Below are 288,358 nucleotides of genomic sequence, written 5' to 3'. Positions count from 1 at the left end.
GGGGAAGAGCGAGGCAGAAGGTTGAGGGAGATGAAGGTGAAAGTTGTAAGGGGGTAGAAGCGGGGAGGACGCTTTGAGGAGGAGGGTTGAGAGGGGAGTCTAGGAGGGGAGGAGCGAGGGAGAGTCTCGGAGGGGAGGGGTGTGGGGGGAGATTTGAAAGGAATGGGTGATTGGGAAGATTTGGAGGGAAGGGGGAAGATTTGAAAGAGATGGGTGATGGGGATGATTTGTAGGGGAGGGGCAAGGGGGTAGATTTAGAGGGGAGGGGTGATGGGAAATGGGATTTTGGGGTGATGGGATTTTGAAAAGTGTACGATTAATGGGAAACGAACATTTATTGCAAAATGAGTTTCTTGAGACATTCGAGTCAAAAATACGTTTGAGGACGCTGGAGGGAGGATGGAGTGCTGGAGAGTTTAGGGAATGAATGAAAGATGCACTATAAGAGATGGAATTTTTTTTTGGAATGAATAGATTTGGTGAGCAAGTCGAAAGCATCCTTTTATAAAAGAAGAAGAAAAAGGTGTTATAGAATATGACAGAATACAGGTCTTCAGGGGTCAGATGAGACATTTTTTAACAACGTTATCACGTGATCACAAACAACGTGGTCGAAGAACGAACGAACAAATAAGAACAGAAGGAAATGTTTTTTGGTTTTCTTTTTTTTTTTGAGATTTTAAAACAAGGAAGTATGGGATGAAAAGACCGTGAAAAACAGAGACCGGAAAGTAATTGCAGTGCGATCGGAGAACCGCTGAGAAAAAAACAAAGCCTCAAGCCAAGGTCGGACACGGTAGCCTAGTACTACACTTAGGCCTCAGAATACGCAATACGAAAGACCGACGATTCTGTACACAGGTATGAAAAACCAACGCCAAGAATACTATTAAAGACACCCCAATAGGTACATACACCGAGAGAACGATACAGTTTCGACAAAAACACAATTGTGAAAAGTGACAACTTCGAAAGCGAGCGCGCATGGACAGCTTTGAAGAGACGAGACCTCCAATCTTGCGCATGAAAAAATTCAGTAATTGAAGGCTCAAATCACTGCAAAGTTTGAGGAAATTGATATCGAACTCTGCAAGCGTGTGTGCCACTCTGTGCCTGCTCGGCTGCAATTGTGCATCGATCACGAGGGAGGGCACTTTGAAAATTGCAAGTAAAACAGCTTGGTACACTTCCGTAATAATTTTCCCCCGAATAAATGGTTAGATAAGCATGTCATTCATTTATTTATACCTTCTTGTACACTGTAATACAAATGGCAAACAAACAATCAACTGACAGAAATATATATATATACATATATATATATATAAACAGACATCGGGTGCTACTTTTGACTCGCCCTGTATATATATATATATATATATATATATATATATATATATATATATATATATATATATATATGTTGCAGTTTTGGGAAACCGCCGAGAAGTAATGGCAACCACCATACACGTCCCTTAGAATAGTTATTTCATAGCAGACAATTATCTTAGCCCTTCCCCTGATTTCGGATTCGTATGTCGTTATGCGTTGGGGAAAGGGAAGATAGGCCCTCCACTCATAAGGGATAATTTACCAGGCAGATGCACCAAGATTGCATCCACAGTTGTTGATTCAGGGTTGTGAAGGACAGAAGACAGGCCAAGGGCCGCCAGAGTGGATGCCAACAACATTTTGTGGACAGGGAACTTTTCAAACCCACCAATCAGGGCCTGGGGAACATCAGGGGTGTTTGAGGGAGTGGAGTGACGGGCTCCTCCAATTTATATATATATACACACACTGTATGTAAAATATCCTTTTGTTATGTAAATTTCCAAATGGTAGAGTCAATTATTTTCAAACATAGTTTGAGGTTCATGGATGAACCTGAATTGTGTAGTCATATGTAGGCGATGAGTGAGGAGATTGAGTGGGACGGGGGATTTTGAGTTTAAGTGTTGTTTGAACAACGGGCAAAGTAACCTACTAGTTAAGAGATGTCATCAAATGGCTGTGCATGGATTGCTGGAATGAGATTATGGTAGGGAGCCACTTTGTGAGATTACATAGTGGAAGAGGAATGAATTAATGTATGTAGAAAGGTATTTCTACAGATATAAGGGATGAAATAATTGGAGGGGGGAGGCAGTCCACCTGTAATGAGGAATGCTTTCCAATGACTTATTTGATGTAAACACGTGATGGTGCAAGGGAGTGTTCGGGTGGATGGATAAAGCACATGGATATGGAATATATGGTTATGATGTAGTGAGAGACAGAGGTCATCATCCCATCTATGGTGGGCAAGTACAAGTCCTCAGCTGTGGTGTCATCCCAGTTCATTTTGATGAGACTTGAGGGATTTTGATTCCAGGAGTTTGAGTTGAGATGTTGGTGTGCCGAACACAAGTTGTTCAAACAAGTCACCTTCCTTCAACAACACCCACCAGCACAGCGACCTGTACCATACAATATGGGACTTTCAAAATGATGTATGAACTCAAACGAGGCCTTTCACGCATGTGCTTTGTCTGTGTTTATAGTGACTCACTTCTGTTAGCTGGAGCACTTTTAAACTGCCAATGCTAGAATGAAATGTGTAAGTGAAAGAGTCTTTTTAACATTGTTTTCACCATTCAAACGAAAGTGGCAATTTCAAAATGGGTGACCATAATGATTGTGTGTCCTGGATGCAAATCCAACTGACGAAAATATGAGACATATCAGTGTATGTGATGTGTCGGTTTCCTAGCATTTCCTGTAAATACAAATGAGCAGCGGCAGACATACACACACGCATGCTTCTCCTTTTCTTGATTAAAAGTAACTATCATTATTATTAAAGTTGATTTAAAATACCCTCGTACATTCACAAATCAGATACAGTGTCTCCCTCACAGAAGTTTGCCCGGAGTATACTTGGCTCCCACTAAAAATAGCTGACACAAGCTTTGTGTATTTTCCCGTCGTGAATATGTCCTTTGTCAAAGAGTTGGTAGCCATTACTTTGTTGATAATGACGCGCGCAGTGGCGTCCTTCCAAGTATAGCCGTTAATTAAATCCAAGAGAAGCCTGCAATGTTCGCAGGAGGTGCTCGCGCAAGGTTCAAAGTCCGCTCACTGGCAGAGACCATCTCAGGTTTGGGTATCACGTGCCCATTCTCAGTTCTTGTGGTTTGCACCGGTTCACGTCGTCAGGAGTCCGCATCAAGGACAGCTGCAAAATCTCAGCTCTGTCGGTGAGCTGAGAAAGTTATCCCTCTCTTTTGTTGTGCAGAGGCATAGCCCCTTTCTCTCAAGTACTTTTCCAAGTATTTTGGCTTCTTCTCGAAGCTTTGCGACCCATTTTAGGCAACAATCCTTATTTTGCATGCAATATATATGTTGGCGTGCTTTGATGACCGCTGTTGCTCGGGGTCTCTTGGCATGCGTGCAGAACATTCTAAGGTGGATTGCATCATTTCGAAACACCCATATTGAAAAGAGCAGTATCTCCCTGGGAAGCAGACAACCTCTTAGTCCTGTCTTGGATGTATATCGCTACTCCGCCATGGATCCAAATCTGGGAACACCCTACGATGTATTATCAAGAGGTAACAGACACTGCATCGTTTTAAAAGCCTACCACAATCTTAGGACAACTTGGGAATGTTGTGTAAAATGTTGCTTGTAAGTAGTGCCGTTGATCATCAAAGCAAGCACCAAGCACTACATGCTGCCGATAGGGAATGGCACTCATATGTCGGTGAATAAATATGCTGTTTTCACAATATTCATCAAAGGAGCTTGCATTTTGAGTCACCTACTGGTTTCACCAGAGGGGACTCTAGGTTTGCTCTCAGTGCGTCTGTCCATCCCACCTGTGGTTTTTCAGACTTTTTTTCCCACCATACCCTTAAACATATTCAACTGAAACTTGGTACATGGCTTTATTATGATAAGTTACAGAACAAGTTCGAGTTTCAGGGAGTTTTGTCATTTTTTTCAGTTATACCCTTTTTAGACGCAGAAAATATCCCATCAGTAGGGGACACGTATTGCAAAGCAATTCTCGCTCTTGTTAATATTGGTTATGTATTTTAAGATATGGCCCATGTGGCATTTTTAGCATCTATTTGTAAGAATTGTAATAAAGAGTTTGAGTGCAGAGTGAAAATTATATATGAGGTACGCAATTTGTATGCAAAAACAAGGTTCCTTGCTGAAATATGCACAATACTACAGAAGGTGATTCTGGACATTACACGCATTTTTACTACATTGATATTAATCCAGTTAGGTTCTTCATTGCATCAGCCTTGGTTTCTCCCTACAAAGTTTTTGGGAAAGCTATCTAACTTTCTTCTTCCTCTTTTATGAATAATGTTTCTGGAGCTTCTTGGCCTTTCGATAAACCATGCCATGTCAAAGGCAGATTGTATCCGCGTGTGTACTCCTTGCTCTCTCGGTTCATCATAACTCTCTCTTGTGTTGTGGTTTTAACTCTCCTCATGCTTTTGTTAAAGTTCTGTGTTCCAGAGGCATTTCCTAAATGAATTGAATTGCACAGGACCTTATGTCAGGAAAACAGGTTTGCTGGGACATGCTCTAGCAGCGACGTTAAATATCCCACAGTGTCTTTCGCGCAGAGCAGGTGAGTTCGCTCTGGCCAAATTTCAAATTCCTGCCCTGACTACCACTGGGTAAGCAAATGCAAACCACCCAGTCAGTCTACCAGGCCGACAGAGATAGAGCTGCAGTGGAAGGAGTTGTGGTGGTGTCTTAGTTTCCCCAGGTGTATTATGTGCAAAGTTCCCTCTATTAGCAATGTAATCTTACTATAAATCACCAACTGTCCGTCTGTTCCCAGGTACTGCAAAAACGGCTGAACCAATCACAACGAAATTTTGGGTGGGTAATCCTGGGACCCCCTGGAGTAAAATAGTAAACAAATAGAAAATTGTTTTCCCTCTTTTTTTTTCCAATTTGTCCAAACACAATGGAATAATATTTACCGATATGAACAGTGATGTGGCTTTTATTGAAATTCTACAAATACTGTTTAGATTTTGATGATTTGCGTGTGATGTGATTTAACGGATGTTTATATGAATCGTTTAAAATAAAATAGGCTTCAATTTCTGATATTTTGCCTTTTCATTTGGGCCTCCCAATTGAAGCCCCGCCCATAGGGTGGGTACCGTTGCTAGTACAAAAAATGTAGGTTTTCACTTTGCCCCTTATGGATTATTCTCTTTATTAATCCAAGGAGAGATCTGGCTTCAGTGTATCTTACACCACTTCCTCATTTAGTGTTACATGCCTTTCCAGAGTGAGATAACTAATTCGTTACTCTTTTTGCTCGTTTGCAAAACAGCTTTATTATCTTTGCCAAATCCAGCTCTTCCTTCTGTCCAACCTATTAAGGTAGCTACGTGCAAATACTCAATGAGGTGCCTGCCCATTTGGGATTTCTTCTACTTTATCCATATGTCATGATGTGTAAAATCCTGGCATTTCATCTGGAACACCCTGTATATTTTCATTCATTGACCCTCTGCCTGCCTACTCGTTTGTTTGGCTCGATGCCTTGGCTGGTCTATTCAAACGACACGGACCCGTTTTTATTTTCATCAGTGAAGTATGCCTCAAGCTCTTCAATATCTACAGTCTTAAAGTGCATTTTATTAGTAAGAAAGGGTTTTGAAAAATTATCCTCACTGCTCTTTGCTTATCGTCCAATGCAGTGAATTGTATTGAGACCGATCGTTGCAAGGCCGCGGTTTGGGAAACTTTTTGCTTGGGAGTCCTTGTTCTTTCTGTCCTTGCTCAGTAACAATTTCAATGTCAGACTTTTACTGTTGATTAACTTTATCCTCTGCGTTACATGTGACATTATTCTCCGCTGTTGTTTGTTCAGCACACAGATCTTTCACTGTGGAAGCAATTTGATTCCCTGGTGGAGGTTCACAATTGGCAGCTAGAGTCTCTGGGGACAATGCCCCAGAAGTAGTAAGAAGGAAAGGGGATCACAATGAACCAGATGCTTGTCCTGAAAAGCTAATTTTTCCACTTGTGTTCTGTAGGTAGGGGATTGTTGATGTTGAAGGTTCATAAGCGAGTGCAACAAGGCCGGACAGCCTGCTGAATGTCCCCTGATAGTGTGTTGCACAAAATAGTGGAAACTGCACGTGCTGCAGTTTTCATCAGGAACTCGAGGCCGTGATCAAACGACGCGAGAGCGAGCACATTACCAATGGAGCTGTCCTGCTGGCCTCCATTGAACGTGTTGTGTAATGTCATGTCTTTCTGTGGCAGTTTAATAATCAAATGGACGAATATATCTGATACTTTTGAAAAACTTGAACTTGGACAATTCAAAGTCATAATACAAAGAAAAATTATATTTTGATATTACATGAAAAAACAGTATCTATGTCATGTTATGTTACACTACCTCTCTCCCTCCTGCCCCCTCTCCCACCACCTTTCCTCCCCAAAGAAACCACACACATGTTGCCTATTCATCAAGAAAGAGAACTAATCCTGCGCACCCAAGTGGGTTTAAGCAGACTGACAGCGAGCTTGATGCATTCTCCATTATTACCGAGGTGGCAATGAGTCGTATTTAATCCACTTGTATTTTAGCCACCATTTGCCTTTGTATCAGTAGAGACAGTGTGAGTAAGCTCTTTTTATACGTAGAAAAACTATAGAAATTCTGTGATGCCAATTTTATTTATTTATTATTAAACAGCATTTCACCATGTTTGAATATATTGTTACATTTGTCATAATAGATTATATGCCAGTTTCAAAGAACATTTTCACCAGCAACACATCCCTTGACAAAGCAAGACCTACAATATGGGTCCGTCTATTTATTACATGCAGGATAATGGTGTAATTTGAACGCCCTTCCCAATCATATTCCCCCCATGAATCCCCTCCCCTTCCTCTGCAATCATATGCCTCTCCCTCCCCATCTCCCCCACATCCAACCCTGTACTCGCCTTTCAACGTTTCTCTTCACTCCTACACTTCCCTAATCCTCCAGCTCATCCCTGCTTTTCTTCCTTTTTTTCAAATTGAAATTCTTTCATTTATAAATGATGTACTTAACAATTTGACAGCGCAAAAATACAAGTCATACACAATGTTTACAAGCAGGTCCCTAAAAAATATAACTTTGTACATGTTTATATGTTCAGTAACCAGACTCAGTGGTGTAATGGCTGGAGCGTCTGCTCTGAGTCTGAGAGATCGGTGGTTTGTTCCCTACCCGGGTCATACCAAAGACCTTAAAAAAAAAAAAAAAAGGTACGTGCTGCTTGACTCTCAGCATTTAAGAAGATGGAGCACAATCAAACAATGCTGGGAAGGCAATGGCAAACCACCCAGTATAATCTTGTATAATCCTTGCCAATAAACTGCTTTGGCAGCACCAACGCTTTGTCGAGTGTGGTGCATCAAAAATCTGTTCAATCTTTAATCACAATGTTCTGCTCTTCTAATTTAAGTGGGGTGTTAAATTCTAGAAATAATGCCGCAAACAGGATGAAATTTTAAACATCGAGCCATACGAATCCTTGGAAACTCTAGTTTGGCTCTGAGTAAGTCAAGAACACTTGTCTTCCGTATTTATAACTCTGAAACCTTAGGCAGTTCTCAAAATTCCTTTGATGCAGAAACAGACAACTTTATAAAATTTGTTATTGCATATTGTCAGTGAACATACATAGTTGGGTACAAAAGTCTAAGTCCACTTAAATCAATGCTAAGTTTTCACATACCGTGACCATTACAAGGAATGTGTATATGACTTTGAAATAGAACTGTAACAGCAGGGCTCAGATGAATTAAGAACAACATATCTCGATTTTAAAATTACTGTTAAAAGGAGACTTGCTGGTGTAGGCCTTTTTGGGTGGGTTGCTGTATTAAAATCACGAGTGGAGTACCCGCCCCATGGGCGATCTTGTTCTAAGCATGCATCACTTTCTTCTGACGCATACTTATATTTGGGTGGTGTATAGGCAACTGACTATTCCCTCAATCACTCCCGAAAAGAAAATAACCCAGGTTACGTGCATGAAGCAAAAACATGCATACTGCTTATAATTCAAAACACCTCACTGCACTGGAAAACGTGGGGACAGGAATACTGTACTCCAAAGTGGTCACTTGTAATACAATTTCTCACCTTGAGGAGGCGCTACACATTTACATAGATAATTTGCGTCCCTCCCCTTCCCCCAAGATGACCAGCAAAGATAAAAGCACCCCTATACACTAACCGGGTTCGTGATGATCCTACATAGCAATCTGATTGTAATCAGCCCAGAACTCGGAGGAGTAGCGCGACAAACACACGCCAGTGATCCGTGAATTGTCCTAGGGATTACTGAGGAAGCCATAAAGCTAGACGTCTAGCCTGGGCAAAAGAGTACAAACATTTCACTTTGGAAGATCGTGAAAAACACTTAACAGATGAGTCAAAATTTGACATTTTTAGAAATTGCCGAAACATTGCTACGAGTAGAATAGTGGAGCATGGGGCTTCAGCTATTCTGGAGTATGAGATTTTAACTTAAACACATGCACTGACAAAATGGAGAACCACACAACTCATCAAGGGTATGCCATCCCTTCTGGATTGAAACCGTCCAGTAAAGGTTTTGTTTTTTTAAATCAAGATAATGATCCGAAGCACACTTCGAATCAATGCCATAACTACCTCAAGGCAAAGGAGGCAAATGGTGGACATAAGGATTTGATCCTCACCCACTCCCCAGTCTCTTGACCTGAATCTCATCGAACATTTATTGGATCACTTAAAGCAAGAGATAGTTAAAATTGATGTGAGCAGTCTGATTATGCTCTGGAGTGCATTATAAAACTGTTGGGAAATGATTTCCTGAACATAATCCATAAATTAATTAAATAGATCCTAAATGGAGTTGAGGCAGTTGTCCAGCCAAAAGGGGTCACGATTGTTGGTCATACATAAATACAGATTTGTAAGTGTTTTTGGTTTCATCTTGTTTTTTGTTTCATATTATAATGACATTTTGTTACCACATCTGATTTAATCAATTTGTTACTAGACCCAGACTTTTGCACCCCATTGTATGTATGTACAGATACAGTTATGTCTAACAGGATGGTGCAGAGGTAGCACACTTGCCTTTGTCCTGTCTAGTCTGAGTTATATTCTCGACATGACCATTATAACCTGTCTGATTGGTGCTTCGCAGGCAGGGTGTTGCATCACAAAGTGTGCCCTCCCTCAGATAGACCTTGAGCTGGATATCCCATCTATTAGATGACGAGGTTAGATATAACGATGGGTTTTTCGTGAAGAATTCGTGTTATTGTCGATGCGACCCTGCAAAGTTCCAAAATTCCTGCTTGAATTATGTACAGTTCAATATCAGGTCTGGCCTGCAGCTGCTTCTGGAAAGACAGGTCAAAACCCAACCAACCCCACATGCTGGAAATAATTTGGGCTGTTGAAGAAGAAGAAGTAGTTGTAGTCGTATTTATATGCAAAACTTGCATCTAACTTGGTAAAGTTTTTTTGGAAGCAATTGACTGTTGCCATCAGGGTCAAAGTTGGTTCCAGATGGGCTCCTTTCTGACATTGAAAGGATGACTCTGCTCTCAAAATATATAGTGCTCCTGAAACGACTGGGTGCTCACACCCACCATAAGCAAGCATGAGAAACTAAAAATGTGACATGCTGGTTGACAAGTCTGAATCGGAATTGACAGAAGGGCCTCTGGGTCTCTCATAGCGCACATAGACCGTGTTGTAACCTGCTTGCAACCTTGCCTGGCCTTGAACCTTGGCCTTGACCATCAAGCCACGGCAGCTGGCCAGATGAGACTTAAATTGCTCCCCGACAAAAGCGTACAGGAATGGGATGATGCAGCAGTGCATGAAACCCAAACCTTCGGTGATTGCCACGGCGATGGTGAGTCTGTCTTCGACCTGGCAACTGAACTTCACTACATTGAGGCGCAGCAGCGTGTCGAGCAACGTGGCCACGTTGTAAGGAAACCAGCAGACAAAGAAGGCCACCACTATGGCCACCACCACCTTGAGAGCTTTACGCTGCCTTTGCCCGTGCGAGTGCGCAAGCGTGCGGATTATGAGTCCGTAACAGAACACGATAACCAAGCTGGGCAGCACAAAAGCGAGCAAGTGTTGCTGAGTGCGTAGAGCGGTCCGCCACACGTCGGCCCATCCGTCAGGGTAGACGTGCTCACAGGCTACGGCATCCGAGAGCGGCAGGTCGAAGGCACGGCTGAACGCCAGGTCGGGCACTGCCAGCAGAAGTGAGGTAAACCACACGGCACAACAGGAGGCACGAGTTGCCATCGAGCGACGCTGCTTGTCCGTTTTGGTGGCGCGCACAATAGCCAGGTATCGATCCACGCTGATGCAAGCCAAGAGCAATATACTGCTGCTCATATTCACCGTAAATACAATGTGCACGATGCGACACATCACGTCCCCAAACACCCATTGGCTGTAAGCGGACACGGCCCAAAAGGGCAATGTGAGCACGAACAGGAAGTCAGCAGCTGCCAGGTTCAGCAGGTATACGTCAGCTGTGCTTCGGCGTCTATGACTGCATCCGAGAACTGCGAAGATGAAGCCGTTGCCGATGATGCCAAGGACGCACACAATCCAGTAGACGGTGGGGAGGAACACATGGGTGAATTTCTGTGCAGAAGCACTGTTTTCGCAGAACGTCAGGGCTTGATCACCGTGAATTTCCAGATCCAGAAAGGAGTTGTTGAAGTCTTCATCTGAAGAAATGCTGATCCAGGAATCTCCCTGAAGAAATGGATACAGAAAAATTAACAACTTAGGGGACTGCACGGCAAAGTTATCTTAGTTTATCACATTACATTATAGGAACTTGTCACTTTTTCCTTCAAGGTCGGGTTTTTGACAAAACTGCCATACAGACCTCTCCAGGGACCGTTCTTCTACCCCTCATAAATGTGTATACTGTATGTATGTATGTATGTATGTATATATATATATATATTGTCGTATAGACTGCTCTCAGTTAACACCGGGAGAGTCACGGAAGGCCAAACGCAAGCTTTTACACTGGAGGCGATACCCAAATGCGGATTTTATATATGCGGGGGAAGGAAGCTGAAGCTTACCTGTCGCGATCGCCGGCAATCCCAAAGCCTGCAAAGAACATAAACTCGAACAAACACGGATTTAAAATGTACAAAAATAACAAAAGGGTTTATTGAAAGAAATGCCGATAACAAGAAATGCGACGGTAAACTAAATTCCGAAACGGGATCCTCCACACCAGACTTAAACACAGACAAAGAGATAAAAGAACGTTGGATAAAATAAAGATGTGTGGTTATTTTGTGTACTTATCTCTTATCAGCTTGTGGGGCCTCGTCAGGAATTGTCAAGGCCCTGTGTGTGCAGTCTGGACCCGGTGGTGTTCATGGCGGGAAGAAGGCCACAGTCCGCTCGCTCGTGTGCTGCCAGGCCTCACAGGGCGTCTCGCTCACCCCGGCCTCGTCACGCTGTAGCGCTTGTCCACGCGTCGTCTCTGCCTGTCAACTGCAGCTCTCAATGCCCAGACGAACAGGAGAATGGTGTGACGATGCCGGCACACAACTGCTTTTGCTGGCAAAGCTGCCTGTGACGGGGAAGGCAGACAAAAAGGATCCAAAGAGAGGGGAGAATGCTGGCCAGAGAGCTTTTTTATTCGCCATCTCGTGACGCCATCGGCCCTCTCCACCAATGTCCGCAGGTCATCACTACCTTGTCCAGCTCTCCAATCAGCGCGCAGTCCGCCTCTGACATCGGTGGTCCATTGCCAATCGGCGCTCTGCTTCCTCCTCAGCCTTCCCTCCACCAATCGGTGGTTAGCTTCTTACTCCTGTCTTCGTGTTGGTCAACTCCCGCCCAATAGCGAGTTGCTTCTTGCTCTGCTCTGGCTAATCACGGCTCCTCGGGGCATGTCTTCGGCCTGCCTGTTTTCCGTGGCGATGTAGCTGGTATGTCCAAATGGCCGTGCTCAGAACTGGCTTCCGGTTGTTTTTGTCCCCCGTCGCTCAGCGGAGCGAAAGGGGGACTATGGCTTTCCCCTCCGTCCGTCCGTTCATGCGTGCGTGTGTGCGTGCGGCGTACGTGCGTGCATGCGTAAGCGAAGGACCGCATTCGAATTTGGTGTGTGGGTGCAACCCACGTCAAAATCCAAGATAGCCACCGCCATGTATGTCTGATGCCATGTATGTCTGAACCTTGTAACCTGCATATCTTGAAAAATAAGCGAAGTACCAACTTCTAATCTGGTATGTGGGTGTATCTAAGCATAAGGAAGAACGCTATTGAAAATTGGGGTGCCACGTCAAAATCCAAGATGGCCGCCGCCATGTATGTCTGAACCTTGTGAGATGAATATCTTGAAAAAATAAGCGAAGTACCAACTTCTAATTTGGTGTGTGGGTGTACCTCGGCATAAGGACGAAAGCTATTGAAAATTGGGTCGCCACGTCAAAATCCAAGATGGCCAACACCATATATATGTCTGAAACTTGTGAGCGAAATATCTCGAAAAATAAGCGAAGTACCAACGTCCAATCTGGTGTGTGGGTGTATCTAGGCACAAGGAAGAACGCTGTTTAAAATCGGGTCGCCACGTCAAAAGCCAAGATGGCCGCCGCCATGTATGTCTGAAACTTGTGAGATGAATATCTTGAAAAATAAGCAAAGTACCAACTTCTAATTTGGTGTGTGGGTGTATCTAGCCACAAGCAAGAATGCTGTTTAAAATTGGGTCGCCACGTCAAAATCCAAGATGGCCGCCGCCATGTATGTCTGATGCCATGTATGTCTGAACCTTGTAACCTGCATATCTTGAAAAATAAGCGAAGTACCAACTTCTAATCTGGTGTGTGGGTGTACCGAGGCATAAGGAAGAAGGCTATTGAAAATTGGGTCGCCACGTCAAAATCCAAGATGGCCACCGCCATGTATGTCTGAACCTTGTGAGATGAATATCTTGAAAAATAAGCGAAGTACCAACTTCTAATCTGGTGTTTGGGTGTATCTCGGCATAAGGACGAAAGCTATTGAAAATTGGGTCGCCACGTCAAAATCCAATATGGCCGCCACGATGTATGTCCGACACTTGTGAGATGAATATCTTGAAAAATAAGCGAAGTACCAACTTCTAATTTGGTGTGTGGGTGTATCTCGCCATAAGGAAGAAGGCTATTGAAAATTGGGTCGCCACGTCAAAATCCAAGATGGCCGCCACCATATATATGTCTGACCCTTGTGAGCGAAATATCTTGAAAAACAAGCGACGTACCAACTTCTAATCTGGTGTGTGGGTGTATCTAGGCATAAGGAAGAACGCTATTGAAAATTGGGTCGCCATGTCAAAATCCAAGATGGCCGTGCCATGTATTATTATTATTATTATTATTTTTTTTTTTTGTATACTGAATCGAGGCTCGTGAAAGATGTATGTCCGAATCTTGTGAGATGAATATCTTGAAAAATAAGCGAAGTACCAACTTCTAATTTGGTGTGTGGGTGTATCTCGCCATATGGAAGAACGCTATTGAAAATTGGGTTGCCACGTCAAAATCCAAGATGGCCGCCACCATATTTATGTCTGAACCTTGTGAGCGAAATATCTCGAAAGATAAGCGAAGTACCAACTTCTAATCTGGTGTGTGGGTGTATCTCGGCACACGGAAGAACGCTGTTTAAAATTGGGTCACCACGTCAAAATCCAAGATGGCCGCCGCCATGTATGTCTGAATCTTGTGAGAAGAATATCTTGAAAGATAAGTGAAGTACGAACTTCTAATTTGGTGTGTGGGTGTATCTCGGCATAAGGAAGACCGCTATTGTAAAGTGGGTCGCCACGTCAAAATCCAGGACAGCCGCCACCATATATATGTCTGAACCTTGTGAGCGAAATATCTTGAAAAATAAGCGAAGTACCTACTGGTGTGTGGGTGTATCTAGGCATAAGGAAGAACGCTATTGAAAATTGAGTTGCCACGTCAAAATCCAAGATGGCCGCCTCCATGTTTGTCTGACCCTTGTGAGCGAAATATCATATTGTTGCGGATATGGGATTTGCATCCATCCATATCCGCTTGTAAATATTCCCCTATTTCCTCAATACTTCCCAACTATCCCCAATCCCCCATTCCCTAGTCCCATTTTCTGTAAACAACACTCTATAGACCCGACCTCCCCCTATTTCCCCCATTAAATGTCGCACCCAGGTTCACCGCATCTCATGTAAGACAACTATAGGACATCTTGCTAGTTATTCTTAGTCTATGTCAGTTAAGGACTCGTTTCCATTAATTCTGACTCTTCGTTGCACCAGAATGTGATTGTATGGCACCGTTAGGAAGTTTAGGACCTCCCAATACCTCCCCGCAGCTCTTCCTCACGGTTCAGCAACAACAACACCAACAACAACAGCAGCGGCGAGCGCGGGGAGTGCGCGTCCTCACTCCGGCTTGGTTGGTAGGGGGTGTTGGGAGGGCACCAGGCCTTTCCAACGAGCCGCCATCGAACATGTGCTCGACGGGGTTACCAAATAGGGGCTCCCTGTCAGCTCTTCATCAAGGGCGGAGCCCGGTAACCCCCGCACCCATTGGGAGCGGCGGACCGGTCCCATCTGGGGCGGAGCCAACCAGCCGAGGGCGTGTGACTCCCCGCTGAGCATGCGCAGGAAGAGGGAGGTGACGTCAGATGCGCGCTGAGCTTGGAAAAAGAAAGACGCCACCTCCGAGCGCTGTGAGGCCTCCCTGCATCTTTTGGACCGTGCTATCGACTATCTGTCCTTCCCTGCCATCAATCCCTGTGTAAGTCAGCCTTGTCCCGTTTGTCTGTGGTCTGTCTGGGATAAAATAAGAGTGTATTTAAGTGCCCATCTCTTCTGTGTCTTTTACCTCACTCTACCTTGTAATCTACCCCTTTTCTCCACCACTAATTATATCCTCCTCCGGAGGTCTTGAGAACTGTACCCCTTGCGTCGTTTCATCTATCCCAGTCGTTGTGTCCTTTCCATCATTGATTTAGCATAGCGCGATTTGGCCAACGTTCGAGTGGAATCGGGTGAGTTGGGGAAGAATCGGGGGAACTGTTAGGTCGCGGTGGACCATCCGCTCGGCCCATCATAACATCTAATCCGCGATCCGTAACAATATCATAGCATGTTTTCTGCGTGTTCCACTTTGTCAACTCACATCACTTCCCCGACGGGGGACCTAGGCGTAACGCTTGTTTATTGTTATTATTTAGGGCAATTCCAATGGGCACTTCCTGCGCTAGTGTCTATTGTGGTGCCATAAGGGACAAAGGATAAATCAGATTGGGTAAGACATACAAGGGATAGTTTGTCCTTATGCCCTAAGCTAGTTAACATGCCCCGCCCCCTCGTGACAGGGACAGATATACACTTATCCGACATTCGGCTAAACAAAACTTATTACATGGTGATGGTTCTTATCACGATCATCGGAGCACCTACCTATACAAATCTACCTGACTCTACATATCACTACCCCACAAACATAACAATATATATATATATATAATATATATGTCTTATTCAATCTCCCGATTATTTATTCAATGCAAATGAGACGCCCTGCTCGTACTGTGGAGTTTCTACTATTTCTCACAGTTGTATATATATATATATATATCGATATATATATATATATATATATATATATATATATCGATATATATATATATATATATATATATATATATATATATATATATATATATATATATATATATATATATATATATATATATATCTATCGATATATATATATATATCGATATATATATATATATCGATATATATATATATATCGATATATATATATATATAGATATATATATATATATATATATATATATATATATATATATATACAGTGGTACCTCGGCTTACGAGTTTAATCCGTTCCGTGACGGAGCTCGTAAGCCAAATCGCTCGTAAGTCAAAGCAAATTTTCCCATTCAAATGCATTGAAATGCTATTAATCCGTTCCAGCCTCAAAAAAAAAACACCAATTTTTTTTGTTAGGTGCTTTTAAATAACAAAAATGTACTTTATAAATAACAAATAATGTATAAACAAGCACGACCTCGTATATACTGTACATAATACAAGAGAATGTAAAGAAATAAACTGGTTTTATTAAGCAGAGGAGAAGAGCATGCCAGGTGAGGTGTGCGTGTTGTCGACTTGGCGAGGCAGTACGATCGTACTCCTTCTACGATATGTACGATTTTGAAGCAGAAGGAGTCCATAAAGGCTATAACGCCAGCCAAGGGCGTTACGATTATTTCAAAGCTCCGGACCTCTATCCATGAAGATATGGAGAAGTTGTTGTTTGTGTGGTTGAAGGAGAAGCAGCTCGCAGGAGATACCGTGACCGAGAGCATCATGTGTTTGAAAAGATTGAAACTCGGATATCGAGCACGGACCACGAGGTGTTTTTTCTTTTTTCTTAATCTCGGTTTCAGTGAACTTTTGCTCTGTGCTCACGTGTACTGTACCTGTACCTGTAATGGTACGTCAGAGGATGGCACCTGTTGTCATCATATTAAGTGCAAGATGTTCTGCATCGTAAGTTGGTACACCGTGGTCTTTCGGCGGTGTTTAAGCCGGCCGTCTTGGCTTCTGTCACCATTGGCATTGAGTCTTTCGATGTAGGTAGGTCGTTGTGTGCCGGTGCCTTGGCCGAATTCCTTCATTGCTGCATTGTTAGCTCACCTGGTTTTTTATACCACATCTTTGGTTATCGGACCAGCGAATGACGTCATCTCCAAAGTATGTTGTTCCCCACTGATGATATGAAGGTCGCATAGTGACTGATATAAAAACCGAAAGGTTTTCAGAGTTACAAGTGTATGGAAGGCTCACTGCGTTGCCCTGATGAAGCCCCAACAAGGGCGAAACCAGGTCGGTAACTGTGAGTTTTGCATGCACTTGTGACAGTATCTGAATTTATAATCCATAATGACGCACTGCTAGATGGTTCCCATGGAGCTTTGCAGGCAATGTGGACATGCATGGCGATGACGTCATGACGTTCGCTCATTAGGTTGGAGAACCAGATTACAGATACCAATTATTAGTAACTCCCAACCGCATCCAGGTCGACTCCATATGATGAGTGGATACCAGAGATAATGTTACTGTATGGCAGGCGGTGCTTATCGCTCCCAGCAAGGTGCAGCAGCAGCTGTATGGGACACCTTGCTGGCGGTTCCCCACTGATGATATGAAGGTCGCATAGTGACTGATATAAAAACCGAAAGGTTTTCAGAGTTACAAGTGTATGGAAGGCTCACTGCGTTGCCCTGATGAAGCCCCAACAAGGGCGAAACCAGGTCGGTAACTGTGAGTTTTGCATGCACTTGTGACAGTATCTGAATTTATAATCCATAATGACGCACTGCTAGATGGTTCCCCTGGAGCTTTGCAGGCAATGTGGACATGCATGGCGATGACGTCATGACGTTCGCTCATTAGGTTGGAGAACCAGATTACAGATACCAATTATTATATATATATATATATATATATATATATATATATATATATAGATATATATAGATATATATATATATATATAGATATATATATATATAGATATATATATATACTAGCCGAAAGCACCCGGCGTTGCCCGGGTTCTTTTTGAATGAATTTACTACGATAAATTCAGCTTTTACTCGCGACCGTAGAAGATTGACTACTATAATTCAGCTCAGCTTTTAATTGTGAATTGGGCCCAGCCCGGCCGATGCGGCCTCAACCGGCCTCGCCACCTAGCCTATAACCTTCCCGGGGCCCGTCCCAACATTTTTGGTTCTTTTTGAATGCATTTACTACTATAATTCCTCTTTTACTCAAGGCCAGCCGAAGAGGATTGACTACTAAAATTTAGCTCAGCTTTTAATTGCGAAATGGGCCCAGCCCGGCCGAAACGGCCTCGCCACCTTGCATATAACCTTCCCGGGGCCCGTCCCGACATTTTTGGTTCTTTTTGAATTAATTTACTACCATAATTCAGCTTTTACTCGCGGCCATAGAAGATTGACTACTATAATTTAGCTCAGCCTTTAATTGCGAAATGGGCGCAGCCCAGCCGAAGCGGCCTCGACCGGCCTCGCCACCTAGCCTATAACCTTCCCAGGGCCCGTCCTGACATTTTTAGTTCTTTTTGAATGAATTTACTTCTATAATTCAGCTTTTACTCGCGGCCGTAGAAGATTAACTACTATAATTCAGCTCGGCTTTTAATTGCGAAATGGGCCCGGCCCGGCCAAGGTGGGCCTCGACCGGTCTCGCCACCTAGCCTAAAACCTTCCCGTGGCCGTCCCGACATTTTTTGTATTAGAGGTTTCCTCCTATCCTTCACTGTTCAGGAGATTAGCTTGCGCAGACAAACAAACAAACAAAAACTTTCTTTGATATATATAATATATATATATTTGTGTGTGTGTGTGTGTGTGTGTGTGTGTGTGTGTGTGTGTGTGTGTGTGTGTGTGTGTGTGTGTGTGTGTGTGTGTGTGTGTGTGTGTGTGTGTGTGTGTGTATACAATAATTTGCATATCTTCCTCTCTTTTGCAGGTGCATGAATCAAATTGGCACCCCTTTATTAAACATTTTACAAACAATTGAAGTTGAAGATTTAAGTTGAATTTTTTTTTAATACCCTCAGGACATGCACACAGGAGAGACAGGTGCATACCAGAAGTTTGGTACGATTTCACAAAAGTTTTTTGAGGGAGTAGTTCAGTGACAAGACAAGACAACACAACACAGACATTGCACAGATTTATATATATATCGACATACACACTGATAATTATCATTGCATGGTAAAAATGGGCGAAGGAGTTCTCGATGTTGTCGATGAAAATGGGCCAAAACTCCTATAATCAATTTCGCACGATGTTAAACTGAACTGCAGCAGATGATTATCGATTCTTCTTCTTCTGCATCCTGTAATGACACGGGCTGTCATCAATTGACAAACGATCGTGATGTTCGTTAGTAAATTGTTAATTTAACGGAAAGTACGTGATTATTGGTTCTTAAAATGATCTTGGTTGAAGGTTTTGTGAAGATTAAATAATGCCCATGCATTGCTTTATTTTTTATCTTCCTCTCTTTTGCGTATTCTCTAACCTGGGAGCAATTACTCGACCGTCATGGTGGACAGTTTGCGAGTTCTCGCTTTATTACTTAGCGCCACGTGCTCTCATTACGTGGAACAATCTGCCATTAATGAGATTTACCTTTGAACGGTTTACCGATGTTTGTTCATCAACTGTGCTTTTTATTTTCCCACAACGAGGCAAGCTGTAGTGCGATCCAGTGGGTCCTGAGTGCCAGCGGATCTCTTGTTGCATTTGTAAGTAAAACGATTACGGTTTAAAGATGGAATTTAAGTATCAACCAGATGGTATTCATAGAATACTTACCCTGCACAGTCAACTTGTTGTGAGCCAACTCTTCTGTTTTTTTACTTTTTTTTTTCTTTGATCCAATATGGCTGACAGACCACGTGAGCGATGACATCATAAATTTATATTCTCTAATATAATTGTTGCATTGATCACGTTCAATACATTTCAAACTGATCAGACTAAGCGTTGTCCCTGTCGAATTATGACGTCATAATGATGGCACCAATGACGTCATCGTTAACAACACCTATTCCCCATATGGAGTTCTTTACAATGAGCCATGTTTCAATTTTTTCCATGCAGCGGTTTTGGAGATATAGAGGTGCAACATTGTTCGGTTCTTCCAAGTTAGCGCCTGCACCACATGACCTATGATGTCATGATTATCATTAAAATATTCTACATGAGGAGGCGTTCCTATGGTGAAAATTTCGTGCCCATCAGACGAACAGTTGCTGAGAAAAAAAATTCACAATGATCGGATAAGTGTTGTACTTGTCGAATTATGACGTCATAACGAAGGCACAGATGACATCATCATTAACATATCTTATTCACCAAGGGGAGGGAGTACTTGACAATGAGCCATGTTTCAATTTTTTCCATGGAGCGGTTTCGGAGATATAGACGTGCAACTTTTATTCGATTTTTTCCAAGATGGCGTCTGTACCACGTGACCTATGACGTTATAATTATCATTAAAAAATTCTACTGGAGGAGCCGCACATATTCTGAAAATTTCGTGTCCATCGGTCTAACTAACAGTTGCAGAGGAATTTTTGTTTTATTCATACTGATCAGATCAAGCATTGTACTTGTCGAATTATGACGTCATAATTAAGGCACCGATGACATCACCATCAACATATCTTATTCCCCATGGTGAGTACTTGACAATGAGCCATGTTTCAATTTTTCCCATTGAGCGGTTTGGGAGATATAGGGGTGTAATGTTTTTCTAAGATGGCGTCCGCACCATGTGACCTATGACGTCATAATTATGAATAAAAAAATTATACAGGCGGAGGCGCTTCTATGGTAAAATTTCGTGTCAATCGGACCAACGGTTGCCTAGAAAATGAATTATTAAAATGCAGACACGTACGGCACACGGTACACGTACGCAACTGAATGCTTAAGCCCACTTTTCGCTTCGCGAGCGCAGGGTGATAAGGGAAGTTGATTACTGGATGTAGAGCTCCACATCAGGGTTCTCCAGCCTTGTTGTGGGGGTAATGAACACGTGTGCCGAGTCGCGATGGGCCAAATGATGATCAGCTTCATTTGTCCCAATTTGTTTGCACTTTGTCCTGGATTTGGCTCACTGCTGCCCTTATTGTATTTCACCCTGTGAGGCACGTATGGCTACCGAAGCAGTTTCTTGCCTATTGGGAAACAATCATGGACGGTTCGCCACTCCGACGCAGGATACTCAGATGGCTCATTCATCTCAATGAGCTGGTACTCATTGTGCCAACCTCAGAAGGATGACAGGCTGAGTCAACCCACCTGATGTTCAACAGGGCTCAAACTCAAACAGGGACAGGGGCTCAAACTCAAGACCTTAATATCTTAAGCCAGGCACCATAACCATTAAGCCAACACCAGACATCTTATTATTAGTAAGGGCATTTTATGAGATATTTCACAAATCTGTTAACTAAATTGTTACCAAAAAATTTCTTCACCAATATGTTTGTAAAGGTGTGTAATAACATGTGTTAAAATGTTGAAGTTCAACTCCCGTGGGAAACCCAGAAAAAAAGCTGTTGAATTCGGGTACCGAAAAATTATTTTAGAGAATTTTTATTTTTTTAAATCGGCCCTTAAGTAACTTATGAGGGGTCAAATAAGGGTTTTTCATGATTCTGAGTTCATGGTAACAATGCAGGACAGATGCCCATTGTGGTCTGCAAGTCGCTCGGTTCTGATAAAGACCTTGATCACATCTACCATGTGGTGGTACTCCACCCAGAGTGCAGGTGTTCTTCCTCCTTTTGCGAGTCGTTTGAAGGTTTCTTCAAACCTTTGCTCAAACACTGGCACTACTGGGCCTGAGTGTCTGGCTCCCATCTTCCCATCAGCCACCTTCTCCATGAAGGTCTTCATGTCACCACGCTCCTCCTCAGTGAAGGCAAGTTTCATGATGTGTTGATAGATGGCTGCATCGATGAGGAGGTGAACACGGATTGCCTTGTCAAAACATCCTCCATCCATGATGTGGTTGGCTGTCGTACTTCCAGGATAGATCAACTGGATCACATCTAGTAGTCCAGAATCTTCCATGATGTTACCCATTGATCCAAGATAAGACTTCAGCAGGTGAAAACCACCCAACCTTGGAATGATGGGTAGATTTGCCTGCTTTATTATATTCACAGCCTTCAGCCAAATCGGAAGATCAAAGGTCACTATAGCGACCCCAGCGTGCCGTATGCACTCTTTCAGAGTGGTGAAGATGGTGTTGAGGTCATTAGGGTCTCCTTCAATAACTGGGAGGAACTCGATCTGTGTGCTCTGCTTTGCATCATTAGCATGGATTCTCTTCATCCAGCCATTCCAGTTGGAGTGTGGGAACTCAGGATCGTTGGCTTTGATCACCCACCCCGCTGCCCAGAGTGTGTCACCTGGAGTGAGGAGTGGCTGATCATGAGCCAAGGAGGAGGAAAGCTCAGCGAGGGGGAGAAACATGATCGCGTTCGTTCCTATCTGTTTCCTGTTCGTAAATGGAATAATCTTTACTTCAGTTCCTCTCAGGATCTTAGCTTTGTCGAGTGCCTTCAACTTCACCCGGGGGAAAGCTGCTGTTGTCTGTGGATCTGGCAAAGGTGGTGCCGGAGAGGTGACTTCGATCCAACCCATTGAGTGAAAGGGAGTGTTTCCGTGAATAGAGACAATGTTTAAATCTATATTGTCTCCAACAAACTGAGTGACTGCATTGTTTGTTTCCCCAACCTCCATAAAGACCACCTGATCATTACTTGACAATTCACTTTCACTGGCTGGCACTTTGGCTGTCATCACTGATTGATCCTCAAGCGCAGCATCAACCGCAACCTCATCATTGATCTGTTCATCGGTTTCCTCCACAATGGTGTCAAGAGTGCCAGAAGTATCTGGAACATCATCTCCACTCCTACTATTAAGGAAGCAGTATTTGTAGTTTGTGTCTCCGTGTAAGACTCGGTGTATCCCAGCCGGTGGAACTTGTTGAGCATCCATTTTGACCCAAATCTATGATCAAGTTGTATGGCAAGCCCCATTTGGTGTGGCAATACTCCAGACCGAGGTCGACAGGCCTTAATAAAATTCTGCCCCCAAACGGCAACTCTTTCGTCTGTCTTGACAATCGGTCTCAAGAACATCTGAAGGCTTGCAGGAACAAGTGTCAGCTGACTATCGATGTCAGTCATACTGTGTGTGGTGGGGTATGACTTTGGACCTAAATCAATCAAGGCAATATCATTGGATATGAACTTGAGTGCCGTCTTTATGATCTGAGTCTTCTCATCTCCATGGTCAAGATTAGCATGATCCTCTCGCAGAATATTGTCGGTGCCATCTTTGAGACAGAGTACATCTGCCCTTCTTTCCTGTGTTGTGAAATACAAGGTGTCTTCGTATTTCTCTAGAAGTTTTATCTTTAGCCAATGCTTTGAATAAGAAAGGCTCTTCTCTGGTGACTGATCAAACTCCTGCAGCTTTTCATGGACTTGGTCCATGTTCATTACCCCATGCTCTAATTCTGAGTCTAACCATTCGCAGAATTCAATAAAAACTGCCTCTCGCTCCTCATCAATACTCCTCTGTCCTCTCTTCCTTTTTCCTTCCTCATCAGTCTTGGACAAACTGTCACCTCTCGCAAACATAAGTTTGCATCGCAAATGGTACAGTGTTTCTTCTGCTACCAAGTCGTTGATCCCTTCCAGGCGTCCAGTGACTTCAGTGCCCCAGTCATCCCCGCGACTCCGTGCTGTCTTCAGCAAGCTTGCCTTCAGTGTATCTGCAGTCAAATTATCTGGCACTGTGTATTTCTTTCTAGCTTGTGCTGGATTATTTTTGTAGAGCTGGGCTGGTTGGTTGCAAAGAATGCATACATCCTTATACAGGAGGTCAACTGACTGTGATCTTCTAGAACTGCAGCCAGTTGATGAACTGAACTCACAAGTAGTGCGTCTTCTCTTCAACTTTGATGACTCTTTCTCTGCCTTTGATGCTTGAGCTGACTTCTTGGTGGTTGCAACAAAGTTGTTGTACAGATCATTTTTACACTTCTGGTGGTACCTCAGTTTTCCTTCCTTTTGAGCCTCCTTCATACGTTCCACAACAGTAACATTTTCGACAGTTTCTGCTTGTTTCAATAAAGTTGAGTATCCCTTTGGAGTTGCCTGTATGAGCCTTTCAGCTGGTGTATCCGAGCGTGCACAGATGAAGCAATTGAGCACAGGTGGAGTAACGTCTTCATCCATATTGCTAGACTCCATGTCCTGCAAAGTAGAAAATGAGATATATTTAGAAATTATTTTTCCACAAAGGAGTGTCTGTGGTGAAATATAAATGTTAACAATCAACTCAGAATCATGAAAAACCCTTATTTGACCCCTCATAAATTACTTAAGGGCCGATTTAAAAAAATAAAAATTCTCGAAAATAATTTTTCGGTACCCGAATTCAACAGCTTTTTTTCTGGGTTTCCCACGGGAGTTGACCTTCAACATTTTAACACATGTTATTACACACCTTTACAAACATTGGTGAAGAAATTTTTTGGTAACAATTTAGTTAACAGATTTTCATATGTTTCCCTTACTATATATGATTAGCGACAGATAACCCTGAGATGTTCAAGTACCTGAAGACAAAATATGGTTTGAGCTAACTTTGACAACAAGTGAGCATCCCTCCCCCAGGTTTATACAAGGTGCATGTGGTCGACCAACAACCCCCTTCTGATGAAACTCCCCAAATCCAGAATCGCTGCTCACCTCCAAGCATTCGTCCCTCTCTTTTTCCCACCTGTGAAAAAAAAAACATCCCCTCCAGTCTCTTCAATCTTAATGTTTCAACTCCTGATCTTCAAAACAGCTGTTCACCGCCAGCTTAGGTCATCCCCCAGCCACAACCATGATCTCTTCTACCCCCATTTCACCATCCCCATTCAAACTCTCTCCGATTTTCGGTTTTCCTTCCACTGTTGTGTTTGAGAGTTTGTGGCTGTATCCATGTTGTGCCACGCAGTGTCGCATCCCTTAGTTGTCCAAGTCTCCCTCCTCAACCCTGCTGGCGGTGTGTCCCCCCTCTCTTTCTACTATTCTTTTCATTCTGTTACGTCGTCATCCGTTCTGTGTTGTCACTTCCTCACGAGCCTCAAATCCATGTACAAAAAAAAATCATTTGGAAGGGAATCTTCAGGTTTCCATCAATTTTTCTTCCATTGTCTTTGCATTACCATGAACGTAAACCCTTCCTGGATTGTCCCACAATCAGATTGTGCACATGATCTTTTCTACCCTCGTTAACCCCCACCCTGCCCCATTCCCTCCATCCAAATTTCCAGTCTCCTGAATTTCCAGTCTCCTTCTGCATCCATCTTGTCCAGCCCACGCATCCTCTCCTACCTCTCATTCCTCCCTACACTCATCGTTTGTCTGTCTCCCTTTATCTTGGACTTAAACTCTGCTGTTGGTGTTTCCCCCCTCTGTCTACTGTTCCTTTTGTCGTGTTGTGTCCTGTCCTGATCCATTCAATGTACTAGTACTAGCTCTTCCATGAGCCTCGACTATGTATACAGAAAAACGTGATCTTGGACACACTGGCATTTGAATCATGTGGGTTCTAGTTAAGAGATGACATATGCACCACACGTTGATATGGTTTAGCTTTAGCAGTTTTCTGGGTACTTCAAAGTAATTAAAATGGCGAGAAAACTTTAGAAGGCTTTAAATATTATATATATATATATATATATATATATATATATATATATATATATATAGTCGCAAGTCCCTGACTACAGTACATCATATCTATTTATTGCTGTCGACATAGGGAGCTTTAAAAGTCCAACAAACGAAGTATTCACAATGGTTGTCTTAATTGTCTATGTGTGCATTGTTCTGCCTGAAAGCAGGTTCATTGCTGCCAAAGCAGGTACAAAGGATCGTGAACCACGACGCTATAAGGTTTGTTTTTGCCTTCAAGCATAGTCAAGGCTCTGTCTAACCATGTCAGGGCCACGACAGAGTTAGACAGAGAGAGAGACAAGAGGGAAAGGGCTGGACCATGGGGACCGATCGGCACTCTGACTTTGACCACGCTGCCCTGACGAATCCGGGCAGCAGGGAAGAATGGGGAAGATTTGGCTCCCAACTTGCGTTTGGAGGGGTACAATCACCGCAAAGAGGCGTCCCCGAAAGTTGTGCAATTTGTACGTTGATCAGAGTGCAGGTGATAATTCTCCTCACTGAGATCTTTAACATTCACTAACTATTGTTAGCACACAATATTGTGTATTCGAGGTACAGCACACCTGTAATATAACATGCTTCCTGATAAAGACCGACTACTGAATCCAGGAATCAAACACAGACTAGACAGGTTAAAAGTAAGTGCGCTGCCTATAGCATGCACCTGTGGAACTCACAGTAGTTCTGGACACTATCATGAGACCACACACGAGCAAACCAACATGAGAATGATCTCTCCTTGTATATTGATAAATATTAACGCTTTTGGCGTGTTCAGGACTTTTGTGGATATCTCGTTCTAAATCTTTTAAAGAACGCCACCACTTTTTTTCATAACTTTTTTTTAACCTCTGCAGAAAAATGTGCGCAATACTGAAGGCAGACTCCCGGATAACCTGATTGGCGGCCTTGGAATATCAGAAATCTCTGAGCATGTCAATATCAGGGCAGTGCCTCTGATTTAGTGAACATGTCAATTTCTCCTGCACCCCAAAGCACTGTGCTATAACACCATGAGAAAAACGACTCACATGCGCAATTATCAAAATATAATACGTCGTATACTAATCATCATAACACCCAATTATGACAATCACTCACCATTTTGCTGTGTCCTGACAAGCAGAGCGTGCATCACTGCCTGGTAGAGACCAAGATTTTATGCGGTCCGGGTTTATATGCTAGGCGTTTAGAGGAACTTCCTCTGGAGCCGCAGGCATGACCTTGGTTGCCTCTAGATTGTTGGAAACGACAAAGCGGTTTAAAAAAAACTTCTGTAATGATCTCGATGCAGGAGAGCTGAGTCGACAACACCCCAAAATGCACGCGGATTTATATCCAACTAATATATACACAAAGAATTAAGTTAAGCACCCCCCCCGTTTTTTTACAACCTCGCACATTACAAGTTTGTTGTCGTCAAAACAGTGTAATATACCCATGATATTGCTATATTTTCTGGAGAAGTGATATTATGGTCACATAAAAACATAACAATCATGCCGTTTTCAATATTTTATTCTGAATAATTTAAGGTGAAAATTTTTGGGAATTTTAGGCATATTTTCACCTCAATTTAAGTATGGAGCTATAGGTCCATCACGGACAGTGTGGATGACGTTTATGTTTTCTAACGTACAGTCATTGTTCTGAGAAGACCTCTAGCGATCTTTGCGTCAATAACGTGTGTAGGACCCACGTGATCGGATCACTGACTCAACCAATCACTTTTTTTCACTTTGATCACTCAATTTCATCAATGGATAATTGCTAATGTCATACCAATCATTATTTGATCTCACATACCTTAGAATATATGCCAATGTATACATATACACAAAGAATATATATTAGGGGGTGCTTACCTTAATTCGTTGTGTAGGGGTGCTTAACTTAATTCTTTGTGTATATACCTGCGACCAAGTGTATCAAACTACTTGTTTTATTAGAAATTTTATGTCCATTATATATCGGCCAAAAAGCTTGGCCAATGTTGGTCTTCAAAATTGAAAGATTATTAAAAGCTGTGATTGAAGATGGGAGAGCAGTCTTGACGTAACAACTTGACGTATGAAATTAATGGCAAATGTACAGTTTATAAAGATTTGTTCAGATTCCGCATTGTTTTTGACTTCCTTGAAAGGTTTATCAATTATTTTCGTTCCATGTGTTTGCAAATACACATACGGAGAGATTAAGGGTTGTTCAGAGAGTAAGGCAACAATTTGAAACATGACTTCCAATATGACACGAGTAGGTTGTTTCTTTGAATTGCATCAAGGGAATAAAATATCTTTCTTTCTGTTTCTAAATACTCCGTGTGCTGAAAAGTGATCACATCATGACCTAGCCAAGGCCAACCATAGAGCAAGGCTGGTCTCCAAAGCCGACCGCAAACTCAGCATTCTCCATCGATCCAAGTCTTTCCTTGGAAAATCACAGCTACTCAGTCTTCAAGGCTGTTGTCTTTTTGTTGAATCCATGGCTCAGTGGAATACTGATAGCCCCTTATGAACTGTCACCCTGCATCACATATCTCTGGAATTCTGTGGAATCTAAAGCTCAACGTTATTCCAATTTCCTATGAGGAGGCCGATGCTTAAGGTCTGTTGCTTTCACATCTCAGGCAGGTTGGTGGTATCTCTGTTTTTTTTACCGCCTGTTCTCCAATATTGCTTCCCTCTGCTCTCTCACTTCTGCGACACTCCCCAACAACCTCAGGATGTGTGCATTCTTCCTACAACCCCCAGCTGGTTAAACTCCCAAAATCCAGGCTGACTGCACACCTCAACTCCTTTGTTCCTCGCATCTCTCATCTATGAAACCTACTTGCAGAGGCCATTATTTCCTCATCTTCCCTCCCGGCTTCAAACTGACACTCCGCCGCCATCTCTTGTCATCCCTCATCCTGACCCAATATCTATTATTAGCCCGTCCTAACCAAACCCCATCTTACTTCGTAGTTTCAGTGTTTCCTTCTCTCTCTCTCTTGGTCTCGCTCTCTCTCTCTCTTTCTCTCTCTCTCGCTCTCGCTCTCGCTCTCTCTTTCGTTCATCCATCCACTTGCTGGTTGTGCCTAATTGTTGCCCTGCTACCTCCACTATCAATTTAACCTTGCTCTTCCATGAGCCTCGCTGTTGTAGAGAAAAAAAATGTGTCCACCTGTTGTGTCGCTACCTTCTACCCCCACCACTTCCACCTTTCCACTATATTCTTCTTCTGTTATATTCTGAAGCAAATGTGATCCTGGTGGGAAGGATACATCACAGCCCATTTCGATTTTGGATACTCCATGAGAGACATAATTAAGCAGTGCAAGAAGCATAAATATGACATTTCATTATAGGGCATGCATAACATTATTAAAGGAACTAGAATGGCACTCGGTAGAGCACATACCTCCGCCAGACTGAACAGTTTGTTTTGTATCCCACTGATAGGCCGGATCTGGATTCGGACCTGAACCAAAATCTAATCGGCTTGTTCTTGTCACCTACCCAACTTATCCACCAAGTTTTGTCATAACTCGTCCACAACTTTTTCAGATATCATGCTTTATATTGTTTTTGGCCCTATCACTCAATGGTGAAGAATCGCTTGAAAATCTATCGTATCCGGATTTGGATGTTCACTAAAATCTATTTCAATTCGTCCTTGTCACACACCCAACATGTCCACCAAGTTTTGTCCCAATCCATCTATAACCTTTTGAGCTATCCTACTCACAGACAGAGAAACAAACAAACGGGTGAAAACAACCCCTGTCCACCTTTGGTGACAGAGGTAAATACCAGTAGAAGAGATCTTTGGTTGAGGGGACCCCCCCCAAAAAAAATCCTGCAGCTATACGAGAACTACAACTAACCTAAAGAAAATAAATAAAATAAATGACTGAGTGCTCTGACAAAATGCTCCCATTCAAAGATCCATTGCATCACAACTGGAAATGTCAGTACATATTATACACAAGTAATTAAACAGGATACATGGAAAACATCAACTGGAAAGCAAAGTCCACAAGCTGCAATGGAAACAGAATAAGGAATGCAAGACAAATATCAGAATACTGCATGATTGCCATTTTACAGGAGATAGGTGTGAGGATGTATATTTTGACGCTGGATGAAACACAGATCTGTCTGAATGACGAGCAAGTCTATTCCATTAATAACCATCCAGTGTAAAAAAGATGGATATTAAAGATGGTACTACAAATACAAAAAGTTTATCCAAAGGAATTTTTTGTCATAACTGTTTTAGCTATAAGGGAAAATTCAATCAAACCAACAACGGTACCCACCCTATGGGCGGAACTTCAATTGGGAAGCCCAAATGAAAAGGCAAAATATCAGAAATTGAAGGCTTTTTTTTATTTTAAACGATTCATATAAACATCCGTTGAATCATATCACACGCAAATCATCAAAATCTAAACAGTACATGGCGCCCATTTTGAAAAAAGATTGAATTCTGCAAAACGGAATTGGCCGCTACACGTCTTTCTCAGTCGCACGTTTATGTGTGAAGAGTGCACGCCGAATCTGTAACACGGAAACGGCCGCTACACCTGTTTCTCAGTCGCTTTGCACACGCTGCCATGTTACTTCGGGGCCGCACGTTTATATAGGAAGAGTTCGTCAGGAGTCGATCTACTCTTTCCTGGTACGTAGAATAAACAGTATTTGAAGAATTTCAACAAAAGCCACATCACTGTTCATATTGGTAAATATTATTCCATCGTGTTTGAAAAACTGGAAAATTGGGAAACTTGGAAAATTGGGGAAAAAATTGGAAAAACAATATAGCCTATTTTACTCCAAGGGGTCCCAGGAATACCCACGCAAAATATCGTTGTGATCGGTTGAGCCATTTTTGCGGTACCATCGAACGGACAGACTGACATTTGGTGAATTATAGTAAGTTGAAAGACCAAATAGGGCATTGGAGTCTTCAAAAGGAACCTGAAAAGGTAATTTAAATTACAAGTTAAAAAAATTAAAACAAAAAATTTAAAATATATATTTAATTCGTAGATAATTTTAAATTATAAATGATTATGAGACAAAAAGAAGAGAAAAGTGAAAAAGTAGAGAGAAGTGTGAAAGACTGAAGAGAGATATGAAAGAGACAGGAACAAATATCCAAGATGTCGGGAAGAACTCGGATAGATGGATTTCAACAGTTACTCCGTAAGGCTAAAACAGCCACATTTGAAAACTCCGGAGAGTGAGTGTTAATGGTAACTGTAGTTCCACGTACGATTCACTTGAAAAGCCAAGATTTCAGGAAGAAATACATAAAGTCTATGGAAATTCAGTAAACGTAGTAAAAGTCCACTGAGATGCAGCATCCAGCCACACGTGTCGTTCAACAGCTACCTTTTACAAATATGCACCAGAGCCAGAATTCGACTTATCCACAATGAAGATGTCTCTGCCATATCACCAGATGGATTGTTCTGATTTCAGCCTCGTAAAGTGAGACTTTGGTAATCAATGACTCTCCAGAGCGGGTCTTAGGAAAGCTTGGCAGCACCCTAGGAGAGAATTGACCTTTCTGTGCTTAAGAAAAGCCTTTTAGAATGGAAATGGTGACGTATTCTTACAACACCTAATGGCCATCAAATTGAACATTAGAGATGGTGGAAAAGTAATGCTGAACATAAGAAATAAAATCCAATTGTTTCCATAATGTCCTATTATCCTGGATACGGGTACATATTAAAGATTAGTTGGCAAAGTAGAGTTAGCATTCACGAGGTACGAAGAAAGGGTGAGGGAGAAACGAACATTTTACTATAACAAAGTAAAGAGAAAGTCAGCTTGATTTGGACATGGAACAAAACGTTCCTGTGGCAAAATGTTTGTTAGCAAAATGGAACGCAACTTTGAAGGACAGCGAGCACCTGGAAGACAAAGAAGAATGTGGATGGATGATATAAAGGAATGGTTTGACATCAACGAATATGGGAAACTGAAGAGGAAACCGGAAAACAAAACAAAGACGATCCATGATATTCTGATCCATGACACTGCCTGAAAAGAAAGAAAGAAAGGAGTGATGTCAAGAACATTGTATGATAGACTTTACATTTTGTTGAATATATATACACTCAACATCAAAATATACTTACCAAATCTTTAGAAGGCCACTCATTGAAATCCTCCACGCAAAAATGAAAAATATTTGAACACAGAGGTAAAGTTCAGCTATCTTTACTAAACACATATCAATAAACAAGAAGTTGCCTCAATCAAGAGGATGCCATGTAATGTGTATATATATATATATATATATATATATATATATATATATATATATATATATATATATATATTGTTGCGGTTCTGAGAAGTGTACATATACCATCATTAAAGGTTAAAGGTTTGCCCCCATAGTTAGTCCACAAGCAACACGTAGGCCACCTTAGAACATTAGTTATGTCATAGTATGTGTGATAATAAGGTCATTTCCATTAGTGATACCTGCGTTGTGTAAAAAAAATAAGAGTAGGCCCCGTTCATTTTGCCTCCACCCTCCAAATCGACCTCGTTGGGCAGCATCCATCCCACGCCCTGATTCGGCTAATCCCCACCTCCTTTGCCTGCAGCATTCGCTGCTGGCAAGGGTTTTCGCTCGAAACCAGCCAAATGACACTAGGTAGGCCAGAGAGAGGGTGGAGCCAGTGTTGAGGTCGGTGAGCGGCAGCGACACGGTAAGAGCCAACAACCAACCAGGGCTCGGGTGAAAGGGCATGACGGGCATGGTAAGGGCGCGGCTGGCAAGTTCCAGAGGGTTCGCTGGGCGGCGCTATATAAACGCGAGCACAAAGCCCTTGTACAGGACTGATGAGCGAGGGGTTGTAACAGGACTGACGCAACTGCACTCGTTGTATGAGGACGGCCCTTATGAGAGAACTGTATAACAGGACTGGCCAGAAGGAATCGTTGTATGAGAGCTTGCAGAGGACTCGTGAGGAAAGCGCATTGGAAGAGGACTGCAGCGGATACGCGCTTTGAAAGTGCACGTATGCTATTGGACTTGCATTAGGGAGCGCCTATTGAGCGGTATTTGGAGCGCAAGCGCATTTAATATGTACGCGACCGTGGTCGCCAGTAACCGCCAGCCAGCCGTGCCTTTCGCCCTGTAACTGTCCGCTCCGCGTACACGACCCACGGGGAGGTTCTGCCGCTTTGACCATCTGCTTCACGGTACGAGTCGGGGACCGGAGGAAACTGCCTGGACGCCATCATCCCTGGACCATCACCCTGACCTTCTACATCCCCGTGTGAGTGTGTCTGTGTGTGACGGGCCCGTTTGTCCAGGGATAAGTTAAGACTGTATAAGCTTCACTGTGTGTTCTTCTTCTCCTTCCTGTACACATTGTAAATAAACCAATTGTTATTCCTTGTTCCTTCCTGATTCGACCGTATCAGTCCTTTCCTCCATTGGGTAAGCATGGCATGATTCGGAACCGCTCTAATCGGATTTAGTTCTGTTAACAGCTCGAATCACGGCTCGCTATTGCTCGGCGTTTCCACTACAACCGTGATTCGGGCGGGGTTATTTCCTTGCTTCCTGGGAGGCGTTGGTAATTAGGTATTAGGAATTCGGCCTACGACCCTACCCAGCGCTGACCGGAAGGAACGTAATAGCCCCGGATCGTGTCGGCTAGCAAAAAGACAAGGGGATTAATCCCCCCTTGGTAAGGGGAAAGGCCGACGTTGAGATCCGCAACATTTGGTGTCAGGGAAGTGGGATTGGACCCGAAGTGCGCCTAACGCACTTCAAATTACGAGCGGCCGAAATTTTATTCCAATCCAATTTGAAATCGTGCCATGGCTAGTCAAGACGGTCGGATGCCGGTGGGGGTAGAAGACGAGGAGATAGGGGAAAAAATAACCCAGGACCCCCGGGAAGAGTGGGAAGGACAGTTGGCAATGCAGGAGAGAATTAATGAGGGTGCAGCAGTAGGGGTGGCAGGCGAAGAAAATGGCGGCGCCTCGCACATGGCCGCGGTAGCCGAGCCCGCGGTGCCAATGGATATGAACCTCTTTATGACACAAATGATGGCCTTTATGTTCAAGACGGATGAGGAAATGGAAAAGATGAATGGGACCATGGGTGCCCAAAAGGATGAACTGCGGGGGATAAATAACAACATGAAGAAAGAAATAAAAGAGATGGGGGACAAATCAAAAAGAGAAATAATTGAAGCCCAAAAGAATGACCTAAATAAATTGGAAAACCAAATGGGGGTCAAATGAAGGAAATGGGGGGCCAATTGAAGGACCTGGGTGGCCAAATGGGAGAAATGAAAGAGGGGTTAGTGGGGTTGGAAAACAGGATGGCCACCCAAGAGAATCAAATGGAAGGAATGAAGGACGGGTTAAAAGGGTGTGGTAACAGAATAGGAGGCCAAATAAAAGAGATGGGGAAAGAAATAAAGCGCAGGTCAAGCGGGAAGGTCGCATTGGTACGCGACGAGGTAACGCGATTTGAGAAGCGCGGCGAAAGCGAGTTAGAGCAAAGCACAGCCAGGTGGACCAGGGTAGAAATCGCGACACGTGGTATAGAAAAGCCGACGGCCGCCAAATTGGAAAATTTTATTTTATGTGCGCCAGCGGTCGTCGAGCTTAATAAAGAAAAAGAAATTATAGTTGAAATTGGGGTTGAGGAGACGGCAGAGATAGGAATTAAATGGGAGAAAAAGATGGAATGCACGCAAAGTCTGTGTTCGCATCGTGATGTTGTGCTGCCTAACCCCATTGAGAATTTGCAGGCGCTGCTGCGGAAAAGGGTCCCGAAAGTAAGTAGGGCTGTGTAATGTGTATGGCGCGAAAAGGTTTGGCGGGAAAAGATTTGGAAGGTCCGTGGTGCGCTGTGTGAAAGTGAATGGCGTGCGTGTGCGAACGGTGCCGGAGCGCGAGTGTGTTACAGAGTGCGAAGAAGAGTGTATGATGGAATGTATGTGGGAAGAGTGTATTGAAGAAGAGTGTGGAACGGAGTGTGACAGAGTGTGCAATGATTGTGGAGAGTGTGTGGGTATGCACACCAGAGCGCGTGATTGGGTGTGCAGCAGGAGATTGCACACCCGTGGGTAGGTGTGCGCTGAGTGGGTGTGTGCAGGAGTGCACACCCGTGGGTGTTACAGAGGATGTAACCAGAGAGTGCACGAGAGGAGTGCATGGAAGAGAAGTGTGTAACAGAGTGTGCGAGTAGAATGAGTGCACCAGGGTGTGCGCCAGGATGTGTAGTAAGGGAGTGTGTGAGCGGCGTGAGTGTGCTTGGGTGGTATGCACAAGCGAGTGCAGTGATGAAATGTGTGGAATGTATGAGAGGCGCTGGGACGCCTTGGTGTGGAATGAGTATGGGAAGGGTTGCATGGTGTGAGAATGCGACTCGAGCATCGACGCAGACCGGGGCAGCGTTTAGGGCGACGTAAACCCGACGCGAGCTCTCGGGGCGTGGTGTTCTTTGTGTGCTGCGGGGGCCGGCGGGGATCGTTGCCGTGGTGGCGTGCACGATTCCGGCCGGGTCCCGCCCTGTATGGTCGGTGCCGTGCCGTGGCGCAAGGGGAAAACGGCACGATTCCGGGGGAGGAAGGCCAGGTCGGACCTTCGCCCCCTGGCGGGCGCGGTGCTCCGGCCGGGGGAGGTTGGGTCGTCGTGCCGGAGACCGGAAGGCTCCGCGCCGGGATGGCTCCTGGAACCTCGGCCCAAGTATGCCTCCTCCCCAGAATAGAAAATGCCGGACGGACCCAACCAACAGGAGACAAACCACCTGCATGCATTGCTCGGCTTTGTGAAGCCGAGCTGTGAGAATGTATTGCCACCCGGAGAGGCTCGAGTGTAGTGGACGGATAGTGATAGTGTTGGGGAATGGTACCCGGTGTGGAGGGATGGTCGTTTTACCATCCCTCAGTTGGGGCACATGAGCTTTAAGTTATGGGGATGGCAGTGAAAACTAGCCGAGGGCGGGCTAGGATATTGTTAGGGATTTAGAGATGACCATAGGAGACTGAGATTTAAGTAGAGACATTGATACAAGTAGAGGGGACGTAGAGAGATTAGATGGATATTAATGACGAGGGAATGCTTCGTATAAGGGAAGACAGGGAAAGCACGAGTATTAGGGGAAATAGCTAGTGAGATGATGCTGTGTGTGTGAGTATGAGGATGCGCTTTAGGCGCAAATGAGGAATTGAGTGAAATTGGTTGTGGATGAACTTGGTGAAATGAGGCAATGGTCGGGGATGCCCAGATAAAATGTATGAATGGAGTATTGAGGATAAGTGTAAGTGTGTTGAGTGATTGACTTGCATGGGCTGCAAGTGAAGAACAGTTGTGTGGGATAAATGGTGAGAATACTTGGTGTGTGGGAATAAATGGTGTGTGGAATGAGTGGTGTGGAGTGCATTGTGCGAAGGAGTGGATGGGGGAAGATGGACCCCTTCATGAATACCCGGGGAGGGTAGTTTAAAGTTAGGTAGAGGGAGTAGGTAAATTGTTTGGATTTTGACATCTGTGGTGCAGATAGTAGCAAGTTGTTGCTTTGAGGGGTGCATGAGTGAGTGGAATGGCTGGGCGTGTGAGCCTGTTGGTGAGTACGGTTAAATGGGCACTCCGCCACTGGTAGTCTGTCGGCCAGGTGAGGCCGCAGGTAGGCTCTGGGAGCCAGGTAGAGTTCAGAGTGGAGTTCAGCGGAGCCCGAGGATCCGAGAGAAGGACCCGGGTAGCCCAATGCCAGGGAGGGCATCAGCGGGGTGAGAGAGCCAGGAGGGCCTTCCCCGAGTTTAGGGTAGTTGTGAGGAGCTAGGCAAGCTCGGGTGGTGACTTCAGTGGCGGAGGTGCGCAGGTAAGTAGGACCTGCTGGTAGAGCGACACGACCCAGCCCCAAAATTGTGCGAAGGCACAGATAGAAAAAATGGGGGAGTGAGACCCCAAATTTGGGAGGCACCACAGGATGGTCAATGGGAATTGGTTTCTAGAACCACATCGTTTAAAGATGCCAATTGGTAGGGCAAGACCCCATGTAGTGTAAGTGAGTTAATGTTATTAGAAGGATAGTTAGGATGGAATCTCTTCGCACCATCCGCATCCACTCACCAAGGTGACAGGACTCCACACCAGGTTTTGTGAACTATTTGGAATGAAAGACGCATCATGACGTGGGTGAGACATTGTGTGTAATTCCATCACTTCCTTCTTGGGAGGGATTGGAAACGAATTTGGTTTAGAGGGAGATATGGGAGACAAGACGGTAGAGACGGAATTTGTAAAGTGTAAATACGGGGAAGGGAAAGGGTAGTGTAGGTTGACATGGGGGGTGATGAATGGCTAGGGACGAGCTTTCTCTGCTCGCTCTCCCGCGCCCCTCATGTTGCATTACCTCGTATTGATGTGTACCCTTGCGCCTTTTCCCCCGCTGATTCTCTCTGCTTTGTCTTTCCTCCCCACCCATGGACCCATATCTTTTGTCGAGGGGAGTGTGCAGGTACCCTGAGCTGTGCGGCTGCACCTTTGCGCTGCACCCTGCTGCCTGTTTCCTGCACCGGTACACCTGATGGACCACACGTTCTGTGGCCTGGCACCTTTGCTTGAGCAGACAATTGCTGCAAGCATTATCTTGTGCCCTGCGGACCACTGTTTTAAGTGGCATCAAGCCAAGCAGATGGACCATAAGATGGCCCTGCAAATAATAAATAAAAAACGGACACGGTTTGTGCACTTTTTATTATTCCGGTGTGCCAGGGAAGAAGATCTCCAAGTTTATTATGGCACACCGAAGACGAAGACGCAAGACTCAGCCAAGATGCAACAGTCTAGCAGCCAAGCACAAGACATCATTGATAATTATTATTGAAATGTGATGATTGTGCATTTATTGATGATTGTGATGACTGTGCATTTTTGGTGCATATTGGTGTATGGTGTATTGGTGCAGTGCATTCTGTGTTTCTCCTTTTCAAAATTTCTCTTTTTCCCACAAAAGAACAGGTCCTGGGTTGTAGTATTGTAAATAATTAGTAGTCTTGTAAATAACATGCTCCCCACCGGCTTGATGTTTAGTTTGAGGATTCTTTCTGTAATTCGATTAATTGTGGGCAGGAGTCTGATAGTTAGTACACAACGCAGTAGGTGGGACATATCTAGTGTTTAAAACTGTCACACACAGGGTGTTTTTTTGTTTGTTTTTGTTTTTTTGTATACTGAATCGAGGCTCGTGAAAGAGCTAAATAGAGTAAATGTAGAGGGAAACCACACCTATGTGTCACACTAAGTTAAAAAGTAGTCCTGACCCTTGCATCAGAACCGGTCATACGCACGTGTGTGGGTTCGGCTCGGGAACGAGCCTGGCGAAGGAGGGGTGCAGTGTTGTGGTTCTGAGAAGTGTACATATACCATCATTAAAGGTTAAAGGTTTGCCCCCATAGTTAGTCCACAAGCAACACGTAGGCCACCTTAGAACATCAGTTATGTCATAGGGTCATTGTGAGAATAAGGTCATTTCCATTAGTGATACCTGCGTTGTGTAAAATAAATAAGAGTAGGCCCCGTTCATTTTGCCTCCACCCTCCAAATCGACCTCGTTGGGCAGCATCCACCCCGCGCCCTGATTCGGCGAATCCACCTCCTTTGCCAGAGCGAACGCTGCTGGCAAGGGTTTTCGCTCCAAACCAGCCAAATGACACGAGGTAGGCCTGAGAGAGGGTGGAGCCAGTGTTGAAGTCGGGGAGCGGCAGCGAGAGGGTAAGAGCCAACAACCAACCAGGGCTCAGGTAAAAGGGCGTGAGGGGCGTGGTAAGGGCGCGGCTGGCAAGTTCCAGAGGGTTCGCTGGGCGGCGCTATATAAACGTGCGCACAAAGCCCTCTTACAGGAATGATGAGCGAGGGGCTTTGTAACAGGACTGATGCAACTGCACTCGTTGTATGAGGACGGCCCTTATGAGAGAACTGTATAACAGGACTGGCCAGAAGGAATCGTTGTATGAGAGCTTGCAGAGGACTCGTGAGGAAAGCGCATTGGAAGAGGACTGCAGCAGATATGCGCTTTGAAAGAGAACGTATGCTATTGGACTTGCATTAGGGAGCGCCTCTTGAGCGGTATTGGGAGCGCATATAGCGCGAGTGCATTTAATACGTATGCGACGGTGGTCGCCAGTAACCACCAGCCAGCCATGCCTTTCAACCTGTAACTGTCGGCTCCGCGTACACGACCCGCGGGGAGCTCTGCCGCTCTGACCATCTGCTTCACGGTACGAGACGGGGACCGGAGGAAACGGCCTGGACGCCATCATCCCTGGACCATCACCCTGACCTTCTACATCCCCGTGTGAGTGTGTCTGTGTGTGACGGGCCCGTTTGTCCAGGGATAAGTTAAGACTGTATAAGCTTCACTTTGTGTTCTTCTTCTCCTTCCTGTACACATTGTAAATAAACCAATTGTTATTCCTTGTTCTTTCCTGATTCGACCGTATCAGTCCTTTCCTCCATTGGTTAAGAGTGGCACGATTCGGAACCGCTCAAATCGGGTTTAGTTCTGTTAACAGCTCGGATCATGGCTCGCAATTGATCGGCGTTTCCACTACAACCGTGATTTGGGCGGGGTTATTTCCTTGCTTCCGGGGAGGCGTTGGTAATTAGGTATTAGGAATTCGGCCTACGACCCTACCCAGCGCTGACCGGAAGGAACGTAATAGCCCTGGATCGCGTCGGCTAGCAAAAAGACAAGGGGATTAATCTCCCCTTGGTAAGGGGAAAGGCTGACGTTGAGAGCCGCAACAATATATACAGACTTGGCATTTAATATGGAATTTTTTTTTTTCTTGACTTGGGTTTACTTTCTGAACTCGGTATATCAATCGGGTGAGTTTCTTTTATGCTTCGGTGATTTCTTTGTTAAAAGAACCATGTCTCTGATTGTCTGTCGCAGCAAGATGTCAACAACAGGATTATATCACAGGTGGCGTGACAAAACGTACGGACAGGTACATTTGACGATTGGCTTCACAATCGGGTATATAAGGGTTGTTGCGTTCTGTATTAGTGGAAAACAATTGCTGCACATCTACAAAAGTTATTGCCGCTTCCTCTGGAGATGGTCCGTCAACTCGACAATGCTGTTTGTCATGGAGTGGTGGCTTTACGAAATTACGGCATGAAACAGCGTGCTATTGCTTGACAGTATGGCATCACTCAAGGTCAGGTGTCAAAGATCCTGAAACGAAATGCTCAGAGGGGTGTCCCAACTCCAATACCGAGGCCAGGACGTCCCCGCAGAACCACAAGGAGGGATGATTGCCAGCTGCACCGGTTAGTTCACAATGGCCGTACCAAGTCAGCTAATCGGCTTAGGGCTGAGTGGCAGCAACTGACAAATGTGCCGGTATCCAGAAGGCTGGTCGACCAATGACTCGTTCAAGCAGGCGATCGTGCCAGGCATCCCCTGAGAAAGCCACGTCTGACCAGACAACACCGCCAGCGCCGATTGCAATGGGCCAGAGAGCACCGTCAATGGCAGCCAGGACACTGGAATCACGTGATCTTCAGTGACGAGTATAGATTTCTGGTCTATCGTCAAGATGGCTGCGTCCGAGTGCGCAGACAAGTGCATGAAGCCTACAACGAAGATTGTATAGTGCCAAGAGTCCATGCTGGAGGTGGAGGGGTGACCGTTTGGGCTGCTTTTCATGCAGGGGGGCAAAACTGACCTGGTTGTTCTGAATGGAAACCTGAACCAGTTCAAGCACAGGGCCATTCTGGAAGAAACATTGCTTCCATTTGCTCGTACAGCCTTTCGAGGAAACTTTGTCTTCCAAGATGACAATGCACGGCCTCATCGTGCTCGCATGAATACCAACACTTTCTTGCTGACCGTGGTGTAGAGCATATGGAGTGGCCTGCCATGTCCCCGGATATGAATCCGATAGAGAACTTGTGGGCAGAATTAACGCGTCAAATCGACAACTTGGACCAGCAGCCGACCTCTGTGCATGAATTGCAGCAGGCTATTGTCACTGCATGGCAAGCGATTCCTGTCCAAACCTTGGGAAATCTCGTGAACAGCATGCCTTAACGTGTAGTGCTGTCCTGAATGCTCGTTGGGGTTACACTAAGTTCTGAACTGTAATTTTACTGTCCGTAATCCCATTCGAATTTAACTTTTGTTAAAAAAAAAATTGGCTAATTAGCAAAATAAAGAGATACTTCTGGAAAACGTACAGAAGTTTAACACAATACTGTCCATGAATTGAGTTCGATATCAGTTTACGTCACTTTCAAGGATCAATTTATTTGTTTCGAAATGTCAAATGTGGTTTTTGTTTCTTTTAAAGGTCACATTAACAAAATCTAGAATAATTTCAACATAATTCCAATGAACTTTTGGTTATAAGACATCTTGAAAAGTAAGTTCACCCCCACAAAAAAAAGATTCCATATTAAATGCCAAGTCTGTATATATACAGTGTATATATATATATATATATATATATATATATATATATATATATATATATATATATATATATAATTATTACGGAACCCAACGTCGGCCTCTGTTCCCCTTACCGAGGGGGGATTAATCCCCTCGTCTCTGACTGACCGACAGGGTCCCTGACGCTGCCCAGCTACCTCCGGAAAGGCAGGTGCACAGCCCCGTTCGTACCGCGGACAGATGTTAATTGCCGAGCGGTTTTAGCAATCGCGGCACGAACTATTAACAGAAACTAACCCGATTCCGAAACGTTGGCCAAATCATGCCACAGGTGTTCAATGGGGAAAAGACAAAGACGAACGGATGTCAAGAAGAAGAAGAAGAAGAAGAACCAAGGTAGGAAATACAAATATGATTTATTTATACCTATTATGTACACAACGAAAAGTAACCAAGGAGAAGGAAAGATAAGAAAATAAAGACAGAAAGGATGGAAGGACCAGAAGGACACAGTGCAATATTAACTTATACAAGCTTACTTATACCCAGGGACAAGACAAAAGACAGACTACAAGCACACTTACATGGGGGATGATGGCAGGAGGTGGAAGGCTGGAGGGAGAGGAAGGTTCAGCTGGACGCTGGCTGGGGCTTGATCCCGCACGGGACGTCGGCCTGGACCTCGACGGCCACCGATGCCACCAATGCCACCGCAAACTGGTTCCCGCGTAGCAGCGAGTCAAAGCTGCGTGGTGGAGTCAAAGCTGCGTGGTGGAGTCAAAGCTGCGTGGTGGAGTCAAACTCATCTCTCTTGTGGGGGCGTTGCGTGATGGGCTCGCTCTCTGACGCATCTGCCGACTCTCTCAAAGATCTTCCTGCGCGTCTCTCTCAAAAGGCTTGCGCGCACGCTTTTATTGCGCCTGGGGCGATCAAGCCGCCAGCCTCCAGGACACGCCCATCAGCGAGCTCGCCTCGGCCCTGATTGGCCGCGAGGGGCCCACCGATCCCGCCCCCAGAGGAGGCGTTGGCAAGGCCACGCCTTGTTCCTGGCGCTGGGCTGACTCCTCCCACCTTCTGCTCCGAGATGACCTCGTGCTCAATGGAGTCTTGCAGTGAAAAACACGGTCCCAAAGCAGCAGCGGCGAATGCAGGAAACCGCACGCAGAAAACCGCCCAATGCAGTTGGCAATGGCTGACAAAAGGGGAATTGAAAGGGAATGTACCTTATTTGAATTCGGTGCAATGGAGTGTCAATTAATGGAAGACAAAGCCTTAAACTAACACACAGAATAAGGAGATAACTACTAAAAAAGAAGGAAATCTATGATTTGCTACGTGATTGTATATGGAATAACTAAGGGGACGACCTTTGACCTTTATACACAAACTGGAGGGTGATATTTACACACAAAAAACACAATTCTCATATCCACAACACTGCACCCTCCTCCTCTTAGGCACGTCCCGGGCCTATTAAACTTTTACCTTTAGTGTGGCACGTAGGTGCAGTTCCCTCTACATTTAACCTGACCCTGAGTGTGACAGTTTTAAAACACAAATAAATATGTCCCGCTGCTGCATTGCACCCTATCTAACAGATTTACGCCCGTAGCTAACCGAATTGCGGAATTGTCTTCAAACTACAACATGAACGATGGGGGAGCATTATTTACAGTTGACGCTACTTGTATTTACAAAACTAACCCAGGACCTGTAATTGTTCTTTTTGGGGGGGGAGACAGCTTGCCCTGCATCGACGCACCATAAAGCACCAAAAACGCACCAAAACACCATAAAGCACCAATCAGTGCACAGTCACCACAGTTCATAATAAAAATAACCAAACAGACCCCTGGTGGTCTTGCTCTTCGGCTCCCTCTGCTGGCTAATGTTCTTTCAGATGTTGTCAACTTGCTCTTCTTACTGGCGGCCTATTTGGACTTATAAAAGTGCACAACCGTGTCCATTTTTTATTTATGGCCCACAGGGCCGACTAGGGGTGCTTCACCTGTGTGGCATAGGTGCCCTGTGACCATGGTCCGCCAGCAAGATCTCGGGCCATCATGGCCGGTTCCAGCAGAGGGGCCATGCCCCAACCCGTGGGGTCCATGAGTGGTGCTCAGCCACAGACATGTGGTCCATTAGTGGTGCATCGATGCAGGCAGCTGTGGTTGCAAGAGTTCGGGCACACAATGGCGGACTCCCGCACGCTCCCCTCGGTGCCCAGAGAGCACAGTCCTCGGGTGGGAGACAGGGGGATAGAAGACAGGTGAGTGAGGGATAAGGTCACAAGGGTACACATCAAAACAAGGCAATGCAAGACGCGGTGCGTATGGAGAGCGAAGTGAGAAAGCTCGTCCCTACCGTACGTCACCCCCCCTGTTACCTACTCTACCCTTGCCCTTACCCCATATGTACAAAAATCTACACATTTACAAATTCGTCACTACTGTCACGTCTTCCCCATATCTCCCCATACCAAGTTCGTCCCCACAATCCCTCTAACCAAATTTGCCATCACCCAATTCATCATCAATCCTCATAAGGAGGGAGAGATGGAACAACAAAGCACAATGTCACACCCACTTCATGATGCGTCCCACATTCCAAACATTTGCACAGAAAGATAACAAAACATGGCATGGCGTGGAGTTACGTCATCGCCTCAGGTGAGTGGATGTAGATGGTGCGAGGAGATTCTTAATCCTAACTATCCTCTAAATGACTTTAATACACTTTACACTACCCGGGGTCTTTCCCTGCCAAACCATTGGCTGTCTTACTCTATGCGGTTTTAAGAACCAAATTCCCATTGACCAAACTGTGGTGCTTCCTCAATTTGGGGTCTCACTCCCCCGATTCAACTCCCTGTGCCCTTGCACAATTTCAGGACTGGGTCATGTGGCTCTCCCAGCAGGTCTACCCACCTGCACACCTCCACCACTGTAGTTGCCTCCGAGCTTACCTGCTCCTCACCCTACCTATCTACTGGGGAAGGCCCTCTGGTGCTCTCCCCACTCGGTGCCCTCTGGCACTGGGCTACCCGGGTCCGTCCTCCGGATCCTCGGGCCCCATCCACAACTCTAACGGCTCCCAGAGCCTACCTGCGGCCTCACCTGGCCGACATCCTCACAGTGGTGGAGTGCCCATTCAACTACACATACTAACAGGCCACACGCCCAGCCATTTCCACGTCACTAATGCAACCATCCAAACACCATTCTTCCACACGCACCACAGATGCCAATATCCAACCACAATTTACCTGTACCCTCTATCTCACACTTACACTACCCTCCCCGGGTATTCGTGATGGGGTCCATCCTCCTTTCCCCCATCCACACCTTCGCACCATCCACTCCACTCCACAGTTTCCACCATGCTCCATCCACACCATCCATTCCATACTCCATATATTCCACTCAACCATTCTCCATACACCTGTAGTTGCACACCTGTGCAATCACTCCTACTGGTGCTTCCTGCACCCTCCTTCCTCCCTGGACCATTTGCTCAACACAACACTCAATCACCATTACTCACTCATACACTGCTCCATACACTTTCCATTCTCAAAACCATTGCCTCAGGCACCCAGATTTTCCCACGCTCACACACACATCCTTCCCAAGCATTGCCTAGCAATTCCTCATTTCACCAAGCCCGAGAGGCACCCATCGGCTGCACCACGGACGCACCCATTGGCTGCACCATGGACGCACCCACGGGCTGCACCACGGACACACCAACCGGCTGCACCACAGACACACGCACCCGCGGCACCATGGACACACCCATCGGCTGCACCACGGCCACGCGCACCGGCCGCACCACGGACACACCCACCGGCTGCACCACGGACACATGCACCGGCGGCATCATGGACACACCCATCGGCTGCACCACGGGCACGCGCACCGGCGGCACCACGGACACACCCACCGGCTGCACCACAGACACACGCACCCGCGGCACCATGGACACACCCATCGGCTGCACCACGGACACGCGCACCGGCGGCACCACGGATACACCCACCGGCTGCACCACGGACACACGCACCGGCGGCATCATGGACACACCCATCGGCTGCACCACGGGCACGCGCACCGGCGGCACCACGGACACACCCACCGGCTGCACCACGGACACACGCACCGGTGGCACCATGGACACACCCATCGGCTGCACCACGGACACGCGCACCGGCGGCACCACGGACACACCCACCGGCTGCACCACGGACACACGCACCGGCGGCACCATGGACACACCCATCGGCTGCACCACGGACATGCACACTGGCGGCACCACGGACACACCCACCGGCTGCATCACGGACACACGCACCGGTGGCACCATGGACACACCCATCGGCTGCACCACGGACACGCGCACCGGCGGCACCACGGACACACCCATCGGCTGCACCACGGACACGCCCACCGGCGGCACCACGGACACACCCACCGGCTGCACCACGGACACACGCACCGGTGCCACCATGGACACACCCATCGGCTGCACCACGGACACGCGCACCGGCGGCACCACGGACACACCCACCGGCTGCACCACGGACACATGCACCGGCGGCACCATGGACACACCCATCGGCTGCACCACGGACATGCGCACCGGCGGCACCACGGACACACCCACCGGCTGCATCACGGACACACGCACCGGTGGCACCATGGACACACCCATCGGCTGCACCACGGACACGCGCACCGGTGGCACCACGGACACACCCATCGGCTGCACCACGGACACGCCCACCGGCGGCACCACGGACACACCCACCGGCTGCATCACGGACACACGCACCGGCGGCACCACGGACACACCCCCCGGCTGCACCTCGGACATACCCAACAGCTGCATCACGGACACACCCCCCGGCTGCACCTCGGACATACCCACCAAGCGTTCCACACAACTGTTCGTCACTTGCACCCCATGCAAGCTCATCCACTCAACACAATGTCACTCATCTCTCACTTCTCACAATACGCTGCCGCGTACACTTTCAACACACACACACGGCACCATTCACGAGCATTGCCTCATTTGCTCAATACTAAGACTCACACACATGGCATCATCTAATCTACCTGATGCCCTGCTAAAACTCGCGCTTCCCCATCGCCCCTTACATTATTGCGCTCCCTCGTCATTATAATCCAATTACCCTCTCTGTGTCCCCAATACCTGTCCAATGTTGCTAATTAACCTTACCGTTACCTACGGTCATCTTCTCTAGATCCCTATCATTTTATCCTAACCCTCCCGGTCTAGTTTTCACTGCCATAAACCCCATAAAACTATTGCTCCTTTGCCCCCGTCGTGAGAGATGACAGAGTTGCCATCCCATCACATCGGGTATCTCCCACTACCAATTTTGCCCATGTAATTCCAGCCAATCAAAAATTTTCCAATCACAAATTCCCTATCCCAAAATTTCGAATCCAAAAACACTATCATCATCACAGTCCACTATATCTGAGCCTCGGTGCGTTGTCACATCATTAAAACTCGGCTTCGCAAAGCCGAGCAATGAATTCGGGTGGTTTGGTCGCCTGCAGGTTGAGTCCGTCCGGCATTCGGTTCAAGGGGGGGGGGGGGGGGGGGTTTGGTCGGGCCGAGGTTCCACGCACCATCTCGGCGCGGAACCTTGCGGTCGCCGGCCCGATGGCTCAATCTCGCCCGGTCGGAACCCCGCCCCCGGTGGCACCGTCCGCTTCCTCCAACCTGTCCCTGAACCGGACCGGTCGCCTCGCCCGACAAGGCCCGGACTCAACCGTGCAGGGCGGGGCCAAGCCCGAATTGGCAACGACGCTTCGAAGAGAAGCGACGCAACACCAACCCGTGCCGGGCCTCGCATCCAGCAAAGCGCACCGCGCCCCGAGTGCTCGCATCGGCTATCCCTCGCCCTAAACGCTGCCCCGGTCAACGTCAACGCCTTACTCGCATGCTCACATGCACACGCGACCCTTTTCACACTCACAAAACCCGGCGTCTCGGCGCTTCCAGTGCATCCCACACACTCCGTCCATTCCAACAACGCACTCCCTGTTACACACCACACCTCCCGCGCACCCTCTTGCACACACTCGCTGTTCGCACACTTCGTTCCACACCTCTCCTCCGTTACGTACTCCGTAACACTCACCATGGGCGTGCACTCTTGCATCCACCCACTAACGCGCTCCGATGTGCCCTCCCGCACACGCGCCACAACCAACTCAGGCGTGCTTCCTCGCACACGTTCCACCACCACCTTACTCTCCGTGTCACACTCACCCTCGCACGTACACTCCATATCGCTCTCACTCCCTGTGTCACACTCCGTACACCCCGACGTGCATTCTCGCTCGCACTCGGTTTCACACTCGCGCTTTGTAACACGCTCACTCCTTGACGCACACTTTTTCCTCACACGCGCGCCATTTCCACTCACACGGGACCCTTCACCAACGCCCGGGTGCCAGATCGATCCCAATCACGCGACAATTCTCTTCGCGCCAAACCCCCTCTTACAAAATCTCCCGGCACCACATACAGCCCGTCTCACCTCCGGGGTTCTTCTTCCTCCCTGCACCAACACCTGCAAATCTTTATAAGGATTATTAAGCACAGCATCGTGATGTGAGCACGGACTTTGGACGTATTCCATTTCTCCCTCCAATTCCCGGGCTACCTCCGTCGTCTTTTCAATTTCCACTATAACTATTGCTTTTTCTTTATTCACCATGACGACCGCTGGCTTTATTAAAATTCCCTCTTCTACCTCAGCGGTCGCCGGCTGCCCCATACCCCGGGTCGCGCTTTCTACCCCGGTCCAGTTACCTGTGCTTTTCTCCACTTCGCCCAACCAGTGCTCCTCGACCCGCTTTGTCTTGTCATGCACCCTCGGGACCCTCTCGCCCACCATGCGATCCATGGTCTCCCCACATTTTTGTGCGCTCTTCCCACATTTCCGTATGCTCTCCCCACATTTTTGTATCTGGTTTCCCAATTTCTCCCCCTCTATTCTCAGCATCGCGGTGAATTGCGCCACGAAGTCCCCCACATCAAAGCCCGCTGCTGCGGTCACGTGCTCCGCGCCATTTGGTGCTGCTGCCACCTCGTGCGCGAGGACGCCATTTTGTGCGCCTGATACCCCCGCAACCACCTCTTCATTGCTCTCCTCCATTTCCCCCCTGTGGTCCTGGGTTACCCCTAACCCCTCTTCTAATTCCCCCACCAGCATCCCGTCGCCTTCACCATCCATGGCACGATTTTAAATTTAGGATGTTAAAAATAAAATCTCGGGCCACTCAAAATTTTGAGCACGCTATTTGCGCTTCAGGTCCGAATCCGACACTCCTGACACCAATTGTTACGGCCAATAGTACAATTGGTGTCCAAAATTTGGGCTAAATAAATTTAGTCCCAGGTTCGAATCCCAACTCCTGACTACCAATTGTTACGGAACCAAACGTCTGCCTCTGTTCCCCTTACCGAGGGGGGATTAATCCCCTCGTCTCTGACAGACCGACGGGGTCCCTGACGCTGCCCAGCTACCTCCGGAAAGGCAGGTGCACAGCCCCGTTCGTACCGTGGACAGATGTTAATTGCTGAGCGGTTTTAGCAACCGCGGCACGAGCTATTAACAGAAACTAACCCAATTCCGAAACGTTGGCCAAATCGTGCCACAGGTGTTCAATGGGGAAAAGACAAAGACGAACGGATGTCAAGAAGAAGAAGAAGAAGAAGAAGAACCAAGGTAGGAAATACAAATATGATTTATTTCTACCTATTATGTACACAACGAAAAGTAACCAAGGAGAAGGAAAGATAAGAAAATAAAGACAGAAAGGATGGAAGGACCAGAAGGACACAGTGCAATATTAACTTATACAAGCTTACTTATACTCAGGGACAAGACAAAAGACAGACTAAAAGCACACTTACACGGGGGGTGATGACAGGAATGGCAGGAGGTGGATGGCAGGAGGTGGATGGCTGGAGGGAGAGGAAGGTTCAGCTGGACGCTGGCTGGGGCTTGATCCCGCACGGGACGTCGGCCTGGACCTCAACGGCCACCGATGCCACCGATGCCACCGCAAACTGGTTCCCGTGTAGCAGCGAGTCGAAGCTGCGTGGTGGAGTCAAAGCTGCGTGGTGGAGTCAAAGCTGCGTGGTGGAGTCAAAGCTGCGTGGTGGAGTCAAACTCATCTCTCTTGTGGGGGCGTTGCGTGATGGGCTCGCTCTCTGACGCATCTGCCGACTCTCAAAGATCTTCCTGCGCGTCTCTCTCAAAAGGCTTGCGCGCGCGCTTTTATTGCGCCTGGGGCGAAAAAGCCGCCGGCCTCCAGGACACGCCCATCGGCGAGCTCGCCTCGGCCCTGATTGGCCGCGAGGGCCCACCGATCCTGCCCCCAGAAGAGGCGTTGGCAAGGCCACGCCTTGTTCCTGGCGCTGGGCTGACTCCTCCCACCTTCTGCTCCTAGATGACCTCGTGCTCAATGGAGTCTTGCAGCGAAAAACACGGTCCCAAAGCAGCAGCGGCGTATGCAGAAAACCGCACGCAGAAAACCGCCCAATGCAGTTGGCAATGGCTGACAAAAGGGGAATTGGAAGGGAATGTACCTTATTTGAATTCTGTGCAATGGAGTGTCAATTAATGGAAGACAAATCCTTAAACTAATACACAGAATAAGGAGATAACTACTAAAAAAGAAGGAAATCTATGATTTGCTACGTGATTGTATATGGAATAACTAAGGGGACGACCTTTGACCTTTATACACAAACTGGAGGGTGATATTTACACAAAAAAAACACAATTCTCATATTCACAATATATATATATATATATATATATATATGTATGTATACATATACTAGCAGAAGTACCGGCATTGCCGGGCGGGGGAGGGGAGGGGAACGGGGGGGGGGGGGGGGGGGAGCGAGCCCCTTGGCAAAGCGAGCGATTTTTTTTTTTCATAGCGTTCATAGCGTTTCATAGCGTCATAGCGATTTTTTTTTTTTCATAGCGTCATAGCGTTCATAGTGTCATAACGTCATATCGTTCATAGCTTCATAGCGTTTCATAGCGTCATAGCGATTTTTTTTGTCATAGCGTCATAGCGTTCATAGCGTCGTAGCGTCATCACGTGATCGCTCTGAGCGAGCTCTGAGCGTCATAGCGATTTTTTTTTTCATAGCGTCATATCGTTCATAGCGTCATCACGTGATCGCTCTGAGCGAATCAGCGCCCACCTGCTCTGATTCCGTTGATTCCGTGCGCTGAAATGCGCTGAGGTAAATATGAATAAAAAATATGGATCGTCAAATATTTTGAGTTCAGCCATGTTCGTCCCAGGCTCAATGGCCATGTCTATGCCAAATATCAAGCACGTAAGCCTCTCCGTTTAGGAGTCTATCGGTAACATTACACACACACACACACACACACACACACACAAACTGTTTTATATATATATATATATATATATATATATATATATATATATATATATATATATATATGTATATGTATATATATATATATATATATATATATATATATATATATATATATATATATATATATATATATCAGTTTGACGCCTCACCACGCGTCGTTACTGAGGAACGGGCTTATTTTAGCTGAGGGTAATTACTGTACCTGAGTTGCTGTGTTGTCATAATTTACACCAATCATAATACAAGCAATTCTTTTACTTTATTTGTAGTGTTTGTGATATTACATTTTTATAAGCAATTTAGGTTTAAAAAAAAAAAAAAACCCCCACAGCACATACATACGGGAGGTGTAAGTGCAGACTGGAAGTTTGGGACAAGATTACACCTCACCACCACGTAATTCAAAACTCCCCACCACCACATAATTCAAAACACCTCACCACGACGTAATTCAGAACTCCTCACCACCACGTAAATAAAAATACCTCACCACCACGTAATTAAAAATACCTCACCACCACGTCATGAAAACACCTCACCACCACAAAATTCAAAACACCTCACCACCACGTCATTACAACACCTCACCACCACAAAATTGAAAACACCTCACCACCATGTCATTAAAACACCTCACCACCATGTAATTAAAAACACCTCACCACCACGTAATTAAAAACACCTCACCACCATGTCATTAAAACACCTCACCACCACAAAATTAAAAACACCTCACCACCACGTAATTCAAAACACCTCACCACCACGTAATTAAAAACAACTCATCACCACATAATTAAAAACAACTCACCACCATGAAATTCAAAACACCTCACCATCACGTAATTCAAAACACCTCACCACCATGTAATTAAAAACACCTCACCACCACGTAATTTAAAACACCTCACGCCCACATAATTTAAATCACCTCACCACCACGTGATTTAAAAACAAATCACCACCACGTGATTTTAAAACACCTTACCACCACGAAATGCAAAACACCTCACCACCACGAAATTCAAAACACCTCACCACCATGTAATTAAAAGCACCTCACCACCACGTAATTAAAAACCCCTCACCACCATGTAATTAAATACACCCCACCACCACGAAATTCAATACACCTCACCACCACCTAATTAAAAACACCTCAGCACCACATAATTAAAAACACCTCAGCACCACGTTGTGATTCAAAACACCTCACCACCATCAAAACACCTCACCACCACGTAATTCAAAACACCTCACCAGCACGTGATTCAAAACACCTCAGCATCATGTAATTCAAAACACCTCACCACCACGTTGTGATTCAAAACATCTCAGCACCATGTAATTCAAAACACCTCAGCACCATGTAATTCAAAACACCTCACCACCACGTGATTCAAAACACTTCACCACCACGTGATTCAAAACACCTCACCACCACGTGATTCAAAACACTTCACCACCACGTGATTCAAAACACTTCACCACCACGTGATTCAAAACACCTCACCACCACGTGATTCAAAACACCTCACCACCACGTGATTCAAAACACCTCACCACCACGTGATTCAAAACACCTCACTACCACGTGATTCAAAACCCCTCACCACCACGTGATTCAAAACACCTCACCACCACGTGATTCAAAACACTTCACCACCACGTGATTCAAAACACCTCACCACCACGTGATTCAAAACACTTCACCACCACGTGATTCAAAACACCTCACCACCACGTGATTCAAAACACTTCACCACCACGTGATTCAAAACACCTCACTACCACGTGATTCAAAACACTTCACCACCACGTGATTCAAAACACCTCACCACCACGTGATTCAAAACACTTCACTACCACGTGATTCAAAACACCTCACCACCACGTGATTCAAAACACCTCACCACCACGTGATTCAAAACACTTCACCACCACGTGATTCAAAACACCTCACCACCACGTGATTCAAAACACCTCACTACCACGTGATTCAAAACCCCTCACCACCACGTGATTCAAAACACCTCATAGCCGCGTTATTAAAAACACATCACAACCACGGAAACAAAAGTTTGAGGATGTAGTTCAGTGACAACACAGACACTGCCCAGATATGTAGATATTTTGATCGATGACGGTACCTGAGTTTCCGTTTTGTCATGGTTTACACCAATCATAATACAAACAATTATTTTGCAGAAATGGATTTGTTATATACGTGATATCACATTTTATAAACAATTGAAGTTGAAGACTTAAGTTGAAAAAAAAAAGTTTTCCAAATATTTTCCAAAAGAAATACCCTGAGGGACATACCCACGGCAGAGATAGGTGCATACCAGAAGTTTGGTACGATTTCACAAAAGCTTGAGGTAGTAGCTCAATGACTCGACAAGACAGGCACTGCACAGAGATATATATATATATATATATATATACATATACATATATATCAACGTTAAATGGCCAAACTGGCTCAGTTACAGTTTTTCGTGAAACAGAACTGCCCACTACCAGATGCAGCCAGAAGGCCAAATCTCATGGTCATACATAAACAAATAGGCCTACTTAATAGCCCACAGGGAAGTATGTCAGAAGTATGGTCATTTCATAAACACTAGGGAACCTTCTCTGGTGAGAGTATATTAAATGTATATTAAATGGCACTAGTATATTAAGAGGTTAAGAAAATATTGAAATATAAAGTCAACTATAAGAAAGTTGTAGACGTGTACTTTGGCCCCTAGACCAAAACTCAGGGTCAAACAAAAACTATCAAGCTAATACACATGCACTTTGGCCCGAAGGCCAAAACTCAGGGTCATGCTAAGAAAAACGCACGAAAACAAGATTATCCTCATGCTCAGTGCAGAACGAGTAGCCGTTTCAGATTCTCAAAGGTCTGACTAAGAAAGATTGCATCCACTTTGGAATTGGAAACCAGTGGTTAACCTTTACCTATAAACTGGTAACAAAGAAGCAAAGGTAAACCAGATTGAAGCTCGAGACTGTTGATGGTAATATGATGCATGTTTATTTGCCAAACTTCACATGGTGTCTGCATGTCATATACAATTTGCACTTGTCAAGTTACTCTTCATTAAGAGAGGAGCTAAACTTTACCAACCCACACCTTTGTCCAAGTCTCCCTCTATTTATTTTTTTGTATACATAGTCCAGGCTCGTATAAGAGCTGGAACACAGAACAGATTAGGATGCAACGTAACAAAAGGAACAGAAGAAGGAGAAGGGGGGAAATGCCAAACGAAAGGGCTGAGGGAGAAAGTAGATGGAGACACACAAACAAGGGATGCTGGTAACAATGATTGGTGGGGAAGAACGCAAGGGGTGGACAAGATGGATACCTAAGCAAAATGTTGGGAGGGGTGAGGGATGGCTTAGCGGATGTAGAAAAGATCATGATTTTGGATGGGGGATGGTGGCAAACAGTTGCCTTGAAGATCTGATCCTCAATCCTGCTGTTATTGTGTGTCCCCCTCTTTTGTATTACGTCCTGATCCATTCTATGTTCAAGCTTCTCCACGAGCCTCGACTTTGCATATATGTACATATATATAGTGTAATAAAGTGCAATATGGCCATCTCGTGTACATGTTGAACAGTTCTGATTGTGATAAACAGGCATGACAGGAAGTGTCTTCAAAACCACCGAAGAGTTTATTCAACGTGCCTGGAGTGTCTTGAAGATACTGATCTGGAAATTGCTTCTAGGGAATAAAGATACTGAATGTAACGTAGTTATTTGCTTGAAGTGAAGGTTATCATAATTGTAAAGTGATTAAATGTGGTATTGGATATGCGTCACTTAAATGTATATTTAGACACCGTCACCCCCTCATCCTGTGTGTGTGTCTAAAAGTATTCACCATTTTAACCTCATTCTTACTGTTCTGCCCTCTGTTATCTGTCATTAATGTCTCTTTTTGCGTTTTGCTAGGCTTTGTGGCATAAGTCCAAGCGGCAAAGTTAAATGAGCAGCATGACCTCCGCAGCTTGCCTCCAAGCTTTTGTGGTGAAGGGTCGCAGTGGGGTCACTCTGTTCCACAGGACAATCGATGTCCAATGGTGGGTGAGCGGGCAAGGGAGCAGGACAGCAGGGTGAGAGGTGGGGGCCAGAGGAAATGAAAGCCCGCACAGCAGGGGAGGATATGAGGAGTTGCAGACCGAAATTCGGAGAAGGCTATGTCTGGAGTCTGCAAAGCTACCGACCAAGCCACACACCCACCCAGCCAGGCCTCTCCTCCACCTCACGAACCTCGTGATGCATGCCATCCACTGACCTGCGACAAGGACGTTCCTTTAAGTCTCTGCATCAGTTCCTGCTGTCCTACCGAGCACAGCCGTGGTATGTCAACCTTATCCGACTTTATCTGTTTTCTATCTCACGTGGTGTCTGATGGTCGTAGACAAGGACATAGATAATTGAGGATCTGCCATTTGGCCGTGGGCGGAAAATGAATAGAGGGTAAGGGGTTTCTTTATTATATCCTTGTTACTGTGATTGCTTCTTGTCTTTTCCCCTCCCAATGCCATTTCTTTAAAATACACCCCTGGTCTCAGGGTTTGAATTCTGTCTCTGGTGGCTGCTTCATTTGGTGGTTTTATAAAGACCTGTTAATGGAAAATTGGCTGTGCCCCACACCACATATCATAAGATTGTGTCACATGACTTAGGCTGCTCGGCCTAAGATTAGACCCAGTTATGCGAAGCGTTATCGGCGTGATGGTGGGCTGCTTCGGAACTTTCAACCTGCTTTCAACCTGTCTTCAGACACAGATCTGGCAGGGAGACCTTCAAAGCAATCGACCGTTGACGCAACCCTCCGTGACCCACGACTGCTTTGACAAATCGTGCAACTGGAATGAACCAGATGGCTGTTACAATACTGTACCACAATTCTTGAGCAAGAAAAGTGAGGAGAAAGTTACATCTTATCACCATGTCTTCCTAATGATAACCAATTCAACCCATATAATATTTCCCTAAATATTCTTAAAATTTTGTAAGTTTTTTTCTAAAAAAAGAAAACTACCCAAATTTTTACAAAACACCAATCTTCCTGTACAACTTCGACGTCAAATTTCTTTGGTCTTAAGTTTCCGATGTTCTCAACCGTCAGTACATCACTGCAGGTAACCACCATCACTTCTTGCCCTGGCTCTTGCTCTTGGATCTGTTGTCTCTTTCAGCTCCTTTGTGGGGCTTGGATCAAATGAAGCTGCCCACTTTCGCCTCCTTTCCTTCAGGGTTTTGCAAACAGACACCCACACCTGCCCCTGCCTTTTCTCCAAGGCTCTATGGGCATGACTGTCACCTAAACCAGCCCCATCTTTTCTCCTCGGCCTCTGCCGAACCTGGGCCGGCAGTTTGTCTCTGCAGGTCCAATCCCCACTGAACAACTTACTCGTCAGTCCTTACACTGACGGATGATATTTGTCTTTCCACCTTCTGCTCAACCATAAACACAGTGGTCACAGCACTCCACTCACACACTGACCATTCACTCGTGTGCACATATACACACAATCCATTGGGAGGAACCTCTACTTTGCTAGTCTCTTCAACATATACGTGTACGGCCACATAACTCGTGACCTCAGCCTGTTCCTCTAGTGTCCTGGGCGGTCGCACTTCTCTGACAGATCTCCGCACCAAGTCATTCTCCACCTTCTGTTCCTAACCCCGGGCCTGCAAAGACTCGCCTACGTGAGCCCTTATTACTCTCAGACAGTGTCCAAGGCGGTCGCTCTTCTCTGACAGATCTCTGCACCAAGTCATTCTCCACCTTCTGTTCCTTACTCAGGGCCTGCAAAGACTCGCCTACATCAGCCCTTATTGCTCTCAGACACCTAGTCATTCCCTCTTTTAGTACTGGGGCAGGGGTAAAGAACTCCACACACCCCTCCATGGGTATATCCACACTCACCTCCTCTCCTATATATGCATCTCTCTAGATGTGCATCTCTGCACTGCCCTCCATGGCTTCCTTTACTGCACTGCTATCCATGGCTTCCTCTACTACACAGTCCTTCAGTTTCCTCTAATGTACCTCCCTCCACAGCTTCCTCTACTGCACCATCCTCCATGGCTTCCTTTACTGTACCTCCCTCCATGGCTTCCTTTACTGTACCGCCTTCCATGGCTTATTTTACTGCATCGCCCTCCACAGCTTATTTTACTGCACTGCTTTCCACGGGCTCCTCGCCTACACCATCCTCCATGGTTTGTTCTTCTGCACTACCCTTAATGGGCTCCACTACTGCACTACCCTCCATGGGCTCTGCACTCTTCTATTTAACGAGCCCACACTACTCTTCACCATGCGTGGGGCCTACACCATACTTTATGACGTGGGCTATATACTGTTCTTCACCAGTGATACTTGTCTTACCTCTCTCACCCACTCCCCCTGCCCCCATCCGGTGCAACACTGACCTCCCCTCCGGCATTTGCACCTTCTGAGGGTCCACCAACGTTTGTGGAAATCCTGAGCATGGGCATTAATACTATAATTTAGTTTGTGTGCCAAGATGTTGGCGCACTTATTCTGCCCAAAAATAATTTGTGACGCTGGAAGCACATCCACAACCCAATAGCCACAGCAAATAAATGGAAAACAAGGAGTTTTAATAAGTATAAAACACACACACTTCTCTTTTATCATGTCGTGGGTGAGCCCGTTGGTCATACATACATATATAGCTTACATGTATATTTTTTTCTCCCAAAATTGTTTTTAAAATCAGGAAACCGTGATGGTGTTGCATTTAATCATTACATGTCCATATTTAGATTTGATACCAAAATGCACAGCAAATATAGTGGTACCGGTATATCGTTTTCCCCCAGTGTGTGAAGGCCCATGCATGGAGGAGCTTGTTCATGTTATTATCATACATGACAAGCTGTCTATGCAGTCTTGGTTCGAATCTCGGTTCGAATTTTTGGTTCGAATTTTTTGGTTCGAATCTTGGGTCGAATTTTTCTTGGTTCGAGAAAAAAAAAAAATTCTCGACCTGAGAAACTGTCGGATTGGTGCTTTGCAGGCATTGACTAGTGGGCCCGTTGGTTATTGGCCCAAATTTTCATTGGTCTTCATAGTCCGGGAGCCAAAGGCCTGAATTTTGGTGAACCTGGTTTTGTCGGATAAAGTTTTTTTTTTTGCTGTTTCTTGTAGCCTGGGGGTAGCCCATTAAGATTTAGGAGGGTGCCCGGTGAGATCCCTTGGGCAACTCAAGATATTAACCTCTTCATGCCCTATGCGCCCAAATCATGAAAAAATGGGAACTTCCCATAATTTCATGGTGAATACTCACATCAAATGCATCAAATTTGAGTCAGATATGAGGAAAATGGAAGAGGAGGGGACGAATACCACCACAATTCAACTGTATCACAAGGAGGAGGCCAAAGCAAGTATAGAAGAAGATGCCAAGGACAGGGCTGGACTTCGAAAGAAACTCGACACATGCCTTCATCCATTGGATCCCAAGGCACATCCAGGGGGGAGTACTGTCAACATTATCAGCGGGAAGCTAGCCCCACCATCTGTCAATGTAGACAATACCGTGAACATTGGAGAGGCAATGTTAGAAGATTTTGAGAAGACCTGGCCTGAGGGATTTTACAATACCATCCCCAAGGAAGTGGTGACTATGGCAGCAACAAGCAAATCTGTCCAAGCTGGTGACTCCAAAGTCTATGATCTGAATGCCATCTACTCAAGGGTCATCGCATTGTTATCTAGTGACCGCGATATTGACATGAAGGATGTCCTTTCCTATGAGTTGCACCTGTCCCAACCGCAATGTTCACGAAGGATGGAATGCGGATTTGTAAAGCCAAGTCCACACTCAAGAGGTTGCTCCAGGTTGAAGTCTCCAGGAGGAATGCCGGTGATGCAAACATCACTGTCATAGATGGATCAGCCCTTCTTTGGACCATCCATTGGCCAGCAGATGGCACAGTAGCCGATTTCATTGCGAATGTCAAGAAGCGGATAACTTCATACCTGACAGACAGTGACGTTTACCTCATCTTTGACAGGTACCATGAGTACAGTATAAAGTCCATCACGAGGGATGCCAGGGAGACGGGGTTAGCAGGAAACATCATCTGCTACGGACAATGAAACTTCCAGCCCAGAAGGTTGTCTTGTCATCTGTTGAAAACAAGAAACAGCTTATCCGAATATTATGTGATGAACTGACTCAGGACAGGCTTTTCCATCTATGGAGCACGGAGAAACACAAGTTGGTTGTGACAGGGGAGGACCCTTGTCCCATCGAAATGAAGAAGGAAGAAAGAAGGAGCGGGTACGATCCAGAGACTCATCATGAAGAAGCCGATATCATCATTGTCCAACAAGTCTTGGAGTGTGCTGTAGAAGCCCATCAAGTCTCTGTGGTTTGTGATGACATGGATGTGTTCGTATTGCTACTTCATCATTACCAATTGGCAAGACTGGAAGTGCCACTGGCCATGGAATCCCCAAGCAAGGAAAGGGCAATAGTGGACATCAAGTCAACACTGGCTCACTGGCTCAGCATCAAGAAATTGTAAAAGAACCTTTTACCTGCCCATGCCATATCAGGATGTGACACTGTAGATGTTACTTTGGCATTGGAAAAGGCTCTGTAATCAAAGCCCTGAAAGCTAGATATGAATTATCGGCCATAGGCAATGTGGACGCACCGCTCCAACAAGTCATTAATCAAGCCACTGGCTTCATCTCAGCCTGTTACGGCATAGAGGACAGCAAGGACATGTCACACACAAGGCTGCTTGTATGGGAGAAAAAGAATGGAAAAGGTCATACGTCTGCGCCAAACCTGGCTGCTCTTCCGCCAACGAGAGAAACATTTATTGAAAATGTGAAGAGGGCCCACTTTCAGGCAATTTTGTGGCGAACCCTCAATGTAAATCCTCCGCCAGCTCTGAACCCAGAAGAATTTGGATGGAAGTAAGACACAATCAACAGGTCACTGAGCGCAACCAATCTACCAGAAAATGCCAAACTTGCCCCAGACTACATTTTGGAAATGCTCAGATGCGGCTGCAAAAGTGAACCCCTTTGTAACTCCAAGAGATGCAGTTGTCAGGTTAAAGGCTCAGCTTGCACAATGTTTTGTGCATGTTTCAGGATAGGATGCTCAAGACCCAAGTAGCCTGAACTAGGCCATTATCAGAATGCCAGTGTTTCTAATTCTACCATGTATTGTAGGACATGAAACAGCACAATACAATCTGTCAGTAGGTTTCAGAACTTGTCCTTGCTCGTTTCAAATTTTGGACAGGGACACGTTTTGGGCCACCCTGTAGTACATAAACGTGATTTGATACATGTTTATTGTGGGTTGGTAGATAAGGGTTAAGAAGGGTTCAAAATTCCTCATAGTCACTGACATTATTCTGTAGATTTCTCTCTTCATTTACTCTGGTCTCCAAAATGTCAATTTCTAAAGCGTGTAATCAGAATTGTGGAAATTCACTGATTTGGAACAGGTAGAAAAGGGTTAATTGTTTCAAATTTGAATCATATTTTATTGTACATTAAGTACTGTGTGAATAAATATCAGAGACAGCAAATTTGATGCATTTGATGTGAGTATTCACCATGAAATTATGGAAGTTCCCATTTTTTCATGATTTGGGTGCATCGGGCATGAAGGGCTTAATATCTTGAGTTGCCCAAGGGATCTCACCGGGCACCCTCCTGAATCTTATTGAGCTACCCCCAGGCTACAAGAAACAGCAGAGGAAAAAACTTTATCCAACAAATAGTCAGGTTCACTATGTTTTTTCGTTCAAAATCATGGTAGATTAGCAAACCTATACATTTTTGGAAACGTTATTACATGGAAAATCTGAAAATCAATGTTTACATTTGCCAATTCCGACAAATTCGATTCGACCAATTCGACCAATCGACCAATTCCATTCGACCAATTCGACCATTCGACCAATCGCTTCGATCGACCAATTCGATCGATTCGATTCATCGAATTCGATTCGATCGACCATTCGACCAATTCGATTTGCCAATCAATTTGACCGACCTTTGCTTGTGTGGAACTGACTGTGAAAACGATGCGGACTATATTGTCGGATACGACACACAGGACAGTGATGACGAACTCGAAATGGCATATTCTGTAATCGTGTATGTTTGATGCCATTGACTGCCTGTGTATATTTTGTCATTGACTGCCTGTGTAGATGTGAAGTTATACCGACTGCATGTGTATATATGATTTTGCTGACTGCCTGTGTATGTTTGGTGATATGAATTATTGTGACACATTTTGATGTTATTAACTGCCTGTACAAAATGATAACATGTATTTGATTATGCAACTTATCGCGAATATAAAGACAGTATTTTGCAATTCAAAACCTTTGATTTGTGTCTTACCATTCCCCATAGCACTAATTTGATACTTTCATTGGATTCCTTGTCCCTGAAAATATAGGTTTAGTATATATTTTAAAAGTTTTTAGGGTAATTAGAGGCAGAAATAGAACAAAATATGTATTTTACAGTGGCCATTTTGAAAATCCAAAATGGCCGCCATACAGGTATCTCTCCAAATGTAAACATTGATTTTTAGTTTCCTTATGCTATAACCTTTCCAAAAATGTATAGGTTTGCTAATCTACCATGATTTTGAACGAAATATAATTTATTGACATAGTGAACCTGACTAAAAACCAGGTTCGACCCCACGGCTCCCAGACTATCACGGCCTTGTAGCATACAGAGCCATATAGAACACTAGAGTTTGGCGAACTCGATTTGAGCGAAAACTATCGTGATTGGAGGATATTGTTGCGAATATGGAATTTGGCCTCCATATCCGCTTGTAAATATTCCCCTATTTTCTCCAATACTCCCCAACTTTCCCCAATCCCCCATTCCCTAGTCCCATTGCATGTAAATAACAATCAGTAGAGCTGACCTTCCCCTTATTCCCCCATTAAATGTCGTGCCCAGGTCCACCGCACCACACGTAGACAACTTTCGGACATCTTCCTAGTTATTCTTAATCTATGTCAGTTAAGGCCTCGTCTCCATTAATTATGACTCTTCGTTGCACCAGAATGTGATTATATGGCATCAGTAGTGAGTTTAGGACCTTTCCCATACCTCCTTCCATCTTCTTCCCCAACAATTACAACAACAACAGAGGAGATGGCGGCGGAGCGGGGGAGGATGCGTCCTCACACCGGCTCGATTAGCGCCATAGACCATGCGCTCCACGGGGTTACCACGAAGGGGCTCCTTGTCAGCTCCTCGTCAAGGGCGGAGCCTGGTAAACCCCCCGCACGCACCCAATGAGAAGCAACGTGCCGATTCCACGAGGCGGAGCTAACGAGCCGAGGGCGTGTCACTCCCCGCCGGATATACGCGGCCCCGCGCCGGATGTGACGTCAGATGCGCCTGAACTACGGAGAGGAGAGGAAGCCACCGCCACCCCCAGCGCGACGATACCTCCCCGCATCTTTGGACCGAACCGGACCGTACTGGACCCTGCTTTGAGCCAAGAGTGCACCTTGAGCCATCGATACCCGCTGTCCTTTTCATCAACCCCCGTGTGAGTCAGCCTTGTCCCGTTTACCTGTCGTCTGTCCGGGGTTAATATAAGAGTGTGTCTAAGTGCTTGTCTTTCTATGCTGTCCCTCTTGTAGTTGTAATCTAACCTTCCGCCTTAATATAACCTCCTCCGGAGGTCTTGAGAACTGAACCCCTGGTGTCGTATTGTGTTATTGTAATCCAGCCGGGTGTCTTCTTTTTCTTATTGAGCCAGCATAGCGCGACTAGTCAACGTTCGGGCACAATCGGGTAACTTGTGCAGACGTGGTCATACCAATAAACCGCTCGGTAAATAACATCCAAGCCACGTCTGTAACAATATGTTATCACATGACTGCTAGGCGCCATCTTCTTATTCATCTTTGCTAATTTTGTGCTGAAATGATCGATTACACGTCAAGTAAAATTAGCAGTTGTACCATGTGACTTCCAATGTTATGATAATACGATCTTATAATGGACAATCTGTTCTGTTATGAATGAAAAGTAGGCTCTGGAATCCTATGATAGGCACATCTGATATTCCAGCGCTCTCTAGATAGCCTAGAGCAAGCTGCATTAACTCCCATCTCAGTTGGAGGTCAAGGTCAAATGGTAGTCAGAAAAATATACGGTTTCTTGTCGTCGCTCAATTTTGCCAATGTGGAATCCCAAAGACTGCTTGGTCTTCTAGACTTGACGGATTTATGGAAAAAGGCCATGTATAAGCTTCTAGGTGTATTTTTGGGTAAAAGTTGGGAACCACTTTTTAACATAAATATGGTATGCTGAATTCAATTAACCCGGTTCCCAAGCCGAATTTTCAGAATTTTGAGGGTTCCTCTGTTGATTCAGCACGACATATGTTGTTCTCCAAGCCTGGTAAACCAGAAGCAATGTCACCGACAAGTGATGCTCTTCATTTCCATTTGATGCGAGTACACTATCAAGCCATGGCATGGAGAAATGCTCATTGTGCCATACCTGACCTTCCTACACATGTGGAAATGGGATGGAAACGTGGTGATTCAGGACTAGAGCCTATTCTGATGTCACTGAGTCCAATCCCAGAAAGGTGCCTCGAGATAATTTGTTATGCATGCCAGAAGCAATGCAAGACTCGACGCTGCAAATGTCACTATTCAGAGTTGAGGTGCACATCAATGTGTGCCTGTCAGCAACAGAGTTATGATCAGACCCCTTGTATGAATTTGATGTAGTTTGGCAAAACTACATGTGTGACATTCCTGAATGTTTGTGCTTCATGGCCATGTATACTTAATTTTAGAATAAATGGTTGTATGAAACATTGTCTTATTGAAACCATTTCCCATTTTTTCGTGTCCAATTTCAATATCAGTTTGAATGTCTCTTTCAATATGTCGCCAACCATAATATAGACTAGACGGATTTATGAAAAAAGGCCATGTATAAGCTTCTAGGTGCATTTTGGGGTAAAAGTTGTAAAGTTAAAGGAAAAGAGCTGCATGTATATACATGATATATAAATGCTTGTTCAAAGAAATTGTCCAAAAATGGCAATTTGGCGGCCATTTTCTTTATGCTAATTAGAATGTCAAAAACTCAAAATTCGGCTTGGGAACCGGGTTAATCGAATTCAGCATACTCGGATTATGTTAAAAAGTGAGGTTCCCAACTTTTAACCAAAAATGCACCTAACATTCACATTTCTCAGAAATCCATCTAGTCTATTCCAAGATGTTACTGCATCAGAATAATGGAACTGTCCTGAAGCTGTGCACCTGATATTTCATTTGTGTCATTGACCTATCTTTTTTGGATTGTGACCTAATTAACAAAAACACCTTTGATCATAACTTGAATAATTCTCCTCCAGTTTTCATGATTATGAGTTTTATGGATAGACTGAAGATTGGGAAACATTTCCTTATTTTACACTCTATCCCTAAATGTTTAAGGTCAAGGTCATATGGCGGTCAGAAAATAATATGGCCATTAATGGATCATGGGTGCTGGGGGAGGTTTAACCTTGGCAATCGCTTTGCAGTCGCAAATATCTAGTTATTTTTGTTTATGTTCTGGGAGTGTTCCAGTTAGTACATGTATTGTGAAGTTGTTTAAAGATAATTTATCATTTACCATGTGAAATTGTTCTCAATTTAGCTCGTTTGCTACCATGTACGATTTTGGCAGCCATTTGTTTATTTATTTTAGTTATTTAGGTGTTTATTTTTTTGATCTTCCTGCACAATCTATTAATTATTTGTCTGATACACCTTCGTTAATTATTGTCTGTTTCACTTTAATTGGTGATAAATAATCCCGTCATCTCTCGCCTCTTTTGTAATTAGCTAATTTGTGGCCTCACACGCATCAAGCCAGAGACTTTCTGATCACGACGAATATACATTTCCCTTGGCCGTTTCATCAAAACAGTGTGCTAGCGTTGAGAAATTATTAATCCTCCTTATCTACATATTTTTTTTACTACTACTACTACTACTACTACTACTACTACTACTACTACTACTACTACTACTACAGTAAGCGATCTCCTAAACCTAAAGGATGAGAAGAATGGCATTCTCTCACCAGAGGAACTTGCAGCAAAGGTAGACCTTAAAAAAAAAAAATTGTATACAAGATCGAGGCTCGTGAAAGAGCTAACGTTAATCACACAAAAAGTCAAACCGACACATAAAACACAAAATAAGGGGAGCGGTAGACAAGATGGGGAGAGATAGGGGGAAGGACACAAACACAACATTTGAGAACAGGGACATCGAGAGATCTGTGGGAGGGAGAGGGGTTGGGGGGAGGTGGGAGAGGTATAAAACATATGGACACTGCAAGGAATTCCAGGAAAGAAGTTGGAATTTCACAAAAGTGTCTATCTCTACCCAACACCAAGGGTGGTTGGGGATCTAAGTTGGAGGCTGCTTCATGGGGCACTAAGTTCTGGAGTTCTACTGCAACACTTCACAAACGCTCCTCGTGGATGTTGCTTCTGTGGACAAGCAGAAACCATTTATCACATATACCTGCAATGTTCGCGTCTTCAACCGGGGTTTTTGCTGGTGAAAAACCTGCTCTGGCGCTTTTGGCTTCATTTCTCCCCAACACTTTTTATTTTTGGTCACCCGGTGAAGAAAGAGCGTCGATGACGGGATTTCTTGGTTAACTTTGTTTTGTCATCTGCAAAACTTGCAATACATAAAACTAGAAAGTGCAAGATTGAAAGCAATGTCGTGCAGTGTAGTTTTGTATACCTGGGAATTTTGTTGCGTTCACGGATCACTTCGGAGTTTAAGGTGGCACAATATTCCCGATCTATCGGGAGTTTTATAGAAGTCTGGACAGTAAATAATGCACTTTGTAGTGTTTCCCCGCAAGGTACTTTGCTGTTATTTGTATAAATGTGTCATTTTGTGGTTTTGGTGTTCTTTTAACTCTCCATCTGTCTTGGCAGTTCTTCTCTTTAAAATGCGCTACCTTGTCTACTGCAGTTCAAACCATGGACTTGCAGGGATGAGGAAGTTGAGCGACATTAACCAGGAAACTTATGTTTGCCTGAACTTTCCTGAGTCCTCAACGCAAACCTCTATTGTCTTTCCAACAAAAGCACTACTACTACTTTTACTACTAATACTACAACACCAATGCTCCCAATTATTCCCACCTTCTGTGAGGCTGGTCAGGGCATGTTTTTTGCCCAAGTTTTTCACGAAACAGCCGCCCAGGCCTGAGGTTCGACTGAAAGTGCTAGGAATTTGGAATTTGTCCAGAGTGCCGGCGATAACTCACCGACCGTTTGCTACTCTGTGGGATATCTTACATCCATCAACTATTACTAGCAGAAAGAACACTCGGCTTAACGTCCATGCATCACCTCGTCTGCGGAGCACCAATCCGACAGTTTATAATTATGTCTGGACTCAAACTCGGCTTTGACAATTCAAAGGTAAATGCATTGCCTCGATTGCACCAACCTGTCTCACCTGAAGTCACATAATCCACTCGTGTGGACTGCATAGCTTTGGGTCAAAAGTCACAAGACAAAGAAGATTGTTTGCAATTTTACAGAGTTTTGCGTATTTTGCCCGTAACCACGAAGACCATTTCCACACCAACTCCCACACGTGTGTTTCGTGCGTTGCCACCCTGAAGCAATACCAGTAGCCTACAAAACAGCAAACAATTTCTAATACACAGAGCAACTTGAAATCAATCAAAACCAATCAACCTCGTTGTAGCTTACCGTTTTTACCCCCTGGTATTTGAACACCTTGTAGTACAGAATAATAAACAATATTTAAAAAATCATGCAAGTTTCCAAACAAGATAATTCATTTACTGCTTTGTCCATATTTTGCCCCATAATTTCAACTCTTTTTCCCAATTGTCTCGGTTTTATCATTATTGCATTTTAAGCCCCCACATGCCACCATTTTAAGCCCCCACATGTCACCATTTTAAGCTCCCACATGTCACCATTTTAAACCCCCACATGCCACCATTTTAAGCCCCCACATGCCACCATTTTAAGCCCCCACATGCCACCATTTTAAGCCCCCACATGCCACCATTTTAAGCCCCCACATGCCACCATTTTAAGCCCCCACATGCCACCATTTTAAGCCCCCACATGCCACCATTTTAAGTCCCCACATGCCACAATTTTAAGCCCCCACATGCCACCATTTTAAGCCCCCACATGCCACAATTTTAAGCCCCCATATGCCACCATTTTTAGCCCCCACATGCTACCATTTTTAGCCCCCATATGCGACCATTTTTAGCCCCCATATGCCACCATTTTAAGCCCCCATATGCCACCATTTTAAACCCTCACATGCCACCATTTTTAGCCCCCATATGCCACATTTTTAACCCCCATATGCCACCATTTTAAACTCCCACATGCCACCATTTTTAGCCCCCATATCCCACCATTTTTTGCCCCCACATGCCACCATTTTTAACCCCCACATGCCACCATTTTAAACTCCCACATGCCACCATTTTTAGCCCCCATATGCCACCATTTTTAGCCCCCATATGCCACCATTTTTAGCCCCCATATGCCACCATTTTAAACCCTCACATGCCACCATTTTTAGCCCCCATATGCCACCATTTTTAGCCCCCATATGCCACCATTTTAAACTCCCACATGCCACCATTTTTAGCCCCCATATGCCACCATTTTTAACCTCCATATGCCACCATTTTTAGCCTCCATATGCCACCATTTTTAGCCCCCATATGCCACCATTTTTAGCCTCCATATGCCACCATTTTTAGCCTCCATATGCCACCATTTTTAGCCCCCATATGCCACCATTTTTAGCCCCCATATGCCACCATTTTGAGGCCCCAGATGCCACCGAATGAGTGAAACTCCTTCATACACCATCGACGGCACTTGCTGTATCTCACATAAAGAAATACGAGGAACGAAACAATTTTATTATTAAAGATGATTTGGTTTGCTGTATGAAATATAACGCAGACCGATTACGTGTCCCTAACATGTAGCGGGTTATTGTCATGGATGTGCGGCACACGAAGTGAAGTAAATCGTTGTAGAGTTAGCGTCACATTTTAAAAGACAGAGGTAGCTGCGCGTAAGTCCTGGATCCCTGGAGAACGTTTTCAACAGACATGGTGTTTGTTCGCTCACAAACCGCGGAGCTTTCACCACCAAACTGGTCACGATCAGCAGAAAGCGATAAGGGAGTGCGTTGGGAAAGCCGTGAAGCAACAGCACCGGCCGTGGTTGTTTTCCCTCCCAAAAGGCGAACCCATCAACGTGTCCGCAAACAGATCCCGCCACAGATACGCCTGTCCCTCGTCCCACATGATACCGTGTACTTTCGGTGTACGGAGGGCGATTCCTTTTTATTTCTACCCTCGAATACTCAAGTTGTGTTTGGCCTCTGTAGGAATCCTCACGGGCAGGTGGTATATCCCGTAAGAGCTATACAAGATGGGCTTCACCTGATGTTATAATATCAATAACATAATATATATACCGTGGTATTGTCAATAAGACACACAATGTCCCATTGGATGAACCACCCTCCCTCCCCAACCCTAAACCTCCTCCAATGTTATGGATTGATAAATAAATTGCCATTATCAAATATCATACCACCAGCTATAAATCATCCACGACCATCATTGACCATCCATGATTGTGGCACGTCAGCCGACTCCCTCACATTTTTTTTTCTGTATACAAGATCGAGGCTCGTGTAAGAGCTAAAGGAGTGGAGAGGGAGGTGGAGGAGGGGGAGGGGAGGTGGAAGGGGAGGGGGAAAAGAGCTAAAAGAGTGGTGGGGGGGGGGGTGGAGGTGGAGGAGAAAGGGGAGGTGGAGGTGGAGGAAAAAGGGGAGGTGGAGGTGGAGGAGAAAGGGGAGGTGGAGGGGGAGGGGGGTTTTCACCTTTATTTGCTTTTACATTCGTTTTTCCGCAACCGCTCGAGCGATTGACACAAAACTTTCCGCTTGGATCGTCGACCTACGGATAATTTTGTTTTTTTAACAAAGTTGATGATTGGATGGAAAATGAGGCAAAATGGATGGAAATGAGGCGTTCCAAAGATTGTGTTTTCTGTAGGCATGGATTGCAGGGTGTTTTATGTGTCAGGTATAAACAGCCTCGACCTCACATTGCTCGGCCACGGTCAAATTATGACCTTCGTCACCAAAGGTGGATCGAGGTTTTGTTTTCACCCCTGTCTGTCTGTTTGTCTGTCCGTTTGTGAACAATATATCTCAAAACGTTGTGGACGGATTCGGAAGAAATTTGGCAGAGATGTAGCGTATGTGAAAAGGACGAAATGATTAAATTTTGGGGAAGATCCAGATTCGGATCCGGCTACTAGAATTTTTAAGTGATTCTTCACCATTGGGAGATATGGCCAAAAACGATACATAGCAGGATATCTCAAAAAGTTGTGGACGGATTCGGAAGATATTTGGCAGAGATGTAGCGTATGTGACAAGGACGAAATGATTAGATTTTGGTGCAGATCCGGATTCGGATCCGGCTACTAGAATTTTTAAGTGATTCTTCACCATTGGGAGATGTGGCCAAAAACGATACATAGCAGGATATCTCAAAAAGTTGTGGACGGATTCGGAAGAAATTTGGCAGAGATGTAGCGTATGTGACGAGGACGAAATTATTAGATTTTGGTGAAGATCCTGATTCGGATCCGGCTACTAGAATTTTTAAGTGATTCTTCACCATTGGGAGATGGGGCCAAAAACGATACATAGCAGGATATCTCAAAAAGTTGTGGACGGATTCGGAAGAAATTTGGCAGAGATGTAGCGTATGTGACAAGGACGAAATGATTAAATTTTGGGGAAGATCCAGATTCGGATCCGGCTACTAGAATTTTTAAGTGATTCTTCACCATTGGGAGATGGGGCCAAAAACGATACATAGCAGGATATCTCAAAAAGTTGTAGACGGATTCGGAAGAAATTTGGCAGAGATGTAGCGTATGTGACAAGGACGAAATGATTAAATTTTGGGGAAGATCCAGATTCGGATCCGGCTACTAGAATTTTAAAATGATTCTTCACCATTGGGAGATGGGGCCAAAAACGATACAAAGCAGGATATCTCAAAAAGTTGTGGACGGATTTGGAAGAAATTTGGCAGAGATGTAGCATATGTGACAAGGACGAAATGATTAAATTTGGGGGAAGATCCAGATTCGGATCCGGCTACTAGAATTTTAAAATGATTCTTCACCATTGGGAGATGGGGCCAAAAACGATACATAGCAGGATATCTCAAAAAGTTGTGGACGGATTCGGAAGAAATTTGGCAGGGGTGTAGCGTATGTGACAAGGACGAAATGATTAGATTTTGGTGCAGATCCGGATTCGGATCCGGCTACTAGAATTTTAAAGTGATTCTTCACCATTGGGAGATGGGGCCAAAAACGATACATAGCAGGATATCTCAAAAAGTTGTGTACGGATTCGGAAGAAATTTGGCAGAGATGTAGCGTATGTGACAAGGACGAAATGATTAGATTTTGGTGCAGATCTGGATTCGGATCCGGATACTAGAATTTTAAAGTGATTCTTTACCATTGGGAGATGGGGCCAAAAACTATACATAGCAGAATATCTCAAATAGTTGTGGACAGATTCGGAAGAAATTTGGCAGAGATGTAGCGTATGTGACAAGGACGAAATTATTAGATTTTGGTGAAGATCCTGATTCGGATCCGGCTACTAGAATTTTAAAAGTGATTCTTCACCATTGAGAGAAAGGGCCAAACACGATACATAGCAGGATATCTCAAAAAGTTGTGGACGGATTTGGACGAAACTTGGTGGACCGATTGGGTGTGTGACAAGGAAGAATCCATTCGATTTTGGTGAAGAATGTTTCTACATTATATAAATTCTGTATTGTGATTTTCAGGTATACTCTGAGATACAAAACGTAAACTGTTCACCAGCCGGAGGTATGCTCTCTACTGAGTGCCGTTCTACTTCAAGAAGTGTGCTTGTTTGACTTCGATGAACTAATGAACGGCTGGACAGAATGGGTTCAACATCAGGGTTATAGTCTACGTGTGCATGGGGACATGGGCAGGTTTAGGCAGAAAAAAAGAAATCAAAATCCATAGCATGACGCACAATGTTTTTGGTTTTGTACAGTTTAGCACACGAAGTCGCACTCAAGCCTTTTTTGCACATTTGTAATCCCAATATATGATGATTGATGGTTCAGTAACAGCCGTACAACACGTATTACAGTAATAATTACCAGTGAGAGTTAACTCATCATCATCATCAGGTCATTAGTCTTGTCCCAAGGGGCTGCGAGACTATTGCAACGTGTGTGTGTATGTGTGCGTGGAACTATTTACAGGTGCAATAAAAGTAATTTCTGAATGCTTAAAAATGTATCATGAAAAAAGCAAGGGTTTTTTTTTTTTTTTTACATATATGGTATTAAGCATAATTAAGCTTATATTAAGCTTGATATACACCAATATATGCTTACTTATATATGCTTAATACCATATATGCTTAATATCCAATTATATATCATATATATTATTATATATCATATCATATCATATATATATATATATATATATCATATTATTATTATATATCATATATATATATTATATATTATATATCATATATGCTTCATATCCAATTTTAATATATGCAATTATATATGCTTTATATATGCTTTCATTAATATTAATATTAATGATATTAATAATAGTTAATATACTTAATAATATTAATAATACTTAATATACGTAAGCTTAATATACTTACCCATATATTAAGCATATATGGTAAGTAGCATATATTTACATATATGGTTTTACATATATGGTATATTATGGTACATTTATGGTATATTATGGTACATATATGGTATATTATGGTACATTTATGGTATATTATGGTACATTTATGGTATATTATGATAAACTTATGGTATATTATGGTACATTTATGGTATATTATGGTACATTTATGGTATATTATGGTACATATATGGTATATTATGGTACATTTATGGTATATTATGGTACATATATGGTATGTTATGGTACATTTATGGTATATTATGGTACATTTATGGTATATTATGATAAACTTATGGTATATTATGTTACATTTATGGTATATTATGGTACATTTATGGTATATTATGGTACATATATGGTATATTATGGTACATTTATGGTATATTATGGTACATTTATGGTATATTATGGTACATATATGGTATATTATGGTACATTTATGGTATATTATGGTGCATTTATGGTATATTATGGTACATATATGGTATATTATGGTACATTTATGGTATATTATGGTACATATATGGTATATTATGGTACATATATGGTATATTATGGTACATATATGGTATATTATGGTACATTTATGGTATATTATGGTGCATTTATGGTATATTATGGTACATATATGGTATATTATGTTACATTTATGGTATATTATGGTGCATTTATGGTATATTATGGTACATATATGGTATATTATGGTACATTTATGGTATATTATGGTGCATTTATGGTATATTATGGTACATATATGGTATATTATGTTACATTTATGGTATATTATGGTACATATATGGTATATTACGGTACATATATGGTATATTATCGTACATATATGGTATGTGGTATTAAGAATTTCTGGATCATTGATAATTCCAAACCTATAATCGACAGTTTTCACAGCATTAACAATAAACATTAACAAACGTTTATCAACTTTTGATTTTTCCACATGACAAGTTCGTAACTACATTGCACAGAGCGGCAGCTAAAGCTTTTGCAGGAGGTAATAAAGTATTCATGACAGTCTATAAAAAGAGCAAACTGAACTTTAAAGGAAAATCAATATTTCTGTAGTTTTTCAAAAGTAAACATAAAGAAAGTGTTAGATTTCTCCTAAACATCAATTTATTTACATTTGACAACAGGATACTCCAACAAACATTGGGGATAACCATGGGTTGAGACCGGCCATTTTGTTTACAAATTTGTTCCTGCACATGTAGAGTCTGATTGGGTCCAGAACATGTGCAGAAATAAACTTACAAATGCAAGAAGATGTGAAAACATCTTCTGATTCATTGATGATTTATTGGCAATTAATGATGGGTCTGTATTTCACCAGCTTCAGAATGATATATATCCAAAATAACTTGAATTAAAAAGGAAAACCAAACTTCCACTTAAGTTTCCATTTTAGAATTACAAATCGATATCAATAATAACCAGACCTGCCACTTTATAACTGCTGGCAGTGATGACCGGTTACAACCGCCTTCCCGCTTTGATACAACCACACTTTGATACAACCACACTTTGATACAACCACACTTTGATACAACCCCGCTTTCATTGGACACACTTTGATACAACCCCGCTTTGATACAACCTCGCTTTGATACAACCCTGCTTTGATAAAACCTCGCTTTCATTGGACCCGCTGTGGTACAACCTCGCTTTCATTGGGCCCGCTTTCATTGGATCCACTTTCATACAACCCTGCTTTGATACAACCTCACTTTCATTGGACCTTCGGAGTCTTCAGGGTCTTTTGGGTTCTCGGGGTCTTTTGGGTCCTCAAGGTCCTCTGGTTCTTCATGATATTTGAGGGTCTTTGGGTTATTTTGGGGTCTTGGTAGTCTTAAGGGTCTTGGATGTCTTGAAGGTTCTTCAAAGGTCTAATGGGTCTCAGCAGTCCAAAGTGTCGAAAGGTACATTCCGATAGCACATAATTAATAGCCATATGTAATTAATAGATACGATACCACTGAGTGCAAACAGTACATAATTAATAGATGTACTGAAAAGTCACAAAGCTGGAGAAGAAAATAATGTGGAGTTTCTTCTTCTTCTGCAAGCAATAACAACTTCTGGTTGCCAAACAGTAAGGCCAATCATGTTAAAATTTTAAACAAGTGTTCCGCTTGACCACTTCGACATCACTTTAAAGTTTCACATCAATCAATGAAGCGGTTTAAGAGATATGTATTTTTAAAGATTTTTGTTCAATGCAATATGGCTACCAAATCATGCGACCAAGGAATTATTCAAGGACACCATGATATCCCCAAGGCATGGGGAACATATTTTTGAAGTTTTCTCCTCAATCTGTTCAACCATTTCGGAGAAAAGGGTTTTTTAAAGGCTTTTCGGTTAAAAATATATGGCGGCGGAACCAGGTGACTGAATCACAATATATATTATACATATATATATATATATATATATATATATATATATATATATATATATATTGTTGTGGATCTCACCGTCGGCCCTTTTTCCCCTTACCAAGGGGGGATTAATCCCCTTGTCTGTGACTGACCGACGTGAGTCCTGAAGCTGCCCAGCTCCCTCCAGGGAGGCAGGTGAGCAACCTCGTTCGAGACCGCGGACAAGATGTTAATTTGCCGAGCAGATTAGCAGCCGCGGCTCGAACCATTAACAGAAACTAGACCCGATTCTGAGTCGTTGGCCAAATCGTGCCACAGGTATTCAATGATGGAAAAGACAAGGACGAACGGATGTGAAGGAAAGAAAGTAAGGTAGGAAGAACAGGGTTTATTATTATTTACACACAACCAAAGCAGGGGAGAAAAGAAATGTAATTTACAGGGAAATGGAAGGAGCAGAAGGACACAGAGCAATTTCTAGCTTATCTATGCAGTCTTACTTAAACCCCAGGACAACATAAAGGACAGACGACAATCAGACTTACACGAATGGGGAATGAAGGCAGGAACGAATGGCTGGAAGGGGAGGAAGGTTCAGCTGGAGCTTACTCCCGCACGGGACGTCGGGCTCGACCTCGACGGCCACCGATGCCACCGATGCCACCGCAATCTGATTCCCGCGTAGCAGCGGGTCGAAGCTGTGTGTCACAGGGGGGCTGGACTACGGTGGTCTCAAAGCTGCGGTTGGTTCAAACGCGCATCCCAGCTCCTCCTCAACTGGACTCCAGTGGACGGCTCACTCATCTCTCTCTCTCGGTGGGGGCGCCGCGTGACGGGTTATATAGCGCCACACCCTGGAACGTTTGCGAAACTGCCCGATCGTTCTCTCTCCGCCCTCTCAAGCCAAACCCCTCATCCTTGGTTGGTTGATCGGGGCTGGTTCACTCCTCCCTCTCAAGCCAAACCCCTCATCCTTGGTTGGTTGATCGGGGCTGGTTCACTCCTCCCTCTGATGACGAGGTGGAGACACGCCTTTCTTCTCCGAGCTGACCGCATGCGTAATGGAGGACTGGTGTAGTTGGAAATGCGGTTGGCAATGCGGTCGGCAATGGAGGTTTTGGGCAATTGAAAGTGGATCTATCTTATTTGATTTGGTGCAATGCAGAGTCAACTAGTGGGAGACAGAGCCTTATACTGACATAGAATAAAGAAATAACTATAGAAAGGTTATATGGTGGCCTACGTGCTTGTATATGGACTAGCTACGGTGCACTCATTTCAATTAACAGCCAATTAAAGGGGAAATGTACATAGGAAATTTTAATACTAAATTTACAAAGTGAAGGTTCTAAAAACCATAACAATATATATATAATGTATATATATAATGTATATATATAATGTGTGTGTGTGTGTGTGTATATATGTATATATATATATATATATATATATATATATATATATATATATATATATATATACATACATACATATATATATATTGTTATGTCGGTAGGGTAAAGCAATATCTCGAGTCAGGTAGATCTGAATAGGTAACATGCTTCGACTGTCGCGATAGGGAATCTACCTGTAATAAGTTCTGTGTAGTCCGGTTTGTCGGGTTAAGATGTATACCTGTGAACATACCAGGATGTTCGGGTGTTAGATAGTGAAGGGATTAAAGCTAAACCCCTGTGTGTCACACCTGGTAATCAAACCTTTGTCCCTTATGGCAATGCACACCAACATAGACACTTAGACAGGCCCTTAGCGCAACATTAAATAATTCCCTTCCCTGACAAGGCCTTCGGAAAAGAACAGACAAGAGGCCAGTTCAGGGCACCGCCGCATGGGCCGCAGCCAGCTACACCTCCGGCAGGCCTCGAGTAGCACGAGCTATGACCACGCTACAGGCCTGTGATTCGGTGGAGGGCACTGATTGGGTGGCGCGCCAAGGCTGACGTCACCGCTGCAAGGTTATATAGGGGCGCGCCGAATGACATTTTCTCTCTTGCAGTCTTGCAGATCCAGCAGTTAGTCTTGCACATCTGGCGCTTCTTGCTTGCGCAGCTTCCTCTGGCCGCTCGAACTCTCTTGCGCAGCACGTCCCTCTGGCAGCTCGAACTCTCTTGCGCACGTCCCTCCCTGGCTGTCTTGTGCCCTCTGCGGTTTTCCTCTTGCTCTTGAGAGGTCCTGGTGGTCTTGGCTCGCCTTCTGCGTGGTGCTTCGAGTGGGGCTTTTGGTGCTTTGGGGCCTCGTGTGCGATCGGTGCTTTTGGAGTTTGGAGCGAGGGACCTCATGGTGTGCGATCGATTTGAGCATGGAGCGAGGCCTGGTGGCGCGCGAGCGGGGCCGAACGGAGCCGTGTTTGGACGGCAGACAATACAAGACGACAGACGAGATAAGGCTGCACCCACACCCCACATTTACAATTACACAACGTGTCCTTATTATTCATTCATCTTCCCTTGTTCGTTTCTGAAGTCGGTGTGTGGGATCCCAATTTAGGAATTAGATTTATCGTCGCGTTTCCCTGTCCCGATTCTTATTGCAATAAACCCTTGTATTATTTTCCATTCCCCACAAATCTGGTTCTGTTTGAGTTCATTCGCCTTCCACATGTACGCGCTTTTACCACAGCTTCCACTTTCCTTCTTCTTCCCGGGTTACATAAGTAGTTTCCGTGTTTGGTTATCACCTCAAGTAAATCGGTTCTGGTCATCTGCGAGCCCTGGTATTAACCGAAGGGTCCACGCGACAATATATATGTGCACTACATGACCAAAAGTATGTGGACACCCCTTCTAATTAGTGGATTTGGCTGTTTCAACCACATCCATTGCTATATAATCAAGCACACAGCCATGCAATCTCCATAGACAAACATTGGCAGTAGAATGGGCCGTACTGAAGAGCTCAGTGACTTTCAACGTGGGTCCGTCATATGATGCCACCTTTCCAACAAGTCAGTTCGTCCAATTTCTGCCCCGCTAGAGCTGCCCCGGTCAACTGTAAGTACTATTATTGTGAAGTGGAAATGCCTCGGAGCAACAACAGCTCAGCCGTGAAATGGTAGGCCACACAAGCTCACAGAACGGGACCGCTGAGTGCTGAAGTACACAGCATGTAAAAACGTCTGTCCTCGGTTGCAACACTCACGACCGAGTTTCAAACTGCTTCTGGAAGCAACGTCAGCACAACAACTGTTCGTCGGGAACTTCATGAAATGAGTTTCAATGGCCGAGCAGCTGCACACAAACCTAAGTTCACCATGCGCAATGCCAAGCGTCAGCTGGAGTGGTGTAAAGCTTGCTGCCATTGGACTCAGGGGCAGTGGAAACGTGTTCTCTGGAGTAATGAATCACGCTTCACCATCTGGCAGTTTGACGGACAAATCTGGGTTTGGCGGATGCCAGGAGAATGCTACCTGCCCGAATGCAGAGTGCCAGCTGTAAAGTTTGGAGGAGGAAGAATAATGGTCTGGGGCTGTTTTTAATGGTTCAGGCTCAGCCCCTTAGTTCCAGTGAAGGGAAATCTTAACGCAACAGCATACAATGACATTCTGGACGATTGTGTGCTTCCAACTTTGTGGCAACAGTTTGGGAAAGGCCCTTTCCTGTTTCAGCATGACAATGCCCCCATGGACAAAGCGAGGTCCATAGAGAAATGGTTTGTCAAGATCGGTGTGGAAAAACTTGACTGGCCTGCACAGAGCCCTGACCTCAACCCCATCGAACACCTCTCGGGATGAATTGGAGCGCCGACTGCGAGCCAGGCCTAATCGCCCAACATCATTGCCTGACCTCACTAATGCACTTGTGGCTGAATGGAAGGAAATCCCCGGAGCAATGTTCCAACATGTCGTGGAAAGCCTTTCCAGAAGAGTGGAGGCTGTTATAGCAGCAAAGGGGGGGACCAACTCCATATTAATGCCCATGATTTTGGAATGAGATGTTCAATGTTGGGGTGTCCACATACTTTTGGTCATCTAGTGTATATATATATGTGGGGATCCCGATGGGATGTACCATCTCCCCTATTTTGTTTTTGCTGGTTATGGAGTTGTTGATACGTGCAGTACAGAAGAGGACATGGGAAAGAAGTGGAGCTAGCCCCTAGTCAGAGTTTGCCAGTGATGTTTGCATTCATGGATGACCTGCCAGTTGTCCAACTGTTGGCTTTTTTTTTATTTTCTTTTTTGTATACAAGATCGAGGCTCGTGAAAGAGCTAACATTAATCACACAAAAAGACAAACCGACACACAAAACAAAAAACAAGGGGAGCGGCAGACAAGATGGGGAGAGAGGGGGAAGGACACAAACACAACATTTGAGAGCAGGGACATCGGGAGGACTTGGGGGGAGGTGGGAGAGGAATAAAACATATTGTTGTGGATATGAGAATGTTGTTTTTTTATATTGTTGTGTAATGAATTGTAGTAAAAATATCGCCCTCCTTGCTCCAGTTATGTATAAAGGTCAAAGGTCGTTCCGTAGTTATTTCATAAACAATCACGTTAGCCAATCATAGATTTCCCCCTTGTTGACAGTTATTTCCTTAATCTGTGGAGTAGGGTAAGGCCTTGTCTTCCATTAATTGACACTCATTTGCACCGAATTCAAATAGATAGATCCCCTTTCATTCCCATTCCCAAAGCCGCAATTGCCAACTGTGCCCTCCGCGACTCCATTTGCCACGAGGTAGGCTCGGAGAAGAAGGGGGAGGAGCTGCCGAATCCTGGGCGTGCCCGCCCATCGTCATCAATGGTGGAGCCAGAGGGCCGTGCCGACCAATCAGGGCCGAGGCGAGCTCACCGATGGGCGTGTTCTAGAGGCCGGCGGCTTGATTTGCCCACGGCGTTATAAAGAGCGCGCGCGGAAGCCGTTTTAACAGAAGTGCGCGAGGAGGGAAGAGAAGCGAGAAGGAAGCCTTGAGACAAGTGCGACAGAAGCGAGAAGGAAGCCTTGAGACAAGTGCGACAGAAGCGCGGGGGAAGCCTTTAACACAAGTGCGCGAGAGAAGCGCGGGGGAAGCCTTGAGAGAAGTGCACGACGTCAACCTGCTCGCTCCCAGCCTGACGAGGCCCGGCTTGCTGTGCGCCCTGCCAAGCCTTCCAGCTTGTGGTCCGAGCTGAACCTTCCTCCCGGTCCAGCCAATCGTTCTGCCTCCATTCCCCATTCGTGTGAGTCCGTCTTTGTTTGTTCTGTCCCTGGGTTAATTAAGACTGTAATAGATAAGCTAGCAATTTTCACTGTGTCACCTTTCCTCTTCTGTATTTTATTTTCTTATCCTTCCTTCTTCCTTGGTTTCTTTCAATTGTGTAAATAGTAAATAAATTATATTTGTATTTCTTACCCTTTGTCTTTCTTTCTTCTTTACATCCTTCGTTTTAGTCTTTTCCCCATTGAATATCTGTGGCGCGATTCGGCCAACGTTCAGGAATCGGGTTAGTCGGGGTAACTGTTCGGGCGCGGCGGCCATCCGCTCGGCAAACAACATCCTCGCCGCGGTCCCGTAACAATATGAACACTGCAAGGACTCTGGGGTGAATTACCGGGGGTAGAAAAGATCAAGGTTTTCGATGGGGGAAGATAAGAGATGGTGGTGAACAGCTGTTTTAAAGACCTGGAGGGAGGAGTGGGATTGAAGGGAGTGGGGGAGTTTGTTCCAGAGGCGGGAGAAAAGGGGAATGAAAGAGTGAAGGTGAGCAGAGAGCCTAGACTTTGGCAGTTTAACCATAAGAGGGTTGCAGGCAGATCTTGTGCGACCTGAAGGAATATTGGAGGGACAGAGCACAGAGAGAGCTGGGGGAGTAAGGCCGGAGAGGAGTCGGTAGAAGACAGAAAGACCACCAACCTGCCTGCGGTGAGTGAGTGAAAGGCCCTCGGAGTTGACTACATCGCAGGAGATTCCAATGATTCTGAAAGCTTTGGCCTCAACAGCGTGAAGCCGAGCAAGGTGTGAGGCAGGAGCACCAGCCCAGGACATGAGAGCAGGGACATGGGGAGATCTGTGGGAGGAAGAGGGCTTGGGGGAAGGAGGTGTGGGAGGGGGGAGGGGGTGGGAGACGGAAGCCAAACAGTTCAATCTTGATTTCATCAGACCACAGAATCTTATGCACCAGTAGAGGTACAGGGACGACTGGAAAGGTTGATGCGGTGGGCAAGGATGGGTTTTAAAGCAAGAAAGTCGAGAAGTGTGGTAGTGAGACGAGGAATGGTGGATAACATGCACACGTTTGACCTGGGAGGGAGGTGGTTCCATCATTGACGAGTCCAGAAAAAGTTCTGCAAGAATTCACTTCTCCTTCGACAGATAGATGAAGAAAGAGCGAATGAAAGAAGCAAGAATTAGAATGAATAAGGAGAAATGTGAAAAAGTATAACGAAATGTGAAAGGAACAAAGATCCCTAAATCCTAGCCCTATCTCCTTCCCTTAACTCTCCTTTATTATTATTTTATTTTTTTTATTTTTTGTATACAAAATCGAGGCTCGTGTAAGAGCTAACATTAATGACAAACAAAAAACAAATGGACACATAAGACGAAATAAAGGGAGCGGGAGACAAGATGTGGAGAGAGGGGGAAGCACACAAGCACAACATTTGAGAGCAGGGACATGGGGAGATCTGTGAGAGGAAGAGGGCTTGGGGGAAGGAGGTGTGGGAGGGGGGAGGGGGTGGGAGACGGAAGCCAAACAGCTTAATCTTGGTTTCATCAGAACACAGAATCTTGTTTCTCACACTGAGAGTTCAGGTGCTTTTTTGCAAATGCCAAGCGGGCTTTCACGTGTCTTTCACTGAGGAGAGGCTTCCGTATGGCCACTCTGCCATAAAGCCCAGATCGGTGGAGTGTTGCAGTGATTGTTGTCCTTCTGGAAGTTTCTCCCATCTCCAAACAGCTCAGCCAGTGACCATCAGGTTCATGGTCACCTCTCTTACCAAGGCCCTTCTCCCCCGATTGCTCAGATTGGCCGGGCGGCCACCCCGAGGAAGAGTCCTGGTTGTTCCAAACTTCTTCCATTTAATAATTATGGAGGCCACTGTGCTCTTGGGAACCTTCAATGCAGCAGAGATTTTTTCTTGTATGCCTCCCCAGATCTGTGCCTCGACACAATCCTGTCTCTGAGCTCTGCAGGCAGTTCCTTCAACCTCAAGACTTGGTTTTTGCTCTGATATGCATTGTCAGCTGTGAGACCTTGTATAGACAGGTGTGTGCCTTTCCAAATCATGTCCAATCAAATTAATTTACCACAGGTGGACTCCAATCAAGGTGTAGAAACATCTCAAAGATGACCAAGAGAAATGGGAGGTACCTGAGCTAAATTTCAAGTGTCATAGCAAAGGGTATGAATACTTACGTCAATGTGATATTTCAGTTTTTTCTTTTTAATAAATTTGCAAAACTTTCTAAAATCCTGTTTTCTCTTTATCATTATGTGGTATTGAGTGTAGATTGATGAGGGAAAAAATGAATATAAACGATTTCATCATAAGGCTGCAACATAACAAAATGTGAAAAAAGTGAAGGGGTCTGAATACTTTCTGAATGCACTGTATCAAGTGAGACAGCTCTAATTTCCTGTTTGACATTGAGGACCTCCATCCATTGTTGAGACAGCAGAAGTAACATGTCCATAGTAGAGTGACCTGTTGTGAATCCAAATTAATGATCCGAGATCAAGCCATTGGAGAAGAGGAAGGATTTGATATCCAAAGCAATGATGGATTCCATGACTTTGCTGATGATTCAGCGTGCAGGCTGATTGGTCTGTAGTTGCAAGGATCTGTTTTTGCACCTTTTTGTGTAAAGCGGTAATGTTGGCTGATTTCCAAGCTGAAGGCAGTTGACCTTGAGCAAAAGAGAGGGTGAAGAGAACAGAGAGAGGGTGAGATAGAGCAGCAGAGCAGGATTTTAGGACCCGTGATCTGATGCCGTCAGGTCCAGTTGCAGAATCAGAGTCGAGGATTGACAGAAACTTATCCACCTTATCAGGAGAGAAGGACACGGAGTCCAGGAGCAGCTTTTAATTTATATATGTAATTATTTTTTTAAACAAATTTCAGTGGTTACTCGGAGACAAGGCAGCATGTTAAAAAAAACAGTTGGAATATTTGCATAACAGTTTGATCCAGAGGGAGGAGGGTGGTTGTGCTGGTTGGTCGACATGTTATACTTAGGTATGATGTGCATGATTTGATGTATTATCACATAATGGAATGTGTGATGGGAGTTGTATCTTTGTGAAAATGCATTAAATCCTCTAACGAGTAAAGTTTCGTTTGTGATATTGCATTGAGGGGTTGATTGACTGCCTGGAGGCAACTGAGGTTATGGATCTACTAATGTAGGTATCTGTGGAAGGGAATGGGCTGGGCAGGGTATACGGGATAAACAAGATGGACACTACAGGGATTTTCAGGAAAGAAAACAGGGAATTTGAAGGAGGTGGGTTAACGGGGAAGAAAAGATCAACGTTTTGGATGGGGTTTTCAATATGAGATCGTGGTGAACAGCTGTTTTAAAGACCTGGGGGGAGGAGTGGGATTGGGTTTTTTTATTGAGGGCTTTTTTTCGGCACCTCTACTATATGGCCACGGTTATAATCAGGTCGATTTATTTAGGATCCACTCCTTTTGGAAAAAAACAAAAACATTTTGGGGTGTAAATTGAGTGTTATATTGATCATTCTAAAATGAATTGATCCTGTGTGTGCAGTCATTTGTTGATCAACCTTCAAATGTCCTGAGTGTATTTTTCTGCGTGTATATTTTCTATGTGGCTTCACGAGTTTGAAATTGCCCTTGAAATCTTGAAGCAATTTTGACACTTCCTAGAACAAGTAAACTAAATTAGCAAGCAGATATCTCAGCCAACAGGCACATCCAGAGCAGATCTTATCCTTCCTTAATAACTTCCTTGCTGACTCCAAACCATTCTGCATGGCTCAGAATGGGAAAGGAAAAGGGAAGACGTGGTGGTGGTTGTGCTTTGGTGCTGGTTGAGTGGGGGTGAGGGGTCATGGATGCGCAAATATGCAATGGTCCCCATTTGCTCTCATCATTTTGTGAACCCAAATGTATGCTCGGGCGTCCTGGGGTTTACTTTATGAAGAGGGTTGATTGCTAATGCATGCTCCACGTAAGCCCTGTTTATGTGCAAGACTAAAACCCTATTATTTAAATATATACACCTGCTTGGGTAGAAATGCCTCAATCGTTTAATTTTTACGGCGTAGCGCATAGGGCAATGCTGTCTGGAGCAGGGTTTATCTGTTAGTCCGGTATGTATGAATGTATGTATGTATGTATGTATGTATGTATGTATGTATGTACACTACCGGTCAGAAGTTTTTAGAATACCTCAATTTTTCAAGTTTTTATTGGAATTTAAGCAATTCAAGTCCAGTGAATAACCTGAAATGGTACAAAGGTAAGCAGGAAACTGCTCGAGGTTAAAAAAAAAAAGTTTAGGTTGGCAAAAACGGGAAAATAAAGCCAAGGTGTCAGTGAGTAGAGTTTCCTACACCATCAAAAGGCACTTGTAAACTGGAGGAAACTCTGAAAGGAAGAGGTCTGGCAGACCCAAAGCCACAACAGAATCAGAAGACAAGTTTCTGAGAGTCAACAGCTTGCGTGATAGGCGGCTCACAGGACAACAGCTTCAAGCACAGCTTAACACTGGTCGGAGTGAGGAAGTCTCAGTTTCAACTGTGAAGTTAAGACTTCGAGCTGCAGGTTTGACAGGTCGAGTGGCAGTAAGAAAGCAATTGCTAAGATGGCAAAATAAGAAAAAGAGGCTTGACTGGGCCATGAAGCACCGCCAGTGGACTACTGAAGCCCGGAAGAAGGTCTGCTGGACCGATGATTCAAAATTTGAAATCTTTGGTTCATCACGCAGGGTTTTTGTACGCCATCGAGTCGGCGAAAGGATGGTTCCTCAGTATGTGACACCAACTGTCAAACATGGAGGAGGAAGCGTGATGGTCTGGGGATCTTTTGCTGGATCCAGAGTCGGCGACTTGCACAGAGTGACTGGCACCCTGAACCTAAAGGGCTACCACAGCATTTTGCAGCGCCATGCAATACCCTCTGGTATACGCCTAGTTGGTCAGGGGTTCATCCTACAGCAAGATAATGACCCTAAACACACCTCCAGGCTATGTCAAAACTACCTTCGAGGAAAAGAAGAAGACGGGAGGCTTCAAATCATGGAATGGCCAGCACAGTCTCCAGACTTAAACTCCATCGAGCTGGTTTGGGATGAACTGGACAGAAGGTTGAAAGCAAAGCAACCTACAAGTGCAACACATTTGTGGGAACTTCTGCAACAGTGTTGGGAAGAACTTCCCGAACAATATTTGATTTCCATTGGAGAAAGAATGCCACGAGTGTGTTCGGCTGTTATATCTGTCTGCAAAAGGTGGCTACTTTGCAGAGTCAAAAATTTAAATTTAAATTTTGTTAAACAAAATGATCAATGATTTATTTTTATCTCCAATTGTTTATTTGTTCTATGCTTACTTTCAGAGGACATTGAGACATTAAACTGCGTAAATTTCAATAAAAACTGGAAAAATTGAGGTGTTCTAAAACTTTTGACCAGTAGTGTATGTCCCTTCCGCTGGCACTTTGCGGCACTTCTGGCTGGCTTTGCGGCTGGCACTTCCACTGGCACTATTCCCTTTAAAATTTATTTTCTCTGCAACTGTTGGTCCGATTGACACAAAATTTTCACCATAGAAGCGCCTCCTCCTGTAGAATTTTTCATAATTATAACATCATACGTCAGGTCACGTGGCACGGCGCCATCTTGGAAAATCCCAAAAAATTTGCACCTCAATATCTCCAAAACCGCTCAATGGAAAAAAAATTGAAAGGTGGCTCATTGGAAAGTACTCCCCATGGGGAATAACATATGTTAATGATGATGTCATAGGTGCCTTCATTATGACGTCATAAATGGACAAGTATAACACTTTATCCAATCAGTATGAAATTTGTTGAGCATGTTCTAGAGATAAGTTGGTCGAGAAAAAAATTTTTGATGACGTCATCGGTCACGTACTTTGGCAGCCATATTTTTACAACGTAGCCCATAGGGCAATGCTGTCATGAACAGCATTTGTCTGTCCGTCCGGTGTATGTATGTATGTATGTATGTCCCTCACAAACATCCACCAATCAGAGCCGAGGATCTGGTCACATGACAGGGGGACAGCAGATCAGCAGATTCAAGCCCGGCTATGCCGGTTTGTTTCCCGGCTATCGGTCTTGTTTAATTATATTCGATAAATAAATTTTGTATGTTCATTGTTTCTCAACTCTGTTCTTCAATTTATCGAGGGACCCATGGTATCAGCAAACTATATCATCATCGTTAATATTATTCTTCTCTCACACAACCCTGAAGGAGTCGTCTGTTGCAGCATACTGCTCGTTTTCTCTTCTAAGAGTGAGTAATATGTAGGAGATTATTATTACTATTAACATCATTCGTGTTAATATTATGATTATTAATATTGCAAACACTATCTTATCTTATAAACAGTTCAGTAAACAATGAATGCCGTACGGCATCTACTTTAAGTCGACATGTCCTCTGAACCTGTTTGGATGAACAAGACTTTGAGTTGTGCGGTTGTTGAGTAAACTGCGGCTCCTACTGCGGTGTTTTACTGTCTCTGGATACGACAGATAACACTTACCTCAAAAACAGCTTTGTCCAGCCACGGCTGGAATATTCCTCTTGCAGGAATAATTTGTCAATGCGTAAGGATTGGCTTTGAAATTGAGCAAAACTCCCCTTTATTACATCAATCTAGAAAAATAGCATAATGCTACCTTTTCATTTATCAAGTTAAAATGTTGCAAAAATATATTAAATTCAAAATTTAGTTTCAATAAATGTAAAAAATGCAAAAAAAAAATCATTAATTTCAATGGTTGTCCATTAACATCAGACCACCGACTTACTGATCTCCGTTTTTAAGTTAAAGAGCTCTTGATGTAAGGTTTATATTTGATAATTTGCAAACCCCAGATTTATGACCTACACAAACTGAAACTCATGTAAACTCGGCTTAGTATTAGGTCAAGAATGCCTATTTGTGTGGTCAAACAACAGGAAAACCTCAAGTTTGGAAAGCTTCCATGCTCAATGTTTTGAGATGTTTGGAAAATAGGAGAAGCATGTGAAATATTTCCTACCTGAAAGTCAATTACCTGGATATTGGATCGTTTTTATACTCTTTTTGTAAAACAAGTGTGATTAGTAGTTTCATACTAATGAAAGTTTTAGTTATAGACATTTAACATCCAAGATCGTCCGTTTTACTGTTCTCAGAGAGGTGTTTGTAAGGTTCTGCGGCCAAGGTATTCACAATAGTCCAAAGCGTTTTTAAGTTCATGATAAAAGTATACATACAAATATTATACAAACAAATATTATACATACAAATATTATACATACAAATATTATACATACAAATATTATACAAACAAATATTATACATACAAATATTATACATACAAATATTATACATACAAATATTATACAAACAAATATTATACATACAAATATTATACATACAAATATTATACATACAAATATTATACATACAAATATTATACATACAAATATTATACAAACAAATATTATACATACAAATATTATACATACAAATATTATACATACAAATATTATACATACAAATATTATACATACAAATATTATACATATAAATATTATACATACAAATATTATACATACAAATATTATACATACAAATATTATACAAACAAATATTATCCATATAAATATTATACAAACAAATATTATACATATAAATATTATACATACAAATATTATACATACAAATATTATACATACAAATATTATACATACAAATATTATACATACAAATATTATACAAACAAATATTATACATATAAATATTATACATACAAATATTATTCATACAAATATTATACATACAAATATTATACATACAAATATTATACATACAAATATTATACATACAAATATTATACATACAAATATCATACATACAAATATTTTACATACAAATATTATACATACAAATATTATACATACAAATATTATACATACAAATATTATACAAACAAATATTATACATACAATTATTCATACAAATATTATACATACAAACATTATACATACAAATATTATACATACAAATATTATACATACAAATATTATACATATAAATATATGTTTGCACAATCATTCATTTGAAATATTTGAATTTGGAAAATTTACCCTTTCCATTTTCTTGACTGATCATAAAGCAGTAAGAGACGATAAGTATTTTGTCTCTCTATATTTACTGTCATGTTAAACATGGATTTGTTTTTGTGATATTTATGAGGGCTTGTTTTGGAACAAATGATGTAATAAATCTAGATGATCCAGGTATCAATGCCCATGGAAGAGCTGAACAACAGACACAAAATGGCAAAGAGGGATAACTGGGCAAAGAGAAAACAAGAGGATAAGAATATGCAATAAGGAATGTGGAGATGTTGCAGGTAAAACGGGGCCCAAGGTCACAGTGGGAATAGTAAAGATCTGAGATAGAAATCGGAAAGACATCAGGTGTCTTTTTCAAATGAAGTGCACAGCAAACAAAATCACAAGGAAGAGTGTGAAACACCAGTATCGGAAATATGTCTGCACTCATGTGAAATGATAAAGGTGAAAAAATGGAGGTTGATACAAGTTCAGACATTTGGAGGATAATAAAATAAGGGTTTCTGATTGATCACGGAAAGGCAGAGGTTTGCCCAATGGGACAGTAAATGTCCGATGCAATTTTAGCTGCAGACCCCGTTTCAAGCAATAATTACTGGTGGATTTTGTGTCTTCTAAGGTGTAGTTTACATGTAGTTCATTTTCTGAAGTAACAAGCAGTAAGCTCCAAGACAAGAGACTAGTTTAGCCTCAATTACGACACTTTTGAAGTTGACATTTCCTTTCGCTCTTGATATATTGTTCGCTTTAAAGGCAATACAATCCATGGAGTGTTCACAAGTTTTATATGATATCTACACTTCCCAATTAACCCTTTGAGTATGGTGAAATCAATAACTAAGAAATGGAAGATGTATTATATAACCCAGACTCTAGCCAGATCAGGTCCCCCATCCAAACTCAGCAGCCAGACAAGCAGGAAACTGGTTTGGGATGTCACTGTAAATCCAACAATGACTTATGAAAGATCTGCAATGCTCTATGTCCAAGATCAATCAACAATACCCCACTCCCTTCACAAAGCCGGCCTCGGGACACAACCAGGATCCAGGGCCACAACTAGGATCGTGGGACACACCGAAGATCCAGGGACACACCGAGGATCCAGGGACACACCGAGGATCCAGAGACACAACGAGGATCCAGGGACACACCGAGGATCCAGGAAGACACCGATGATCCAGGGACACACCGGGGATCCAGGGACATACCGAGGATCCAGGGACACACCGAGGATCGTCGGACACACCGAGGATCCAGGGACACGCCAAGGATCCAGGGACACGCCGAGGATCCAGGGACACGCCAGGTGGCAAGAAAGAAGCCATTACTGAAAAAAAACATCTAAAAGCTCATGTTCAATATGCGAAAAGGCATTTTCATGATACTGCAGGCATGTGGAGAAACGTTTTGTGGTTAGACAAGACAAAAATTGAAATTTTTGGTCTAAATTCAAAGTGTTACGTCTGCTGCAAGCCTAATAATGCACATCACTCTGTCAACTCCATCTCTATTGTCAAGCATGGGGAAGGCAGCATCATGTTATGGGTCTGCTTTTCATCAGCCGGGACTGGCGAGTTTGTCAGGATAGAAGGGACAATGGATGGTGCAAAGTACAGGAGAATCCTTGATGAAAACCTGTTTGAGTGAGCCATAAATCTGAAACTGGGTAGGAGATTCACATTTCAGCAGGACAATGATCCGTAGCACAAAGCTAAAGCCACACTGGAGTGAATGAATAAGAAGAACATAAATGTTCTTGAGTGGCCCAGTCAAAGTTCTGACTTGAACCCAATTGAACACTTATTGCGAGACCTGAAGATTGCAGTTCATTAACGATCCCCATCAAACTTGGCAGAATTACTTCACATGATGAATGGGCAAATATTTTACCATGTCATTGTGCAAAGCTGGTAGAGGCCTATCCAAAAAGACTCATAGCAGTCATTGCTGAAAAAAGAAGCTTCCACCAAGTACCGACCTAAGGGGCCGAATACTTTTGCAACCAGTGAATTTTGATTTGCACATGTTTTTTGCAGGTATTGCTGACATGTAACCTCATTCAACTACAAAATTGTTTTGTTTGAACCCTTCAGTTATGAATAAAAATGGTCATTTTGAAAAATTGTTTCTACATAATTCGTAATTCATCTAAATGTGGCATTATTGGAAGGGGGTGAATACTTTTGCAAGACACTGTGAAGCTTAATTCGAGTTTACATATTTGTTTGTTTTGATATGCTTCAAAAGCTAAGAAACTACTGCACCAAATCCAACCAAATTTGCATGCTGCCTAATGGGTACCCCCAAATATGGTTTCTGCCAGGGTAGTATATCTGGGGGAGGGGGTTTAGGGTGGAGGGAAACCCCAATTCTCTCTTTGTAATTTTACATCATATAGCGCCACCCGGTGGCATCCTGTTTTGTTTTTTTTGCATACAAGATCGAGGCTCGTGTAAGAGCTAACATACATGACAAAAAAAAACAACGGACACATAAGACGAAATAAAGGGAGCGGGAGACAAGATGGGGAGAGAGGGGGAAGCACACAAGTACAACATTTGAGAGCAGGGACAATTGCAAATCATTTCATCTAAAGAAAGTTCAAACCACTTGATAATATACAATGTGTTATTACGCTGAGTGAAAATGATTCGAAATTTACAAAATGTTTATTTTCACTCATTTTAAGCAGGGATTCAAACCAAAGCAAGCAACACTGAGCTTTGCAGTAAAGTGGAAGCGATGATTTTTTGCTCACTTCATATATATGCAGCAATGATGGTTGCCGAAGGTGATGTCATCTGACTTCCAAGCAAATGGAAGATGACCTCGGGCAAATTATAGAGTAAATAGCGCAGAATGGTCGTGAAGTACAACATGATGACTTTTGATTAAATCTATCAGCAAAGTGACGTGTACCTTTGTTCGTGACATATTAAGCAACACAATATGTACTTCCAGGGTTAACTAGAACAGCACTCGGTAGAGAGCATACTTCTGCCAGGCTGAACAGTTTACGTTTTGTCTCCCACTGATATGCCAGATCTGGATCAGACATGAACCAAAATCAAATCGGTTTTTTCTTGTCCCATAACCAACTCGTCCACCTAGTTTTGTCATAACTCGTCCACAACGTTTTGAAATATCATGCTATGTATCGTTTTTGGTCCCATCTCTCAATGGTGAAGAATCACTTTATAATCTTACTATAATTCACCAAATGTCCGTCCGTCCACCTGTCTGTCTGTCTGTACGTTCGAAGGTACCGCAAAAACGGCTGAACCGATCTCAACGATACTTTGGGTGGGTACTCCTGAGATCTCCTGGAGTAAAATAGGGTATATTGTTTTTCCAATTTCAGCTTTGGCCTCCAGCATTTTCAGGTTTGGACTCCCGTATAACGTTATTTTCCCGGGTGCCGCAAAACGGCTGCACCGATTGGACTCGATGACCTCGGACAAAAACCTTTTATAAGGACATGGGTTGAATCTTTGCTTGAGAGAATGCCAACCCCCTCCCCACCATCACGGTCGTCTCTCCAACTCACAATCCCACGAGATATGCAGAAAGGATGACCCAAAACCAATTATCTTCTTTTTGATTCGTATATAAACATCATTAAAAGTAAATAATGACCTCGGCCAAAGTTCAAACGACGTGAGTTTAATCTATACATGAGAGAATTCCACATAGCTATTTGGGCGGTGTATATGCTAACAGATCGCTGTCTCCATCGATCTTGCCAAGGCCGTAACACCTATCGGCTCAAAATCCTTTTAACTGTTGACTTGGTAGTTTTTACAATGAAGGAAACATTAACAATGTTGTTAAAAGTTTATTTTGTGATTAATTTGTGATTGGAGTTATGTTGTTTGGAATGAAAAAGAGATATCGAGTTCAAGTGAATGACGACATGCCGTGATGGTTTCTACTTTCCAAACGTGAACTTGGCGGATCGCCATATGCAGATTCGCCACGGACCCACGATCGATGTTTCTATACGTGAACGTACCCGTTTGTTTGCGAACGGGTACGTTTTTCATGGAAGTCCTTCACAAACTTGCTGTCCATGTCTGATGTGCGACTGAAGGTGCTACAGGAATGTGGAATTTATTGGTTTCATGCTTTAGCATTCGCCGTATCTGCATTGCCTGTTTGCTTTTGGCCTCCCACCCGTGCATAGCACGGGTATCTCACTGCTTTTAAAAATTCTCGTATCTGAATCTGGATTTGGATCTTCAGCAAAATCGAATTGATTTGTCCTTGTTACACACACAACCTGTCCACCAAGTTTCATCTGAATCCCGTCCATGAGTTTTTGAGACATCATACTCAAAAAGTATCACTTTTTCCCCCTATCACTATATATCGTTTTTCCCCCATCACTCTGATGAAGAATCAATGAAAAAATTCTCAGATCCAGATCCAGATTCGGATATTCACCAAAACTGAATGAATTCGTTCTCGTCATACACACAAAATCTCCCATCAAATTTTCTCTGAATCCATCCACGACTCTGAGATATCCTGTTCACAGACAGACAAAGTGATAGGGGTGAAAACGTCGGTGGCTTCGAGGGATAATAATAATTCAAAAGGGATAATAAGGTTTAATTTCTTAGTTTCCAATTATCAGCCAAACACTCAATGTTTTTGGACCTTCCAGATTTACAATAGTTTGCAAAAACTCATGTTTATGAACAAAAGCAATCTTTGTGGAGCACTTTTTTTTATTTTCTCAATTTTTTTTGTAAGGCATCTCCATTACCTTCGCATTTTTAAGGTGGTGAAGCCACTTCAATATTTGGGTTGTTAGTTAGAAGAAGAACCTTTCTTACGCACCATGTTTAATTCCAAAGGGTAATTATAAAGGTTAATTTTAAAAGGTTATTCTGAAGAATAATTCTAAAGGGTAATTCTGAAGGGTAATTCGAAAGGGTAATTCTAAAGAGTAATTCTAAAGGGTGATTCTAAAAGGTAATTCTGAAGGGTTATAAAGGGTAATTCTAAACGGTGATTCTAAAGGGTAATTCAAAAGGGTAATTCTGAAGGGTAATTCTGAAGGGTGATTCGAAAGGGTAATTCTAAAGAGCAATTCTAAATGGTAATTCTAAAGGGTAATTCTGAAGGGTAATTCTGAAGGGTGATTCGAAAGGGTAATTCTAAAGAGCAATTCTAAATGGTAATTCTAAAGGGTAATTCTAAAGGGTGATTCTAAAGGGTGATTCGAAAGGGTAATTCTAAAGAGCAATTCTAAATGGTAATTCTAAAGGGTAACTCTAAAGGGTGATTCTAAAGGGTGATTCTAAAGGGTAATTCTGAAGGGTTATAAAGGGTAATTCTAAAGGGTGATTCGAAAGGGTAATTCGAAAGGGTAATTCTGAAGGGTAATTCTAAAGGGTAATTCGAAAGGGTAATTCTGAAGGGTGATTCCAAAGGGTAATTCTAAAGGGTAATTCCAAAGGGTAATTCTAAAGGGTTATGAAGGGTAATTCTAAAGGGTGATTCTAAAGGGTGATTCTAAAGGGTTATAAAGGGTGATTCTAAAGGGTGATTCTAAAGGGTGATTCTAAAGGGTGATTCTAAAGGGTTATAAAGGGTAATTCTGAAGAGCAATTCTAAAGGGTAATTCGAAAGGGTAATTCTAAAGGGTAATTCGAAAGGGTAATTCTGAAGGGTAATTCTGAAGGGTAATTCGATAGGGTAATTCTGAAGGGTAATTCTGAAGGGTAATTCTAAAGGGTAATTCGAAAGGGTAATTCTGAAGGTTAATTCTGAAGGGTAATTCTGACGGGTAATTCTGAAGGGTAATTCTGAATGGTAATTCTGAAGGGTAATTCTGACGGGTAATTCTGAAGGGTAATTCTGAAGGGTACTTCTGAAGGGTAATTCTAAAGGGTAATTCTGAAGGGTAATTCTGAAGGGTGATTCCAAAGGGTAATTCTAAAGGGTAATTCCAAAGGGTAATTCTAAATGGTTATAAAGGATAATTCTGAAGGGTGATTCTAAAGGGTGATTCTAAAGGGTTATAAAGGGTAATTCCAAAGAGCAATTCTAAAGGGTAATTCTAAAGAGTAATTCGAAAGGGTAATTTGAAACAGTAATTCTAAAGAGCAATTCTAAAGGGTAATTCTAAAGGGTAATTCTAAAGGGTAATTTTAAAGGGTAATTTGAAACAGTAATTCTGAAGGGTAATTCTGAAGGGTGATTCCAAAGGGTAATTCTAAAGAGCAATTCTAAAGGGTTATAAAGGCTAATTCTAAAGGTTCATTCTAAAGGGTTATAAAGGGACACACATTCTGCAGACACGGCCACGGATCACAGGATGGAACCCGATGAATGAAGAAATGTTGTGTTTGTGTCCTTCCCCCTCTCTCCCCATCTTGTCTACCGCTCCCGATGTTATTTGTTTTATGTGTCGGTTATGTGTCGGTTTGTCGGTTTGTCTTTCTGTGTGATAAATGTTCGCTCTTTCACGAGCCTCGATCTTGTATACAAAAAAAAAAAAAAAAAAAAATTCTAAAGGGTGATTCTAAAGGGTTATAAAGGGTAATTCTAAAGGGTTATAAAGGGTAATTCTAAAGGGTAATTCTGAAGGGTAATTCTAAAGGGTGATTCTAAAGGGTGATTCTAAAGGGTTATAAAGGGTAATTCTAAAGGGTGATTCTAAAGGGTGATTCCAAAGGGTAATTCTAAAGGGTAATTCTAAAGGGTAATTCTAAAGGGTAATTCTAAAGGGTGATTCTAAAGGGTGATTATAAAGGGTTATAAAGGGTAATTCTAAAGAGCAATTCTAAAGGGTAATTCTAAAGGGTAATTCTAAAGGGTAATTCCAAAGGGTAATTTGAAACAGTAATTCTGAAGGATAATTCTGAAGGGTGATTCCAAAGGGTTATTCTAAAGAGCAATTCTAAAGGGTAATTCTCAAGGGTTATAAAGGGTAATTCTAAAGGTTAATTCTAAAGGGTTATAAAGGGTAATTCTAAAGGGTGATTCTAAAGGGTTATAAAGGGTAATTCTAAAGGGTGATTCTAAAGGGTGATTCTAAAGGGTAATTCTAAAGGGTGATTCTAATGGGTTATAAAGGGTAATTCTAAAGGGTGATTCTAAAGGGTTATTAAGGGTAATTCTAAAGGGTGATTCTAAAGGGTAATTCTAAAGAGTTATAAAGGGTAATTCTAAAGGATAATTCTAAAGTGTGATTCCAAAGGGTAATTCTAAAGGGTAATTCCAAACAGTAATTCTGAAGGGTAATTCTAAACAGTAATTCTGAAGGGTAATTCTGAAGGGTAATTCTGACCGGTAATTCTAAACAATAATTCTGAAGGGTAATTCTGAAGGGTAATTCTGACGGGTAATTCTGACGGGTAATTCTGAAGGGTAATTCTGAAGGGTAATTCTGAAGGGTAATTCTGACCGGTAATTCTGAAGGGTAATTCTGAAGGGTAATTCTGAAGGGTAATTCTGAAGGGTAATTCTGACGGGTAATTCTGAAGGGTAATTCTGAAGGGTAATTCTAAAGGGTAATTCCGAAGGGTAATTCTGACGGGTAATTCTGAAGGGTAATTCTGACGGGTAATTCTGAAGGGTAATTCTGACGGGTAATTCTAAAGAGCAATTCTAAAGGGTAATTCTAAAGGGTAATTATAAATGATAATTATAAAGGGTTATTATAAAGGGTTCTAAATGGTCATTCTAAAGGGTTCTAAATGGTAATTTTAAAGGGTTCTATAGGGTATTTTTAAAGGGTTCAATAGGGCCATTACAAAGAGTTCTAAATGGTTATTCTAAAGGGTTCTAAAAGGTATTTTAAAGTGTTCTAAAGGGTAATTCTAAAGGGTTTCATTCGATTCTAGGCGTTTCTGCCTATTGCATATTAAATATGCCAAACTGAGCCGCTTCCTTCAGACATGGGTGCGATTATTTTGGGTAATGAACAATTGTTTGCAATGCTGCTTGTTCAAACGTTAGGTATCGAATCTGTGGAGATAGAGACAGTTTGATGAAAATTAAACAGAATTTTGTCTTAAGTTCTGAAATTGATTTCATGTTAGTCAGTTTGTATTGTTGAGCAGACATGCGGAAGTAGCGATTCCAGTAACGATGACAGTAACGATTCCTCTCTTCATTGTAGCTGGTACTGATAGGAACATGTTGTAGCCCTCAAGTTTAAATTCCATCTCTGGGTTTACCTCTTCTTCGTAGTGTTTGAGCATTATATTTATTGTCGACAAATAATACTCAGCTGGTCCATTTTTACTCTGGCCTGAAGTTCCTCCAGGTTTTTTGTCAATGTATCCACATTTGGCCATACCACTTTTATTTTTACTTTCTCAATCTTTATGGAGAACATCTCTTACCTTGGCATTTTTGGATAATGAACAATTGTTTGCATTGGTGCTTGTGCTTGTAAACATCTTGGTGCAGGTGCAAGGTAATATGAGTGCTCATCTGTTTGCTTTAAAGTCTGGGGCTGCTCTATGTCTGGACGGATTAGTTGATGTCATCCAGTTTCCATTTGGTATGTAGACCCCCATTCTCTTGCAGACCTGGATCAAAAGATGTTTGCCTTGTTTCTGAGATGAGCATTCATTGCCAGATCCACATCCAATTCTTGATCTCAATGGTTGTTCCAGTTATATCCGTTATTACCCTCGCCAGAGGAGAGGTTATTGCATTTGGGTCCATTTGTCTGTTTGTTTGTTTGGCTGCACAGAACGTGAGCATGTGTATTAATTACATTAGACCCTTTATAACCATAAGACCCTTAAAGACCCATTAAGAAACCAAAGATCCTTTATAACCCCGAGACCCCTAAAATCCTTTAACCCCTTTACAACCCTAAGACCCATTAAGACCACAAAAACCCTAAAGACCACTAAGAACCCAAAGAGCCAAAATATGCAGAGGACTCATAAAAGCCTGAGGACCCTGAAGACCCAAAAGACCCCAAGGACCCTGAAGACCAAAAATACTGTGAAGACCCAAAAGACCCATAAGACCCATAGACCCCAAAAAACCATGAAGAACCAAAATAACAAAAGGACCCAGATGATCCAAAAGGCCCTGAGACCCAAAAGACCCAAAAGACCCAGAAGACCCAAAATACCCTGAGGACCCAAAAGATCCAGAGGACTAAAAAGACCCTGAGGACCCCAAAGACCCAAAATATGCCAAGGACCCAAAAATAACCGAGGAACCCAGAAAACCCAGAGGATGCAAAAGACCCCAATGATCCAAAAGAACCCGAGGACCCAAATGACCCAAAGGCCAAACAACACAAACACATCCTGGTGAGGGTCTGCAATCTGGGATTGCTCTTTCTTGTTGTCGTGGTGATGGTTGCTATATCTTTCTCCCTTCTCTCCGAGGGATCAGCATCCCTGCTCTCAGTCATATTGAATACAATGAAGTTTAATTTCCCCTACTACATCTCTTGTTTCCATCTTTGCAATGTAAGTATTTGACCATTTCATGAGTCTTTTCCTCTGTTCTAGATTTCAATTTGCCAATCTCTCTTGATAGTCTTTCTCGCTTGTCATCTGGGTTGTTTCATATATTCTCCAATTCCTGATTTAATTTGTCAGTCATGTTGTCAACCTTCAATGATATGTTAAATTCCAATGACTTGATTTTATGTTAAACCTTTGCAAGGAATGCTTCACATCTTTCTTCGAATTTGAAGTCATCTCTGACAGCAAGTAGAGCTGGAGCTTTACAACAGGGACAACACCAGTGGAAGCAGAGATCTGATCGAATAACCTATTGATTTTAACTTGTATATCGTGTATATTTTAACTTGTAAAGAAGCGAATGAAAAAAGGGATTCTCGCATCTACTACATACAATCAGCTTGTCATCTGAGCTATTGAATTTCTCATTGTACATCTTGCTCATCCTCATCATTGACATGTCACTTGATCTGACTGTTTCTTTGTCTCTGTCTGTGGCATACTGGTCATGCCTTAGATGTGGATGAATTTTAGCTCAGGTTTTCTGGTTTTGAGACACAGCCTGAATGTTTGGTATAGCTCCAGGTCCAGAGGTAGAGTTTCTAGCAATGGCTCCTGCAGAGGTAGTATTTCTCATGGTAATATGGAAGTGTCTGTTGTTTCTAGTTGTAGCAATCATAGTAGCAGAGGGGTTTCCCTTTCTCTGCTTGCCCATGACTATTCTCAGATGAATGCTTTCTGCATTGGGGGCATGGTGTAACTTTGGAAATTGAAGCACTTAGAGGTGATGCAACAAATACCTTAAAATGTACAAACTAGAAATTTAATGCAGGCTGTAAGTTCATCGACATTGTTCCTCTTCACTCTTTCAGAATCCATATTTGTCAAAGCCAGTGCCAGTTCTCATCAAAGTTTCTTCATAAGAGGCAAGGGGCAAACGAAGGGCCGTAACATAGGACAGCACCTAGGAGCTGGCCATTTGTCTGTCCCCTGTGCAGTTTGGAGAGATAAAGACATCTTTACCTCGTGATGCACTTCAACATCTGAGTGAAGCACTTGTGGAGTTTGATGAGCAGGTAACGAAAGAACAGTTGCAATGAGAGCTTGAGAGTTTGGCAAATAATTGGGATATGCTGAAAAGCTTCCTTCCTGAGAAATACATCTGGAACAACCAAGAGGAGAGTGTGGTTAATACGGATATTATAATTATGAAAAATTGTGAGCTTCAGTACCATGATAATAAGTGTGTATGAAAACGATGCCATACCTGTGCAGTGTGTGTTTACCTTACTCTTGAGTGCTACAACTTGTTCAGTGAGACATACACAAACATAGGTCTAGCATAGAAATACCACTTAACACTTTCAACAACTCTGGTGGCATTTGAAAGAAGTTTTTCAACACTCAAATTTATTAAGAACAGAATGAGGAGTACCTAGGAGATGACCATTTGGAAAGATTTATTTTGACTAAGGGGCCCATTGGTCCATTGGACCACATTTTCATTGGTCTTCACTACCTTGTAGCATACCAGCCTGCCAGACTCGGATGGGGGAGGGGTATTTTGAGTCCTTGGAGTTGTTTGGGTGCTTGGGGGCGTTTGGGTCTTTTGAGTCCTCGGGGACCTTTGGGTTTTTTGGTTCCTCGGGGTATTTAGGGGTATTTGGGGTCTTAAGGATCTTAAGAGTCTTAAAGGGTCTTCAAAGGCCAAAGTGGTCTCAGCAGTCTAAAGAGTTAAAAGGTACATTTCAATAGTACATAATACGTAATTAATTAGTAGACGTATGTCATTAATAGACACAAAAAGTATGCCTCACACACACACACACACACACACACGCCTCATCCATTTATCGTAGATGGCCATGGAAAAAGACGTTCTACATCGAATAGACCCTGATGCAATCATTACCTCCGCCACCAAAGGTGGATGGAGGTTATATGTTTTCATCCCTGTCTGTCTGTCTGTCTGTTTGTTTGTAAACAGAATAGCTCAAAAAGCTATGGACTGATTCAAATAAAACTTGATGGAGATGTTGGGTGTGTGACAAGGAAGAATCAATTCAATTTTGGTGAATATCCGAATGCGGATCCGGATACGATAATTCCTTTTGCCTACTACCTGACCTCAGGTATACTACCCAAATTTGGTGGAGTCCGGGGCGAAAATCGTAAATCATCTCCATCCCCACCCACCTCATGGGGTAGATATTGTGTTCTATGAGCTCTTTAGTTGTTTCTGTGTTTGTATTGTTGCATCTCTTCATCGGGGAGGATGGCATTAGGATAGCTTTGGTCTTAGAGGATGCACACTCCACGATTGATCTATTAAGTCTGGATTTGACTCCCAACGCAACTATAAACTGTCACCCTGATGTTTAATGGGCAGGGCGTTGAATCGATGTGTGCACCGTCCATTGGATGGAATGGTAAGCTGGGGACTCATCTGCCATAGCATCGGTTGCTATTGCTAGAAATTAAGATCCCATGGTGTCTCAGAAAGAGAAGGCGATTTTTGTCGTCACTCTGACCAAATTCCAATTTCCTGCACGACCTAGATTACTGGGAAGGCAATGGCATACCAGCAAGTGCATTTCTTTCCCCCAGAATATTTGGACAACTTTCTCATCAACTCATCCAAAATGTTGATATATCACAGCTGGTATTGCAAAAACTCCCGACCAGAATATGTAGGTTTGCAGACGAGCGCATTCTACCCAAACCTTTGTGTCTTTTAACACTGATGGGAGCTTTGGCTCTCATAACACTGGAAATGACGTCGGAGTGGGATTATTCCAATTCAAATTAATTCACGAGGGCCTGACTACATTAGGAATACATTTAAATGTTAACAGCTGCAAATCCCTCTTTATATTTTCTTGCACATCCTTATGGAAAATAAATATGGTGATGACTTTCGATGAATAGATGAATAATGCGGCAGATCAGAAAAATTGGAATTTAGCCGTGGCACCAACAGAAAATGGCCTCCTCTTTTTGCAGGAAAGTATGGGATATTTGAGTTCGACACAGGAATACTAACTGATGTGAGTTGCATTTCGTATTTTATTGGTTTATTTATTGAATAAAATCATGCAATGACTTGTCAACATAAACCACTTTGTTCATCAACATTCTCTAGTCTGTTTGCAAGCACGTTCGTCAAGCTTTAGACTTTCCCCATCTTCTCCAGACCCCCGCCCTCCTCTTCCTCAAACTCTTCCATCCATATCTTTGACTCCAGATGTTTTCCCAGCTCTCCCACTCCTTGCCTCTGACCTTCAAAACACTCCCTTAATAGACCGCGGCCTTTATATTTATGTTTCCTCCCCCAGCATCATCTCTCGTATTGTCTTTCATCGTCTGCCTGCCTCCACCCGTTCTCACTTTCAAAGATTGCCTTGACAGGATATACATTTGCCAAGTCCAGATGAATGCGGGCGATGCCAACAATTCCTTTGCATACCTAAAAACTATCAAAACAATATTTGTGCTCATTGCACTGCAGTACTGTGCAAATTGCAAATCATTGCAATCACATTGCAAATCAAAGTAGTACTATGCATTGATGCTTTTCTTACACTCAATAAATTGCACATTATTACTCCCGCCAGGGAGTAATGCATTCGATCGTGTCCGTCCGTGTGTGTGTGTTTGTGTGTGTGTGTGTGTGTGTGTGTGTGTGTGTGTGTGTGTGTGTGTGTGTGTGTGTGTGTGTGTGTGTGTGCGTGTGCGTATGTGTGTTCGTATGTTCGTGTGTTTGTGAACAAGATATCTGGAAAAGTTCTGAACGGATTTGGATGAAAGTTGGTGGGATGATTGCCCTTGGGATAAGGAAGAATTGATCAGTTTTTGGTGAAGCTCAGGATATTATTCCGGATCCAGGAATTTTTTGAAAGATTTTTTACCATTGGAAGATAGGGCTCGGCAGCGGCCATCCATGGCGGGAGTATGCGCTCTACAGAGTGGCGTTCTAGTTTAAACTCTTTTTAAATGTTCCAAAATAATATTGCCAAAAGCTTTTACAGCTCATGACTGAACTTGAATTATTTTGGTTTTGGGGACCAAGAATGTCTCAACTCAAAAGCCTTGTACGCATGTTGTTGCTTGAAGTTACAAGATGAATGCATATCGTTTCCATAATCGTCTCCACATTGAAATACAATTCCTCCGCAATTTCACATCAATAAATTTGGCGATTCTCTGAAATTAACTGTTCAATACATTTAAATAGAGAGTTCATAGAACAGATTACCCCGTGCTGTCTTGAGAAACAAGAACATGGGCAAGTTTTGTAAGCAGCAATTTTGATTGGTCGTGAGGATGTAAAATGCCGTAATATTTTCTCCAAGTACTGCTAAACGGGAAAGTCTTTGGAAATGGGGAAATGTTATTTGTATGCTACAGTGTTCAAGCATATAATTCACGTGCAATAAAATAAAGATTTTAAATGGTGTAGAAAAACAATTTGGAAGTTTACCGCCATTGATGCAGCGTCTTTTACACCACTTTATTTAACACGTTACATTAGTCATTCATGCCTATTGTTTGTGACCATTATGCCATCCTTATAAACAGTAAGTTTCCTGTTTGGAATTATTTTCAATTTTGTTCGACTGCTAGACAGGCAGATAGAGTAAAAAAAAAAACGATCTCGCTCCTCTCTGCGTATACACTATCTGGACAAATTATGAGCCAAAGTAGTGCTAAACCACAGGTTTGCTTTCCTATTCATGTTCTGATTCGTGTTCAAAATATAACATTCAATTTAAATTAAGTTGTTTCCTCGATCATAAACTGACATTTGTAGACAGACAGACAAAGTGAACCAATTGCTTAACACTGCTCTTCACTTCACGTGTGTGGGGTAATACACGACTTTTGAAATGATGTAATCCACCCCAGACTGCTCAGCGTGTATTTGCAGAAACCCCTAGTAATGAAGTCCATCGGGATGATCTGGACGTGTATCATATGTGCCAGATAAGGATTGCAGCATGAAACGGCTAACCAAGCTTTTAATAAAGCCAAAATATTTGAAAAGAACCTGAAAGAAATGGGTGTGCCTCTGCACAATTAAATATTTGGACAACTTTCTCATCAACTCATCCAAAATGTTGATATATCACAGCTGGTATTGCAAAAACTCCCGACCAGAATATGGAGGTTTGCAGATGAGCGTGTTCTACCCAAACCTTTGTGTCTTTTAACACCGATGGGAAGGCCATCCATCATCGAATTTTGTACAGAGCAAGTCTCTTGTGAATTTCAGACTGTTTGATGTTCCCTTTCATAAAGCACTGAATTTCAGCATTTAATTACTCGTATATTATTGTTACATGTTCTATATATGATAAAACGTCGACGTCATCCAATAATTACCCTCTTATTTATGGAAGGAAATACAAGGGGAAATAGATAAAGGAGAAGTTCATTTGTTCCATTATCACCATCTCAGTCTGGTCGTTGGTAGTTGGGTCACTAATACAGCCGAACACACACATGTATATAATTGGGAAATGCTGAAAATATATTAATAATACACATAGACAAACTTACACTTTCATTCTACAAAACAGTTACTTATCATTTGTTGAATCAGTGTGGTGGCAGGCACAGCCAAACCAGAAAGCAGAATTTATCTCGGGGTGTCAAGCAGCAAAAATAAAAAAGAGTTTGGGGTAAATGGTCTTTTTGTAAACATTATACTTTGTACTTTGTCGAAGTAGGGTTTAGGGTAGGCTTCAAAACTGTACCTTCCTGGGTTCTGGCCTTTGCATGATATACTGTAATTCATAATTAAACTAAAATTGTCTGCTTATATGGTAGCCACAAATGGCGATGCATCACGGAGCATCCCACCCTTTCTAAGACATGCTAAGCCGGCTGTCCATCTGCTGGTATTGCTCTATGAGAGTTAACATTTCAAGGTGAATAGGTTTGGGCCTACGGGCAGCACTCAGGCTGAATTGCAAATTCCCAATATTTATTTGACTTCTCGTGGGTGCACTGCACTGCACCCAGATATGTATTTTGTAGAGATATAAATATTAAATAACAACTGAATAACTCACAACATTTTCTGCTGCTGTTCAAAGAAACATTATTCACAAAATCAGTAGTAACAGATTTGTAGAAAATGTATCCTTGAAGATATATGTGTAAAAATGATTGATGGCCGAATGGGAGAAAATTATACTTTGAGCAAACCAATTTAACAACAAATGGAAAGTTTCAACAAGGCAAGTGACTAAGATGAAAAATTCAATATCCCCTTGGCTTTGTTTTGCGGATAATTATATCCAATCCTCGAATTAACTCCAAGAGCAAGGCCAGATACTCATTACCCTGCACACACAAAGCGAAACAAGTGGGGTAATTCTGAAGGGTAATTGCAAAGGGTAATTATACAGGGTAATTCTAAAGGGTTTTAAAGGGTAATTCTAAAGGGTAATCCTAAAGGGTAATTCTAAAGGGTAAATCTATAGGGTTTTAAAAGGTAATTCTAAAGTGTAAATCTAATGGGTTGTAAAGGGTAATTCTCAAGGATTCTAAAGTGTAAAATAATTTTAAAGGGTAATTATAAAGTGTAATTCTAACGGGTTCTAAAGTGTAAATCTAAAGGGTTGTAAAGTGTAAATCTAATGGGTTGTAAAGGGTAATTCTAATGGGTTGTAAAGAGCAGTTCTAATGGGCTGTAAAGGCTAATTATAATGGGTTGTAAAGGGTAATGATAATGGGTTGTAAAGGGTAATTATAATGGGTTGTAAAGGGTAATTATAATGGGTTCTAAAGGGTAATTCTAATGGGTTGTAGAGTGGAAATCTCATGGATTTTAAAGGGTAATGCTAAAGAGTAATTCAGCTTATTATAAAGGGTAATTTTAATGGGTTGTAATGGGTAACTCTAAAGGGTTTTTTTTTTGTTTTTTTTGTATACAAAGTCTAGGCTCATGTAAGAGCTAACATCAAGCACAAAAAATTGAAAGAGGTGGATTTGGGGTGTATTAACAGGGGTAGAAAAGATCAAGGTTTTCGATGGGGAATTATTTAATTGCATTTAATTTATGATTTATGATAGAAATAATTTATGATGGAATGACATTTGACATGGAATGATTTAATGAGCAAATTGAAGACAGCATTTTGAAGAGGAATGAGAATAGAAAGTTATGACATACAAATGAAAACAGCATGGCAGGGGGAAGTTTAAACATTTTAAAACAAAACCGTGAACAGTCTGGGAAATTCCCTGAAATGTAGAAGAATAAGAGATCGGTGTGGATCCCTAACCCTAACAACTCAAGTAACTCTAAAGGGTTTTTTTTTTTTTTTTTTTTAAATATACAAAGTCTAGGCTCATGTAAGAGCTAACATTAAGCACAAAAAAATTGAAGGAGGTGGATTTGGGGTGTATTAACAGGGGTAGAAAAGATCAAGGTTTTGGATGGGCAATGATTTAATCTTACTAGAATTCACCAAATGTCCGTCTGTCCGTTGGAAGGTACCGCGAAAACGGCTCAACCGATCGCAATGATATTTTGGGTGGGTATTCCTGGGACCTACGTTGTTTTGGTGTTGGTGTACGTATTCAACCCTGGTGTTGGGCTAGCGGCTAGGGTGCCGGCTTAGGATCCTAGGATCCTGGGTTCGAATCCCAGTCGATCGCTGAATTAACGCCAGGGGGGTTGACTCAGCCTGTCATCCTTCCGAGGTCGGCTAATTGAGGACCAGTTCACTGGTAATTCCCTGTTTGTCGTTAAAGGCGGCAAAAAGGGTTGGCGTCAGGAAGGGCATCCGGCCGTTAAACATTGCTTCAAAAAGGGGACCGAAAAACAACAACAACCACGGTTCCCGAAAAAGGCCAACCCCCGCTTGCAGGGAAAAATGGCCTCTAAAGGTGGTTTTTATTCCTGGGACCCTGGGAGTAAAATAGGCTATATTGTTTTTCCAATTTTTCCAAGTTTTCCAATTTTCCAGTTTTTCCAAGCACGATGGCATAATATTTACCGAAATGAACAGTGATGTGGCTTTTATTGAAATTCTACAAATACTGTTTAGATTTTGATGACAATTATGAACCTGCTGCGAATGCGGAAGTGGAAAGATGACAGCAATGCACGGGTTTGATAATATCCAAATACAACCGTCATTCAATCGTAATGTTAAATCGTTAAATGTTAATCGTTTTAATCGTTTTGTTAAAGTATCAATTGATGATTGGAATTGAGTGAATACAATTACGATTTTGAATTCGTAATTGTGTTCACCCAACCGTACGGAACTTCACATCAGGATTTAAATATTTGTTTATGTCGCGAATGTTGTTAAAAGTTTATTTTTTATATTAATGTTATTTCATTTGTGATTAGAGTTACGTTGTTTGGAATGAAAAAAGATATATCGATTTCAAGTGAATGATGAAATGCCGTGATGGTTTCTACCCTCTAAACGTGAATTCGCAGATCGCCATATGCAGATTCGCAATTCACTGGGTATGGAACAAACGTTCTGAACTGTTTGTTTGCCAACGGGTACGTTTTTCATGGAAGTCCTTCACGAACTTGCTGTCCATGTCTGACGTCCGACGGAAGGTGCTACAGGAATGTGGAATTTATTGGTTTCATACTTTAGCATTCACCGTTTCTGCATTGTCTGTTTGCTTCCGGCCTCCCACCCGTGTGTGGCTTGTGGACTTCCTCTCTGGTCGTAGGCAATGTGTGGCTCTGAATGGGTTTCTCTCATCTCCCCTTCCTGTTCAGGCTGGAGATCCCCAAGGCAGTGTTCTGGGCCCTGTGATTTTTCTCATCTTCATAAATGATCTCTCCGACTCTCTGGAAAATCCTCTCTATCTCTTTGCTGATGACTCCACTCTCTGCCGCTCCATACCTCATCCCTCAGATCGGCAGTCTGCACCCTCCTCACTCTCTGCACAAAATCACAGACTGGTCAAACAAGTGGAACATGTATTTCAATCCTGACAAATCTCACACTCTCACAATGTCCCTCCGAAAAGACCGACTGGACAACCCTCCCATCTACTTTCTGAACAATCCTCTCCATGAAGTTCTGTCACTCAAGCTTTTGGGTCTCACTATCTGCCATGATCTTTCCTGGGAAAACCACATTTCCAAGCTGGCCTCCAAAGCCAGTCGCCGACTGGGCATCCTCCGTCGTGCGAAGTCCTTCCTTGGCACACCTGACCTCCTCACCCTATACAAGGCTTTCATCCACAGCTCAATTGAATACTGTTCTCCCCTCTGGGCTGGTGCTCCTGTCTCACACCTAGCTCGGCTTCACGCTGTTGAAACCAAAGCTTTCAGAATCATTGGAAACTCTCACGATGAAGCGAACTCTTCATCGCGAGACTCACTCTTTCACTCACGCGAGGCCTTTCACTCACTCACCGCCGGCAGGTTGGTGGTCTTTCTGTCTTCTCCCGACTCCACTCCGGCTTAGCTCCCCCAGCTCTCTCTGTGCTCTGATCCCCAAATATTCCTACAGGTCGCACAAGATTTGCCTGCAACCCTCTTATGGTTAAACTGCCAAAATCAAGACTCTCTGCTCACCTTCACTCCTTCATTCCTCTTTTCTCCCACCTCAGGAACAAACTCCCTCACACTCTTCAATCCCACTCCTCCCTCCAGGTCTTTAAAACAGCTGTTCACCACCATCTCTTATCTTCCCCCATCCAAAACCTTGATCTTTTCTACCCCCGTTAATTCACCCCAGATCCACTTTTTTTGAAATACCGACTTCTTTCCTGGAAGTCTGCCACTATCTGCCATGATCTGCCATGATCTGCCATGATCTGCCATGACCCACTATCTGCCATGATCTTTCTTGGGAAAACCACATTTCCAAGCTGGCCTCCAAAGCCAGTCGCCGACTGGGCATCCTCCGTCGTGCGAAGTCCTTCCTCGGCACACCTGAGCTCCTCACCACATACAAGGCTTTCATCCGCAGCTCAATGGAATACTGTTCTCCCCTATGGGCCGGTGCTCCTGCCTCACACCTAGCTCGGCTTCACGCTGTTGAAACCAAAGCTTTCAGAATTATTGGAATCTCCCGCGATGAAGCTATCTCTGAGGGCCTTTCACTCACTCACCGCAGGCAGGTAGGTGGTCTTTCTGTCTTCTACCGACTCCTCTCCGGCCTTGCACCCCCAGCTCTCTCTGTGCTCTGTCCCCCAAATATTCCTACAGGTCGCACAAGATCTGCCAGCAACCCTCTGATGGTTAAACTGCCGAAATCTCGGCTCTCTGCTCACCTTCACTCTTTCATTCCTCTTTTCTCCCGCCTCTGGAACAAACTCCCTCACTCCCTTCAATCCCACTCCTCCCTCCAGGTCTTTAAAACAGCTGTTCACCACCATCTCTTATCTTCCCCCATCCAAAACCTTGATCTTTTCTACCCCCGCTAATTCACCCCAGATCCACCTTGTTTGAAATTCCAACTTCTTTCCTGGAAGTCCTGGCAGTGTCCATATGTTTTATACCTCTCCCACCGCCCCCTTCCCATGCCCCCCCCCCCCAAAGCCCTCGCCCTCTCTCAGATCTCTCGATGTCTCCATGTCTCTCGGTCCCTGCTCTCAAATGTTGTGTTTGTGTCCTTCCCCCTCTCTCCCCATCTTGTCTACCGCTCCCGATGTTATATGTTTTATGTGTCGGTTTGTCTTTCTGTGTGATTAATGTTCGCTCTTTCACGAGCCTCGATCTTGTATACAAAAAAAAAAGAAAAAAAAAAAAAAAAAAGTCCTAGCAGTGTCCATGTGCTTTTACCTCTCCCCTTCCCCCCCCCCCCCACCTTCCCATGCCTCCACCTCCAATCCTTTTCCCTCCCACAGATCTCCCGATGTCCCTGCTCTCACATGTTGCACTTGTGTGCTTCCCTCTCTCTCCCCATCTTGTCTCCCGCTCCCTTTATCATAATTATGTTTTATGTGTCAGTTTGTCTTTTGTGAGTAATGTTAGCTCTTACATGAGCCTCGATCTTGTATACAAAAAAAAGAAGGTTGGGTGAGTGACAAGGACGAATCTATTCGATGTTGGTGAAGATCCGAATATGGATCCAGATATGAGAATTAATAAAAATTATAAGTGATTTATTCTTTTCCAAAAGTTGTGGACGACTTATGACAAAACTTGGTGGATGAGTTGGTTTGTGATAAGCCGATTAGTTGTTGGTGCAGGTCCGAATCCAGATCCGGCCTATCAGTGGGATACAAAATGTAAACGGTTCAGTCTGGTGGAGGAGGCATGTTCTCTACCTAGTGCAGTTGTAGTTATGTCTGCATTGATTATTAAAGTGGACCCCTGAGCAGTATGTGCTATTAAATTGTGGAATCAAAGTTCCATTGCGTCTGCTGAGGAATTTGTCGAGTGGGTGCACAGGATTTCTTTCCTCGTAATCACTCCAAGGAACAGAAGGTTGATTTCATTAGGAGACTCTTGGAGTCTTGGAGGGAGCAGCAAGGTCCTACGTGAAAGTGAAGTTTCATTCGATTCCATAGAATCTGGACCAGATTATGAAGATTTTACAGGAAGCCTTTGGGGATATATAGTCTGTCTCGCAACTGCAAGTGCAATTTCATAGCCGATGTCAAGATAACAATGAGTCCATTAGGGCCTATTTCCAGACTTATTTGCCAGACATTTGGACAGGGATTTACGCTGAGATGAACATTAGCGCTGCTGGTCAGCCCGGGCAGCTCTGCTGATTGATGACTTGAACGTCCCAAATTAATGAAGATGGTACTAGCTTTGTCAAGCTGGCAACAGTTCAGAAGCAAGATTCGGCTATGTAGTTTGAATATGGGATAAATGGGGTGGAGAGGAGTCGAGGTGCTGGCAATGATGCAGGTAAGTATAGGTTGGAAATGCTGTGTGTGCAGGAGACCAGATGGAAGGGAGACAGGATGAGGAGGTTGATAGGAGGATACAAGCTGTTGCATGCGAGTGGGGATGGAAGGAGTAATGGCGAAGGAATAATAGTATCAGAAGACATCGGTATAAGCAGGTGGTCAGAGTGGAAAGATGGAAGGGACAGGCAGTTGTGGCAAGGGTGGTGATACAGAGGGCAAATGGTGTGTTATGTCAGTATATGGGCCACAAACGGGAAGTACTGGGATGGAGAAGCAGGGATCAGGGACACATTGGAAAGCATGATGGGAATTGTTGAGATGGAGGTGATGCTGTGAATTGCGGGGACTTTGCCACGCATGTCAGAGTAGTGGAGCCAGGTGAAGAGGGATGCATTAGTAAGTTTGATTGGGGAATGAGGAATATAGAGTGTCAAGAGCTGGTGGAGTTGGAGACAAGGAATGGGATGGCCATACCTGGTTCATTCATTCAAAAGCAGGAAAGCTACAAGATTACCTATAGGAGTGCAAAGTATAGAACAGAATTGGATTTGGTGGTGGTGAGGAAGTGACAGCTGTGGAGGGTGAAGGATTGTAAGGCAGTGGCGGGGGAGCATGTTACCACCCAGCGCAAGCCTGTGGTGTTTGTGGTACCGATGAAGAAAAAGAGGGAGGTAAAGAGCAATGGTTGGAAGGTTATTATGTGGGGGAGTGTAGGGGAAACATCACCATAGAGAACAACGAGAGGGTGAGAGTCAGGTATGAGCAATTTAGCGAAGAATTGGAAAGTTTGGAGGAGTGGAAGAAGTACAGAGAGGCATTTAGGGGAATTGCAGAAGTTTTGTGTGGAAGGAGGATGCATCGTTGAGGGTTATATAAACCAGGTATGGTGGACGGAGGAAGTAGTGGAGGGAGTTGGTGAAAAGAAGGAGGTTTGGAAGAGGACAGAGAAGATCAAGCATAAAGGAAGGCAACCATCTGCGGGTTTACTGAACCTTTATGGACAGAAGAAGAAAGCAGCAAGGAGAGCTGTTGATAAGGTGGGGAATGATATGTAAGAGGTGGTGTAAAACAAGTTGGAAGAGGATGGTGGGAGGAAGATGATCTATAAAATGGCTCGTGCCAAGGATAAGGGATTGGGATGGGGTGGAGGGTTAACGAGTGTAGAAAAGATCATGGTTTGGGATTGGGGATGATCTGAGATGGTGGTGAACAGCTGTCTTAAAAACCTGGAGGGGAGGATGAGATTGAAGAGGTTTGAGTATCAGGTTTCCAGACAGTCCATTCGGAGAAGGATAGTGAGAGGGTGAGATTTGTCAGGATCGAAAAACATATTCCAGATGTTTGACCAGCTTGTGGTTTTGTCAAGGTCTGAAGAGAGGGAACATTAATGTTCTCCCATCGTTTCTTCTCAACAACAACAACAACAACAACAACATGCATTTAAGGCCATTTTCCCTGTTAGAGCGGGGGTTAGCCTTGCGGTCCCCATGACAATCTTCTCCATTTTGCCCTATTTTCTGCATCTCTCCTTGTTAACCCCCTTGCCCGCATTTCTTCTTCCGCCATCTTTAGCCAAATCTTTCTCGGTCTTCCCCGTCCTCTACTTCCTTCTACATTCATTTCCATCACTCTTCTCAACCAGTCACTTTCATCCTTCCTCAACACATGACCAAACCATCTCAACCTGTTCCTCTTCACAGCATCAATCACAGGCTCTATTCCCATCATCTTTCACAATTCATCATTTGTCTTCCTCTCTCTCAACGATACTCCGCACATCCATCGAACCATTTGCATTTCCACGCTTTCCAGCCTTCGTTGCTGCTCTACGTTCATGACCCATGTCTCGCTCCCATAAATCACAACACTTCTCACACATGCAGCATACTCCTTTCCCTTCAGCTTCAACGACACACCCCTCCTCATCAGCACGCCACTCAGTTCCCGAAAATTCTTCCGTGGACATCTCACTCTAGCAACCGTTGCCGAGTCTGATACACCTTCTCCAATCAGCATGTCTCCGAGGTAGCAAAATGTTTTCACACCTTCCAGCTTCACGCCTCTCCATGATCCAACTCAATATTTCCTCCATCTGCAGCTCCCTCTGTGCACACCTTACACTTGAATGTAGCTGCCACACTGGTTAATGACCCTCTCAAACCAGTACATTTTTGATGAACCCACTCAGCGCACATTGTACATTGAATGGAGTTCACTCCGACACCCTTCCTGCACACAGCACATGGCCACTTCCCAGTTCTTTCCACCTCACCACATGCTTTACCACTTGCCATCACCTTCGTCTTTCCGATATTCACCTTCAGACCTTTTGTCTCCATACATTCCTTCCACTTGTTCATCTTTTCCTTTAGTCCATCCATACTTTCCGCAATCAGCACCAGATCATCTGCATACAACAACTCCCAAGGTAAACCCTCCTTTACATTCTGAGCCAGCACCTCCATCACAGCTACAAATAGTAGTGGACTTAGTACCGACCCCTGATGTACTCCCACCTTCACCTCAAACTCACCACTGTTCCCATCCTTCGTCCTTACAGCTGCGCGTGCTCTTTTGTACATTGCCATCACTCCTCTGATCAACCATTCCTCCACTCCTAACTTCCTCAATGCCCATGTCAATACTTTGCATGGAACCCTATCGAATGCTTTCTCCAGATCAACAAACCCAAGAAACAACTTCTTCCTCTTCTCCATGTACTTCTCCTGCAACTGCCTCACAATGAAAAGCGCGTCTGTCGTTCCTCTTCCTGGCATAAATCCAAACTGCATTCCGTCGATCTTCACTTTCTTCCTTATCCTCCTCTCCAACACCCTTTGCAATACCTTCATTCAATGCTCCAATAACGTTATCGCTCGGTACGAGCCACACTCCAGAGGGTCACCTTTCCCCTTGTATAGAGGGACGAGGGTACTCAGTTCCCAATCCACTGGAATGCGGCCTTCTTTCACCACCAGATTACAGATCTCTGTCATTCTCTTCACACCCCAACTTCCTGCTGCCTTCAACATATCTCCCACAACTCCCGTCGGCCCTCCCGCTTTTCTACTCTTCATTACTTTTATCGCTTCCTCAACTTCCTTCTCAGTTATCTTCTCTGCCGGTCCTAAAACTGGGTTACTCTCTATGTTGCCATCCCATTCATTCTCTGTATTCAACAGCATTTCCATATATCTTTTCCATCTTCCTTTAATTCCATCTGGGTCCACAATGATTTGTCCCACTTCATCCTTCAAGCAACTCACCCCCATCACATCACACCTCTCTTTCGCTATCTGCTTTGCAATCCTGAATACTGCTCTCTGACCCTCTTCCGAATCCAAGCGTTCTCCGAACATTTTCCTACATGCCTCCTGCGCCTTTGCTACCTCTTTCTTTGCAGCCTTCTTGGCTGCCTTATAACTTTCATGCTCTGCTGTTTCTGCTCCCGTACCCTTCGCCTTCTGCCACTCCTTGAACTTCTTCCTCTTCTCATCAATCCTCTTTCCAACTTCATCATCCCACCACCATGTTTCCGAGTGCCTCGGTGGTCCTTTTGTCTATCCACATACCTCACCAACGGCTCCCAACAGACTAGCTTTCATTGACATCCAAACACTTTCAAGCTCAACCACATCAGCCTCTACCCTACTCAGCCTCTCTTTTAATGCCTCCCTTACTGTCACCTCTTTCAACCTCCACACCTAAATTCTCGGTTGGTACTTCACCCGCCGAGCTCTCCTCGCACCTTTCACCCTTATGTCGCAGACAACCAAGTGGTGCTGTGAAACAGCCTCCTCCCCCGGGATCACCTTTGTGTCCCGGAGGTGCCCCCTATCTCGCCTACACACCGTCAGGTAGTCAACGGTTGTCGTCGACCCACCTGACGTGTATGTAACAAGCTTATTATCCTCTTTCTGGAACTGAGTATTACAAATCAACAAATCAGCTCCATCAGCAAACTCCAAAATCCTTTCACCTTCTCCATTTCTCACACCATATCCGTAACCCCCATGAACTCCCTCAAAACCATCCATACTCCTTCCCACATGTCCATTTAGGTCTCCTCCTACCACAACAACTTCCTCATCTTTCACGTTTTCCATCAGCTTCTCTATCGCACACCAGAACTTGTCCTTCTCTTCATCGCTCCGACCAACCTGCGGAGCATATCACGAGATGACGTTCACCAAGAGCTTTCCAATCATCATTTTCACCATCATCAACCTATCACTCACTCTAGTCACACTCACCACACTGTCTACAAACTCCTCAGAAAACAGGACACCAACACCATTCACGCCCTTCAGGCACCCTTGCCACACAAACTTGTATTTCTGTCCCTGCCTACCCTTCACCATTCTCACACCACTTCCCTTCCATCTCGTCTCTTGCACACAACATATGTCCACTCTTCTTCTGACCAATACTTCCACCACTTCTCCTGATCTCCCTGTCATTGTCCCTACATTCCATGTCCCAAACCTCAGAAACCGATCTCCACTTTTGGCTGTACCCTGCCCATATGTAGTTGTAATTGTCATGGTTCTCTTTTTGAGGCAATGTTTTTATGGCCGGATGCCCTTCCTGACGCCAACCCTCTTAGTCGCCTCTTACGACATGCAGGGATATGGTGTACTTATTCGAATCCAGTGTACACACTGGTTTCTTCTCGATGCCAGTTATTAAATTCTAGGAAAATAGCGACGGCCCCAGTTTCTTCTTTTTCTTCAGCTTCTTCTGCACTGCATTTCACATCCAGGGCGAGACATCAATTACATTGCGCCGTCTGTTGGATGGATGGAGAATTGGATGCCCGTCTGCAGCTCGTATAAGTTGATAGACGACAAAGATACCACGTGGTTTTCACGATGGGAGGGGCCAGCTGCCAGGTGGGTTTGGGTTTGGGTTTGGGTTTGAGTTTGAGTTTGAGATTGAGTTTGAGTTTGAGTTTGGGTTTGGGTTTGGGTTTGGGTTCGGGTTAGGGTTAAGGTTAAGGTTAGGGTTAGGGTTGTTAAGGTTGTTTGGGTTATGAACTTAGGATTAGGGTTGGGGTTGTTAGGGTTAGGGTTAGGGTTGTTAGGGTTAGGATTAGGGTTGTTAATCAAATGTTAATTAGGGTTAGGTTGTTAATCACAAGGTTGAGGATCAGACTCATTTATACAAGTATTCAGCCCCCTGAGTCAATAATTCGTCAAAGTGTCTTTGGCAGTGATTATAGTTTTGAGTCTTCTTTGGCATGTCTGTATCAGCTTTGCACATCTGGATTTGGGGAATTTCTCCCATTCTTTCTCGCAGATTTGTTCAAGCTCTGTCAAGTTGGATGGGAAGAATCATTAGGGTAGTTAGGATTAGGGTTGTTAGGGTTAGGATTAGGGTTGTTAGGGTTAGGGTTGGGGTTTTTAAGGTTGTTAGGGTTAGGATTAGGGTTGTTAGGGTTAGGGTTAGGGTTGTTAAGTTTGTTAGGGTTGGGATTGTTAAGGTTGTTAGGGTTAGGATTAGGGTTGTTAGGGTTAGGGTTAGGGTTGTTAAAGTTGTTAGGGTTAGGATTAGAGTTGTTAGGGTTAGGGTTAGGGTTGTTAAGTTGTTAGGGTTAGGATTAGGGTTGTTAGGGTTAGGGTTAAGGTTGTTAGGGTTAGGATTGGGGTTGTTAGGGTTAAGATTAGGGTTGTTAAGGCTGTTAGGGTTGGGGTTAGGGTTAGGGAGTATCTCCAACGAGTCCAACCAACATCCTGGCTCAACTCCAAATTTTTGCCACCTTTTATCTTAAGTCAGGCCTGGCCAGCCGGTTCGTGAAAGCCGGGCCAAAAACGACCACCCGATCGATCCCACAAGAAGGTTGGAATCGCACCAAAGATAAATAAATATATAATTTACGTGTAATATAAATAATATCGACTTCTTCGCTGTTCGACGATTTGCTGTCTTTAATAATGCTCCTTTTCATGCCTTTTGGCAATCAAGTAAGTTTATCATAACGCAATTATTTATTTATTTAATTGATCTCATCCCATCTCCGTTGATGCTCTTACACATCGTTCATATAGTCTTACATAGTCTTACACATGGTTCATAAAGCCGCAGAAATTGGTATATAATTTGGTTTCGTATACACCGCTCAGTGTTTCTTGAAGCATTTCGTTTGTTCGATCAACAGAAACACGGTATGATATTCATAATACTTCACGTATCACGTGAAAAAAAATCGCCAGAAAAGGAATGAACGTTGATGCGAGTTTACTTGCAAATGAAAATGGAAAGAATTACAGCTAGGAGGAGGAAGAATCGTAATAAATGAAGAAGAAGAGCTCTATTAGGAAGAAGAGGAAGAAGAAGAAGACATTCGTTGAGCCAGCCTTCGCTGTTGGCTCACTCGTGCGGGAGGTTCGGGTAACGCGCTTGACTTCTCGTTCATTTAGTGTCTTCACGGCATTACTCTGCCTGGGTGAGTATATCAATCGCTTCTTCGGGCTAACTAATCTCTGACTGAGCCATCTTGTCCGAGCTAACGCCCAGAAAGTCCCGCTAAAATGTGATAAATTCTCCCCGGTCTTTGTTTGCTCCGGCAGAGGGGCCATTAGTCCCGGCCACATTAACCCCTTGGTTGCCGAGTGCAGCAGCAGCTGCAGAACTTGGCTTCTTAAAAAAACAATTGTGGTGAGATCGTTCGATCTGTGTACTGAGCTTTGAACTGTATCGTAACTGACCGGGTCTGACCTTTTGAACCGTGACAGATCGAATCTGACATCTGATCCGTGACAGGCCGAGTCTGACATCTGATCCGTGACAGGCCGAGTCTGACATCTGATCCGTGACAGGCCGAGTCTGACATCTGATCCGTGACAGGCCGAGTCTGACATCTGGTCCGTGACAGGCCGAGTCTGACATCTGGTCCGTGACAGGCCGAGTCTGACATCTGGTCCGTGACGGGCCGAGTCTGACATCTGGTCCGTGACAGGCCGAGTCTGACATCTGGTCCGTGACAGGCCGAGTCTGACATCTGGTCCGTGACAGGCCGAGTCTGACATCTGGTCCGTGACAGGCCGAGTCTGACATCTGGTCCGTGACAGGCCGAGTCTGACATCTGATCCCTGACGGGCCGAGTCTGACATCTGATCCCTGACGGGCCGAGTCTGACATCTGATCCCTGACGGGCCGAGTCTGACATCTGATCCCTGACGGGCCGAGTCTGACATCTGATCCCTGACGGGCCGAGTCTGACATCTGATCCCTGACGGGCCGAGTCTGACATCTGATCCCTGACGGGCCGAGTCTGACATCTGATCCCTGACGGGCCGAGTCTGACATCTGATCCCTGACGGGCCGAGTCTGACATCTGATCCCTGACGGGCCGATTCTGACATCTGATCCGTGACGGGCCGAGTCTGACATCTGACATCTGATCCGTGACAGGCCGAGTCTGACATATGACATCTGATCCTTGACAGGCCGAGTCTGACATCTGACATCTGATCCGTGACAGGCCGAGTCTGACATCTGACATCTGATCCGTGACAGGCCGAGTCTGACATCTGATCCCTGACAGGCCGAGTCTGACATCTGACATCTGATCCGTGACAGGCCGAGTCTGACATCTGATCCGTGACGGGCAGAGTCTGACATCTGATCCGTGACAGGCCGAGTCTGACATCTGACATCTGATCCGTGACAGGCCGAGTCTGACATCTGACATCTGATCCGTGACAGGCCGAGTCTGACATCTGATCCGTGACGGGCAGAGTCTGACATCTGATCCGTGACAGGCCGAGTCTGACATCTGACATCTGATCCGTGACAGGCCGAGTCTGACATCTGACATCTGATCCGTGACAGGCCGAGTCTGACATCTGATCCGTGACGGGCAGAGTCTGACATCTGATCCGTGACAGGCCGAGTCTGACATCTGACATCTGATCCGTGACAGGCCGAGTCTGACATCTGACATCTGATCCGTGACGGGCCGAGTCTGACATCTGATCCGTGACGGGCCGAGTCTGACATCTGATCCGTGACGGGCAGAGTCTGACATCTGACATCTGATCTGATCCGTGACGGGCCGAGTCTGACATCTGATCCGTGACGGGCAGAGTCTGACATCTGACATCTGATCTGATCCGTGACGGGCCGAGTCTGACATCTGATCCGTGACGGGCAGAGTCTGACATCTGATCCGTGACAGGCCGAGTCTGACATCTGACATCTGATCCGTGACAGGCCGAGTCTGACATCTGACATCTGATCCGTGACGGGCCGAGTCTGACATCTGATCCGTGACGGGCCGAGTCTGACATCTGATCCGTGACGGGCAGAGTCTGACATCTGATCTGATCCGTGACGGGCCGAGTCTGACATCTGACATCTGATCCGTGACGGGCCGAGTCTGATATCTGACATCTGATCCGTGACGGGCCGAGTCTGACATCTGGCCCGTGACGGGCCGAGTCTGATATCTGACATCTGATCCGTGACGGGCCGAGTCTGACATCTGGCCCGTGACGGGCCGAGTCTGACATCTGGCCCGTGACGGGCCGAGTCTGACCTCTGGCCCGTGACGGGCCGAGTCTGACCTCTGGCCCGTGACGGGCCGAGTCTGACCCCTGGCCCGTGGCGGGCCGAGTCTGACCCCTGGCCCGTGGCGGGCCGAGTCTGACCCCTGGCCCGTGGCGGGCCGAGTCTGACCCCTGGCCCGTGGCGGGCCGAGTCTGACCCCTGGCCCGTGGCGGGCCGAGTCTGACCCCTGGCCCGTGGCGGGCCGAGTCTGACCCCTGGCCCGTGGCGGGCCGAGTCTGACCCCTGGCCCGTGGCGGGCCGAGTCTGACCCCTGGCCCGTGGCGGGCCGAGTCTGACCCCTGGCCCGTGGCGGGCCGAGTCTGACCCCTGGCCCGTGGCGGGCCGAGTCTGACCCCTGGCCCGTGGCGGGCCGAGTCTGACCCCTGGCCCGTGGCGGGCCGAGTCTGACCCCTGGCCCGTGGCGGGCCGAGTCTGACCCCTGGCCCGTGGCGGGCCGAGTCTGACCCCTGGCCCGTGGCGGGCCGAGTCTGACCCCTGGCCCGTGGCGGGCCGAGTCTGACCCCTGGCCCGTGGCGGGCCGAGTCTGTGCTCTGTGTTGTGGCCCCGCCGCATGACACCCCCTTCCCCTCTCCCCCTGACGCTAATATGTACCCTTTTGGATTGGTCATTATGTTTGTGCCGCCTGTCGTGCTTGCTCGATCCACGGGGATGCTTTACAAAGAGGAAGCAGACAGGACCCAGTTTGTTTGTTGGGTGTTGTTGCAGCAGCATTGACCATTGTAAGTGTACTCGGAGGTGGCAGCATTTGGCCTTTATCTCAATTTTTACTGGAGGATCAATTCGATTGGCACATTAGCAGTTGCTAATTCATAATGGATGAGTGTCAATTGTTTTTCAAAGCCAGATTTCGTCAATTTCATGTGTCATTCATGCTCTTACTACCTTGTAATCATCTGCTGGATGGATGAGTATTGTACAGTTTTTAAACTGTGCTTTTCATGTCACACGCTTGCAGTTTTATTCTTGCCTTTGATTGATGTTTTGTGTGGTTCACTTCATACATAATCTGTGTGAATGGCAGAATGGGTGGTTATTCCACCTGGAATCTTGGGTTGTTAAGAGATTTTATGGCTTGTGCATGATAACCAAACATCTCTTTGGTCTGACACATTCGTTACATGAACGCTCAAGAATGGGATCATTTAAATAGTCTGAATTTGATTATTTTTTTTCATCCATGTCTCATTTGTCTCTCTTTGGTGATCAGCAGAGCAAAGCTGAAGATGTGGATTGTCATTCAATCAGTCATTGTAACTAGTATTTATATAGAAACCCATGTTGATAGCATATCTTTGATTTTATTTTTGTTTTCCTCAAAGTATATCCATTGACCACCCCTTCCCCCACCCACCGTGTGCTACTGTCCTCTCCCCCCCACCCCCCCCCGGCATGTGTGCCACGTACCCTGACCCGCCATGCACTACCGCCTTTCTCCTCCCTCTCCTCCCTCTCCTCCCCCACCTCTCCTCCCTCCCCCCCCCGCCATGTGCACCATTTCCCCCCCCCCCAACCGCCCCCCTGATGTGTGTCTGAGCCCCCTCCCATTTAAGTCTGTCTCCCCTCCCTCTCCGCCCCCCCCCCACCCCCCATTTGTTAGTTTGTTAATCTCAGTCCCCCAATTCTTCCGTCCCATCTTGGTCTGGCTAGCTTTTGTTTCTTCTCTGTTTCATAGTTTATTTACTTGATATAATCTTAAACGGACTACTATATGTATATATATATATTTGTCGAAAATGAAAGATTGACCGTCTTGAAGCTACGTCCACTACTTATTTAATTTCTTCCGATTATTTATTTAATGCAAATGAGGCAACCTGCTCATATATATATACTGTATATATATATATATATATATATATATATATATATATATATATATATATACATACATATATATATATATATATATATATATATATATATATATACACAATCTTTTTTTTCTCCTTTTTTTTTGTTGAGCTTAAAGCACTGACTGATGAACCTCAGAGTTTGACGAAGATCTGTTCAGCCATCTCTGAGAAAAATGGCGACACAGACCAACGGCTCTCTATAGTGTATATATATTAACAAATTGCATGAAAACACAGCTGAATGATTGGCTATGCTGTTGCTATTAATTATCTTTTTTTATTTACTACTACTATTACTACTACTATTACTGTTTTTTGTAATTTGGTAACTTTTGATTTTGCTTCCTCAGATCAAAATGGTATGCAATTATGCTTCAAAAAAGCCTCTAGCAAAACGTGAGGAAGAAAGACAATTGTTGCAGGATGATGTGAGCATATATTTCTCGATGGGAATACGCCCTTCAGTTTGTAGTCTGGCATTGGAAAAAGGATTGGATCACATGCCATTGACTCACTGGATCAAGGATTTCCAAGATGGGTAGCAACAGGGTTGAGTCGGGCATCTGACAGTTCTGAAACTCCAAGATGAGGAGTACCTTGTCTCCACATTGTAATACTGTGGAGAACTTTGATGGGCTAAAGCTCAATGGGCCTTGAAGCCAATTGTTGCATAATTCATACATTGTCATTGTCAAGGAATCCAGAACCCATTCAAAGATTTAGTGCTAGAAGATTTCATGCGTGCATTTGAGAAGCGTTGGGCACATTATTTATCGAAGAAGCAACCAACTCAATATGATAGACAAATGTCAAAGGGTCTTCGCCTGTGACGAGACGGGACTTGCCACAGATCCCAAGATGAAATAGTTGTTCTTCAAAAAGGGGTGTACTATAAATGAAAAGAATGAGCGTTTTAAGGCCATTTTTTTCCCCGCGAGAGCAGAGGGTAGCCTTGCGGGTCCCATGACGATCATGGTTCCCTGTTTGAGGCAATGTTTTTATGGCCGGATGCCCTTCCTGGCGCCAACCCTTCTTCGCCTCTTACGATCGCATGGATACGGTGTACCTATTCTAAATCGGGGTACACACCGGGATCATTCATCCCAGCAAGCTGGTACTCAATTTGCCGACCTCGGAAGGATGACAGGCTGAGTCAACCCTCCTGGCGTTAATTTAGCGATCGACCGGGATTCAAACTCAGGATCCTAGGATCCCAAGCCGGCACCCTAACCGCTAAGCCCAACACCAGGCTTGCAGTACTGTGGAGTACTGCACAGCAAAACTCCCTACAGAGGGAAAGACCATGTATAATGTATATGGTCCTCTTCTGCTGCTGTGTTGCTGGTGATTATGTCCCCCCTTACGTTGTATATAAAGGAAATCCGAGGCTCATTCAATACATCTGGGCCAGGGGAGGTCCATTGGGGACAAAATACAATGCAACTCAATTGCGATGGATGGAGGACCATGCCTTCGAAGCATGGCTAGTCCAATTGTTCATTCCAGCTATTTTGGATGTGGAGAAGCCAGTGGTCTTATTTTTTGATGGGCATGCCTTACAGCCTTTGGATGTAGCCGTTTACTCATCCGTGAAGGCATGAAGGCATGAAGGCAAGATTTATTTTTAACCATGACCAGCAAACCTGGAAATGCAGTCAACGGTTTTACAAAGTCTGGATTGTGTTCCCTAAACAAAGGAGCAATTCCTAAAGAAAATATCATCTTGTCAACCACAGTTATACCCACTGCAGTTGCACCAGCTCTGCCCAGTAGTCAGGTTCACTGTTTTTTTCGTTCAAAATTTTTGGAGATTAGCAAAACTATACATATTTTGAATATTCAGAGCATGAGGAATCCAAAAATTAATGTTGGCATTTGCGTAGACACCTTTGCGAAAATGACACTCAGGACAGTTGTTTTAGATCTGTAAAAGCATATCCCTGAACGGTATAGACCTAGTAGATCCTGTGTATAGGACTTATAGTTCAATCTGATACTAACAAGGCTGCTTTCTTGCTTTATAAACCCATACCTATAACTTCAAAGGACTTGCAATATCATGTATTATGTAATACAGTTGTATCACAAATATAAAGACAATGGTTTTCAGTTACCTTTGTTTGTTGCTTTTCTATAATCCTGAGCACTATTTTGAGGCCTTTATTGGATTCCTTGACCCAGGAAACATAGGATTAGCATATTTAATTAAGTTTCTAGGTTAACTAGAAGCCGAGATAGCGCAAAATATGTATTTTATGGTGGCCATTTTGAAAATCCAAAATGGCGGCCATGCAGGTGTCTTTGCAAATGCCAACATTGATTTTCGGATTCTCCATGCTCTGATGATTCCAAAAATGTACAGGTTTGCTAATCTCCCAAAATTTTGAACGAAATTAGATTTGTTAACATAGTGAGCCTGACTATAGCCCTACTAGTGAAGCACTGCATTAATCGTACATTGAACCCACTGCAATCTTTCCCCTGGAAAATTGTTCTCCAAGTTCAGATCCTCAAGAACCATGTCCACCAGCTCAAACACCACAACCAGGCCCATCAGCACCCATTCACGACCAGGTACATCAGCATATAATACTCGTCCAGTCAAACTTTGTCCTTGTAAAGCAAGGAGGGATGTCGTCTTAAAAGTGATTTCTCCAGATTTCTGATGATTTCTGATGATCTCTGAAGCTCTTGCAAACATGAAGAACCGGAGAGGGTGGGTTCAAAAGAACATAGTAGGAGGCCTGACTGAAGAAGAAGCATTGAAGCGCTTTAAGCTTGAATAAGAGGATGGAGAAGAAAAAACAAGGCTGAACCAAGAAGTCGTCGACAAGTAGGCTGAGGTAAAGTATTTCGTCAAGAAAAAAAAAAATGAAGTCCAAGGATGATGAAGAAGAATCGGATGACGAACCTTTTCCCACAGTCGAATTTTCATACGGTGAATCTTCAGTCTCAACACTTGATCCTAAAGTTGGTGACTTCATCCTATGCAAGTACAAGGCAAAATCATGTATGTATCGATCTGATAGATCGACCCATTTCAAACGTGGATGACGAAGACCATGATGATGCATCGGCAGAAGGGAGGAAAGGATTTTTTGTGAATAGTCTCTGAAATGCTGACCGTGAGGGAGAGCAGGCTGTAGTTTTCAAGTTCTTGGAAGACTTTCATAAAATTAAAATTTGTCAACTGATTAAAGTTTTGCCAAAGCCCGCACAAGTTGGAAAGAAAACTAAAAACGAACCATTCCTTCATGTGTTCCTAGAGAATGTTATGTAGATGTCTTTGAAAAGGCATGAAAAACTGTAAAAGTCGTCTAAACTGAATAACATTGACATTACATGTACGGTGTCTTAAATTGCTCCACCCCCACTGCTACTGACAGTGTAAAATTACATATCAATGTCCATGTTCTTCCAAGAGGAAGCAGATAAGTGGACAAGTTTTACAACACCGCTCAGGGGCTATGACACTCTATTCCTGGGTAGCAAATTACCCTGTCATGTGTTCATTTCATTAGGCTATGTGTTATGCGCCAATAAGGTATATTGCAAATTCCCCCAGGGGTGCGGCAATTTGCAACCCCCAGGGTGTTTTTTCAAAATTAGGGTTTCTTGGCTGTTTGTTTGTATAGAGAAGGTTCCTAACAGTTTTTTTTTGATACACGAGATGGATATTGTACACCTTTGTTTCAATAAACCTTCTGTAAGTGCTTACAATTTCGTGGATTATTTTTGAAAACCAAAAGAGTTGCAAATAGCCCTGGACTACCTTATATGTCTGTGTGTGTGTGTATATATATTGTTGCGGTTTTGAGTTTTGTTTAATAAAGGTTAAATTTCGCCCTCATAGTTAGTCACACAACAACACGTAGCCTCGCGATAGTGCAGTTATCTCTTAGTATTTGTGAGCATAGTCCTTTTCCTGTGTTAGTTTTGCGTTGAGTATAATAATGAGAGTAGGTCCTTCTCATACTTCCATTGCCTTATCCCACCTCGATTGCCTTATGCCTCTTATGCCTCTTTGTGCTGCCTTTGGCTTTTTGGCGCGAATTAACACGAGGCCGGCCTGGATGGTCGGGTCGGGACCGAATGAGGGCGGCGAAGAAGCTGACGGGAAGCGCGAGCCGCCAATCAGGACTCGCAGGGTGTGGCTGCAGCACTGCGTCACAGGGCGTGGTTGGAACGTTCGAGAAGGCTCAGGGCGTGTCGATATAACCGTTGCGCAAAGCCACCAGGAGCAGTTGGCGGTGAGTTGGCATTGAGTGAGGAGTTGGCGGTGAGTTGGCATTGAGTGAGGAGTTGGCGGTGAGCAGGAGTGTGGTAAGTTGAGGCAAGAAGAGGAGTTGAAGGAGCGCGGTCAGCAGTAGAGTTTGAGAGATACGAGATCGGAGAATGACGTGCATGAACCAAGATACGCACTCATATTAAAGTGACGCTCGGTTGAGCTTGAAGCCGAGCCACTATAGTGCATTGGGTTATGCGAGTGATAGCGCGCTGGTTGCTAAACGCGCCGTGGAACCGCCAGCCGCGCCGAGAGACGCGTACATTCCTTCCCGCCTTCCTGCCTCATCATCTGCCTTTTGTTCGGGAGACGCGCTACGAGGATCCTTCCACCGCCTGCTTGCCATCATCGCGGGACGTGCTGTGACCGAGGAGAGCCGGACGGGGCCGTTCCTGGGCGACCAGGTCAGCGTGTTTGGCCTGAACATCATCCTGCCTGCAATTCCCTGTGTGAGTGTGAACGGGCCCGAGTCTGGGTATTAAGAATAAGACTGCTTAAGTTCTGCTCTGTGTCTCTGCTTCTACCGATCATTGTACATAATATTGGGAATAATAATTAAACCTGTGTTCTTCCTTCCATTCGATTGTTCTTGTGATTTCCATCATTGACTAAGCGTGGTACGAATAGAACCGCTCAAATCTGGGTCCAATATTAACGGTGACTGCACGGACCACGTGGTACGCAATCCGCTCGGTGTACTCAAATTACACGTTGCTTGTGCGAGGCTTGGTTCCCCGTTTCCGTGGCGGCGCAGGTATTTAGGTACGAGCGATACTTGGTCCCGAAACCCGAACCTTGCCTTTGCCCGGAAGAGGCGTTTCAAGTCTCTCGGTTACGCCAGGCCCAGAAAGAACAAGGGGCTTAATCCCCCCTTGGTAAGGGTAAGAAGGGCAGTGGAAAACCGTAATATATATATATATATATATATATATATATATATATATATATATATATATATGTATTGGTGCTGGGTGATGATCGCGTTGGGATGATGATGCGATGAATTGTGAAAGATGATGGGAATAGAGCCTGTGATTGATGCTGTGAAGAGGCAGGTTGAGATGGTTTGGTCATGTGTTGAGGAAGGATGAAAGTGACTGGTTGAGAAGAGTGATGGAAATGAATGTAGAAGGAAGTAGAGGACAGGGAAGACCGAGAAAGACTTGGCTAAAGATTGTGGAAGAAGAAATGCGGGCAAGGGGGATAACAAGGAGAGATGCAGAAAATAGGGCAAAATGGAGAAGATTGTCATGGGGACCGCAAGGCTAACCCCCACTCTAGCAGGGAAAATGGCCTTAAAATGCATGTTGTTGTTTTGATAATCGCGATGGGACGATAATCATGCTTTAGATTTACTATCGCGATAACGATAAATATAAGATAAAGCAGGTGATATAATATGTAATGCATATTCTCCAAGATGTATTTTAAATTGTATATCGTTAAGCAATAAACATCAAAACAACCAACTACTCAAGGTGCCAAAAATTATTCCGGTGTCAAAACCGTCAATGCGTTTGACCACTTTGTGCACGAAGCTAAGCACTCAAGGCAACATCATGTCAAACATCGAGAAGATGAGCGTCTTTGGTGTGAGGCGTTTTGGCACTGAGGACAAGCAGGTCATTTCGTTCTTCACCCCTCTCAGCGTTCTCGTTGGACTGAACGGAGCAAGCAAAACGGTGTCGTGTGTTTCATTTATTTATTTGTTTATCCCATTTTTGTCATAACATGGGATTGCTTGGCATTTATTATTTGAGAAGTTCCACATAAAAGGCGTTATTTTAAATGCCTGAACATAGTCATATATGACTTTCTCCACAATGTCCCAATTAGCAAGTGGCTTACTTGGTGTGTTCTGTTATCAAGCAGCTTGCTATTGCTTGCCAAGCCAGACTTCTGTATCAACCTCTTTGAATAACTGCTCGTCCAGTCGCTCGGCAAACGGGGCAAGCGATTTCGTCAAGACAAAATGAGGTTTGATTAAACAAATCGCAACAGAATTATGAAATGAAGAGTACGAACACACGTAACTCTGGCTATTCAGTTTGTTCTGATGTGGACTGTTATTGTATGCTACTTGCTTCTCAAGACGATAATTACATTATTTATATTATCATGATATTATTGCGATAATCGTGATGATGAGGTCCATTATCATGATGTACGTTTTTCCATTACTGCCCAGGCTATATATATATATACAGTCATGTGAAAAAGTAAGTACACCCCATGTAAAGTTTTGACTTTTTCAACATATTTCAACATACAGCTATGTGATCTTCATTTCAACAATATTGATAGATAAAGGTGATATAATATAACAAATATCATGAAACATTTACATTTTGTAGTCCATTGTATAATTTAAATAAACATAAATGCAAATTTCGCATGTGGAAAAAGTAAGTACACCCCTACATTTATCACTACTTCAAATACCTAAAATTAGAATCTGGTGCACCAGCTCAGGTGAAAATGATTAGAACATCGTTAGAGGATCTTGGAGGAACCTGTCTTATTTAAACCTCAGACATTTAGTTTGGTTTGCTCTTTGTTTTTGAAGTGTGTGGCGTCACCATGCCTAGATCAAAAGAGCTCTCTGAGGCCTTCAGAAAGAAGGTTATAGATGCCTACGAGTCTGGGAAGGGATTTGAAAAGATCTCCAAACAATTTGAAATCAATCAATTGACTGTCCGGAAGATCATCTACAAGTGGAGAAGATTCCAAACAACTGCCAACTTGTTCAGCCCAGGCCGCCCCAGCAAGTTCAGCCCGAGAGCAGACCGTAAGATGCTGAAATAAGTCTCTAAGCACCCCAGAATGTCATCACGGGACCTACAGGTAGCTCTTGCCACTGTTGATGTCAAAGTGCACGAGTCTACCATTAGAAAGAGGCTGCACAAATTTGATCTACATGGGAGGTGTGCCAGGAGGAAACCTTTGCTGTCCAGAGAGAACATCAGGGCAAGACTAAAGTTTGCCAATGAATGAATGAATGAATGAAGGCAAAGACCAGCACTTCTGGAGCAATGTGCTCTGGACAGATGAGTCAAAGGTAGAGCTATTTGGCCACAGTACCAGAAGACATGTTTGGTGAAAACCAAAGACAGCATTTGACCACAAGAACCTGATACCAACTGTGAAGCATGTTGGTGGAAATATTATGGTTTGGGGCAGCTTTTGCTGCATCAGGGCCTGGGCAGCTCACCATCATATAATTCACGATGAATTCTTCATTGTACCAGAGAGTGCTTGAGGATAATATGAGGCCATCTGTCGGAAAGTTGAAGCTCAACCGAAGATGGACCTTGCAACATGACAATGACCCTAAACATACCAGTAAATCCCCCAAGGAATGGCTGAAAATAAAGAAATGGAGGGTTCTGGAATGGCCAAGTCAAAGCCCAGATCTAAATCCCATCGAGATGTTGTGGGGGGATTTGAAACGAGCTGTGCATGCGAGAAACCCCTCAAACATCGCACAGCTGAAAGAATTCTGCATGGCGGAGTGGGCAAAAATTTCTCCCAGTCGATGTCAGCGATTGGTAGACAGTTGTAAGAAATGTCTACTTGAGGTTGTTTCTGCCAAAGGGGGCAATACCACCGATTAGAGCCAAGGGTGTACTTACTTTTTCCACATGCGAAATTTGTAAAATTTGTAAAAAAAATACTTGTAAAAATGCGATTTGAACTTGTCATTTTCAATGAACATGTATTCGGTCATGTGTGACAGCAATGAAGCATGAAAGGCATCAATGGAAAGCTGAGGTTCTCCTCATAATTGGCAAACCACATGTAAATTGTCAAACTAAATAACCGTTGCATATTAACCCCTTGAATTCGGATTACCTTTTTTTTGATACGCGCTGTGTGTGTGTGTGTGTGTGTGTGTGTGTGTGTGTGTGTGTGTATAATCTCCACAAAATACCGTAGTGTAATGAAATGGGATATAAGGATGTGGTTTTCTGCATGTGAAAGAACATCTCGGAAAGTTTTATTGTCAAGATCCTCATCTGATGGTCTTATGGTGGATTCTTCTCAAACAACTCGCAAACGTGTTCAACAGCTACTTGTTGTGCTCTGTCTGAAGGACGCTACCACTACCAGTCTCAGCAAACTTTGTATGTGACTCACGAATCGTTTTTCTCCAGGCTGGCTGCCTTCCGTAGGTCGTCCTGAAGCTTCGTTGTACCCGTGTGGCTGATCGGTCTCTATAACTGGGGTGTGTTCTGTGAGAAAGCATTTAAGAGAGGTGCTTCCTTGTGTTGGCAAAATGGCTCCCGTAGTCTGATACAAAATGATACTACAACCAATGAAATATTCAGAGGCACAATTACTCTGTTCTGTATCGATATAATATACAAAAAATGTGCGGTTAACCAAAATAAACTCCTTCTCCACTGCCTTTTGCTCGCCGCAATCTGGTCCCGATGGACTGGGGTTCCGCTCGCAACGGAGCGCAATATTTCGATTTTCCTGTCGCGGTTGTCGTAGTCGGTGATCGACTGAAATCTGCTGTGGTGATCTATTACAATCTACTAGAAACACCCACCCCTGAAGGGAGCGGCAAGGGAGTGTTTTTTCCCATTTTTCTCTCGGACAAGTTGTACACCTTCCGGGAGCTTGATTTATTATTTAGCGATAACATCCAGGTTTCAAGTTATTCTGTCCATCGGTTTATTCTCTTAAGGTTTTCATAGAGATTATTAGGTCTTTTCTTCTTCTATATAATACGCAAAAAGTGAAATTTAAAATTACAGTATTTTATTGTCAAAGCATCTAGGCCCGTTGATTTTTCAACGAGTGACTGCTATTACTCCATATTATTGAAGCAAGTATTTCGTACTTTCATTTTGAATTGTAGTCTTCATCCAAGTTCTGCAAGATCTACAAACATCCCAAACACCCCCCCCCCCCCCCCCCTCTCTCTCTCTCTCTCTCTCTCTCTCTCTCTCTCTCTCTCTCTCTCCCCCCAAAATGCATGGTGCTACGTCCATAGATAAGCTTGGCAGGGGCTCCTCCTTCTGATTCCCCATTTATCTTTCTTTCCCTTTTCCTCATACTCTGTAGCCGCTGCTAACACAATAAATTAGTTTGGGGAAGTTGTCATGAGGATCAAGTAATAGTAATACTGAAAATGATGGCCCTGACAGCATTTTATTAGAGTACCACAATTGCATTGTTTTCATGGAGACCGCCATGTTGTGAAGCGGTGCTTAGCAGTCCGTTCCGTTGGAGTGCTTGCTTTGAACGCATTGAATCCACCAAGCTGCTTGGTGATCAATAGCAAGCCGCTTGTTGATGGAAACACCCCCAGGGAAAGCACTGCTTTTTTCACAGGAGACACCTGGAAATGGGGGAAAAAAAGTTCATAAAACTTAGAGAAATGTTCTTTCACATGTAGCAAACGGTGTGTACCCCGGTTTAGAATAGGTACACCGTATCCCTGCGCATCGTAAGAGGCAACCAAGGGTTGGCGTCAGGAAGGGCATCCGGCCATAAAAAATATTGCCTCAAACAGGGAACCATGATTGTCCTGGGGCCCGCAAGGCTAACCCCTGCTCTGGCGGGGAAAAATGGCCTTAAAACGATCATTCATTCATTCATTCACATGTAGCAAACCGAATCATTGTATCCCATTTCATTACCTTTTTTTATTACTTCCTAAATTTGGAACAAAAATTTATGGACCCATACAAATAAATAGTTGCTAAAGGAATCGTGTTTTCTCTTTTGTGCCAAAATGCAATTTGGGATGTTTACCAGCCCGACTGTGATTACGTATTTTGTGGGATCACATCCATAGTTTGTGGTTTGTCCAACATTTTCTTAAAAGATTGGTTTATTTGTATTGGTGTGCAATATTTTATCCGAATTTTTTTTTTTTTTTTTTTTTTTTTTTTTTGCACTGGCAGATACGGCATCCAACCAAACAGTTGCTACTCGATATCACTCAGAGGTACTGACCGCATCACCTGTGATGAACCATTTCATCTTGCGCCATTTCGTGCGGGGATTTTAAACAGTTGGGATGGGTGATGGTGGAGGTGGTGTGTTCAAAAAGCACGTGTTTTATCGATATAGGATCTTGAATTGATTTTTTTTTTTCCTTTGAACAACAAGAAGCAGGAAAACCAACACTAACATGTTGGAAAGCCTAAACACTTGCATTGAAAGGTGACTAATCCTGACCACCCATTTGCTCATTTTCTCGATTGTCAAATTGTCTTGTTTATAGGTATTATCAAATTACCATCACTGTGGTGCATGCTGTATCTATTTTGTCCACTTTACAAACTATGTGATACGTTGTCGTGGCAGCTTTTGAGCCTCTGTTAAAGGAATTGATGTCCACCGTTTTTGCCTGGGTTAAACATTTTGGACTATTGTTGGATTACGTTTTAAACCGTTGATCATTATTTTTGAAGACCGAATGGTTTTGTTATTTTGTTCCACGGGGTTCAATAGTTATAACGGTCGGTGATTCATTGAGTGGGTGGTTAATTCATTTCCATGAGTGGTCGTGGGGTTGTAAAAGTATGGGCTAGTTTTGAAGTCACTTCGGCCCACCCTTACCTGGGTACCCTAATTCTCCCATCCTCGGCTTTCGTGAGTCCCATTATCAGCATAATGATAAAATTGGTAGCAATGATGATACCCTGGGGTGTAGTTACCCGTGGTCCATCACGCGTGTTGGTGTGTCACCATGGGGAATAGCCTTCTAACCGCAACAATTTTCCACCTAAGTGGCTGGCTAAAACATCGGCATTTGCCATGATCTGGTAAACCTTTTGTTGTTTGGAGGGAGAAAGAGATGGCCACATGTTTTAATGTCTGCACATTACTCTCTTGGTGAATCGTATTCGATATGCTCGTTGGATTGCATCTGCATTGACGGTGATACTTTCTGGAAGTCACCCAGAATAGATTTGGCAGAAACAACACTTTTCATATTTTTTCTCTTTTATTCCTGGTGTCAGTAACTTGCATGCTAATGGCACCCTGCGACTTCACAGCGAGTCGAGAGAGAAATGCTCTCCATGAAGCTGTTGAAATTTCTTCTCATTTGTGTTTGCATTAAATGCCCCAGGAATTATTAATAACAGTTATATTATGCTTACGGTAAATCCAACAAGGTAGTTGATGGGAATATATATATATATATATATATATATATATATATATATATATATATATATATATATATATTGTTACGGAACCCAACATCGGCCTCGGATCCCTTCTCGAGGGGGGATTAGTCCCCTCGTTTGTGACTGACCGACGTGGTCCCTGAAGCTGCACCGCGACCTCCGGAAAGGCCGGTGCACAGCCCCGTTCGCGACCGCGGATAAGATGGTAATTTGCCGAGCGGATGGCAGCCGCGGCATGAACTGTTAACAATGACTAGACCCGATTCTCAAACGTTGGCCAAATCGTGCCACAGGTATTCAATGGGGAAAAGACAAAGACGATGGATGTGAAGAAGAAGAAGACAAAAAGGGTTTGAAATATGACTATAATTTATTACTACTATTTACAACCAAAAGAAACCAAGGAGGAGGAAGGATAATAAAATAAAGACAGAAGGAATCAAGGAGACACAGTGCAAATTAGCTTACCTATAAACAGTCTTACTTAGCCCAGGACAGAACAAACAAAGACAGACTCACACGAATGGGGAATGAAGGCAGGAACGATTGGCTGGAAGGAGAGGATGGTCCAGGTGGTCCACAGAGCTGGAAGGATGCGGGTCCTGTTCGTGTAAACGGCAAGGCTCGAGGTGAGCGGCCGCCGACCCTCCTCAATCTGGTTCGCACGGCGGCGTTGCTTCGTAGCAGCAGGTCGAAACTGCCGTCAAAGCTCAACTCAGCTGCGGTGGACTCAGCTGCGGTGGACTCAACTGCGGTGGACTCAACTGCGGTGGACTCAACTGCGGTGGACTCAACTGCGGTGGACTCCTCACTCATCTGCTCAAGCAGTCCCTCCCAACCCCCTTTTATGAGGCGCGTGGCGATCAAGCCGCCGGCCTTTTGGAAACGCCCATCGGGTCGCTCTCCGCAGTGCCGATTGGTGGGCACGGGCTCTCTGGCTCCACCCTTGATGACGATGGGCGGGCACGCCCCTCTTCCCCGAGCTGACCACGCCGTAATGGTGGCAAATGCAGTTGGCAATAAATGCAGTTGGCCATAGAGGCTTTGGGGGAATTTGAAAAAGGGGATCGATCTATTTGAATTCGGTGCAATGGAGTATTAATTAATGGAAGACAAAGCCTTAACCTAATACACAGAATAAGGAAATAACTACCAACAAGCAGGAAATCTATGATTGGCTAACGCGATTGTATATGACCTAACGAAGGGACGCCCTTTGACCTTTATACACAACTGGAGGAAGGAGGGTGATATTTTTACAACAATAAAAAAACACAATTCTCATTTCCACAACTATATATATATATATATATATATATATATATATATATATATATATATATATATATATATATATATATGTATATGTATATGTATATATATGTATATGTATATATATGTATATGTATATATATGTATATGTATATATATGTACATATATATATATATGTACATGTATATATATATACATGTATATATATATATATATGTATATGTATATATATGTATATGTATATATATGTACATGTATATATATATACATGTATATATATATATGTACATGTATATATATATACATGTATATGTATATATATATGTATATGTATATATATGTATATGTATATATATGTATATATGTATATGTATATGTATGTATATGTATATATATGTATATGTATATATATGTATATGTATATATATATATATATATATACTGTATATATATATATATACAGACTTGGCATTTAATATGGAATATATATTTTTTCTTGACTTGCGTTTAATTTCTTAACTCAGTATGTAAAGCTAGTGAGTTTCTTTTACACTTTGGTGATTTATTTGTAAAAAGAACCATGTCACTGATTGTCTGTCGCAGCAAGAAGTCAACAACAGGATTATATCACAGGTGGCGTGGCAAAATGTACGGACAGGTGCATTTGATGATTGGCTTCACAGTCCGGTATACAAGGGTTGTTGCGTTCTGTATTAGTGGAAAACAACTGCTGCACGTCTCCAAAAGTTATTGCCGCTTCCTCTGGAGATGGTCCGTCAACTTGACAATGCTGTTTGTCATGGAGTGGTGGCTTTACGAAATTACGGCATGAAACAGCGTGCTATTGCTCGGCAGTATGGCATCACTCAAGGTCAGGTGTCAAAGATCCTGAAACGAAATGCTCAGAGGGGTGTCCCTACTCCAATACCTAGACCAGGATGTCCCCGCAGAACCACAAGGAGGGATGATCGCCAGCTGCACCGGTTAGTCCGCAATGGCCGCACCAAGTCAGCTAATCAGCTTAGGGCTGAGTGGCAGCAACTGACAAATGTGCCTGTATCCAGAAGGCTAGTCAACCAACGACTGGTTCAAGCAGGCTATCGTGCCAGGCTTCCCCTGAGAAAGCCATGCCTGACCAGACAACACCGCCAGCGCCGATTGCAGTGGGCCAGAGAGCCCCGTCAATGGCAGCCAGGACACTGGAATCATGTGATCTTGTGACGAGTCTAGATTTCTGGTCTATCGTCAAGATGGCCGCGTCCGAGTGCACAGACAAGTGCATGAAGCCTACAACCAAGATTGTATAGTGCCAAGAGTCCAAGCTGGAGGTGGTGGGGTGACCGTTTGGGCTGCTTTTCATGCAGGGGGCAAAACTGACCTGGTTGTTCTGAATGGAAACCTGAACCAGTTCAAGCACAGGGCCATTCTGGAAGAAACATTGCTTCCATTTGCTCGTGAAGCCTTTCGAGGAAACTTTGTCTTCCATGATGACAATGCACGCCCTCATCGTGCTCGCATGATCCAACACTTTCTTGCTGACCATGGTGTAGAGCATATGGAGTGGCCTGCCATGTCCCCGGATATGAATCCGATAGAGAACTTGTGGGCAGAATTAACGCATCAAATCGACCACTTGGACCAGCAGCCGACCTCTGTGCGTGAATTGCAGTAGGCTATTGTCACTGCATGGCAAGCGATTCCTGTCCAAACCTTGGCAAATCTTGTGAACAGCATGCCTCAACGTGTACGTGCTCTCCTGAATGCTCGTTGGGGTTACACGAAGTACTGAACTGTAATTTTACTGTCCGTAATCCCAGTCGTAATTTAACTTTTGTTTTTGTTAAAAAAAAAATTGGGCTAATGTGCAAAATCAAGAGATACTTCTGGAAAACGTACAGAAGTTTAACACAGTACTGTCCATGAATTGAGTTCGATATCAGTTTACATCACTTTCAAGGATCAATTTGTTTGTTTCGAAATGTCAAATGTGGTTTTTGTTTCTTTTAAAGGTAACATTAACAAAATCTAGAATAATTTCAACATAATTCCAATGAACTTTTGGTTCTAAGACATCTTGAAAAGTAAGTTCACCCCCACAAAAAAATATTCCATATTAAATGCCAAGTCTGTATATATATATATATATATATATATATATATATATATATATATATATATATATATATATATATATATATATATATATATATATATATATATATATATATATAAAAATATATAATACACACATACATGTAATCATGTTTGTTTGTGCGCTTGTACGTTATTCTTTCACTACCTAACCATAGAACCTAGACTACCCCAAATTTTAGGTGTGAGAACTGCAGAATCCGAGCAAGGTTTGAAGCTCCCCACTCCCCTCACCCACAATATTCCTCCTCACTCAAAGAAATTATAGTATGTATGTTTGTGTAGCTCTGCAAATCATAAAAAGAAATGGCTTGGCCAATTTCCACCAGATTTTGCAAACGTGCCGGGGTACCCTCCATAAGACACTGCATGTGAATAAACTACATAGGGGTTCTGGCACATGTGCATTGAAAACGTTGAAATCTCATAAATAATTTTGTTTGTGTGTGTGTTTGCCACTCTTGCATGGCCAAAAAACCATTGCCGGGAAAGGCTCACTCAGCCAGGCAGCACTGGGAAACCTCTCCCCCACTCCCACCGGCCTCTCTCTATAGTGCCAGGTTGCTCCTGCTCGACAGCTAGAGTGTGTATATATATATATATATATATATATATATATAGTTACGGGGTCCCCCCCTTACCCCATGTCTCGGTGGACCTCCGAACCCCGAGAGGGTGTCCTGCAGAAAGATGTTTTTATCCCTCACTGGAACCAGCAAATGAAAGTCGAATCAAATGATGCAACCACACCCGGTTATAAACAAACCATAATATATTATAAATCCCACACAAAGAGCCATACAGCAATGGGGGCAATCACCCCTACTTTCAAATCTTACGATAAAATCCTTGTCAAGCCCCTTAATCCCACTCACGGCACCTCCCCCAATGTCTCTGCTCCCCTCCAAGGCGAAGTCCCAATGTCTCTGTGCGCTCCCGCGATCAGGGAGTCAAGGCCCGGTGGTCAATTGAGGCGGAGACGAGCGAGACGACCCCGAGGTCACGTGCTCAGCCCCCAGCAACACCGCGGTGGCGAGGAACCTCACAAAGATGCGCTCCGACATACACGTTGCGGTTCAACCCGCGAGCCTCCGTATAATTCTCACGTGTCTCTTTCTGGCACAGCCGTTCCCGGCAATCCACCAGGGAATAATGCCCAGCCGACACGACGAACGCCTGTTCCCTGCAGGGTGCTCGCGTGGCCAAAATGGCGGACGGCTTTCGCTCCAACCCGGGTTCTCAAGGTCTGGATCCTCCGGAACCTCGCTGAGAATACCCGGCGACACAGGCTCCCCGTACTCCGGCGATATTTCTTATCGACCAAACTTCCTTTCAAGGACGCAAGGTTCCCTCACACTGTACGTCGAACGCTCGGCCCTGAGCCTCCACCACCACCTCTCTTTCCGATCTCCTCCCACCTCCTTTTCTTCGCTCCACCTCTTCCGGTCTCGATCCGGATTTCCGGCCACATTTTACCAGGAGCGCATTTAAATCTTTTACTCACAACAACCCTTTTCCTTAAGTCACAATAAGCATAATATCTAGAATACTTCGAACCAGCAACAATACTCATAACAACAATCATTAAGGCCGAGTCCATAACAATATATACACATATATGTATATATTTAATTGACATGCGAGAAAATTACACGTCCAGACCAGGAATCAAACCCAGTCCTCTGGTGATGGCAGAGTCACCTGAGGACCTGTGTTTGATTCCTGGTATGGGCGTCTAATTTTCTCAATTATCTCAATTAATCATTTATATGGTGTTGGGCTAGTGGCTAGGGTGCCGGCTTAGGATCCTAGGATCCTGGGTTCGAATCCCGGTCGATCGCTGAATTAACGCCAGGGGGGTTGACTCAGCCTGTCATCCTTCCGAGGTCGGCTAATTGAGTACCAGTTCACTGGTAATTCCCTGCTTGTCGTAAAAGGCGACAAAAAGGGTTGGCGGCAGGAAGGGCATCCGGCCGTAAAACATTGCTTCAAAAAGGGGACCAAAAAACAACAACAACCACGGTCCCCGAACAAGGCCAACCCCCGCTTTGCGGGGAAAAATGGCCTCTAAACGGTGGTTTTGTTAATCCTGTTCATTCATGTAATTGTGTTTATGATAGCGGACATGGATTCCCCCCCCCCCCCCCCCCCCCCGCCATTGAAGGAAGACCCTCTTGTGTTCAGGCCGCTGGTGCTGTGCTCCTACTTTTGGCAGCAAGTGCCCCGGAAGCATTGACGGAAAGAGAGTGGCAATCATATGTGTGGGAAAATTGCATGCTCAGTCAAGGTTGCCCATATAGCTCAGATGGCAGAGCAGTGGTATGGTTTTCCAGAGGATCTGGGTTCGGGTTCTGGGATATATATAGGGTTCTGGGATATATATAGATATATCATTTGTGATTTGGCCTGTTTGAACATGCTGTGGCCTCTTATGGTTCGATGAGCAGCTTGCAGGTGAGTAGTCTCCCTTTGTGAGTTCCTTAATGTCCACGGATTTAAGTCATTAAGTTTTATGTTCCTCACAATTACATACTTTGGTATATTTTGTTTGAATCTAATGTGATGGTGGGTTGGTTAATCAAATTAATTTTATTTTGAATAACAGCTGAATGATGTGAACCCTTGTATAGATTGAAACGGATTTATTTTGACTTGCCCGATATCGAGTCTGTCAAGATCAACCACGATGGTTACATCTTTCCGCAGTGGTTTATCGACGTTCCCTTTATAGCAAAACAGACAGGTTTTGAAAGCAATGTGTCACGGAGAATGGAAAGATTTGTACACAGATATACAGTGCATTCAGAAAGTATTCAGTCCCCTTCACTTTTTTCACATCTTATGTTGCAGCCTCATGCTTAAATCGTTTAAATTCATTTTTTCCCTCATCAATCTACACTCAATACCCCATAATGACAAAGAGAAAACATGATTTTAGAAAGTTTTGCAAATTTATTAAAAAGAAAAAACTGAAATATCACATTGACATAAGTATTCATACCCTTTCCTATTACACTTGAAATTTAGCTCAGGTGCCTCCCATTTCTCTTGATCATCTTTGAGATGTTTCTACACCTTGATTGGAGTCCACCTGTGGTAAATTCAATTGATTGGACATGATTTGGAAAGGCACACACCTGTCTATATAAGGTCTCACAGCTGACAATGCATATCAGAGCAAAAGCCAAGCCTTGAGGTTGAAGGAACTGCCTGCAGAGCTCAGAGACAGGATTGTGTCGAGGCACAGATCTTTTGGAAGCCTACAAAAAAATTCCTGCACCATTGAAGGTTCCCAAGAGCACAGTGGCCTCCATAATTCTTAAATGGAAGAAGTTTGGAACAAGCGGTTGGTGGCCTTTTTTCGGCACCGTGGTCCCCTTTTTGAAGCAATGTTTTACAGTCGGATGCTCTTCCTGCCGCCAACCCTGTTAATCGCCTCTTGCGACACACATGGAATTACCAGTGAACTGGTTCTCAATTTGCCGACCACGGAAGGATGACAGGCTGAGTCAACCCCCCTGGCGTTAATTCGGCGATCAACCGGGATTTGAACCCAGGATCTTAGGATCCCAAGCCGGCACCCTAACCGCTAAGCCAACACCAGGCTTGGGAGATGGGAAGGGGAAAGGAAAGAAATGGGTGGCTGCAGAGTTTGCACGATCATTGAGTGGTTTCATTTATCACTCGTAAGAGGTTGAAGACATTGCCATTTGATTAGATTTGTAGGTACTGCTTTAAAGGGAAATGAAAAATTTGAAAGTAGCGTATCAAATGTCAGTGTTTGAAATTGAATACATGTCGTTATTTTGGTTTTTTTCCAACCCACCTCTCCCACATCCCGCCCCCTCCCCTCTGATCCAGTGCCCGTGCATGTTTTCAACTGAGATTACCTATATTTCTTGCTTTGGCACTGCATCACTCTTTCAGTACCCGATGGAAAGAATGCCATTTCAACAGCAACGGAGACGAGAAATGTTGCATTGCCATCAATGTAATATCCTTGTACATGATGTCTGTCCGGCGTTTCCTGGAGCGCTCGCTTGTCAACACGTCTGTGCCAGCTGGTTCAATATTTGGATGATGCCGATTGCCAAATGTTGGTGAGGTATGAATCTGCTAAATGTAAGAACTACGTGCCATACTTTGAAGGTTTATTTACATCGTCGTAGTGCTGCTTGTGCGGCATGCGAGATGTGAGATGGAAATGAGGATCTCGTTTGTCCGAGGCGGACGCACAAAAGCAATTGTTCCATTTGTCAGTGAATGGAGGCAAAGTCGAAAACGGTGTATGACAACTGTCTTTTTTTGTTCACCCGAGGACTGTTTTGTAATCTGCAAGCAGTACTTCTTTGGGGTTGTTAGAAGCTTGTTTGCTTTCATGCCGCGCGAAGCTCCTCTGTTTTTTTTGTTACATCTCGCTATCATTTGTGGGCCTTATGAATGTGAGGTTGCTGCCGCATCTGTTGCTTGCCATTGTTATTCATTGTTCAAGTACCTTTATCTCTCCCACTTGAATGCCTTGACAATTATTCATTTTTTTTCCACTTTCATTGCCAGTATTTTTTTGAAAGCAATTTAACTGCTTCATATGAAATAAATCGGGAGTTTTCTATTTGTGTGCTCATGGAGCCTGACCATGTCTCGCAGGGACATTCTTGCATTCCTTTGGGACTCATTTGTAGAAGGTGTGTTGGCCAAGTGTGGATGGCGTCTCATGCTGATCGGTTGCTTGGCAGCAGCCCGTTTGCACAGACCTTGTTATTACCAAACACAGTGCGCCCGCTACTTGTGTGTCGTCGCCGTCTTTCAAAATTGCTGCCCTGCACTTATTTATTTTGGTTTTGAGCAGGGAATCGGGGGGGGGGCGGGCGGGTAGGGAGGGGGGGTTCTTTGAGTGGTAAGTTTTCACCAATTTTAAAAATTGTGGCAAGCTACCTTTTGTAGACTGTTTTTGTCTTATTTTTCAAACATTTTTGCTTCATGCTATGTGCTTTATTAGCAGTGCATTGTTTGAGTACCATTTATTTGTCCTGCATTTATTATCAGTCCAGCTGTAGAGGCCAGACAATACCCCAAGATCTTTCTGGGAGGGGCACAAAAATCCACCATACATCTTGATTAGAACTAGTTATTCCTTAAATACCTTTGGTTGACCATTTTGTGCTCACTTATCCTAAAATATCTGAATTTATTTTGAAACTTTTTTCTCATAATGAGATTTATAAAGACCAACACTGTAACTCTGCTTTTTGATAAGATGCATTGTTAGCATTTATGACAACTCTCATACATTATTGAGGTCGATGATTGGTAGATAGTAGTTCATCTGTAGTTTGTAATTCTAACATTAAAATCGGTTTATGGATACTGTAAAATCACTTTTACCTTGAAAAAATAATTATATATATATATATATATATATAATCGTTAGATTAAATAAGACGCGGACGTAGCTTCAGGACGTCGATCTTTAATTGTCGACAAGCTTTCGACCAACAAAGGTCTTCTTCTGAGTCAGCCCCAAGTTCAACGGAACTTAGAACTAGTTATTCCTTAAATGCCTTTATTTTGGTTTTGAGCAGGGAATCGGGGGGGGGGGGGGTATATGCAAAGTGCCCACCTCACTTTGCATATACCCTGCCCACTTTGTTGCATATAAGGGGATGTTGAGATGATTTTATCACTCTTGAGGAAGATTAACGGAGGCGTGTGGCTTTGTCACATGTTGTTAATCGAAACGTAGTCATTGGTTGTTCAATTAAAGGTCACATGTTTCGATTAACAACATGTGACTTCCGTTGAACTTGGGGCTGACTCAGAAGAAGACCTTTGTTGGTCGAAAGCTTGTCGACAATTAAAGATCGACGTCCTGAAGCTACGTCCGCGTCTTATTTAATCTAACGATTATATATTCAATACAAATGAGACGCCCTGCTCGTACTTTGGAGTTTCTACTATTTCTTACAGTTATATATATATATATATATATATATATATATATATATATATATATATATATATATATATATATATATATATATATATATATATATATATATATATATATATATAACTCAATGGTAAGATCTCCAGCCTTTAATTGAACAAACAATGACTCAACGTTTCGATTAACAACATGTGACAAAGCCACACGCCTCCGTTAATGTTCCTCAAGAGTGATAAAATCATCTCAACATCCCCTGATATGCAACAAAGTGGGCGGGGTATATGCAAAGTGGGGTGGGCAAAGCTGGACAGCCAATTAAACCGTATCACACCGCTCTCGTGAACTGAGAACGTTACTGACCAAATTCAAAAATGAACCGCATATTAACGGCTCAAAACAATCCTGTAAGCAATGCTGGATTATAACTCGTGTTTAGAAAATCCGGAACAATCATTACATTTAATTAGAAGTTAAACTTGTAAAGAATTAAATTGTAAATTAAATTAAAATTGTAAATATATTAAAGCAAAAATTTTTATGATTCAATAAAATTGCCATAATATCAAGATCATCACATGTGGCCCTATGTGGTAAAGGGGAAATAGGGGTAATAAAAGGGGAGGGGGGGGCAGAAGCGGAGGGGGGGGTTTGGGAGAGGCGTGTTGGGGGGGGGGGCAGGGGGAAAATTGTCCCAATAAAAACCTTGTGTGACATATTATGTGGACTCGTTCAAAGTATGGAATGCCTGCTTCGTTTACACGAGTGGATCAAACGCTACCGGCAAGTCAACCACCTCTTGTGTGATCGAGGTAACAGTTTCTTCCGTGTGCCAAGCCAAACTGGTGTGATACGGTTTAATTGGCTGTCCAGCTTTGCCCACCCCACTTTGCATATACCCTGCCCACTTTGTTGCATATAAGGGGATGTTGAGATGATTTTATCACTCTTGAGGAAGATTAACGGAGGCGTGTGGCTTTGTCACATGTTGTTAATCGAAACGTAGTCATTGGTTGTTCAATTAAAGGTTGGAGATCTTACCATGGAGTCATTTGGATTTACTCCCAACCGCAAATCTTTGCATATATATATATATATATATATATATATATAGGGGCAATTCCGTGGTTACTCACGTTACATTAATCCATCTATATATGTATATGTAATGCGAGTAACCTTGGAATTGCCCATTTAGACACATACAGGGTGTTTCAAAAAAGTACACTATTTGAACGTTTTATTGTAGAAAATTTAGACGAAACTTGGTGGACAGGTTGGGTGTGTGACAAGGACTACCATATATACCGGTGTATAAGACGCACTTTTTTATCGGAAAAAAAGTCAAAAGTTGGGGGTGCGTGTACTATACACGGGGATAGAAAAAACAGACGACGTTTTCGACGACGACAGAGTATGCTGGTCCTGGATGCGTTTCGCTGTCAAGACAGAAGAAACCAAAGAGCTACTCCGGCGTTCCAACACGGACGTTGGACCTCGTCATCATCCCGGGCGGGATGACTTCCCTACTCCAACCCCTCGACATGGCTATCAATAAGTCCTTCCAAGAAGGTATGCGGCGATGCTGGGCGAATTGGATGTTGGAGGGGGGCAAGAGTTACACAAAGAGCAGGCGAATGAGGAAGGTGGACCTCCCGACGATCTGTGCCTGGATTGTAAAGGTGTGGGAGGAGATGAGGCCAGCGATCATAAAGTGGGCCTTTCTCAAGTGCTGTATTTCTAACAGCATGGACGGTACCGAAGATGATATAATCCTGCAGGAGGGATCTTCCAGTGGCGGCGACAGCGACAACGAGAGCGATGGTGACCTGTACTACCCAGACGAGGACTTGCATGCCGTCTTCGAAGAGGAGAGCGACGATGAGGATTTCCTTGGCTTCAGCTGAGAAGCCCATCACACACCCAAACAGCCCTTTGCAGGGCCACAACTCCACAATAATGTTTTAATAATCTCTCTACTCTCTCCTTTCTTCTATGAAGCAAAGAAGCCCCCGCGATTGCATGCACATCTGGACACTGACGCGTGTGTAACAGAATACTGACTACTTATAGCTAATTATTTTTTGTTTTTTCCTTTTAAAATGTTCATTTTGTGCTACTTAAAGTTTGTGTACAAATGCATAGATTCACGCTACTGTAATCTGAAAATGAATGATTTTTTTTTTTGAGGGTAGAAGTTGGGGGTGCGTACTATACACGGGTGCGTATTATACACCGGTATATACGGTAATCGATTTGTTTTTGGTGAAGATCCAAATCTGGATACGATAATTAAAAATTTTTTTAGTGATTCTTCACCATTGAGTGATCAAGCCAAAACAATATGTAGCATGATGTTTCAAAAATTTGTGGACGCGTTATGACCAAACATGGTGCATAAGTTGGGTAAGTGACAAGAACAAGCCAATTAGATTTTGTTGAAGTCCAGATACAGATCTAGTCTCAGAATCATTGAGATACAAAACGCATGCTGTTCAGCCTGGCGGAGATATGCTGTCTACAGAGTGCTGTTCTAGCTGGGTTTGTCATGGTCTCGAGAGCATGGGGATTATTTCTGTTATTAGTCCCCTACCGGTGTACACCGGAGGGGACTATAGGTTTGCACTCCGTCCCTCCGTCTGTCCGTCCGTCACGCAAAGAACAGCTTTCCGGCCTTTTTTCTAAACTCTTAATGCTAATGATTTCAAACTTGGTACATGGTTTCCTCATGATATGTTACAGATCAAGTTCGAACGTCACGATGTTTCGATCATTTTTGACAAAGTTATGGCACTTTGAACTTTGGTAATTTTCCCAACAGTTTTTCGGACTATAATTTGGAGTGCGGTAAGTCAAAGCTGTTAATATTCCTTGTTTTAACTCCAATTTACATTGTTTCCACTTTTAGTGAGAAGTAGGGGTCTGTGCAACCATTCATAAACTTTATTTGGTGCAAATTGGATAATTTTTAGCCGAGTTACCTCAGACCGTGAGTTGGTAATTATATAATTCACACATAGTGCAATTCGTGCAGGCTGCTCCACGGAGCGACCTTGCGGGCTTATTTTAACTCCGATTTACATTCTTTTTCCCCTTTTAGTGAGAAGTAGGGGTCTGTGCAACCATTCATGAACTTTATTTGGTGCAAATCGGATAATCTTTAGCCGAGTTACCTCAGACCGTGAGTTGGTAATTATATAATTCACACAGTGCAATACGTGCAGGCTGCCCCAACAGTTTTCCGGACGACAGACTGCCGGTAGGGGACATGTATTGCAGCGCAATACTCAGAATGCTTGTTCATTATTATCTGGTTGATCACCGTTGGCGGCCATGTTCTCGCCCATCCCCTAACCCTCCACGCTCGCCTCATTTGGTGTGAAAAAGAACCTGTGACATTGTCACTGGGAAATTCGGAGCTCCAAGACGTATACTTAAATGGCGATAAGCCTGTGCGTGGGACAATTGGGTTTCGGTGCGAAAAGCATCATAACTTAAAGGCAGACGTTCCTTTAGCACCGTGAGGACAGATTCGTCACTGCCATGCAATTCCCTATCGCTGGTGCGTATGTCAATCAAAGGCAGGAGTGGGGACATCTTTGGTCCATTCCGCCTGGTGAGCAAGCCTAAATTTAGAGACCCCCGTTGTCATTACAATATATTGTTATGGATCAGGGCGTGTTCTGTTTGTAAGCGGCTCGCTTGATTCAAAGCGCTCAAGCAAGCGTCGCAAAGGAACGGAGTGCTTGGGACTGCTTAACAACATGGTGGTGTATAATGTAAACAATGCTGTCATGGAACTTGAGCAAATAGTGGCTAGGCTGTCGTTTTCAGTTTTACTCGATCCTCATGTGAAAACCACTTACCCAAACAAATTGCTAGAATCAGCTACAGAGTACGAGGAAGAAGAAAATGTACATAAATGGGGAGTCAGAAGGAGGAGCCCCCTGGCACTGTGCATTTTGGGGTTTGGGGTTGGAGGGGTTTTGCATGTTTGTAGATTTTGCATGTTTGTAGATTTTGCATGTAGGCTTGTGAAGTAGTTGAAATGGAACAGTTTACTTGAAAGCGATAGGAAGTAACAGCAAGATGCGAGCCAAGCAAAAAGAACCTGCCCCTGGCCTAGAGGGTAAAATGGGGGATATATTAGAGTAGTTGTTTATCGTAGTATGTGTAAACACCAGTGTGGTGTAGTTCTCGGAAATGACAGGGCGTGTCGAGCATGTGTGAAGAAATATATTGTCCCCTCCCGCCCCAGTGTCTAAGCCCCACTCCCTTTGGCCCCTGCCGAAATTATTAAGCCTTCTCTGTTGTACATCTTTGTGGAATTGTCCTTTGCTAATCGGCAAAGCCCATGAGGGAGATCACTGGGTCATCTTGAAGCCATCAACCAGGCTGCAAAACGTGCAAATACATCGACATCTGTCAGGCACAAGGCCATCCGATCTGCTCTGTTGAACAAGCCCATCAATTAATATCTTGTCAGGCTGCGTCAGTGCAGTGCAGAATGACAGAGATCTGTAATCTGGTGGTGAAAGAAGGCCGCATTCCAGTGGATTGGGAACTGAGTACCCTCGTCCCTCTATACAAGGGGAAAGGTGACCCTCTGGAGTGTGGCTCGTACCAAGCGATAAAGTTATTGGAGCATGGAATGAAGGTATTGGAAAGGGTGTTGGAGAGGAGGATAAGGAAGAAAGTGAAGATCGACGAAATGCAGTTTGGATTCATGCCAGGAAGAGGAACGACAGACGTGCTTTTCATTGTGAGGCCGTTGCAGAAGAAGTACATGGAGAAGAGGAAGAAGTTGTTTCTTGCGTTTGTTGATCTGGAGAAAGCATTCGATCGGGTTCCACGCAAAGTATTGACATGGGCATTGAGGAAGTTAGGAGTGGAGGAATGGTTGATCAGAGTAGTGATGGCAATGTACAAAAGAGCGCGCACAGCTGTAAGGACGAAGGACGGGAACAGTGGTGAGTTTGAGGTGAAGGTGGGAGTGCATCAGGGGTCGGTACTAATCCACTACTATTAGCCGCGTCGCAGACGCTGCTCATAGAGTGCCCTCTGCTGTTGTTGTTGTTGTTGTTGTTCTTCTTCTTCTTCTTCTTCTTCTTGCAGAGAAGACAAAACCTCAAAGCTCCACCCATTCTGGGAACCATAGCTCAGCCCATTCTGGGAGAGGCTTCATATAAACAAATATCCACCATTTTATTAACTCGCATAGCTTTGAGGCCTGTTTTGTAGGCCCGTGGTGTCTTCCTCTCTCACACAGTTTTATTTCAAATCAAATTCGATATATCATTTCATTTTTCACAGTCGCTAACGTAGTTTTAGACTCGGTTGAAAAAAAACGGGAAGAAAATCCGATGAAAGTTGCCCTTTATAGAACGAAATGAATTCTCAAAGGCCTGTAACTTCAAGTCCATTGAGATTTTTTTTTTTAAGTCGCGGCGTGGTTAGTCATACACCACCCGAAATAACAGACGGGAAAATGCCGAGATATATTAAAAATTCGTCCATTTGATGACAATCGTCACGATGAAATATTTAATTTATACGTCGTCACAATAATGTGGAGAGAGGAGCATAGCTTCGTTCACGTGTCGCTACACACGAGAAATTGCCGAGATATATTTTTTTACAATCACGGCATGGTCAGTCATACACCGCCTGAAATAACAGACGGGAAAATGCCGAGATATATTTAAAATTCGTCGCCACACACGGGAAATTGCCGAGATATATTTTCACTTTGCACAAAAATAACATCAAGTAATCGAATCAATAGGAATGTCCTGTGCCTATAACATCGACGTTATAGGCACAGCTGCATCTAGGCATTGTGTAACATCGACGCGGCTTTTGTTTTAATTAAAACTTTTTGTACTTGTTTGTAGCTGTGATGGAGGTGCTGGCTCAGAACGTAAAGGAGGGTTTACCGTGGGAGTTGTTGTATGCAGATGATCTGGTGTTGATTGCGGAAAGTATGGATGGACTGAAGGAAAAGATGAACACGTGGAAGGAATGTATGGAGACAAAAGGTCTGAAGGTGAATATCGGAAAGACGAAGGTGATGGCAAGTGGTAAAGCATGTGGTGAGGTGGAAAGAACTGGGAAGTGGCCCTGTGCTGTGTGTAGGAAGGGTGTCGGAGTGAACTCCATTCAGTGTACAATGTGCGCTGAGTGGGTTCATCAAAAATGTAGTGGTCTGAGAGGGTCATCAACCAGTGTGGCAGCTACATTCAAATGTAAGGTGTGCACAGAGGGAGCTGCAGATGGAGGAAATGTTGAGTTGGATCTTGGAGAAGGCGTGAAGCTGGAAGGTGTGAAAACATTTTGCTACCTCGGAGACATGCTGAATGGAGAAGGTCGATCAGACTCGGCAATGGTTGCTCGAGTGAGGTGTGCATGGAAGAAGTTCCGGGAATTGAGTGGCGTGCTGATGATGAGGGGAGTGTCGTTGAAGCTGAAGGGAAAGGTGTATGCTGCATGTGTGAGAAGTGTTATGATTTATGGGAGCGAGACATGGGTAATGAAAGTAGAGCAGCAACGAAGGTTGGAAAGGGTGGAAATGCGAATGGTTCGACGGATGTGCGGAGTATCGTTGAGAGAGAGGAAGACAAACGATGAATTGCGAAAGATGATGGGAATAGAGCCTGTGATTGATGCTGTGAAGAGGAACAGGTTGAGATGGTTTGGTCATGTGTTGAGGAAGGATGAAAGTGACTGGTTGAGAAGAGTGATGGAAATGAATGTAGAAGGAAGTAGAAGACGGGGAAGACCGAGAAAGACTTGGCTAAAGATGGTGGAAGAAGAAATGCGGGCAAGGGGGTTAACAAGGAGAGATGCAGAAAATAGGGCAAAATGGAGAAGATTGTCATGGGGACCGCAAGGCTAACCCCCGCTCTAGCAGGGAAAATGGCCTTTTAAAATGCATGTTGTTGTTGTTGTTGCTGCGTCAGTGCGTCGGCCAATGGTTGCGCTACTGATGCACGTTGGGCCCCGTGGTACATAATAAAGGCTTGCACATCATGGGTGAGGTTTTTCTTCTTCTTTGCAAGGTTCCCCTGCTTTTGTCTCGGGGCCCTGGTTGGTTGACTCACTGCTGTTCGTTTTTTGAGAGTCCCTCGTGGTTCGGGTATGTGGCACAAGTCATGGTTCGTTGTGCTGGGTATGTGGTTGGTACTGGCACTCAAGGCACAGCGAGGAAAAGCCCCACATCCGAACAAGGATCCAAATGAACGAGGAATTAAAGACCAATGGGGCAGAGCTGGCAACAAAAAAAAGGAAGGCTGTCCATGTCGAATTAAAACCAAGTTGGCGGGAAAAGGTTAAGGTGTTGGCGCTAAGCACCACGATAACTGACATAACCGAGGTGAAGGCGACGCAGCAGCAGGTGGTGGCCTGCCAAGTCAGATTGGCATACAATCTGGCCGAGATAAGAGATGAGAGAGAATGGGGGAATGGAGAGGAGACTGCGAATGAGGTAGCATCTGTAGAGAGGTTAGAAGAGGGGCAGAGGGAATTTGCCTTTTTTTTTTTTTTTTTTTTTTTTTAATACAAGATCGAGGCTTGTGTAAGAGCTAACGTTGATCACAAAAAGACAAACTGAAACATAAAACCTATTGTTCCGGATCTCAGAGACGGCACTCCCCTTAGCTAGCAAGGGGGGGGGGGGGTTAATCCCCTTGTCCTGTTAAGCTGGCCGTCTCTAGTCCTGGTACTTATAACGTTCCTTTGCGGGGTGAGATTGGTCAGGGTTATTGGTCAAGGTGTTCTCCCGAATACCTTTACCAATCCCTCCGCAAAGCAGGGAGACGAGTACCGCTCGAACCACGGACAAGATGGTATTTGCCGAGCGGTTTAGCAATCCGCGATTCGAGCCGTTAGCAATTGACTAACCCGATTCTGTGCGTTGGTCAAATCGTGCCACAGGTACCAATGGGGAAATCACTAAAGCGATCGGGGAAAGAAGAAACCAAAAGGGTAAGGAAGAACACAGGTTTATTTCTATACTAGAAGAGGAAACGAAAGGCGAATATACAAGTAGGAAAAAGCAGATGTACACAGGGCAACCTTAAAAACAGTCTTAATAATCAACGCCCAGGACAGAACACACAGACTTACACGAAAGGGGAATAGCAGGCAGGAATTGCTGGAAGAGGGAGAAGGTCCAGGTGGGATAGCAGGGCTGGAAGGTCCGGGCAGAGGCACAGCATTGAGGTCCGCTCCAGGTCCATGCTCCGGGCTGGAAGTGAACAGCCAGCGGCCGCTTCTGGTCTCGTATCTCACACGGTCGGACAATGCGAATAAAGCACGGGATTTTCGCCGTCAAACGGACCCACTCTCCTCCTTACAATGCTCTGTATCCTCGTCGGGTACCTCACTCATCTGCCGGATCACGTCTTCTGTTTATGAACCTTCTCACTTGTCCCTTGTACCTCATCTCCCGAAGCAGTCCCTCGCCGCCGCTTTTATTGTCAGTATAGGAATCAAGCCGCCGGCTCTGATGACACGCCTACCGGTTGGCTCACCTCGGCCCTGGTTGGTCAGTAAGGGCTCACTGACTCCACCTTTGCTGACGAGTCGATGTGCCACACCTTGTTCTTGTGGCCCCGACCCCTTCTTCCTCGGCTTGAGACCGCATGGCTTATGGCGGCGTGGTGCCAGCAAACAGCCCAATGCAAACGGCGGCGAACGCTGCCCTACTGTTACTTTGAAGAGCCGGTGAGACGATTGGGGAAATTGAAAGGGGCCTATCTTATTTGATTAATGCAACGCAGATTCAACTATTGGGAACAGACCCTTAACCGAAACACATAATAATGAAATAACTACAGAGAGGTCCTATGGTTCGCTACGTGTTGTACATGGACTAACTAGGGTGCGATCTTTAACAAAGCCAATTGATGGGGATATTTACAGGGGATCATTTATAAGGGAAACATTTACTAAAATTTACAAAGTGAAGGTTCTAAAAACCGTAACAATATGATAAAGGGAGCGGGAGAACAAGATGGAGAGCAGAGACATCGGGAGATCTGTGGGAGGGGGAGGGCTTGGGGGGAGGAGGTGTGGGAAGGGGGGGGGGCTTAAAAGCATTCTCCTCTCTGGACTTTAATTACGTTTTCCTGTGTCCTTTTTTTTGTACATTCACAGAGTTGACATTGTTTGACCCACGTGTGCAGCTTTTTTGCAGAGTACTAATTATCTCAAGATTAATGCTCAAGTTGTGTTATGCTCCCACTTCCCTGATTTAGTGTCCCCTCAGTCACTAGCTGCTATTGATTTGCTTCCGTCAAAATGCGACTCATTTGTGATTTGCTCAACAGTGATGGAAATAGGAGTTAAGTTTTGTGGTTAATGGCCACACTTATTTGACGTTGTCATGCCATCGTGTTGCTGCGGCATTCTTCTATCATTAAATTGCTGCTTCATTATCTCGCATGCCGTTTTATTTATTTATTTTTAAAGTAAAGTAGCACTTTTGCTGCAATACCCTGATTTATGGGAATCCACCATGGGTGCTGTTTCTGACAGTTTAGGGTTTTTTTTGACAGGAATTTGTTCCAGATAATAGTGCTGTGGCTAGATTAAGACGTTGTCAAACAGAAATAATGCTCCATCATTGAAACAGGTTGGAACCACAATGCACAATAATTATTTGAGTGACGGTCATGAGAATTCCCATTATGTTGGCTTGTGTAGGGGAGGTTAAAGGAGTTGTGGTTGGGGTTCTGTTGTGGTACCGACAATGGACAAGCCTCTCACTTTATATTGATTTCGATTTTCCCCATTGAATGGAAAGTTTTTTTTGGTTGTTTTTTTTCGAATTTTCAATTTTACTGTGTGTACTTGAGGAACCTGTTTTTATTATTATTATTATTATTATTTTTTTTTTTTTGCGGCGTATCCCATAGGACAAAGCCGTCTAGAACAGTGTTTGTCCGTCTGTATGTATGTATCCTCAAATGTATACCAATCGGAGCTGAGGATCTGGTCACATGACAGGGTGATGTGATTACGTCTGATGTCATTACGGCGGTACGGCGGCTGACTCTCCATACACTGCCATTTTGATTTATATGCTGTTCATGCCAAACATATCGTCAAACCTGTCATATATCACAATCGCCATGCTCTACCTTTATGTTTTTCATTCAGTGTGAAACACAAACAAACAGATTGGTAAAATGACCATCAAATATCGAAAGCATCGGCGTTACATCTCTTCCAACAAAACGGTACATACCCAACCCTTGTGGGGTATAATCTAGATTACAGTAGATCTTCCCTCTATTCTGGAAGTAAAACTTACCTCACGGATGCCGGGATTCCTCCAAATTTCTTTGTTTAATGTTTCTTCCAGCATTAGCGACTGTTTAAAAAGCTAATCATGTGTGCTTGTGGTTTATAATATTTTACAAGCCCGGCTACGCCGCTGTTAGACTTTTGGTCTTGTTTTTTTTTGTTTTGTTTTTTATAATAAACAATTGCTCAGGGAGCGAGGGGTTTGGGGTGGTTTTTGGGGGTGGGGAAGAACCTGATTCAGCCACTTTAGCTGTAATATTGATAATGAACATGGGAACTCAAAGCTAAAATGGACGATTCGGTTGAAAGACAGGTGGGTTTGAGGGGTCCGTAGCAATATCAAAATCTTTATATTTATTATTTGAAGTCAGTCTGTGATATGACAATCAATCCTCTCTATCATCACGTTTGCCACAACAAAATACAGCGTAAAAATTCATCTTAACTCCAATTTTATCAAATGTAAACAATGATGCAGTCGCCGTATCGTTTTGCTTTGTTTGCTTGCAGTTTAAGATGGCGGATCGCAAATGTGGTTGATGTCACACACACACCTTTTATTGGAGGGGGGAGAAGCTTATCAAACATAATGGAAACAACATCTCATTTGTTATTTAGATACAATTTATTCATTATTTGGATTATCACTTATCTGCCCAGTGAGAATCAGGGCATCGCTAGCTTTTTATAAGTGGGGTTCAATTCTTAACTGAGGCTGGAGGTTGAGGCTGCGCTGTTGCCACCAAGATGTACAAAATATCCACGTAGCGGACGATTCAAGGAGCACAATATGCAAGTCGTGCTCGCAGAATTTGGCGGTAATCGGATGTATTTTCCTGTTTATCATTTCCAAAGTTCTCAATTATTGGCGCTGAGGAAGCGCCTTTAGCGATTGACTTCCAGCCAGTGTAACGCTAATTCCTGTCACAGGAATTCGGAGATCATATAAGTGGGCGTGGCAGTTCCTGATTGGTTCGTGTTGGGGAACGCCTTCTCGCTGCCGACGTGACGTAAATTCGCGCACGCGCACTGGTGAAGCTTACTCGATCTTACTCGATCCCATATTACATGTACTTTCATTGCATACAAATTATACTTCCTCCTAGAAATTCCATGCCCGAACCTCAGCGCAATCCAAGAGGATTCACTTGTTATTTTATCCTTTCGCAACACTCAGATTTTACAGAAAATTGATAGAGAAAATAGAAGGTTCAATCGATCAGGGCTGGGAGCTGCAAACAAGTCTTGAAAAAGCAGCTTGCAGCTCCTAAGTCCCAGGTTGCTGATCTCCCCGGTCGAGGCTATAGCTCTTTTTAGAGACAGCAGCCTTTTTCTCAGGGTTTGCTTTAAAAGTAGCCTTTAATTCCTCTGCAATTTTACTACAATGCTCTTTTGCTTGGGCCAAAATGTCCTCTTGGGTTTAAAAAAAAAAATAACATTGTTGTAGCCGTCAGAAGGGTCAAGTGGATGCCCCACCAATAGAGGCCACGCTGGGAGGGGCTAATGACGTCACGGCTGCGGGTGGAGTGAGGATGGGTCGGCTGTAAATAGGGCTGTCACGATCAGCGGGAGAGAGAGAAAGGTGAGAGAGAAGCTGTGCACAAGCCACAGTGGGGTTCCTCCCCAGGTCAACGCTGTCCTCGCCCACATCCACCCGGCCCCCGCCCCTTCTCCCTCCCCCCCCCCCCCCCCACACCCAACAGCAGACCACGCTTACGCTCTCCTCTGAGCCGGACCACCAAGGTAGCGGCATGAACTGTATTCCCGCCGGGCGGTGCCTTGACAATAAACATGCTGTGTCCTGCCAGGGACAGCCAGGTTGCCTTCAGTCTTGTCTTTTCTTCTTGACTATCTACTGTGGTATGTATGAGTCCTTGAGGAATAGTTTAATTAAGGAACCACCGTTCGTTTATGGATTATTGGGTGTTCGTGTCCGTCACGCTTTAGTCTAAAGCTGGCACGTTGTAGAATAAAAAAATGTACCGTTTGAACGGCCACATTAAGCTTCAAGTCCCACTAAAAGGCATTTACATGAATAAACGGACACGACGTTTTACAACTTTGAAATTTTTGTCCAACTAAATCGATCATTAGTTTTCCAACTATATCATTTTTATTATTACCTCTGCCACTAAAGGTGGATGGAGGTTATGTTTTCACCCCTATTTGTCCGTTTGTCTGTCACTTTGTGAACAAAATATCTCAAAGTTGTTGACTGATTCAGACGAAATTTGGCAGAGATGTAACGTATGTGACAAGGACGAAATGCTTACATTTTGGTGAAGATCCGGATTCGGATCCGGCTGGTAATTTTAAAAGTGAATCTTCACCATTGGGAGATCGGGCCAACAACGATACATGGCAGGATATCTCAAAGTTGTGGACGGATTTGGACGAAACTTGGTGGACCGGTTTGGTGTCTGACAAGGACGATTCAATTCGATTTTGGTGAAGATCTGAATATGGATTCGGATATGAGAATTATTTAATTTCAAGTGACTTCACCATTGGGAGAGAGGGGCCAAAAACAATACAGAGCAGGATATCTCAAAGTTTTGGATGGATTTGGACGAAACTTGTTGGACAGGTTGTGTGTGAGACAAGGAAGAATCGAATCAATTTTGGTGCAGATCTGGATCCGGATCCAGCTGGTAGAATTTTTAAAAAGCAATTCTTCACCATTGAGTGATGTGGCCAACCAGGTGGAGGTATGCTCTCTACTGAATGCCGTTCTAGTTTTATGACTGCAGCAACCCTTTAGGATAAAGCCTGTCACACACACACACACACACACACACACACACACACACACACACACACACACACACACACACACACACACACACACACACACACACACACACACACACACAGTCGCACCACATACAAAAAGCACACACATACCACATACACACCCACATACAAAAAACACGCACACCACACACACACCACACACACCACACACACACCACACACACACCACACACACACCACACACACACACACACACACACCAACCACAGTCGCACCACATACAAAAAGCACACACATACCACATACACACCCACATACAAAAAACACCACACCACACCACACCACACCACACCACACCACACCACACCACACACACACACACACACACACACACACACACACACACACACACACACACACACACACACACACACACACACACACACACACACACACACACCACATACAACACACACCACACACTCACCTACCTTACATTACTAGAATGAATGTTCAGTGAACTTGAATACGTCTTCACTGCATTTTCTTAATGCGAGATATAACAGAATTATCCTTGGTTTCAGTGTTTATTTTGAATTGTATCATTGTGTTGTTGTTACTCTAAAGGCCACATTTATGTGAGCGCACTCGTGATTTGGCAGAATCCCTTTGTGCTACAGGTCAATAGGCTTCTATTTGGAAATAAGCACTACGATTAGAATTGCCAAGGAATATAATTAACTGGTGTTTTAGGTGTTTGACCAACCTGCCGAATTGTCTTTTCAAGTTTGTTGCGCATTATTCATCTTTCGGATTTTAACTGTTCATTGAACATTCCTGAGTATGGTTTGTCTCTGTCACGCACCCTGAACCCACCTTGGAAATTTGGGATTTCCTCTGGACTTTGTTAAGCGTAATAAGGAATTGTGAATGCCCTCGGATCGAGGTTGCTTTTACAAAGTACGGGGCTGTGATAATGTGAATTGATTTTGTGCGAGGGATTGAGCTGTTGTAAAGTAGGATTCGAATATTGTGTTAGTTTTCTTGATTGGATTAAAACGAGGTTTTTTCGTTTTTTGCTGCAGCTTGTAATTGGAGCTCATTTGTGATGAATTGGATGTTGGTGTGGTGTTGGCATTGTGACACGTCTTCTTGTAAATATAGTAGACTGGTGGTGGCTATGAAGGGATACACAATTGATTGGTACCACCTCATATACATCTCTCCCTACCCCAACTGCTTCTCTACTGACGATTAAGTTAGGTTATTGGTTGCTTTTTGTCGAGGATACTCGAATGTCACTCGATGCATTTCCACTTGGGCTATATTATTTGGGACAAGACAAATCTAATTATGTTTATCTGATTGCTAAACAACCAAAGCATCTTCACTGTGTGTTCCAAGAGGGTTTATTTTGAATATCAAATGTAGACAAATTGATAGAGGGTCCATTGTAGAGATAACTGTGTAGTACCCTGTACCCTTTAGCTCTTACACGAGCCTCAATCTTGCATACAAAAAAAAAAAAAAACCCTTTTAGCCAGCCACGAGGATAATTTGCTTGTGAATTTTAGATGAAAATCAATAAATTAATGATAAAATGTACATTTGATGAATTTCCATCCATGGATGTGGGTGACGTTGCATGTGCCCCTTGCAGGCATGTCTCGTGATCAAGAGACTGGAGACAGTCCTGGGACCAGCAGTGGGGGTTCAGACGGAGACCAGACAGACGTGACACAGCAAGCCAAGAAGAAGGAAGCGAAGATCTCGGGCAAAACTGTTGCCAAGCTGTCAACCAGTGCCAAGCGGTAAGTGACATACGGTCTTGGGTCATGTTTCCCCACAGCCACATATTGGCTGGGATAATTCTACTGCTTGGGTTGTAGTTGTGTATTAATCAACTTGAAAGATGTGCAAGATTTTTCTTTCTTTCATTTTGAGCTCTGAGGGAGTTTCTTTTTTCTTTTTTTTTTGTAATTATCTGAAAATTTCATCCAGGCCCTAAAAATGTTTGCACTGAAACCAAAATGAATCTAATCGTTGTCTTCTAACACATATTGGCAAAGTGGCAAATTAAATGATGATTGGCAATGATTCATTCACGAGAGGTCGCAACCTCTTATGGTTGTTGTTGTGTGAGTGTTTGCTCATTCTGAAATTGCCATGTTGTATAAAGCTATCAGCGATTTATGTAAGTTTTATTTCCCCAGCACTCAGTTTCTTTAGTGTTGAGAAGTTGCGTACATGGACATTACTGAAGCGTGATAATATTAACAGCCAATAAACACACTTTATTCCTCTTTCCTTCAATATCCATGATTGGTTGTTATATTTTCAATCCCTGAGGCCAGTTATGCCTACTATCTGTTGGACTGACCCATATTTCTGTTGAATATCAGAGAACGTCTCATTCAAAATGCAAACTGATTGAACATTAAGTGCTAGATCGATGAATAAATTCTAAAGCAAACATTGTGGGGTGAGCCAGTAAGTCGTCACAAAAACGAAATATCTTCGCATATCTGGATTATGGGGGCTTGTGAACATTGCACAATGAACATCGGCTGGCTGTTGCATAATAATAATAATAATAATAATAATAATAATAATAATAATAATAATAATAATAAATGGACGGGCCACCAAGACGAACCACTTTATAACTGTGGGCAGTTATGACCAGGATCCAATCTGCCCCACTGTGATACGACCTCACTTTGACCTGACATGTGACCCATGACATCCTTTTTATAAAACTCAATTCAGAATTGGATTTCAAATATTTCAAAATAAATATTGGGGGCCTCTGGGTCTTTGGGGTTTTCTGGGTCTTTGTGGTCCTCGGGGACTCTTGGGTCTTCGGGCTATTTAAGGATCTTCAGGGCATTTGGGGTTTTAGATGTCTTCAGGTCTTCAGAGGTTTTGATGGTCTTGCGCAGCTGGTCTTCAAAGGTCCAAAGGGTCGAAAGGTACATTCCGATAGTACGTAATTAATAGACAGGATGCCACTGAGTTCAAGTGGTACGCAATTAATAGATATACTCAAAAGTCACATGGTTGGAGAAAATAATTGTAGGGTTTCTTCTTCTTCAAACAAAAATTTTTGGCTGCAAGACTGTGCAACCAATCACGTTTAAATTCTAAACAGGTATTTCCATTAACAGCTAGTTTTCATAATTGTGAAGTTTCACTTCGATGGATGGAGTGGTTCAAGAGAAAGAATTAAAGATTTTTGTTCAATCCAATATTTCTGCCAGACCATAAAAAAAACAAAAAAAAAAACACCTTTAGAGGCCATTTTTCCCCGCAAAGCGGGGGTTGGCCTTTTTCGGGGACCGTGGTTGTTGTTGTTTTTCGGTCCCCTTTTTGAAGCAATGTTTTACGGCCGGATGCCCTTCCTGCCGCCAACCCTTTTTGTCGCCTTTTACGACAAACAGGGAATTACCAGTGAGCTGGTACTCAATGAGCCGACCTCGGAAGGATGACAGGCTGAGTCAACCCCCCTGGCGTTAATTCAGCGATCGACCGGGATTCGAACCCAGGATCCTAGGATCCTAAGCCGGCACCCTAGCCGCTAGCCCAACACCAGGGTTAGCCCAACACCCAACACCAGGGTCTGGTTCTGCCAGACCATGTGACATTATTTATTCGTGAACATCCTGGTATCCCCAAGGATTTGGGAACGTGTGTGAAGTTTCCATTCGATCTGTCCAGCCACTCTGGAGGAGTTTCTTTTTAAAGGTTTAGTCTTCAAAACTTCATAACTGCCTATTCATTTTCATTCATACATGTGACCTATGAGGTTAATATTTACACCATTTATTCCCCCAAGCCCAGTAGATCATGTGCATGAAGTTTCGCATCTATCTGGTCAGCAGTTCTGGAGTTTATTTTTTAAAGTTTTCATGTTCAATTCCAATATGGCTGCCGAACCACGTGACCCATCATGTCATTGATGACGCATTCTCCTCTTGTATTGTTGCGTAGAACACACTCGAAATTTCAAACTGATCAGATATAGCGTTGTGGTGATGATGATATCATAATGAAGGCACCGATGATGTCATGGTTAATCACACTTATTCCCCATGTGGAGTACTTTACAATGAGCCATGTTTAAATTTTTTCCATTGAGTGGTATCGGAGATATAGTGGTCCAAATTATTTTAATTTTTTTTTTCATTTTTCGGTTTTTTTCGGTTTTTCCAATATGGTGCCTTACCATGTGACCTATATATGAATGAATGAATGATCGTTTTAAGGCCATTTTCCCCGCTAGAGCAGGGGTTAGCCTTGCGGGCCCCATGACGATCATGGTTCCCTGTTTGAGGCAATGTTTTTATGGCCGGATGCCCTTCCTGGCGCCAACCCTTAGTCGCCTCTTACGATGCGCAGGGATACGGTGTACCTATTCTAAACCGGGGTACACACCGGGATGATGACCTATGATGTCATATTTATCAATAAAAAAAAATCTACATTAGTAGGTGCATACTATGGTGCAAATTTGTATCACTCAAACTAACAGTTGCTGAGAAAATGGATCCAAAAGGAAATAAACATGCAAAAGTGAGGCAAAATAAAAATAAAAATAAACAGAACAGAAATGATAGGTATCCATCCTGGAAGAATTGGATCCCAAATAATAACTGAGTTTAATATGGAGAGTCACTTGCAGCAGATCACTGCTCATTGTTGCTATATTTGGATTTTAAGTGTATTACAGGTATATGGGGCTTGCTTTAGCATTCCTGCCAAACTTTTTAAAATGAGTATGACCATTGACCACTGCACTTGAATTGTAGCACTATCGGGAAAGAAAACTGATTAGGTGTTAAGCTAACACGACTTATTTCTGCAGTTTTGCATCAAGTACCTACACCAGCAGGTCAAATTGAAGATTAATTATTGTAACATCAAAGGGAATTTTTCCACCAGCATCCCATTATTCCAATCCATTGATGAAATCATCATACCTGTGACAAATTGATCATTTTTGACAATTTCACCACTTTTTGGAACCACATCTGTCTTTCTTCACTAGTATGTATATACAGTGCATTCAGAAAGAATTCACACCCCTTGACTTTTTCACATTTTGTTGTTAAAGCCTGAATTAGAAATGGATAAAATAGGGACGCTTTTGTCATTCATCTACACATACAACAACAACAACAACATGCATTTTAAGGCCATTGCGGTTAGCCTTGCGGTCCCCATGACAATCTTCTCCATTTTGCCCTATTTTCTGCATCTCCCCTTGTTAACCCCCTTGCCTGCATTTCTTCTTCCACCATCTTTAGCCAAGTCTTTCTCGGTCTTCCCCGTCCTCTACTTCCTTCTACATTCATTTCCATCCCTCTTCTCAACCAGTCACTTTCATCCTTCCTCAACACATGACCAAACCATCTCAACCTGTCCCTCCTCACAGAATCAATCACAGGCTCTATTCCCATCATCTTTCGCAATTCATCATTTGTCTTCCTCTCTCTCAACGATACTCCGCACATCCACCGAACCATTCGCATTTCCACCCTTTCCAGCCTTCGTTGCTGCTCTACATTCATGACCCATGTCTCGCTCCCATAAATCATAACACTTCTCACACATGCAGCATACACCTTTCCCTTCAGCTTCAACGACACTCCCCTCCTCATCAGCACGCCACTCAGTTCCCGAAACTTCTTCCATGCACATCACACTCTAACAACCGTTGCCGAGTCTGATCCACCTTCTCCATTCAGCATGTCTCCGAGGTAGCAAAATGTTTTCACACCTTCCAGCTTCACGCCATCTCCAAGATCCAACTCGACATTTCCTCCATCTGCAGCTCCCTCTGTGCACACCTTACATTTGAATGTAGCTGCCACACTGGTTAATGACCCTCTCAGACCACTACATTTTTGATGAACCCACTCAGCGCACATTGTACATTTGTACATTGAATGGAGTTCACTCCGACACCCTTCCTGCACACAGCACAGGGCCACTTCCCAGTTCTTTCCACCTCACCACATGCTTTGCCACTTGCCATCACCTTCGTCTTTCCGATATTCACCTTCAGACCTTTTGTCTCCATACATTCCTTCCACTTGTTCATCTTTTCCTTCAGTCCATCCATACTTTCCGCAATCAACACCAGATCATCTGCATACAACAACTCCCATGGTAAACCCTCCTTTACGTTCTGAGCCAGCACCTCCATCATGGCTACAAATAGTAGTGGACTTAGTACCGACCCCTGATGCACTCCCACCTTCACCTCAAACTCACCACTGTTCCCGTCCTTCGTCCTTACAGCTGTGCGCGCTCTTTTGTACATTGCCATCACTACTCTGATCAACCATTCCTAAACTTCTAACTTCCTCAATGCCCATGTCAATACTTCACGTGGAACCCTATCGAATGCTTTCTCCAGATCAACAAACCCAAGAAACAACTTCTTCCTCTTCTCCATGTACTTCTCCTGCAACTGCCTCACAATAAAGAGCACGTCTGTCGTTCCTCTTCCTGGCATAAATCCAAACTGCATTTCGTCGATCTTCACCTTCACATTCATCTACACATAATACCTCATAAATGTCAAAGTGGAATTTTTAATTTTTATTTGAAATTTTTACTAATCAATTAAAAATGAATAGCTGAATTGTCTTGAGTCAACAAGTATTTAACCCCTTTGCTATGACACTCCAAATTGAGCTCAGGTGTATGCAATTTCCTTTTATCATCCTTGAGATGTCTACAACTTGATTGGAGTCCACCTGTGGCCAATTTCTGCCAGAAGGACACCAGTCTCTGCAGCACTTCACAAATCTAGGCTTTATATGAGAGTGGTCAGATGGATGCTACTCCTGAGAAAAAGGCACAAGACAGCATGCCTGGAGTTTGCAAAAAGGCATGTGAAAGACTGAGAGCATTTTGTGGTCTGAGACGAAAATTGAACTCTTTGGCCTGAATGTAAAGGGCTACGTCTGGCGAAATCCGAGCACAGCTCATCACCCATCTAACACCATCCCTACCGTGAAGCATGATGGTGGCAGCATTATCTATGGGAATGGTTTTCAGAGGCAGGGACTAAGAGACTTGTAAGAATAGAGGGAACAATGAAGGAAGGAACAATACAGTCAAATCCTTAAGGAGAACCTGCTTCAGAGTGCAAAAGACCTTCGACTGCGGCAAAGATTTATCTTCCAACAGGACAATGACCCCAAGCATACAGCCTTGAATGGCTTCAGAACAAGAACGTGGACCTGCCAAAGCACAGACTTGAATCCCATTGATATTCTGTGGAAAAACTTGAAGATTGCTGTTCACTGATGCTCCCCATCCAACTTGACAAAGCCTGATCAAATTTACAAGGAAGACTGGGAGAAACTCCCCAAATCTGTATGTGCAAAGCTGATATAGATATACCCAAGAATACTTGAAGCTGTAATCACTGCCAAAGGTGCTTCTATGAAGTATTGACTCAGGGGGTTGAATATTTGTGTAAATTAGCTATTTCTATATTTCATTTTAAATTGTTCTGTAAAAATTTCAAATAAAAAAATTCACTTTGACATTATGGGGTATTATGTGTAAATCAGGGATTTTTAAAATCTCAATGTAATCCATTTTGAATTCAGGCTGCAACACAACAAAATGTGAAAAAGTTAAAGGGGTGTGAATACTTTCTGAAGACACTGTAGTCGAGTCAAGCGGCTGGCTAATGCAGACCCTATGAGACGGAGGCCTTTGACTCCAAAGAATGGCCAAATTATCTCTGAATTTATACTGTGTTAATTTATCAATTCACAATTCCCAAATATTGTTCAAATAAAGCTGAGAATGGAGGTTGCTTGCATGTGATTTTGATGTACGAATAATTGATTATGTTATGATACGAATAATGGTGATTTGTTCAAAAAGCATACCGATGGTTAAGGACGACACTATAAATATATGGAACATAAATAGGGCAGAAGGTAGCATGCAATGTTATTTACAAAGACTAAAACAGCACTCAGTGGAGTGCATACCTCTATCAGGGTGAATAGTTGACGTTTTGTATCCCACTGATACACTAGATCTGTATCTGGACCTGAAACAAAATCTAATTGGCTTGTTATTGTCACCTACCCAACTCATCCACCAAGTTGTCATAATCAATCCCTAACTTTTTGAAATATCGTGCCATATATCGTTTTTAGCAATATCTCTCAAAGGTGAAGACTCGCTTTAAAATTCTAGTGTCCGGAACGGGATCTTCATCAAAATTTAATAAATGCGTCCTTATCATGCACCCAACCTTTCCAAGTTTCATCTACGTAGTGTGTTCAAAAAGTATCCGACCTTTATTTTTCTTGCGTAAAAAAAAAGAAGCTAGGGAGGCGTTGATTGGTGCACGTATGTAGGCGGTCCTAATGCACACGCGTGAATTTTTACCCACCTGCAGAAGCTGTCATTCGACGGCAGACCGCCGATGAGTGAGGACATGTAAGTGAGCGCCGTCGGATTTTCGTTTTTGACAAAATGACGGAATAACTTGAACAACGCTACTGCATCAAATTTTGTGTTTTTGGCCTCGGGGATGTTGGATGCTTCCATTGTGATGACTGCAACTTGGTTTCTGGGTCGTACCCATAAACCCAGGACTCATCGCCAGTGATCACTGTGTTGAGGAAGCTGGGATCGCTGTTCACAGTCTCCAGCATGTCCTGTGCGATCTCCAAACGGAGTTGCTTCTGCTCAATCGTTAGCAGCTTTGGTACGAACTTCGCTGAGATTCTCCTGAAGCCCAAATCCTCCTTCATAATGGAATGAACGGTGTTGAATCTTGCGGATCGTTTCCACTTGGGAATCGCCAAGCTTTACACAAAATTTGATGCAGTAGCGTTGTTCAAGTTTTTCCGTCATTTTGTCAAAAACGAAAATCCGACGGCGCTCACTTACATGTCCTCACTCATCGGCGGTCTGCCGTCGAATGACAGCTTCTGCAGGTGGGAAAATATTCACGCTTGTGCATTAGGATCGCCTACATACGTGCACCAATCAACGCCTCCCTAGCTTCTTGTTTTTACGCACGAAAAATAAAGGTCGGATACTTTTTGAACACAGTAGTATATCCGTATGGAGATGGCGATGTGAAAATGTGTTCACTATCTCTCGAACTGTCCGTGTCGACGACGAAACTGAGGGATGATTTTTGATGTCCAAGAAGAAAACCAGCTGTTCTCCTTTTTCTTCTGTTGGTACTGTCTCTCTTTACCTCTGCCACTGAGGGTAGATGGAGGTTATGTTTTCATCCCTGCCTGTTTGTCTGTTTGTTTGTGAACAGTATATCTCAAAACGTTGTGAATCGATTTAGACAAAACTTGGTGGATAGGTTGGTTGTGTGACGAGGACAAATCGATCCGATTTCAGTGAAGATGCGAATCCGGATCTGGATACGAGATTTAAAAAAAACAACAACACATTTTCAAGTGATTCTTCACCATTGAGTGATAGGGCCAAAACCAATATACAGTCGGAATCCGACATTTGTGGGAGATGCATTCCTGGAAAATGCCGCGAATGTGGGGACATTGTTTGATTGAGACGGGCGAGGGGGAGATTTTTTTTTAATACATGGTCTAGGCTCGTGAAACAGCTATGACACAAAACAACATAACGAAGGTAACAGCAGGAGAAAGGGGAAGCACCAACAGCAGGGTGGAAGGAGAAAATATACGGAGACGGCCAAACGAGGGATGCAGGTAACGATGAGAGGTAAGGGAGAATACAAAGGGTGGACAAGATGAATACATAAGCAAATTTTTTGGGAGTGTTGGGGTGTGATTTAACAGGTGTAGAAAAGACCTTGATTTTGGACGGGGGATGACTTGAGATTGTGGTGAACAACTGTCTTGAAGACCTGAGGGGAAGAATTATATTGAAGAGTATGGTAGGTGATTCTACAGGCGGGAAAAAAGAGGAATAAATAACGAGGTGAGAAGTGATCTTGGATTTGGGACACAATATTTTGAAGCAAACACAGAGTTGAGGCATTCGATTTTTTTCACGTGCAGAGTCAGCTGTGTAGCCGTTTGAGGTAAGGGAGGGGATGGAGGGGTAACAAACGCCAGAAACTTATTTGACCAGACGCCACCAGGATTTGTAGGAGGGAGACAGGTTTGAGAGTTCATTCTTGAGAGTAGATAGATATTGTTTCCTGTCTCTCCTGAGGGTAGACACACACTTGTACTGAGCTTTGTGGAAGGAACTGAGATTGCCTTCAGTTTGATTTGCCTTCCATGAGGCAAAGGCAAGTTGTTTCAGGGCAACAGCCTCACCACAAGATTCAGTGTACCATGGATGGGAGGATGGGTATGACAACTGAAGACGAGATGGGACAAATCTGTGCATGAGAGAGAGCAATTTACTTTGGAAGAATTCCAAAGGAAGAGTTGAGGTCAGAGGGAGTAGAGATGGGAGACCAGTCCAGATGATTGATGGCTGCTTGAAGACAATGCCAGTCGGCCTAAGTGAAATGCCAGACTCGGCGGCACTGAGGTGGCTCTCCGAGGATGGCCAGAGAGATGTCCATTTTAACAAGCAAATGATCAGATGAACCAATTGGAGCAGAAGAACAGACATTTGCAGGGAAGTTAGTCATAACCAAGTCTAGAAGAGATGATGTATCGTTGACTGAGATCCGGGTCGGGAAATTGACAGATCGTGTCCGTCCCAATGAGTCACAGAAGTCCTTCGGTGAGGTGCCATGGCTGGTGCGAGAGGTACCCACACCCAGCCAGCTGACATGATAACAATTGAAATCTCCACATATGAGGAAGTTGAATATTGGCCAATAAATCGATCTGCCTGCCACTAAATTTGGGTGAATGACCGAGCTGCTTTTAACTAAACTTAGCTTAGGAAAGATCGCTTCTTTCCGAATCATGGCCTATGAACGCTCCAATTATTGACAAATTGATGCCAAGCAATGACCCGCTTGTTGCCGAATCGAGGACTAGGAACGATCTGCGTATTAGAAAATTCGACCCAAATAACGATCTGCTTGTTAATTAATCAAAGCCCGTGAAGTCTTAGTTATTAATATTAATTCATATTAATGAGATGCATCTCCTGAATGGAAGACGCTCCATGTTAACAGCCAGTGGTCAACATCATTTATATATATTTTTTGAGAGGAGCAAGGTAGATTTGACAGTGGCAGAAGCATCAATGGAATGATTGAACAGTATAAGAGAAGAGAAGGGAAGAGAAGAGGGGAGAAATGCTGAAACTAGCAAGCAAGATGGTTGGGTTGGGAAAGGTTAATGGGGGTAATAAATGTCATGAGACAGAATTGGGGATTACAAGAAATGACAGTGCTTGAAGCATTGGAGGGATTAGTGAAACAGAACAGCCTCTGGAAGGTGGTTCCATAGATGGGAGAAGCAAGAAATAAGCATTGATGTGTACAGTCAACATGGATTTTGGAAGTTTAACCAAGATTGGGTTACTGAAAGAACAAGTGCATCCTCGAGTAGATGGGGACGGTCGGAGGACAAAGAGCAAAGGAAGCAATATTGGAGAAGTGGTTAAAATAGCAGACCACCGACATGCCTGTGATGTGAAAGCAACACAACTTGTGCTTCAGCCTCATCATGGGAGATTCCAATAATTTTGAGAGCATTATGTAATACTGAATCCAGGAGATACAAATGTTATACCGAAGCATCAGCCTATAGCAGTGTGCAATAAAATCAATTGAGTTACTGACAAAGGCCTTGTAACTGTGGTTAGCTGTAATTTCCCAAAGAATGACTGATCAATGGAGGATACGCAAACTTTAGCTGGCTTTATGTGGTCTGCCCAGCAAAGGAAGGTCATGGCTGATTGTGAGGCCTATAAGTTCAAGAGACTGAAACTCTTCTAATGGATGACCAAGGAAGTAGGTAGGTAGGTAGGTTTGACAATCCTTCTGGAGTGACAGGATGAGAGACTGAGCTTTCCAGGCTTGAAGGTTTGTTCCATTAATCAGACCATCGTCTAATCTTTTCCAGATCAACAGAGGGATGGAGTACTTCATGACATGATGTGAAGGAATTTGGGCAGGGCACCCGTGATAGCTCACCTACTCTTCGTGAAGGACACCATGGGATCTTTAACATCCACCAACGAATGCCAGCAGATGAGATGGCCAGTTTAACGTCCATCCTAGGGGATAGGGTTCTTTGTACCCTAACCTATGCAATAAAGCCTCATATGTACCAGAATCCATGGAACTTTGTCTTTCATGTCCACAATCATTCCTCTGTTATTGTGGTGTTGGCTGATGGAAGCTTGGCCCAAGTCTTTCACGAACTGGCTGGCCAGGCCTGATGTTTGACTAAAGTTAGGGCAGGAATTTGGAGTTTGTTCAGGGTTCCGGGCGATAGCTCGCCTTCTCTTTATGAAGGACACCGTGGGATCTTTAACATCCACCAACTAATTCTGGCATCCCATTTAACGTCCATCCGAGGGACAGCACACATATTGATGAATTACCCTACCTGTGAAACACCGGGTGACAGTTTATAGCTGGGTCGGGATTCAAACCCAGATGAGACAGCTTTAGAGGTGAGTGTATGTACCTGTAGGCCATCCTGTCAGCCCAACACTGTTGAATGAAGTGCGTCTAATGAATAGCTTGCATTATTTATCAGAGATGTACAGATGTACGATCTACAAGAATTGATTTAAACTATATGAAAGCAGGTGCAGATATAACTAAAAACCGGATTGTCACATGCTCTTGTAATCCATGATGGTCATCTGTACTGTAAGCCCAGGAGTATTATCATTTTATCACTCAATTTGTCAAACAAATGTTGACAGACCTTTGCTTAACAATCTGAGAAATAAAGTGATGCCATGAGCCCTTCTTCAAAGCAAGGAAGTTTTATTGAAGCCTTCCTCGATTAATTGTTTACTGTAGTATTTTAAATTTTGAATACTAATTTTTGTTTTGTTATTGGTGTGTTGTTTAGCTGTCCTTTTAATGTGGCTGCCTCTTCACTATAATCTCCTAGTAATAATAATGGATTTTCTGAATCATTTTCAGTTTGGGAAATTGTTTGAAATTTTACAACTGAGCACACTGTTGGTCACAGTACATGGAAATGAGTTCTATATTTAATTGTCACTAGCTTGCAAAAAGCTGTCCATTTGATGGCCAAGGGACTGTGCTTACCACAATATGTTTGATTGTTGGATGATATCGCTGTACGTATAAGCCAAACCCTTTGTGGGGATGGCATGGACGCTGCAATGGTTAATGCAACATATATCCTTAAAAGATCTACCAATATATAAGCTTGTAAACCTATAAAGTACCTACCAGTCGTCTGTGGGGGATTTCACATCCAACTAGAACGGCACTCAGTAGAGAGCATACCTCCGCCTGGTTGGCCATATCACTCAATGGTGAAGAATCACTCAAAAAAAAAAATTCTCATATCCGAATCCATATTCAGATCTTCACTAAAATCGAATCTATTTGGCCTTGTCAGACACCCAAGCGGTCCACCAAGTTTCGTCCAAATCTGTCCATAACTTTTTGAGATATCCTGCTCTCTATCGTTTTTGGCCCTATCTCCCAATGGTGAAGAATCACATAAAAAATTCTAGTAGCCGGATCCGAATCCTGATCTTCACCAAAATCTAATCATTTCGTCCTTGTCACACATGGTACATCTCTGCCAAATTTCGTCCGAATCTGTCGACAAATTTTTGAGATATTTTGTTCACAAACAAACAGACAGGGGTGAACACATAACCTCCATCCACCTTTGGTGGCGGAGGTAATAACACTCAATAAACTTTTGGACAACATCGCGGAGCTACAAAACTGACACGCAAAATTGCTGGTTTGCAATTTTTCTTATTCTTTTCAGACAGCCTAACTCAAAATAGTTTTAAGCTCGGGGATTGATTTGAACACAAATCTATTGCATTTTATATTGGGACTCAAAAATTTCCTAACTTGAAATGATTCCATTAAAATTAGGAATACACACACACACAACACACAAACACACAACACACAAACACACACACAGACAAACACACACAAACAAACACACAGACAAACACACACAAACAAACACACACAAACAAACACACACACACACACACACAAACACACACAAACAAACACACACACACACACACACAAACACACACAAACAAACACAAACAAACAAACACACACAAACAAACAAACACACACAAACAAACACACACAAACAAACACACACAAACAAACACACACAAACACACACACACAAACACACACAAACACACACAAACAAACACACACAAACAAACACAAACAAACAAACACAAACAAACAAACACAAACAAACACACACAAACAAACACACACAAACAAACACACACAAACAAACACACACAAAGAAACACACACAAAGAAACACACACAAACAAACACACACAAACAAACACACACAAACAAACACACACAAACACACACAAACAAACACACAAACACACACACAAACAAACATACACAAACAAACACATACACATACACAAACACATACACAAACACATACACAAACACATACACAAACACATACACAAACACATACACAAACACATACACAAACACAAACACATACACAAACACATACACAAACACATACACAAACACATACACAAACACATACACAAACACATACACAAACACATACACAAACACATACACAAACACATACACATACACAAACACATACACAAACACATACACAAACACATACACAAACACATACACAAACACATACACAAACACATACACAAACACATACACAAACACATACACAAACACATACACAAACACATACACAAACACATACACAAACACATACACAAACACATACACAAACACATACACAAACACATACACAAACACATACACATACACAAACACACACAAACACATACACAAACACACACAAACACATACACAAACATAAACATACACATACACAAACACAAACACATACACATACACAAACACACACAAACACATACACAAACACACACAAACACATACACAAACATAAACATACACATACACAAACACAAACACATACACATACACAAACACACACAAACACATACACAAACACACACAAACACATACACAAACATAAACATACACATACACAAACACAAACACATACACATACACAAACACACACTCAGCCTGGTGGGGTCGGAGCCGTGGTTACACAATTGCTCAAGGGCAAATCACACCTAATGTTACGTATGGCGTAATATTACGTACAGTAGCAACAACAGAAAACCGCTTTTAAAGATTGGTGTGGTTAATGGTGGTATATTACATATAGTTCGCCAACCATTGTGGCCAGACATATGCTAAATGAATACTATAATTATCACAGGCATGACAGCATGTCATGTGCACAGAATGCAGGAACTTTCTTCCATGTGTAAAGCTTGCTGGCTCGCATGAAGGCACACATGCAGATATGTAATTTGTCGACAACTTGTCACTGAAGTGAGACAGACATGAAATAAAGTTGGTGAGTAAAAATGTAAACACATTTTTAAAACTTACAGAAACAAGTAATAACTAGAAAGCATCTCAAAATGCAATGCCCATCCACATCTATTTCGTATTAAAAACTAAACTTGCCGAAAACGATGGTTCAAAAAAAGGTACGTCTCTATTAATTTGTGTTCTCCATTTTCTCATAATAAAGGTTTATTGATAATTTGATGACAAAATCTCAATTCGTAAAAATTGTATGACCTGGACAGACCCACTGAGGCTCAATGAGAAATATATAAAGAAACACTGAGGCGATTAAAGAAAACGAGGTGTCTCTCGCGCTGCGGCGTGTCTAGTAAGGGCTGTTGATAGGCACTATGACTTTGCCCTTTCACATTTTGATCCAATTTTAATTATTTTCTCCATATTCTCAAATAAAGGTTTGTTGAAAATTTCATAAAGTTCAAATGGTAAAAAAAAGTTATGGCCTGCACATGCACACGCACACACATGCAAAACCCCGTCTCCTGCTGTGCGTGGGGGGCTGGGCTAATTAGAGAGTTCATAGAACGCATTAGCCTGCGTTGTCTTGAGAAGTCTGTGAGCAGGAAATTTGATTGGTTATGATGACGTATAATGCTGTAATATTTTGTCCAATTACTGCTAAATTGAAGGGTTTGAAAGTGCTAAAGTTTGTGTTCTACAATGTTCAAGTATGTAATTCTTTTTTATTTTTTTTATTTAATATATACTGAATCAACGCTCGTGAAAGAGCTGACAACCGCGAGGGAAAGACAGCACAGGGGGACCGCGAGGGAAAGACAGCACAGGGGGACCGCAAGGGAAAGACAGCACAGGGGGACCGCGAGGGAAGGACAGCACAGGGGGACCGCGAGGGAAAGACAGCACAGGGGGACCGCGAGGGAAGGACAGCACAGGGGGACCGCGAGGGAAAGACAGCACAGGGGGACCGCGAGGGAAAGACAGCACAGGGGGGGACCGCGAGGGAAAGACAGCACAGGGGGACCGCGAGGGAAAGACAGCACAGGGGACCGCGAGGGAAAGACAGCACAGGGGGACCGCGAGGGAAAGACAGCACAGGGGGACCGCGAGGGAAGGACAGCACAGGGGGACCGCGAGGGAAAGACAGCACAGGGGGACCGCGAGGGAAAGACAGCACAGGGGGACCCCGAGGGAAGGACAGCACAGGGGGACCGCGAGGGAAAGACAGCACAGGGGGACCGCGAGGGAAAGACAGCACAGGGGGACCGCGAGGGAAAGACAGCACAGGGGGACCGCGAGGGAAAGACAGCACAGGGGGACCGCGAGGGAAAGACAGCACAGGGGGACCGCGAGGGAAGGACAGCACAGGGGGACCGCGAGGGAAAGACAGCACAGGGGGACCGCGAGGGAAAGACAGCACAGGGGGACCGCGAGGGAAGGACAGCACAGGGGGACCGCGAGGGAAAGACAGCACAGGGGGACCGCGAGGGAAAGACAGCACAGGGGGACCGCGAGGGAAAGACAGCACAGGGGGACCGCGAGGGAAAGACAGCACAGGGGGACCGCGAGGGAAAGACAGCACAGGGGACCGCGAGGGAAAGACAGCACAGGGGGCCCGCGAGGGAAAGACAGCACAGGGGGACCGCGAGGGAAGGACAGCACAGGGGGACCGCGAGGGAAAGACAGCACAGGGGGACCGCGAGGGAAAGACAGCACAGGGGGACCGCGAGGGAAGGACAGCACAGGGGGACCGCGAGGGAAAGACAGCACAGGGGGACCGCGAGGGAAAGACAGCACAGGGGGACCGCGAGGGAAAGACAGCACAGGGGGACCGCGAGGGAAAGACAGCACAGGGGGACCGCGAGGGAAAGACAGCACAGGGGGACCGCGAGGGAAAGACAGCACAGGGGGACCGCGAGGGAAAGACAGCACAGGGGGACCGCGAGGGAAAGACAGCACAGGGGGACCGCGAGGGAAATACAGCACAGGGGGACCGCGAGGGAAAGACAGCACAGGGGGACCGCGAGGGAAAGACAGCACAGGGGGACCGCGAGGGAAAGACAGCACAGGGGGACCGCGAGGGAAAGACAGCACAGGGGGACCGCGAGGGAAAGACAGCACAGGGGGACCGCGAGGGAAAGACAGCACAGGGGGACCGCGAGGGAAAGACAGCACAGGGGGACCGCGAGGGAAAGACAGCACAGGGGGACCGCGAGGGAAAGACAGCACAGGGGGACCGCGAGGGAAAGACAGCACAGGGGGACCGCGAGGGAAAGACAGCACAGGGGGACCGCGAGGGAAAGACAGCATAGGGGTCCGCGAGGGAAAGACAGCACATGGGGACCGCGAGGGAAAGACAGCACAGGGGTTCCGCGAGGGAAAGACAGCATAGGGGGACCGCGAGGGAAAGACAGCACAGGGGGACCGCGAGGGAAAGACAGCACAGGGGGACCGCGAGGGAAAGACAGCACAGGGGGACCGCGAGGGAAAGACAGCACAGGGGGACCGCGAGGGAAAGACAGCACAGGGGGACCGCGAGGGAAAGACAGCACAGGGGGACCGCGAGGGAAAGACAGCACAGGGGGACCGCGAGGGAAAGACAGCACAGGGGGACCGCGAGGGAAAGACAGCACAGGGGGACCGTGAGGGAAAGACAGCACAGGGGGACCGCGAGGGAAAGACAGCACAGGGGGACCGCGAGGGAAAGACAGCACAGGGGGACCGTGAGGGAAAGACAGCACAGGGGGACCGCGAGGGAAAGACAGCACAGGGGGACCGCGAGGGAAAGACAGCATAGGGGGACCGCGAGGGAAAGACAGCACATGGGGACCGTGAGGGAAAGACAGCACAGGGGTTCCGCGAGGGAAAGACAGCACAGGGGGACCGCGAGGGAAAGACAGCACAGGGGGACCGCGAGGGAAAGACAGCACAGGGGAACCGCGAGGGAAAGACAGCACAGGGGGACCGCGAGGGAAAGACAGCACAGGGGGACCGCGAGGGAAAGACAGCACAGGGGGACCGCGAGGGAAAGACAGCACAGGGGGACCGCGAGGGAAAGACAGCACAGGGGGACCGCGAGGGAAAGACAGCACAGGGGGGCCGCGAGGGAAAGACAGCACAGGGGGACCGCGAGGGAAAGACAGCACAGGGGGACTGCGAGGGAAAGACAGCACAGGGGGACCGTGAGGGAAGGACAGCCATTTGATGTTTGAAATTAAATACAGATTTTAAAAGTTATAGAATTTTTCTTTCTGGCTGTTTACTGCTGTTGATGCAGCATCTTTCACACCACCTTATTTAACACGTTAAATTAGATAAATGTGTGCCTGTTTGTGTCCTTTGACGTTTGTGTTTGTTAAAAAAAAACGGTAAGCTTCCTGTTCGGAATGATTTTCAATTTTGTTAGACTGCCAGGCAGGCAAACAGAGTAAAAAATTATCTCTCTCCTCTCTGCGCATGCGTGATCGGGACAAATTCAGAGTGAAAGTACTGCTAATATATAAAACTACAGGTTTGTTTTTCCGATTTGTGTTCAAAATATAGCATTCAATGGAAATGTTGTTTCTCGATCATAAACGAGACAGACAGACAAGCAAAGTGAACCAATTGCTTAACCCCTCCTTTCGCTTCCCGTAACTGGTCCTGCCGTGTCCTGTTGTGCCGTGTCTTGTCCTGGCCTTTAACGGTTTAATATTTTACCGGTCAAGTTCATACATGGAAATGATCAACTGACGTTATCATTGTAAATGGATGCAGGGATTGACCAGCAAAAAAACCTTTTTTTTCAAACATAAATATTGGGATGGTTTCACATTATAATTTATTGTGACCATGTGTACCTTGTTTACATACTTTTTGGCATATCATCCCTACATCCTTTGGCATTTTGAATATATATATTTTTAGTATGCATGTGTGTGCGTGTACGAAAGTAATGCCTCCTATTTTTACTCCCGCCAGGGAGTAATGCATTCGATCGTGTGTGTGTGTGTGTGTGTGTGTGTGTGTGTGTGTGTGTGTGCGCGTGTGTGTGTGTGTGTGTGTGCGTGTGTGTGTGTGCGTGTGTGTGTGTGTGTGTGTGTGTGTGTGTGTGTGTGTGTGTGTGTGTGTGTGTGTGTGTGTGTGTGCGCGTGTGTGTTCGTGTGTTTGCGAACAAGATATCTGGAAAAGTTCTGAACGGATTTGGATGAAAGTTGGTGGGATGATTGCCCTTGGGATAAGGAAGAATTGATTAGTTTTTGGTGAAGCTCAGGATATTATTCCGGATCCAGGAATTTTTTGAAGGATTGTTTACCATTGGAAGATAGGGCTAATTTTTTTTAAACATTATCTTCTATATATTCTATATTTAACATTGTGATATGAAAATAGTTTTCATATTTGTTGTAAATGTAGTTTAAACTCGTGGTTATGCGTTAGAGCAGTGTATTTTGTTAGCAGCGTCGTCTTCAAGGTTCTTTTTTTTTTCTTTCTAATAAAGACATATTCTGTCATTTAAAAACCACCAAAGTGTGTATTTGGTTTCCCCGTTTCATAAAATGTATCGTTTGATACGTATAATGCTTTAAAACTGTTTTTTTTTTTCTGTTTTTTTAACCTCAGAGAGATAGCAACATTTACCTCAGCGAATGTCAATCGCGGTGTCAGTATTTGATGAACTTATAAAGACAGGTGAGTTATAAGTGTGACAATCATGTGCACGGGATTCCTCCCTGAAGAATGAGTGGTCGCATTAGCTTGTACGACTTAAAATGAGCGAGTTTTGTTTTGAGGTTTGGGCCAGTTTTACATGTTGTATCCCTGAGGAATGAAACGAACGTTTTTCCTGGCTTACAATTTTATTTGAAGTCACACATGCCTGAAAATACACTCACTTATATAGAATTGAACGCTGAATCCGAAAATGTAAGTGAAATTGCCTTGTTTTTTTTAACATTATCTTCTATATATTCTAAATATATATCTGTGCAGTGTCTGTCTTGTGTTGTCTTGTCTTGTGTTGTCACTGAACTACTCCCTCAAATTTTTGTGAAATCGTACTATTCCAGCTTGACCCACGGCGGGAGTATGCGCTCTACTGAGTGGTGTTCTAGTTCAGTTTGTAACCAAAGCATGGTAAGAAAGCTACATGAGTTCACAATGAAAGGTTTGCATCGCCCACCCATTGAGCCACACTGTCATCGGTCATGTGACAATATCACACCACGCTTCCAAGATGGCTGCCCTGCTAGATGTGTGTATGAGGCAGAGAACAGTAATTGAATTTCTTACTGCTGAAGGGATTCTTCCAGTGAATATTCATAGCATTTAATGAATGTGTGTGGTGACTTTACCATTGACGTGAGCACCGTTAGATGTTATGCAAAACGTTTCAAGAGCGGGTAAAGGTAAATCGACGACAAGCCTCTGCATGGTCGGCCCGCAAGTGCAGTGGCACTGGAAAACAAGAGAGTCAGATTGATGCATTAATTAAAGTGTATTACAGTCGATGTAGATTGTAGAGTGTGACAAATAATCTTGTATTTGTCACATATGTATGCATATTCCCTGTAATTACCCCACGCATGCGAAGCGAAAAGAGGGGTGAAGCAATTGGTTCATGTCTGTCATCTGATTAATTTATGCTCATCAGTTTATGATCGACAAACAACTCATTTAAATAAAATGCAGCGGCATAGCAAACCAATTGTGCATTTTGTGATGGAAGCACCAAATTTGGCAGAATGATAGAATATTATATGGAGAACATTTTCAGATATGGAACCACTTTGGAATTCACCCCAATGTGGCCGCCATATTGGATTTCAAAATGGCGGCTTAAAAATCTTTAATTACAAATATTTCTGGTTCTATACCAGCTACAGCCTTGATTTTAGTGTCTGGATGTACAAACTTGAGGTCAAGGAATTGAATGGTTCTACTTAGAAGTTGATTTACTGACGCCATATTGGATTCCAAGATGGCGGCTTCCGAAAATCTGCTGACCGATATCTCTGGTTCTATGCCAGCTAGATACTTGATTCTGGTGTCTAGATGTACATTTCTGAGGTCAATGAATGGAATGGTTGTATCGAAATATGTTTTAATGCACATAAGCAACTGATAATCCCATATTACGTACATTGTATACACACGTTCAGCAAGAGAACTAGCGAGCGTATTGCATCAAGTCGAGCACTTGGATTTTCAGTTAGGCCCACTGCCCCGCCATCGCCTTTGACCGTGGCATTGTTTTGTTCATGAGCCTGGTCTAGGGAGATGGCGGAGAAAGCATGCCTAGTCTTCTTGGATGTGAAGTGCCCCGCATGGAACTTGGCAGCAACATCTGGGTGTTTCTCTGCAATGCCAACCATGTCCCTGATGTGGACTGGTAACCAGCGAGCATAGTGGATATGGTCCAATGCAGCGAACCATGCAGCTAGCTCTGGTAGGGTGTCCATGTACAGCGTGAAGTTGGACTCTCTCAGTGAACGTATGTAGAGGAGTATACAGAGCTCCAGGTTAAGTACAGTGGCCCAGTACTGAAACTGTGGACATGCCGCTGCTCTCTGGTCACACCATGCCTCGAACTCCAATGGTTCCTCATCTCTTGCAGTTGCTCTTTCGTTGTATATGTCATATGCACGATGCTGCAGTATGTGTAGGGCAGCAACAGTTACTTGGTGGGCGCGTCTTGTACGGCTGACGTGAGCTGCACGCAAGGAGTCTGCTGTGTCAGCTGTTGCTATCTCTGCCTGAACCAATGCCTGTGTCCAACCGCTGTCTTGCAGCCAGTCTCCTGCTGTCTTCAAAGCTGCCATCTCTGTGTGTAGACCACCCAGCATGACCACAAAGAGATCTTCACCATGTGTGTCTGGCCAGTTCCATTGCACCTGCTTGGCGATCGCATAAAGTGGTTGGTCCAGTGTGACGACGGGTATCTGTCCAGGGTTTAGCTCATTGATCGCTGCTTTCACGACATCCATGGCATGGCGGATCATTGGCACTGAGTGGGCTTGGTCATGGAAGAGGGGAAGCAAGGCAGTGGGTGTGACTGTGATACTAACATCCTTGGCCGATTGGTTCTCTGCGTGATGTGCAGCCCAAGAAATGTTTCCTGGATTCTGTGTGTCACCACTGTCACATGCATCCTTCACAGTCTGGAGCCACCTTTTCTCTTTATCCAGTTCAGCTTGTGCAGGATTCCTCTGCAGCGACGCCTGGGTTCCAGCTGGTACAGGGTGGCTTTTGGCAAGTGAACTAACTGGTTGTACATCTGTGTAATACCGTGGAAGGTCCTCCACAGTCTTGACATTTGAGACACCCCCGATGATGACAATACCTCGGTCTGTGCCTTGATTGTCATAGTCTGAATGTTGTATCAATGAAATACCAGTTCCGTGGAAGGAGTCGTGTGCTGTCGTGGAACTGGGATTGTGGTCTATATTATCCACAGCTGATGTGGTGAACACTCCACCGCGGAGCTTTGGGGGACAGACCACCTTCTCCGCCCGAAAGCGCTGACAGACCCCGTTCCCCAGCTCTGCAGAGACCCGTAGCACTCTATCATAGGCAATGCTGATCCCTAGTCCAGATAATGTGTCAACCAGTTCCCTCTTTCTCGTATGGGCTTGAAGCATCAAGCCAAGATATATTGGCAAAGGAGTCTCTTGACTAATGCTGTGTCGTACGTCTGTGCCTGCACCTCTCCTCTCATGCTTCACACTGTTGTATTTGAGAAGTTGAGCTATTGTCACAGACGCCGATGCCGATGACTGACATGCCTGATCTTTGATGCCTGCGCCCTCTAAAATCATGGAGACCATTGTCAGCAGCAGTTGTGGCACAGACTCTTCTTGACATTTGTTTGAGAAGGACCCATTGAAAGGCTGAGATGACTGGAACATATCCTTCCTTATAATCCCTGCAGCTCGTGCCAGGTGCACAACATCACTGTCAATATCATGTTGACATGCCTTGGCTAATGCACTGCCAATGTCTTCCTGAAACACCAGCAGGACATCTCTTCCCTGCCTGTGCTCCTGCAGATCAGGGAAGTGTGCCAGGATACGCTCCTTGAGTCTGGTTGTATGGACTCGTGTTTCCAGCACAACTCCGAACTGTTCCATTCTCATTGTGTAGAGCTTGGTGAGGTCTGCCATCTTGAATACAGGAGCAGTGTCTTCTTCTTTAGCAGTTTCCTCTATGTACGTTACCAGTTCAGCAAGGACTATTGCTGAAATGACATCTACCATGCTCTGGCTTTGCTCAGCAAGCTTTTTTGCTGCCCTCACGCGGTTGTATAGGGATGTCAAACATTTCTTATGGTACTTGGCCTCTCTTGCGACCATGTCCCCAGCACTCAGTTGGGCTAACAAAGTGGTATCCTGAAGAAACTCTGCAGCCTTGCGAACGTGTTTATCTAGTTCCAATGTCGCTGCTTGATGAAACTCCAAACCAAGCTCTTGCTGGCAGAAGAAGCACAAATTGTCGCATATGCTATCAACACAAGCTGCCTGAGACCTAGTAAGCTTGTACTTATCTGTGATTGTACTGGGGATAGGGCTTCCCTCTGGATGACTTCTCTTCTGTACCCGCTGTAGCTTGGTAGTGTTATATTTCACCCTGCATGACTTGTGCCACTTGGCTTGGTGGGCAGCTAGAGTGGCAGCTATCCCTTGGCCTTCATCCAGTCGTTGCAAGTCCACGTCTTGTGGCAGCTTGCCTAGTTTATTGAATGCTGATAGATTGTCTTCAAGTGTCTTGTATCCAGCACCTGCATCAGTTCTTTTCGTGACAGCAGGACACTGTAGGGACTCTCCTATATCAACTTGACACAGAACACAGAGTTCCCAGTCCAGTGGCGTCTTTGGCGTTGAAGTTACATGCTTGGTAACATGAACTAACTTGAACTGCTTCGACATGATTGAAACCTGGATGGAGCAAACAAACAAAAAAGTCGTTTAATTAGGGGTTAATCAACGGACCAGCATGTTTTATCTACAGGACAATACACAACCCCCCCTGAAATTTGACACCAAATGACCTCTTTTAGGGGTATTTTTGGCCGAAATTTTCAAATTTTTCACTCCCCAGACCCCTAGATGTTCCCTTGAGCTCAGAATCGCCGCTGTAATGTGTCTACTGATGTTAGAAAAGATATAGGGTGAATGGGGCAATAATTGTGCCTGTAGGATTTGTTTCCGCCACCCCCCCTAAAGGTTACAGATTTTTAAAGCCGCCATTTTGAAATCCAATATGGCGGCGACCTTGGGTGAATTTCAAAGTGGTTCCATATCTGAAAATGTTCTAAATATAACATTCTATCATTGTGCCAAATTTGGTGCTTCCATCACAAAATGCACAATTCTTCTTAAATTTTTGCTATGCCGCTGCACTATGTTGCATCCAGGCTTGATATTCGGGTATAAAAAGGAAAGGACGACATTGCTAATTTAGGCGTCTGCATCTGAATTACTTTAACCTAAATAATGTGGGAATTGGAAAAAGACCCAAGTACCAGGATCTAAAAATCCAAGTCAAGAGAACGTATGAACTAGTGATGTGCCAGTGATGGTTGGAGCAACTGAAGTGAAAAGTCGAACCTCTCGGATTTTGGAAGCAATGCCAGGGAATATGTATCTTTGCAACAACTAGGCTACACTCGGAAGATGTCCGAGGTTCCGTGAAATAAAATAAAAAGCTCTAGTAATATAGATATGAGCACAGGGAATGGCAGGAGGGTAGCTTGGAGGTTGGGTAAAGCGTTTTCGCCTCTGGGTTATATAGTCTAGTTTCTAATCATGGCCCAACTATACACTCCCATGCTGATGTCTCACGGGCGGGGTGATTCATCAGTGTGTGTGCTGTCCCTCAGATGGACGTTAAACTGGGCTTCCCGTCTGCCATCGTTAGTTGTTGGACATTAAATAACCCACGGTGTCCTTCACAAGGAGAAGGGGAACTATCGCAGGCACCAATAATAAATTACAAATTTCTGTTCTACCCGATGGAGGTTATACTAACTGCATCAGTGGCATACTCCGATCAAAAAAAAAAGATGATGTAAACTCTCAGGCATGTGTTGCATATGAAAGAAGAAGCAGAAGAAGAGGAAAATGAAAACCGACTGCTCTGGCCCAAAAGGATTGCAACTTGATCCTCCACATGTGATCCTAGTAAAAATAGAAGTCTGGTACTTTGCCTCGAGCGGAGCTTTGTTCTACTTTCTACTCCCACTCAAGAAGACGACAATCGACGTTTATTCTATCATGCTTAAGCAAATAAACCGAGCATTTTTTCGTGTTATTTTGTTATAATTTGTGAATACGCAACCTGATGACAGTATGGTTGTGAAATGACGGGATGGCTCACAGCTACACTGTTTGAAAATAAGTTTTTAGGTTTTGGGTTTAAATTGTATTTGGAGTTTCAAGAAGCTCAAACCTGCCATTTTGGGACTTTGATCAAACTTGCAATAAACCTTTTAACATCCAATTTTCAGTTACCTTTCGGTTTTGAATGCTGCCTGGTTTATTTCAAAAGCACGCTGCCATTGGCTTGGTACTTAGCACCTGCACTTGAGCCAGCTTTGTACGTCATTGTGGTAGATTTTGGTGTTACTATTCATCCCTCATTAATACTTTCCACTGTGACGTGTCACCGCGTGTCACCGTCACCGGGGGGGATTTTTTGGGGGAATTTTTTTTTTCAACTTCAATTGTTTATAAAATGTGATATCACGTATATTACAAATACATTTGTGCAAAATAATTGTTTGAATTATGATTGGTTTAAACCATGACAAAACGGCAACTCGGGTACAGTCATTTATCTATACTAGGGCATGCCCGTACTATATCTATATCTAAAATTATATCCCCCCCTCTATTTACATGAAATGGTTTGGTTCATGAAATGTTTTGGTCCATTCGCAACGCCAAAGCGAACGGCGAACGCTTTACATGAAATTGTTTGGTTCATGAAATGTTTTGGTCCATTCGCAACGCCAAAGCGAACGGCGAACGGCTTGCGAGTACAGTGACAATCCCCCCGGGGTTTTAATTAGTTTTAAAACATCGTTTAACGCCAACATAGCGCCAACATAGTTTGCCGACGGGAAATAAATGAATACGCTCTCAAATGTGCCATCCGAGGCAGAGTGTGTTCGCCACGTTCGGCACACGCGATAGCTCGCTGCTCTCTGATTGGTTGAATCGTTTTTTGGACATAGCTCGGTAAGTAATTGTCCGATTAATATGAAACCTTGAAAAGGCACATCCTCGGGTCCCCAGCAATATACCTGGCAAGTTTAAAGTATATCGGACCCGTGGTTGTCGAGAAACAGCGGTCACAGACAAACAAACAAACACACAGAGATTACTGGAATTATAGATAGATATCTACACATCTGGGCAGTGTCTGTGTTCTCACTTAACGACTCCCTCAAACTTTTGTTTCCGTGGTTGTGAAGTGTTTTTAATAACGTTGTGGTGGTTTTGAATCACGTGGTGGTGAGGTATTTTGAATTATGTGGTGGTGAGGTGTTTTTAAATCACATGGTGGTGAGGTGTTTTTAAATCACATGGTGGTGAGGTGTTTTTAAATCACATGGTGGTGAGGTGTTTTGATTTACATGGTGGTGAGGTATTTATAATTACGTGGTGGTGAGGTGTTTTTAATTATGTGGTGGTGAGGTGTTTTGAATTACTTGGTGGTGAAGTGTTTTTAAATGACGTGGTGGTGAGGTGTTTTTAATTTCGTGGCTGTGAGGTGTTTTCTTTACGTGTTTTATGGCTGTGAGGTTTTTAATTTTGTGGTGGTGAGATGTTTTTATTACGTGTTTTATGGCTGTGAGGTGTTTTTAATTTCGTGGTGGTGAGGTGTTTTCATTACGTGTTTTATGGCTGTGAGGTGTTTTTATTACGTGTTTTATGGCTGTGAGGTGTTTTTATTACTTGTTTTATGGCTGTGAGGTGTTTTTATTCCGTGTTTGATGGCTGTGAGGTGTTTTCAATTTCGTGGTGGTGAGGTGTTTTTATTACGTGTCTTATGGCTGTGAGGTGTTTTAAATTACTTGTTGGTGAGGTGTTTTGAATTACGTGGTGGTGAGGTGTAATCGTCCCAAACTTCCAGTCTGCACCTACCCTTTGTGTGTGCTGAGGCGTTCTTTCTTGAAAAAAAAACATTCAACCTGAATTGCCGATAAAAATGTAATATCACAAACACAACAAATACATTTGTGCAAAGTAATTGTTTGTATTATGATTGGTGTAAATCATGACAACACAGCAGCTCAGGTACAGTCATTAGCCTCAGCTAAAATAAGCCCGTTCCTCAGTAACGACGCTTGGTGAGGCGAGCGCAGCTAGTATATACAGACTTGGCATTTAATATGGAATATATTTTTTTGTGGGGGTGAACTTACTTTTCAAGATGACTGAACCAAAAGTTCATTGGAATTATGTTGAAATTATTCTAGATTTTGTTAATGTGACCTTTAAAAGAAACAAAAACCACATTTGACATTTCGAAACAAATAAATTGATCCTTGAAAGTGATGTAAACTGATATCGAACTCAATTCACGGACAGTACTGTGTTAAACTTCTGTATGTTTTCCAGAAGTATCTCTTTATTTTGCACATTAGCCAAAAAATTTTTAAAACAAAAACGAAAGTTAAATTACGACTGGGATTACAGACAGTAAAATTACAGCTCAGTACTTCATGTAACCTCCACGAGCATTCAGGAGAGCACGTACACGTTGAGGCATGCTGTTCACGAGATTTGCCAAGGTTTGGACAGGAATCGCTTGCCATGCAGTGACAATAGCCTGCTGCAATTCATGCACAGAGGTCGGCTGCTGGTCCAAGTTGTCGATTTGACGTGTTAATTCTGCCCACAAGTTCTCTATCGGATTCATATCCGGGGACATGGCAGGCCACTCCATATGCTCTACACCACGGTCAGCAAGAAAGTGTTAGATTATGCGGATACGATGAGGCCGTGCATTGTCATCTTGGAAGACAAAGTTTCCTCGAAAGGCTGCACGAGGAAATGGAAGCAATTTTTCTTCTAGAATGGCCCTGTACTTGAACTGGTTCAGGTTTCCATTCAGAACAACCAGTTCAGTTTTTCCCTCTGCATGAAAAGCAGCCCAAACGGTCACCCCACCATCTCCAGCTTGGACTCTTGGCACTATACAATCTTCGTTGTAGGCTTCATGCACTTGTCTGCGCACTCGGATGTGGCCAACTTCACGTTAGACCAGAAATCTAGACTCTTCACTGAAGATCACGTGATTCCAGTGTCCTGGCTGCCATTGACGGTGATCTCTGGCCCACTGCAATCGGCGCTGGCGCTGTTGTCTGGTCAGGTGTGGCTTTCTCAGGGTACGCCTGGCACGATAGCCTGCTTGAACCAGTCATTGGTTGACTAGCCTTCTGGATACAGGCACATTTGTCAGTTGCTGCCACTCAGCCCTAAGCCGATTAGCTGACCTGGTCGGGCCATTGCGGACTAACCGGTGCAGCTGGCGATCATCCCTCCTTGTGGTTCTGCGGGGACGTCCTGGCCTCAGTATTGGAGAAGGGACACACCTCTGAGCATTTCGTTTCAGGATCTTTGACACCTGACCTTGAGTGATGCCATACTGCCGAGCAATAGCACGCTCTTTCATGCCGTAATTTAGTAAAGCCACCACTCCATGACAAAACAGCATTGTCGAGTTGACGGACCATCTCCAGAGGAAGTGGCAATAACTTTTGTAGACGGGCAGCAGTTGTTTTCCACGAATACAGAACACAACAACCCTTATATACCCGATTGTGAAGCCAATCGTCAAATGTACCTGGCCGTACATTTTGTCACGCCACCTGTGATATAATCCTGATATTGACTTCTTGCTGCGACAGACAATCAGTGACATGGTTCTTTCAACAAAGAAATCACCGAAGCGTAAAAGAAACTCACCAGATTGATATAATGAGTTCAGAAAGTAAACCCAAGTCAAGGAAAAAAAATATTCCATATTCAATGCCAAGTCTGTATATGTATATATATATGTATATATATACATATTGTTACAGACGCGGTTGTGGATGTTGGTTTACCAAGCGGTTTGGTATGACCACGTCTGCACAGTTTACCCGATTCCACTCGAACGTTGACTAAGTCGCGCTATGCTAAATCAATTGAGGAAAAAGACACAACGGCTGGGTTAAAATGACACGACACCAAGGGTTCAGTTCTCAAGACCTCCGGAGGAGGTTATATTAGGGCGGAAGGTCAGATTACAACTACAAGAGGGACAGCATAGAAAGACAGGCACTTAGACACACTTATCTTATTCCCTGACAGACGACAGATAAACAGGACAAAAACTGACTCACACGGGGATTGATGGCAAGGAAAGCGGGCAGTCGATGGCTCAAGGTGCACCGTTCTCGGAGGGGGTGCACCGTTCTCGGAGGTACTGCAATACCGGGTCGATGCGTGGAGCTCGCTCAGCGCTTGGAGGTGGTGACTGGCTCTTCTTCAAGCTGGGGGCGCATCTCACGTCACGTCCGGTAAGTGGCCGCGTATATCCGGCGGGGAGTGACACGCCCTCGGCTCGTTAGCTCCGCCCCAGATGGAATCGGCCCGTTGCTTCTCATTGGGTGCGTGCGGGGGGGGTTACTGGCTCCGCCCTTGACGAGGGGCTGACAAGGAGCCCCTTCGTGGTAACCCCGTCGGAGCGCATGGTCAATGGCGGCTAACCGAGCCGGTGTGAGGACGCACACTCCCCCGCGCCGCGCCGTTGTTGTAGTTGTTGTTGTTGTAGTTGTTGTTGTTGTAGTTGTTTGGGGAATATGGGAGGAGGTAAGGGGAGGTCCTAAACTCACTACTGGTGCCATATAATCACATTCTGGTGCAACGAAGAGTCAGAATTAATGGAAACGAGTCCTTAACTGACATAGACTAAGAATAACTAGCAAGATGTCCGAAAGTTGTCTACGTGAGATGCGGTGAACCTGGGCACGACATTTAATGGGGGAAAAAGGGGAAGGTCGGTTCTACAGAGTGTTATTTACAGGCAATGGGACTAGGGAATGGGGGATTGGGGATAGTTGGGGAGTATTGGGGAAATAGGGGAGTATTTACAAGCGGATATTGAGGCCAAATGCCATATCCGCAACAATATACAGAGCTGTGGATGTGATGGAAAAAGTAACAGAGTTCTTTGACCATGAGGAACTGAACTGGCACAATCTCTGTGGAGTGTGCACCGATGGCGCCCCAGCTATGCTAAGAGCAAAAAGTGGCTTCCAAGCGCTTGTTCGAAATCTATCTCCAGGCATCATTTCTGTTCATTGTCTGATTCATCGGCAAGCTCTTGCTTCAAAAACCCTTCCATCTCATCTTCAGGATGTTCTTGAACAAGTCATCAAAATTGTGAACTATGTGAAAAGCAGTGCTTTGAATTCCCGACTGTTCAAGCAATTGTGCACAGAAATGGATTCAGAGCATAAGAACCTGCTTTACTACACCAAGGTGCGTTGGCTGTCAAAAGGAAATGTTGTGGCACGAGTGTTTGAACTCCGAGAAGAGATGCAGAGTTTCCTACAGATGCAAGAAAAGCACAAACTTGAAGCTTCCTTCCATGAAATGCTGTGGGTCTTTCGCCTCGCATACCTTGTGGATATTTTTGATCAACTGAACAGACTGAATCTAAAGCTGCAAGGAAAGGGAACAACTATCATTCAGTTCATTGACACTCTCAGTGCCATTTATACAGAAGCTTGAAAACTGGAAACGAAAGGCTGAGGAAGGGCACTTTACCATGTTCGAATCTCTTTCAGAAGTCACTATTAATGAGCCGTTTGGATCCTGGCATTGCAAAGGATGTTGTGACACACCTCAGCTGTCTCCGAGAAGAATTTCTGCAGTACTTTCCAGAAATTGGGAGAGAAGGACTGGTGCTCATGAGGAATCCTTGAATATCAAGAGGGAAGAAATATTTGCCAAGTTTTAACTCCTATATGTTCAACTATCAATGCAACAACCTTTATCCAAGGAAGAAGACTAAGCATTGAGGGTCAGACCATTGGACCTCGCGCATGCGTACTGTGGCGCCTCAAACGATGTCTCAGTCTTTCACATGCAAGGAGACGGTCTCTTGGCAATTCAAGGATTGAGGAGGAATGTGGAAATTCACATTTGTAAACCTGATAAATGCACCGGAGTTGTAATCTTGAATAAGATGGATGGCATTACCAAAATGAAGCATATCCTTAAAGATGAAACAAAATTTCAACAATTTGGAAGTGCAATCAAACACGACCATATGCCACGGTTGGAAGGTCAAATTACCAAATGGCTATTAAAGCTCCACAAGCGCGGTGAACTATCAAAGGGGTTGTACAACAGAATCATATCTGTTGGAGCCCAACGTCCAAGAATGTATGGCTTGCTCAAGACTCACAAAGAAAATGTCCTGCTAAGACCGATATTGTTCATGGTTGGTTCGGCACAACATGAACTTGCCAAGTGGTTGGGAGAGGTACTACACTCAGTACTGGATTCACTCTCACATTTTGTGATCAAATATTCTTTCACATTTGCAGAAGCAATTTGTGCTACAACACCGACAAGTGCGGACAACATAATCGTCTACTTTAATGTTCAAAGCTTGTTCACGAATGTCCCACTGATGGAGACTATTGATATATGTGCACATCTGCTGTATCGCAGTGACCTGGAACATCCACAGATCTCAGAACAAGTCTTTGTGGAGTTAATGAACACAGCAACAAGGAAAGTGGAATTTAGTTTCAACAACATTATGTATGTCCAAGGCTAGGTCCAAGGCTAGGTTTTTTAATAACATTATGTATGTCCAAACTGATGGTATGGCCATGGGTTCTCCATTCGGCCCAGCGAATATCTTTGTGGGTTATCACGAAATGCAGAAAATTACTGGTCGGCAAAGTGTGGGTTCTCCCATCCTATGCCATCGGTATGTTGATGATATTTTTGCTTTGTTTGAGTCTCAAATGGCATGTGTTCTTGACACAGCTCAACACTCTCCATCCAGCACTGAAGTTTAACAGAGAGCTGGAATCTTCAAACACTTTACCATTTTTGGACATGTTGGCCAAAAGATCTGCACATGGTTTCACTACATCCATCTACTGGAAGCCTACTTTCACTGGGCAGTATACTCGTTGGGATTCCTACAGCTCCACAAGATACCAAATTGCCTTTAAAAAAAAAAAAACTTTGGCAAGGGCTCGTAATAGAGCTGACACACACACACACACACACACACACACACACACACACACACACACACACACACACACACACACACGCATACATACTGATGAGACAAACACTTAACACAGCCACTGAGCTTGGGGGAAGTGCCGTTATTACTGTCGCTTCCTGGGATACTCTGGGTACCAGCATCGTCATAACAATGGCGCTGCCTTTCTCACAGTACTCAATGGGGCATTTCCTCAAGAGGAATTTCCTCCTCCCCATGGATGCCAACTGATGGGGATTGTCCATGCCCTGTCCATGTCCTGTCCCCTTCAAGCAGCATGTACCATTTTAAAGTCTTTGGTATGACTTGAACCGGTCCAAATTGGATGGGTGTTTTTTAGGAGACACCATCTCCTTACTGGATGGCCGTTGGCTCCCGACGCGAGCTCATCCACCCTTTGTCAGGTGTTGTTTTTGGTCCTGGCAGGGTGTCACAGTTGCCCTCCCCACTAGTAAAGCCAGTGAGGGGTGTTGGTTTAGTCGCCACCAATCCGACCATGCAGCAGGTAGCACTGGGTTGCATGTTGCTCATGGCAGTCCCAAAAGACTGACCTAACCCAAAAGTCTTGATATCAACATCCTTGTGAACAGAGCTCAGAGGATTTTCTCACCTTGTAATCTTTCACCTGAAATTGACAAAATCGTGAGTATAACTCGATGATGATGGTTATCCGGAGTAAATAATTAAGAGATATATGCATGAGTTTCTAAACACGACAAAGGATCACAAGATCGGTCCGCACAAATGTCCAGTCTCTATCAGGATGCCATGGAATGGGTAATCATCACGAAGGTTTGAAGAACAAATGAAACATACAATATTGAACACATATCTGGCTGTGCAACCTCGAGTAATCTTTACAAGTCAACAAGGATGTTCTGCCCACCTCACAAATCAGCAATGTTATCTATGAGTTTAAGTGCCGATGTGAAGCTCATTACGTGGGCCGTACAACCCAAAATTTGGCTGATCGAATTAAACAGCATGTCCCTCTGGCGATTCGAGGAAAGAACTTTGGAGTTAGGACACAACCAGTGGGAGCATGTAGGAACGTTCAAGGACCATGAGCCATTTCTTCTTGTTGTTCTGCCATTGCACGGCACTTGGTTGCCAACCCCATCTGTGCAGACGATTACAATGTAGATGTGCTCAATATATTGAGCTGAAGTCAGACTATGTTACATACTTATTGTTACAAATTTGGGTAGAGGAATATCTAGAGCCAGGTAGATCTGTATAGGTAGGTATTCGACTGTCGCGATAGGGAATCTACCTGTAATTTCTGTGTTTTTAGGCGGTTTGTCGGGATAAGAGTAGACCTGTGAACATACCAGGATGTTCGGGTGTTAAATAGTGTAGGGAATAAGATAACACCCCTTGTGTGCTGTGCTAGACCTGGTAATCATTCCTTTGTCCCTTATGGCAATGCATGCACATATAAACACTTAGATCGGCCCTTTAGTGCACACGGTAATTAAATTCCCTTCCCTTACAAAGACTTTGGAAGAAGACAGGCAGGAAGCCAGATCTGGGTACCGCCGGGTGGCTGCCGCCGGCCGCACCATCAGCTGGCCTGGTAACATCGCACAAAGACGAGCTGTAACCATGCCCAGGGAATGTGTGATTGGTTGACGTGTAAGGCGCGATCCTCCAGCCAATCAGCGCTGAAGGCGCGAACCTGGGGCGAATCAGCGGCGGTGATCTGGAGAGATGCGAGAAGGTTCGGTGAACAGCGGGAGGCTACGAGGCGCTGATTGGGTGGCGCGCCAAGGCTGACGTCACCGCCGCAGGTTATAAAATGGCGTGCAGGGTGACATTTTCCCACTTGCGCTGCACGTCCCTCTCTGGCTGTCTTGCGCTGCACAACATTTCAGCAGCGCTTAGCTAGCAGCTCTCTCCTGGCTTCCTCGCGCTCATGGTTTCCTCTTCGCTCTGGGCTTCTTCGCTGGTCGCTTGTCTCTGCGCTTCCCTTCTTGGTCTTGAGAGGTCCTGGTGGTCGTTGGTTCACCATCTGCGTGGTGCGGGAGCGAGGCTCGGTGCTGTGAACGGGCGGGACCTCGTGTGCGAACGGCGAGGGGATTGGAGCGAAGGCGTTGGCTCGGGCCTCGCAGAGCGTGGGCGAAGCGGACGGAAGGTTCCTTCGCGCTCGGAGCTCGGAGGCGTGTTGGATGATACACTGCAACGTACAGACAGATAAGACGCACCACATCACCATTACACAACGATTTCCTTTATTTATTCATTCCTGTGTGCGTATTCGAAGTGAGGTGTGTGGGATCCCAATATAGGACCATTATTTTATTACCGTCGCGTTTCTTGTTATCGGGTTCTGTGGAATAAATCTCTATTTTTGTACATTAAATCTTGTTTGTTCGAGTTCATTAATTCCCTGCAGGATTGGAGCTGCCGTCGGTTCGCTCAAGGTAAGCGCTTTTGCCGCATCTTCCTCTGCCCTTCTCCCGCGTTTTATAGCCGAATCCGAGTTGGTCGTCGCCTCCAGTAAATCCGTTTGGTCCATCCGCGGTCCCTGGTGTTAACCGGAGGGATTCGCATAATAGTATGTTGGAAGCAACCTTAATCCTTTCCACCCTATATTGTGTCATCAAAAGGAATTTGTACATTCTTTCATTCTCTTTCAACATGGAAAGCTCAAAGGTGTTGCCCTGACCCCTGTCCATGGTATGTCTGCAAATAGTGAGTCCTTGAATTTTGGGGGAACCCCATCCCCCCTCCCTCCAAGGTGTTGGTGCAAATGGTGAGTCATCACTCACACCTCCGCTCCAGCCAATCAGAGCCAGAGATAGTGATGACTGAGCCACCAATGGGTGTTCAGATTACCAATTATGTCATGACTGATGAACCAATCATTGTCGATCTTACATAGACATGCTTGTACTGTATAGGCACAATCTTTCACTTACTCCTTTCTCTTGCTGTGATTTACCTTGAAGTACAGCACAGAAAGCTTCAGTTATTCTTATTATGTCATGTTTGTTTTCTTGTATTTTAAAGTTCTGTCGTACCAAACAACTATATGACTGTGTAATGTTTGTTGAGTTGTGTCATTTCTAAAATATGAGTAGAGCAAGTACTGCACGAAACAAATATTGAATACTGTAGCCGGATTCTAAGCCATGTGGAAAAATGACACGAGCTCGGAAATTTCTGATTACGTCCGGATATTGCACCATCTTGCATTAATTAGCAGCTTATAGTGGCATTTCATAATTATGAGTAGTTTCTTGTTGGAGCAGCCTTTGCAAATGTGCTTGGACTGAGTATATGTAAATGGTTAAGAAGCTGAAGAAGAGCCAGTCATCATTTGCTTCGTGTGTTTATTGTAATGCTCGTGCTTTATATCTTAAACTAGAACGGGCACTCGGTAGAGCGCATACCTTCGCCGCAGCTACTGTTCTGTACTTGGCATGGGAGTGTAGGGAACAGAACAGTGAACAGTTTGGTGCTGATTTCATGCAAATCGGATAAGAATTGACCGAGTTATGACAAAAAACGCACATTTTGCAAGGTCGTGACCCCCCTGACCTTTGACCCCCAACCGCTAACAAGGGTAATGTCTTCACTGGGTCATGTCGTATATCACAAGATCGGGCATTGAATTCTGAACATTTTGGCATTAGTTGCATGCCAATTGGATAAAAATTGACCGCGCTATGGTAAAAATACGATTTTGACCTTTTCGTGACCTTGACCTTGACCTTTGACCCGATTGCTCCCAAAATCTAATCAAATGTGTCCCGTATAATAACCAATCATCCCACCAAATTTCATGCAATTCGGTTGAATACTTTTTGAGTTATGCGAATAACATACACACACACACACAGACATACAAATAAATACACAGCGATCAAAACATAACCTTCCGCTTTTGCGAAGGTAATAAGCATCTGCTTGGACTACACCTGCCTGACGGTTGGAATTAAAGGTGTGTGTGTGTGTGTGTGTGTGTGTGTGTGTGTGTGTGTGTGTGTGTGTGTGTGTGTGTGTGTGTGTGTGTGTGTGTGTGTGTGTGTGTGTGTGTGTGTGTGTGTGACTGTGTGTGTGTGTGTCAAAGTCTTCATATTGAAATGCTTGGCCATCATTTTGTTTTGTTACTGACCACACACATTTTCATTATTAAAGTTGATTTCCATGCCAATTGCACATGTGTTTGCCAAGAGCTCATTCTTCTGTGTACTCATAGGAGTGAGTTGGATTATCTAGGAAGTTTAAAACAACTGAAATATCCAGGTCTGTTCGGTATAAGAGTAATGAAAAGCTTGGAAGTCATGACATTTGGGTTGAAGGGGAAGTCAAGAATGCTGATGATGTGCCAGGTGTTGGTTTCAATGCTGCCCTCGGTGTTTTGGCAACCTAATTTATGGGCTGGATTATAACAGCCTGTTAGTGGTTATTTGCAGATTGTCATTCTCTCGAGTAGGCTAGAAAATTCAACGAGCATGTAAATAAAAAGGCAGTGTTCATCTGCCAGGCATGTTTTTGCAATAGGGAGAAACAGATGTGAGAAAGACGACTGAGAGACCGAAGTGTCTGTTGCTGTTGCTGCTGCTGTCGCGGGAGAGCAAGATGGACATTTGCTGTTCATTGCTCTGTGATGTGTTTCCTGGGGCTGAAATTAAGCCCATGTAAATTGTACAAAACAAAACAAACAAAGAAAAAATGCATTGGATTTATCACAATCAAAATTATTTTGTACCTCGTGAATACGTCTGAATTATTGATATAATATGGAAATAGTTATCAGTGTTATGTAACACTTAAATTATTGCAAGATGGGGCCTTCAACCTTTTGTCTCCTGATGCTGTGACACTGGCTTTGTTTATTCTGTACCGTCAGTTTATTTTGCTCATGTTTTTGCATTTCTTTGTTCTTAATCCAACATCTATTTGTCACTACTTTCATTAACACACTAGCTGTAGGAGGACAAACCGATTCATCCCATGGACCTTTCAACTTGAATATTCACTTGTGAATAGGATTATATTTATTTATTTTTCTTTCACGACAAGGTATAAATAACCAAACATGGACAAAGCACGCTTGAATTGATTAGAAAATGAATGCAGAATTTGTATAGCACTGCTGAATCATAGAAAGCAGGCCTCGAATGCATAAGGTAACAGTTATTGTCAAAATCGGATGTACAGTAATAATAATAATAATAATAATAATGCATTTATTTTATATAGCGCTTTTCAGGAAGCCCAAAGACGCTTTGACAGAGTGCAAAACATAATGCATAGCAAAACATAAAAACAATTGCAAAAAAAGAAGAATCAATAGGGAAATATTCAAAGCACAAAGGAGGGAGAAGGAGAGGAGATAGTCAGGGGTTAGATGCTGTGGGTTAAATGTTGAATGCAGTGTTGAACAGGTGGGTCTTGAGTGATGTTTTGAATGTGGTGAGTGAGGAGGAGTCTCTGATGGTGTGAGGTAGTGAGTTCCAGAGGGTGGGAGCAGCGATGGAGAAGGCCCTGTCCCCCCAGGATCTGAATTTGGTCTGGATGTGGGGGGGGGGGGGGGGGGGGGGTCAGGAGGTTGGTACCAGCAGAGCGGAGGTTGCGGGTGGGATTGTGTCTGGAGAGGAGGTCAGCCAGGTAGGATGGGGCCAGGTTATGGAGGGCTTTGCAGGTCAAGAGGAGGATTTTGTACTGGATTCTCTGGGGGATGGGGAGCCAGTGAAGCTTGTAAAGGACGGGGGTGATGTGGTCACGGGTCCGGGAATGGGTGAGTAGACGGGCAGCGGAGTTCTGAATGTATTGGAGTTTATTGGTGATTGTTGATGGTGAACCATAGAGGAGGCTATTGCAGTAGTCCAGACGGGAGGTGATGAAGGCGTGGATGAGGGTTTCTGCAGCCATGGAGGAGAGGGATGGACGGAGACGGGCGATGTTTTTCAGGTGAAAGAAGGCTGTCTTTGTGATCTGTTCAGTGTATTTGTCGAAGTAGAGGGTTTGGTCAAAGATGATGCCAAGATTCCGGATGTGAGGGGAGGTGGATACTGGGATACCGTCGATGTTGAGGGCAAAGTTATGGGTGGATTTTATGAGCGTTTTTGGGCCAATGATGATTATTTCAGATTTATCATAGTTAAGTTTGAGGAAGTCGATTTGAAGCCAGGATTTTATTTCAGTGATGCAGTTTGTCAGGATAGAGTGGGTGGCGGTGGAGATGGACTTGGTGGAGATGAAAAGCTGGATGTCATCGGCGAAGCAGTGGAATTGGAGACCATGACGGCGGATTAAGTGACCGAGGGGGGACAGGTAAAGGATGAAGAGGAGGGGGCCAAGAACTGAACCTTGGGGGACACCTTGGGGGAGGGGAGCAGTGGGGGATTTGCAGTTATTGATGGAGATGATGACTTGGCTAAAGATGGTGGAAGAAGAAATGCGGGCAAGGGGCTTAACAAGGAGAGATGCAGAAAATAGGGCAAAATGGAGAAGATTGTCATGGGGACCGCAAGGCTAACCCCCGCTCTAGCAGGGAACATGGCCTTAAAATGCATGTTGTTGTGTTGTTGTGATGGAGATGAACTGGCGTATGTCAGAGAGGTATGATTTAATCCAAGAGAGGGCAGTGCCGGTAATGTTAAAGGTGGTTTCAAGTCGGGTGAGGAGGATGGTGTGATCGATGGTGTCAAAGGCGGCGCTGAGGTCGAGGAGGATGAGAATGTTGAGGTTGCCAGCGTCAGAGGAGAGGAGAAGGTCGTTGGTGATTTTGAGGAGAGCAGTTTCAGTACTGTGGTTGGAGCGGAATCCGGATTGGAATGTTTCATACAGGTTATTGGCAGAGAGGTGATGTTTGAGTTGAGTGGCTACAGCGCGTTCCAAAACTTTTGACAGAAAGGGTAGGTTGTAGATGGGTCTGAAGTTAGTTAGGGTGTCAGGCTTTAGTCCAGGTTTTTTCAGAATGGGGGTAACAGCAGCAATTTTGAGGGACGGTGGGACGATGCCTGTAGACAGGGAGGAGTTTATTGTTGCAATGATAAGTGGAGAGAGAGCAGGAAGGGAGGCCTTGGCAAAGCTGGAGGGGATGGGGTCAAGAGTGCAGGTGGCAGTTTTCATTCCTATGAGTTCAGAGAGGTCAGTAGGGGAGACTGGGGAGAATTGAGACAGGGGATGGCAGGATAATGGGGGGCAGGTGGTTTGAGGGGGAGCGGGTGCAGCGGTGGTCAAGCTGTTGTAGATGTTTTCAATTTTGCATTGGAAGAATGAAAGGAAGGAGATGCAGTTGTCTACTGTGAATGACTGGGTGGTGGTGTTCAGGGGGCTGAGGAGTTTGTTTATTGCAGAGAAGAGTGCTTTTGGGTTTCCGGAGCCAGAGTGGATAATTTGAGAGTAGTAGGCGGAGCGGGCGCGGGAGAGGGCATCTTTATAGTGTTGTAGGTGGTCCTTGTAGGCCTGGGAGTGAACTGTGGGACCTGTTTTATTGCGGAGTCTTTCAAGTTGGCGAGTACGAGTTTTCATCAGGCGGAGTTCAGGGGTAAACCAGGGAGCAGAATGGGTGAAAGAAACTGTTTTGGTTTTTATAGGTGCAAGTTGGTCAAGGCAGGAGGAGAGAGTGTGGTTGTAGTAGTCAGTGAGGTCAGAAGGGGTGTGGAGGTCACCGAAGGGAGAAGTGGACATTTTTTCAGAGAGGGTGGATGAGAATGAGGTAGGTGAAAGAGCGTTTAGCTTACGGAAGTTGATCGTGTGATAATGCCTTGGTGCTGGGGTGGGGATGTTGATGGTCAGAGTGATGGCTAAGTGGTCAGAGAGGGTGAGGTCGGAGCCAGAGAGATGGTGCAAAATTTGTCCAGTAGAGCAGACAAGGTCCAAAATGTGACCACGGTTCTGGGTAGGAAAGTTGACATGTTGAGTGAGGTTAAAGCAGGTGAGTAAATCAGTGAAGTCAGTGGTTATCGTGGAGTCAGTGGAGTCCATGTGGATATTGAAATCACCAAGGAGGAGGATTGAGGGTGAGAGGGAACATAGCTGCGTCAGAAAGTAGGAGAAGTCAGACAGGAATGATGGGTGTGGTTTGGGAGGGCGGTAGACAACAGCCATGACTGTGTGTGACCAGAGAGTTTAAAAGCCAGGTGTTCAAATGATGGAGCAGATGCGATGGAGATGAGGCTGGTCCTGATGTCTTGTCGGTGAATAACGGCAATTCCACCACCTCGGCCCTCCGAGCGTGGTTTATTGATGTAAGAATATCCATTGGGTGTGGTGAGGTTGAGTGCGAAGTAGTCCAGAGGTTGTTGCCAGGTCTTGGTGAGACAGAGAAAGTCCAGTTTATTTTCCAGGATGTAGTCGTTCAGGACGAGGCATGTGTTGTTGAGGGACCGGGTATTGAACAGGGTGAGCTTGATGTTGTTTTGTACGGCGGGTATGAATTCAGGTGATTTGGCCAGGGTTTGCAGACAGGAGGTGCGATTGTGTGCGTTGCTGTGACCAGGTGCGCTGGGACGATGAGTGGGAGTGCGCTGAGCCGACCAGAGGATGGGGATGGAGTGACCTGATTGTAAATAAACAAACTTACGACCGGAGCCACAGTGAATGTACCTGGGTCGACGCAGGAGTCCATTGGATTTGATTGCAGAGATGCATGATGGGGTGGAGCGGGTATTAAGCAGAAGAAGCCTTGCGGCGGAGTACCGCAGAGCCATGCCAGGCAGGAGCGAAGAGACGAGCACAAGGCCAAGGTTGAGGAGGCGAAACAATGGCCACAACCCACGGGAGCGGGCCCGAGGAAACAGCGAAGGAGCCGGGCAGGTGAAGCCAGGAGCAGAGCCGGGACCGAGCAGAGGGCAGATAGGAGCGAAGAGACGAGCACGAGGCCAAGGTTGAGGAGGCAAAGCGGCAAATGCAGCAGCAAACGACCGCCGCCGCTAATCAAGATCACGGCGGCAAACCGCCATCACCACCGCTGCAAACAATGGGCACAACCCACGGGAGCGGGCCCGAAGAAACAGCGAAGGAGCCGAGCAGGTGAAGCTAGGAGCAGAGCCGGGACCATGCAGAGGGCAGACTCAATGGCCAAAAATCCGCCACGACGACCAGAAAAGCAAGCTACGGACAATGGTCCAGTCAGAGAAGCGGCGAGCAAGCGACGCCAGCGTCCTCTCCGGACCGGACCGGAAGCGTAGCGCTCCATATAGGAATATAGTAGTACGCCTTATTTACAGTACGCCTTATTTACAGTAAAGGTAAATTAAATTTGCCAACTGCAGTAATGGATGACAGTGGGTTGGCATGGCAACTACAGTTTGTGGCATGACAGTAGTGTATGCTGAAAGGAACATGACACAGCACTGGGCCTCGAATGAACACAAGGTGGGAATGAGATTTGTTTACCAGCTATTACTTGATTTACTTGTACCATAACCGTGCATTGTACTGCACGTTTTGATTGATTAAAACAATTTAATCAGGATAATTTTGTTTATGCATGCATTTTGTTTGTCTTCGTTGTGTATTCTGGCTTTATCAGAGCTATTATTAGGGGACCATTGGTACCATTTTGAAATTGCTAAGATAATTCTTATTTCATGAAAATTTGTTGGCGACCTACAGGTCAAACCGTTCATCGTAGGAATTTGAAACTTTGACCACTTATGGTATACCACTTGACTTGATGCATATCCTAAGTATGACGTCATAGGTCACGTTACCTGGCGGCCATATTGGATTTATTAAAAAATCTATCTCCTTCATTTTTCGACCTATTGAATTGAAACTTGGCATACATATAGTCCACCTCAAGGTGAAGAACTCTCTTTTCTCCGATTTTTGAATTTTTTCCTAATTAGTCAATGGCGTGCCAATTAAAAAAGTGCTGACTCGGCAATTTTATTTATTTCTTAATACAGTATTGTGATTCCATTAATTTTTTATTGACCTACAGGCCAAGCCATGAGTCAGATGAACTTTAAACCTTGACCAATTATAGTATGTCACTTGATTGGATGCATATCCTAAATATGACGTTATAGGTCATGTGACATGGTGGCCATATTGGATTTTATGAAAACCTTTAAAATGCATCTCCGCCTTCATTTTTCGATTGAGTTGAAACTTTGACCACTTATAGTACGCCACGTTATTGGATACATATCCTAAATGTGACGTCGTGTGACATGGCGGCCATATTGAATTTCATGCAAACTTTTAATATGCATCTGTCTTTATTTTTCGATCAATTGAGTTGAAACTTTGACCACTTATAGTATGCCACTTGTGTTGATGTATGTCCTCAGGATGATGTCGTAGGTCATGTGACCTGGAAGCCATATTGAAAACCTTAAAAATGCATCTCTTCCTTTATTTTTCCATCCTTTCTGTTCAAACTTTAAATGATCGGATCTGGGCTGCCATTGTCAATGACCCTGGTGCTCACTTGTCCCATCAGTGTGGAGTGTCTTGGTCCCTGGATCACTGCTCGCAGTTTTAATTTTTATTATCATTATTATTATTATTATTATTATTATTATTATTATTATTATTATTATTATTATTATTATTCTGATTCCATGAAATTTGTTGGCGACCTACAGGTCAAACCGTTCATCGTAGGAATTTGAAACTTTGACCACTTATGGTATCCCACTTGACTTGATGCATATCCTAAGTTTGACATCATAGGTCACGTGACCTGATGGCCATATTGGATTTATTGAAAAAATTAAAAATCGATCTCCATTTTTCGACCTATTGAGTTGAAATTTGGCATACATATAGTCCACCTCAAGGCGAAGAATGCTCTTTTCTCCGATTTTTGATTTTTATTGCTAATTAATCTATGGCATGCCAATTAAAGTGCTGACTCAGCATTTTTTAAAAAATTAATATTGTGATTCCATGAATTTTGTGTCGACCTACAGGCCAAACCATCAGTCAGATGAACTTGAAACTTTGACCAATTATAGTATGTCACTTGATTGGATGCATATCTTAAATATGATGTCATAGATCACGTGACATGGCAGTCATATTGGATTGAATGAAAACCTTTAAAATGCATCTCCTCCATTTTTCGATCGATTCATTTCAAACTTTAAACAATCGGATCTAGGCTGCCGTTGTCAATGACTCTGGCACGCACTTGTCCAATTAGAATGGAGCGTCTTGGTCCCCGGAGCATCACTGCTCACAGTTTTAATTATTATTATTATTATTATTATTATTATTATTATTATTTATTTTGCCTTATTGCTATGCCCAGGTACTATACTGTTTAACAAATAAAAAATACAAATTCTTGCAGGATACAGAAGGAGCTTGCTGAGATAACTCTGGATCCTCCACCAAACTGCAGGTACACAGCAACTTCATGTGTCTTGAACATTCCACTTCATTACAGATCACTGTTGCAAGCTGAGTACAGTCATGCCGCCATCTTTCATCATCAACTACATTATTCAACACACCATATTGTCATGTTACTACATGCAAGTTGTTTCTTGGATGAGTTTGTATTTATTTATTTATTTATTTATACTTTTAGGCTGAATTGTAGGAAAGCAATAGTTAGTTCTGAACTACAACATTGAGTTCTCAACTAGTGTGGGCCATGTTTCTTTTTGGAGCATATCGACTCGACAGAACCATGCACAATCTGATTCTTAACCAGCAAAATCTTCCATAGAAGCCTGATGGATCATCCTGGTTCAGGCTTCTTATAATGGGAAATGTCGAGTTTGGTTCTCGTTTGACATGGTTCAGAACTTGCTGGTGGACACATGACATAAGAGAAAAACCCTGACCAGTTTCAAGTGTTTGATTCCTGCATTGCTCTGGGCCATGTTTACTTATGGTTTTAAAGGTACAAAAAGTGATGGAGTATATATATACTAGTGGGGTCACCCGTGGGAATCCCACGGGCATGGACGTGTGTGACATTTCGACATACTGAGTTAGATGCTGCACATTCATTTTTACAAAATGGTTACTGGCAAGTCATCAGATCCAGAAATGGTGTAATGAACACAATTTATTTATTTCACATAATATGTGACCCCTCACTCCTCTCCACCTGACACTCTCCTCTCTCCACCTGACACTCTCCTCTCTCCACCTGACACTCTCCTCTCTCCACCTGACACTCTCCTCTCTCCACCTGACACTCTCCTCTCTCCACCTGACACTCTCCTCTCTCCACCTGACACTCTCCTCTCTCCACCTGACACTCCCCTCTCTCCACCTGACACTCTCCTCTCTCCACCTGACACTCTCCTCTCTCCACCTGACACTCTCCTCTCTCCACCTGACACTCTCCTCTCTCCACCTGACACTCTCCTCTCTCCACCTAGCACTCCTCTCCTCTCCAATCCCTTACATTCCTCTCCTCTCCAATCCCTCACCTCTCCAATCCCTCACACTCCTCTCCAATCCCTCACACTCCTCTCCAATCCCTCACACTCCTCTCCAATCCCTCACATTCCTCTCCTCTCCAATCCCTCACATTCCTCTCCTCTCCAATCCCTCACACTCCTCTCCAATCCCTCACACTCCTCTCCAATCCCTCACACTCCTCTCCAATCGCGCCTCACACTCCTCTCCAATCGCCCCTCACACTCCTCTCCAATCGCGCCTCACACTCCTCTCCAATCGTGCCTCACACTCCTCTCCAATCGCGCCTCACACGCCTCTCCAATCGCGCCTCACACGCCTCTCCAATCGCGCCTCACACTCCTCTCCAATCGCGCCTCACACTCCTCTCCAATCGCGCCTCACACTCCTCTCCAATCGCGTCTCACACTCCTCTCCAATCGCGCCTCACACTCCTCTCCAATCGCGCCTCACACCCCTCTCCAATCGCGCCTCACACTCCCCTCCAATCGCTCCTCACTCTCCTCTCCAATCGCTCCTCACTCGCCTCTCCAATCGGCTTTTCCCCGTCTCGTTTCTCTCGTTTTTCTCCCGTCTCGTTCTTTTTCTTGCTCCATCATGTTCAAGTTTGCATTGACGTTCATCGATGGACTCGTTCGCCCATCTCATTCGTTTTCTTGCTACATCCTGTTCAAGTCTGCGTTCTTCATCGATCGTCTCATTCATTTTGGAAATAGAAGTTTCCACGCAGCGCATGAATTGTCACGATCCTCAAGAGGAAGTGTCTCGTAATCATCAAATGATAAATGGCAAGTAAATTATATTGTGGAAAATTAAAGATTTCAAATAAACCTATTTAAAGTGTATGCGCACATAACTAATTTTAAAAAACGAAGAAATATCTCTCGGTAATTTCCTGAAACATATTTTACTTCCGGATAATAATGTTGAATGAAATATAAACGAAGAAATATATGTCGGCATCATTGTTGACGTTTTTGTGACGACTGTCATCAAACGAAAAAGTAATATATCTTAACGGAAAAGCAAAAGCGAATTTTTTATATATGTCGACACGTTGCCGTCGGTCATGTTGGGCGGTGTATGATACATCATGACGCGATTTAAAAATATATATCTCTGCATTTTCCCGCGTGTGTGGAATGTTCTCAATTATTGCTGACACCGAGTCTAAAACCATCGCTAAAAATGAAATCAGATGGTGAGTTAGATTGGAGATAAAGGCGTGAGAGAGACTCAATGGCCTTGAAGTTACAGGCCTTTGAGAATTCATTTCGTTCTATAAACGGCAACTTTCATCGGATTTTCTTCCCGTTTTTTTTCAACCGAGTCTAAAACTATGTTGGCGACTGTGAAAAATTAAATGATATATCGAATTTGATTTGAAATAAAACTGGGAGAGAGAGCAAGACACCACGGGCCTACAAAACAGGCCTCAAAGCTATGCGAGTTAATAAAATGGTGGATATTTGTTTATATGAAGCCTCTCCCAGAATGGGTGGAGCTATGGGTGGAGCTACTCTGCAAACCGAGTAAGCCACACCCCGGACAGACGTCCAACAGACAGAATCATCTCCGGCTATTATAATATAGATATATATATATATATATATATATATACATATATATATATATATATATATATATATATATATATATATATATATATATATATATATATATATATATATATATATATATATATATATATATATATATATATATATATATTACCCTTCCCTGTCCTCCTTCCTCCCTTACTTTTCTTCTTCTCCCTCCTTTCTCCTTACAACCCCTTTTTTATGTTCTTCCCTCTACTTTGGAATTCTCCTTTCATCCATATCCACCTCTTCTTATCCTTTTATTATTTACTTCAGATTCGTTTAGCCTCCTTGATCTCATCTGAATGTGAAAATTTATAGAATAGGGGAAGACCAGCCATAAAGCAGTCACACTACATGACCAATATTATTCTTGCAACATGAACCATAAAGGCATAAACCTCAGTTTGATCAAGATGAAAAACATTAACACACACGACAACGGAATCTAAAATGTTTGTGACGTTAAATGCATCAATTACCTCGATCTTTCACAAAGAGTGGTCTTGTTTAGGTAGCACAGGAATAATAAACGTTGATCAAATACCAATTTACTGTCATCTATATGACATAGTACACTTACTTTTAAGGGAGACAAGTTGGATTACGCTCTCAAACCTTTCATTTACATTCTATATTGTGAATGTCAGCCTCCCGTATCCCTACACCATTGACATGTTTTGAGCATTTGGGAATATTCTTTTGTTGCTGGATTAATCCTGCCCCAAGTGGCCTTGCCTTGGACATCTAGTAATAAATTGCAACCACTTCCTTTGTAAAATACCGATGCAACGTGAATTTATTATTTTAAGGAAATGGAATAAATATACTTTTGGAATTCCAGGCATCATTCGATTAACTGAAGATGTTGATTTTATTTTTCCTAAAGAGCAAAGCAGTATATGCCCATTCCCACCGATTTATTATATATATATATATATATATATATATATATATATATATATACAGTGGTACCTCGGCTTACGAGTGCCCCAACGTACGAGTTTTTCGGGATACGAGCCGTCGCTCGGGCGGTTTGTTGCTTTGGGATACGAGCCGAGATCCGATGTACGAGCTCAAAAAATTTATTTTTTTGAATTTTCCGGTTGTGGCTTCCGGTTCCGGTCACGTGGTTATCTTGCCGTGAAAGCATCTCTGCTTGGATATAAAACACGCAATCGTCGAAATACATGAGCGAGGAATCTCCTTGCTCCAGCCGGTGACGTCATCGGCGGGGATCCCCGCCTCCAGAGTGGCTGGTCACGTGACCGCCAAAGCGTGTCGCGCGTGCGGGTATAATGAGCTACACCTGTGGATCACGTGACCACGGAAGCACGCCTCGCTTGAGAGGCATGGCTTTCGGTTTGCGTTTTGCTTTATAAGGCGCGATAAATGGGCTTTTGAGTGTTAGCGGTTCATGGCGTTGACGGTTCATGACGGTTCATGACGGTTCATGACGGTTCATGGCGTTGACGGTCAAAAACCCATTACATCAATTTTACCAGGCACTGTACAGTAAGTACAGTGGACACCAAATGCACGGTGGAAGGCTAGAAGTAGAAGATCGTCCAAGACAAGTGAGAATAAGCCATACTTTGGAGATGACGTCATTCGCTGGTCCGATAACCAAAGATGTGGTATAAAAAACCAGGTGAGCTAACAATGCAGCAATGAAGGAATTCGGCCAAGGCACCGGCACACAACGACCTACCTACATCGAAAGACTCAATGCCAATGGTGACAGAAGCCAAGACGGCCGGCTTAAACACCGCCGAAAGACCACGGTGTACCAACTTACGATGCAGAACATCTTGCACTTAATATGATGACAACAGGTGCCATCCTCTGACGTACCATTACAGGTACAGGTACAGTACACGTGAGCACAGAGCAAAAGTTCACTGAAACCGAGATTAAGAAAAAAGAAAAAACACCTCGTGGTCCGTGCTCGATATCCGAGTTTCAATCTTTTCAAACACATGATGCTCTCGATCACGGTATCTCCTGCGAGCTGCTTCTCCTTCAACCACACAAACAACAACTTCTCCATATCTTCATGGATAGAGGTCCGGAGCTTTGAAATAATCGTAACGCCCTTGGCTGGCGTTATAGCCTTTATGGACTCCTTCTGCTTCAAAATCGTACATATCGTAGAAGGAGTACGATCGTACTGCCTCGCCAAGTCGACAACACGCACACCTCACCTGGCATGCTCTTCTCCTCTGCTTAATAAAACCAGTTTATTTCTTTACATTCTCTTGTATTATGTACAGTATATACGAGGTCGTGCTTGTTTATACATTATTTGTTATTTATAAAGTACATTTTTGTTATTTAAAAGCACCTAACAAAAAAAATTGGTGTTTTTTTTTTGAGGCTGGAACGGATTAATAGCATTTCAATGCATTTGAATGGGAAAATTTGCTTTGACTTACGAGCGATTTGGCTTACGAGCTCCGTCACGGAACGGATTAAACTCGTAAGCCGAGGTACCACTGTATATATATATATATTATAATAGCCGTAGATGATTCTGTCTGTTGGACGTCTGTCCGGGGTGTGGCTTACTCGGTTTGCAGAGTAGCTCCACCCATAGCTCCACCCATTCTGGGAGAGGCTTCATATAAACAAATATCCACCATTTTATTAACTCGCATAGCTTTGAGGCCTGTTTTGTAGGCCCGTGGTGTCTTGCTCTCTCTCCCAGTTTTATTTCAAATCAAATTCGATATATCATTTAATTTTTCACAGTCGCTAACATAGTTTTAGACTCGGTTGAAAAAAAACGGGAAGAAAATCCGATGAAAGTTGCCGTTTATGGAACGAAATGAATTCTCAAAGGCCTGCAACTTCAAGGCCATTGAGTCTCTCTCACGCCTTTATCTCCAATCTAACTCACCATCTGATTTCATTTTTAGCGATGGTTTTAGACTCGGTGTCAGCAATAATTGAGAACATTCCACACACGCGGGAAAATGCAGATATATATTTTTAAATCGCGTCATGATGTATCATACACCGCCCAACATGACCGACGGCAACGTGTCGACATATATTAAAAATTCGCTTTTGCTTTTCCGTTAAGATATATTACTTTTTCGTTTGATGACAGTCGTCACAAAAACGTCAACAATGATGCCGACATATATTTCTTCGTTTTTATTTCATTCAACATTATTATCCGGAAGTAAAATATGTTTCAGGAAATTACCGAGAGATATTTCTTCATTTTTTTAAATTAGTTATGTGCGCATACACTTTAAATAGGTTTATTTGAAATCTTTAATTTTCCACAATATAATTTACTTGCCATTTATCATTTGATGATTGCGAGACACTTCCTCTTGAGGATCGTGACAATTCATGCGCTGCGTGGAAACTTCTATTTCCAAAATGAATGAGACGATCGATGAAGAACGCAGACTTGAACAGGATGTAGCAAGAAAACGAATGAGACGGGCGAACGAGTCCATCGACGAACGTCAATGCAAACTTGAACATGATGGAGCAAGAAAATGAACGAGACGGGAGAAAAACGAGAGAAACGAGACGGGGAAAAGCCGATTGGAGAGGCGAGTGCGGAGCGATTGGAGAGGCGAGTGAGGAGCGATTGGAGAGGAGAGTGAGGAGCGATTGGAGGGGAGTGTGAGGCGTGATTGGAGAGGGGTGTGAGGCGCGATTGGAGAGGGGTGTGAGGCGCGATTGGAGAGGGGTGTGAGGCGCGATTGGAGAGGAGTGTGAGGCGCGATTGGAGAGGAGTGTGAGGCGCGATTGGAGAGGAGTGTGAGGCGCGATTGGAGAGGAGTGTGAGGCGCGATTGGAGAGGAGTGTGAGGCGCGATTGGAGAGGAGTGTGAGGCGCGATTGGAGAGGAGTGTGAGGCGCGATTGGAGAGGAGTGTGAGGCGCGATTGGAGAGGAGTGTGAGGCGCGATTGGAGAGGAGTGTGAGGCGCGATTGGAGAGGAGTGTGAGGCGCGATTGGAGAGGAGTGTGAGGCGCGATTGGAGAGGAGTGTGGCGCGATTGGAGAGGAGTGTGAGGCGCGATTGGAGAGGAGTGTGAGGCGCGATTGGAGAGGAGTGTGAGGCGCGATTGGAGAGGAGTGTGAGGCGCGATTGGAGAGGAGTGTGAGGCGCGATTGGAGAGGAGTGTGAGGGGCGATTGGAGAGGAGTGTGAGGGGCGATTGGAGAGGAGTGTGAGGGGCGATTGGAGAGGAGTGTGAGGGGCGATTGGAGAGGAGTGTGAGGGGCGATTGGAGAGGAGTGTGAGGGGCGATTGGAGAGGAGTGTGAGGGGCGATTGGAGAGGAGTGTGAGGGGCGATTGGAGAGGAGTGTGAGGGGCGATTGGAGAGGAGTGTGAGGGGCGATTGGAGAGGAGTGTGAGGCGCGATTGGAGAGGAGTGTGAGGCGCGATTGGAGAGGAGTGTGAGGCGCGATTGGAGAGGAGTGTGAGGCGCGATTGGAGAGGAGTGTGAGGCGCGATTGGAGAGGAGTGTGAGGCGCGATTGGAGAGGAGTGTGAGGCGCGATTGGAGAGGAGTGTGAGGCGCGATTGGAGAGGAGTGTGAGGGATTGGAGAGGAGTGTGAGGGATTGGAGAGGAGTGTGAGGGATTGGAGAGGAGTGTGAGGGATTGGAGAGGAGTGTGAGGGATTGGAGAGGAGTGTGAGGGATTGGAGAGGAGTGTGAGGGATTGGAGAGGAGTGTGAGGGATTGGAGAGGAGTGTGAGTCACGATTGGAGAGGAGTGTGAGTCACGATTGGAGAGGAGTGTGAGTCACGATTGGAGAGGAGTGTGAGGGATTGGAGAGGAGTATGAGGGATTGGAGAGGAGTGTGAGGGATTGCAGAGGTGAGGAATGTGAGGGATTGGAGAGGAGAGGAGAGGAGTGCTAGGTGGAGAGAGGAGAGTGTCGGGTGGAGAGAGGAGAGTGTCGGGTGGAGAGAGGAGAGTGTCGGGTGGAGAGAGGAGAGTGTCGGGTGGAGAGAGGAGAGTGTCGGGTGGAGAGAGGAGAGTGTCGGGTGGAGAGAGGAGAGTGTCGGGTGGAGAGAGGAGAGTGTCGGGTGGAGAGAGGAGAGTGTCGGGTGGAGAGAGGAGAGTGTCGGGTGGAGAGAGGAGAGTGTCGGGTGGAGAGAGGAGAGTGTCGGGTGGAGAGAGGAGAGTGTCGGGTGGAGAGAGGAGAGTGTCGGGTGGAGAGAGGAGAGTGTCGGGTGGAGAGAGGAGAGTGTCGGGTGGAGAGAGGAGAGTGTCGGGTGGAGAGAGGAGAGTGTCGGGTGGAGAGAGGAGAGTGTCGGGTGGAGAGAGGAGAGTGTCGGGTGGAGAGAGGAGAGTGTCAGGTGGAGAGAGGAGAGTGTCAGGTGGAGAGAGGAGAGTGTCAGGTGGAGAGGAGTGAGGGGTCACATATTATGTGAAATAAATGAATTGTGTTCATTGCACCATTTCTGGATCTGATGACTTGCCAGTAACCATTTTGTAAAAATGAATGTGCAGCATCTAACTCAGTATGTTCAAAATGTCACACACGTCCATGCCCGTGGGATTCCCACGGGTGACACCACTAGTATATATATATATATATTGTTAAGGAAACAGAGTACGGCGCTCCCCTTACTGGGGGGGGGGGGGGTTAATCCCCCTTCTATTTGCACTGGCCGTCTCCGATCCTGAAGCTACAACGTCCTTCCCGGACCGACGGTAGGTAGGGTTTGTTAGGCCTAGGGGTTCGCTTCGTACCTAATTACTACCGCCAGCCGAGAACGAGGAAATAACTTCTGCTCGAACCACGGTTTTAGATAGACTAGTTGCCGAGCGGTTTTAGCAACCCGAAGTTCGAGCCGTTTAGCAAAGACTAACCCGATCCTGAGCGTTGGCCAAATCGTGCCACAGGTGTTCAATGATGGAAAAGACGAGGACGATCGGACAAGGAAGAAGAAGAAGACAAAGGTAGGAAGAACAGATGTTTATTAATTAATTTACACAACCACAATCAAAGAGAAGAAAATATAAGAAATGTAATTTACATGGAAATGGAAGGAGCAGAAGGACACAGAGCAATTCCTTAAACAAGCTTAACTTATAAACCCCAGACAACACAGACAGACAGACGACAGGCAGACTTACACGAGTGGGGAATGAAGGCAGGAACGAATGGCTGGAAGGATGAGAAGGTTCAGGTGGTCCACAGAGCGGGCGATAGGGAGGTCCGAGGGTCGCGGCACGACGTCGGGGTTTGCGTGCACGCACTTGTTCTTTTGGAGGTAGGTTCCGGCAGTTGCCGTCAGTGCTGGTTGGTATTGCGAGCAGGGCGTGCCGATTCTCATTCGCCGCAGGATGGTCGCGCCACGCAAATGAACAATCCTCCCCACTGGTGTTCCCTGCTCATGCACCTCCCTTCACAGAACTTCTCCGGTTCAGCTGGATCACGCCTCTCTCTGAATAGGCTGCGCGTGCGCTTATATTGTGCCTGGTGCGATCAAGCCGCCTGCCCTTTTGGAAACGCCCACCGGTGAGCTTGCCTCGGCCTTGGTTGGTCGCAAGGGCTCACCGGTCCCGCAACTTGATGAGGCGCTGGCAGAGCCACGCCTTGTTCCTGGCGCTTGGCTGACTCCTCCCACCTTCTGCTCCGAGATGACCTCGTGTTCAATGGAGTTTGGGGCGATGATGATGCCAATAACAACCACCCAATGCAACGGTGGCGAACGCCGCCGTGGTGGCGAACGCCGCCGTGCTGGCGCTTTGGAGGCCACGGCGATACTGTAGGGGATCTATCTTAGTGCTGTTAGCTAGATTCAAAATCCCGTCTCGGAACCGTCTCGATAACAATTTTCATAACGGGATCTCGGTTCGGCTCGGTTCCCGACAAAGTAAAACATAAAAATAAAAATAAAAAAAAATAATAATAATAAGGCTTCAGAAATAATGGAATTTCATTACAATATATAAACAACAATGAAAAAATTCATTTCTGATGTTGAGTACTTAAATTCCGACTTAGCTTCCATTTACCGGGATGAAATAAAATACACCGCCTACATGCAGATGATCGGCCACCGACGGGACCGGGTTATCTCATTACAGTTTGTATTGTCGTGTAATTTATTGCTCGGAATGTCAGAGAGAGGGAGAAAATGTTTCTGCCCAGGCATATTCGAGTCCCGGTTGGAGTTTCATTATCATTTTGTGAGTTGTGATCGCCAAGGGGCGATCCCCCCCCCCCCCCCCCCCCCGTTCCCCTCCCCTGCCCCGCCCGGCAATGCGGGTACTTCTGCTAGTAAATTATAAAGCAGGCGGTGTAGTGATCATCCCCCTCCCCTCCTCCTTATTTTGACTCTGTGACTAAAGTAAACGTAATCAACTTATCAGGCCTAAAGTGGAGATAAGATAACCAAAATACTTTCACATTCAAACCGTCAAACCAAACCCCGAGGGATTCTTACAATTTATAGATTTAGCGTTGCAATTAAACATAAACGTTCATCAAAAACTCATTTCATAAAACTACATAATGTTATTGTACCTCTGTATTAATACATTGTGTGGAGAATAATCCGTTATAAACGTGTTTTTAATCTAAATAAACATCGTCCCTCCAATCACGGGGCCTCGAGCGAGTCCCTCGATATTAATGTGCAAAAGACCATAGCAACCACATTCCGTAACTCGTCTCCAAGGACGGACACGTGACCGCAGCGTAAGGCGGGGCGAGGCGGAGTGATGCAGCGGAAGGATTCAACGGTTTAAATAAAGCCGCGATGAGGCGGATTTTCATTGGGACTTTTATCCTCATTTCGTTACCTGCGCCACCAAAGGTGGATGGAGATTATGTTTTCACTCCTGTCTGTTTGTCCGTTTGTTTGTGAACACAATATCTCAAAAAGTTGTGGACGGATTCGGACGAAATTTTGTGGAGATGCAGCGTGTGTGACAAGGACGACATGATTAGATGTTGGTGAAGATCCGGATTCGGAATTCGGATTCGTTTGCAGTGCATTGTTTGTTGACAAGGGGAAAATCCTGGAACAGTGAGTTTACTTTATCTATCATCGTTTGTGTCAGTTCAGCTGCACTTGCGAAAAATGATGCTGGTGCAGAAGCAGAGTAATGAAAGCAAGGCTCAATAAATGCCTCTATTATGGAAAATATCTGCAAGAAGTTGGAATTTTAACCGGGATTTTTTTACCGAGAAATTGCGTCAATCAATTTATCTCGGGACCGTCCCGAGACCGTCTCGAAAGCCGAAACCGCCGGGATTTCGTCCCGGTCTCGGCTCGGTTGACAGCCCTAATCTATCTTATTTGATTTTGTGCAATGCAGAGTCAACTAATGGAAAACAGAGCCTTAAACTGGAACACATAATAATGATATAACTATTGAGGGATCCTATGGTTCTCTACGTGTGTGCGATGGACTAACTAAAAGGACGACCTTTGATCTTTACATGAAACAGAGGTATTTACAAGAATCATTACATTTACAGAGGGTGGTATTTACAATAATTACACCATGTGCAGGGTTTCCCAAATCCGTTACTATATATATATATATATTATATATATATTATATATATATATATATATATATATATATATATATATATATATATATATATATATATATATATATATATATATATAATATATATATATATATATATATATATATATATATATATATATATATATATATTGAGAGCACGGGCGGCAGATAGCGGACTGGACCAAAGTTCTTACCTGCATGGACGGCGGCCACGCGGTTTTATTCCTCAAACCGACAAACACAGAAATGAGACGAGGAAAATCAACAATACCACAAATTAATTGCAACAAATAATGGTTTAATGAAATAAAGCATGGGAATAAAATGAATGGTGAGGTAAATCTATAATCCTAACTTGAGACGTCTCCACTCGGACACGAAAACAGACAGGGGAAAGATTAAAGCAAATAAAAAGAAAATCCCCATCTTTTATTTGCCGGCACTCAGCTCTGGTGTCGGTGAAGTCGTTGAATAATGTCGGCAGTCTGATGTGGCCCGCAGCCACTCGCGCGGGAAACGCACAAGATGGCGTGAAGTTCCTCCTCACTGTGCCACGAACGTGAGGCAATTCGTGCGGCCGGTCCTGCTTCATTCACTATCCACTCCCTCCGAAAAGCAATGCGGCTCCAGCTCCCACGAGAAACACCACTGTTCACCAACACCCCTTCCTTCATGGTGAGAGAGTTCCCAAAGCTCCACAGAGTTCTCCTCAAGAGCCACCCCAGAGACAAAGGACAAAACGTGACCGCCCGATCCAACCGCCAGCACCAGAGAGCGAGCAACAGACTCTTCCTCTTCTGCTCGAACCTTCGATCTGACGTCATGCCGACAAATCTCTGAGCTCCACCCAATCGCTTCATGGTCTGGCTCGACGAAGCTCGGGCGTGGTCTGCCGGCCACGATAGTTTCCATGCCCCTCGTCCCACTCTGGGGGTGTGGCCTTGTTCCCTAGTCGGTTGGTGGGGCGGGGTTTATTTTCCGATCGTAATGTCCGGGTCTCTGTCAGCATTATTACGCTTGTCGTGGTTTAATGGAGCGCTCGTTTGCATGGCTGTTGGAGTGAATGTAAAAACATAAGGGAAAATAACAGGAGGCAATTGCATACTGGGAATTATCCTTTAGCCCTATTTAACTAACACAAAACCACCCTCTGTGTGGTGACACATAAACAAGAAAATGCCAGCTTTATTAAGGAAATTGCCGGTAACGTAACAAAGAACATGCACAATAAACTAAATTCCTAATTGGAGTGCTCCCACACAGACCTGAATACAGACAAGGGATAAAATAACTGAAAAATAAATCTGTGTAGTTTGTGGCACTTAGCTCAAATCGGCTCTTTAATCTTGTCAGGAATCGTCAAAATCCCTTCTCGTCCTTGGCGGGGAAAATGCACTCGTTGGTGCAAACTAGGCCTCGCTGTGCATCCGCTCACTCCTGGCTTCGTCGAGAGCACAGCAGGCAGGCAGCGCCCGTCCAGTCGTCGTTCTTGCTTGGGAAACCGCAGTTCTTAGTCCCCAAGTCCTCCTCACGATCACTATGAAGATGTCGGAACATGACCGTTCGTGATGAATCTTCCTTGAGCAAGAGCAATAGCGACCGTTTGCTATGGGATCCAGAACGAGAAGCAGAAAATGTCAGCACAAGACCGTTCACCACCAGATCCAGAACCCGAGAGAGAAAATGTCCGCTGTCTTAATTATTTTGTACTTCGGGCTCCGACGTCATCCCACGATGTCTCCGTGTCAGCTCCGATCAGCGAGTCCCATCTTACCAGTCCTTGTGCCAATCAAAATCCCGGACCAATCACTGCTCTTCTGGGCGTGGCTCCACGGCCCAGCCTGATTGAGGTGGTGATGTAGCGACTGCGGCACCAGCTTCGTACTCGATGCCTGGTTTCCGGTTGGTTTTTAATTAGTGTCATTAATTATGGTGTCGATTGCTTGGCTTGTCTATGGTGTGCCACGAATGTGCAATGTCATAAGGAACACAGGAAAAGATTACAGAGGCAATTACATACAAGGAATTAATTTACCCATAATCCCTCACTAATTAACGAACCCCACCCCTCTCATGGGGACGAAGATGCAAGCTTACCTGACATAGTCTACACAAATTTCCTACTTATGCTACATTGAGGTTTCCTCTTCTTCACGACAGTCGGAACACACCAATCTATACGCTCTACCTGGCTCAAAGGTAATCATTGTCTACCCCCTACAAACCTAACAATATATGTATATATATACATACATACATACATACATACATACATACATACATACATACATACATACATACATATATATATATATATATATATATATATATATATATATATATATATACATACATACATACATACAGACTTGGCATTTAATATGGAATTTTTTTTTTCCTTGACTTGGGTTTACTTTCTTAACTCAGTATATCAATCTGGTGAGTTTCTTTTACACTTTGGTGATTTATTTGTTTAAAGAACGATGTCATTGATTGTCTGTCACCGCAAGAAGTCAACAACAGCATTATATCACAGGTGGCGTGGCAAAATGTACGGACAGGTGCATTTGACGATTGGCTTCACAGTCGGGTATACAAGGGTTGTTGTGTTCTGTATTAGTGGAAAACAACTGCTGCATGTCTCCAAAAGTTATTGCCGCTTCCTCTGGAGATGGTCCGTCAACTCGACAATGCTGTTTTGTCATGGAGTGGTGGCTTTACTAAATTACGGCATGAAAGAGCGTCCTATTGCTTGGCAGTATGGCATCACTCAAAGTCAGGTGTCAAAGATCCTGAAACGAAATGCTCAGAGGGGTGTCCCTACTCCAATACTGAGGCCAGGACGTCCCCGCAGAACCACAAGGAGGGATGATCGCCAGCTGCACCGGTTAGTCCGCAATGGCCGTACCAAGTCAGCTAATCGGCTTAGGGCTGAGTGGCAGCAACTGACAAATGTGCCTGTATCCAGAAGGCTAGTCAACCAACTACTGGTTCAAGCAGGCTATCGTGCCAGGCGCCCCTGAGAAAGCCACGCCTGACCAGACAACACCGCCAGCGCCGATTGCAGTGGGCCAGAGAGCACCGTCAATGGCAGCCAGGACACTGGAATCACGTGATCTTCAGTGACGAGTCTAGATTTCTGGTCTATCGTCAAGATGGCCGCGTCCGAGTGTGCAGACAAGTGCATGAAGCCTACAACAAAGATTATATAGTGCCAAGAGTCCAAGCTGGAGGTGGTGGGGTGACCGTTTGGGCTGCTTTTCATGCAGGGGGCAAAACTGACCTGGTTGTTCTGAATGGAAACCTGAACCAGTTCAAGTACAGGGCCATTCTGGAAGAAACATTGCTTCCATTTGCTCGTGCAGCCTTTCGAGGAAACTTTGTCTTCCAAGATGACAATGCACGGCCTCATCGTGCTCGCATGGATCCAACACTTTCTTGCTGACCGTGGTGTAGAGCATATGGAGTGGCCTACCATGTCCCTGGATATGAATCCGATAGAGAACTTGTGGGCAGAATTAACGCGTCAAATCGACCACTTGGACCAGCAGCCGACCTCTGTGCGTGAATTGCAGCAGGCTATTGTCACTGCATGGCAAGCGATTCCTGTCGAAACCTTGGCAAATCTCGTGAATAGCATGCCTCAACGTGTACGTGCTCTCCTGAATGCTCGTGGGGGTTACACGAAGTACTGAACTGTAATTTTACTGTCCGTAATCCCAGTCATAATTTAGCTTTTGTTTTTGTTAAAACTAAAATTTGGGCTAATGTGCAAAATAAAGAGATACTTCTGGAAAACGTACAGAAGTTTAACACAGTAAGTACTGTCCGTGAATTGAGTTCGATATCAGTTTACATCACTTTCAAGGATCAATTTATTTGTTTCAAAATGTCAAATGTGGTTTTTGTTTCTTTTAAAGGTCACATTAACAAAATCTGGAATAATTTCAACAAAATTCCAATGAACTTTTGGTTCTAAGACATCTTGAAAAGTAAGTTCACCCCCACAAAAAAAATATTCCATATTAAATGCCAAGTCTGTTTATATATATACAGTCACATGAAAAAGTAAGTACACCCCATGTAAACTTTTGACTTTTTCAACATATTTTAACATACAGCTATTTGATCTTCATTTCAACAATATTGATAGATAAAGGTGACATAATATAACAAATATCATGAAACATTTACATTTTGTAGTCCATTGTATAATTTAAATCAACATAAATGCAAATTTCGCATGTGGAAAAGTAAGTACACCCCTACATTTATCACGACTTCAAATACCCCAAATTAGAATCAGGTGCACCAGCTCAGGTGCAAATGATTAGAACATCGTTAGAGAGGATCTTGGAGGAACCTGTCTTATTTAAACCTCAGATATTTAGTTTGGTTTGCTCTTTGTTGTTGAAGTGTGCGGCATCACCATGCCGAGATGAAAAGAGCTCTCCGAGGCCTTCAGAAAGAAGGTTATAGATGCCTACGAGTCTGGGAAGGGATTTAAAAAGATCTCCAAACAATTTGAAATCAATCATTTGACTGTCCAGAAGATCATCTACAAGTGGAGAAGATTCCAAACAACTCCCAACTTGTTCAGGCCTGGCCGCCCCCGCAAGTTCAGCCCGAGAGCAGACAGCAAGATGCTGAAAGAAGTCTCTAAGAACCCCAGAATGTCATCACTGGACCTACAGGTAGCTCTTGCCACTGTTGATGTCAAAGTGCATGAGTCTACCAATAGAAAGAGGCTGCACAAATTTGATCTACTTGGGAGGTGTGCCAGGAGGAAACCTTTGCTGTCCAGAAAGAACATCAGGGCAAGACTAAAGTTTGACAATGAACACCTAGGCAAAGACCAGCACTTCTGGAACAATGTGCTCTGGACAGATGAGTCAAAGGTAGAGCTATTTGGCCACGGTAGCAGAAGACATGTTCGGCGAAAACCAAAGACAGCATTTGACCTCAAGAACCTGATACCAACTGTAAAGCATTGTGGTGGAAATATTAGGGTTTGGGGCAGCTTTGCTGCATCAGGGCCTGGGCAGCTCACCATCATAGAATCCACGATGAATTCTTCATTGTACCAGAGGGTGCTTGAGGATAATGTGAGGCCATCTGTCAGAAAGTTGAAGCTCAACCGAAGGTGGACCTTGCAACATGACAATGACCCTAAACATACCAGTAAATCCACCAAGGAATGGCTGAAAAGAAAGAAATGGAGGGTTCTGGAATGGCCAAGTCAAAGCCTGGATCTAAATCCCATCGAGATGTTGTGTGGGGATTTGAAACGAGCTGTGCATGCAAGAAACCCCTCAAAATTCGCACAGCTGAAAGAATTATGCATGGAGGAGTGGGCAAAAATTTCTCCCAGTCGATGTCAGAGACTGGTAGACAGTTATAAGAAACGCCTATTTGAGGTTTTTTCTGCCAAAGGGGGCAATACCACCTATTAGAGCCAAGGGTGTACTTACTTTTTCCACATGTGAAATTTGCATTTATATTCATTTAAATTATACAATGTACTACATAATGTAAATGAATGAATGAATGAATGATCGTTTTAAGGCCATTTTCCCCGCTAGAGCAGGGGTGAGCCTTGCGGGCCCCATGACAGTCATGGATTCCCTGTTTGAGGCAATGTTTTTATGGCCGGATGCCCTTCCTGACGCCAACCCTTAGTCGCCTCTTACGATGCGCAGGGATACGGTGTATGTACGACATAATGTAAATGTTTCATGATATTTGTTATATTATATCACCTTTATCTCTCAATATTGTTGAAATGAAGATCAAATAGCTGTATGTTGAAATATGTTGAAAAAGTCAAAACTTTACATGGGGTGTACTTACTTTTTCACATGACTGTGTATGTATATATATTGTTGCGGTTTTTAGAACCCCTCACTTTGTTAATACTTGTAAATAATATTCCATCATTTAATAAGGTTAAAGGTTGCACCCATAGTTAGGCCACAGCAACATGTAGGACACCATAGGACTTTCAGTTATTTCCTTAGTATGTGTTTCAGATAAGGCTGTGTTTCCAATAGTTGAATCTGCGTTGCATTAATCAAATAAGATAGGCCCCATTCGCTTCCTTTCCAACCTCTCTCTCCCAATTCTATAATGCGCCTTCGCTTGCCAGCAGCGTTCGCTGCGTTGAGCTGAAGTTTGCTAAAAAAACGCCATTAACCACGTGGTCAAGCTCGAGGAGGAAGGGGGCGGAGTGCCGGGAACGAGGCGTGGCCCTGTCAACTCGCCGTCAAGGGCGGAGCCGGTGAGCCCTCGCCAACCAACCAGGGCTGAGGTGAGCTCACTGGCGGGCGTGGTTTCGAAGAGCGCGGATTGATCTCAAAGCGCATTATATTAGCTCGCGCGCAAAGCCCTTTGACGGACTTCGTTCGGCGGGCTCCTTTTGCACGAACTGATCCAGGAGCGCACATTTGCAGAGGACTGCACAGGGGGCGATCGATTGTAACGGACTCGTTGGGAAAGGCGCTTTATGAACTTATTGATCGGGAGGCGCGCTTGTTTCAAAGGACTGCGTGAGCGAGCACATTTTGATACGGACTCGTTGGGAAAGGCGCTTTATGAACTTATTGATCGGGAGGCGCGCTTGTTTCAAAGGACTGCGTGGAGACGCTGATTGCACGAACTGCCTGTGATACGAGCCATTGATAGAGAGAGATAGAGATAGAGAGAGAGAGATAGAGAGAGAGAGATAGAGAGAGAGAGAGAGAGAGAGAGGGAGATAGAGAGAGGGAGATAGAGAGAGGGAGATAGAGATAGAGAGATAGATCGAGCTGGCACGAGCTACGTATTACGTACGCCGCATCCCAGTCCCCCCGATATATGTAACCCCGAGATACGTAAGGTCTGCTCACGTCCGACGATACCCGCGAAGCTGCCTGCCGGGTTTCGCCCGCGGAACCGGAGCCTGGACTGGAGTGGACCGGAGCCAGATCCCATCGCCTGGACCATCTGCTTGGACCTTCCTCCCCTACCACTACAATTCCGTGTGAGTCTGTCTGTTTGTCCTGGGGTCGTAATAAGTTAAGACTGTATAGGTAAGCCTGCCCTGTGTCCTGCTTTTTCTTCCTCTCCTTGTACATCCTTTTGTTTCCTCTTTTCTTGTACATTTGTAATAAATCCACTCTTTGTTCTTCCCTTACTCTGGTTTCCTCTTATCTGATCGTTTTGGTCTTTTCTCGATTGAGTACCTGTGGCACGATTTGGAAACTGCTCAGGATCGGGTTAGTCTTTGTTAATGGCTCGGGCCGCGGATTGCTAACCGCTCGGCAATTTCCATCTTATCCTTGGTTCGAGCGGGAGTTATTTCCCTGCTTTACGGTCGGGTTAGTAAGTAGGTATTTGGGACTTCATTGACCAATCACCCTAGCTAATTCCGACCGGATGGAGCATCATAGCTTCCAGGATTGGGGGACGCCAGCTTAAAAGACAAGGGGATTAACCCCCCCTTGATAAGGGGAGAGCCGACCCCCGAATGCGCAACAATATATATATATATATATATATATATATATATTCGCTATTCGAGGGTGTGTGTGTGTGTGTGTGTGTGTGTGTGTGTGTGTGTGTGTGTGTGTGTGTGTGTGTGTGTGTGTGTGCACGCACATGCATTCACATGTTATCAGAAGTAAATACATTGATCACGTGTGTGGATTACATAATTTGTGGATCTGATAAATTGGCAGTAACCATTTTGTGAAACTGAATGTGCAGGTGCAGCACCTAACTCAATATGTCGAAATGTCACACATGCCCGTGGGATTCCCACGGGCGACCCCATTAGTATAAAATAATATATATATATTTTTAACCTTCCTTTTCCCCACATTTTAATTTTTAACACCGTTGTGATGTCACTGAGCCTGCCACCCTTTTCTCATCCCCATTCCTCCCCATTCCCTTATTAAATTAAGTCGTTTTGACGGATTTATTTATTCTGTTGCCGGTGTAGGAGGATAGAATCACTCCCCAGGATAAAATCACTCTAGTGATATTTTCCCCAGGATAAAATCACTCTCGAGTGATATTTTCCACAGGATAAAATCACTCTGGAGTGGTTTTATCCGAGGATGAAATCACTCCCCCTAGGATTTTAACACTCCCCCTATATATTTTGTGATTTAAACAATATTTATTGCATGGTAATGACATGCAACCATGACAAAGTTAATGAATATGAACATAAAATGATAAATGAATTGATAAACAGGGCAGAATGATGTCCTTTGTAAACGTCTCTCCCTAAAAATAAAAATACAATGTTTTTCGCATCCCTGTATTAAACTGGGTAAATGAAATAAAGAAAAGTTTAAATTTAACATTCAAATAACTATATATTTTGATAGAGCATTCGCAGTAATCATTAAGATACATTTACGATGTTTTATACTCAAAGGATATTTTCATTTCAACATATATGTCATTTTAAGTTACGTTCTATAACCTTACTTTGCTATAACTTTACTAACCCTAACCCTAACCCTAACCCTATAGATATGAAATGAAGTGCACTGCATGATATTTTAAAAACCATAACAAAGTATAATAACTCTCATGTGAATATAAATGAACGGGAGTATTGATTAAATTTACGGGGAAAACGGGACTCATGTCTTCTTTTGTTGTATTGAAATAATGATGGGCTCAAATATAGTACATGTATTCAACAATTGAATATTAATATCCGACAATATGATGGACATGCTCACACGGTATACACTAAAATACATAGTAAAAGCTCTGTTGATCATTGCAACGATATCTAACATCCTGTGAGTTATATTTCCAAAGTAACTAAATATATCTTTCCATTCTTTCTGGGGGATTGACTTTATCCTAAAGGGGAGTGTGTTGATCCTGACAGGGGGAGTGATTCTGTCCGAGGATAATTACACTCTAGAGTGTGCCAGTCCTAGGATTAGTTCACTCGAGTGATTTTATCCTCGGACAGAATCACTCTAGAGTGAGATTTTAGGGGAGTGAGAGAATCCTGCTACACCGGTGTGGCAGGATGGGGCCGTACATTTTACATTTTGTGTGTCTCCTCCTGCGTCTCATTTCCTTGTTATAATACGAGGGATGGTTTGACTGCTTGTTTCTGTTGATAGTACAGACAGCAGTTAAGAAAATATCACGGAGTTTTTTTGCTCAGATACAATGGGTAAAATTAATTCTCTTTCTACCATTTTTTTATTCCCTAATGTCTATTTGTGTTCTTGTTCTATAATCACTCGAAAATACAAAATATGTTGCTTTCTCCTGTGAAATGGTGAATTGATTTAAATGTGAAACACTTTTTTATATGTATGTGCTATGTGCTCCACTTTTATGCGCAACGCATGGCAAACAATTTTCACTTCTGAAATGTGACTGCAGGTGAAACCCGACTTGTGTTCGACTAGCTGCAGTTCGTCTAATAACGTTGGAACTTTATTAATGAGTTTCCTCATGAGTAGAAGATCATGCCATTCCAAATGTATACATTTTACATTCCTAAGTTTTGTCAATCGATCGGAAAATTATAACTTTAGTGAAATACAAAAACCTCTGAAATAATTTCAACAACTTATAAACCCACCCCTCTGCCCTTTCTACCCTCCCTCCCCCCTTCCCCTCTCTATCCCCCGCTCCCCTCTCTAACCCCCTCATTTTTTTACTTGAATATTAATGTCATTGAGATAAAGGGTAAATATTCTGACTCTGGTCTTGTGAGGTCTTCAGTTTAGTTTGTGTGTATTTCAAAGTTGCTGATTGAATGAATGAATGAATGGGTGTTGTAAATTCAGTCATAGTAAAACTGAGCTCCGGCCTTGATTTTAAAAGGGCGGGAGTTCTGCAAACTTACAATTCGGTTTGTAAAAATAAAAAAAACAAGGATGACGACGTGTATAGAAAAATCCACCTCCTCCCACCTCTTCAAAAAGGTGTTGCCATGGATACACCAAATTGTCCATTTCCTCAAGATTAAAATTGACGACCTTAATCAAAGCTTAGCTCAATCTAATGGAAATTGATTATTTTTCAGATGAAAATTGATTACTTTATAAGTTTGACCTTGAGTTGACCTTTGATCATAAAAATAGTTGGTTTCCCAATTGAGTGATGAACTATGCAGTTGCTCTTTAATTTTCAGGTTAATCAAATGAAAATTGGATGATTTTCAGATGAAATTTGATTTTAGAAGTTTGACCTTGAGTTTACCTTTGACCTTTTGACCTCAAATAGTTGCTTTCCCAATTCACTGATGCACTATGCAATTGCTGTTTTACTTTCAAGTTAATAGGATGAAAAATGAAGATTTTTCAGATGAAAATTGATGGTTTTAGAAGTTTGACCTTTTGACCTCAAATAGTTTGTTTCCCAATTCAGTGACCCAATATGCAAATCCTGTTTAACTTTAAAGTCAATCGGATGAAAAATGCTGATTTTAGAAATTTGACCTCATGATGACCTTTGACCTCAAAATCAATAGGCTTCTCAGTTGTGAGACTCCCTGACCTGACTCCCTGACTCCCTGACACCCTCCCTGACCTCTACAACTTGGTAAAGTTTTATGGCGATCGGTGGAGAATTGTGACCTGCAGCCAATTGACAGACAGAATAACAAAGTCGACTGACCAATATACTTGAAATATCTTTGATTTTGCATGTAATAAACCAGTTTATATTTCTGTGGTTTGTTTGTCCTTTTTGGTTGAAAGTATAGTAAAACTTCACCATCCGTGGGATTACGTTCCTTTAAAGTGCCATGCATGGTGATGCAAATTGACAGATTTGGAAAAAGAGGGTTAGTTTAATAGCTAACAAACTAACCCCCCTAACTTATCCTACAATTTACTCCACACCGAACAAAACCTGAAAATATGTTATAACATAGGCAAAGGTTCTTTGCTTGCAAGAATAAACATACACACTGCATAACAAGTGCAATAAACATGTTATATTTGAAAAATAATGAAAACTTTGAGTGGCTGCATGGGTCCACAGATGCAGACGGATTCACCCACAAATTTATGTTGCGGGAGGCTGTGGTGCGTTTTTAATTTATTACACCACCTCCTGCTGGCTTGGAAGCTGGGGGTAGTGCCGAGCTGGTGCTTCCACCGCCCGAGGTGGGGACCATACACATAAATACGCATAGCCATTGTACCTATCATAGGTCCATGCAGAGGCAACCTTTTTTTGTTCTGAACTTTGATCTATTCACTTGGTGCATTCACAATTTTTTTTAATGTGTGGATCACTGCTGGGGGGTGGGGGGGGGTGGCAGGAGGGGAGGGGGGGATGGTATCTTCAAAAGGCTATACGTGCTGTTTTGAAAAAATTACGTACCCATTTCATTTGTTTATACAAGGGATCAAGAAGCTAAAAAATTAGTATAAATTAAATAAATGAACAGGATTATAACTAATTAATTGACATTTGTGGGAAAATTACACGCCCAGACCAGGAATCGAACCCAGGTCCTCTGGTGAACCATACCAGTGCTCTGCCATCTGAGATATCTGGGCAGGCTGTTGGTGCTCCTATGGTTGGCAGCGAGTGCCCTGGAAGCAGTGACAGAAAGAGAGTGGCAATTCTATGTGTGGGAAAATTGCATGCTTGGTCAGGGTCGCCCATGTAATCCATTTGATATCTGTGTAATCTCCCACATTTAAGTGTTTGACTTTCATGTGCCTTGTATAAACAAAAAAGAAAAAAAAATCAAGATAATAGTTTCCAAACCAAATGTCCAACCTTGATTGAGCCCCTCCAGGGACCTGAGAGAGTAATGAATGGCCAAGAGGGATCATCCTGAAATGAAATGGTAATCCTTTTGGCACTATTGACGATGCGTTTTGAGTAAAGATAGGGAAATGTGTGTTTATGGAGTTAAATTATATGTTAACATCTTGAAGATATTTTTTAATAAGCAATGTTACTCAATGCCATGAATTTTTTTTGCTTATTCTTATTCCACCCTGATTGTGTGGTTTTAAATATGCTGTAACTCTCGTTGTGAATATTTTCTTTGCAGTGCTGGTCCGAAAGGGGACAACATGTATGAATGGCGATCTACCATCCTTGGGCCTCCTGGCTCTGTGTACGAGGGTGGAGTATTCTTCTTGGACATCACCTTCACACCTGAGTACCCCTTCAAACCACCTAAGGTGTTCTTTGTTTTTGCTTTTTGTATACAAGATCGAGGCTCGTGTAAGAGCTAACATTAATCACAAAAAACAAACTGACACATAAAACATATGACAAAGGGAGCGGGAGACAAGATGGGGGGAGAGAGGGAAGCACACAAGTACAACAGCAGAGAATAGGGATATCGGGAGATCTGTGGGAGGGAGAGGGCTTGGAGAAGGAGGCATGGGAAGGGGGGTGGGGGAAGGGGGGTGGGAGAGGTAAAAAAAACACATGGACACTGCGAGGACTTCCAGGAAAGAAGTCGGTATTTCAAAAAAGTGGATCTGGAGTGAATTAACAGGGGTAGAAAAGATCAAGGTTTTGGATGGGGGAAGATAAGAGTTGTTGGTGAACAGCTGTTTTAAAGACCTGAAGGGAGGAGTTGGATTGAAGAGTGTGAGGGAGTTTATCCCAGAGGCGGGAGAAAAGAGGAATGAAAGAGTGAAGGTGAGCAGAGAGTATTGATTTTGGCAGTTTCACCATAAGAGGGTTGCTGGCAGATCTTGTGCGACCCGTAGGAATATTTGGGGGACAGAGCACAGACAGAGCTGGGGGAGCTAGGCCAGAGAGTAGTCGGTTGAAGACAGAAAGACTGCCAACCTGCCTGCGGTGAGTGAGTGAAGTGTCCTCGGAGTTAGCTTCATCGCGGGAGATTCCAATGATTCTAAAAAACCTTTGTTTCTACAGCGTGAAGCCGATAGTCAGGTTCACTATGTTTTTTCCTTCGAAATTTTTGGCGATTAGTAAAACTATACATTTTTGGATTATTCAGAGCATGAGGAATCCCAAAATTAATGTTGGCATTTGCGTAGACACCTGCATGGCCGCCATTTTGGATTTTCAAAATGGCTGCCATAAAATACATAATTTGCGCTATCTCGGCTTCTAGTCAACCTAGAATCTTATTTATATATGCTAATCCTATGTTTTCTGGGTCAAGAAAACTATTGGTGGGATCATTAGACTTCTAATCCGAACACTTGCTTCACGTTTCGGACTTTCCACATGTTTGTGATACAAAAAATATTCCGCATATTCAGCATATTCCTAAACGGTATAGACCTAGTAGATCCTGTGTATAGGACTTATAGTTCAATCTGATACTAACAAGGCTGCTTTCTTGCTTTATAAACCCATACCGATAACTTCAAAGGACTTGCAATATCATGTATTATGTAATAGTTATATCACAAATGTAAAGACAATGGTTTTCAATTACCTTTGTTTGTTGCTTTTCTATAATCCTGAGCACTATTTTGAGGCCTTTATTGGATTTCTTGACCAAGAAAACATAGGATTAGCATATTTAATGAAGTTTCTCGGTTGACTAGAAGCCGAGATAGCGCAAAATATGTATTTAATGGTGGCCATTTTGAAAATCCAAAATGGCGGCCATGCAGGTATCTGTGCAAATGCCAACATTGATTTTCGGATTCTCCATGCTCTGATGATTCCAAAAATGTACAGGTTTGCTCATCTCCCAAAATTTTGAACGAAATTATATTTGTTAACATAGTGAACCTGACTACGAGCTAGGTGTGAGGCAGGAGCACCGGCCCAGAGGGGAGAACAGTATTCCATTGAGCTGCGGATGAAAGCCTTGTATGTGGTGAGGAGCTCAGGTGTGCCAAGGAAGGACTTCGCACGACGGAGGATGCCCAGTCGGCGACTGGCTTTGGAGGCCAGCTTGGAAATGTGGTTTGCCCAGGAAAGATCATGGCAGATAGTGAGACCCAAAATCTTGAGCGACAGAATTTCTTGGAGAGGATTGTTCAGAAAGTAGATGGGAGGGTTGTCCAGTCGATCTTTTCGGAGAGACATAGTAAGAGTGTGAGATTTGCCAGGATTGAAAGACATGTTCCACTTGTTTGACCAGTCTGTGATTTTGTCCAAGTCTGCAGAGAGTGAGGAGGCTGCAGACTGCCGATCTGAGGGATGAGGAATGGAGCGAGAGAGAGTGGAGTCATCAGCAAAGAGATGGAGAGGATTTTCAAGAGAGTCGGAGAGATCATTGATGAAGACCAGAAAAAGCACCGGGCCCAGAACACTGTCTTGGGGAACTCCAGCCTGAACAGGAAGGGGAGATGAGAGAAATCCATTCAGGGCCACACGTTGACTACGACTAGAGAGGAAGTCCACAAGCCATGCGTGCAGATTTCCATGGATACCACAGGAGGAGAGTTTGGTGAGCAGAGCTGGGTGCCAGACTGTATCAAAGGCACGTGATATGTCAAGGGAGACAGCTCTGATTTCCTGTTTGGCATTGAGGACCTCCATCCATTGTTGAGACAGCAGAAGCAGCATGTCCAGAGTAGAATGACCTGGTCTGAATCCAAATTGATGATCAGAGATCAAGCCATTGGAGAAGAGGAAGGATTTGATGTCAGAAGCAATGATGGATTCCATGACTTTACTGATAATTGGGAGCAGGCTGATTGGTCTGCAGTTGCAAGGATCTGTTTTTCCACCTTTTTTGTGTAAAGCGGAAATGTTTGCTGATTTCCAAGATGCTGGCAGATGACCTTGAGCAAAAGAGAGGGTTAAAAGAACAGAGAGGGTGAGATAGAGCGGCAGAGCAGGATTTTAGGACCCGTGGGCTGATGCCATCTGGTCCAGTTGCAGAATCAGAGTCGAGGTTTGACAAAAACTTCTCCACCTTGTCAGGAGAGAATGACACAGAGTCCAGGAGCAGTTGGGTACGACCGGGTAAGGTGGGAACAGAGAGAGATGGGTTTGGGACACAAGATTTTGAGGGAAACACAGAATTGAGGCATTCAGCTTTTTCACATGTGGTGTCAACTGTGTAGCCATTTGAGGTAAGGGAGGGGATGGAGGGGGAACAAACACCAGAAACGGATTTGACCAGACGCCACCAGGATTTGGAGGAGGGAGGAGTTTGAGTTTGAAGGCTTTACTTTCTTAAATCCATAATCCTTTGTGCTGTGCTCTAATTGTTTTGGCTTTGCTCTTTCTAAACTGATAATGTGCTTTCTTGGCAGCAATAATAGCTGTAACTGCAGTTTGGCACGAACACCCATTGTTTGGACATTGTATTAAGCTTTAGGGGTGAGATTGTAGCTGCTACTATGAAAATGGTTCTAGCTTTTATTTTGCACTTCATTGCTTTGAAAATCCATGACCCGAGTAATTTTGCATTGGGCGGCCAATGATGCATCATTGCCATTTGGGGTAACCTGCATTTTGAAACAAAATGCCGTTATTCAAGGAGTGCATTTCTATTCCTCGCGGAATTGCTTCATTCTGGGTGCACTTGATAACCTGAATTCCATCTCATTTTGAATGGGGATGCCTTTGTGAAACGATGTTGGCTTAATTAGTCATCTAATTTGTTTTGAAATATTCTACTCGTGATAAATGATCATTATAGCTTGATTACAACAGGGATAATAGGCTCTTGTTGAAATAGGATCAACCAGACTCAGTGGCTTCATGGTTCGAGCATGTGATCTGAGTTTGGGAGGTTGGCTGTTTGAACTCCGGCTGAGTCAAAACAAACCAAAGCGCAGGCTTTGATTGAAATTTAAATAATTTATTTGTCTACAAAATCTAGAAAATTGCACTGCCTAACAAAACTCACAATCTTGGTATAAATATTGTACAATTAATTACCTCCTCCACCGTAGGTGGAAGGAGGTTATGTTTTCACCCCTGTCTGTTTGTCTGTTTGTTTGACTGTGAACAAGATATCTCAAAAAGTTGTGGACGGATTCCGACGAAATTTGGCAGAGAGGTTGGGTATGTGAAAAGGACGAAATGATTACATTTTGGTGAAGATCCGGATCCGGCTCGTATAATTTTTTAAGGGATTCTTCGCCATAGAGTGATAGGGTTAAAGCCGGTACATATCAAGCAGGATAACTCAAAAAGTTGTGGACGGATTTGGACGAAACGTGGTGGTCAGGTTGTGTGTGAGACAAGGAAGAATGGATTCGATTTTGGTGAAGATCTGAATATGGATTCGGACACGTGAATTGTTTAATTTTTAAGTGATTCTTCACCATTGAGAGATCGGATGAAAAGCGACATACAACATGATATTTTAAAAAGTTATGGAGAAGTTATGACTGAACTTGGTGGACAAGTTTGTTAGGTGACAATAAGAAGCAGATTAAATTTTGGTTCATGTCTGAATCCAGATCCGGCCTACCAGTGGGATACAAAACATAAACTGTTCAGCCTGGCGGAGGTATGCACTCTACCGAGTGCCGTTCTAGTTTCCAATCGCAATTAAAATAATAAATGATATTAAAAAAACAATAGCAATGGTAGATACACCAAAAAACCAATGTCTATCAAAATTGCACAAAGAGAACAACAATTCAACAGGACAACTACAATATCCCCCACTGTCACCCTCTGCCCCATTAATATTACCAACTTTCATTAAAAACACGAACAGAAAAGAGTGCAAATGATTTCAAAAAGATATACTAGTTCTGCACGTCAAACCTCTTGACCTCCTACCAGACCGCATCTGTTCATAAAACTTGTGTAGTGAGTGAATACTATTTTGCATCATGGATTTAGCCCTCTTTAGAACTCGTTTGAGAATTCTCACTTGTGTTGGGCCGAATGTCCTTCTGCGTTGAAGTTCCTTGTAAGGCAACTCGTATTATTGTAATGTCTTGCAATTGTATTTGAAAATAATTTCCTGATTATATTGGTTCCATCCGCAAATTAATGCCAAAGTTTTTATTGCCATAATTAGCATAATATATCCTTGGCAAAAAAAGAAACGCAAGTTGATGAGACGCATTTTTTTTTTAATGTGCATTGTTGTGCACAAATTATCAATGACAAAGATTTGTAATACCATTTTAAGCACCTGTATTTTCAACCACATTTCTTGAGCGTCATGCCTCACTGAACCACCACAATGGGGGTTGAATGGATTTTCAAACAATCACTTACTGTGGCTTCCAAGGCTAAATTGCATAAGAATGTTGATGTTCCTGTGGTAGTCTATGGTCCATGGAGGCTTGAACCGAATTCACTCAGCAGACGACAATGCCACGAGTTGTTAGGGTAGGGTTAGGGTATGGTAGGGTGGGGTAGGGTAGGGTTTGGTTCGGGTTTGGTTCGGTTTGGGTTCGGGTTTGTTTAGGGTTTGGTTAGGGTTGGGTTAGGGTTGGGTAGGGTAGGGTAGTGTTAGGGTTAGGTTAGGGTTAGGGTTAGTTGTTAGGGTTAGGGTTGGGGTTAGGGTTGTTGTTAGGGTTGGGGTTAGGGTTGTTGTTAGGGTTGTTAGGGTTTGGGTTAGGGTAGAGTAGGCTTTGACATAAAAACTTGCGTTTCTTTTTTTGCCAAGTGTACGTATAATTGGAAATATTTTTGCCAATAAACTGGAAAGTACGTATAATTTGACACGCATGAAACGATGGATATGCCTCCGCCCACATTAGATGTCAACCAACTGTTACGCTTGATCTCAATTAAAAGTCACATGGAAAGTCAAAGGTCATCTAAGACAGTGCGAGAGAGGAAAGACGGATAAGTAGGAGAGAGACAACATCAGATGCTTCTAACTCGAGTTAATGTCTGCAAAATGATTTTCAAAGGCAACTTTACTTTTGACCTTTGATCCGTTGAATCGAGAATTGAATCGGTTCATCTTTGCATTGCAGTACATACTTGTGCCAAGCTTGGTCGAAATCCCTTCAGTGGTTGACAAGTTATTGGGGTAATCAAATGATTTCAATTAAAGGTCACATGGGCTTTGACCTTTGACCACAAAATCGAATCGGTTCATCTTTGCATCATGGTACATACTTGTATTATGTTTGGTCAAAATGCTTTCTGCGGTTCACAAGTCATCATCGTAATTAAAATATGGCACGCCCAGTCGCCCACACCCACAGACTGACACACAAGCAGATGGACAACACAAAAACACAATGCCTCTGGCCTTCAGTTCTGAGGCATAAAATGTCGAAATACAGTACTTATTATTGACCTCGATGAAAGAGACATGTTTACTCAGGTGTCATTAAATTTAGAGCTTATACTGTAATCATGTTGCTTGCATAACATGAGTATTGATATAAAAATGTTTCCTTGTACCTCAAGTATACATTTTCTGTTTTATTATAGTTTGATTTTTTATTTCATTTCGAATGTTACATTTGCAAAATAGCAGAATTTCTATCCCTCTTTCCCACCCATTACCTTTCACCCATCTGAGGCTATAGTAAATATAGTATACATGTACCTTCCCTCTCTCCTCCCTTTACCACCTCCTCACAAGCTGTAATCTCTATTTTCATTCTCTCTCTTATCTTCACTCCTTAATGTAAGGTTTCCATTTATTTCCTTTCACTACAATTCTTCCTTTTCCACATCTTGTATGTAGATGACTCCTCAGCATTATAATATACGTTTGACCCTCAACTTTTAACAGACAAGTATATAAACCCAGATCCTCAATGAGACATGAGTAATCTCAGAATTATTATTATTTTAATTCGTAATGTGTAATTTCGGATGAAGTTTAGAAAAACACATGGCCCTCTTCACGAGGGCTACATTCCCGGAAAACCTCGTGGATGCATAATTTGCAAATACAGATACCTTGGTTTAATGGGGAAAAAGGGGGTTAGGTTCCTGGATCAGACTGAATGTAGGGGGGAATTGTAAATGTTTAAGAACAATTATTTAAATAAACGAAAACTGCCACTTTATAACTGCTGTCAGTGATGACCGGGTACCACGACGAGCCCGCTTTGAAACATCCCCCGCATTGATACACCCCCGCTTTGATACAAACCCGCATCGATACAACCCCACTTTGATCCAACCTCACTTTGATCGGATACATGACACATGCTGTCCTCTTTTTAAAAAATTGGATTCAGAGTTGAATTTCAAAAATTCAATTCAAAGGAATAAAAAAAATAAAAAAAACTCATTCAAGATAAATTTTTCAAATGGCTGCCAGAAATTATGACCAATGACATTTGACTTATCAAACTATATTCCGAAATCGAAACTCGTTGATCCATGTGCGTGAAGTTTCACATTGATCTTTTAAGACGTTCTGGAGAAGATACAATTGCAAGGTTTCTTCTTTTTTTTTTTTTTTTTTTTTTTTTTTTTTTTGTATACAAGATCGATGCTCGTGAAAGAGCGAACATTAATCACACAGAAAGACAAACCGACACATAAAACATAACATAGGGAGCGGTAGACAAGATGGGGAGAGAGGGGGAAGGACACAAACACAACATTTGAGAGCAGGGACCGAGAGACATGGAGACATCGAGAGATCTGAGAGAGGGTGAGGGCTTTGGGGGGGGGGGCGTGGGAAGGGGGCAGTGGGAGAGGTATAAAACATATGGACACTGCCAGGACTTCCAGGAAAGAAGTTGGAATTTCAAACAAGGTGGATCTGGGGTGAATTAGCGGGGGTAGAAAAGATCAAGGTTTTGGATGGGGGAAGATAAGAGATGGTGGTGAACAGCTGTTTTAAAGACCTGGAGGGAGGAGTGGGATTGAAGGGAGTGAGGGAGTTTGTTCCAGAGGCGGGAGAAAAGAGGAATGAAAGAGTGAAGGTGAGCGGAGAGCCGAGATTTCGGCAGTTTAACCATCAGAGGGTTGCTGGCAGATCTTGTGCGACCTGTAGGAATATTTGGGGGACAGAGCACAGAGAGAGCTGGGGGTGCAAGGCCGGAGAGGAGTCGGTAGAAGACAGAAAGACCACCTACCTGCCTGCGGTGAGTGAGTGAAAGGCCCTCAGAGATAGCTTCATCGCGGGAGATTCCAATAATTCTGAAAGCTTTGGTTTCAACAGCGTGAAGCCGAGCTAGGTGTGAGGCAGGAGCACCGGCCCATAGGGGAGAACAGTATTCCATTGAGCTGCGGATGAAAGCCTTGTATGTGGTGAGGAGCTCAGGTGTGCCGAGGAAGGACTTCGCACGACGGAGGATGCCCAGTCGGCGACTGGCTTTGGAGGCCAGCTTGGAAATGTGGTTTTCCCAAGAAAGATCATGGCAGATAGTGAGACCCAAAATCTTGAGCGACAGAACTTCTTGGAGAGGATTGTTGAGAAAGTAGATGGGAGGGTTGTCCAGTCGATCTTTTCGGAGAGACATAGTAAGAGTGTGAGATTTGTCAGGATTGAAAGACATGTTCCACTTGTTTGACCAGTCTGTGATTTTGTCCAGGTCTTCAGAGAGTGAGGAGGCAGCAGACTGCCGATCTGAGGGAAGAGGAATGGAGCGGCAGAGAGTGGAGTCATCAGCAAAGAGATAGAGAGGATTTTCGAGAGAGTCAGAGAGATCATTGATGAAGACCAGAAAAAGCACGGGGCCCAGAACACTGCCTTGGGGAACTCCAGCCTGAACAGGAAGAGGAGATGAGAGAAACCCATTCAGGGCCACACGTTGACGACGACTATAGAGGAAGTCCGCCAGCCATGCGTGGAGATTTCCATGGATACCAAAGGAGGAGAGTTTGGTGAGCAGAGCGGGGTGCCAGACCGTGTCGAAGGCACGTGATATGTCGAGGGAGACAGCTCTAATTTCCTGTTTGGCATTGAGGACCTCCATCCATTGTTGAGACAGCAGAAGCAGCATGTCCAGAGTAGAGTGACCTGGTCTGAAACCAAATTGATGATCAGAGATCAAGCCATTGGAGAAGAGGAAAGATTTCATATCAGAAGCAATGATGGATTCCATGACTTTGCTGATAATTGGGAGAAGGCTGATTGGTCTGTAGTTGCTAGGATCTGTTTTTGCACCTTTTTTGTGCAAAGCGGTGATGTTGGCTGATTTCCAAGCAGATGGCAGTTGACCTTGAGCAAAAGAGAGGGTGAAGAGAACAGAGAGAGGGTGAGATAGAGCAGCAGAGCAGGATTTTAGGACCCGTGGGCTGATGCCGTCGGGTCCAGTTGCAGAATCAGAGTCGAGGGTTGACAGAAACTTTTCCACCTTGTCAGGAGGAAAGGACACGGAGTCCAGAAGCAGCAGGGTACGACTGGGTATGGTGGGTACAGAGAGGGATGGGTTTGGGACACAAGATTTAGAGGCAAACACAGAGTTGAGGCATTCAGCTTTTTCACGTGCGGAGTCAGCTGTGTAGCCGTTTGAGGTAAGGGAGGGGATGGAGGGGGAACAAACACCAGAAACGGATTTGACCAGATGCCACCAGGATTTGGAAGAGGGAGACAGATAAGAGAGTTCGGTCTTGAGAACGGAGAGATATTGTTTCCTGGCTCTCCTGAGGGTGGACACACACTTGTTTCGGGCTTTGTGAAAGGAAATGAGATTTCCTTCCGTTGGATTTGCTTTCCAGGAGACGAAGGCAAGTTGTTTCTGGGCAACAGCCTCACCACAAGATTCCGTGTACCATGGACGGGAGGAAGGGTATGACAACTGAAGACGAGATGGGATAAATCTGTGCATGAGAGAGAGCAATTTACTTTGGAAGAATTCCCAGGATGAGTTGATGTCAGAGGTGGTAGAGATGGGAGACCAGTCCAGATGATTGATGGCTGCTTGAAGACCGTGCCAGTTGGCCTGAGTGAAATGCCAGACTCGTCGACGCTGAGCAGGCTCCCTGAGGATGGTCAGAGAGATGTCCACTTTAACAAGGACATGATCAGATGATCCGATCGGAGCAGAAGAAGAGCAGCAGACATTTTCAGGGAAGTTAGTCATAACCAAGTCCAGAAGAGAAGATGTTCCGTTGACTGAGATCCGGGTCGGGAAATTGACAGATTGTGTCAGTCCCAGTGAGTCGCAGAAGTCCTTTGCTGAGGAGCCATGGCTGGTGAGAGAGGTACCCACACCCAGCCAACTGGCATGATGACAGTTGAAATCACCACATATGAGGAAGAGAGAGTTGGGATGAGTAGATAGAAGTTGGTCCATATCTTCAGACAGCGAGATGTAGATGGAGTCATCACTGTTTGGTGGACGGTACAACAAACATATGAACAAGAGGTGGGAGCGAAGGGGAAGCCGTAGCCAGAGGTATTCCTGGGGGTGAGGTGGAGAGAGTGCAGTGCAGGGCGAGTGAGGAAGAGAGTTTTTGAAAAAGATAGCAACCCCGCCTCCAGGACGAGGCTCAGGTCTATCATACCGGAGGAGGGAGTAGCCCGGGAGAGATACTATGGAATCAGAGACATCATAAAGGAGGAAAGTTTCTGTTAAGCAGATCACGTCTGGTTTGACAGAAGCAACCTGTATGGAGAGATCAGTTAAGTTTGAACGAAGGCCCCGGATGTTTGAGGTCCATACCGTTAATGAAGAGGAAGGGGGAGCATCAGATACAGAACAGGGGGGAGGAGGGGTAGGGTAAGATGTGGAAGAGGTGGAAGAGGTGGGGAGAGCTGTTGAAGGTGTGTCAGAGATTTCAGAATAGCTCGGAGAAAGGGAAGGATGGGGCGGACAAAAGGTTTGATGGTGATTGGGTGAGCCACAATGAGGTGTTATTTGAGGAGGGGGGAGAGCGAGGCAGAAGGTTGGGGGAGATGGAGGTGAGAGTTTGAAGGGGGAAGAAGCGGGGAGGACGCTTTGAGGAGGGGGAGTGAGAGGGGGGAAATTGAGAAGCAATGAGGGTGGGGAGATTTGAAGGGGAGGGGTGTGGGGGGAGTTTGGGAGGGAAGGGACAAGGGGAGGGATTTGAAAGGGATGGGATATGGGGGAGATTTGGAGGGGAGGGGTGAGGCAGGAGTCTCGGAGGGGAGGGGCGAGGGGGCGTCTTGGCGGGGAGGGGTGAGGGGGTAGTTTAGGAGGGAGGGGGCAAGGGGGGAGATTTGAAAGGGATGGGTGATGGGGAAGATTTGGAGGGGAGGGGTGATGGGGAAGATTTGGAGGGGAGGGGTTATGGGGAAGATTTGGAGGGGAGGGGTGAGATTGGATTTTTGAAAGTGTACGATTTATGGGAAACGAACATTTATTGCAAAATGAGTTTCTTGTGACCTTCGAGTTAAAAATACGTTTAAGGACGCTGGATGGAGGATGGAGTGCAGGAGAGTTTAGGGAATGTAGAAAAAAGGCACTATAGGAGATGGATATTTTTTTTGGGATGAATTGATTTGGTGAGCAAGTCGAAAGCAGCCTTTTAAAGAAGAAGAAGAAAAAGGTGTTATAAAATATGACGGAATACATAACTTCAGGGGAAAGTGTAAACATTGAAGGTTAATGAGTGAAAACTATCTGGGGAAATGGGGGAGAAACACGTGGTCGAAGAACGAACGAACGAATAAGAATGAATAAACGAATGAGAACAGAGAAGGAAATGTTTTTTTTTTTTTTTTTTTTTTTTTTTTGAGTTGAGATTTACACAAGGAAGTAGGCTATGGGTGAAAAGACTGGGAATACAGAGAACGAAAGTTATTGGATCACAAACGACGGACCACTGAGAGAAAAACAAAGCCTCAAGGTTGTACAGTGCACACTGTACAAGGCCTTGCTCGCGACACGGCAAACAGACGATCAATTTATGAAAGATAAACACCGAGAAACAACCAAAGTTGCACACAATAACTTCACACACCGAAAGATAAATACAGTTTCGACAAAATACAATTGTGAACAGACTTAACTTCGAAAAACGTGGAGACCGTGTGGAGCTTCTTCTTCAAATAATTAATACATTCTGCCTGCCAGACCATGCGACCGATCACGTTTAAAATTTTTAATGTGTATTTCCCTTGACAACTCCATCTAGCTTGTAAAGTTTGACTTAAACAGCTCAAGCTGTTTCAAAAAAACAATTCAAAAGGATCCCAGATTTAAAAAATGAAATAATTATGGCTGCCAGACCAGATCTGACCGAAGTAAAACGTTGACCATCACTGGCTTTAAAGGAAATACTTTTAAATATATTTCATTGTACTGATGCTACTTTTGGTCAGGAATCCTATTTTAACAAATGAATCTCAACACGATATAACAAATGGTGATTATGTACATTTATTTTTGGGGGGATATGTTTTGTGTAATTGATAAAACTAGTTGAGCCCACAGAACTTACGAACAACAGGCGGGGAGGATTCCATGTGGGGGAGCACTTCGTCAAGAGAATACACAGTTCCATGGGGGTAAATAGAATCAAAGAACATACATACAATTATTACCTCTCTGAATACAAAGACTATATACATTCCAGTATGCAAAATGGGTACAAACTTTGACACCACAGCCACCGCACCATGCCTCTTACAACTCAAACCCATTCTTCACCCAGAGGAGAATTGTACCTCAGTGGTTGAGGTGTGTGTGGATCCTCCTCTTATGATAATAGGTTGTGCAGCGAAATGCTGTTCGATTTTGAAGTAAACATTGCTGTCAAATTGTACATCTCGCAAATCGCCTTTATCTCCAGGCTACCTGCAAATACGCAAAGACACCCAATGTACGCTCGATATTGGTCTACACATTTATGGTATTCCATCTGGGCCACATGAATCAACCATCCCTGCAAAAAAACAAACAAATATTACCTTTTACATATTACCTTCATAACAACAACAACACCTACACCTCCAATAACAGGATCACTCTGGAAAAATAAATATTACCTTGTACATATTTCCCTCTTAACAACAACAACATCATGATCACTTCAGAGAAAAAAAAAAATACCTAGGCAGTGATCAATGTATTATTTTCATATATTACCTTCACAACAACAACAACAACAATAACACAATCGCTTGGGAGAAAGAAGCCGTTTGAGGCTTGAAGGCCTAAAGCCTGAGGACCGTAAGTACTATGGCCTTCTCAAGGCCTGTGCTGGCTAACGGCGGCAACCGTTCGATATATATTTGATGATTCTTGCTTTACACTGAAAGGAAAACTGAAATAGAAGGCATAACGATTGTGAATACTGTATATCGCTTCCGCAGATTGCTTGGGCTGACCTGGGCATGAACATGGCGGCCGAGGCAAGCTGTCCGGCCAATGGGTGTAAGGCAGTCCTTTGATGGTCTGCCCATCGATTTACTAATACATACATAGTCTGTCCAAACACAGTTCAGCTACTTAGATATGGATGTCGATCCAATGTGAAAAACTGAAGTAAAACGATGGCCAGTTAAGTGCTGAATTAATTAAAATGTATACTTTTTAGGGTGTTGCCTCAATACTATGTTTTGCTTGCCAGTCCTGGATGGTGTGTATGTGCATGCGCGCATGTGCATGCGCATCTTTTGTTGTGCAAAAGCTTATCGTAGTGAGTTGCAACTGTCCAAAACACAAATATTTTTGTTCTTTTTTGGAATATCTACCATTTGTGTACATTTGTACAGATGTTATATGTGTCCACCTCATAAGGACTATTGAGGAGTAAGGTTTTGAAGGGTAATCTTTTTGCACGACTGTGTGTTCACTATGGTCAACAGACCCAAAATATTTTGAGGACGCAAAAGACCCATAAGACCCCGATGACTCGAAAGTTCCCAAGGACTCCAATGACTCAGAACACCTCGAGAACCCAAAAGACCCAAAGGACTCCAAGGACCCTGAAGACCTAAAACACCCAGAGGACCCCGAAGACCTAAAACACCCAGAGGACACAAAGGACTCAAAAGACCCAGAGGACCCAAAATACCCAAAAGACCCCGATAACCCAAAATATCCCGAGGACCCAAAGAGCCCAAGATAAGAATAATTACGTCTCTTCTATTGGAGTTGTAGATGGTGACTTGCAAACTGAGCCTCAAGGGCGGTGTACAGAAGCATTTTGTTTAAATAACAATAAATACAAAGTGTAGGGGGGTGAAATTCACTGCACGTGATGTGCAATGCACACAGTGTAAACAGAGTCTTCGTTTATGTCTGCAGGATGTCTAATAAATAAAGAAGATATAAGCACAGCTGACAGACACTATGCCGAGGCTTCAGACTTTGGCATGCTCACGTGGCTGTACTGTCGAAACAAAACGTCCCAGACTATAAAGAAAATAGGGTCACATTCGTACATATAGTGTTTTAAAATAATGCTTTTTCTTTCTATGAAACGTCATAATCTTCGAGTCTCCTTGAATATTTCAAATAAAATAGCTCAAACGCGTCATGTTTGACGGGCCTCTATCCTAGTACAAGATATAATTAGCAAGAAAGTATATAAATATATTTTTTATTTTAATTTGATGTAAACTTCATTGGAGTTTTTGTTCTTGTATGTCTTGAATTATTCCAAGTATCTCGTTTATATATATTTTTGGAATGCCGCTTGTGTCTGATTGTAGTAATAAATCTACCATATAAGTTGGATAACAATTGTAATTACAACTGATGTTGCTCTTCGAGTCTGCCAATTGAGAAAAACAAACAAACAACTTTTCTCACTAAGTAATTATGCATAATGACTGCATGCATAACAGTCATCCTGCCTTACAATAAATTTGATATGTGCCATTTTGCATTTTGATAATGCATCGCCCTCTGGGTAAATCAAAGCAAATTGTTATTAATTACTCGAGTGATGCTGAGATGTGTTCTTTGTCAGTTTTTTTTTCTTTGAATCTGATGCAAGTATTTTGCCACAAGCATCAAGCCTGGTGTTGGCTTAGCGGTTAGGGTGCCGGCTTGGGATCCTCGGATCCTGGGTTCGAATCCCGGTCGATCGTTGAATTAACACGAGGGGGGTTGACTCAGCCTGTCATCCTTCTGAGGTCGGCAAATTGAGTACCAGCTCACTGGTAATTCCCTGTGTGTCACAAGAGGTGACCAACAGGGTTGGCGGCAGGAAGGGCATCCGGCCATAAAACATTGCTTCAAAAAGGGGACCACAGTGCCCGAAAAAGGCCAACCCCTGCTCTGCGGGGAAAAATGGCCTCTAAAGGTGGTTCTTCTTTCTTCTTCATCAAGCGTCATACTTGCACACAGTTGTACCAGACAACGGTCGGTGATTTTAGGAACATCTTATATGGGCCATTTTTTAAATCTGCAGCATAGACCGTTAAAAAATGGCTCTGAAGTTAAAGGTGGAAAACCTTCAAAAGTATCCGATAACAGCCATTTAAACGTTTGGGTTGGATTTGATCTGAAAAGGGTGCTTGGCAATTAATTTGCAGCGTTGTATTTGCCAGCTGTAGAAGAGATTGGAATAATCAATTTTGAATTCCAGTTGCAGTTGGAATAGTCAACTTTTTGACCATAAAATTGTGCCGGCATATTTCGATGAGCATCGATCTCCATAATTTAGCAATTGAAATTCTAATTGGATCGATCTGTGTGTGTGTGTGTGCTTTTTTTTTTTTTTCTATTGTGAACATTTTTGTGAACTCCATGAATGCACATCCTTAAGGACAACTGGAATCCTGTACACCTCGGTGCTTCAAGATGCTAACGTGTTTTGTTTTTTATTACCTCACTGCCCACTTTAATCTTGCACATTAAAGGCTAGAACGAGCAATCAAAGATTGTATTTCATCTCCCCCGTACTTGTTTTGTGTGGTTTTATAGTTTGTATTTTTTAGATGTATGGTACTCACATTCTAATTGTACATAGTTTATAGATTTATTCACATTATAAATGTACATACAATCTTGGCCAAAAATATTGGCACCCTTGCACTCTTTTCAAATAATGCACTATTTCTTCCAGAAAATTGTTGAAATTAAAAAATATTTTGGTATCTACATATGTATCTCTTTGGTTTGCAGTGGAACAAAACAAAAAAAGCTGAATAAATTACTAGATCTTAGCTTATTCCACACAGAAATCCTAAAATGGCCAGGACAATATTAGCACCTTTAAGAAGTTGTGAGAAATAATTAGATTTCAAGCAGGTGATTCTCCTTTACTTTGTAATTGAACTCACCTATGGTGAGTTGCAGGTGCCTGCAATATAAAAATCACTCATTCAACCAGTTTGAATGGAGAAAAGGAGTCATTCTGCTGTTTCTGTCACTGTGTGTACTGCAATGAGCATGGAGAAAAGAAAGAAAACCAGAGAATTGTCTGAGGAGGTCAGACACACGATTGCAGCCAAGCATGGACAATCTCAAGGCTACAAGTCCATCTCCAGCGACCTTGATATTCCTGTGTCCACCGTACGCAATGCTATCGGGAAGTTTAAGGCCCATGGCACTGTAGCAAACCTCCCTGGACGTGGCCGCAAGAGAAAACTTGATCGAAGATTGCAGCGAAGGATTGTTTGAATGGTGGAGAAAGCACCTCGATCAACTGCCAAACAGATTCAAGCTGACCTTCAGGCACAAGGTACGACAGTTTCAACTCACACCATCCGTCACCAAATCAAAGAAAGGGGGTTCTATCGTAGGAGACCCAGGAGGACCCCACTGCTGAGAGAGAGACAAAAGAAAGCCCGACTGGAGTTTTCCAAAACACACTTGAACAAGCAAAAATCCTTCTGGGAGAATGTCCTGTTGACAGATGAGACCAAATTAGAGCTTTTTGGTAAAGCACATCATCTCTATGTTTACAGAAAACAACATGAAGTGTTCAAATAAAAGAACACCTTCCCTACAGTCAAACATGGAGGAGGTTCAGTGATGTTTTGGGGTTGCTGTGCTGCCTCTGGCACTGGCTGTCCTGAATGTGTGCATGGCATCATGAAATCAGGAGATTACCAAGGCATTTTGGAGCGCAATGTTTAACCTAGTATTAGAATGCTGGTCCTTCATCAAAGGTCATGGGTCTTGCAGCAGGACAATGACCCCAAAACACTTCAAAAAGCACCCAGGAATGGTTCAAGATAAAATGCTGGACTGTTCTGAAGTGGCCAGCAATGAGTTCAGATCTAAATCCCATTGAACACCTGTGGGGAGATTTGAAATCAGCAGTTGGGAGAAGACACCCTTCAAATCTGGGAGAACAGGAGCAGTTTGCACAAGAAGAGTGGGCCAAGCTGCCAGTAAAGAGGAGTAGGAAACTCATTCATGGCTATAGGAAGCGCTTGACTGCAATTATTTTGTCCAAAGGCTGTGCTACCAAATATTAAGTCTCGGGTGTCAATAATTTTGTCAATGCCATTTTTTATTTTCTTTAATTTTATTTTCTTTGATTTAAAAGGATACATTAAGTTCTGAATCAAAAGGAAAGTTTCTGTAATATTGACAGTGAAATAGAGAATTGTGGAGACCAAATACTTTTGTCAATTTCAACATATCTTTAGGAAAATTGTGAGTTATTTGAAAAACGTGCAAAGGTGCCAATACTTTTGGCCACGACTGTAGTTTATAGATGTATTCACATTCTAAATGTACATAGTCTATATATGTATTCACATTCTAATTACCTCCGCCACCAAAGGTGAATGGAGGTTATGTGTTTTCACCCCTGTCTGTATGTTTGTCCGTTTGTGAACAAAATATCTCAAAAACTTGTGGACGGATTCAGACGAAATTTGGGAGCGATGTAGCGTATGTGACAAGGACGAAATATTTAAATTTTGGTGAAGATCCGGATTCGGATCCGGCTACTAGAATTTTGAAAGTGATTTTTCACCATTGGGAGAGAGGGCCAAAACGATACAGAGCAGGATATCTCAAAAGGTTGTGGGCGGCTTTGGACGAAACTTGGTGGACCGGTTTGGTGTCTGACAAGGACAATTCGATTCGATCTTCGTGAAGATCTGAATATGGATTTGGATATGAGGGTTTAATTTTTAAGTGATTCTTCACCATTGGGAGATAGGGCCAAAAACGAAACATAGCAGGATATCTCAAAAAGTTATGGATGGATTTGGACGAACCTTGTTGGACAGGTTGTGTGTGTGACAAGGAAAAATCGATTCAATTTTGGTGAAGATCCGGATCCGGATCCAGGTTGTAGAATTTTTTACGTGATTCTTCATCATTGAGTGATATGACCAACCAGGCGGAGGTATGCTCTCTATTGAGTGCGGTTCTAGTTGTACATGCTTTATAGACAATAGGAGGGAGGCCCGTTGCTCCATTGGACCAAACTTTCTTTGGTCTTCACCGCATTCTAGCATAACTGCCTACCGGACCTGAAGGGGACTTTTCTGTCATCTGGGTATTTCGGGTCCTCAGGGACTTTTGTGTCCTCGGGAACTTTTGGGTCATTTGGGACTTTTGGGTTTCCTGGGTCTTTAGGAGTCTTGAGGATCTTTGGGGTCTTTGGGGTCTTTTAGGGTATTTGAAGGTCGAAGGGGTCTCAGCGGTCTAAAGAGTTAAAAGGTACATTTCAATAGTACGTAATTAATAGACACAAAAAAGTATGACACACACACACACACACACACACACACACACCCACACACAAAGGTGGATACAGTGAGACCTGGGAAGGCTCCCTTCCGAATTCTGAAAGCCGCATTTGGAGCTAACACCCAACGACACACACACACACACACACACACACACACACACACACACACACACACACACACACCTATATACACACCTATATACACACCTATATACACACCTATATACACACCTATATACACACCTATATACACACCTATATACACACCTATATACACACCTATATACACACATATACACACACATATACACACACATATACACACACATATACACACACATACACACACACATACACACACACATACACACACACATACACACACATATACACACACATATATACACACATATATACACACATATATACACACATATATATATACACACATATATACACACATATATACACACATATATACACACATATATACACACATATATACACACATATATACACACATATATACACACATATATACACACATATATACACACATATATATACACACATATATACACACATATATACACACATATATACACACATATATACACACATATACACACACATATAGTCATATACACACACATACACACACACCTCATGCATTTATTGTCGATACTCGCCTTCTAATTGTACGTATTTTATAGACGTACTCTCATTCGAATTGTATGTATTTTATAGACGTAATCGCATTCTAATTGCACATACTTTAAAGATCTACTCAGTTGAAAAAAAAGAATGTGTACGACTGGCTACCACTATGTGGTGTTTTTGGCCTGCGGGAGCAAAGTGGGGTTTTTGGCCTGCGGGAGCACATTCAGACAAACGGATCCAAATGCAATACCCTCTCCTTTGCCAAGGGTAACTAGAACGGCACTCAGTAGAGCGTATACCTCTGCCAGGCTGAACAGTTTACGTTTTGTATCCCACTGATGGACCGGATCTGGATTCGGACCTGAACCAAATTCTAATCGGCTTGTTCTTGTCACCTAACAAACCCATCCACCAAGTTTTGTAATAATCCGTCCACAATTATTTGAGATATCCTGCTGTTTGTAGTTTTTAGCCTCATCTCTCAATGTTGAAGAATCACTTTAAAATTCTCGTATCCGGATCCGGATCTTCACCAAAATCTATTCAATTCGTCGCTGTCTCACCACACCCGTCATGTCCACCAAGTTTCGCCCGATTCTGTCCACAACATTTTGAGATATCTTCTTCACAACAGACAGATGGGTACAAACATAACCTCCGTCCACCTTTGGTGGTGGAGGTAATTAATTATTTGAGGCAAAGATGAAATATTTCTGAAGGTGCAACAGGAATAAAAATGTCATATGTGTAAAGTAATGCATAAGCTGCTGGTTGTTTGCATTTGTTTCATTGTGATTTTGCAACATATTTTAATTGCCATATATCAAGTTGTTTGCAGATTTATTCCATCATCTTGAGGCTGCATGTTGCTACAAGCATGAATTAAATGACAAAATAATTTGTGACCATGCTGGTGATTGCCTTAACACAATAATAATGCTGGCCTGTTGCTCTCAAAATGCAGATGGTTTTGTGCCTTTTTTAACCGCCTCTCCTCTGGTCTAACTCCCTTTGCTCTCTGATCCCTCCCCAGCTCCTGCAGGACACGCTCGTTTTTCCAGTTTAAACTCCCACAATTCAAGCTTTCTACTCGTTTGTTTCTCCCGTCTGTGGAATTGCCTTTGTGAGATGGTTCCTTAACACTCTTACCTCCAGGCCTTCAACCAAGCTACCTTCTCCTTCTCATGTCATTCCCCATTCTCTCCCATGATCTTATCTTCACCTGTTAAGCCTTCCTAACCTAACCCTCTTGCTTGCTGGTTTAATGTGTTTCTTCCCCTTCCCTTCCTCCTCTTTTCATGTTTGTTCTTTCATTTACTTGTTTTGTGCAACTGACTTTTTTGGCCAAGGGTTTGGGAGGAGATAGGGTGTGGATGGAAATGTGAAAGCAATTTCCAGAGTTAGACGTGATGTTGAGAGGTCAAAGTAAAAATGGGTTTGAGGTGTAAGAGGCATGGTGTGGTGGCTGTGGTGTCAAAGTTTGCACCCATTTTGCATACTGGAATGTATATAGTCTCTGTATTCAGAGAGGTAATACTGCAGAGGCAATGTCCAACAGGATGGTGCAGAGGTAGCGCATTTACCTTTGAGCTGCCAACTTTGGGTTTAAAATCTTGGCTTGACAATAGACAGGCAGAATGCTTCTTTACAGGCAGAGTTTGCATCAAGGTGTTTCGTCCCTCGGACCCTTCTGCTACCTTTAGTTGGTGGACGTTAAAGATTCCACCGTATTCCGAGAACAGTATGTTCAGGTTATCTCGGGCATCTTGAACAAATTTCAAGTACCTGCTTTAAACTATGGTAGGCAGTAGTCTGGTCCTCTCAAATGTTCCTTGGCATGAGGTTAAACTTCTTGCTGTCTCAAGAGTTGTGGTTGCTGTGTGGGTTGCAGCTCCTACACCATAAACATATTTATCTACCAAAGTATTTGTATGAGGGCCAGTCAATAAGTAACCTTAAAATGGCGATATAAATTCGAGAATGTAATGTGTGCAGTTGTAGACGACGTATGTTATCTATGGGTAAGAGTCATGTTTTGCCTGTTTTAGATCTGGCAACATTGAGCGTCGGACGTCAGTAGAGCAGTTCCAAGACGGCGGCTCCCTTAGAAGCATGCACCAGAGAGGAGCAACGTTCTGTCATCTGTTTATCGGGAAGTGGAGGTGTGAATCCCAGTGAAATCCATCGCAGAATGAAGATATATGGTGATGCATGTTTATCGCTGCAGCAGGTGTACGACTGGGACAGGCAGTTTAAAAGTGGAGTGTCCAGTGTGGCAGACGCTGCTCATTCAGGCCGGCCTCACACAGCCAACACACCATAAATGGTTGCAGTAGTTGAGCGCGTGCTAAGGGAAAACCGTCACATTACGCTGGATGAAGTGGTCTCTGAATTGAGCATTAACCATGGTTCAGCACACCATATCATTCACAACGTGCTGGGGTTCCGCAAAGTGTCTGCAAGGTGGGTGTCGAGACGACTCATACCCGAACTGAAAGAACGGTGAGTGGACGCATGTGAAGAACTTCTGTGACGTTACGAAACAGAAGGCGACGCTTTCTTCCAGCGCGTAGTGATTGGGGACAAAGCTGGGTCCACTACTTTCAGCCAGAAACAAAGTAGCGGGGCAGCTAAGTGCCAAATATCAGTACAATTGTTCAGATTGTGGTAAAAGCACCAAATTTCGTACAGTTCATCTTGAATACATAATAATCGATTTCAGATATAGTGCCAAGAAAAAAATCCCCCTGGTGGCCATATTTGGCCAAAATCCAAGATGGCCACCAGCCGAGCCGTGAATTTCTATTAAACCCGATATTTTCTTTAATATTCAAGCTACAGACATGAATAAAACATCATTTTGTATGTTTTCAGACGCAAGGAATCCAATTACAGCATTAATTCTTTCATAAAATGCATATATTTCAGCATAAAGGGCATGTCTATGTCGAAATTGTCAACAATCGACGAACAATTGACTGGATTACAATTTGGAATATTCATGATGACAACAGTCGGAAAGGTGAATGCTTACTTTCTAATATGACTATTAACTGTATTCAGAAACAATTCTTTTCTCTTTTCTGTCAGGTCTACATGTATGGCGCCAATGATGCCATCCAGGTGTTAAGTCTGAACCTTCGGAGCTCCCACAATGTCGACACGGAAAAAGTGTAAGCTCATTGAACATGAGAAGCTGTCCTCACCTCGAAACACACCAGGACCTATTGATTGGACAATATGTGTGCTATGTCAAGAACGTTCGACTGCACCACTTCAGTGTCCTGCACTATCAAAACGAACAGAAGTGGGAGCTGGTTATGACACATTGGCTGACGATTTTAAATGTTTTCATGACTTGGGCAAGCTAGCGGTGGCTATAGATATATCACAGCTTGATGAGGGCGATGGCATTGCAAATACGTTGTCCAAACATAGTGCCAAATGGCATCACTCCTGCCGCTTGAAGTACTCTGCTAGTAGCAAGACTACAACCGGTGGAACCATGCACCAGTCAGAAAGGAGATGGTCCTTATATGCGTCGACAAGCTAGTGAAGATCAAAGTAGTGATACATGTTTCTTCTGTGACATAATGGGAACAGAAAGTAGTCCGCTGCACGAAGCAATGACGTCAAAACTTACACAACGTGTCAATCACTGTGCTTTCAAGCTACAGGATCAAAAGCTAATTGCCAAACTTAGTGTGGGTGACCTAGTGGCACAGGAAGCGAAATACCATTCAGCATGTCTGGTGAAACTGTACAATGCTAGCAACAGGAAAGTAGAGGAAGAACAAAACCAGAGCCCAGATGGACAGGCTCACGGTATAGCTTTGGTCGAGGTAATTGGCTATATCTAAGATATACGTTTAGCTGACAAGACCGTGGCTCCAATATTCAAATTGAGTAATCTCCTGCAGCTGTATACGGATCGCTTACGAGAGTTAGGGGTGGACATATCGGGCCATATAAACTCTACACGTCTGAAAGAGAGACTCCTTGCCCATGTATCAGGTCTTCACGCGTACAGGCAAGGTCGCGACATCCTTCTGACATTCGAAGAGGATGTAGGACTTGCTCTGAAAGATGCATGTTTGGATGACTTCGATGATGAAGCTATTTGCATAGCAAAGGCAGCACAGGTTATTCGCTGAGACATGCTGAAGAAGCACACATCACACTTTGATGGCTACTTTGAAAAAGGATGCCAGGAAGATGCTGTACCAAAGTCGTTGGTAGCACTACTTGGTATGCTAATGGATGAACCCAATATAAAGAACAAGGCATCAGACACAGTGAGACAAGCAACTCTGAGTCTCGCTCAGCAGTTGCAATACAACAGTCATGTGAGAAGGCGCCAGGAGTCCACCAATTCGCATCACTGTAAGGACAGAGAGACCCCACTGCCTGTTTATATTGGCCTGATGATCCATGGACATACGCGTAAACGTGAACTGGTGGATATACTGTTTCATTTCGGCTTGTCAGTTTCATATGACAGGGTTCTTGGCATATCGACAGAACCTGCCATCTCAGCATCTGAGCAATATCAAACTGATGGGGTTGTGTGTCCACTTGTCCTGCGTAAAAATCTATTTACAACTGCTGCAGTGGACAATATCGACCACAACCCCAGCTCAACTACAGCATGCGAGGCCTTTCATGGTACAGGAATATCCCTGTTTCAAAACCGAGCAACAGCGTCTGATGGTATTGTACGTGAACCCGCCATTCTGCAACCAATGTCTTCAAAAACACAGATACCGCCACTTCCGGACTCGTACACAACTTTGACACCAGTTACACTGATCAAGAAGGATCCCATTGTTCCATTGCAGAATGGTCCACTAACATGTGACAAAGAACTTGTGAAATCTGCTGTTGACTGTGAAACTAAATGGCTGAACAATACCCAAGACCTTATCACCAAAGAGCTTCAGAGCACAGATGAGCCAATATCATGGGGTGCGTTCCATGCAAACACACTGGAAAGTCCAAGAAACTTTGATGTCACAATTACATCACTGTTACCGTTGTTCTCAGACGATTCCAAGTCTGTCGCCATGATCCGTCATGCAATGGATGTAAAATCTGTGGTTGAACTTCTGAATTCTGGTCAGGTACCAGTGTTAACAGCGGGCCAGCCTCTGTTTGCAATTGCAAAGCTGATCCAGTGGAACTGGCCAGATGTGTATGGAGAAGAAAAGTTTGTTATTCTGCTTGGTGGACTCCACACAGAGATGGACATCTTGAGAGTCCTTGGAAAGTTGCTGGACGGAAGTGGCTGGACACCTGCGCTAACCCAAGCAAACGTTGCCACAGCAGGGACGGCTGACTCATTTTTAAAGGCGTCACATGTTACAAGAACGAGGCATGCCCATCAAGTCACATCTAGTGCATTGTCAATCCTCATGCGTAAAGCTTACGACACCTACACGTGTGAGGAAATAGAACCATTGGCCTTTGACAAGTGGTGCCTTAAACAAGCTGAGATGTCTCCACAGTTCCAGTACTGGCTGATCATTATACGATTAGAGCTCCTCGTTTTGGTGTATGTGAGGTCTATTCGTGAAGGGAACTTCGCACTCTACGTCGCAGCCCTAGAAGCAATGGCTCCCTGGTTCTTTGCCCTTGATCAAACACACTATTCCAGATGGATTCCCGTTCATATTCAGGACATGGTTACACTGCAGGACAGACTTCCTGATGTAGCGAGGCAGTTTGAACAAGGTGACTTTGTGGTGCACAAAACAAATCGTCCATTCTCAGCTCTTGCCATAGATCATGCACACGAACAAAATAATGCGGTCGTAAAGGGTGATGGTGGGGCGGTTGGTCTTCTGCAAAATCCACGAGCACTCCTGCGGTGGATGGTAGCAGGTCCTGAACTGGCTAGGGTTGTACATGGCTTTGAAACAGTTGCCCTCGAGAGCAGTACTTCGAAGAACAATCTTAAGCATCATGAGCATACGCTGTCCGCACAAGTCTCCTTTGCAAAAGAGGTCACGACGCTCGTTCAAGTAATTGATGACATGGGAAATCCATTCACAGACGAAAGCGGGGACTTGCTGGTCTTGGATAGCCGAGATATTGTTGATTCAGAAATAGCGGATAACGTGCGCTCCATAGAGAATTTGGGCCAGCAGCAGTATGAGCATTATGTCAAAGAGCGTATGTTAGAGAGAACAACCCCTATAATGGATCCCATCAAGAGAAACAACATACCTTTGTTCAGCTGACCACCACCAAAGGTCTCATCTAAAGCAATACACCTATCATCACTTAAAAGTGACTGTGCACTGTTTTCGAGACTCCACATAGCTTCTCAAATGCGCGAAGGGGACCTGGAAAATTTATTCAGGCACGAGAACCACGCGTATCCTCCTTCTCTGTCACAGCTTGGGAAACTCCAGTTTGGGACAAAAGCTGACCTCACAGAATGTTTAGAAAAGCTATGCAAACCCAGTGGAGAAGCCCCTGTAGCTGATGTTATCATATTGGATGGAGCAGCAATCGTCAACATGTTGAGACCAGTAGGGACCAAAACCTTCCAGGAATACGCTACCCTAGTGTTTCTGCCGTACATCAAAGCACAGCTACGAAACGTCTCGAGAGTCGATATCGTTTGGGACATGTACATCCAAGGGAACCTTAAATCCACAGCTAGAGAGAAACGAGGCAAAGGTATTCGGAGACGTGTAACAGCAGCAAACACTATTCAAGGAAACTGGCAGGAGTTCCTGCGTTTGGACAACAACAAGACTGAGCTCTTCAAATTCTTGGCACATCAGGTATTACCGTCACCAATCACCATGCTTACTATAATTCTTAATATATGCAAATAATTGTACATAACATTTAATATACAATGTAGTTTCATTAACCATGTTAGCAAGTGTGCGTACTACTGATATACCAATGCTCTATACCAATATGAATCTATAATCACTAATACTTCTTTACTGTCGCTACTTCTAACCATAGGTGGTGGAAAATCTCTCCACAGAGAAGGAAGTGTACACGACATGTGGAGAGAATGTGTTGTGTACTCGTGTGAAAATCGCAACATCACATTGCTTAAAATCGGTCAAATTTTTCACCGATTTCAGATGATTTGGCACAAAAAAGCCCTTTATGCTGACATATATGCATTTTATGAAGGAATTAAAGCTGTAATTGGATTCCTTGTGTCTGAAAACATACAAAATGATGTTTTATTCATGTCTGTAGCTTGAATATTAAAGAAAATATCGGGTTTAATAGAAATTCACGGCTCGGCTGGTGGCCATCTTGGATTTTGGCCAAATATGGCCACCAGGGGGATTTTTTTCTTGGCACTATATCTGAAATCGATTATTATGTATTCAAGATGAACTGTACGAAATTTGGTGCTTTTACCACAATCTGAACAATTGTTTCACATATCTGCCCCGCTAAAGGGCAAACAAAGAGTGGCGCCATTCAACTTCACCAAAGCCCAAAAAATTCCGCACACAGCCGTCCGCTGGAAAAGTGATGCTGACGCTCTTCTGGGATAGCCGAGGCCCACTTGAAGAGCATTACATGCCCAGAAAGACCACAATCACCAGTGCATCATACTGCGACCTCCATAAAAATAATCTGAAACCAGCAATCAGATCAAAACGTCATGGACTACTCACTACCGGTGTTATGCTGCAGCATGACAATGCTCAGCCCCATACTGCCCACGCTACAGCTGCAACAATCGAGGACCTGCATTTTGAGTGTCTTGCTCATCCACCCTACTCGCCAGACATCGCCCCTTCTGATTACCATATCTTTGGGCCACTTCAAAGCGCTTACTGGAACCACTCTGCGATCCGACTAAGATGTCCAAGAGACGGTGCCTGAATGGCTACAGAAGCAGCCAATTTTTTTTTTTTCTGGGGGAATCCAGGCCTTAGTAAAACGCTGGAAAAATGCATTGGACGCAATGGAGAGTATGTTGAAAAATAATGCAGTTGTTACACACGTACATGCATTAAAGAAGTTGTGGAAAATATTTTAAGGTTACTTATTGACTGCCCCTCGTATGTTGTGTGTGAGCAGCCTTCAGCAACAAAGGGCAAACATAACTGCAGAGGCATTTATCGATTTGGACGTGCTTGGAAATGTGAAGGCTTTTGATGGTATATTGATTGTTGCTTTTGCGAAAATTTAAGTCTCGCAATTTGTGAAGCATATTATGAGGTGTTGGTGTGTTTGTTATATTTTTCACTTCCTTGCTATAGTACATACTAATGATTATTTTCTGGCATCTGGAACATCTTTCACAGTATTGGCATCAACTTTTTCCGCACTGCAGGTTACATTCCGCACACGGATCTACCACTGTAACATCAACAGCCAGGGGGTGATCTGCCTGGACATCCTTAAGGACAACTGGAGTCCTGCTCTGACCATTTCCAAGGTGCTGTTATCCATCTGCTCCCTCCTGACAGATGCTAACCCTGGTAAGCAAGTCCCCTTGCATGAATTGCCCTCTGGTATCCATATGCTCGTTTATTTATGCTTTTTGCTAATAATTATTGTGCCTGTCCATGAAGGTGCTTGATGATGAGGTAGCATATGTGCACCATTTCTGACGACATATGCTTTCATTTTAAACTTCTCTGGGTTGGATTAATCAATGCAGATAACCTGTCACTTGGAACCTAAATGAATTCATCGTATTTAACACTTGCAGGTAATTATGTGCCTCTGTGCTTTGGATGGCTCAGGTGGCACATTCAGTTTGCTTTTGAGCAGCCTAGTCTGAGTTCAATTTCCAGCCCTACTATAATCTGTCACCCTGGTATATTGAAGGCAGGGCTTTACATCAAAGAGTGTGTCATCTGTCGAACAGGACTTTAAGCTGGAAATCCATCTGCCAGCATTGGACGTTAAACCTCCCAAAAAATAATCTTTCGCAAAATGTACTCAATTGCCACTGGCACCCAAGGCTGAATTCAAAAATTCCTGCTCTAAACCACGGGGTCACTGATTTTGTGGCACAGCTGCATTCCCATTAATGATGTAACTAACGAAGGTCGAAGGTGCTGCATACAAACAAGTGAATTGAACAACATTGCTCTTGTATTTGTTTTTCCTCAAATAAGTTACCCTCTGACTCACCACTCTCAACTTGGCAGATGGATGATAGGTTAGTATGTTAAGTAGTTGCATTGTGCTGTAAACATAGCAATATGACAATTTCAAATAAAACCATTTCAACCTTGAGTTTAAATTCCCTGTTGAAAAAGCGAGCTCATGTGAGATGCTTTATTCAACCATTTTTCTGATTAAAATAACTAAATTAACACTTCTGGCCATACAATGGAATACTGACACTTTCTTTGGAAACTGCTCTAAACTTGTGTCTGCTGACCCACATTTACTTAATTTCTTTAAGCAGTTTTCACTTCCATTGCAGGGTGCAATAATGAGATGTAGTGAAAGTGGAGAATGCTATCATGTACACTACCTGTCAAAAGTTTAGGTACTTTACTGGTGTACTTAACACTTAAAAGTGTACTTAAACTTTTGACTGGTAGTGCATATCCGTGTCAGCGGATAGCAAGCAAATTTATTCGATGGATCCATTTTGAAAACACCCTTTCAATGGCTTTATTTCCAGAAATTTAAAAATAATTTTGCAGGTTAAACAAATTTTTATATGTGCACTGACATTGTAATTTGCTGGAATTGCCATGCAGAGCACAGTGTTCCGTTTCTTCTCTCTTCCCTTTATAAGGGTTGAGGTGAAATTGTACCGAGCTTCTGCCCTGCCTTGACCACGATACTCCACTCCCCCCTGTCCTCCGCCAACCATCTCCACTCTCCATCCACCCCCACTTTATTGATATCCCTCCTCACACAATCTTCCCATCATAACTGTGGTCGACCTCTTTTTCCTTCGACCTTGCTCCCTCAATATATCCGCTCTCTTTGCCATTTTCTCTTCCCCCATCCGCACCAAGCATCCAGCCTACTTCAGTTGGCTTATAGTTATTACCAATCTCCCCGTCAAGCTTATTTGCACACCGCTCTCCTCCCTCAGTTCATCCATTCTCCTTCTATCCACCCTCTTCACTCCCGCAATCCTCCTGACCCAGTTGTTCTTGCAATCCTGCAGCCTTTGTGATGTTGTTATCTCTGTCAGGGTCACCATCTCCAAGACTGTAAAAAGGTAGGCCAGCATAACACTAGACACCAGCACTTTCCCTTTAAATTTCCTTGATATGTTTATGCCTCCATCGACGAATTCGCCGGAGGCATTATGTTTACGGGTTGTCCGTCTGTCCTTCCATGCGTCAGTCCATGCATCTGTGATAGGTTTCCGTTACCGCAATAACGCAAGAATGGCTGAAGGGATCTAAGTCAAGCTTGGTGCACCTATGTATGATGATGTAAAGATTAACTGATGAGATTACAGGGTCAAGAAGTCAAAGGTCAGAGGTCCTGTTCAGTAAAAATTATGTTGCTGCACTAACTTCTGAACCAATGATGGGATTTTGACCAAACTTACTACAAGTATATATTATGATGCAAAGATGAACTGATTTGGGTTCAGCATCAAAGGTCAACGGTTAGAGGTCATGTCAGGTAAAATGATGTAATAATGTGGGTGGAGGTATATTGGTTGACATCACGATGTCAAAGAATCCAAATCTAGTTCTGTCTGCCATCATTCCCTCCCTCCCCCCCCCCCCCCCTCCTCCATGCATTTGCATCCACTTCTACACCTTTGGCTGTGTCTTATCATCCCCAGTCACTGTTCTCCCTATATACTCAAACCTATTTCCCTGTCAGATATTCCCATCTAACTGGATATTTATTTATTTTCTCTGCTGCCCTACCCACATCAACTTGCAGTCTTGTCAATGCTTCCCAAATGCCTCCTTCCACTCCCCCAAGTAATTCCTGCATCTCTGCCGCAACAGCCAGATCGTCTGCATACAGCGTCCTCCCCAGAATACCCTTCATTTTTACCCTCCTGCTTACCAATTTTGTCGGCATAATAAACATTAGTAGGCTGCGAGAGCTTCCCTGCCTCAAACCGATGTTCATGCTGAACTCTTCCGACATCCTCCAACCAACCGAAACCCTTCCCTTTCTTCCCTTGTACACATCCCTTCCACAAACATAACTTCTGTTTCCGGCACTCTCATTCATCTGTATCACCATCACCATCACCATCTCTCTCATGACAGTGTCAAAGGTCTTCTCCAGGACCACAAATCTCAATGCCATTTCACCTTGAACCTCCAAACTTTTCTCCAACAGTTGTCAGTATGAACATCCCATCCGTCATCCCCTACCCTTTCTAAACCCCTGTTCTCTTTGTCGATCTCCCTCTCCACATCTCCCTGGCATTACTTAGGAGCATAATGCCTCTGTACTTAAATGGATCTTGAACATCGCCATTCTTCATCCATATCAGCACAATTCGTCCTGTCTTCCAATCCTCCGGAATCGAACCCTGCCTCATATATACATACATACATACATACATACATACATACATACATACATACATGCATACATACATACATACATGCATACATACATACATACATACATTCAACAGCCTCTTCGTCCAACTTGCTCTGACTTCTCCGACTGCAATTAGCATAACTGTACACACCTAATCAATGCCGGACACTCTTCCCTTTATCCTCTTCAATGCTGTCCGCATATGATCTCCATGAACACCCCTGCACACACAACATTTCTAATGTTCTAGCCAACAATCCGTTCCCAACCGCTCATATTTTCTCCCTCCACATCTGACTCGTACTACCTCCACATCTGACTCGTACTACCTCCACATCTGACTCGTACTACTTCCACATCTGACTCGTACTACCTCCACATCTGACTCGTACTACCTCCACATCTGACTCGTACTACCTCCACATCTGACTCGTACTACCTCCACATCTGACTCGTACTACCTCCACATCTGACTCGTACTACCTCCACACCTGACTTGTCCTTCCTCTACACCCGACTTCTCCTACCTATACGATTGATAGTCTCTTACCATGCCTATCCTACTGTCATTGGTTGAACAGATAAATGCAAATTGCCACAGATAAAAAGTACACTACAATTGCACTACACTTTAAGATCCTTTAGACCCTTTTCACTCCCCATTTCACCCCCCTTTAGACTCTTTTTAAACCCCTTCAAGACCCGAAAACCCTTTTACAAGTAAGTGCATTGCACCCTTTAGACACTTTGGACCCCTTAGAAAATCGGGAAAAAAGAATCACCCCCCAAAATAGTTTTTGATGATCATTTGCGTCACATCACAAGTGGCAATGACTGTTCAAAACTGGTGTCCGAAAGCGAAACTGATGTTGGAAAGTGAAACTGAAACTTCTGATCTCCAGATCATCAAATTGTAAAGCAGAATGAAACGCTGAGAAATACCAAATGGAAATTGCCAAAAGCAAAGCTTTGAGGAGTATGGAAAGAGGGTTGGGTTGGGGCTGAAGAAGCCACGTGGAGAGGGATAGATGCTGGGTGGTCGGTTGGGGCTGAAGAAGCCACGTGGAGAGGGATAGATGCTGGGTGGTCGGTTGGCATGGAAAAAAAATTCGGTGATCTTCAGTCAGGTGGTAGACTCAAAAAGTGCCCAAATCAGTTTCCTATCTATCTTCCATAATTTCACTCTCACTCCCAATCGGTACTTCTGAGGTACAACATGCATGGATTGGAAATCTTAGCTGGTGGATTGAAAGAGACTGCCGGCTCCATCCACCGCGATATCTGCTCACTGAATTTTTTTACGCTGCATTCTTGTTTCTACCAATACACACTCCAAAGTAATGCTCAATTGGAGTGAGACGTCTACAAACCTGTCGGAGATGGGTACCCTGCTATTTGAGTATAAAAAGACAAACCAGCATATTCAAGATGAAATGATGATCTTTTTTTAAAATCTTTTGGTTTTAAGGTTCGAAATGGGTGTGCAGGATATAGCTTCGAGGTTTCTAGCCAGGGTTCAAATTTGGAGTTTCTGGTGTTTCACTTGCAGAGCAATCGACAGTCGAACGTCAGGCCTCGCCAGTGGGTTCTTGAAAGAGTTGCGATAGGTTTCCCCCGGTTGACCGCACAAAAAGGGGCTGTGGCTGGGTATATCTTCAGATGGGCACCATAAAGACTTACCTTTTTCGACCCACGGAATTCAGAATATTGAGGGTTTTTTGGTTACTCAGCAGCTAATGCTCTTGCCTTCAACCAGCTATCAAGATAATAACAGAGATCTACACTCTGCCATCAAGCTCCTTCACAATGTGACAGAGGTATGGGTGGTTGTCACTTGACTGGACAATCAAAGCGACATTAACTACATTGGCACTATTTCATCTTCATAAGAAAACATCTAAATCGATTTGGTATTACGGTAATAAAAACAAATTTCGGAATGAGAAACATGATCACAATTGATGAACAGAATCTCTCTTTTCACATTTTCTCACGAATACTGGCAAATGTTTTGCCAGCTTTTCATTCCTTTACACATTTATATTAGAAAGTACTGTCCAACATTTTCAGGACCACACAAACACCTTACCGCACATGCACACGCACACGCACACGCACATGCACACGCACACACACGCACACACACACACGCACACGCACACACACACACACCTAGTAGGTGTATATATCAATATAATTCAAAGGCAGAGACTTTGTCCTTAAGTTTTTAATAACATGATGCACCTAGAATAGCACTATTTTTACCTGCAAAATCGAAATTTTAAAAAGTACATTGGTCGGTTGACATTGTTATTCTGTCTATCTGTCTATCTGTCTGTCTGTATGACAATCACCTACAAGAAGTCGCCGGAGGCCTTATGTTTTTGGGTTGGCTGTCCGTGATAGGTTTTCGTTACTGCGATAACTTGAGAACAGCTGAAGGGATTTTCACCAATCTTGGTATAATTATATATTATGATGCAACGATGAACTGATTAAATTTTAGGGTCAAGAGGTCAAAGGTCAGAGGTCATGTTAAGTTCCAATTAGTTACCGAGATAACCTAAGAATGGCTGAAGGGATCCAAGTCAAACTTTGTACAGGTATGTATATGGATGTAAAGATGAACTGATTGGATTATGGGGTCAAGAGGTCAAAGGTCAGAGGAGTTTTCAGGTAGAAATTCTGTGTGCCGAGCTAACTTGTGAACCAGTGATGGGATTTTGACCGAAATTGGTACAAGTATATATTATGATGAAAAGATGAGGAACTGATTAGGTGTCGGCATCAAAGGTCAGAGGTCATGTCAGGTAAAAATGTGATAGCTGAGAATAGATGAAGAGAGTTGAATCAAATTTGGTACATGTATAATGATATAATGATGTAATAATGTGGGCGGAGGCATATCGGTCGACGTCACGACGTCAGAGTGTCGTTGTGGTTTGTGTTTGCCGGAGACTGCCGCCCACTACGCTATTACGCACGATTGTAGCAGATGACTCGTCATAAAAATTGAATGTGAAAATTGAACGTGCACTTGAAAAACTATATGATGAGACTCATCAAGCGTCGCACATTTGTGGTCCAGTAGTTTTCATTGCACAGTCTATGTTGAACAACTCTGAGTTGTTGATAGGTTGGGTTCATAGCAATCAAGGCATGAGTGGCGTTTTTGCAGTACTGCATTTCAAATTTATTTTTAATCAATTCATGTTCTTTATTTTTACTTGGGAAGCTCCATATTTTTCGATGTTGTGTTGAATTATGGGTTTTTTTTTTTGTTTTTTTTTTATACTTTTCTCGTCACTTTGAAGTGATAAACCTCCACTTGTTTGTTCATCTGCTTGGAAGTGACATTGCCAACAATGTCTAGGCCACTTCATTCAACTAGATGGTATTCATAGAATACTTGCCCTGTACAGTCGATTTGGTGCAAGCCAATTCTTGTTTTTTTTAAAATGTTTTTTTGGTCTTTGATCCAACATGGCTGCCAGACCACGTGACCAATGACATCATAAATTTATATTCTCCAATATAATTGTTGTGTAGATCACGCTGAAGAAATTTCAAACTGATCGGATTTAGAGTTGTATTTGTCGAATTATGTCATAATTATAATGAATAACAATGACGTTATCATTAACGACATTTATTCCCCATGTCGAGTTGGTTCCCCACTTAAACGTATCCCCACTGGCGTTTCATTTTTTTCTATAGAGGGGTTTCCGAGATATAGAGGTCCAAAGTTTTTCGGATTTTCCAAGATTGTGCCCATATGACATGACCTATAACATCGTAATTGTGACTTTAAAAAAAATCTACATTGGTAGGCGTGTTAAATGGTGAAAATTCCTTGTCAATCGGACCAACGGTTGCCGAGAAAATTATTATTTTTAAAATACTGTTATGAATTTTGGGATAGTCATATATAGATTTAGGTAGATCTGTGTGGGTATCATGCTTCGTCTGTCGTGGGTAGCTAGAATCACCTCGATGTAAGTAAGTCAGGGACCTGTAGGCGGTTTGTCGGATTAAGGTGTGTCTTTGTCCCCATTACAAGGAATGGGGCCTGATAAATAGTTCTAGGGACTAAGATAAGACCCCTGTGTGTCACAGCTGGTGATCATTTCTTTGTCCCTTATGGCAACGCACTCTTATAGACACTTAGATAGGCCCTTAGTGCACCACATTAATTAAATTCTCCCCCTTACAAGGACTGATGAAAGAACTGACCGGAAAAACCAACAGGCAGCGGCCGCGCAGTACGCCATCATGGCAACAAACATCGTGCCAGGCAGGCTGGGAGCCACGCCCAGGAGAACGTGTGATTGGTTGGGGAAGGGACAAAAAGCTTCCCCGCCCGTGATTGGGGGTGAAGAATGGTGAAGGATGGTTTATCCCATCTCGCCTTCAATTGTCTTACCCTTCCTCCCGTCCATGGTACACTGAATCTTGTGGTGAGGCAGTTGCCCTGAAACAACTTGCCTTTGCCTCTTGGAAGGCTAATCCAACTGAAGGAAATCTCAGTTCCTTCCAGCAAGCTCGGAACAAGTGTGTGTCTACCCTCAGGAGTGCCAGGAAGCACTATCTCTCCTCACTCAAGAATGAACTCTCAAACCTGTCTCCTTCCTCCAAATCCTGGTGGCGTCTGGTCAAATCCGTTTCTGGTGTTTGTTCCCCCTCCATCCCCTCCCTTACCTCAAATGGCCACACAGTTGACATCGCACGTGACAAAGCCGAATGCCTCAACTCTGTGTTCGCCTCGAAATCCTTAGTCCCAAACCCATCTCTCTCTGTTCCCACCTTTCCCAGTCGAACCCAAATGCTCCTGGACTCTGTGTCCTTCTCTCCTGACAAGGTGGAGGAGTTTTTGTCAAACCTCGACTCTGATTCTGCAACTGGACCAGACGGCATCAGCCCACGGGTCCTAAAATCCTGCTCTGCCGCTCTATCTCACCCTCTCTCTGTTCTTTTCACCCTATCTTTTGCTCAAGGTCATCTGCCAGCATCCTGGAAATCAGCTAACATTACCGCTTTACACAAAAAAGGTGCAAAAACAGATCCTTGCAACTACAGACCAATCAGCCTGCTCCCAATTATCAGCAAAGTCATGGAATCCATCATTGCTTCGGATATGAAATCTTTCCTCTTCTCCAATGGCTTGATCTCTGATCATCAATTTGGTTTCAGACCAGGTCACTCTACTCTGGACATGCTGCTTCTGCTGTCTCAACAATGGATGGAGGTCCTGAATGCCAAACAGGAAATCAGAGCTGTCTCCCTTGACATATCAAGGGCCTTTGATACGGTCTGGCACCCAGCTCTGCTCACCAAACTCTCCTCCTATGGTATCCATGGAAATCTCCATGCATGGCTTGCGGACTTCCTCTCTGGTCGTAGTCAACGTGTGGCCCTGAATGGATTTCTCTCATCTCCCCTTCCTGTTCAGGCTGGAGTTCCCCAAGGAAGTGTGCTGGGCCCTGTGCTTTTTCTGGTCTTTATCAATGATCTCTCTGACTCTCTGGAAAATCCTCTCTATCTCTTTGCTGATGACTCCACTCTCTGCCGCTCCATTCCTCTTCCCTCAGATAGGCAGTCTGCAGCCTCCTCACTCTCTGAAGACCTGGACAAAATCACAGACTGGTCAAACAAGTGGAACATGTCTTTCAATCCTGCCAAATCTCACTCTCTTACTATGTCTCTCCGAAAAGATCGACTGGACAACCCTCCCATCTACTTTCTCAACAATCCTCTCCAAGAAGTTCTGTCACTCAAGCTTTTGGGTCTCACTATCTGCCATGATCTTTCTTGGGAAAACCACATTTCCAAGCTGGCCTCCAAAGCCAGTCGCCGACTGGGCATCCTCCGTCGTGCGAAGTCCTTCCTCGGCACACCTGAGCTCCTCACCACATACAAGGCTTTCATCCGCAGCTCAATGGAATACTGTTCTCCCCTATGGGCTGGTGCTCCTGCCTCACACCTGGCTCGGCTTCACGCTGTTGAATCCAAAGCTTTCAAAATCATTGGAATCTCCCGCGATGAAGCTATCTCTGAGGGCCTTTCACTCACTCACCGCAGGCAGGTAGGTGGTCTTTCTGTCTTCTACCGACTCCTCTCCGGCCTTGCTCCCCCAGCTCTCTCCGTGCTCTGTCCCCCAAATATTCCTACAGGTCGCACAAGATCTGCCAGCAACCCTCTGATGGTTAAACTGCCGAAATCTCGGCTCTCTGCTCACCTTCACTCTTTCATTCCTCTTTTCTCCCGCCTGTGGAACAAACTCCCACACTCCCTTCAATCCCTCTCCTCCCTCCAGGTCTTTAAAACAGCTGTTCACCACCATCTCTTATCTTCCCCCATCCATAACCTTGATCTTTTCTACCCCCACTAATTCACCCCAGATCCACCTTGTTTGAAATTCCAACTTATTTCCTGGAAATCCTGGCAGTGTCCATATGTTTATACCTCTCCCACCCCCCCCCCCCCTTCACATGCCTCCCCCCCTTTACATGCCTCCCCCCTTCACATGCCTCCCCCCCAAAGCCCTCTCCCTCCCACAGATCTCTCGATGTCTCCATGTCTCTCGGTCCCTGCTCTCAAATGTTGTGTTTGTGTCCTTCCCCCTCTCTCCCCATCTTGTCTACCGCTCCCGATGTTATTTGTTTTATGTGTCTGTTTGTCTTTCTGTGTGATTAATTTTCGCTCTTTCACGAGCCTCGATCTTGTATACAAAAAAAAAAAAAAAAAAAAAAACCGGCACATTGGCCACCGACCGATGACACCTCGGCCAATCAGTGTGGAAGGCGCGAACATTCGGCCAATCAGTGTGGAAGGCACGAACATTCGGCCAATCAGTGCGGAAGGCGCGAAACCACTACTTAGAAGTAGGTCGCTAATTGAAGGACAAGCGCCGGTGGCGTCAGAAGGCGGGAAAGATCACCAAGAAACGAGGCACTGGTTGGGGGAGAGGAGGGCTGACGTCAGTGACAAAACGACTCGCTCGCCGGCATTTTCTCTCTTCTCTTCCCTTGGCCTCTTGCTCCTGACTGTCCCTTTGTGCTGGGCCTTCTCTTGCTTCGGACTTGGTGGAGGAACGAGCAGTTCGAAAGACGGTGGAGAGAAGGAACGCCGTCGATTCTCTTCCTTGTGTTGGTGTGCGAACGACGAGCGAGGCTTGCATTGGAGAGCTGACGAGTGATCGCGCGGGCGCGCCTAGGGCCGCTCCGTGCCAAAGACCAGGCAGTTTGCGCCAACCGGAGCTGCGTCGGACGACGCACTCGAGCCAGACGATTCCTGACTGCCAGACGGAGATAAGCTTGCACTCACAAACACAACGAGACATTTATTTTATTAATCTTCCATTCGTCCTGTATATGAAGTCTGTGTGCAGGATCCCAATTTAGGAACATTATTTATTTACCGTCGCGTTTCCTTGTTCTCGGGTTCCGTAATAAATATTTCTTTGTTGTACATTTCACATTCGTTTCGGTTTGAGTTAATTTCCACAGGGAGAAGACATCGTCGGGCCCGGAAAGGTAAGCCGCGGTATTTCCCCCGGCCCGTGTATCGAACCGCCATCGATTGAATAAACGCCTTCATTAAGCTCGATATTCCATCCGTGGTGACGCTTGGTGTTAACTGAGCCAACCACACAACAATACGGAACGATGTACGTGCCCGATCGCTTAACTCCGCTTTTCACTTCACGAGCGCAGGGTAATAATTGGCACTTTTGTTCAATAACTTCAACACAAAACATTAAAATTGATCTTAACTGGGCCTCACGTGCATTTATTTGATAATACTGTTTTTTGGGTAGTTTTAAACCCTATTGACAGAGCTTGCTCTCTCTCGCAGTGTGGCGTTTAATTGTAAACAAGATTCCAATGCATAATTCTTTCTTTTCGAGGTTGGGGAGATGGGGTGGGGGTGGATGGGTAAGAGGGGTGGGGGTTAAAATGCCACCAAATTTTGTATTTGATAATGATCCTTGGAAGAAAAACATATACAGAATGAGTTGGAATGAAAATAACATCCACTATTTGGAGTAGTTTTTGGGGGGGGGGGGTGGGGGGGAAGATAGAGAAATATGTGCAAACTGTTGGATCTTGGAATTATCCGAGGAGGGTTGAGGGCGAGGAGGGTTGCTTAAGGCATGCTTGTACTCTCTTAGTTTGCAAACTTCCCAGCTTTAAAACATGAGCGACAGCCGTAAACCTCTCCATGAACAAATTGTGCTTATGCTTACATGAGCCTCTAATTCTGTCCATCAAAGTTTGGGGAATACGTGCGAATATGATAGCTACTGGTTGCATCATTGATGGACATGTGGATGCCTTGCTCGAATGTAGGTTGAAGCAGAAACTTGCAATTGGTTTAGAGTGCCGTCAAAATATTGCCTACTCTTTGAGAAAAACACCGTGGGATATTTGAGCCCACCAACAAGCAATGCCGCAGATGGGTACTAAGTCTTAATGTCCTTCTGATGGACGGGGAACAAATTAATGTATTGCTCGATTTGAGAAACACCCGGGTGACATTTTATCGCTGGATTGCCTTTAAAACCCAGGCTAGAGAGCTTGAAGCTATCCTATGAGCTCTCCAGCCTGGTGCATACCTCTCGACTATCCTGCCAGCTTCGTCCGAAACGTTGGACTTAGTCCAAAATGGGGGCTTAAGGATTTGGTCTCGTGCGTCCGCAATCATATCTCGGAGATGTATGGACTGATTTTGTTCATACTTGGCATAAAGACAATACATGACGGTATACATATGCACATCATTTTTTTTCAAGAGCAGATCCAAGATGGCCGACTGGTGGCCATTTTATTACTTAAACGTATCCCCAACCATTTATTTGAACATACATTTGAACATTATGTTCAAACTTAACACAAGCTCAACACATGACGGCATATACGTGCACCTCGCTTTATTTTGCGATTGATCAAGGATGGCCAACTGGTAGACTACCGGCAGTTGTAAAAAAACAAAAAAAAACCATATTGATCACGTCCTCAACCATTTCTCGACTCCTCTGTGGTACGGGTGCCATCTTGGAAAAACCGAAGAACTCCGAAACTGAAACTGAAACTGAAACCGAAAAACTCTATACTCCGAAACCACTTGATGGAATTTTTTTTAAGGTGGCTCAATGTAAAATGCTCCCAATGGGGAATAACATATGTTAAAGATGATGTTGATGAGGATGATGATGATGCCTTCATTATGACGTCATAAATGATGATGATGATGGTGATTCTACATCATCAATGATGATGATGATGGTGCCTTCATTATGACGTCATAAATCGACAAGTAGAATGCTTGATCCGATCATTATGAAATTTCTTGAGCGTGATCTCGTGATAAATTGGTCGAGAAAAAAAATTGATGACTTCATTGGCCACGTGGTTCGGCAGCCATATTTGTACGGCATAGCACGTGTGGCAATGCCGTCTGGAACAGAGTTTTTCCTGTCTGTCCGGTGTATGTACGTATGTCCCTCACAAACGTCCACCAATCAAAGCTGAGGATCTGGTCACATGACAGGGGGACAGCAGATCCGCCACCCAGCAGATCCAAGCCCAGCTACGCCATTGTTCGACTATCGGTCTTGTTTTAGTAAATTTGATCCAAGTCGAGGAAAAAAACAACCCACCAATGTACGGCCTCCTAAAAGGAAGCATGGAGAAATGAATAAATAAGTTTATGTTTTTTGGTTTGTTTTTAGATCTGGAGAGAAACTAGTAATTATCAAAAAAAAGCGGCGGCCGTCAAAACGGAAGCAGGCGGGAATGAGAAACTAATAATTTATTTTACTTGATCCTAGCAGTACTCGGACAAAATATTACGTTATTTTACCAATCAAAATATTCCAGCATTTTTACTCATCTCGATCAAATTTACCACTCGCAGGCCTGCCCATATCCTTTTTTTTCCTCAACATTGTGGGGTGAGGTGTTCTCTAAACCCTCCAGTTTATAAATTTTTGCTGACGAATTGTCACATGGAAACAAATGGGTGGTGAGAAAGTGTATGCTTCAAACTGCTCTAGCCATGCTTGAAGGTGTTGTCCGAAGGTAAAGTCACCTGACAAAACCTGACACCCATGCGTAATACTTTGGCAACAGGCAATATGGCGGACGACTATGAAGTTGCAAAATATGTGAGAGGCTGACATGTACACTGCCTTCAGAAAGTATTCGCACCCCTTGACTTTTTCACACTTTATTGTGTTACAGGCTGAATTTAAAATGGATTAAATTGAGATTATTTTTTTTCCACTGATCTACACATAATACGTGTGTGTGTGTGTGTGTGTGTGTGTGTGTGTGTGTGTGTGTGTGTGTGTGTGTGTGTGTGTGTGTGTGTGTGTGTGTGTGTGTGTGTGTGTGTGTGTGTGTGTGTGTTTGTGTGTGTTTTGTGTGTGTTGTGTGTGCTCTATTACGAGCCTTAGCCCATGTATAATAAAAGAAAAACCATTGTTTGACATATCTAGTTGTTCGATGGGGCATATTAATTTATTTATTTCAAACCACTTTTTGACTGTCGCTGCTTGAATCAATAAGAGATTATACATGTTTCTGTTTGGTTTTTTTTTGGGGGGGGGGTTTTGTATACAGAATCGAGGCTCGTGTAAGAGCTAACATTTATCACACAAACAAATCAAACAGACAAGCAAACAAAGTATATAAAAAGGGGAGCGGCAGACAAGATGGGGAGGGAAGGGGAAGCACACAAACACAACATTTGAGAGCAGGGACATCGGGAATGTGTGGGAGGGAGAGGGCTTGGGGGGAGGCGGCGTGGGAAGTGGGGGGGGGGGAGGGGTGGGAGAAGTATAAACACAATGACACCAAGGACTTCCAGGAAGAAGTTGGTATTTCAAAAAGTGGATTTGGGGTGAAATTAGCAGGGGTAGAAAAGATCAAGGTTTTGGATGGGGGAAGATAAGAGATGGTGGTGAACAGCTGTTTTAAAGACCTGGAGGGAGGAGTGGGATTGAAGAGAGTGAGGGAGTTTGTTCCAGAGGTGGGAGAAAAGAGGAATGAAGGAGTGAAGGTGAGCAGAGAGTCTTGATTTTGGCAGTTTAACCATAAGAGGGTTGCAGGCAGATCTTGTGCGACCTGTAGGAATATTTGGGGGACCGAGCCCAGAGAGAGCTGGAGGAGCAAGGCCGGAGAGGAGTCGGTAGAAGACAGAAAGACCACCAACCTGCCTGCGGTGAGTAAGTGAAAGGCCCTCGGAGGTAACTTCATCGTGGGAGATTCCATTGATTCTGAACGCTTTGGCTTCAACAGCGCGAAGATGAGCTAGGTGTGAGGCAGGAGCACCAGCCCAGAGGGGAGAGCAGTATTCCATTGAGCTGCGGATGAAAGCCTTGTATGTGGTGAGGAGCTCAGGTGTGCCAAGGAAGGACTTCGCACGACGGAGGATGCCCAGTCGGCGACTGGCTTTGGAGGCCAGATTTGAAATGTGGTTTTCCCAGGAATGATCATGGCAGATAGTGAGACCCAAAAGCTTGAGTGACAGAACTTCTTGGAGAGGATTATTCAGAAAGTGGATGGGAGGGTTGTACAGTCGGTCTTTTCGGAGAAACATCGTGAGAGTGTGAGATTTTTCAGGATTGAAAGACATGTTCCACTTGTTTGCCCAGTCTGTGATTTTGTCCAGGTCTGCAGAGAGTGAGGAGGCTGCAGACTGCTGATCTGAGGGATGAGGAATGGAGTGGCAGAGAGTGGAGTCATCAGCAAAGAGATAGAGAGGATTTTCAAGAGAGTCGGAGAGATCATTGATGAAGACCAGAAAAAGCACAGGGCCCAGAACACTGCCTTGGGGAACTCCAGCCTGAACAGAAAGAGGAGATGAGAGAAACCCATTCAGGGCCACACGTTGACTACGACTAGAGAGGAAGTCCGAAATTTGGTCCGACTGGAGAGGAAGTCTGTTTTTCGGATGTTAGTGTTTCCATCTGTTCATGACTATTGCAGTATTGACGATCCACAATTTTAGCAGGCATGACTATTCCCTCAACTTGGCCTTAATTCTCTTCCAGTTTAGAGTAACAGGTACTCATCGTTTTGCACCTCACCTCTTTTTTATTTATTGTATCCTTGTATTTTATTTTGCTATCCATTGTTATTCTTTCTCCTTTATCTCTAATTTAGTCGATTCTATAGATTTTTCTCGATTGTCATCATTTTGGGTACTTTTCCGGTCACTCTGCCTTTGCTTGACTGAAAAACGATGACGTTTTGGATGCAAATCTAATTATAGGTGGAGAAAGGAAGTTGTAGCTCGAGCGATAGATGAAATAAAAGTCCTCTCATTAGGTATTGATTTTGCTTTTGATGACGTGGCATCCTGCTTTTCTTTCAGAACTCCATACACGTAGTTGAATCATTGACTAAACCCCTTGCAACCCACCTCCCTTTCATGTGTATTTGCAGCTGACCCCCTGGTTGGAAGCATCGCCACACAGTATCTGACCAACAGACCAGAACATGACCGGATAGCGCGGCAGTGGACCAAGCGCTACGCCACTTAAAAATCATAACCGTGGGCAACCTGCTGATTGCTGTGGCCTAGGGAACTGGGTCGGGGGAGATGAACCCATTCTGGATGTGGACAGCTGCTTCTAGCTTTTTTTCCAGATTATGAAAATGTATATGGTGTAAAGTCACTTGAGCTGTAAAGTGATTTTATATAAAATAAGAGTAGTGGATGTAGTGTGTTTGTAAGTCTGTAAAGGCTATTAGTTTTACTTTGTGTAGTACCGATGCATATTGAGTAATTTAAGTGTCGGAAATCTGTAACTGAACTGTGAAAAGGCCGTTTGCATGTTTGTGTCCGGTTTAATGTGTGATCCCAGTGTTCTGAGGGTTTGGCAGATTGAAAAGCTTTCGTTTTAAAAATCAAGTCGTTCATACACCTGTACAAAACTGCTGTCATATTCGTGTCTTTGAACTTTTTGCTTTCAAGTGTCACTGCCCTGCATTCCAATAAAGTATGGATTCTGCTTCAGGGAATCTTCTCCTGTGACGTGCTTTAAGAACTTGGAAAATTAAATATCGCCAAATATTTTTGTATACAAAGTCTAGGCTTGTGGAAAAGCGAGATGACAGTCGCATTAGAAGGCAATGCGTTGGGACACTGGTGTCTACTGGGAGAGTTGATGATTCCGTTGAGACCTGGAGTGTGTGCGTGTTGCACGAGTGTACTATATGACCAGCTGATCAAATCTACCTTTATGTTCATTTAAAATGGCTGCCATTTTCAAAATAGCCACCAAGCCCTTAGCAAAATCACCCCAAAGATTTTGAATAGTCTAACATCTGACATCCTGCCTTGCCCTCCAAACTGTCTGTCTGTGGCATCCAAGGCCAACTCCACACATGACAACTCCACACGTGACAACTCCACACGTGACAACTCCACATGTGACAACTCCACACGTGACAACTCCACACGTGACAACTCCACACGTGACAACTCCACACGTGACAACTCCACACGTGACAACTCCACACGTGACAACTCCACACGTGACAACTCCACACGTGACAACTCCACACGTGACAACTCCATACGTGACAACTCCACACATGACAACTCCACACATGACAACTCCACACATGACAACTCCACACAACAGACTGACTGACTTCCACTCTGGTAGCCAACGTGTGGCACTCAATAGAATCCTTTCATCTCCTCTCCCTGTCAAGGCTGGAATTACCCTCAAGGCAGTTTCAAGTTTTGGGCCTACGGGTAGTCCGATTCCTGACCTACATCAACAATCTTACTCGAAAATCCCCTTTATGTATTTGCTGATGACTCCACCTGCTGCCGTGACATCCGTCATCCTTCAGACAGGAAGGCTTCAGCCTCTCTCCTCTCTTCAGATCTTGAAAAAAAATCACAACATGGTCAAACACTTGGAATATGTCTTCTCACACGCTTGCTATCTCTCTCTGAAACGACCGTTTTCTCCACCTCCTTCTCCCACATCTACTTTCTTAAAGCGACTTTCCTTAATTATTATGTAAACAGTCTTTTTCATGCATCTATCTATAATTCCAGTAATCTCTGTGTGTGTGTTTGTCTGTGTGTATGTCTGTGTGTCTGTGACCGCTGTTTCTCGACAACCACGGGTCCGATATACTTTAACCTTGCCAGGTATATTGCTGGGGACCTGAGGATGTGCCTTTTCAAGGTTTCATATTAATCGGAGAAGTAGTTACCGAGCTATGTCCAAAAAACGATTCAACCAATCAGAGAGCAGCGAGCTATCACGTGTGCCGAACGTGCCGAACAGACTCTGCCTCGGACGGCACATTTGAGAGCGTATTCATTTATTTCACGTTGGCAAACTATGTTGCCGCTATGTTGGCGTTAAACTATGTTTTAAAACTAATTAAAACTAATTTGCGATTCTTTCGCTTTCCTGCGCGTTTGTGCACGCTATGGCGATTTCTTTACCAAACTCCACAAGCCGTTCGCTTTGGACCAAACCATTTCATGTAAATAGAGGGGGCGGGATTGTCACCGTACTCGCAAGCAGTTCGCTTTGGACCAAACCATTTCATGTAAATAGAGGGGGGGGGGGGATTGTCACCGTACTCGCAAGCCGTTCGCTTTGGACCAAACCATTTCATGTAAATAGAGGGGGGGGATTGTCACCGTACTCGCAAGCCGTTCGCTTTGGCTTTGCGAATGGACCAAACCATTTCATGTAAATAGAGGGGGGGGATATAATTTTACATATATACACAAAGAATTAAGTTAAGCACCCCCCCCCCCCCCCCCGTTTTTGTACAACCTCGCACATTACAAGTTTGTTGTCGTCAAAACAGTGTAATATACCCATGATATTGCTATATTTTCTGGAGAAGTGATATTATGGTCACATAAAAACATAACAATCATGCCGTTTTCAATATTTTATTCTGAATAATTTAAGGTGAAATTTTTTGGGAATTTTAGGCATATTTTCACCTCAATTTAAGTATGGAGCTATAGGTCCATCACGGACAGTGTGGATGACGTTTATGTTTTCTAACGTACAGTCATTGTTCTGAGAAGACCTCTAGCGATCTTTGCGTCAATAACGTGTGTAGGACCCACGTGATCGGATCACTGACTCAACCCTACGTCTCATAGACCCTGTAAGCCGTCGTATGCGTTGCTGTGGCAGGTTGTTCCATTCCCGATGTAATGCACGTTCCAATTCATCCAGATTGGCTATTGGAGGGACCATCTTCGCAATTTGTCGTCCCAACATGTCCCAAACGTGCTCGAGGGGGTTCAACCTGCCACAGCAACGCATACGACGGCTTACAGGGTCTATGAGACGTAGGGTTGAGTCAGTGATCCGATCACGTGGGTCCTACACACGTTATTGACGCAAAGATCGCTAGAGGTCTTCTCAGAACAATGACTGTACGTTAGAAAACATAAACGTCATCCACACTGTCCGTGATGGACCTATAGCTCCATACTTAAATTGAGGTGAAAATATGCCTAAAATTCCCAAAAAATTTCACCTTAAATTATTCAGAATAAAATATTGAAAACGGCATGATTGTTATGTTTTTATGTGACCATAATATCACTTCTCCAGAAAATATAGCAATATCATGGGTATATTACACTGTTTTGACGACAACAAACTTGTAATGTGCGAGGTTGTACAAAAACGGGGGGGGTGCTTAACTTAATTCTTTGTGTATATATATAGTACGGGCATGCCCTAGTAAAGTGAAATGTCAGCTTCTGACATGTGATGGCAATTCAGATATTTAATAACCCAGTACAGTACTGTATTAAACATTTACTTTAGTGTTGTTTTTATTAACGGACACTCTAAGCTTCAAGAGGATGCGAGAAAGAAACCTAATCTGACAAATTGTAAAAACCAAAATCATATAACTAGTTCTTGTTGTTTCGTATGTGGCCTGTGGCTGCTGGTTGCATTATTTTCTGGAAGCGTGGCTGCGCCGCTGACTTTCCAGGACTCGAACGCTGAATGCGGGCTGCGTCCGGCTCAGGTCTGGCAAAAGTTAGTGTACAGCAGAAATAAAGTGGACAGTAAAACTTTGTGTACAGCAGAAAGAAAGTGTACAGTAAAACTTTGTGTACAGCAGAAATAAAGTGTACAGTAAAACTTTGTGTACAGCAGAAATAGTGTACAGTAAAACTTTGTGTACAGCAGAAATAAAGTGTACAGTAAAACTGTGTACAGCAGAAATAGTGTACAGTAAAACTTTGTGTACAGCAGAAATAAAGTGGACAGTAAAACTTTGTGTACAGCAGAAATAAAGTGTACAGTTGTGGCGGACACGATGGCGCTGGCGCGGTGACATCATTCCGCGCACCAAGAGGGTGTCGGCCACACCCGAGGGGTAGGCGTGGCCTCGGGATATACACGGGGCGCGCAGCCCCGAGCACCTCAGTGCTATAGTTGAGCTTTGTAATAAAGACTCTTTTTTGGTTACCTGCGTTGTTGCTTCTCTTCTTGGCAAACAAGTCGTGCGCATAGCACCGCACTTCACTGGTGACCTCGACGCTGGTTCAGCCGCTGCTGACCAACAGAACGCGCCATGGCCAACAACGCGGTAGCGGTGAAGCTCCCTGAGTTTTGGGAAGCTCAGGCCGAAGTATGGTTCGTGCAGGCCGAGGCACAGTTCCGACTTCGAGGCGTAACGGCGGGTGAGACGCGGTATTGCCACGTCATCGCCGCCCTCGGGCCCGGCACAGCCGCCCGAGTCGTGTCCGTCCTGCGGAACCCACCGGCCGACCACAGGTACGAGGTGCTCAAGCGTCTCCTCATCGCCACGTTCAGCCTCACGGAGTGCGAGCGGGCCGACCGCCTCCTGGACCTTCCCAAACTCGGCGACACGACCATCGGTCCGGATGGACTACATGCTTTCGCTACTGGGTGACAAAGCCCCGGATTTTTTATTCTGGGCGCTCTTTCTATGCCAGCTGCCGGCACAGGTATGCCTTGCGTTGGCCGGTTCCAAAATAAAGGAACCCCGCGCGCTGGCCGGCGAGGCCGACAAGTTTTTCGCGGCTTGTGACACGCGGGCGAGCTTCGGTGCGGCCATCGCGGATCCCGAGGCTGATGCGCATGCACACCTCGTGGTTCCCGAGGCTGATGCCGATGCACACCGTGGCCGCCGCCACGCCCCGCCCACCACCACCGCGAAAACCGCGGCCTCCGCCTCCGCCGCAAACCTGGTGCCGTTTCCACGCCAGGTTTGGCCACAAGGCTAGGAATTGTTGCCCGCCGTGCTCGTTTGGCAAGTCGGGAAACTACCAAGCCGGCGCTCGGTAGCGGCCCTGAGCGTCGGCCATTCCGGCAGCCTCCTTTTTGTCACGGACACCTTGTCCGGGCGTCGCTTCCTCTGCGACACAGGCGCACAGGTGAGCGTTATCCCCGCCTCCACGTCCGACAAGCGAACTGCGGGCCGGGGCCCCGCGTTGCTTGCAGCCAACGGTACACCCATACGCACATTCGGGAAGCGCTGCCTCTCCCTGCGGTTCGGAGGGCAACACTTTCAATGGACGTTCGTAACCACCAGCGTGCCCATGGCATTGCTCGGTGTGGATTTCCTATGTGCAAATGGGCTGTTGGTGGATGTGAAGAACAGACGCCTCATCCAGGCCGAAACGTTCAGCTCGCTTGCTTGCACGCTGAGCAGTTCGTTGGGCAGCTCCCTGAGCGGCTCGCCAAGCGGCTTGCTGAGCGGTTCGATCCCGGCGAGGTTGGTCTGTACGCTTCCTCCAGCGGACGACTTCACCCGCCTCTTCGCCAGATTCCCGGCCCTCACGCGGCCCACCTTCTCGGCGATGGCCGTCAAGCACAGGGTGGAACATCACATCCCCACCGTCGGGCCACCGGTCTACGCCCGGGCACGCCGCCTCGAGCCGACGAAGCTCGCGGTGGCAAAGGCGGAGTTCGCTACGCTGGAGCGACTGGGCATCGTACGGTGCTCCAAGAGCGCTTGGGCGTCGTCACTGCACATTGTGCCGAAACCCGGCGGGGGATGGCGGCCGTGCGGGGACTACAGCCGCCTCAACGATGCCACCACCCCCGACCGCTACCCGGTCCCTCACATTCAGGACTTTTCCGCCCGGTTGGCGAAAATGTCCTTTTCTAAGGTGGACCTCATCCGCGGGTACCACCAGGTCCCTGTCAGGCCGGAGGACATACCGAAGACGGCCGTCATTACACCATTTGGCCTCTTCGGGTTTCTTCGGATGCCCTTCGGTTTGAAGAATGCGGCTCAGGCGTTCCAACGATTGATGGACAGCGTCTTGCACGACTTGGATTGCGTTTACGTCTACCTGGACAACATCCTCGTCGCAAGTGCGTCCCGCGAAGAGCACCTCCGCCACCTCCGCACGCTCTTCGAACGCCTGGGTCAGCATGGCCTGATCGTAAACCCCGCCAAGTGCCGGTTCGGCGTCGCCGAAATCGACTTTTTGGGGCACCGCGTCACCAGGCACGGGGCCACCCCCTTGCCGGCAAAGGTGGAGGCGGTCAAGGGGTTTCCGTGCCCCGCACGATCAAGGGGCTCCAGGAGTTCCTGGGCATGGTAAACATTTACCACCGTTTCCTGCCCCACATAGCCCAGCTCCTGCGCCCCCTGCACGAGGCCCTCCGGGGGAAGCCAGGCAAAGGTGACGTTGTTTGGACCGAGCAGATGGACGCGGCGTTCGCGGGCGCGAAGCTCGCCTTGGCTAACGCCATCATGCTCGCGCACCCGGCGCTCGATGCACCGATCGCCCTCACCACCGACGCGTCGGACTACGTGGTGGGCGCGGTGCACGAGCAATGGGTGCGTGGTGCTTGGCAACCGCTGGCGTTTTTCAGCCGGCAGCTTCGCCCGCACGAACGCCGGTGCAGCACCTTTGACCGCGAGTTGCTCGCGCTCCACCTGGGGGTCCGGCACTTCCGCCATCTGCTCGAGGGCCGTTCGTTCACGGCCTTCGTCGACCACAAGCGCCTGGTCTTCGCGATGGCCAAGGTCGCCGATCCATGGTCGGCCCGGCAGCAGCGTCACCTCTCGGCCGTGTCCGAGTACACGACGGACATCCGGCACGTCGCGGGAAAGGACAACCCGGTGGCGGATTGCCTTTCCCGGTCCGTCGCCCACGCGGTCCACCTCGGGATCGACTATGCCCGGATGGCGGTGGACCAGACTGCCGACACCGACGTCCAGGCCTTGCGGACCGCCGTCGCGGGCCTCCGAGGTGCCGTCCGACGGCGCGGGCACGGCCCTCTTGTGCGACGTCTCCCTCGGGCGGCCTCGCCCCATCGTGCCCGCGGGCGGGTTTTTGACGCCATCCACGGCCTGTCCCACCCAGGCACGAAGGCCTCCCAGAGGTTGGTCGCCGACAAGTTCGTCTGGCATGGCCTCTGGAAGGCCGTCCGCGATTGGACCAGGACGTGCCTCGCGTGCCAGCGCGCGAAGGTGCACCGCCACACCCAGGCCCCGTTGGCCCCGTTCACGGTGCCCGAACGTCGGTTCGACCACGTTCACGTGGACTTGGTGGGACCTCTGCCCCCCTCGCGGGGTTTCACCCACGTCCTCACCATGGTGGACCGCACCACCCGGTGGCCGGAGGTCGTGCCTTTGGCAGCGACGACGGCGGCGGACGTCGCGCAGGCGTTCATCGCCACCTGGGTTGCCCGGTTCGGCGCCCCCTCGGACGTCTCGTCCGACCGCGGCCCCCAGTTCACCTCGGAGCTCTGGGGGGCGGTCGCGCGGGGGCTCGGCGTCCAGCTGCACCGCACCACGGCCTACCACCCCCAGGCCAACGGCCTGTGCGAGCGCTTCCACCGCTCCTTGAAGGCCGTGCTCTGGGCCACCCTCCGCGACGGCGGCTGGGTCGACAGGCTCCCCTGGGTCCTGCTGGGCCTCCGGACGGCGCCCAAGGACGACCTGCGCGCATCCGCGGCGGAGTTGGTCTTCGGACAACCGCTGCGGGTGCCGGGCGAGTTCCTCCCCGACTCCACAGCACCATGGTCCGCGGCGCAGCAGCGCTCCGCACTGCAGGAGACCGCCCGGAAGTTCGCCCCGGTGCCGACGGCGCACCACAGGTGCCCGCCAACGCACGTCGCCCCGGAGCTTCGCACGGCGGAGTACGTGTTCGTCCGCCACGACGCCCACCGGACACCGCTGCGGCCCCCGTACGACGGGCCCTTCCGCGTGCTGGAGACCGGGGCGAAACACTTCACCCTCGACATCGGCGGTACTCCTGACCGCGTTTCCGTGGACCGCCTCAAGCCGGCCCACCTCGACGTGGACCACCCCCCGCCAGTGGCTCGGCCCCCGCGGCGGGCCGCCCCCCGTGCGTTGTTGCCTCTCTTCTTGGCAAACAAGTCGTGCGCATAGCCCCACACTTCACAGTAAAACTTTATGTACAGGAGAAATAAAGTGTAGAGTAAAACTTTATGTACAGCAGAAATAGTGTACAGTAAAACTTTATGTACAGCAGAAATCAAGTGTACAGTAAAACTTTGTGTACAGCAGAAATAAAGTGTACAGTAAAACCATGTACAGCAGAAATAAAGTGTACAGTAAAACTTTATGTACAGGAGAAATTAAGTGTACAGTAAAACTTTATGTACAGCAGAAATAAAGTGTACAGTAAAACTTTGTGTACAGCAGAAATAAAGTGTACAGTAAAACCATGTACAGCAGAAATAAGGTGGACAGTAAAACTTTGTGTACAGCAGAAATAAAGTGTGCAGTAAAACTTTATGTGCAGCAGAAATAAAGTGTACAGTAAAACTGTGTACAACAGCAAGAACCCACTTGTACAGTAACCAGGCCTCATTGGTTTCCCGCCAAAACGCTCGTACACTGCAACAGGTGGTTGTAAAGGATTAACGGACAGAATTGAGCCATCCTGCAGAGGAAAATGAATAACTCCGACCGATGTTCCAGATTTTTGTAGATAACGTGGACATCGTGCCTTTGTGTAATGGCGCATGGTCCAAAACACATTCTGTTCTTTCAAAGATTAACGATTTGCTGAAACACTTTAAACCTAAACACAATGGCTTCACTTTAAATGCTATCAACCCTTTCGTTTTAAGTGTTACACAAAAATAAGGTACATTTTCTGTGTTGTAGTAATAAGAAAGAGGTTTGGGAGTAAAATGAAACTGTAAAATGTAATAAGTAAAAGCACCAATTACAGTGAAGATGAATTTTATTTGAAGTAAAGTTATACGATATAAATATGATGAATCTAAACAATATACCAGATGTTGAACCTCTTGAATTCCCCGATATTCCCTTCGATAAATTAGAGAATTGTCCTGCGTGTAATAGAGTGGGATTAAACACAGACACAAAAGCCTATAAACAATGTATATTTTGTGATTATCTTCTAATTAATGATGAAAAATATATAAAAAGGAACATAATTGTTTCTAAATTACAACAAAAATGAATTACTTTACAAGATTAATAAGAGAAATGAATATTTATTTTTCTGATGAAGTCAAACATTTATTTGTAGAAGACTTTCACACTGCTGTTGGTGTTTTGATATTGAGGATGCTCCTTTCCTTACAACGGAAGAGATTGATAAAATTCGGGTGATATTTCAAGGATTGATGTTATTTGCTATTCACGATTGTCATTTTCAGGGAATTATCAACACAAGATATATAAATTAAATAATGGGTTATCTTGAAATTAAACCTGAACTCAGAATAAAACAGAGTTTCTAAAAACAAATGCCTGTAAAAAATTAGATGCCTTGTTTTCAAAATATATAAATGAATGATTTTTTACCCGTTTGGGAAAATAAGATAAAATTTTACAACCATAAAAATCTCCCAAATTCTTTTAAATGTCTCATAGTTGGTTCAAGCGGATGTGGAAAACCTGTTTGCTTTTAAAGATGCTCCTTACCCCCAACCTTTTAGATTATGATAATTTATTAATTTTTACGAAGTCAAGTTTTCAACCCGAGTATCAACTACTATCACAAGGTTTTAATGCGGGTCTTAAAAAGGAAGACATCATCGGTTTATTTAAACTACAAAACAAACTAAATGATTATAACATTGAAGATATAATACAACTATTTTGTGATACACAGAAATCAAAATCAAAACCCATAACTTGTATTCTCAGTGATAACACGGATGATATACCTTCACCTCAAGATTTAGATAAATCAAAAAAGAACCTCGTCATCTTTGATGATTGTGTTAATGAGAGAAACCAAACAGTAATGGATAGCTACTATACAAGAGGGAGACATTCTTCTTGTAATTGTATTGATCTCAGTCAATCATACTTTCAACTCCCTCGTCGCTCAATAAGAAACAATGCCAATACCTTTATTTTATTCAAGTTAAATTCAATAGATGTAAATAATTTTTGGAGAGACAATTGTAGTAAAAATGGAATGTAATAAAAGGAATTTGAGGATTATATGAAACACACGACTGGAAAATAGAAATATATTGTTGTGAAAAAAGATAATAATAATAATAATGCATTTATTTTATATAGCGCTTTTCAAGAAGCCCAAAGGCGCTTTGACAGTACAAAAAACAAGTGCAAAAAGACAAAAATCAATAGGTAAATAATCAAAGCAAAAGGAAGGAGAAGGAGAAGAGATAGTCAGGGGTTTAAATGCTGTGGGTTAAATGTTGAATGCAGATGAGATCCGAAATATTTATTTAATTCTATAAATAATTAATATAACATAAATAATATAACATAAATGACAACTCTTATTATTAATCTTGTGGGTAAATCTGCTTCAGGAAAAAAAACTTTCATAAATCTCGGCTCTTGAATAGTAAAAATGAAAATATTGTAAGTTTTTTCTTTCTTTTTTAACTCCCTATGATTCGTATTGTATCTACAACAACCAGAGCAATGCGACCAGAAGTAGAAGGTGAGGATTATTACTATATTTCAATGGAGGAACATATGCGATTGAGGAACGAAGGTCAAATATTTCAGGAGGTCTCTCTTGGCATGACAAAATATTCATATTGTAGGAGTTAAAGAAACTAAAATCTGGTGGTCTTGGGATTTTAGAAACGAATCCAGATTAAGATTTTAGCATTCGGTTTTGATGTTGATGAAGGAACTCAACGCCAACGTATGAAAAGCAGAGATACTAGTATTATTGAAGAAGAAATTACAACTCGTATTAATGCTAATAAAGAATTTGCTAAAATATTTAAAGAAAATAATTTATTTGAACACATCTACGTTAATGATGAAGAAAAGGAAAATTTCCTGATTGACCTTTATAATTCAGTAAATTATATTTTTCAATAAATTCATACAGAAATTGAATGTACAAGAAAGAGCAAGAAGGGGTAAGGAGTATCAGGAGTTAGTGTCAAAAGTTGTAAAACAACAGGAAGAAATAAAGAAGAAATGCAGACAGAAACTAATGGGTGAAGAAGCGTTTGAAAGAAAACGAGAAATTTTTAAAACCACTTTAAAAAACTACCCAACAAAGAGAACATCCCTCTACAATTCCCACAATGGAATACACTCCTGGAAAACTTCAAATGCTGAAAGATTTTAGTCAAATGGCAGAGCAAGAATTAGAGGAGATAGGGGAATTCGCATATGATGATGAAGGATTATTTCAACAACTGCAAAAGGTAAATCAACCTGATTGTGTTGTGGAAGCTCTTCAAAACAATGAATATTCAGCGGTTTCAAAAACCATAGCAGGTCTCATTCCAACAGAAGAACCAGCACAGTTCTATCTTGTTAAAGAAAAGGTATTGATATTTAATGATAAATTGATATTCTTAAGTTCTGCCCAACCACCTATTAAATTAACCTCTAGATTAATGTTTTTTCTCACAAAAGATGGATACCATAGTTCGTTATTTTGATGAAACGTTAAATATACAAAGTGAAGTTGATGGGGCATGACTTAAAAGTCATGCTGTTAAATTTTCAAGTCAATCGGATGAAAATTGAGGATTTAAAAAACTTGGCCTATGTTGACCTTTTGGCCTATGTTCACCTAAGATATAATTTGTGGTTGAATTCAGTGACCAGGTATGCAAGTCATCTTCAAATTTCAAGTCAATCGGATGAAAATTGAAGATTTTAAAAATTTGGCCTATGTTGACCTTTTGGCCTATGTTGACCTTTTGGCCTATGTTGACCTCAAAAATACTTGGTGGTTGAATTCAGTGACCAGATATGCAAGTTCTCTTCAAATTTCAAGTCAATCGGGTGAAAATTGAGGATTTTAGAAATTTGGCCTATGTTGACCTTTTGGCCGATGTTGACCTCAAAGATACTTGGTGGTTAAATTCAGTGACCAGATATGCAAGTCCTCTTCAAATTTCAAGTCAATCGGATGAAAATTGAGGATTTGAGAAATTTGGCCAATGTTGACCTCAAAAATACTTGGTGGTTGAATTCAGTGACCAGATATGCAAGTCCTCCTCAAATTTCAAGTCAATCGGATGAAAATTGAGGATTTTAGAAATTTGGCTGATGTTGACCTTTTGGCCTACGTTGACCTCAAATATACTTGGTGGTTGAATTCAGTGACCTGATATGCAAGTCCTCATCAAATTTCAAGTCAAATGGATGAAAATTGAGGATTTTAGAAATTTGGCCGATGTTGACCTTTTGGCCTACGTTGACCTCAAATATACTTGGTGGTTGAATTCAGTGACCTGATATGCAAGTCTTTTTTTTTTTTCTTTTTTTTTTTCTTTTTTGTATACAAGATCGAGGCTCGTGAAAGAGCGAACATTAATCACACAGAAAGACAAACCGACACATAAAACATATAACATCGGGAGCGGTAGACAAGATGGGGAGCGAGGGGGAAGGACACAAACACAACATTTGAGAGCAGGGACCGAGAGACATGGAGACATCGAGAGATCTGAGAGAGGGCGAGGGCTTTGGGGGGGGGGCATGGGAAGGAGGCGGTGGGAGAGGTATAAAACATATGGACACTGCCAGGACTTCCAGGAAAGAAGTTGGAATTTCAAACAAGGTGGATCTGGGGTGAATTAGCGGGGGTAGAAAAGATCAAGGTTTTGGATGGGGGAAGATAAGAGATGGTGGTGAACAGCTGTTTTAAAGACCTGGAGGGAGGAGTGGGATTGAAGGGAGTGAGGGAGTTTGTTCCAGAGGCGGGAGAAAAGAGGAATGAAAGAGTGAAGGTGAGCAGAGAGCTGAGATTTCGGCAGTTTAACCATCAGAGGGTTGCTGGCAGATCTTGTGCGACCTGTAGGAATATTTGGGGGACAGAGCACAGAGAGAGCTGGGGGTGCAAGGCCGGAGAGGAGTCGGTAGAAGACAGAAAGACCACCTACCTGCCTGCGGTGAGTGAGTGAAAGGCCCTCAGAGATAGCTTCATCGCGGGAGATTCCAATAATTCTGAAAGCTTTGGTTTCAACAGCGTGAAGCCGAGCTAGGTGTGAGGCAGGAGCACCGGCCCATAGGGGAGAACAGTATTCCATTGAGCTGCGGATGAAAGCCTTGTATGTGGTGAGGAGCTCAGGTGTGCCGAGGAAGGACTTCGCACGACGGAGGATGCCCAGTCGGCGACTGGCTTTGGAGGCCAGCTTGGAAATGTGGTTTTCCCAAGAAAGATCATGGCAGATAGTGAGACCCAAAATCTTGAGCGACAGAACTTCTTGGAGAGGATTGTTGAGAAAGTAGATGGGAGGGTTGTCCAGTCGATCTTTTCGGAGAGACATAGTAAGAGTGTGAGATTTGTCAGGATTGAAAGACATGTTCCACTTGTTTGACCAGTCTGTGATTTTGTCCAGGTCTTCAGAGAGTGAGGAGGCAGCAGACTGCCGATCTGAGGGAAGAGGAATGGAGCGGCAGAGAGTGGAGTCATCAGCAAAGAGATAGAGAGGATTTTCGAGAGAGTCAGAGAGATCATTGATGAAGACCAGAAAAAGCACGGGGCCCAGAACACTGCCTTGGGGAACTCCAGCCTGAACAGGAAGAGGAGATGAGAGAAACCCATTCAGGGCCACACGTTGACGACGACTAGAGAGGAAGTCCGCCAGCCATGCGTGGAGATTTCCATGGATACCAAAGGAGGATTCTTCAAATTTCAAGTCAAATGGATGAAAATTGAGGATTTAAGAAATTTGGCAAAGTTGGTGACCTTTGGCCTATATTGACCTTTTGACCCCAAAAGCAATAGGCTTCTCAATTGCGACGACCTATACAGCTTGGTGAAGTTTTGTGACGATCGGTTTAGAATTGTGACCTGTAGGCCGGTGACAAACAAACAGACAAACAAGAAGACGTCATGCGTAGCACGATACTTGCAAAATACGCCCTCCCCCAAAAGTTTACCATTGATACAGCAAATTGTCCATTTCATGAAGATTAAAATTTACAATCTTGATCAAAGCTCGGGTCAACAGGATGAAAAGTGACGATTTTTCAGATGAAAAATGATGATTTTGGAAGGTTGACCTTGAGTTGACCTTTGACATTTTGACCTCAAAAATAGTTAGTTTCCCTATTTAGTGACAATGTGCAAATGCTGTTCAATTTTCAAGTCAATTCGATGAAAATAGAGGATTTTAGAAATTTGGCCCATGTTGACCTTTTGGCCTAAGTTGACTTCAAGAATACTTGGTGGTTGAATTCAGTGACCAGATATGCAAGTGGTCTTCAAATTCCAAGTCAATCGGATGAAAATTGGGGATTTTAGAAATTTAGCAAATTTGGTGACCTTTGGCCTATGTTGACCTTTTGACATATTGACCCCAAAACAATAGGCTTCTGGCTTTTGACCAACTCTACCATTTGGGGAAGTTTGGTGAAGATTGGTTGAAAATTGTGACCTGTAGGCCGGTGACAAACAAACAAACAAACAGACAGTCACAAACACAACCGACCAATATACTTGAAAAATCTTCGATTTTGCAAGTAACAAACAGACAAACAGATGAAAAATCGGTCAGAGACTGAGGACTTGCTGGAATATACTTTTTTATCGGCCATTTTGGACAAATATGACGGCCGAACCACGTGACCGATGACGTCATCATTATTTGTTTACTATCATCTATTTTGTCATTATCTAAACTAATCTATTCTTAGATTATGCTCAAGAAATTTCATCTTGATCGGATGAAGTTTTGTACTTGTCGAATTATGACGTCATAATGGACGCACCTATGACATCATCATTAACATATTTTATTCCCCATGGAGAGTTCTTTACAATGAGCCATGTCTCAATTCTTTCTATTCAGCACTTTCGGAGATATAGAGGTGCTGTAGGAGTTGCGGATAACGAGCCGTGGGAGCCACGCCCAGGAGAACGTGTGATTGGTCGGGGAAGGGACAAAAAGCTTCCCCGTGATTGGGGGAAAGAAAGTCTGCAATCTGAACATCACTTTCATTGTCAGCAGCTATACGAGTACCCGATGGAGTACAATATAAAGGAGCCTTCTCATCAATGGTGAATGGATGGATTCACGAATCCCTTCATGACATCTTTTGTGTCACACGCGACATGATAGCTCTTCTGAATTTATTCAGGCTGCGAGTCTTTGTACCTCGTGCCAGATTTGGAGTCACCCAACATATCTGGCATGCTTAGAGTGGCTTGGATCGTTCTCCATCTGGAGTGGCTTGGATCGCATCTGCCATGCTTGGATCGTTCACGTGTAGTCCTGACCCAGTGGTGGTACGAACACACCGTCATATTTGCCAGTGATTCCAGATATGTTTTGGTATCATGTGTGACTTCCCGACACATGTTTTGTCCGATTGAGCTCGCACGCCTGTTGGTCTGTGCAGACATTTCTTTAACGTTTGCAGCTGCAACATATTTCAGGAAATTGCTCAACTCTGGTGGAATGATGTCATCTGTGCTGCCATTATGGGCAGCAGTCGGGGACCACTTGAGATGACCAGACTTCTCATAAGCATTGAGAATTGCATGTCGTAAAGATCTTGCAACTTGTGCCAAATTATATTGAGTTCCTCGTATAAATGCCGCTGCTCTGACGTTTCCAACTTCACATCTAAGCTATAAACCAAGTGCAAAGTGAACTTTCTCATGATATTTAGGGGGAGGGCGGGGGGGGCTATCTTCTCTCCAAAAGCATTATCCAATGTTGCTTTCAGCTTTTCACTATGGTACATGGGTTTGGGAAGTGATTTTTTTTGTGAACATTTCTCAAGATGAAATATACAGCTCGCATGTTATTGAGCTTAAAATGAGCTTAACAATCTTTTTGTCACACACAACTTCCCTCAACATTCTGTCGCACACCCAGCGGAATGCACACTCATGTGCTTTCTCTCGGACTTCTTGATGTAGCTTTGATTTACTGTCTGCATTTCTCCAATGCTGGGGGTCTTGCAAATATGTCATCACCTCTTATTGTTGTCAACAGATTTTCGTCATTTTTATTTTCTGCACATTCAAGAACTGTTCTCGATCCATCTGTCATTAATTTTGATGTCGACTCCGTTGTCCAAGATCCCAAGCTTTTATGGCAATGAATATGCAGTCTTTTGCAAACAACACTTTTACTATCACTTGTGATCTCCAGACTAAGCGTGATTCATTTGAACATCCTGTTCTTGGTTCAGACCCCTGCAGTCTATCAATATTCTTTGTGAAGGATCTCGATGATATTCGTGTTCATCGCTGAATTCATCTGGTATCAGGTAACAAGCAGACTCCATTCGAGTCTTACAAACCAGGTGGTTCTGACCGTCTCTCAGGGAGATTACGTAGTCTCTCGGCCAGGTCTTTTGCATCAGATAAAAAGGTAAATGTGTCGTGTTGTCACCTCGAAATGCCCAATACATATCCACCGCTTTTTAATTTAGGAACCGCTGGTCTTTCCTCTCGTCCATTTCCGAGTTTTCCTCTTCGGTTCTTGCTCCATTATATCATCAGTATTGTGCACTTGCAAGAAGAAGAAAACAAACATTTGAAAAATCAATTCCTCTTGGAAGTTTCTAATTCCTGGTTACATTCTGAAATGTCAGTGGGATGTGTAATGTGCAGCTTCCACGGAGAGGTTATGATTTATTTTATGATATATCTTGGTTTTTAAGATCTATATAGCCACACATTTGAAGAAAGAATTTTTAAAAATCAGAAAAAAAAATAAAGAACAGGATGGCTATTTGAGGGCTGGCGTGGCCGCTGTAGGATTAGACTTTGCTAATTGACCCTAATTATACATATTCCAGAGTAACAAATGGGGTATCATTGTAATTGTCCTGAATTTAGAAATGCATTAGTGCAGATTTTGATTTGAATAAACCTCTTCTATAATTTCTGAGAAGTATTGAATGTGACAGTCTTCAAATTTCAAGTGTCACGTGCTCCTCCCCGACCTCCTGGTCTCGGTATACCCCCGAACCCCGGGAAGAGCCACGGCAGAAAAGAAATTTATTACTCCGTGTCAAACTCAAGATCGAAACCACACCAATGGTTATCAACAAAAAGAATATATTAAAAATCACACAGGAATAATGATACAACCATGATAGCCAGCCACCATACAATCAATATCTTAGGATGGTACCATCTGTTAAAGTAATCGAACTCACTGTTCCCAGTACATGGGACTGTTCTGTTCTGTTCTGTACTGTTCCCAGTACTGTACAGAACATGGTACTGTTCCCAGTTCCCAGAACCTCTTCAATGTCTCTATAACCTTCAAGGCGAAGTTGATTCGCTCCGGCGATCGTTGGAACAATGTCCGATCAAGAGCAATCGAGGCGTAGACGGTCGAAGCGACACAGAAGTCACGTGGTCCAACACCCAGCAAACGTGCGGTAGAATGGAAAAATCTCCAAAGACGCGCGCCGACGTATGCGTTTGCCATTCAAACGGTGAATCGCCGTGTACTCCTCAAACGCCGCTTTATTGCACAGCCGTCCCCGGCAAACCACCAGAGGATAAGCCCAGCCGACGTGACAAAAACCTTTTCCAATGAAGGCAGCGCGCAGGGCGAAATGGCGGACGCCTCTCACTCGAGCCGGAGCTTCTAAGCAAGGATTCTCCAGAATCTCAATGCCGATACCCGACTACGCAGGCTCCACAATACTCCGCCGATATCAATCGCCTGAGATTCTTTTCCCGGACTCAAAGTTCCCTCGACACCGTTCGCTCGACCACGCTCGCAACGGAGATTCAAGACACGTTTCTGCTTCGACCTTTGCCTCAAGACCTCTTCTTCTTCACCGCCTTTTTCTTCCGGGTTGGTTTCCTGTATCATTTTACGTTAACCTTTTTAACTTTAGATAGCTGTTCCTGAATACTAAACCTTTTGAGAATAATAATAATACATGATATCAGAAACATGTCACGTGGGTGAAAACCACAACAGCGGAAGTGACGAATCCGTAACACAAGCAACATTTCTAATATAAGAATAATCATGATTATGGAAATGAGATAATTCACAGAACAACATTAGATATTGAAGGAGAAATGCATATCCTATTTTTGGTACCAGTGTTGTTCTTCTATCTTAAGGATTTAGCGAGATATGTTTGATTTACTGATCGAAGTGCAATGGTTCAATTTCCGATAGATTGCAATGGAAACGGCGAAATACACAATATTTGATGAAATACACGTTTCTGCATGAGAATAGTGACTTGCAACAAAAAAAAACGTGCACTTTTATGTCAAAACTGCATCTATTGGGCAAACGAGATTGGTTTGCATGAAAAAAAGTTTCTTGTGAAATGTGTTATTTTGCTGTATACAAGCATAATACACACTATTTGATGTAACACACGTTTCTGCACTAAAATAGTGACTTGCAACAAAGAAAATGTGCAGTTTTGCTTCAAAGCTGCTTCAATGTCATACAAGATTGGTTTTGCATGAAAAAGGTTTCTTGTGAAATGTTATTTTGCTGTTTTTTTTTGTTTGTTTGTTTTTGTATACAAGATCGAGGCTCGTGAAAGAGCTAACATTAATCACACAAAAAGTCAAACCGACACACAAAACACAAAAAACAAGGGGAGCGGCAGACAAGATTGGGAGAGAGGGGGAAGGACACAAACAACATTTGAGAGCAGGGACACCGGGAGAAATGTGGGAGGGGGAGGGCTTGGGGGGAGGTATAAAACATATGAACACTGCAATGTCTCTGGGGTGAATTAGCGGGGGGAGAAAAGATCAAGGTTTTGGATGAGGGAAGATAAGAGATGGTGGTGAACAGCTGTTTTAAAGACCTGGAGGGAGGAGTGGGATTGAAGGGAGTGGGGGAGTTTGTTCCAGAGGCAAGAGAAAAGGGGAATGAAAGAGTGAAGGTGAACAGAGAGCCTAGATTTTGGCACTTTAACCATAAGAGGGTTGCAGGCAGATCTTGTGCGACCTGAATGAATATTGGGGGGACTTGTGCGACCTGAATTAATATTGGGGGGACAGAGCACAGAGAGAGCTGGGGGAGCAAGGCCGGAGAGGAGTCGGTAGAAGACAGAAAGACCACCAACCTGCCTGCGGTGAGTGAGTGAAAGGCCCTCGGAGTTAACTTCATCGCAGGAGATTCTAATGATTCTGAAAGCTTTGGCCTCAACAGTGTGAAGCCGAGCTAGGTGTGAGGCAGGAGCACCAGCCCAGAGGGGGGAACAGTATTCCATTGAGCTGCGGATGAAAGCCTTGTATGTGGTGAGGAGCTCAGGTGTGCCAAGGAAGGACTTTACACGACGGAGGATGCCCAGTCGGCGACTGGCGTTGGAGGCCAGCTTGGAAATGTGGTTTTCCCAAGAAATATCATGGCAGATAGTGAGACCCAAAAGCTTGAGCGACAGAACTTCTTGGAGAGGATTGTTGAGAAAGTAGATGGGAGGGTTTTCCAGTTGGTCTTCGGAGTGATATTGTAAGAGTGTGAGATTTGTCAGGATTGAAAGACATGTTCCACTTGTTTGACCAGTATGTGATTTTGTCCAGGTCTGCAGAGAGTGAGGAGGCTGCAGACTGCTGATCTGAGGGATGAGGAATGGAGCGGCAGATAGTGGAGTCATCAGCAAAGAGATAGAGAGGATTTTCCAGAGAGTCGGAGAGATCATTGATGAAGACCAGAAATAGCAAAGGGCCCAGAACACTACCTTGGGGAACCCCAGCCAGAACAGGAAGGGGAGATGAGAGAAATCCATTCAGGGCCACACGTTGCCTATGACCAGAGAGGAAGTCCGCAAGCCATGAGTGGAGATTTCCATGGATGTAACCATAGGAGGAGAGTTTGGTGAGCAGAGTTGGGTGCCAGACCGTATCGAAGGCACGTGATATGTCAAGTGAGACAGCTCTGATTTCCTGTTTGGCATTGAGGACCTCCATCCATTGTTGAGACAGCAGAAGCAACATGTCCAGAGTAGAATGACCTGGTCTGAATCCAAATTGATGATCAGAGATCAAGCCATTGGAGAAGAGGAAGGATTTGATATCCGAAGCAATGATGGATTCCATGACTTTGCTGATTAATTGGAAGCAGGCTGATTGGTCTGTAGTTGCAAGGATCTGTTTTTGCACCTTTTTGTGTAAAGCAGTAATGTTTGCTGATTTCCAAGATGCTGGCAGATGACCTTGAGCAAAAGAGAGGGTGAAAAGAACAGAGCAGGTGAGATAGAGCGGCAGAGCAGGATTTTAGGACCCGTGGGCTGATGCCGTCTGGTCCAGTTGCAGAATCAGAGTCGAGGTTTGATAAAAACTTCTCCACCTTGTCAGGAGAGAAGGACACAGAGTCCAGGAGCAGTTGGGTTCGACTGGGAAAGGTGGGAACAGAGAGAGATGGGTTTGGGACACAAGATTTTGAGGCAAACACAGAGTTTAGACATTCGGCTTAATTACAAGCGTAATATACACTATTTCATGAAGCACACACGTTTCTGCAATAGAATAGTGAGTTGCAACAAAAACACATACACTTTTGTGTCAAAACTGCTTCTATTTGGCAAACGAGATTGTTTTTTGCACGAAAAAGGTTCCTTATGAAATATATTATTTTGCTGTGTACAAGCATTATACACACTATTTGATGACACATACACATTTCTGTATGAGAATGGCGACTTGCAACAAATAAAACGTGCACTTTCATGTCAAAACTGCATCTATTGGGCAAACGAGATTGCTTTTCGCACGAAAAAGGTTTCTTTTGAAATATGTGTTATTTTGCTGTAGACAAGCGTAATGCACACTATTTAATGAAACATACATGTTTCTGCATGAGAATAGTGACTTGCAACAAAAAAACGGTGCACTTTCATGTCAAAACTGCATCTATTGGGCAAACGAGATTGGTTTTGCATGAAAAAGGTTTCTTGCCACGAAAAAGGTTTCTTGTGAAATATGTATTATTATGCGGTACACAAGCATAATACACAGTATTTCATGAAACCGACACGTTTCTACATGAGAATGGTGAATTGCAACAAATAAAAGGTGCACTTTCATGTCAAAAACTGCACTTTCATGCTTCTTTGCACAAACTGCACATGCACAAGCAAAGTTTGTGCACTTTTATGTCAAAACTGCTTCTATTTGGCAAACGAGATTGGTTTGCACGAAAAAGGTTTCTTGTGAAATATGTGTTATTTTGCTGTATACAAGCGTAATATACACTATTTCATGAAGCACACACGTTTCTGCACGACAATAGTGACTTGCAACAAAAAAACGTACAACTTTGTGTCAAAACTGATTCTATTTGGCAAACAAGATTGGTTTTTGCACGAAAAATGTTTCTTATGAAATCTGTGTTATTTTGCTGTATACAAGCGTAATATACACTATTTCATGAAGCACACACGTTTCTGCACTAGAATAGTGACTTGCAACAAAAAAAACGTGCACTTTTATGTCAAAACTGCATCTCTTGGGCAAACGAGATTGGTTTTGCACGAAAAAGGTTTCTCGTGAAATGTGTTATTTTGCTGTATACAACATAATACACACTATTTGATGAAACATACAAGTTTCTGCATGAGAATGGTGACTTGCAACAAATAAAACTTGCACTTTTATGTCAAAACTGCTTCTATTTGGCAAACGAGATTGGTTTTGCACGAAAAAGGTTTCTTGTGAAATGTGTTATTTTGCTGTATACAAGCGTAATACACACTATTTGATGAATCAACCTTATCATATCTGTAACTTATCATAATAAAGCCAATTACCAAGTTTCAGTTGAATATGATAAAGGGTATGGAAAAAGTCCAGAAAGCCTCAGGTGTGACGAACAGATGGAGAAAAAGAAAAGCATATAGTTTCCCCCGGGTAGGGGACTAATAATAATCGGCTAAGAAATATAAGGCCATTTCATAGCAAGCTATCGGCAAATAGAACAATTATTGATGGCAAGGCCTTGTTCAGTCTCATCAACCGAGGCAGAATAAAACACAGTCGAACAAGGGTTTAGATAAATAAATTTTATTGTATTGTAGATTGCTGCAGGATATACAGTATCTAAACCACCGGAGTGAATCGCTTGGACATGAAGCAATTGTGACGAGGTCTGGCTGGTAAGCAAGCAAGACAAATTACAGATACATGTCCATCTCTTCAGCACCCTGTAGAATCACCAATGAACAATTCACGTTGACATTTAACCCTGTTAACGTATTTGCCTTAAGAAGCCAAATGCAACATACAGTCCATCTTGCCATGAGAGGGAAGGGTGAAAGTGGGGCGTTCAAATACTCTCGGAATAAGACAACAGTCCAAGAAACCCCAAAGTTTTTATATTTCAATATTTAAATCCGTGAATCAGGCTGTTTCCGTCCACTGTAGGACAAAGATCCCCCACCTTGACACATGTCGAGGGGTGTTTGGCATACATGTTTGACCAGCCAAGCATGGCACGGTGGGAGCGAGCACAGCCACCTCAATACAACCCAACCAGTCAGCGGGGAAAGAAACGAGTCTTCAACCACTCGAACAGCCGAATCTTTTCAATATACAAGCACAAATAACCAGAAAGGAAATATTTCCTTACAAAAGTATCCGAGGTATTGGAAAAAAAAAAAAATTACTTTATTGTACCATTGTATTGTTCCGAGACCCTTTTGAATGCCCCTCAAAACCTATGAAAAGCAAACGGTGTTTATTTGATTATAGTCGCTTAATCATGCGGTCCTTATGTCCAAATGAGATTGTCGTCGTTTGTGGGGGACATTGAACTTATTATTGGCAATGACCGATTCAGGAATGGCCAACTGGATTCAAAAATACAGTACAAAAGTGAGGAAGTGTGTTTGTGTTTTAAGGGGAGCGAGATAGACTCCCCTTATTGAGAGTGAGATAGACTCCCAAAATAAGGAGAGTGAGAACTCCCCTCATTTTGTGTTTTATGTGTCGGTTTGAATTTTTGTGTGATTAATGTTAGCTCTTTCACGAGCCTTGATGTTGTATACAAAAAAGTGTAATCTGGCGAGAAGGTTCTAGAACGAGGTCAAGACAAGACAGCAAGTGACAAGTTCATGTTGGTCAGCGAGTGGAACATCTTATACTTTGTTGAATGGAGATCATAAGAAAGATGCATCTATGTACATAGATTTGGTGAAGCAGGCAAGATGGATGAAAAAGGCCTTTTGCTATATCTGAATTTCCAAGTGATAAATCGATGCAGCAGCCACTGATTCAAGCAGTTCGCGGAGCATTCACAAACGCAAGGAAAAGGATCTGTCATGGTCATCAAAGCCGATGTGATGGGAATTGCATCTTTGTCATGCTACCGGATATAGAGTAGTGCGCATAGAAACAAGGCCCGCACCACCATTAAACTATGTGTTTCGCCTTACATCACGAGAACCCTGCCAACAGGTTACGAATACATTGTGGGCGATCCAAGAAATTACGGAATGACGTGGCACTCACTCCTACAGTGTAGGAGACCGATATACTGGAGCTTGTCAACATCAAGTAGACGAGCCGTCGGGCCCCCATGGCAAATAGACAAAAGGCATTTCAATATGGGCTCCTTTAGTTGCAAAGTCTAATCAAGAAATGGAGATGCAATAACTTGGCAGTTTTGTATCAATCGAAAGGGTTAAAAATGAGGTGTTTGCAGAAATATCAACTTTGGCAAAAAGGAAAAGGCAGTGTGATAAAAATGGAACATGCTGGGAATTGGAAGATATTTTATCAAACCAAATCGATTGAGCTGTCGTACAGTCTAAAACGGTGATCCAGAAGGAAACCAAGGCACAAACTAGATACGAGGATCATTTTTATCCACCCGGAGCATCCATCTCCCAGACTGCTGTGGGCTGTGAAGCTCGAGGCATTGCTCGAGTGAGTAGGGATTGTATCCAAAGAGAACTCCTTCCTTTCACAGAGGCGCGAACCACCAATTAGGATCTTACCTTTTCCTTCTTGGTACAATTCGTTTGGAGAACAGAAAGGGTACAGCCATGGTACAGTACTACAGAGCACGCAATCAAGTGTTCCTCTCGGCGTGGCAGACGTAGCAAAATAGACGACTTCATGGGACAGAAGAGATGCTGTTCTTAAAGGCACGTATGATACAGCATTCCATGCCAAATGTGGGAAACCTGAAACAATCGACCTGTTGTCCAAAAGCACACAGCGCACTAGAGAAGGGTATTGATGCGATGCTCACATGCAAATGTAACATTGTTTGAAGACAGGAACAGAAGAAGAAAAATAAAAAAACGAGAGGTAAAAGGACTTGCAGACAAGACAGGAGGAAAATAAAGAGCAAATGAGATACAAGTACATTGATAGAAAACTTACTACTGTATATCAATGTGTGCAAAGTATTACTGCAGGAGAACTGCAAAATAAGCAAAACCCATCCATACAAGCTGGGTCAAGGTAATTGCTTAGCGAAATATATTTACAACGCAGTGTCTAAAACAGGAGAACCGTCTTCAAAACAAAAGTCAAAGAGAAAGAGGGACAGAGACATACAGGGGGAGGAGGAGCAGGAGGCAGAGAGAAAGATACCTTAGAAAACACAGTGTGATTTCACATTGTTAAAAAAATAAAAATTAAAAAAAAAATTATAAAAAGGTTACATTTTGGCTTTTCTGCCAAGGCATGTCTGTTAAAGGAAGTTTGTGATGACGTCGAACCCGAAGCGCAGCACTACTACGAGGTGCGGTTCCAAATGCCTTCCCGTGGCCTCGCATACCACCGCAGAGATGATATGCCGCATGTGGCTCGTATTTGCAGTTCAGTATATGAAAGGTATTGCTAAAGTCTTTTTTGAATTAAAAACAAAAAGAAAAGAATGGAAAACAAGCAGGACTTTAAGCCCCTTTATGTTTTTCAAACTCATGGAATTAGGATTTGTTTGTCGAGCACTTTTAAATAAACCCTCCGAGGGGGCAAGGTAAGCCTGCCCTACTGGATTATTGGGGTCCGGGAAAATGCATAGCAAGTTCCATTTTCGTGTCCAAGTCTTTGAGTTTGATCTCTTCAAATTCAAGGGCATGCGTAGCGAGCGAGTCCGTCCTCCTCGAGATTGAATCCCAGGATAAAGTCTGGCTCTCATTAGTTCAAGGGCACGAGTGCCAAGTACAACCTCCAGTCATGAGGCCTGCGTGTGGCAGACGTAACCTCTTCTCGTAAGATGTAGGTGGCTAATTTCGGCCTCCTGCAAGTCTCGGGGCACATATCATGAACTTCGAGTTCATGGGTAGACCTCGCGAGTTATAGTCTTCCCTCATCCCGTGGGACACCAACAATGAGCCACGATGCTTCCTCTTTCGTGTTGGCATGTTGCAGCCACAGCCTGAGCGCGAAGCAGCATGCACCAAGAGCTACAATCTGCTGGATTGAATATGGGCCACGACCATAATTTAAAAGAGGAATCTGAAGAACATTATGATGACTACCA

The 288,358-nt window shown here is 44.0% G+C and overlaps 3 protein-coding genes across 9 annotated transcripts in view; 1 reads left to right on the top strand and 2 right to left on the bottom strand.

The window, feature by feature from the left end:
- Positions 1 to 6,698: 6,698 nt before the first annotated feature.
- On the bottom strand, positions 6,699 to 26,647 carry LOC137431364 (C-X-C chemokine receptor type 4). Of its 2 annotated transcripts, none has more exons than XM_068122613.2 (2): positions 26,584 to 26,647; positions 6,699 to 10,825 (listed from the first exon to the last, which is right to left on the bottom strand). In XM_068122613.2, the coding sequence occupies exons 1-2, from the start codon at positions 26,584 to 26,586 to the stop codon at positions 9,707 to 9,709; spliced, it is 1,122 nt and encodes a 373-aa protein (XP_067978714.1). In that variant the 5' UTR covers positions 26,587 to 26,647; the 3' UTR covers positions 6,699 to 9,706. The 2 variants fall into 2 exon arrangements, with proteins under 2 accessions (XP_067978714.1, XP_078638067.1); XM_078781941.1 differs by lacking the exon at positions 6,699 to 10,825 and adding an exon at positions 18,817 to 24,003 and having other exon boundaries at positions 26,584 to 26,635.
- An 87,991-nt stretch (positions 26,648 to 114,638) lies between these two features.
- LOC137431362 (ubiquitin-conjugating enzyme E2 E2) lies at positions 114,639 to 263,519 on the top strand. 4 transcript variants are annotated; one of them, XM_068122607.1, is made up of 6 exons: positions 114,639 to 114,804; positions 154,313 to 154,463; positions 196,752 to 196,802; positions 220,016 to 220,148; positions 247,322 to 247,469; positions 262,941 to 263,519. In XM_068122607.1, exons 1-6 carry the CDS (start codon positions 114,654 to 114,656, stop codon positions 263,036 to 263,038), a joined length of 732 nt encoding a protein of 243 aa, XP_067978708.1. In that variant the 5' UTR covers positions 114,639 to 114,653; the 3' UTR covers positions 263,039 to 263,519. The 4 variants fall into 4 exon arrangements, with proteins under 4 accessions (XP_067978708.1, XP_067978709.1, XP_078638064.1 ...); XM_078781937.1 differs by lacking the exon at positions 114,639 to 114,804 and adding an exon at positions 137,731 to 137,751; XM_068122608.1 differs by lacking the exon at positions 196,752 to 196,802.
- A 21,390-nt stretch (positions 263,520 to 284,909) lies between these two features.
- The window catches only part of LOC137431363 (retinoic acid receptor alpha-A), a 279,676-nt gene continuing 276,227 nt past the window's right edge, over positions 284,910 to 288,358 (bottom strand). For all 3 annotated transcript variants that reach the window (XM_068122611.2, XM_068122609.2, XM_078781935.1), the window contains one exon: positions 284,910 to 288,358. This exon is cut by the window's right edge and continues 245 nt beyond it. The gene's annotated coding sequence lies outside the window, so the exon portion shown is untranslated.

This window comes from Myxine glutinosa, chromosome 7, assembly GCF_964187855.1.
Source record: "Myxine glutinosa chromosome 7, kmMyxGlut1.1, whole genome shotgun sequence".
NCBI classification, from domain to species: domain Eukaryota; kingdom Metazoa; phylum Chordata; class Myxini; order Myxiniformes; family Myxinidae; genus Myxine; species Myxine glutinosa.
The sequence above is the reverse complement of the archived record's forward strand: the minus strand, read 5'-3'. Positions and strand labels throughout refer to the sequence as shown.

Coding starts and splice junctions, on each gene's coding strand:
- LOC137431364 (XM_078781941.1), bottom strand. CDS start 22,738: ATGGATGCTCAACAAGTTCCACCGGCTGGGATACACCGAGTCTTACAC.
- LOC137431362 (XM_068122607.1), top strand. CDS start 114,654: ATGAAGAAGAAGAGCTCTATTAGGAAGAAGAGGAAGAAGAAGAAGACA. Junction 154,464..196,751: donor CTGTCAACCAGTGCCAAGCG/GTAAGTGACATA, acceptor AAATTCTTGCAG/GATACAGAAGGAGCTTGCTG. Junction 220,149..247,321: donor ACCCCTTCAAACCACCTAAG/GTGTTCTTTGTT, acceptor TCCGCACTGCAG/GTTACATTCCGCACACGGAT.